At 43.2% G+C, this 288,358-nt stretch overlaps 4 protein-coding genes across 4 annotated transcripts; 3 read left to right on the forward strand and 1 right to left on the reverse strand.

Moving 5' to 3' along the window:
* Positions 1 to 1,087: 1,087 nt before the first annotated feature.
* HEATR1 (HEAT repeat containing 1) lies at positions 1,088 to 55,590 on the reverse strand. Its single transcript, XM_056853259.1, has 44 exons — positions 55,448 to 55,590; positions 54,476 to 54,692; positions 53,741 to 53,882; positions 52,626 to 52,727; positions 52,008 to 52,148; positions 50,674 to 50,885; positions 49,651 to 49,784; positions 48,839 to 48,947; positions 48,155 to 48,265; positions 45,732 to 45,849; positions 44,214 to 44,325; positions 43,399 to 43,490; positions 42,709 to 42,803; positions 41,829 to 42,040; positions 39,557 to 39,678; positions 38,473 to 38,673; positions 36,814 to 36,997; positions 36,030 to 36,178; positions 35,630 to 35,822; positions 34,174 to 34,346; positions 31,464 to 31,631; positions 29,027 to 29,269; positions 26,185 to 26,316; positions 24,817 to 24,923; positions 23,451 to 23,594; positions 21,737 to 21,852; positions 21,324 to 21,445; positions 20,332 to 20,460; positions 18,199 to 18,432; positions 17,670 to 17,796; positions 16,288 to 16,454; positions 15,097 to 15,143; positions 13,819 to 13,942; positions 13,108 to 13,248; positions 12,369 to 12,661; positions 7,526 to 7,676; positions 6,911 to 7,069; positions 6,084 to 6,218; positions 5,681 to 5,785; positions 5,319 to 5,487; positions 4,432 to 4,586; positions 4,080 to 4,238; positions 3,648 to 3,756; positions 1,088 to 1,213 (listed from the first exon to the last, which is right to left on the reverse strand). The coding sequence occupies exons 1-44, from the start codon at positions 55,587 to 55,589 to the stop codon at positions 1,125 to 1,127; spliced, it is 6,486 nt and encodes a 2,161-aa protein (XP_056709237.1). The 5' UTR covers position 55,590; the 3' UTR covers positions 1,088 to 1,124.
* A 12,272-nt stretch (positions 55,591 to 67,862) lies between these two features.
* Positions 67,863 to 148,253, forward strand: ACTN2 (actinin alpha 2). The gene is made up of 21 exons (XM_056852410.1): positions 67,863 to 68,073; positions 82,471 to 82,585; positions 85,949 to 86,068; positions 89,410 to 89,496; positions 96,415 to 96,502; positions 101,590 to 101,668; positions 103,040 to 103,121; positions 107,124 to 107,209; positions 113,827 to 113,919; positions 116,182 to 116,412; positions 117,147 to 117,294; positions 120,477 to 120,627; positions 127,604 to 127,712; positions 128,045 to 128,185; positions 129,375 to 129,557; positions 131,048 to 131,182; positions 133,394 to 133,573; positions 135,964 to 136,110; positions 141,418 to 141,483; positions 142,125 to 142,283; positions 147,936 to 148,253. The coding sequence occupies exons 1-21, from the start codon at positions 67,945 to 67,947 to the stop codon at positions 148,092 to 148,094; spliced, it is 2,688 nt and encodes an 895-aa protein (XP_056708388.1). The 5' UTR covers positions 67,863 to 67,944; the 3' UTR covers positions 148,095 to 148,253.
* A 10,857-nt stretch (positions 148,254 to 159,110) lies between these two features.
* MTR (5-methyltetrahydrofolate-homocysteine methyltransferase) lies at positions 159,111 to 229,357 on the forward strand. The gene is made up of 33 exons (XM_056853335.1): positions 159,111 to 159,159; positions 163,241 to 163,452; positions 164,033 to 164,122; positions 165,902 to 165,971; positions 167,616 to 167,708; positions 168,933 to 169,039; positions 172,420 to 172,479; positions 175,700 to 175,794; positions 179,147 to 179,247; positions 180,739 to 180,800; positions 181,827 to 181,894; positions 185,813 to 185,892; positions 188,149 to 188,261; positions 189,797 to 189,937; positions 195,597 to 195,782; positions 198,439 to 198,618; positions 203,223 to 203,339; positions 203,831 to 203,971; positions 207,967 to 208,056; positions 209,276 to 209,428; positions 210,291 to 210,398; positions 213,141 to 213,241; positions 215,545 to 215,612; positions 216,368 to 216,488; positions 217,856 to 217,937; positions 221,262 to 221,360; positions 221,516 to 221,591; positions 222,927 to 223,082; positions 223,815 to 224,008; positions 225,042 to 225,242; positions 225,876 to 226,068; positions 228,943 to 229,055; positions 229,213 to 229,357. Exons 1-33 carry the CDS (start codon positions 159,111 to 159,113, stop codon positions 229,297 to 229,299), a joined length of 3,807 nt encoding a protein of 1,268 aa, XP_056709313.1. The 3' UTR covers positions 229,300 to 229,357.
* LOC130480152 (cyclin-dependent kinase 4-like) lies at positions 191,639 to 192,547 on the forward strand. Its single transcript, XM_056852592.1, has one exon. It carries the CDS (start codon positions 191,639 to 191,641, stop codon positions 192,545 to 192,547), a length of 909 nt encoding a protein of 302 aa, XP_056708570.1.
* Positions 229,358 to 288,358: the final 59,001 nt, after the last annotated feature.

Here is a 288,358-nt window from a genome sequence, read left to right on the forward strand (position 1 = left end):
TTGCTGCACGTTGAGCCATCTACTCAGTATGAGTTATAATGGAAGGGAAGTAGTCCTATACAAGTTAACTAACTTTCCACCATTTTCTGCAGGGAGGTAAGCACATTCTTTTAGAGAAAGGGGGTCGCTGTTGCTGCTTCCAAAAAGCTTTCCTAGCAATGCAGTTAAAGTCGGCCAGGCAGTGCACAGACACATTAACCCGGCCCCAGTTGGAGGAAGATCAATAGTGGCTGGTCGTTATGCTTCACTTTCACTATCTCTTTGCTCATTCTTCCCCTCTCCACCTGCCAACCTAAAACCAAAACACAGTCATTGAGGCTACAAAATATAGACGATTAACATCTTTCCTTTATATCCTGATGTTCTTAATTTCCCTTTTTGGATTAGTTACAGCTACTTTTGAGGATCAAGGTCTACTGTGTGAATGTGCGTTGGAATTTTGATTCGTTCATCTGAATGCACAGCTGTACTGGGTTCCTTCCATCGGGAATGGCATTCGTTATCAGGGCATGCTCCAATCTTAAGGCCAGTGCATGTTTGTGGGGCTAACTCTGTAGGCTTCCCACCTGATATACCCATGTCTCCTGCTCTGATTTGTATACAAAGTCTGAGGCCACCCTCTCTCCTCAGCCACTGTTCCCTTTTTATAATAAGGAAGCATGTCTGTCTCACTCTTGCTCTCCAGCTGAATACAAACAACCAGATTACCATAGGGAGAATTTTGCTTGTTTCTTAAAACACACATACACGTAACATGTGTGGAGCTTTTCCAACAATGGAAGGCCCACGTTCCCCCAGGTTTTCTTTTGCAAACCACCCGTCATCTGCATTGTTCAAATTCTCAAGTTTTTCTGAAGCCTCTCAAAAACAGAAGGAACAACTCCCCACAAACACCACTTATTCCGAGAGTAATGAAAACGTTATTTGTAAAAATTAAGTCCTTTGTGTAACGTTAAATGTGTTCAGTTACTAATGTTTATAAACAAATAATTAAGAACTCTGAATGTTATGAAGAATATACAGCAAGAAGGTTTCAGTTTGCGGCCTTGGGTGCGACAGCTGTACTTCTTGGTCCTGACTGCCCAGTAGTTCATGGTGTCTGAATCATGGAACCAACGATGGTGTCAGAAGTAGCTCTGCAGCGATTCTCCAAGAATAACTTCAAGCTGTTGAATGGTCTTCTGGCACTGATGCTCAACTTCTTCACACTCATCTTTTAAAAGAGCCAAAAGCAACATAATCACTAAAAAGCAGCTGAGAACTCTGCAGTGCTTTCATCCCCCCCAAAAAAGTTATTTGTAGTATGTATCTTTAAAATGAAATAACTGCCCCAATTCACATCAAGGGTTCTCTCATACTCAATGCAGTAACAGTGAAAACCTTGACAGCGTGTTCCACACGAAGTTCTCATGAAAAATATGTACAGCCTGCTGCCATTTTAAAAGCAACTGTTCAAAAAACAGTTAATTCCCAGAACTACGTAAGGAGATGTAGCCCAGAGTTAGTTCACCCTTCTTACAATGCAGCCAGTTCACCCTTCTTACAATGCAGCCTTTACAATTAGCGGCATGGCAGGCTGAATGGCACGGCACCTGTTGCCCCTAAAGCAACTTTCCAACATATGGGGTAGTGTTATAAAGTCAGCCAAGCCGTCCAGCCACCACAGGACCAGCTCTGCAGGGCCAAAGGCCACTGTCGTCAGACTGACTCAAGTGTCACATGGTGCTTTCACGATGCACAGAAATGAACCTCTATGGGAGGGCCATGACTGGGGACAACTCAGCCATTTGGGAATTTTAGTACAAGAGTGAACCTTTTGCTTAAATGAAACTACTCATTCGACCCAATGGCTTTGAGCATTATCACACTAATCAAGGTTAAAACAATCCTAATAACCTAAATCCAGACTTGGACTCGCTTATTAAGCACGTAAGAAAAGCCCTGCTGGATCAGACCAAGGCCCATCAAGTCCAGCAGTCTGTTCACACAGTGGCCAAACAGGTGCCTCTAGGAAGCCACAAACAAGACGACTGCAGCAGCATCCTGCCTGTGTTCCACAGCACCTAATATAATGGGCATGCTCCTCTGATACAGCAGAGAATAAGTATGCATCGTGACTAGTATTCATTTTGACTAGTAGCCATGGATAGCCCTATCCTCCATTAACATGTCCACTCCCATCTTAAAGCCTTCCAAGCTGGCAGTCATCACATCCTGGGGCAGAGGGTTCCACAGTTCAACTATGCATTGTGTGATTACATATTATTACATCTTGCAATAGCCTGAGGTAAAAAAACTTTGCAACAGCCAAGGTGGCCTTGTGTTCAATACCTGCTAGGAGCACGGTTTCTCTTCCATTGTTATATTTGCCCTCCTTTGAAGAAGCGGCAAAATCCATAATACAAGAGTCAACCATACTAGTGCCTGCTGAAGCTGGATTGAAGCCTACTAAGGAGCAAGTTCACAGCAGGGGTTTCTCCCCTACCTCTGCTGGGACTGTTTTCTTGATTCACGGAGCTTGCTCCACTCTCACCCAAGAGTACACCAGAGGTAGAGAATTTTTATTGATTCCTTCTTGGCTGTCTTGCATCTTATACTGTTGGGGTCCCGGACCCTTAGCAGTGGTTCTGAGGGGTCTGCTTGTCAACACGGGATGTTGATCAGCTAGGCCAATCAAAAACTCCGTGTGTGTCAGTAGCTGTAGTGTCAGGGGGCGGCCATTACACAAGAACCTACCCCTTCAAACTTTTACTCGCAGAGAAGTTTTCAGCATGACCCTCACGTTTGAAAGAATACTATTCTTTCAGTTTCAAAAATGCTAATCAAAACGATTTAAGTAGCACCTGATTTACTATCCACAGAATATTCACTGTGTAACAAAGGAGCTACAAAAACAGCGCACCTATAATCACCGTTTGAACTCTACAGGGGTCAATAACATAGTGCTATAATCCACAGACAAGGGTTTTTAAGGCAAGACACGTTGTGAGGTGGTTTGCCACTGCTTGTCCCCGTGTCATGCCCCTGGTATTCCTTGGAGGTCTCCCATCCAAACGCTAGCCAGGGTCAGGGCTGAGAGTGTGTGACTGGCCCAAGGTCACCTGGGCAAGTGGGGATTTAAACCTGCGTTTCCCAGGTCCTAGTGCGACACCTTAACCACTATACCACAATGACACACACACACAGACATATATATATTCTGGGTTGATTTCACATATAATGCGCAAAAATGTTTTTGGAACAGCTGAATGTCTGCAACAAGAAGCCCCAAATTCTTATAAATAAATACATTTATAAGAATTTGCAACAAATATTAAGCCCTCAACCAATAGCACTGTAATTATAGTTTCGCTGTTTCTTTCTTTCTTTTTGTTTTGTTTGCTTTATGTATTTATGTGTGCCTGTGTTTGTGAACTGTGATTGTATCTATATCTGTTAATAAAATTATTTTATTTTATTTTTAAAAAGAAGTCCCAAATCTGTATGGGTTTTCTACGAGGGTAGGCTGTTCACGTGCTATTTCTGAGCTCCATGGAAGAAAGACTGAATGCAAATGCAATAGACAATTTTAGCAGCGCTGATTTCATCCAAAGAGGAGACAAACTAAACATTCTGGCAGCAGAGAACACAACTATGCAATCTCTTACCTTCCATAAGCTCAGCTAAGAAGGGAATAGACTCTGGTAGTAGTACCATATAATTCTCTCTTATTTTTTCTGCAAGCTCCTGCAAAGCCAGTAAGGCAGCAAATCGAACCTAGAAAAGGAACATCCAAGGGTCACAGCGGTGTTTCTTCACACCCTCACCGTGTCTAAAAGAACCTGATATCTTTATGCTAAACCCCATAATGCATTTGCAGACCGAAAGTCACCACTTTGTTGAATCCAGCATGCAAGGTTGACCAGATTTATCATTGACCCCTAGCACAACACCCATAACTTGTTCTGAATGCATCTCACGATTTAAAATACTGTTGCAGCATCCCAAAGACAGAATAAGTCCAGTAAGGCAGTCAACTGCCATCTGAACCAGTGTGACGTCAATGGTATATTCTCTCAGAATCCATCTCTGCCACATACCTTTGGTGACGTATGCCTCATCTTCAGCAAAATCTGATAGTTTAGTGGCTTCCACAGAGAATCGTCTGCCATTGCAACAGCAAATTGAGCTATACACGGGATCAGATGCCCTGTTGCTCGTTCTTGGAACTTCTCTTCTCCTCCAGTCATGTTTTCCAGCTAAGGAAAAAAGCAACAAGACACCCATATTCACGGCTACACCACTGGTTTATGTAAACTCAGGATGAAACCTAACCCAAAGATGTTTTATGCCACTTTGAACAGTCATAAAAGGAAGTGAAACGAAAGAGGGAATTCATCCAGGGAGGCTATTATTGTTTGGCTATTAAAGTAAGAATTTGTCGAACAATACCTGGTCAACTAAAGGCATCATCAAACTTTCTGCCCTCTCTTTGCTCACGAAATGATAGGAATCAAAAAGGAAGATTTTGTATAAGCAACCAAGGATGAACTGTAGCAATAAGCAGCTCTTCGCTGTGTTTTCTTCTGAGTCAAAGAAAGCTTCATCTGCAAACAAAAAAAAGCACAACAGAGAAAAGAATGAGACACCCCATTCTGCATATCTACCACAAATGATGTGCCATTTGCAGATGGTATATGTGACAAGGGAGTGTATAATATCTAAACAACCAATGCTGTGACTTTAGTTGTAAACACACTGGAGGATAAAGAAGCTCTTTGTATATTTCTTTGGATACAAGGGGCACTCAATCTATGTTCTGACTAACACGACTGCTGTGTATTGAGATGGATGCCATAAATTGCAACAGCTGGCTTGCACCAGGGCATCCAGGGCATCAATATGCTCACAATCCAGTTCTCTTTAGAAGGAACATCTATTCGTTCAGCTGCAGAGGCCGGCTTTGAAGATCGAGAAGAGAATCCCCTACAGATTCAGGAAGGTTGGGTGGCCAGGAAAGGAGTGTTTTTTTCTTCTCCGCAACACTTCCTACTGATCCTGTCTCAAAATCATCTGCCTGAGACCGACTGGTAGTTTATCACGAAGTGCATTTCTCGTCTGTAGTATTTTGTAGGTATGCATGAGTATCTAAACTAGCACTGCCTCAAACAATACCTTAAATTGTGTGATTTTGGTAATTTTTATGATTTGCTCTGCTTGTGATGAACTTGCAGAATTTGACTTTCAGAGGTTGAGCAATTCTGGGTTTTTTATTTGTAACTAATAAAATGAGTATGGGAAAAGACGAATAAATGTCAAAACTCCTATTGGAAACTTACCTGTTTTGGAGGTATTGATCTGGTTCAGAGTGTCAGCAAAAGGCTTCACTAAATGGCCAGCAAAGAGAGCGAACAGGCCTTTAAGCTGGTCAGCAATGCCATCTGCCAATCGGCAGAAAGTCAACAGCCTATCCTTTGAGGCATCCTCAGTTTTGGCCCAATCAAAGAGCTGAAAAAGAAAGAAAATTTAGTTGTGTACATGATAGTGTGAGGCAAATACTAATTGCCAGATATATGAATGCAAATTGTAATATAAATATGCATGATATTTATATACGCAAACATTTATATGTACATATACGCACACACCATGTGTGTATAAATAAATAAATAAATAGCAAGGAAGTTACCAGAACTCTTACCTTGAAGAAAAGGGGCCTGAAAGATATTTCAGAAAGCTTCATAATCATGCTAATTAAACAAGTAATAATATGAAATTCTATCTTCCCAACGTCCTCCACATCATCCTAGAAAAAAACAAATTCTATCAGTTAAAAGTTACACACCAACATCCTGACATTAAAGATGTCCTTGAGATGAAATAACCTCACAGTAACTGGCCAATGTCTCTAAAAATGGAAAAACCAGAGGTGTGATCAAGTGTACAGTTGGGCTACTTGATTCCTATTGGTCAACCTGATTTAAGCAGCCTATCTGCAGGATTGCTGCTGATGTCTTTAGATAGAATAATTGAAAATAATTTGACAAGTTTTGCAAAGAACTTGTAGAACCATGCTTGCGCCACAAAAATCTCCCATATCCCACCTGAGAATGCTCAGCTCTGAAGTCCAGGGCCTTCATAAAAAATGCTGTTAGCTCAGACTGATGGGCATTGAGCTGATCTTTTTCCAGAACTACAATATGCTCCTTTAGAATGTCCATAAGTGTACCTAGGTAGATCTAGAAAAGAAAACAAGAACAAAATCAAGCAACTAAGCAACTGACAGGTAGGTTTAAATAACCACCACTGGCGAAAACCCTATTTCTAATATCAGGGGATTTTCTGTTATCTTTTATAAATAATAATTATTTTTCTTAGCGGATACACAACCATATATTGTTACTCCTAAAATAGGAAACTAAATTATATTTTTGCGTAAGCAAAAAAGAGCTGAGAAGGAAGACAATAAAATGTCTTCTGAAATAGAAGACAAGCAAGTTTCCTTAAGTTTTGGTAAGGAAACCACTCTTGATGCTTGCTAGCTGCTTGGCATAACCACCTTTCTTAGACCAAAATTCTTTTGATTTGGGGTGAAGCCAAGGGGTGGAAACCTTCTAGACCAGGGGGTGTTAAACTCATTTGTTACAAGGGCCAAATATGACATAAATGTCACTTGGTCGGGCTGGGCCACGCCAGCTCAGGTCAAGTGTGTGTGTGTGTGTGATGTCTCAGCTGGCTTGCAAGCCAGGTAAGAGCTCTGAAGGGGTCAGACTTGGCCCCCGGGCTATATGTTTGACATCCCTGTTCTAGACAGAAAGCAGAGATCTGGTTTGACAAAATTCATGTAAGACAACGGTGATCCCCTTTGTCTCATTGTTCTCTAATAGGCACATTTTAATTTGCTTCCATGAAGAACTGCAACACATCTAACCTTCCAAGCACTTGAAATTTCATCATAACACTTCATAACTGCCGGCAGAAGAACTCTTGGTGGGAGTTTAGTTGCTAGAGTGATGATCAGAGACGTCACACGTATATTCAGGTGGGATGAAGGACCCATTTCGATTGCAATTCCTTTCAAACGGATTACCTAACATTGTGTCAGAACAAAGAAAAAAAAAGATACTGATCCAATCATTACAGTGTATGAATTAAGATTAATTGAATGAAACCAGAGCATTGGTCTATGTAGCCCAATGCTGTCTACTCTGTTTGATAATGGCTGAGTAAAGTTTCCCCTCAAACTTGTAATCTAAGACTTTTTTTCAGAAGGTGTTTGGAGTGGATGACTAACAGCATTATTTCCAGCTTTTATCATTTTTTGATTCCTATCACCAGAATGTAGTGTTCCTCTTGAACAGGTATGCTAAGACTTCTAGACCGGTAGAAGAAAAACACTAAACCCATCACTTCCTTTTGCATATTAGAAATTATAGAGTAAGTGTACAAATTTAATTAAGGTAGTTCACAGAGGAAACCATACGCATTTTACAGGGAGACTTGTCTCATAATTCCTCACGTCTACATTAAAACAGATATTACCCACCTGCTGCAAAGTGTCCAGCAGATATGGACTCAGGAAGCCGGGCAGCGTTTCCACAATCTTCAGCAGAGCTGTCACTGCACTAAGCAAGTAGATTTCGCCAGGAACCAATTCATCTTTGTGTTTCAGCACCTTTAGTAATGCTGGCATCAGCCTACAAGTCAGACAAGAAGATCAATGCTGTGTCATTCCCAAACAGATATTCCTCCCAGTGAATAAGCATCTTTCCTCGGCATTCCATTCAAATACATTTCACTACACAGTGTCTTAAAGAACAGTAAGAGCACAAAAAAAAAAGAGCCCTGTGGCGCAGAGTGGTAAGCTGCAGTACTGCAGTCCAAGCTCTGCTCACGACCTGAGTTCGATCCCGACGGAAGTTGGTTTCAGGTAGCCAGCTCAAGGTTGACTCAGCCTTCCGAGGTCGGTGAAATGAGTACCCAGCTTGCTGGGGGTAAAGGGAAGATGACTGGGGAAGGCACTGGCAAACCACCCTGTAAACAAAGTCTGCCTCGTAAATGTCGGGATGTGATGTCACCCCATGGGTCAGGAATGACTTGGTGCTTGCACAGGGGACCTTTATCTTTAAGAGCAAATAAATTAAATGTTCCGGAAAATGCAAAGACTGTCCACAGAACTTCAGACCGAGCTACATCTTGGGAAAAGCAGACACTGTTTGACAGTAATACCAGAGGGGTAGTCTGCTGTAATGAAGTTAAACAGGAGTCCAGTAGCACCTTAAAGACTGACAAAATTTATTCCATTTTAAGATTTTGTCAGTCAGACCTCACTTCATCAGAAGTTTGAAGTGACCATCAATAGCAGCTATATCTAGACTGAAAACTAAAAGTAACAAAAAAGAAATTGAGTAGGGAGTTTACAAGCAGAGGGGAGTAGTTATCAGTCCATTGAGAGTGGGTGAGAAGCACTCCCAAATGCTGATAATTAGGCATGATAGGATTAACACAAAATTTAAATATGGAAAATACCATGTTAAACACGGTAGTGGATCTAACTGTGAATGTACATTTACCGTATTTTTCGCACTACAGGACACACTTTTTTCCTCCTCAAAAGTGAGGGGAAATGTCAGTGCGTCTTATGGTGCGAATGCAGCGCCGCCCGCCCCGGGAGCCGGCTGGGACGACGCCAGCTGCAGCTGGAAGGCCCCTCCCAGCCACCCAGCACAGGGCAGAGAAGTTTTAACCTCCCCCCACCCCCACCGCCCGCTTCCCGGTCCCGAGGCTCAGCTGCTGGGCGGATCCTCCGAACGGGAAGCGCGCGGGGGGGGGGGGGTGTCTTTAAACTGCTCTGTGCTGCCTGCCCAAGCAGCGCAGAGCAGTTTAACCTCCCCTGCTTCCTGGTCCGAGGCTCAGCTGAGCCTCGGGACCGGGAAGCGGGGGTGTGTGTGCGGAGGAGCAGTTTAAAGACCCACCGCCCCTCCTGATCAGGCTTGCCTGACTAATCCCGATCGGGCTTGCAGTCTGGAAAGGGAGACTGGAGCCTTCCCTCAAGCCCCGCTGTGCGCACGCTCTGATCTCTCAGCGCGTGCACACAGTGGGGCTTTGAAGGCTTCAGCCTCCCTTTCCAGGCTGCAAGCCTGACTGGTCCCAATCCGGCTTGCAGTCTGGAAAGGGAGACTGGAGAGTTCCCCCAAGCCCCGCTGTGCACACGCTCTGATCTCTCAGCGCGTGCACACAGTGGGGCTTTGAAGGCTTCAGCCTCCCTTTCCAGGCTGCAAGCCTGACTGGTCCCAATCCGGCTTGCAGTCTGGAAAGGGAGACTGGAGAGTTCCCCCAAGCCCCGCTGTGCACACGCTCTGATCTCTCAGCGCGTGCACACAGTGGGGCTTTGAAGGCTTCAGCCTCCCTTTCCAGGCTGCAAGCCTGACTGGTCCCAATCCGGCTTGCAGTCTGGAAAGGGAGACTGGAGACTTCCCCCAAGCCCCGCTGTGCACACGCTCTGATCTCTCAGCGCGTGCACACAGTGGGGCTTTGAAGGCTTCAGCCTCCCTTTCCAGGCTGCAAGCCTGACTGGTCCCAATCCGGCTTGCAGTCTGGAAAGGGAGACTGGAGAGTTCCCCCAAGCCCCGCTGTGCACACGCTCTGATCTCTCAGCGCGTGCACACAGTGGGGCTTTGAAGGCTTCAGCCTCCCTTTCCAGGCTGCAAGCCTGACTGGTCCCAATCCGGCTTGCAGTCTGGAAAGGGAGACTGGAGAGTTCCCCCAAGCCCCGCTGTGCACACGCTCTGATCTCTCAGCGCGTGCACACAGTGGGGCTTTGAAGGCTTCAGCCTCCCTTTCCAGGCTGCAAGCCTGACTGGTCCCAATCCGGCTTGCAGTCTGGAAAGGGAGACTGGAGACTTCCCCCAAGCCCCGCTGTGCACACGCTCTGATCTCTCAGCGCGTGCACACAGTGGGGCTTTGAAGGCTTCAGCCTCCCTTTCCAGGCTGCAAGCCTGACTGGTCCCAATCCGGCTTGCAGTCTGGAAAGGGAAACTGGAGAGTTCCCCCAAGCCCCGCTGTGCACACGCTCTGATCTCTCAGCGCGTGAACACAGTGGGGCTTTGAAGGCTTCAGCCTCCCTTTCCAGGCAGCAAGCCTGACTGGTCCCAATCCGGCTTGCAGTCTGGAAAGGGAGACTGGAGACTTCCCCCAAGCCCCGCTGTGCACACGCTCTGATCTCTCAGCGCGTGAACACAGTGGGGCTTTGAAGGCTTCAGCCTCCCTTTCCAGGCTGCAAGCCGGACTGGTCCCAATCCGGCTTGCAGCCTGGAAAGGGAGACTGGAGAGTTCCCCAAGCCCCGCTGTGCGCACGCTCTGATCTCTCAGCGCGTGCACACAGTGGGGCTTTGAAGGCTTCAGCCTCCCTTTCCAGGCTGCAAGCCTGACTGGTCCCAATCCGGCTTGCAGTCTGGAAAGGGAGACTGGAGACTTCCCCCAAGCCCCGCTCTCTCAGCGCGTGCACACAGTGGGGCTTTGAAGGCTTCAGCCTCCCTTTCCACGCTGCAAGCCTGACTGGTCCCAATCGGGCTTACAGCCTGGAAAGGGAGGCTGGAGCCTTCCTCCTAGCCCTGCTGTGCGCACGCTCCACAGAGCAGGACTAAAAAACTGGAAGTGGAGTGCAGTAATCCCTCCACCCAGCCCTGGCCATAATAACCTCTCAGTTGTTGGTCGGGAAGCGCGGGGTGTGTGTGTGCAGACGTTAAACTGCTCTGCGCTGCGTGGGCAGGCAACGCAGAGCAGTTTAAACCACCACCGCCCCCCTTCCCGGGAGTCCCGGGAAGGGGGGCGGTGGGGAAAGAGAAGGAAAAAGGAGGAAAAAGAAGATAAATATATTTTCTTAAAGACGCAGCGGGTCTTTAAAAAATATATTTTTTTCTTCTTTTTCCTCCTTTAAAAACTAGGTGCGTCTTATGGTCAGGTGCGTCTTATAGAGCGAAAAATACGGTACTTGTTTTGGATGGACAGTCCTATGCATTTGAATAAGTGAGCTCTGACTCATGAAAACCTATGCTGGAATATATGTCGCTACTCATTAAAGTGCCACTTGACTCTCGTTTAATATTGTTCAAGATCGTCAGACCAGAACTATGCAGAAGACACTTTCCAACAATGGAATTATTTTACCCATTTCTATAGATCGTATTCACACGAAAATTCCTAGATCGGCTAAGCAAAACACTAGAGTTCTTAAGGTATGCCAACTGGCCCAGTGAATTGGCGAACACTGTTATCTCCTCAGTTCAAATCTTGCTTCAGCTATGAAATTACCACCATCGGTGGTACTCACTCCGCGGCTGACGGAGAGCCATGTTCGCCGTTGCCATCAATTTTCCATCTTACTTCTATCCCTGGCAAGAAGCCTGCCCCTCAAGGAGGCTCGTGGCTTACTCATTCCTCCAGTACCAGCTGGGAACCACATGCTAACAGCAGGCCTTGCCCACTTTCCTGCAACGTGGGGAAGGGGCTACATTGAGGAACAGTGCTCAGAAGAGCCACAAGTGTCATGTCAAAGAGCCACATTTGGCCACCAACCCATGAGTGAGTAACACTGTACTGGAGGTATCGTCAGGTAAACCACTATCTTCTTGGTTTGAAGCACCTGCATCTGTTACATGCAGATAATGCCATAATTTCCAGGGCTGTTGCAAGGATTACCGAACTACTAGAATCATAGTTGGAAGGGACCACCAGGGTCATCTAGTCCAACCCCCTGCACAATGCAGGAAATTCACAACTACCTCCCCCACACACCCCCAGCGACCCCTACTCCATGCCCAAAAGATGGCCAAGATGCCCTCCCTCTCATGAACTGCCTACGGTCACAGAATCATCACTGCTGACAGATGGCCATCTAGCCTCTGCTTAAAAACCTCCAGGGAAGGAGAGCTTTCCACCTCCCGAGGAAGCCTGCTCCACTGAGGAACTGCTCTGTTAGAAAATTCTTCCTAATGTCTAGATGGAAACTCTTTTAATTTTAACCCGTTGGTTCTGGTCCGACCTTCTGGAGCAACAGAAAACAACTTGGCACCCTCCTCTATATGAAAGCCCCTCAAGTACTTGAGGATGGTTATCATATCCCCTCTCAGTCTTCTCCTCTTCAGGCTAAACATACCCAGCTCCTTCAACCTTTCCTCATAGGACTTGGTCTCCAGACCCTCACCATCTTTGTTGCCCTGCTCTGGACACGTTCCAGCTTGTATACATCCTTCTTAAATTGTGGTGCCCAAAACTGAACACAATACTCTAGGTGAGGTCTAACCAGAGCAGAGTAAAGCAGAGTACTACACACGGAACCCACTGAAGTGCCCTACAAATGATAAGTTATCATTACTTCAAAGTGATACCTTGGGAGCTGAGGTATTGCCAGTGCTTTTATCACGCAGGTCACTTCAGCCGCACACAGCAAAGCACTTCCTACGACATTTCTTTCTTCCTTCACATCGGAAGAAATCACATCAATGGCAGTGGTGAGAACGGGCACAAAGGAAACGTGGTTGTCGGTGCCAAAACACTTGCACAGCAGCTTCAGACTGAACAGAGCCGTCTGCCTGTTGATCGCCTGCTCCTCCTCGGCCTCCCTGGTGTTACGCTGGACGACAGCGATGAGCTCAGGCACCAGTTTTAGCAGCAGCTCAACCTGAAAACATAAAAGCCAGAGATGCCCATGAATGATTTACTACGGCTTCAGTTCTGAGTTAACAAAGTGAGATCTCACTGTGCAAAAGGCACTTTACAGCAGGTTGGGAATAAATAAGGGGCAGTTTGCCTAACTGCTGATTCCCCGGCTGGAACTTTCCCATCCTTCCCTTGTAGCTTTAATCAGGAAACTTGCCTTGATTAAAACCGGAACCGTCAGTGTAATCTCTCTCCACAGCACCTTCCAAGCCAAAACTAATTTGGTGCTATGCCGGATGGATCCACCTCTCTTTCCTTTGCCTTACAGTGACAGGAGCGCAATGAAATTTTATTGTTCCTGCATTTGGGCTCTTCTCCCTTCATGCCTTCTTTAATCATGCCTTCCTTATAATGAGACAACAAATGCCTATGGCGGCAGAAACAGAAATCATCTCAAGGATGGCTTACTTGTTCTTTCTGCCAATGTGTGCGCTGTTGCAACTTATTGTTCAGCAGATCCATCGCTTTACGCCTCACAGAAGGTAGCTGGTTGAGCATCAGGCCCCTGATGACAGGGATAAAGACTTCCGTGGGCAATAAAGCGTTAACCTGGGGAAAAAAAAGAAAAGTAGAAGAAAAGCGTACCATGTTAAAGAAGTGGGTTTCTGCCTTAGTGTTTGCACTGCTTCCATTAGACACTTACATGCTGAATTTGCCAACTCTAGGCTTACTCACTTAACCAGAGCTGACAACACAATATTCCCCTCCAAGGTTTGCTGATATCTTCTTATGTGCTAGGAAAGCAAAACTGCCAAAGTGCTTAGAAGTGTTAGCACTGAAATGAAGAAACATCAGGCAAATCCACTGAACACAGATGGCCTAATTTCTAAAATCTTTACCCAGCCCAGATTTCCACTCCGTTGATGCTCCTGCTCAGAATTAATAAGTTAGATTTGTTCATGGAAATCAGAGGATGATTATTTTACCCCGCTGGGGCAATATATAAATGTAAATTGCCAACTGGCTTCATACCCGTTGGCAACATAAAGGGCCCCAAACAAATGAACAATCTACATAACATGAAGCCACCGTAATAAAACGTCAACGGCACAGAGAAATGCAACTGTCACGTTACAAGCTGTTAAGAAAATGTCTGTGCCAGACAGGAAAGGTACTTACTTTATCCAGCACATCATAGGACTTGCTGAGAAGAGCCCTCCAAAACTTGGCCGTTAGGGCATCAGCATTTTCTTCCACCGAGCGGGCCACGACATTGATGTAGCAAAGAACTTCTTCTAACAATCTGGATAAACAGTTCTAATGAGTGAGCTGAACACCACAAAGAAGTATAGCTCCTGGTCAGTTTTACGAGTCGCTTCCCCTGGTTAGCTGAGGGAGTGCAGAAGCAGTGACTTCATGAAAAAGCCCTGGCTTGAGGCACAGTGCACCTACTGTGCACGCGCAGAGCTCTTCAGGAACACCGCCTCATCCACCAATCTTCATGATAATCCGGCCCCTCATCTTACAGAGAATATGTATCATCCAAAATTGAGGGCTTATAGCTGAAATTTAACACTTAAGGGTACGGCAAGATTAAGTCTACACTGGAAATCTTACTTTAAACTTCACAAAATCTCAATTCGGCTCTTAAAGCTTTCTTGTAACAGTTTTTTTTTCAATCTGTCCAAAACATTTCAGTTCACAAGACAGTGAAGTGAGTTCTAAGCATTAGAACTTCTATTTTTTACATAACTTCAGCACCACAGAGAAGTGGCTATGAAAAATATTGTTGAATCCTCTCCTGAGTAGGCAGGATTATTTAAGTTTCACTTCATACAAATAAAATGAGAAATGAATCAACTATTATACATGGTTTGAGTTCCCAAATGAAGACATTGTTAATTTATTATCTATTGGTGCTACACTGTTTATGTTTGGGCGGGGGCCTGGGTTCCACCCCCTTGGTTCCACAAACTCAACCCCAGCGCTCCCTACCCTATCCTATAAAAAGCATTATTCAAAATAGGGGTTTGCATGACTCACTAAAGAAGTTAATAACAATAAAATTACAAAACAGTAACAGATAATTGCACATCTATTCTAAATCAAATTAAAACTTTTTAGTTGAAATTTATTCAACAAAACTGATGAACTTGATCCAGTGGTACCAGCTCTTCAAAGTCTAGAAAAAAATTCTGATAGTTTCCACCAAATTTGCCAGCATGGTGCCATAGCTCGATCTATTGTAAATCAGTGAACAACACAGTTGAAGGGGCCCACCTCTAGCGCCCCCCTGCTGCCCTCCTACCTCTTAATGCCCCCCTAGGTAATCCCACCCCCCCAAGGGGTGGTACTGCCCACTTTGGGAACCACTGGGTTAGAGTAATGCCAATGGTATCAAGCAAAATTTAATTTGCGGTTGCCTCCTTCTGCATTAAGAAACAGGAAAAAATGTACCTCTGCTCAAACTCCTGTAACTCTTCGGCATGTTCACATTCCACTACCTTATTGGGGGGGAAAAAAACAATTGTATGAAAACGGCAGACTTAATGGCCAACAGAATCACTCCAAGCAATACGGACAAACCACCACTCCCTTCGATAACACCTAATGTTTCATATTTACATCCCAATTAGACTATTATTCATCAGGTTCCAAATTAGCTACGAGTCTTTTATAATGTACACCGCAGATCAACATATCTGCAGGCCTCCAATTTGTCATGGAATCCAACTTCATGCTACAGAATCTGGCAGCTTTCAGAATAAAGACAATCTCCATTAACGATAAAAAAGGAACAAAAACTATTTTAGAATTCATGATTACAAAATAAAACCGAACTCTGCACAACAGTGTACTGCCTGCTCTTCTTGTGTACAGAAGCTTAGTTTCTACTCTCATTAGTGCCTTGTTTGGCTCACACTCCGAAGCTATGGATGGGGATTGTCTTTTAGCCATGTACTTGTGTCCGAAGCTCATGTTCCTCTCACTGATTTTCCAGCGCAGTCTTGCTAACAAAGACACGCTTGTATGGCAAATGTCCTTTGCCCTCACACTTTGCATGTTCGGAGCCACCACAGGACCGAGACGTTTATGTTTGTCGCCAAATATTCTGTTCCAATCTTAGCCCCGATATATGTGTGACATGAGCCACAGGTAAGAAACTTAAACACGTAAGCATTCTACCTGTGCACTATCACGTTAAAAGGTATTTGCCACAACTTACTGGCATGCTATCACTACATGCAAGCAAGGCTTACACGTGTGGTAAGAAAGGCTTGCCCAGATAAGTGCCCAACTGATTGTATAAATTGTACTTCAGGCTTCTTCTAAAGTAAGCAACAAGAAAAAAAGATTAATTCTACATGCTTTATTTGGATCCCTGACCTCAGAAATCTAGTTAAAATTGTCTCTTGATGTTCATAGCAAATAACAATCTACTCTAATAACTCTTTACCCACAGTTTGATTCAAGGTTTACAACACCAGATACCCTTCCAGCCAGCACAGAATCCGAGATGGCGGACAACAGGAAAATATTACTGCAAGTCACACACTTCCACTGAAAACAAAGTTAATTAATTACAAAGCTCCAGCTAGGGAAGAAAGGAAACCATATCACGTCCTTAGAAAGATTAAACTGCCTCACCTTTTTCACAAAACTATGTGAAGCCAGAAGCTGTGCCATGAAAGAGACTGACAGGAATTTGAAATGCCTCAGCTGTTTACCAGAGTGAGATTCCACATTAAAGAGCTCAGTTTCTTGGCTCTGTGATTTTGTGCTGCGTAATCTTGATTTCTTTTGTTGTGGATCATCTGCTAAAACAACCCCAAAAATCATTTTCTGAAGTACGAAAAAAACTACATAAATAAAATGGACAAGTTTTATCTAGTGTGAAGGGGTGTTCAGTAAGCATACATATTTTTTGTTCGTTTGTTTTATTTATCAAAATTTATATCCCACCTTCCTAGCCTCACAAGGGCCGCCAAAGTGGCTAATGAATTAAAAAATACACAATCAAATCACATTTTAAACCATTAAATCCAACCTCAAAATACATATCATTAAAACAATTAAAAAACAAGCTGAAATACACATAAACATTCTTTTCCCCTTCTTTGAGGAATTTATAAGGGTAATATATGAAATTTATCATATTGTATCATATCATAAGGAAAGTTGGATTAGATTTAGATGAAGGAGGAGTGAAAATTAGTGGATTCGTTTAAAATGTGTTGAGGAGAGTTTTACGGATACTGTGGGTTGCTAAAAAGAGTTCAATTGAGGGCCTCCTATTTTCAGACACCTTCAAACTACAGTTTTTCATGATATTTGAGTGCAAGTTTGTGATCTCCCCACAAACCAGGATTCTAAACCACAGTTTAACTTCAGTTTAGAATCCTGATTTGTGGGGAAGAAACAAAAACTCCAATTACACTGGCTTTGTAAGCCTTGAATCACACTCCAGTTTGCCTGAACTTGCAAATGTGGGGGACATTTGCAAGTTCAGGCAAACTGGAGTGCGATTCAAGGTTTACAAAGCCAGTGTCTTCATACACAAGTGGAGAAATGAGGGACCATGCGTGGCAACAAGCCATGTTCATGCACGTTATGGGAAAACACAGGTGTGTCACAATGTCTGAGCACAGCCTAAGTCTGCAATTGTGAATCACTTAACTAGGAGAATCACTTAACTTTTGAGAGCCAGCGTGGTGTTGTGGTTAAGAGCAGTGGAGTCTGATCTGGAGAACCGGGTTTGATTCCCCACTCCTCCACGTGAGAAGCAGAGGCTAATCTGGTGAACTGGATTTGTTTCCCCACTCCTACACACGAAGCCAGGTGGGTGACCTTGGGCAAGTTACAGCTCTGTTAGAGCTCTCTCAGCCCCACCTACCTCACAGGGTGTAATTGTAATGGGATGTAGTTGTAGTTGTAATGGGATACAGCTGGTTTAAATGCAAATGTTTCTGTACAATTAATTCATATTGCAGACACCAAGTCATAGTCAAGGCATATAAATATTTTTTTACCTTCTTTGTTCTCTGGCAACCTTGTTAAATAGTGCAGTATTTTCATTAGAGTCTGCAGCTGTTCTTTTACACTGAACTCACAGCACACAGAAATCCAGAATTCAGTATCGGCCTCCAACAGAGCATCCTGTGTTTGTAACAAGAGGAGGGAAAAGCGCATCAGCATGGTGTAGTGGTTAAGAGCGGTGGTTTGGAGCGGTGGAGTCTGACCTGGAGAACCGGGTTTGATTCCCCACTCCTCCACATGAGCGGCGGAGGCTAATCTGGTGAACCGGATTTGTTTCCCCACTCCTACATATGAAGCCAGCTGGGTGACCTTGGGCTAGTCACTCTCTCTCAGCCCCACCCGCCTCACAGGGTGTCTGTTGAGGGGAAGGGAAGGTGATTGTAAGCTGGTATGAGTCTTCCTTAAGTGGTAGAGAAAGTCGGCATATAAAAACCAACTCTTCTTCTTCATCATCATTTCAAAAGAGAAATTAGTTGAAATGTCCTTTTAAAGAAAGAATACACTACAGGATACTGCTCTTACCTTCTCTCCATTGGCTACGGACGCCACCGATTTTGTCACATGCTGTTCAAATAGCAGCACCAGAAGACTCCAGAGGAATCGCTCTCCTCCCAAAGTGCTGATCAGCTGCTCTAGGATTGGGAGGCGTCGATGCTCAGGCACGTGTGGCAAAGCATCCACAAACACACGAATTATTTTAACAGCCACCCCTTCCACGTTTCCCATCATTTCCAGGGAGCCGCCGTCCTCCTCAGCCTATCAAGCAAACAGGCCAACAGTTAGTAAGTACATACAAAAACTACTGGAAGAGGAGTTGTTTCATACGAAGCCATTGGTCATTTATGCATGGTTGCTTTAACCTAATTTAATCCCTGTTTCAGCCAGGATCAAATTTTTCACTATGCACTATATCTCATTCCTTGGAAGCTCAATGCTGTTTCAATGCAAAACGAACCTGGCTTTTCCCATTCCTCTTCTGGCCCAAATTAAACCGTTCACCCTGGCTCATTCCGGAGACACAGAGCATGCATAATGCATTAGGAGGAAACACAGAAGATTGGCTTATCTCAAAGCCAATCACGAAGCAGTGTGTAAAGAGGCGGGGATTAAAGTGCTTCCTGCTACCTCAGAGCTCTTTCTGAGCAAAAGAAAGGCTTTTTAAAAATGAGGCTTGGATTTCTCCCCCCCTTCTTTCAGATTGCTCCTTTTTTTGTTTTTTGTCCTTAAAATGCTTTTTTACGTGGTAGTTGGGTTTGGGGGGAAGGAAATCATCTCTCACGGTAAGCCAATTACAGAGCAGCATTCAAAGGGGTGGGACTTGATTTGAGCTTGGGAGAGTGCTTTTCTGTGTTCATGGTTCGATTAGCACACAGTTTCATCCCTGATCATTCAAGCCAATGCATACAGTTTCCCCCAAATCAGGTTACATTAATGTGCAATGAAGCCAGGTCCAACTAGGGAGATCCAACCTATGCATAAAAGGCCATTCAAAAATTTATCAGGCTGTTTTCTAAAACATGATGGAGAAACCGAAATTTCCCCAGCCCAATTTTTGCTATTTAGACTAAATAGCCAGTTCTGTTGACACAAGGATTTAGTGATTTGTTCAGACGTTCCACCACAAACACTACTGCACAGTTTTCCTGCACCCTCCCATACTATTTTATCAATTTTATCATAACTGCTAACAGTTCCTCTTCTCCCTTACCCTGCAGGTTGTTTTGAATTCATTACCATTAATCTTCTCTTCCCGTGCTTGCTGCATTAAAGAGCTTGATTACAACAACACTACTTTTTGTGCTCGCCGCGTTTGTTCATCTTAGTTTTTCGGAATACCACCACTACGTGATTTGCCCACTTATACTTATTATTTGACAACTCCTCGTCTTTCTAGAGCCTTCTATTTAGCTAGACTGAAAGCTAACCCCTCTATGGTTAAGCAACGCAGAATTTTGAACATACCATACCCAGAAAGGACCTGTCCTTGCTCTTCTGGTTCTATTGATTCATTAGCTCTTGCCCTCTTGGAATGCCGCTTTTATGAGTAACTTAGATCACGTTATATCTCTCCCCTTTTAATATATAAATCTAATGCCTCTGTGTCTTTTTTATTAAGTGACAGGGATCCCAAGGTGACATTGTCAGTGGCAACTAATTTCAGTCCTTATGTCCCTCAAACATTAGATTTAAAATTACACTGCTCAAAATCAATGGATCAAGGAGCTTCTAAGGGATAAAGGAAAGCGATTAATCTTCTTTCAATCACCATGGTCTACCAAATACTGCCTATTCGATTGACAACAACTCCTCAGGGTTGCAGGTCTCTCCTGCCACCTATTCCCTGCAGAATGATGTTGCAGATTGAAACCGAGACATTCTGCATAGAAGGCCCGTATTCTACTGCTGAGCCTGTACCTTGCCACTAATACAAATTCAGCCAAGTTCCTTTATACATTTTATAGAAAATGGAAAAAAATCCACCTTTTACTTCTTACTAATCAGTCTGACTGAGAGGCCAAAAGATAAAACTGAATTCTAGATCCATTAAAAGCAATGTAACATTAGTAAGGAATGCTGAACGTTTAATAGAAGACAAGAGAAACAAGGCCAATTCTGTTTAGATGTAGACCTAAACCTCGATTTAAAATGTCTTACCTGTATGAGAGCAGGAATGACCATCTTCACAGTCTTACTGATCACTTGGAAACTGTAGGCATCATCCAGACGCATGACATTTGCTCCCATGAATGTAAAAATGGGCATGATATTGTGTAGCACTTTGCCCTGAACGAGAGAAACGAATCCCCATCCCCAAAAAAGATTAATGTTTTCTTCCTGAAATACATACTCCTACAAGGCACTTCGTTTTGCCAATCAAGCAGTCCTACAGAAATTAAATCAGTGGATCCCCATACAGGTACTGGGCACCTTTTCTCTCCCATAATTGGCAAGCAGAGCAAACATCACATTAACCTAATTAGGCAAGGACAGCAGCAGCTCAGCCTCTGTTCATCTATCTCTTTATCAAACATTTGTTTTATTTCAATGCCTTTCCAATTTTGCTGCTGCTGTGTAGGCAGGGGTTGTCTAATAAAGACATCTCATGCTTTTTGTTGCTGGGAGGGTAGGGATTTGCCTGTGGTTCCATGGCATTGGACAACAGAGTCCTCCATCTAACAAGCCATAGCAGGAAGTTATACCAGCCATTTCTCCATCCTCAAACCTTTAACCAGAAGCATCCATGACAAAGGTGCTATTCAAAACATAGAAGTGCCCAGAAACAAACATAATAGCTCAACTGAGAGAGAAGTACTAAAGACCAGGGAAGAGAATAGTGAGGTATGGTGAAGTTATGGCAGTTCCAGGAAGGCTCTGATGACCGAGTCGGTTTTCAGAAGGGACTTGGAAGAAGAGAGGGAAGTGGTCTGACAAGCTGAGGCTGTTCCAAACACAGGAAGGAGCCAGCAGGCCAAAGGTCCCCTGATGATCAAATGCTTTTATGGCCCCAAAGGTCATAACAGACACAGAAAACAAATATCTACCACCACTTCTAAAGTGTGGTTTCAGATTCAGCATATCATTTAATATTTCAACTTAATACCTTTCCCCTCTTGGTAAGAACAGCAACACAAACGGTGTGTACTCACCGGAAACATTCCAGCAGCAGCGCCCAGCAAGAGCAAAGCATGGTGGTGAGTCTGAGGCATCTCTGAAACCCTGATGCACTGAACTATCAGCTCCACGTTGAATTTTTCTTCATCGAGAATACCTGAAAAAGGAAAGACGACATCTAAGAATGATCAAGGTTTAAATTTTCTATTAAGATCAAGCCTTGGTGCATGGATGCAGTTGCAACAATAGTGCCATCCTAAGCAGAGTTACCCCCTGCTTAAGTCAGGAGGCTGAGAATGGTGTAGTTCTGCTTAAGATGGTGCAGAAAAATGCCCATTTTTCATTTCTTAACTGGCTCATCACCTGACGCATTCATTCAAAAGGCAATCATGGCCACAAAAGCCACTCGTATAACTGATCCAAAACAAGAAGATTTCGTTTGTCTCACCTGCTCCTATCCTGCTGCCATCTGGGGAAAGCTTCTGGCAAATGTTTAATAGACAGCCGAGTATTAGCTGCTTTATGTATTCCAGGTTTTCCTGTTCCGAAGAGGGTTCCAGGCACCTGGACATCCAGAAGACAAGTTAGATAATAACTTGGGGCAAAATAATACTATGTTATCATAAACTTAAATATACCATCAACGGAATTTTACTTGAGCAGCGCCTGACTCATCTGTGCTTTTGGCACATCTCTCTAGGGAGATGCAATTCTGGATGGGAAGAAGGATTTTACAGACAGTGTTGTAGGTTTTCTTTAGTTGGTTACAAAATGGCGGAGGGAGGATTAAGCTGCAGTGAAGCGCTTTGAGAACCTTATGGCTGAACAGCAGGATGCATATCTAATAATATATATGTCACAAATGTACAATAACAAAATAAACTGTAGCAAAGTGATACCCTATAATTCAAACAAGGGGGAGGCCTTCTTGAAAACATTCCAATTCTTTGGAAATCCAAAAATCCAAGGCCAAAAGAAACTTTCCAAAACAAATAGAATGCAAATTGTTCTTTCTAATATAAAATGTTGTGTTCCATCTTAGAGAAGAACAAGAGGGCAAATGGTTAAAAGAACTGACATTCCCCTTATTTGTCACCAATGAAGTGTTTAAGAATTCAGTGTTTTCTGCAATGTAGACACAACATGTTCTCTGGAGGAACCACTATAAAAATGATCAATAAGAACAGCCATGAGGGATCAGACCTAGGCCCATCAAATCCAGCAGTCTGCTCACACAGTGCCCAACCAGGTGCCTCTAGGAAGCTCACAAACAAGACGATTGCAGCAGCAGCCTGCCTGTGTCCACAGCACCTAATATAATAGGCATGTTCCTCTGATCCTGGAGAGAATAGGCATGCATCATTACTATCTATGTTTACTAGTTGCCATGAATAGCCCTCTCCTCCATGAACATGTCCACTCCTCTCTTAAAGCCTTCCACGTAGGCAGCCATCACCCCATCCAGTCAACTGTTTGCATGCATGGGGGACAACGCCTCTGTGCGCACAAAAAAGCTCCAGGGACAAGAGCGTATAACCTGACTGCCACTCCGCTATACACCTGACCACATGACAATCATTATTGCTGTGCAACTGGCTGCCAGGTAGCGTGGAGGCCTTCTCTTCCAACAGGCGAGCAGCCAGATCCACAGGTTCAGCTGGCCAGGCTCACAGTCTGCTTGTCCCCATTCTATAGCAGGGGCGTATAGGGGAGAGGGCATCTCTCACAGGGCCCTTTTGGTGTACCTGGCCCAGTGGGACTTGTAGGGGGAGAGAAGGGAATACCCTTCTCTTTAATGTGCTGTGGTCTGAACTGGTCCAGGGCTGTACCTGTGCCATGAGGTCTCCATGCGTAAGGGCTGGAATGGCCCCGTTATGGGCTTCCGCTAAAGATCGATCACTGGAAAAGACCATCACGCTAGGAAAAGTTGAAGGCAGCAGGAAAAGAGGATGATGCAACAAGAGATGGATGGACTCAATAAAGGAAGCCACAGCCCTCCTTTTGCAAGACCTGAGCAACGCTGTTAAAGATAGGACGTTTTGGAGGACATTGATTCATAGGGTTGCCATGAGTCGGAAGCAACTTGACGGCACTTAACACACACACACACACACACAGTAAAGGATGATCCCGACAGTTGTTCTCCAAAGAACAGCCATTACCTGGTTAGCAAGCTGAAAAGGACAGGGATCAAGGCCTGAGGCTGTCTGAGCTTTTTCTTGTGTTGCAGCAACTCCAGGATAAGTGTGACTCTCTGCCAGTTGACGCTGCTCTCTTCTGGTACGCACTCTTGATCTTGCATTTTTCTGAAGGATGAAAATAGGAGGGACTAAGACGTTTACAAACATTTAATCCAATATTTTTCGAAGAAAGGATCCTGATGCTCCCCACCCCCAAGTACAAAGCTGTAGCTCTACTGCTACTGGCACATTACAAGGTCTGTGAAAGTAAACATACCTACTCCTTCCTATTTGCCCCTCTAATAAAACAAGCTGTGGGTATAAACAGGATTCTGCAGCCTGTAACATCTTTGTGCTGCTCTTTTTTTTGGACAAAAAAATCATGCCTGTACATACTCACACATGTAGAGGGGAAAAGCCTTTTCTCCCACATCTTTTCCAATGAGCCCCATTACATTTTCTGTATACAAGCTGAACACACACGTGTCCCAATACATTTGCATAGAGAAGTCATCAGGTAAAACAGGGTAACTTCAGTGTGGAAGACTGTTGTCTCCACCTGTTGCATCTGAACACCACCCTGTTGGAGTCTAAAGCTATCCACAATTCAGAGCAGGTCTCTCTCTGACTTTCACTCTCTTCTTTCTGGGTTCAGCTGGAGATGATCCTTGGACAGGCAGTTATGTAGTTATTACATAATAATATTGTACCTTAATAAATCAGTACAATTCCTTCCAGTTAGATTACTGGGTCTGTGTTGTCTTACTATCTGATACTAAGGTGATAAAGGACCCAGATTTATAGGCAAGATATAGATTACGTGCACAACAGTGCAATTTAATGCAAAGTTATCATATATCTAATTCTAAATGAGGCCCCAGAGTGTGGACTAACAGATTGCACTGTACAGGCAAGGAGCCCCGTGGCACAGAGTGGTAAACTGCAGTACTGCAGTCCAAGCTCTGCTCACGACTTAAATTCAATCCCAACGGAAGTTGGTTTCAGGTAGCCGGCTCAAGGTTGACTCAGCCTTCCATCCTTCCGAGGTCAGTAAAATGAGTACCCAAGGGAAGATGACTGGGGAAGGCACTGGCAAACCACCCCGTAAACAAAGTCTGCCTAGTAAACATCGGGATGTGACGTCACCCCATGGGTCAGGAATGACCCAGTGCTCACACAGGGAACCTTTACTTTTACCTTACTGTACAGGATTGTTCTGTAACCAGCTTAAAAATCTGCATTAGCACCATCTCAAAAGCTCCATCAGCCTGGGCTCAACATCCACTGGGGTAATTCACGATTACACATAACAAGCGCACATGGCATTTGTTTTTCCCATCTACTTTACCTCTGCTGCTGCATTTTTTGCCTTCTAGTTTGGTGAACAGTAGCCACATTCTTCACTTTTGGCAGAGGTTCCAGTTCCAGGCTAACCTGCTCAGCATCAATTGAAATCTAGACAGTATATAAATAACATTTATTCTAAAGGTGCACCGCACAAATAAAGTCATCTGATTACACTTTGCCATGCAACTTATGACTGAGTTGTTTACCTATCTCCAGGTCCTTCAAGATCACGGCTGAGGCCAATATTGCATAACACACTAGTACCCATGTATGTCACCAATCTTTTCTTCTTTTTGAAAAAAAATGGAAATTTTGAAGAGGGTTTTTTTTGCCATCAGGTCACATCTGACTTATGGCAACCCTGTAGGATTTCAAGGAAAGAGACATTCAGAGGTGGTTTGACATTACCTGCCTCTGCGTAGTGACCCTGGACTTCCTTGGTGGTTTCCCATCCAAGTACTAAGCAGGGCCAACCCTGCTTAGCTTTTGAGTTATCCAGGGAAAAAAATCGTATGAAATATATTTCATTTTAGAATTAGTGAAATACTTTTAAAGATAAAGTGGGCATGCTGTAATACACAGCTTTTAAATCCAAGATGCATTTCTGTTCTGCCCTGACAGAGAATAGTTAATAAATGTGTAGGTTACTAGTTGTGATTTATGCCCTATGCCTTTAAATTCTAGAATTTTGAGAAATGTAGTCTTTTAGGTTTTGATATGCTAAATTATAAATCATGCATTGTATGTTAACAAACATTCCTTTCGGAAAATATTTATTAGCAGGTATGAATTGACGGCCTTTTTAACCTTATGTTGTTTTAATTATGTTTTAAATTAATGTTTTAGTGACACTATATCATAAATGAAGTTGGAAGGTGACCTGAGCCCAACTTAGGTTGGAAAAGGGTGGGGTACAAATTGAGTAAAATAAAAATATACAAAGCAGTAAAATTAAGTTAGGTTTGATAGAACAGAAAGTATTGCATGGATTTCATTTCCCCCCAAAATATCATTTTTTTCCGGAAAAAAAAACAGGGGAAAAATCCCTCCCCCTAAATTTCTGGAAATCTAACACATCTATGAGCAATGCTTAAAGCTCCCCTTCTCAGTGCAACTTAATATATGCTGAACCACACGGTCACAGGTGTGCAAGCACATGATCGGTTTTCTATCATACTGCTGTAATGCTTTTCTTTCTCTATTTCAGCATATGTGTTACCAGCATATCTGGTAAAACTCTCATCATGGTACTCAACTGAAATTATCTGTAAAAACTGGCATCCTATAACAATGACAGAATCAAGTTCTACACATCAAGAGGGAACATATTTTCCTGAAAGATTATCCTGAAAGATGAAGGTATTCTTACCCCTTTAAAAATGCTGCTAACGGTCTGTGCACAAAGTGGATTTTTGCAGGTGAGCAGTAAATCAAACATGACTCCCAGTATCTTTTGCTGAACCTTCCCATCTGGCACAGCAGCAAAGAACGGTTTCGTGATCTAGAAATAAGTGCATCACTGGATATTTTACTGTTCATTGGAAATATTTAGTGAGCATTACCCTTACATTGTGAAAGGAAAAAACATTATTATTCCTACTTCACACAACTGAAGCTGAGAAATACTTGCCAATACCGACTTAAATAAATAAAGGTCCCCTGTGCAAGCACCGGGTCATTCCTGACCCATGGGGTGATGTCACATCTCGACGTCTACTAGGCAAACTTTGTTTATGAGGTGGTTTGCCAGTGCCTTCCCCAGTCATCTTCCCTTTACCCCCAGCAGGCTGGGTACTCATTTTGCCAACCTCGGAAGGATGGAAGGCTGAGTCAACCTTGAGCCGGCTACCTGAAACCAACTTCCATTGGGATTGAACTCAGGTTGTGAGCACAGCTTGGGCTGCAGTACTGCAGCTTACCACTCTGTGCCATGGGGCTCCTAATACCACCTTAAAAAGGTAAAGATCCCCTGTGCAAGCACCGGGTCATTCCTGACCCATGGGGTGATGTCACATCCCGACGTTTCCAAGGCAGACTTTGTTTGCGGGGTGGTTTGCCAGTGCCTTCCCCAGTCACCTTCCCTTTTCCCCCAGCAAGCTGGGTACTCATTTCACCGACCTCGGAAGGATGGAAGGCTGAGTCAACCTTGAGCCGGCTACCTGAACTGACTTCTGTCGGGATCGAACTCAGGTCGTGAGCAGAGCTTTTGACTGCAGTACTGAAGCTTAACACTGCGCCACGGGGCTCTTAATACCACCTTAGCTCAATCATAAAACTGTTATAGCATGGGATCGCAAAACACATACATAGTTGGTGAAATACTCACAAGTGGCTACACCGGAACATTAAAAAAAGGTTACACAAATGTATGGAGGAGAATTCTTTCACTTGCCATTAGCCATGACAGCTAAATGGGACCACCGTGCTCAGAGGTATTATACCAGTGGCCAACTGCCACTGTGTCCCTGTGGATCTTCCATGGAACGTGGCTGGCCACTGTTCGAAACTGGACCTGAAGAACCATCGGTTTGATCCAACAAGGTTCTTGGGTGCTAAACATTATAATGTACCTTCTGATAACATGTGAAGTGGTCCTCACAGATCACATCTAATGGAGAGAGCATGAGTTCACTTTTAGGTGGGGCAGGATGCTGGGAACAAATTACACGTATGAACCGAGATCTCCGCAGGCTTCCTGAAGTGTAATCGACAGAGCTGCTTTGGACCTATAAAACCACAGTCGTGTCTAACATTACAACATTCAGGTCTTTGGTAACCTGAAGATAGGCTTGAAGGGAGCAATTATGTTCTCTCTCTTAAAATTTTGCATTTTTTAGAAACACATTATGTTGTTTGACCTTCAGGAACGGTCACAATAGAAATTTGAATCAATGCTTAAGAAAATCTACTGGGAGCCAGCGTGGTGTAGTGGTTAAGAGCGGTGGTTTGGAGCGGTGGACTCTGATCTGGAGAACTGGGTTTGATTCCCCATTCCTCCACATAAGCGGTGGAGGTAAATCTGGTGAACTGCATTCGTTTCCCCACTCCTACACATGAAGCCAGCTGGGTGACCTTGGGCTAGTCACACTCTCAGCCCCACCTACCTCACAGGGTGTCTGTTGTGGGGAGGGGAAGGGAAGGTGATTGTAAGCCGGTTTGATTCTCCCTTAAGTGGTAGAGAAAGTTGGCACATAAAAACCAACTCTTCTTCTGCTCTTTGGATTCAGAATCTCCACAGCATTTAGAATTTGTGGTGGAATGCTGGACAATCTCATTCTTAACAGCACCCAAACAAAGGTATCGTGCCCCTTAATTTAGTGGTACTGAAAAAGCATGGCCAATTCCAGTTAATGAACAACTTTTGCACCAAACAGGCTGTTCAAGGCAGAAGGGGGACAAATCCACCATGGGCTTTATTAACAATGGATGGAGAATGGATCCAGCACTTTTCAAGACATAGGGAGTTCTTTCTTTAAATGAATGTGCCAATATAGTTATATCTAGCATACATGAACACATGAAGCTGCCTTATACTGAATCAGACCCTTGGTCCATTAAAGTCAGTACTGTCTACTCAGACCGGCAGTGGCTCTCCAGGGTCTCAGGCTGAGGTCTTTCTCATCACCTACTTGCCTATTCTCTTTAACTGGAGATGCCGGGGATTGAACCTGGGACCTTCTGCGTACCAAGCAGAAGCTCTACCATTGAGCCACAGCCCCTCCCCATATAGAATTCTGAACTTCCAGCTACCTGCCCCTCCATAAGAAGCCCTGCTGGATCCCAAAGGTGCACTGAGTCCAACACCTCTTTGCCAACAATGGTCAGCCAGATGCTCTTGGGCAAGCACGGCATGAAGGCTACAGTCTTCCTCTATTGTGTATCCCCTTTTGGGCTGCAGTGTATATGCACTGGGGTTGTCAGACTGCCATTAAGATGATGATAACACGCCTCTTCCACCAGAGGAAGGCCTCTTGCACCCGTCGAAGTCTCTGCCATTAGTGGAATGGAACCCTTGGCTCCAACCTTGAGTTTTGTATTGTTTATTTGCTGTGAGAGAACAATGGGAAATTGGAGGCAGAGAAAATGGGGGGTAGAAACCATTACCAGGGATACTTCTGTGCTTAAAGGGAAGACAGGCCTTCCCATTTTTAAAGACTCTTATGGTAATTTCCATTGCCAAGTAGTATAGTCAAAACTTCAATCTTTCTTACCTGCCCAAGTGCTCTAGTCTGGAAAGCAGGAAGCCCTTTGTAGATTTCCTGGGAGACGTGTAGACATCTGATGAACAAATCTAGACACTGTTGATTTGTGCATAAAAGTGCAGCTGAGTGCTCATTATACTTCCCGAGAATAAAATGCAGAAGGAGAGCCTCGTCTTTTAGCAACCCATCTGGTCTGCTAAGAGCTTTTTCCAGGAGACGATCTAGTGCAGGCAGCAAGTGGGAAAGCACCAGCTGAAGGTAGAAGCAAATTGTTTTCAAAACCAAGGAATATTTTAAAAGAATGCAAGGAAATGTCTGAAACAGTAAGTTTACACTGTGCATCCCTCTTCCCCCCCCCAATTCAGTCAACGACCAACAATCACAGAAATTCCGACAATTTAATACTATATTAACCACTGCAATTTACACACCCATTGAGGATTACAATAATACAAATAATACATGACAAATAATAATACATGACAAATAATACATGACAGCATTCCAAAGTATGCTATATTAACGAGGCATGTTTCACCAACGCTGTATAAATTCAATCCACAAATAGAAAATGTGGAATCACAACTTTCCACTGGTCCCTTGCCACTGCCAACTGGTTCCTACTTCCCCACAGCTCACCTTCCCTAGGCTTTGTCAGAAATTCCAAATTCTGAAAAGAAATATAGGCCCCGAAAACTTATAAATGTGTCATGTGACTTCCTCTTGGAAAACCTTTTCAGAGCTAAATGAAACGGAGATAACTGAAGATAAGTTACAGGTGGGTATAACAGACTTGTATGAAAAACGACAGAAGAAAGCTATGGAGTGCCATCATGTTCTTAATTAAAGCATTGTGGGGATTTTTTTTTTTTTAAACGTGTGCGCAATAACAATGTGAGCTGACCGATTTTTGCAGATCTTTATTTGGTGAGGGAATAATTTGGTTGACCCAGTAAGACACAAAAGAACCAAGAACTAGAGAGTCCTGAACTATTTGTGTAATATTGTCGAAGGCTTTCACGGTCAGAGTTCATTGGTTCTTGTAGGTTATCCGGGCTGTGTAACCGTGGTCTTGGAATTTTCTTTCCTGACGTTTCGCCAGCAACTGTGGCAGGCATCTTCAGAGTAGTAACACTGAAGGACAGTGTCTCTCAGTGTCAAGGGTGTAGGAAGAGTAATATATAGTCAGAAAGGGGTTGGGTTTGAGCTGAGTACTGTCCTGCAAAAGTAATGTGCTAATCATTGTCCTGTAAGTATCAAGATAATGTGCTAATGAGGGTATGGTATGTTAATATGGAACCATTGTATCCTGAAGTGATCTGTTAATGTGTGTAATCCAAAACTAATCTGCATGGCTATTGTTGAATGTTGTCTTTGTTAGTCTGGATTGAAATTCATAAACATCAGCACAACTTTAACAGAAAAGAGGAGAGTTTAACAATGAATAAGGCTTGGCTTCCTGTTCTAAAAAACCTCCAGACTAACAAAGACAACATTCAACAATAGCCATGCAGATTAGTTTTGGATTACACACATTAACAGATCACTTCAGGATACAATGGTTCCATATTAACATACCATACCCTCATTAGCACATTATCTTGATACTTACAGGACAATGATTAGCACATTACTTTTGCAGGACAGTACTCAGCTCAAACCCAACCCCTTTCTGACTATATATTACTCTTCCTACACCCTTGACACTGAGAGACACTGTCCTTCAGTGTTACTACTCTGAAGATGCCTGCCACAGTTGCTGGCGAAACGTCAGGAAAGAAAATTCCAAGACCACGGTTACACAGCCCGGATAACCTACAAGAACCAATATTTGTGTAATGTTTAGAGTGACGGATTAGGATCCGGGAGACAAAGATTTGAATCCCCACTCTGCCAAGGAAACCTGCTGGGTGAACCTGGGCCTGTTATATACTCTCCTCCTAACTTACTTTGTTGTGAAGGTAAAACAGAAGAGAGGACAATTATGTAAGCTGCTTTGGGGCCCCACTGGGAAAAAAGGTGGGGTATAATGAAATAAATAAATTTGTCTGAGGGAGGCCTGTCTCAGGTTTGACAAACCGTAAAAAAAAATTAAGCAATACACAATTCAAAGGTTGGTGCCTTCTGATGTATAATTCAGAATTTTTTCCGCACATACACACACACAGAGAACACTGTTACAACTTACAGATGTCCATGCAACATTTTGAAACAGTACATAGCAGCTGCACAGGACAGGCCTCATCTGAAATTTTCCCTCCGTTTTTACATTAGAATCCAGACAAAGCACATTAATCTGAAAACTGCAAATCCTAATAGATTGTTTTGTCCCATGGAACCAAAAGCACCATCAAGTTTTAGAATAGCATAAAAAAAAAAAAAAAAGGAAATGTTGGAGGGCCCAGCATATGTTCTCATACACTTTGACTTAATGCACATCACTTACCTCGCCATTGACATCTTCAAGAATTCTCATCACATTTCTTGCAACGTATGATGGACATCTGATGCCTTGTACACATTCCAGTAATGCTTCCACTGCTTCTGACAGCTTCTGCTGCTGCGTCTTGTGTTTATGTTGGGTATGCAATTCCCCAAACAAACCACTTAGACCCTGGCATCAAGAAAAAGGAAACACCACTGAGGAGCTATTCACCATATTGACTTTTGTTTAATACAATTTTCTTCATTTTTGGCTGAAGTTACAAAAAAAGCGTTTTACAGACTCTGAACTTGTGTATACTATCAAACGAAAGATGCAGTAAGAGGACTTTTACAAACACAGCCAGCCGATCTTACTCTCGGAGGACTGAGAGTCCTCCTGCCCTTACCAGGATATTTATATCTGGCATTACCGTATATACTCGCGTATAAGCCGAGTTTTTCAGCCCAAAAAAAGGGCTGAAAAAAGCCAACTCGGCTTATACGCGGGTCAATACGGTAGGGTAGGGGAGGGGGGAGGAGGGAAAACTTACCAGTGCCGTCGCCGCCGGCCCGCTCGCTTTTTTGCGGCCTGTGAGCGGCCAGCGGGGCCTGCCTGCTCCCAGGCAGGCCTCGCCGCCGCCCCCGCCGCCGCCCGCCGCCTGCCCGCCGCCGCCCCGCTTACCTTCCCGCGGCCTGGGAGCGGTCAGCGGGGCCTGCCTGGGAGCAGGCAGGCCTCACCGCCACCCCCGCTGCCCCCCCGCAGCCGCCGCCCCTGCTGCCCTGCTCGCCTTCCCGCGGCCAGCGGGGCCTGCCTGCTCCCAGGCAGGCCTCGCCGCCGCCCCGCCCCCGCCCGCCGCCGCCCCCGCTCGCCTTCCCGCGGCCTGGGAGCGGCCAGCGGGGCCTGCCTGGGAGGCTGCCGGGCCCGTGCCGCTTTCCGCCGCCCGTAGCGGCCTGGGGCGGCCTCCTGTGGCTGCAGGAAAGCCGCTCCCACCGGGCCCGCGCCGCTTTTCGCCGCCAGGAGCCGGTAAGGTAAGCCTGCCGGGGGGGGGGGGAGGAGTTATAAGCCGACCCTCGGCTTATACGCGGGTGCCTAATTTTTCCCCATTTTTGGGGAGAAATTAGACACCTCGGCTTATACGCGGGTCGGCTTATACATGGGTATATATGGTATATCAATAATACCCTTTTCTGTTGTCATATGCTCCCCCAGATCTAAAAATACCAAACTTTATTTATTATTTACACTTCTGTCCCGCCCTCCTCCTGCATAGCAGGTCTCAGGGTGGCTCACAGAATCACAGAAATGGAAACCTTATTACTTGTACTGTTCTCAAAATCCGGTTTGAGGGACTGGTTATATTTTGTATGTATATTGCCTGGATATTATAAATAATTACGCAAATCTTGAATATACAGTAGAAAAATATAATCTATTGAAACAAAGTAACGACTTAGAGCTTGCAAAAACTAATGGCATACAGAGATGAATCAATATAATTATAGATAACATCAAAATAATTATAGCAGCTTATATATCCCACTTATAGGTTTACCATTTTTTATACGATATATTTGACTTTTAGCTAAGTTATTCTTGAATTTTGTAACTAGTCTGAAGGAATGACTTGTTTTCTATTGCATATTATATTACGCATGTTTATTCTATTCTGTGTAAATGTGTTCTGGTTCTGAAGTTGCTAAATATTTTTATGAGTATTAGTAATCTCATAAGAAAGGCCATGCTGGATCAGACCAAGGTCCATCAAGTCCAGTAGTCTGTTCACACAGTGGCCAAGCAGGTGCCTCTAGGAAGCCCACAAACAAGACAACTGCAGCAGCATTATCCTGTCTGTGTTCCAAGGCACCTAATATAATAGGCATGCTCCTTTGATCCTGGAGAGAATAGGTATGCATCATGACTAGTATCCATTTTGACTAGTAGCCATGAAGAGCCCTTTCCTCCATGAACATGTCTACTCCCCTCTTAAAGCCTTGCAAGTTGGCAGCCATCACCATATCCTGGAGCAGGGAGTTCCACAAATTAACTATCTCAGTTCTGTTTTATCTGTTCTACCCATTTTATCTGGTTTTGTATCTTTTGTATTTACTTTTATCTAAAACAAATAAACAATAATCACAATATAAATAAAATACAATATAATTTTAAACTGTTAAAAACCAGAACTGTAAATATACATAACTACATCTAAACAATATATGGTGCTTGCTGTCCAGACTTGCCTTACACACACTGAGTCACAAAGGAGTGGCTTCCCCATGGGTGCTTTGATATGCACAACTGCATGCATGCGAATGCTGCAACCACAAGGAAAATTCAACTCACATTCACCTAGCCCTCCAGCAGAAGGAACAGAATCCTTTGGGTGGGGGGAAAAACAGGTAAACTGGTCCCTACTCAAGAGGCTACAATATCAGCATGCATACCACAGCCACACTGCAGGGAAACGGTTTAAGAGGTTGGCACCAGCATTCCCGAATAAAGGAATGTTCTTCAGACTGGCTTGTAAAGGAAAGCCAATGCCAAGAATCAGGCCAAGTCCTTGAACCTATAATCTGTTCCAACAAAGGCAGGGGAAAGGCTGGCTCTATAAAGGAAATGGGAGGAGCATTGTCCTGGCCAAGTCATTCTTCAAAGAATCTGCCTCCTAGTAGATGGAGGACAGGTATTGAGATTCATATCGGGCAGGACAAAACTGTTTCCCAAGGATTACCTGGATCACATAAGTTTGGTCAGATATGATCTCTTCTGCTTTCTGCACTAAATAATGCAGAATGGGATGAAATGCTGATTCCTTTATTCCACTAATGCAATGAAGGCAGCTAAGAGCAGCTCTTCGGACTTCGCTCACAGGACTTGCCAAATTAATCAGCAGCGATATAATTACTGGAAGACAACAAGAAGGGAGAAACAACTTTTATTCTTTTTTTTTTGAAGCGCACTGTTACATATTATAACTTATAAGCCTTTAAAAGTAAAATATTTGCTCTTCCAATCTGAATCCCGTACATCTTGCAGATTAAGATAAAGCAATTACTGTTGTATTTCAGAAACTGCACCTCCTGTCTTTCTGTGAAGACGGGACTGCTGGGGATGCTACCTTTTTGTGCAGGATTTGCCAGTCAGTGGGTTTCTTGAAGCACCATTGCAGGGCCCATGCACTTCTCCTCAGCTCAACATGTGAGAGCTCCTCTTGCTGCCAAATGAGAAACGGGGTGGATCCAGCCACTTAGCTCAACAGAGATGGAAGCCTTCCCCCAGCCTCAGGAGCCACTGAAATGGGAGGAAGGCTTCAAACCCTGCTGAACACAGTGGATTGAGCCACTCCAGGGGCTTTTCAGTAGTGGCACCTGCCTGAGGGAATCAGCTCCCCATAGCTTTTAAGTAGGCAACTTCACTGTTCAGCTGTCGTAAAAGCCATTAAGACTTTTATTTTTAAGTGAGTGTGAGTTAAGCCTGCAAAGGAAGTGATGTGAAGGTTAAGGCCGGTTTTTCTGGACTGTTGTCAATGTGGTATTTTTGATACAGTAGCCACAGAACTGTTTTCTGGCATTAAAATTACCACCCTTCTTTCATGCAGTGCATAATTACAGAGTAGAACACATGCCAAAATCAGTCCTTCTCTTACAAGCGTAATGGCCTACTTGAGGAGGTCAGGAAAGCTCCCACACTTTTGGCCCCTCACAAACTATGTAAAACCAAACTGACATTTTTATAAAGGACTAGGGCTACATGATAACAGAATGATTCAGGAAAACATTTCAATGAAGGGAACAGGACTGTGGACTATACTACTAATATGTATTATCTGTTGCTGTATGTTTTTATCTTGCTTTCACTTCCTTCTATTTCTGCTTATGTAACACCATGTCTTGCATTGTTTGACACCTCATGTTTAATACTTATGGATTGTTTCGCATTTCTGCAGCGTGAGTCCTATTACATTGTTTATTAGATGTCTGTCAACCTATTGATTGTACTGACCTACATTACGTAAACTGCCTTGAATCTCAGTGAGAAAAGCTGACGATAAGTAATACAACATGAAAACGTTAACATTAATAGGATCTCTTTGCCAGAAAGGCAGTCAAAACCCTACAGTCCTTCCACTGACTCCACAAAGGTCGGAACCGTTCTTGCACAACATCACAAAGATAAATAGACAGTACCTGGAGAAGTTGCCGATGCCAGCAGCCTTTTCCTTTGTGCCGTTTGCGATGTAAGTATCACACACCCTATATATAAAGCCCGAGTCTGTAGCACAGCATCCATCCCAAAGTTGAGTTGGTTGGATAGATTATAATTGTAAGTCCATAAGACCGAAAGAAATCTGAACTGATCCTCTGGCTCTTTCAAGTGTACCTTTAAATTAAAGAGAGAGAGAATGGTGCTGAATGCATACATCACCTTATCTTGCCTTGGCTTTGAATACACAGGACACTAATGCACTGTGGAACTGCAATAAATGAACACTTTTAAAGTGCCTGAAGTAAAATTATGCTCAGTTCTTTTAGGATCATGTGCAGATTTACGTATATTTAACCTTCCCTTCAGAAAAGAAAAGAATACCTCAAACAGAAGTCTTGTCATGGTGCGAAAATGATTGGCATAGATTCCTTCACTGGCTCTGAGGACTAGAACATCAAAGAGCCCTAACAGCAGGTGTAGGTAGTCTTTGCTCTTGTCACTTAGAGTTTCAGGATTCCACCATACCTCATCTGTGGGGATGCACAGAAATGCAAGAAACAGCCATCAGGGGCTGCACCAAACCAACAAACAAGACCTTCGGCACACCACAAATCCACGAATGCTGACTTCTTCCGACATGCCAGGAGCTGTTGATGGCTCAAAGAGGGAGTACCGAAATTTAATGACAGATTGATATATATTAGATGATAAGTTCGGGAGCCCCACTTCTAACCGTATAGTGGAGGAGGAGATACACTGCGGAATACCAAGCAAGCTTCTAAAAAATTTAACTTGAAGACTATCGAGATGTCCTATATAGCCTGTGTACCGAACTGGAGCTGCATAACTAACAATCGAATATATGATTGCTCTATATAGGATCATAAGGGCTAGTACAAATTTCCCTCCTTTGCAAAAGTAGAATTTTTTAAGGAAGATAAATGAGGAATTTAACTTTTGCATTAACATATGGACATGCAAGTCCCAAGAAAGACTGTGCATAAACATGACCCCGAGGTACTTAAAATTTCTTACTATTTCTATAGAATTTTCCCACAGGGGAAATAATATTACACTGTTCAGAAAAGAACAATATATACTACCAAGAGAATGCAAGATGAATAAAGGCAGTTTCTCTGTTGCAATTAAAGCTTTGAAAACTTGCCTTTCACAAAGGAATCTGGAGGCTGCAGGCCTTCAATAAAGACTCGCAGCAAAATGATGAGCAGGACAGTGTGTTCCACATCCGTGTCTTTTCCAGAGTTCAGCTTTTCAATGTATGCAGTTAATGTCTCCAAAAGCATTTCACTCTCAGAGGTCGTTTCAATGGAGAATGTACCGAGAAATGCCTGAGAATGAAACACAAGAATTCACACGTAACAAACTCTTCCTTCGCCTCCACTTGTTGATTCAAAAGCAATACAGGACCATGTTCACAAACAACTGTCATTTATGCATGGTCGCTTAACCCTCCTTTATTCCGTTTCAGCCAGGATCAAATTTTTCTGTCTGCACGTTACCTCATTCCTTGTCGGCTCAACCCTGTTTCAACGCAAAATGAACCCAGCTTTTCCCATTCCTCTTCTGGCCCGAGTCAAACCGTGGATCCTGGCTCATTTCGGAGTCATGGAGCGAGTGTACACCTTTCTTGGGTGGAGCTTTGCCCCACCCTTTTCCACACCCCTCTTCAAGGCAGCATGCAAATAGCCAAACCGGGGAAGCACAGAAGATTGGCTTATCTCACAGCCAATCACAAAGCAGTGTGTAAAGAGGCAGGGATTCAAGTGCTTCCTGCTACCTTAGAGCTCTTTCTGAGCAAAAGAAAGGCTTTTTTAAAAACGAGGCTTGGATTTCTCCCCCCCTTCTTTCAGATTGCTCCATTTTTTGTTCTTAAAATGCTTTTTTATGCGGCAATTGGGTTTGGGGAAAAGGAAATCTTTTCTCACGAGGTAAGCCAATTACAGAGCAGCATTTAAAGGGGTGGGACGTGATTTGAACTTGGGAGACTGCTTTTCTGGATTCATGCCTCCACTAGCACACAGTTTCGTCCCTGATCATTCCAGCCAACGCATACAGTTTTCCCCAACCTGGGTTACTGTGATCCTGGCTGAAACGGGGAATAAAGGAGGTTAAAGCGACCCTGCATAAATGACCAACATCTGTATTTAATGTTAAAAGCCCCCCCCCCCACTTCATGTGAATGTTATTTAAAATAAAACAGGCGTTAATTCTCCTCAGGATATAACACTGCAGGTTTGGGGAACTAGGTAACTTGGAGCTCTGTTGAAAGCCAGAGGCCTACTAGGGTTGAAACAGCTTGGCCTTGCCCCACCTATCCCAGTACAAAGCATCATGGGTGTGCCGCTCACAGGCTCGGCTCTTTGTCCTACCGTAACGTCATTCGACTTTGTTTCCTGGCTCTTTGGGCCTTCCAGCTCCGCTGCATGAGTCTCTCCCTGCACTTGCATCGCAAGCATGTGTCGCCCTTTAGCAACTGACCGTACCCTTACCCCTGGCCTACAATTTCATCCTGGCCCCTGGCAAGGCCCTGCGAAGTTTTAGGACCTGTCCACCCAAGAGGAATCGTGTCTCAGGAGGTCTTCCCATAAACTGGTTGTTGAACACAGCCTCAAGCAAGAACACTGCCCCGCCCCCCCAGTAAGGCTGTAAGAAAGCTTAATGATACTGCACTGGAAAGGTTAAATGGCCCCGGGACTAAACCAGCGGCTGTACAGATAAGTCCGACCCAAACATATTGCTATGCACGAGACAGCTGGTAATGTCTGTCCCTTCTCTTCCCACATTACAAAATCAGAGGTCTTACCTCTACGTCACATTGGCCTTCAAGTTTCCTCACTTTTCCGTTCAAAAGATGAAAGACTTTCAACGCCAGTGGCAAGCGGCACTCCTCCACTTGCGAGCTGCTGCAGCAGGACCGGACAAGGGCAGAGCTAATGATGTGAGCGGTTATCTTCTGCTTTGGTGTGTGGGAATCCTTTTCGGCGATACTGAGGAGACCCTCCACCTTCAATGAAAATAAAGCATTCCAGTTTTAGATTTGCAAGGATCACCCACTCTCATATGAACCTGCTTTCACTTCAGAAGCGAAGCCCTGCTCTGCTTTCTGAGGTCAGGTGAACAGTGATTGCGAACAGGGCCTTCTTGGTAGCAGTCCCCCAATTACAGAATATTGCCCTTTCCCCCCAGGATAGTTGGTTGGTACCTACTTTGACTAGACACCCTGAAGACACTTTTATTCTTCCAAGCTTGTAAAGAACAACAGGCTCTCCCATTGTTTTTCTGCTATTTATATCAATGCAGGTTTTATTGATTTACTGTTCTTTATGTTTTAATATATGGATTTATATTATTGGCTGCCTTGGGAACGGAAGCCAAAAGCGAGGCTAGAATTTAAGTACATACTAAAAATATTAAAATGTAGAGGTCCTCTGTGCAAGCACCAGGTCATTCCTGACCCATGGGATGTCGTCACATCCCGATGTTTACTAGGCAGACTTTGTTTACGGGGTGGTTTGCCAGTGCCTTCCCCAGATGTCTTTCTCTTTACCCCTAGCAAGCTGGGTACTCATTTGACCGATCTCGGAAGGATGGAAGGCTGAGTCAACCTTGAGCCGGATACCTGAAACTGACTTCTGCCGGGATCGAACTCAGGCTGTGAGCAGAGCTTGGACTGCAGTACTGCAGCTTACCACTCTGTGCCACGGAGCTCCTACTAAATATATTACAACAACTAAAATATGCATTAATTTAGTGCGCTTATATTTTATGTCAAAAACTGCAATTTTATGCATTTTATGCTATTATAAGATCTGTTATCAAGAGTCTCCTAATTAAGCAATTTAAAGTACAATCTTGCATGAAAATGATATTATAAACTGAACACATACCATCTGTAACACTGAGGAAGGATCTTCTGAAGTTAAGTTCTCCGACAAAAGCTGAATCAGTTTTTCATTGGATGCGCGTACCAAGGATTCTGATTTAGTTGCTTTGGTCCCTTTTTTGAAAGCTATTCAGCAAAATGACAAAAACAAAAATCAGACAAAACATGACGACATCCACAATCTTAGGCGATGAAAACAGGAGAATGTGGATACAGTCTTCAACCACCTGGTTTCATAGCAGTCCTATTCATTTCACTGTTTAAGAGTTAATTTGAAAAATTTCAAAAGTGTACAATCATTCAGACAAACGGTGCATTTTTAACTGATGCTTTTACAATAAGGTGCATTTCCAAAAGTCCGCTTCTGACTAACCAGAACGAATTCCCTCATTTCCATCATGTTCAACTTTTAAGACAAATTTCATATTACTTAAACATAAATAATAAATCATAAGCATGCTAGTTCCAAAACCCCTCCCCCACCTCTTAATCCGGCTTTGTCAACCCTTGGGATTTGAGTATCTAATTAATTCAGACCTTAGCAAAAAATCTTCCAATGAAGTTCTTCTCCGTGGTCCACCCCCCTTCCCCAGTTAGTCATGACTCTTGCGGTGGTGCCCCAACTGTGAAATGTTCTCCCCAGAGACACTTCTTTGGCACCAACTCTGCTGATTTTTAGGAACTATTAAATAAGAAGAAACCAGTACCCAAAGACAAATTGCAAACAAGTAGCGCTATATTACAAGAAGTGATATGACAAATTAAGACAAACATACACCAATATATGTGCATTACACCTACATGGTATAGAGACCAAATTATCAAAACCTGGTTTTAATTTCAATACAAGAAGTCACCAAGCAATATATATACACAATTCATAAGGCAAAAGCCTTTGGTAAGTTCAAATGGGCAAAAAGCCCTCCAAGAAAGTAGTAAAGGCTTCGGTCCCGGATAGATGACAGGAAGATCTTCAGAAAATCTTCCCGTCATCAATCCTAGACCCAAGCCTTTACTACTTTCTTTACTACAAGCCTTTATTTCTGCCCATTTGATATTTTGGTCTCTATACCATGTAGGTGTAATGTACATATATTGGTGTATGTTTGTCTTTGCAATTTGTCTTTGGATACTGGTTTCTTCTTTAGTAATTATCCCTACAGTACCCAGCCTTTTTTGCAGTTTGATTTTTAGGAACTGGCTTAAGATGGTTTTTAGTCTCTTGATTTTTAATCATTAATTTGTCTTATGCCTCCATCTCTCCTGCTTCATTCTCCTGCTGCCCCATTTTTACTGTATATTGGATTGATTTTTATGGTTATCCTGATTAGGTAACTGATTTCATTAGCAGCTTAGTAAAGTCCTTCAACTGAAAGACAGAAGGAACATGTTTTACATAAACATTGCTTCTTTTTTCCTCTGAAAGCAAGCTGGGCTTCCAAAGCCGCGTCACATTTCCGTCAGCCTCTTGCTGTTTGCATTTCGTATGCAATTTTCTCTGTTGAGAGAGATCAAAGGCTTTCCTACGTGCCTTCAAGGCTGCCATCTGTAGAACCTGACTGCTGGCCTTCCTGCAGCACTCTGCTACAAGGCACACAACTGAAGAGGAACCTGGGAAATTCGTCTGTTGTGTACAACAGCTTTAAAATGTTTTATTAACTCAGAGAGGGCAGCCTGAGTCTCAACAGTGAACTAGACTCCTGTCATCTGCTGACAACCCTCATTTTACATTACTGAATGAATTACCAATCCCACATTTTACCCTTTCAGAAAGCTCTCTAGCCAGGTAACACAAGATACTGCGGCAGCATTGCTAACCTCAGAAACACAAAAGATTCATAGATCCCTTGCTTGGAAAACAAATCCCATTACATTCAGTGTTTGTTGCTTCTGATCAGACTGCATGCCTTTAGAGCCTGATTCCTGTATGCACCCTCTTATGAGAACAAGGTGCCACAGATTTTACTTCAGGATGTGAAACACAGTGGCCTGTATGCACACTGACATGGTCAGAATCATGGCCATGTGGAATTTTTTTTTTTTTTTGCTTAAGTAATTTCCATGTTTTAATAATTTCAGCTCCCTGGAAAAGGGTTCAGAACAATCCTAAGAGGAAAAACCCCAAATTCACTTCCTTTGGGGACTGCATTCTTCTCACTGTTCTCGTTTAAAAATATTTATAAGCCTATTGTTTAAGAGTAAAGAATGTTAAAACAAATACAGCAACTTTGCTGCTGCTTTTTCATTTTAAAACACTGCAATTTCTTAAGACTCACCTTCAGGCCACCCTTTCAACAAAGGATGCAGGGAGCAAAGACCAGACTCTGCTACACAAGCTGCCACTTTCCATTCGGCAGATTTTGAATTATTGGTGGTGATGACGACAAACGGTAATAACTGCAGGACGAATCGATTTAAGAGATCTTCATTCTCTGTAAGAATCTTTTCTTTGGTTAACAGACGCATTGCTGCTACCAGGATCTTGTACCTATAACACAGAAGAAGAATGAGTACTTCTAGATCACCTGTCCCAAACCATTAAGGGGCTGGAACCACAGATTCCATTCCACTGACAATGGAATCTTCCTCCAACACAAGGAAACCTCCCCTAGTGAAAGAGGCATCAACAGAAGGCTTTTTGCACTGGCAGAAAGATCTGTCGATAACATAACAGAATCTCTGTATTTAAACCATGGTTATTCTCCTCCTTTCTCTAGTTTCTCATGCAATTAGGTTATATTTGTTAGTGCCAGTAACATTTGACTGTGTTGCTGAAAAGCATCTGTGGGCAGAGGGAGAATAAATGAATGCTGGTTTAACATTCTACTGGGCAACATCGGGATCTGAAACACACAACCTGAGTCCGCATTTTATACGTATGTATAATCTAGATGTGAAAAAGACTGTATTTTATAAATGATGCATTTAATGCCTTTTCGTGCTCCAAAGCCCCTTTTTACACATTTTTTAATTAACTGAACCCATTGGATATTTCAGCAAGAGCCTCATGAGTCTATTCAAAGTTGACTGATCTCTTGACTGATCGACATATTCAAAGATACGGCATGTCAAGTAATCAAAGTGAGCTACTGAAGGGACAAAACAATACCTGTTCATGTGAAAAACTTAGAGGAAATGTATCAACTAAGCCCTTACCATTTTTCATCCTTGGAGAGGTCAGCTCTCTCAAAGACATTCAACAGACTGAAAGCAATGTGTTCATCCATTGTCTTGAGAGTAGCCAACCGAGTCTAGAATAAAGCAACCAGAATAAAGATGCATGAGGACTATTGGGGCAAACAATTTAAACCATCATTAGACCTATATTAGTGTGGGTCTAATGCAGAGCTATACAAAAATTTTGTAATCCTCAAGTACAATTTATGCTGAAAGAAAAACTGCTGCTGAAAATAATGTCTGGATTATTCTCTGAGTATTATTTGGTGTACTTTTAAATTTCTTTAGTTTCATATTTATTAGATGGAGAGTAGATCTGCTGGGGACTAATGCTCAAAGCCAATAATGCAAAAACCACACTCACAAATAGTAATAATTAATGCAAGAAGTTTAAGATTTATTAGTAATTGCCCCAAATATTTCCAAAAACCATCAGAAAGTCAAGTTCTCCACTGTCAATATTAAGTTTGTTAGCAAGTCACCGCAAAATTTACATTCTCAGGTAGAGACATGAATAGTCTGACGTACAATACTCATTGAAAAGAACCACACACAAACACCCTTTCAGCACACAGTGGTTGAATGAAGCACTAGCGTCTCCTTGTTCAGAGTTGTATCCCAATATAAACCACACATTCCCAATTGGCTGTTCACGAGTTGAAGACCTACCTCTAATGTACTGAGAGTAGATATAACCACCTCTAGATTATCATCCTTAAGGCGCATCAAAATTGCTTCTTCTATGAAGGCGTCATCAAAGCCTTCCTTAAGAGAAAGAAAGGGAAAAATTGGCTTCCTAAAATCACTGGGAGAGCAAATCTAAGCAGGTGTACTCAGAATCCAACCCAGGTCTATAAATAAGGCTTACTTCCAGGAAACTGTTCTTAGCACTGCACTACCAGTGTCAATTTTCAGTGAAACATTGGACATAATATGGTTTAGATAATTATGAAACAGTTGTGTTTCAGCTAGGGGTCAGGTCACCCACAGGACCACAGGTGTATCCCTAAATGGCAACAAGCTAATACTTGTGGTTGTTTCACAACTGTTACAAACTACAGTTAGCAATTTTTTTTCTGCATTTACATCCACAGCCTAGCATCGAACATGTGACATCATGAGCACAATATCCTTGGTGACTTGAGAGAAGGTAGTAAAGGGCCGTATCCACCCCCAATGCCAGTATAGGGACTGACAAAATACCAGTGTAGTATAGATGTTAAACTACAGGGGCTCTCCCCGATATTGAGTTTAATATTGCCTACTTAAGTTCGAGTTCACATGTAGAGGCCAACTTACTATATTAGTGAAGGAAGTGAAAATTTTGTCTTACAAATAACTCTAGGTTGCAATAGAGAATCAATGAAAACACTAAAAATTGAGAATTTACTTTTGGGTATTATGCGTATTTCTGTTTAAAGTGCTTGCTAAATTATTAAGACCTTGTTAACCAAAGAGTACCCAAACAAAGGCTGCAGGAGAACCAACCTTCGATGTTTCAATGATTTCTTTCAAATGCTGAACAGCAAGAACTCTGACTGCTGACTGGGGATGATTGAGGCTAAGTAGCAGAGATGTATCAGAATCCTCCAGGAACTACGAATACAGATCAGAAATACTCAGAAGCTTATTTACATATAGATCACAAATACTCAGAAGCTTATTACACACACACACACATATAGACATAGACAGATATTCACCACACAACAATTTTTAAGGCTACACCATTGAATAGATGACCTCTATCACGAAGTCAAGGGGTGGATCCAAATTTCCCCTGCATTCCTTGAAAGTAAGGGAATGGCTGGAAACAGAAGATGGCACTGCAGTCGGAAGGGGGAAATCAATAGAAATTCACAGACACTACATTTGCACTAACTTCTGATATCCTCTTCCCACTACAGCCCCATGTTCTTCATCCAGCACTGTGACCAAGGGTCCAAACCCCCGCCTTCAGGAGTACTTTTCTGTAGAGTTATCAGTGCTGGAGAAAGAAGATGAAGACAGGAAAAAGCTGAGCTCATGGAAGTTTGGATCCATCCCACTGGATAATATCCAGCTGATGTTCTGCTGATGGAAAGGGGGGGGTGATTTCTAGCCTGATGCCCTCCCCCCCCAGCCTCCTGACCATCATGACTTTTTGTCTTTGACTCTCAGCATCTTCTCTTTGAGGGTTGCAGAACATGACTTTTTATCTTTGACTCTCAGCATCTTCTCTTTGAGGGTTGCAGAACATTGCTTGGGGAAGGCGGGGAGAGCTCTGCATACATGGGCGGAAAGTTGGTGAAATCTAACCCTTTTTTATGTGACGGTTTTAATAATGCGATGGGTGTAGCAAAACAATATACCAAGGACCCACTAGCTGTGTTTTTCAGTTCTCATTCAAAAGGGAAGGACCTTAAACTAAAAACAGAATTGTTAATGAAGGGAATAAACCAGAAAAAGGCAAAAAGACACAGTTTAAACAGCATTTTCAAATTGCCTACAATATACATGTTGATTATTGTCAAAGAACTCTTGTATATGGTACAGAATTCTTGACCATGTTATAGGGTGTTCATGCAGGAATCTCATTGTTCTTCTATTTAATCTGTACATGTGCCTTGGAACGCACCCAGCACTCCATTCCATCTGCATGTTGCAGTGACGCATATTGGTAGGTCCCCTATCTTTGGCAGTTTCTCTGCCATTACTGATCTTCTAACTTATTAATTAAGTGGGGTTCCTTGGAAACTTATTGTGGGTTCAAGTTTCTAAGGAACCCCAAGGTCCACGGGACACAGTATGAAAACCGATGTAAATGAAATGATAACCATGCACACGGTTGCTGACATCGAACAGGTAAAATTGTAGCAATCCTAGAGGAAAGGGGCTTTTGTTACAAATATTGACCTGAAGATACCTTAGCAACTCATCTTTTCTCAACCTCTCATCAATTTAGCAATGACTGAACAAACTAGAAGTAGTCTCAAATAGTCCAGAAAATTACTTTGACTCACCTGATATTTACCACCACTCATTGAAAGGGAAATAAACTGGTGGAAGAGATCTTGCTCTTTCTGATTTCTAATTACTTTCAAATGCTCCTCCAGAACTAAATCTAGTGTTTTAGGATACCTGCCATATGGAAAGAAAATATTATGAGGTAGGGAACCTTCTAAGGCGCTCTATTTCTTGAGATTCCAAGATAGTAAGAATATTTTAGAATGATTAATAAACACACTAAAATGCATCCAATCCTTAACAGTATAAGGAATTTTAAAGAACAACTGTATCCATTACTATTTATCCAGTTCTTCCTACAAGGAGCACAGAGTGGTTCTATAGTTGTCTCTTCCCAATTTCCCCTCACAACAACCTTATGAAGTAGGTTGGGCTACCAGAGATTGATTGGCCCAAGGTCATCCAGGAAGCTTCATGGCAGAGTGGAGATTTGAACCTGGGCCTCCCAGATCCTAATTCCATTTTAACTCAAACCGATTTATTATCAGTTACAGCCTTTAAACTGTAAGAGCATTAGAACACGCAAACTTTTTAACAGTAAAGTTGACGTGGCATTCACAAATGGAAATGAAACAAAATTAATACTTTCTTCTTTTATTGTTTATATTATTTGACACTAGGCTTTCTCGTACATATGTTTAGATGGTCTGACCCAGCATGCAGTGCTCCTGTTCCTGGTTGTAAGCAACTTGCTAGCAGCGTTAGATTAACACTTTGACAGCCCGGGATATTCATACAATGCACCTGGAACAGAAGTCTGCAATGGGAGCTAGGAAAATATTTTATCATATCCATTTGGTGTAAAGAATGGGAATCGTGCCTTGGTCACTGCCAGGTGTTCTACATGAAGCTGTGTGTGAAGCGTGACTCACAACTGGTACAGATCAAGGCAATGGGTTTCCTCACAAGGATGGCCTACTAGGATCAAATCATTTACAGGCAGAAGTCATGGGGCTTGTTTTCACTGTAAAGAAGCCCTTAGTTGCTCGCATCCTAAAGACTATATTTTACCCATACCCCACTACAGCAATTAATAGCAACCCCAAGCTCTTTGTGGGGAGGTAAATGCAAGGAGCCCCGTGGCGCAGAGTGTTAAGCTGCAGTACTGCAGTCCAAGCTCTGCTCACAACCTGAGTTCGATCCTGACGGAAGTCGGTTTCAGGTAGCCGGCTCAAGGTTGATTCAGCCTTCCATCCTTCCGAGGTCGGTGAAATGAGTACCCAGCTTGCTGGGGGTAAAGGGAAAATGACTGGGGAAGGCACTGGCAAACCACCCCGCAAACAAAGTCTGCCTAGAAAACGTCGGGATGTGACGTCACCCCATGGGTCAGGAATGACCTGGTGATTGCACAGGGGACCTTTACCTTTTTAAATGCAAGGTATAGCAAACAGTAGAGCTTCTTTAGTTATTTATTTTTTAAAAAAAAATATATGCTGCCTATCCAAAGACCTGCTTGAGGTTCACAATGTAAAAACAGTACAACAAAATCATAAACAACCATAAAATTATCAATATTAAAACAAGGGATACAACCAACATTAAAGAAGCCTAAAATGAAGCCCGTAAGCACCCCTCAGGCTACAAGCAGACCATAGAAACAGCTAACAAAGATGGAACCCTTCAGTTACATGTTCGGGGAAAGAGAGCATTGCACTGACAAGGTGCCAGCACTGAAAAAGCCCTGTCTCCGGTTGTCCCCCTCATCACCTCTGCAGATGCGAACACAAAGAACAGGGCTTGAGAAGAGGATCTTAACTGACATGGTACATGGGATGAGGCATGTACCCTGGCCCCAAGCAAACTTAGCTTGGAAAGGGTTTCATAGGGCTTGCTCTGGTCTGTTGCTGCTGGGACTTCCTTGTTGGCTTTCATCTTTTGGCCAGAGTCTGACAATGGTATCCAGACAGAATCTCCATCTGACACTCCTTATATTACAGATGCAGGACCAGCAGACTTGAGGCTGACTTATTAGCACCACCATCCATGTCCCACACCAAAACAGTCTTGTCCCAACTTGCATCTTGTTCTCAATATGCTTCACAGAATATATATCTCTCACTTCTGTGCAAAGCTCACAAAAGCCTGAGTGTTTTCAGGAAACAGTATGGGTGCTTCACCTGATGGCTAAGGGACAGAGTCATAGAATTGTTTTAACCACTGAACTGCTTAAAAAAAATTTTTACAGCTCCAATTTCATTCCTCATGCTTGTTTCTAAACTCCATATTCTCCACAAGCCCTCTAGACAGGGGAGGATGAAATTCACATTAGTTTTTAAAAATCTGCATGTTTAAGGTTATTAGTGTACATAGTGCTTTACAGAGAATAAGACAACAAGTGTTAGGAGGCGGGTCTGCAGCCTACAACCACCAACTGCTACTGGCAGGCATACTGGCCATGTAAGTGTCAGAAATCACTTACTTTCTTTCAAAAAGCCTGATGAGAGGAAGCAGTTCTGTGTTAATCTCTGCCATTGCAGCAGGATCAGAGTCACTCACTACACCATAGGAGACATAGTGCTTCAGAAATGTACTGAAATAGTAAGAAAAGGAATCAATGATCTCTTTAGAGAAACAAGATATACATTTTTCTCAATCCGATAAATTAGTAATAGAGATTTTCTTTTTTTTGCTCTTTCTAAAAAAACACTCTTGATTCAAAATGACTTTTCCTTCAAGGCCAAATCTGAAATACAACTTTACTCACAAAACATTCAAAGGAAATAAATGCACAGAAATCTCAAAAATGTTTGCAATTGCAAAGTGATAAACCTTGGAAAAAATGGAGAAAAACAACTCAGTACAACCTAATATCCCATCAAGCCAAGCACTGGAAGTGATTCAAAGTCCAACTAATGCTACCCAAAATATTGTCGAAGGCTTTCATGGTCAGAGTTCATTGGTTCAAACTACACACTTGACACTGAGAGACACTGTCCTTCAGTGTTACTACTCTGAAGATGCCTGCCACAGTTGCTGGCGAAACGTCAGGAAAGAAAATTCCAAGACCACGGTTACACAGCCCGGATAACCTACAAGAACCAATAATGCTACCCAGTCCATCAAGAACATACAACAAAATGATTCCATAGAAAGGTTAGCTTACCAGGCCAATAAATGATCCAAATCTTTTTCTAGAAGTATATTTGTAATTATAGCTTCTAGATGCTTGATGGAGATTTGATTTTCTACTAAGTTGGATTCTTCTTGCATTTCTGAAAACAGGCAGATTTTTATAAAGCAACGGTAATGATTACCTGAAATAATAGATGAATTTAAAAGCAAAAGCTTCTAATAATACCAGTACTCTAATTAAGACCTATAGTAAAGCACAATGTAATGCTTGCTAGCCTGGGGGAATGATACAGTCACCAGGACCCTGAAGGCAACATGCTACTTTGCTCTACTTTCACCCCAATCTTCCTTCAAAGAGCTGACTGTGGTGTACTGATTTCCCCCTCACAACAACACTGTGAGACTGAAAGAATGAGAATGGTCCAAAGTCACACAGAAAGCTTCCATACAGAGTGGGGGGATATGAAATGGGCTTTCTGAGATCCTAGTTGGCCAATCTACTGCTGACTTCTGAAGGATCTTGACTTTCTAACTGGATCCTGCTTCCAAGAGAAGTAGACCTAGTTCCAAGCAGACCTAGAGCCAGCGTGGCATTGTGGTTAAAAGCGGCAGACTCTAATCTGGAGAACCGGGTTTGATTCCCTGCTCCTCCGTATGCAGCCTGCTGGGTGACCTTGGGCCAGTCACAGTTCTCTCCAAACTCTCTCAGCCCCACCTACCTCACAAGGTGTCTGTTGTGGGGAGGGGAAGGGACTCCTTAAAGATAGAGAAAAGCGGGGTATAAAAACCAACACTTCTTCTAAACCTCAGGTATAAGCTGAACTGTGAAGTAAATTAACATACCTCTCTTTCCATAAATAACCGTGTGAACTAGGTGTGGTAACATGTAACGCAAAATTGGACTGACATCATAAGCGGCTGAAATTTCATGAAGGGTAGTAACCAAGTCTGGAATATTACACAGATGGGTAAACGGCCTGCACAAGAAAACATTGAAAGCATTCAGAAACCCATTAAAGATGCCTCAGCTGACATCATCAGGTTAAGGCATCCAGGTTCTACCAAGACGCAAGATTTTAAGGCCCAGGTTTTATTAGATCAACAAGAAAACGAAAAATACATCACTGCAACACTTAAAGACAAGAGATGCACCATAATGTAGATGTGCATCCCTTCAAGGAATAAATTCCATTCCTCATCAACCTGATGAGGATTCTATGATTTATGACCAGTCAGGACCTCCTTGAGTTTCCTATGCACAAGGGCTTTAAGTTTAGGCAGCAGTATCTCTCAGGGCCTGCTGCAGGGCCTCAGTACCCTGAAGGGAGAGTAAACCCTCAGCACTTACAGGTCTGTTTGTTCACAGATATTGAGTGATGACCTTCCCTTGAGGGGGAATACTAGGCCATCCCAAGATGTTTTCAAACTTTTAAAAACATTCTAAACTACTTACGTTGTTCCAGAAATACACTAATTAAAGGGCATCTGCACAAAAGTGGAATTTGGAATGGAAACTGATGAGGAAAATTTAATAAAATGTCAGTTTAACAAAAGCTGCATTTCCTTATTTAACACAGGTCTTCAAAATCCTGCACATTTAACTTATCTCAGATCCAGGAGGCAAGACTCTTACCAAACATAATCCCCAAGCCACACCATTATGGTAAAGCAAAGTTCATGGACTTATTTTCAATATTTTCAAGAAAAGAATAATCTCAGTGCAAGCTTTATAAAACTGAATATAAAATATGCGCTGGAAAAGCAATTAAGTTAGCAGCTGCTTCAGTGATTGACAACTGAAAAGGCATATTGCTCCCCCAACCCCTGGAACTCATGGTTGTTCTTTTTTTAATGATGTATACTGACTTTTTCCCAAGGCCTTCTTCCTTTTGACTCTGTAGGAGGACAATCAAACAGCTGAGCCCCTCTTTGATAAGGGAGGAAGATTTGGTCAAAGACTTGCTGATCTGGAGAGCCAAGGCGTGCACTAAAGACATTTCCATTGTCATCTTTGCTGCCAACTGGCCAACTATCATGTAGGTTGCAGCTCTATAATCTGCCAATGAGGATTTCAAACCCTGCAACAAAACAAACAAATAAAAATAAAAGTTGTGTCCAGAGCTGTATTACACAACTTATGTTGGAAGACACAAGCATACCAAAATATGTGTCCTATTCAAAGCCCTGTGTGTGCGTTGTACACCGAGGACACTGAGCTCCCATGCAAGCAGTCTTTCCCCTTCAGCAGGCCTGCATGGAGCTACCACCTCCACTGAAGTGAACAGGAAAGCCTAGCAGATAAAGGAGCTCCTGTATCTGGAACAGAGCACTAGAACCAGGCAACTACCAATTCACACAGTGGGATTTCCCCTCCCAGTTCCAATGGCTACCATGTCAAATTTACACCTGTACAACCAATGGTCAAATTCCCCATGAGCCATGGACAAACTGGGTGGTCAACAAGGATAACACTGGGATAACAGGAAGAGTCCTGTTCTCTGAATAACAATAAAACACATGTACACTGCCAGGAGCCCTGTGGCGCAGAGTGGTAAGCTGCAGTACTGCAGTCAAAAGTTCTGCTCATGACTGAGTTCGATCACGGCAGAAGTCGGTTTCAGGTAGCTAGCTCAAGGTTGACTCAGCCTTCCATCATTCCGAGGTCGGTAAAATGAGTACCCAGCTTGCTGGGGGTAAAGTGTAGGCGACTGGGGAAGGCAATGACAAACCACTCCGTAAACAAAGTCTGCCCAGTAAACGTTGGGATGTGATAACACCCCATGGGTCAGGGGACTACCTTTATCTTTACATTGCCAGGAAGTTAGTTTTAATACACAACTCAAAATACAGTAAGCGACAAGAGAATTATGGGGAAGAAGCAACAGCTGAGAGAAGTTATGACTCTGGGAATAACAGTGCAATCCTGAATGAGTTACACCCTTCTCAGATCATTGACATCAATGGGTTTAGAAGGGTGACACTCTTCTTAGGACTGCCCTTTGATTGTCGCTTGCAAATACTGCTGATGTTAACTGCAACCCACAGCAATGACAACAGCCTTCACCACCCCAACTTCTGTCTAATCCAAAAACTGTAAATTTGTTTTATAGCTACGCCCAGCTGACCAACACCTCCTCAAAAGAAAGTGCAAGTAATCTAAAAAATAAATCACATGGAGGAAAAGCATCATCATCAGGTACCTTTTGGATGTAAGGAAGCAATTTGGAGACTATAGTGTCCGTTATAGTTTCTGCAGCCCCAAGAGCAGACACAATGGTGGAGGCGTAGAAGGTGAACAGGACTCTCATCTGTGATAAACTCCCAGGGTACAGAGAAAAAGCCTGTCAATAAAGATATTTAGAATAATAATCACACACAAACAGAAATCACTCACAGCACTCCTTTTACTAGGTGCAGTTTCCTTTTCAGTGGGATTAAGACAAAATTGCCCTAATTCCCATATTCAGTATTTAGAGATACTGTATACATAGCAGGGAAATTGACATGCTATTTGGTTGTGATCTGAGAGGCGGAAAGGACTGTGAAAACTGAGGATATGCATTGCTTATGTTACTGTGTACATGCTGTAGGAACAGAAGCACACGCACTGCCCCCACTTTATTGCAAACAAAAAGCCATTGTTCAAATCTGCTCAGCATAAGCAGGCACAGACAATAATTTCAATCTAATTTGGTACCTGCATGCTCTCACTTTGTTTCCTTTCAGCGCTTAGCAGATTTGTTTTGCTTACAGTAAATATTTGAACATATGAATGAGGAGACGTGCACAGTGACATTAGACTGCAACAGTATACCAACCTTTACAGACTGTGTGACTAGACTGCATAAGAAATCCATGAAGCCCAGATCTTTGTAGCAGTGCGTAATCAAAGTTCCCTTTGCCAGAGGGACTCCTGGTTTCTGTCATTGAAGAGGCCAGAGAATAAGATTTAAGAAAGCTGCAATCACTTAGAGTAGCTTAATTTAAAAATATGCAGAAAATCTGTAAACTAAATTTTGCTATCACAACAGGTATCTAAACAACGCAAAAGCTATTACAGGAAGCAGTTCTCATTCACACAATATGTGAAGCATATCCACTGAAGTGGAAGTTTATCAGTGCTGCCCCTGAATACCTTACCTGCCTATTGGTTTTCTGTGTTATATGAAGATAATCCAGTTACATGAACTTATACTCTACTGATCTCAGTGGTATTTGTGCACTTGTAACTAGTGACACAAAACTAAAAAGCAATGGATGCTTTTAAAAAAATAAACAAATCCAAAGAGGCAACCATAAAGATGGCACAAAAATGTTTACTCTTTCCCAAAAAAGCCATTCCAAGTTAGCTAGTATACTGGCTTGGATCCAGTGATCATCCAGCACAAGGTACTGGTGGACGTAGAGTTTTGCTGCATGCCTCACCTCCCAAACAGTTCCTTCCGACTCCTGGAAAGTTTTATGGGTCTCAGGATCAGCATGGACAACCAGCCACTTGGGATGAGAAATGCACAGGATGGGGGTGAAATTGGCCATTCCTCCCTTTTTTCATCAGCAGAGCTGCATTTGCAGAGGGGGGGGAGAGGGTGATTTTGCACTGCAGCCCCTGATGTCTATTACTCTCCACATGTATCCCGAGATTCCAGGAGTCAACTTTCCAGGGTCTAGAAGGGACTAGTGGGAGGGAAGAACTGTAGCAAAGACCTGTATTTCTTCCGCTAGCAAATCACTGAATCCACTCAACTTGACCAAACACAACTTTTACCTATAAAATAGCCAGCATGCAAAAGAGATAGATAAAACATAACTCCCCTGTAGAGTTTTAAACTCACACACAGACACATATTCAAGACATTGTATTCGAGGACTTGCAACAATAATAGCTCAAAGCCTTAATGATAAAAGTTTTTAGGTATTTCTTTCAGTACTTCACCTGAATTGGATGCAACCAATGCCACCTGTGAGTGGGGTCACTAATTTTCAGAAGTTGAATAACTCGTACAAACAATTTAGTCTCATGGTAGGGCAACACGCAGCCAACCAAACTGTCCTGGTTGTAGAGATGGATATGAAACCTAAATAAGTAAAATACATGCATGTGAATAAACACAGGAATTTCTGAGACGAAAGAGCTGCTTATAGTAGTTGTAACAGCGCTGTCCACCCTAACACAACACCTGAATTGTCAATATCTGGGTTTGTGATGTGATTATTCAAAAGGCCAACCACAAGCTTGATTCTCTGTCCCCTTCCCCATAATGTGAGAATTCTATAGACATCTAGAAGGAAGCCAGATACTGTCACATACAAACACACCAGAAGAGGGAGGGGCTGTGACTCAGTGGTAGAGCATCTGCTTGGCATGCAGAAGGTCCCAGGTTCAATCCCCGGCATCTCCAGTTAAAGGGACTAGGCAAGTAGGTGATGTGAAATACCTTTCTCTGCCTGAGACCCTGGAGAGCCTCTGCCGGTTTGAGTAGACAATACTGACTTTGATGGACCAAGGGTCTGATTTAGTATAAGGCAGTTTCACGTGTTCAAGACTGTCTCCTTTTTTCTGTGGGGGCTGGAACAATTCAGGGGATCACACAGGAAGTTCTTAATTCAGGGAAGTTCACGGGAAACAAGGTCTGAGAGTCCTTGATTTACAGAGAAATTAATTGATTACCTGTGAATCAGCCACTCAAGGCACTTCTGTGCTGGTTTAAGCATAAAGTAAGGCGACACATGAATTAGGAACAATGAAATATTTTCATCCAGCTGCCGGTTTACTGCCTTAGTTTGGACACTGCGCTCCAAACCTTTTGACATCTGACTGAAAAGCGTTGTCTGAAACACCTCAAAGGACGGATCAATGCCAGTCAGCTCTTCCAGGCCAGTGCACCCTGTCAAAGAGAATAGAGCCATTTCAATATCTCAGACTATTTTTTATAGCCCTAGAGGACATCTGATCCAGCAACAAAGGTTAAGCACTCTCTGATCCATATAAGCGTAGCTGTGCTCCCAAGCCAGGTAGTGTATCTAAATAGAAGAAACTGCAAAGTTATATTTATCTGAAGGTGTGACTGACTCTAATCTGGAAAACCAGGTTCAATTCCCCACTCCTCCACATGGAGCCTGCTGGGTGACCTTCAGCCAGTCACAGTTCTCGCAGAACTCTCTCAGACCACGTGGAGGCAGGCAATGGCAAACCACCTCTGTATGTCTCTTGCCTTGAAAACCCTACAGGGTCAACTTAAGTCAACTGTGACTTGACTGCACACACACAGAAGCACAATTTTATAAGGTATCAGACCAGATTAAACATGAAGTTCTCACATAACCTTAACTTGAAACTGAAAATGCATTCACATATCCAGAACAGGAAAACAGTTGTTCCCTTCTTCCCTATGGCATGTTTTCCTCAACCTTACTAATATGTTGACCAGTTTGCATACATGACACTTATTTTAGCAAGCATTCATAGAAATTATCACAGTGCTAAGTAAGAGATGGAAAGGGGCTACATCTCACACAAGACCAATCTTTTTGGAATGCCTCCAAAAATTCAGCCCAATGTCACAAACAAGACCTGACCTGAGAGGAAAAATCAGTGATGATCACAACGGCCACAAAGAACTCTTGCCTAGGCCCTACTTACCTATGGCAAAAAAGGTCTCCCGGTCAATATTGGCAGCTTCCCTGCAATCAAACAACAGTGATGCTGCTTCTTTTCGAGACAAGAGACTAGGATCATTCTGAGGGAGTGCAAGGCGCTTCAGCTGGTGAGCGAGGGATGTCATTTTTTAATACTTCTGTGGAAAAACATTCATTTATAAGCACTCAAAGATCAAGCAGCACTAGGTAAAACAAAATAAAAAGAATCTCCTTCTGGTGTCATATAAGTCTACAATTAACACAAATTAAATCTAACTGAAAGCCCTAACTACACAAACTACCTTATAATTACTATTAAAAACTTTTTTATGCCGCCTTTCTGCCCTATCAGGGTCCACAAGGCGGTGAACGTAAAAACATTAACACATTTGAAAAATTTAAAACAGATCAAAATTATAAAATAATTCAGTTAAAACACATAAACAACACATGCATGTCATGAGCACCCGTGATCACATTTAAGTATAATGAGGCCAAGGATCCTGCCCATGAGACATGGCACATGCCCAGTGTCCCAACTGGTCTGCAACATATAAACTAAATTCTTAATTAGCACGCCAGAGACTCATAACCCAGATGGGTATTACACTGGCCTTTTTACTCAAGGCTGCAATAAGACTGGGATAGGTATAGCACAACAGGGCCTCACTGAAGCTTGCGGGTTCTACTTAAGCACTATTCTAACTACATTCCATCATATAAGCAGACTCACTAAAATCACCCTCTTGCCCAGATCAATTGTGACCATGCACAATTATGGATGCTATAGTTTGCACATTACATAGTTCAGGATGAGCACCTTACAAATAGTTTGTAAGCACAATTCCAACTAAGAGGTGCATCTATACAGGTGCAAATGCACACATACCATCAGGGAATTTTAACCAGCAGCTTCGGTTGTGGTCCCCATGTTATTTAAATTGCTCAGTGATCTCATACATTTTCTACAGACCTTGATGAGCTTATGTTCCAAGTAATTGTATTCACTTTGTAACATGTACACTTTAAACTTTGCCCAAATGCTCATTAGCTTTTTGTGGACACAGGATTATACTCTAATTAAACAGATTATAAATTAAGAAACCTCTGTGACTGTTTCTTTGCATTTTTGAAGCAGCGTGACTGAATTACTGGATATTGTGCTGTAATCTTACACCTCCTGGATCTTCTTGCCAGCCAATCCAGGAGATAATTGATTACAATAGTGCAAACATGCAACCATATGTGGATCCAGTTACGCTGCTCCAAGTATACAAACCATGGATCCTGCCTGCGTATGCAATAAGTGTGCATTTGCCACCAAGGCTGAACTCAAACATGATGAAATATTACATGGTGAAAATTCAATAGCAAATTGGGACTTATTGTGATTAGTAGGGAGCAAACTCTATTGAATATGTACTGCCATGGGAACAGGTCATAAGAGTTCTACAACCAGAGGCTCAGGAATGTTTGCACTTACTGTACACTGACAGACAGGGTGAACATACTTCATTAATTTAGGCGCTACCAGGAAAAAAAATGCAGCATGGGTCTAAGGTCACAGTTATCTCTGAAGTGAAGATATGTTACTATTTCTACTACAGAACCAGAAAACAGTCACAGAAATGAACGAATTGATTTAAATTAAGGGGCATCACTAAATGTGGACAATTCAGTGGGTAGCCGTGTTAGTCTGTCTGCAGTAGTAGAAAAGGGCAAGAGTCCAGTAGCACCTTAAAGACTAACAAAAATATTTTCAGGCAGGGTATGACCTTTCGTGAGCCACAGCTCACATTCTAGCTGTATCTGAAGAAGTGAGCTGTGGCTCACAAAAGCTCATACCCTACCAGAAAATATTTTTGTTAGTCTTTAAGCTGATACTGGACTCTTGCCCTTTTCTACTAAATGTGAACAGTATCTGTCCATGAGCCACTTTGGTCTCACAGATGAGAAGGCGGCCCAGCGATCCTCTGCACATCTGCTTGAAAGTTAGCAGCATTTAACTCAGCAGACCACATCACCGCGCAAACTGACTGGGCCAACTTCCATTGGACCCGGCATTATTGACAGAGGGCCAACCGTGCGCCAGGCGCTGTACCATGGCATCAAAAAAATAACAGTCGCCGGCTAAAGATCTTACCACTTTATCCCCAGATCCTTCTTGCCCCAGCTGGAGTGGGGCTGGGGGGGAGATCTATGAACCTCACTTGAGACGAGAGGTTTTAGGTACACGAAAGTAAAACGGGATAATCCTGAAGTTTCCCCCTACTAGGGAAGGAAGATAATTCACAGTGGGTAGCCATGTTAGTCTGTCTGCAGTAGTAGAAAAGGGCAAGAGTCCAGTAGCACCTTAAAGACTAACAAAAATATTTTCTGGCAGGGCATGAGCTTTCGTGAGCCACAGCTCACTTCTTCAGAAAGCTCATACCCTGCCAGAAAATATTTTTGTTAGTTTTTAAGGTGCTACTGGACTCTTGCCCTTTTCTATGCTGTGGTAAGCGGGGGTTCGGGGGGGGGGGAGAGAGACCCAAGACTGTTATCAAGAAAAACAGTTTATTTGCAGCTGCTGACTCAGAGGCCCTAATGGGCAGAAATCTCTGAATCCCGATTATACTGGGGAAGAGATACTTATCCAAATTCAAGTTATGACGACACATCAACAAGTTATGCATATCTGATTGTATTACAGACAGAAAGGCGACTCAGTACAGTTGCAGTTTCATCCAGTTTCTCCTATCATTGCTTATCATTCACTCTGACACTCCATGACATTTCACCCACTGCCTTCACACACAGTTATCCTGCCCAGCAACAGACTTCCCTTGCTATCTCAGTACATTTACAGAAAGGGGAAAAGATTATCACAAACTATTAAGCCAAAAATACTTAAGTGGATCCTCCACATTCAGAGAAAGTCTACCTTGCTGTCTCATCTACTAGGGAAGGAAGGGGAGAGCTGCTGTCTCCCCAGAAGAAGCGCCCTTCTCGCAAACGGGGCAGAGAATCCCCAGAAGCCCTTCGCTCGTTCAGATAACCTAAAGAAACAACCCACCTGCGACACAGCAAAAGCGGCGCGTCTCCCCCGCTTCCCAGCCGGTTTCTTCTCCCCACGTGTAAGGAAAGCGCCGGATGTTTTACCTTTGACTCGGAAACGCAAGCGAGAGGGCGGGTACTTCCGCTTTAGCTTTCGGAGGGCGAGAGCAAGGATGACGGCGGCGCTTCCTCGTGCGGCTTTTTACCTTGCTCTCTGCTGCCCCCGTGAGGCTTGTGGCTGCTATGCGCGTGCCTGGCTGTGCGGCGGCGAGCTTCGATCCAGAGGGAAGGAAGAGGGTAGACAGAGAGGAGAGACTTCCATAGTTTGTATAAACTATGGGGATTGGAAGGCACCCTTTAAAAAAAATTTTTTTTACAGGAATAAGCACATAGAAAATGCAACAAGCAAACAAATTTAAAATAGTAGAAAAGGGCCAGAGTCCAGTAGCACCTTAAAGACTAACAAGAATATTTTCTGGCAGGGTATGAGCTTTCGTGAGCCACAGCTCCCTTCTTCAGATACCTCTTCTGAAAGCTCATACCCTACCAGAAAATATTCTTGTTAGTCTTTAAGGTGCTGCTGGACTCTTGCCCTTTTCTACTACTGCACAGAGACTAACACGGCTAAGTCTGTCTGCAGTAGTAGAAAAGGGCCAGAGTCCAGTAGCACCTTAAAGACTAACAAAAATATTTTCTGGTAGGGTATGAGCTTTCGGGAGCCACAGCTCCCTTCTTCAGATACCTCTTCTGAAAGCTCATACCCTACCAGAAAAAATTCTTGTTAGTCTTTAAGGTGCTGCTGGACTCTTGCCCTTTTCTACTACTGCAGACCGACTAACACGGCGACCCACTGTGAATTTAAAATATTCATTCATAAAACAGAAGATGCTCGGAGAATTCATTCCAGGTTACATGAAATTGCGTAACAGATCGCTTCATCTAGTTCAACGCTTCTTAAGCTGTGGGTTGTGACCCCCATATGGGGTCGCGTCACTGAATGCGGGGGTCGCGAAAAATTTGGCAACAGTATAAATTTCTTTAAGATTTATTATCGGTAAATGTTTGATTTGTATACCTGTTTTATATATATCTGAATACCCGGGGTCGTGTAAAAATTTCTCAGGTGAAAAGGGGTCGCAAGTGGGAAAAGTTTAAGAAGCCCTGATTTAGTTTATTTCTACCCCCACTTTTCTCCTCCAGGAGGGACCCAAAGTGGCTTATAATGTTGTGCCCATCTCCATGCTATCCTCACAACAACCCTGCGAGGTAAGCGATGCTGAGTGTGTGTGACTGGACAAGGTCACCCAGCAAACGGCCATGAATAAGCATCCCACACCCCTCACCGAACACTGACTTAATAATGGCCACAAATCTCTAAACACGTTAACCGTTCTGTTTTTGGGTGGAACTGGGGAGCTCAGTTCCTCCAGTTAGATGCCAGGCCAGCCCAAAACTTTTCTCGGTCCTTGTAGGTTATCCGGGCTGTGTGACCGTGGTCTTGGTATTTTCTTTCCTGACGTTTCGCCAGCAGCTGTGGCAGGCATCTTCAGAGGAGTAACACTGAAGGACAGTGTCTCTCAGTGTCAAGGGTGTAGGACAGTGGTTCCCAACCTTTTTTTGACCAGGGACCACTAGGACTTTTTTGTTTGGTGCAGGGACCCCAAGGTTCAAAATAAAAATTCAGAGAATTTGAAAATAAACTTTAATCATAACTGTTAGTTAAACATTAAACTTAGAATAATATTTGAATATATTTTAAAATAGAGAACTTTTAATTGAAAATATTAATTTATTATGGGCTTATAACTTTGTTTCGCGGACCTTAATTTAGTTCTCACGGACCCCTGGTTGGGAACCAGTGGTGTAGGAAGAGTAATATCTAGTCAGAAAGGGGTTGGGTTTGAGCTGAATCATTGTCCTGCAAAAAGTATCCAAGGTAATGTGCTAATCATTGTCCTGTATGTATCAAGATAATGTGCTAATGAGGGTGTGGTATGTTAATATGGAACCATTGTATCCTGAAGTGATCTGTTAATGTGTGAAATCCAAAGCTAATCTGCATGGCTATCGTGGACTGTAGCCTTTGTTAGTCTGGAGGTTTTTCAGGGCAGGAAGCCAAGCCTTATTCATTTTTAAACTCTCTTCTTTTCTGTTAAAGTTGTGCTGATGTTTATGAATTTCAATGGCTTCTCTGTGCAATCTGACAAAATAGTTGGTAGAATCGTCCAGTCTTTCAGTGTCTTGGAATAAGACCCTGTGTCCTGTTTGGGTCAGTCCATGTTCAGCCAAAGCTTTTCTCTTTGCACTGGCTTTTAACTAAGGGGGTCCATCTGTTTTAGCGATTTCATGGTCTGCTCCTAGCCTGAGGCCTATTTTATCAATGTCGTCTGAGGCTTTTTGATGTGGCTCCTTTTTTAATAGGGCTGCCAGGAGGTTGGTAACCAGCAGGAGACCCACCCTAGGCAAGCAGCGTTGCCAGGTCGCTCTTTGCAAATATTGGGAGGTTTTTGGGGGTGGAGCCGGGAGAGGTTTGGGAGGGCAGGGACTTCAACGCCATAGAGTCCAATGGCCAAAGTGGCCAATTTTCTCCAGGGAAACAGATCTCTATCGGCTAGAGGTCAGTTGTAATAGCAGGAGATCTCTAGCGAGTGCCTGGAGGTTGGCAACCCTAGGCAAAAACATCACTTCAAGTGGGACCAGAACTGACGTCATGGCATCAGCATGACGCCAGTTCCCCCCGCTACCCCCCCCACTACCCAACTGAATAGTGGCGGGAAGAGCCAGCAAGGCAGAAGACCTGTCCCTCGTGTTTTGCAGTTTTTATTACCTGGTTTGATTTTTAATGGCTTGCTTTAATGTCTGTTTTGTTTTTACTGTGATGGTGGTGGAAGATGCCTCCGTCAGAGCTGACTTACGGCGACCCTGAGAGTTTTCAAGGTAAGACACGTTCAGAGGTGATTTGCCATTGCCTGCTGCCATGTGGGCTGAGAGTAGGGTTGCCAATCTCCAGGTGATGACTGGAGATCTGTTATTACAACTGATCTCCAGGCGACAGAGATCAGTTCACCTGGAGAAAATGCCTGCTTTGGAAGGTGGAATCTATGGCATTATCTCCTATGGAGGTCCTTCCCTTCCCCAAACCCTGCCCTCCCCAGGCTCCACCCCCAAATATCCCAGAATCTCCTAACTCAGAGTTGGCAATCCTGGCTGAGAGGTGGCATATACATGTTGTAAATGAATAAATAAATAGTGCAATTCAAAATTTCTCATCTGGAGGTTGGCCAAAGCTTAATTTCAGTGTGAATGCAAGGCCAGTGTGAAACATCTTAGTACACTGAAAATGTACCAGAATGGTCAAAGGTCTGGAATCCATGCCCTATGAGGAGAGACTTAAGGAGCTGGGTTTGTTGAGTCTGGAGAAGAGAAGGTTAAGGGGTGACATGATATCCATGTTTAAATATTTGAAGGGATGCCATGTTAATGAGGGAACTAGCTTGTTCTCTGTTGCTTCAGAGACTAGGACATGGAGTAATAGATTTAAACTAAGAGAAAAGCGATTCCACCTAAACGTTAGGAAGAACTTTCTGATGGTGAGGGCAGTTTGACGGTGGAATACCCTGCCGGTGGGGGGGGGGGGTGAAGTCCCTGTCTTTGGAGGTCTTTAAGTAGAGGTTGGATGGCCATCTGTCGGGAGCGCTTTGATTGTGGGATCCTGCATGGCAGGGGGTTGGGCTAGATGGCCCTTGTGGTCTCTTCCAACCTTGTGTGATTTTGTGATTTGTGATCTGCAGATTTAAGTATCTGCCATGGGGCCATGTTGGCTATGATAGACAGACACACAGACATAGATACGGGATTTGCACACATCTTCAGGTAATCTTCCCTGCAACTTTCTTGAGTGGAGGTTCCTTGACCAAGTGGCAGGGTGGGTGGTGGTACCAGTCTCCCACTGCCCTTGATATACATGGCTAGGTGTTGCACATATATATATAGTTCCTTTCTAGCACCCTCTCATTACAGGCCTTCCAGTGTCAAAGAAAAACTCATTTATTCCAAAAGGCCTCTGAGTCGCATTGGTGCTTTGCCTTTCCCCTGTGTTTTATTTGCATTGTTTTTACTGATTGCTTGTTTGTGTGTACTGTTGCCTTTTATTTTTGTAGATTATGGTCTCTTCTTCTTGTGCTATCTATAAGCCACCTCGAGCATATTGTCCGTAAAAAGACAACCTAGAAATCGCCGAAAGAAATTAGGAAGAGGCAAAAGTAAGGCTCTGTTCTGCCGTATGGAGATTCCTCTGTGGGCAGATGTGGAGCCCAAGCAGGGAAGGATTGGGCTCTGCTGAAAGAAGGGATGATTGCAAATACAAATTTATCAGATGTGTCATCTGTCACAGGAAGGACGAGGATCACTGAACCCACATACACAGATGTTGCCTTGTTATATTGTTGTGATGATTTAGAGGGCAGTTTGCACCATGTCACCCACTTGCTTTGACCTTGGCATCGCTCAGTAAATCAGGTTGTTTGCTGTGATGCCATCAGTACAGAATTTCTACACTCTTTCTAACAATACTTTCACATTGTACACCAAGATCAGGCGACCTTTATTTCCTGAGTGCCGCATGCAACACAACATTTACCTGTGAAAATGCTGGTGTGCCCGCAAACAAAAGGTGGGGGGATTAAGCTTGTGCTGGCTGCAGAAGAGGCTCACCCTGAGGGGGAGCAGAGACAGTGGCATCTTCTGTTCTTGAGAGAAGTGGTAGCACCGCATGTGCAGCTGGTAGGGTTGGCAGCTCTGGGTTGGGAAATACCTGGAGATTTTGGGGGTGGAGCCTGAGGAGAGTGGGGTTTGGAGATCAGTTGTAATAGCAGGAGATCTCCAGCCACCACCTGGAGGTCATCAAAACCAACACAATCGTGCTGCAATATGTTGTTGACTTATCAAAAGCAGACAGCAACTATGGCTCTAATCTAAGGTAAATATTTCTAAAAGAACAGTATTTTAATCAGCTATAAATCTACACATTTTAACATTTCACAAAATTCCAACATCCAAAATACATTCACAAATGGAGCCTGAGGGGGGCGGGGTTTGGGGAGGGGAGGGACTTCAATGCCGTAGTGATAAATTCTGAGGACTATTTATTAATACTGCTACCATTCAGAGGGATGAGATAGTTGATCATGGCTTATTGTCATTAAGATCAGTCACACACACGCACAGAAGACACAAGACGTCTGTCTTGGTTTAAAAACAATCTTTACTAGATTTAACTCAAGGGTAGGGTTCACTGGGAGATAAAACAAATAATCCTTTCTACATTCTAATTTTCCTATGCTTGCCAGAAGGCTCTGGCAGGCGCTAAGCTTACTCTTGAGTAGGCATTCTTAAAGGACAAGATTGCCTCTCCATCCTGCTAGGCTGGGATTGAAACTCGAACTGGGGTACTGCTTTCACTTCTAAACAAAGGAAAGCAGTAAACATGCAGATTGCTTGTGTACGTGACTAACAAACACGTTTGCTGTGGATACTCGCTGACCACATGGTTAATTAACACATTACATCATTTCCTTGAACTGGTCAGTATCTATACATTCAATATTAACTCTTGACTGTCTGACATGCAACAAAAGCTTGCCACTAAATACCCGATGCTATACAGCACCGCTGATTATTCATAGGTAGGGTTGCGAACCTCCAGGTAGTGGCAGAAGATCTCCTGCTATTACAACTGATCTCCAGCCGATAGAGATCAGGTCACCTGGAGAAAATAGCCGCTTTGGCAATTGGACTCTATGACATTGAAGTTCCTCTCCTCCCCAAACCCCGCCCTCCTTAGGCTCCACCCCAAAAATCTCCAGCCGGTGCCGAAGAAGGACCTGGCAACCCTATTCATAGCGCACAGCTGTTTGAGCCTACAACCTATCTGTGGGTCAAAAAGGCAGTGACCAGATTTAAAAAAAAAGATTTCGGATAAACTGCAGACATTCTGATGCATACTTATTACTTGAAGATACGACCCAGTGAAATTGATTGTACTTACCGAGTAAGCAGACATATAGAACAGGTCTTTCAAAAGGATTACAGTCCAGACATGTGAGTGTTAGCATATCAATAATGGCTCTTCTTAACAGAAAGGGTCCAGTTTCCTTTTCTCGCTGCAGCCTGTGGGGTTAAATAATCTTATGCAAAGAGGTCTAATATGGATGCCAGTCTGATGGCACCTTATGCAGTCTGCTTGTTTCTTTTGATAGGGATTGTGCCTAAGGCATTGATGGTGACACCCCTTTGCAAATATTCAATGACTGCACAGTATTTTTTAAGGATATATAAAAAGGATATATTTTAGCCGTTGGTTCCTGAAAAGTACTCAGTACCGGCTAGTCACAGATGTCCAAGTGGCTAATGAAAAATAGGAATGCAGCCAAGTTATAATGAAAACACAACAGCCTGTAAGTTTGTGGTAAGCTATTCTGTACCTCCAAAGTCCTGCCCTTCCGTTTCGTTCCTCTCCCCTCCTCCCTCTTTCCCCTTGCATTCCCACTGCTGAACCATTTTTAAAACCGTGGATCTGCCTCACCATTTTTTCCAATCGTATGCCAGCACTATTTGTAGTTTTCCACCTGTCACCATGGGTATTACATTGTAAGTCTGTTTGGTGTGCCTGCAGTTTTAGTGCGGGAATAGAGTGGGAGGACGAGATTGCTTTTGGTGCTGTCTTTTTGAAATGTATAAGGCTATGTCGAAAGAGGCTACCATCCTAAGAATCCTTACATGCAAGCAGGCTCTGCTGAACTAAAAGGGACATTGTTCTACGTAAAGTGTTTAAGAATCGGCATGTCAGTTTTCTATGAACAATGTCCCTATGTATAATGTGCAACTCTATGTACAATTCTATGTATAATTCTCATGTACAATTTCCAAGTATTTCTTTGTAGAAATTAACATTTCTAACCGTTGAAATTCATAAACATCAGCACAACTTTAACAGAAAAGAAGAGAGTTTAAAAATCAATAAGGCTTGGCTTCCTGTCCTGAAAACCTCCAGACAAACAAAGACTACAGTCCACAATAGCCATGCAGATTAACTTTGGATTCCACATGTTAACAGATCACTTCGGGATACAGTGGTTCCACATTAACATACCACACCCTCATTAGCACATTACCTTGATACTTACAGGACAATGATTAGCACATTACCTTTAATACTTTGCAGGACAATGACTCAGCTCAAACGCAACCCCCTTCTGACCATATATTACTCTTCCTACACACTTGACACTGAGAGACACTGTCCTTCAGTGTTACTCCTCTGAAGATGCCGGCCACAGCTGCTGGCGAAACGTCAGGAAAGAAAATACCAAGACCACGGTCACACAGCCCGGATAGCCTACAAGAACCGATGAACTCTGACAGTGAAAGCCTTCGACAATATTTCTAACTAATGTCATAAGTAATTTGTGGGCCAATTTGGTGTGTTTTAGAAACCACCCACGTTTACCCTCATGGAATTTCCACTGCGGTCTTTTCCTGATCCTCCAACCTACCTGTTTATCTTTCATTATTTCTGTGAGTTGTCTTCCTTTTGTACATACAAAAGTATTCAGATCATTTTTCAAAATGCAAAATGTGGGTATAGCCCTAGTGGTTGCAAATATATTTGCGTTGAATTTGTTCCCCCCCATCATAAATGATGACATCTAAAATATTTACAATCTTTTCTTACGTAAGAGCGTATCTGAGGTTTACAGTTTCTTTCTTTCGACTTTCTTCCTCCTTTTTGGTATTGTATCCTTCGTGTAGATCATAAACTAGTCTAGAAGGGGTTCTTTGCCCAGTGCTTAGTACAATTTCAAGCTAAAAGCCATAATCACTTTCCCCTGCATTTTCAGATGGCCAGCAGCCTTGTGTATGCCCTCATGTGGTCAGATAGTGAATTACAACACTCCAGAGAAATTGCTCACCAAGACATTGGAAAATGGCAATTCCATCAGTGGAAAGACTGAAGGCGTTTGCATTTCCAGAGCCATGTTCCCATGTGAAAATAGTAGCATTTTCTTGTAAAAGGTGATTATACTTTTAATTATACCTGGGCCAGTACCTTGACTGATTAGGTTCCTCGAGTGTGATTTTGTGAACAAACTCTACACATCTCCATGTGGAGATCAGCTTTTGCAATGTCGGCTGTTTCTTTCCGTTGTGTTAACAGTCCTTGTATATTCAGCAATTTGGAATGCGATCCTGAGCAGAGTTATGCCTTTCTAAATCCACTGACTTCACTTGTCTTAGAAGGGTGTAACTTTGCTTAGGGTGGCACTGTTGGTCTATTTTATTTATTTATTTAGATACTTATACTCAAACTTTTATCCTGAATGGGAACCCAGAGTGGTTTATGATGTAATTTGTCCTCTCTTCCATTTTATCCTCACAACAACCCTGTGAGAGAGAGTGACTGACCCAAGGTCACCCAGCAATCTTTCAAAGAGCTCATAAATGCACCTGTTTTTGGAAGTTATTTTCAGTTGTGGGGACATCGAGGAATTAATATGGTTGTTGGAGTGATATAGCATGTCTCTCCCTTTGTTGATTCTGAAACTTATCACAGCATTCATAATGATGTTCTAAATTGATCTCCAGACCGACGACGAAGCATTCTGGCAACAGTTTCCCCGCATTTACATTCTGTATTTAGTTTCAGACAGATATCCCACTCTTCCTTGGGAAATTCTGGAGCAGTTTTCACGGACGTCTTACTGGTTTCTCATCCAAAGCTGCACTGAATTGCTCCAAAGGTATTAACTGGGACTGTAATCCAGGATGGGGAAGAGGCACTAGAATTTTTCTAGAAAAAATAACTCCTAGAAGTTGGTTATGTGAAACAGCCCTTGCAAACCAGAAGAGGCGTGAAGTGAGTAAAAGCAGAATGAATGACTCAGAGAGTGACGCTGAAGAAGGAGACTTGTCTTCTAGGCAGATTCTTGCTGTTCTGTGTCGAGAAGATCCCCACATGTCATTATATTTCTTTCCCTATTCACTGAGCAGTGAATGCAAGATTACATTCATTCACTTCTAAACGCTGTCAAGAACTGACTTGCAATCAACAAATGAGGGACTTGAACGGGGAGGGGTGGACGGTCCAAGCAGCAGCAGCATCATGTGACAAGGCAACCCAGGGATAATAAGCAGAAGCAGCAGCCTTTGGTGTGAGCTCGTGGGCTTCCTTTGGGAGAATCGCAGCAGCAATAGCTGTCCAGGGGCAGGAGAGGGAGAAAGTGAAGTCAAGCTCTTACCTGCAGCCTGACAACTTTCCCCATCCCATCAGCAAGGCCTAGAAATAAGAACAAGGAAAAAAAATCCTCTCTCTGCCTGGTTGCAAGATTTTAAAGGGGGAAGAAAATTTGAGAGTTCCTTCTTAAGAACTAAGAACAGGTGTGAAACTGAATCTGATTCTTAAGCAAAATGACAACTCAAATAGAAACTAGTATGCATTATAACTATGAGTATGAAGAAGAAGAGTACATGAACCAAGAGGAAGAATGGGACAGAGACCTGCTCCTGGACCCTGCATGGGAGAAACAGCAAAGGAAGGTCAGGAAAAATATTAATGTTTTAAACAATATTGTATGCATTTGTACAGATGTGGGTCTGCTAATTTGTTCTGTGTCCGGTTGCAGTTGGGACTAGAGAAGAATCAATACAAAATTTAATCTCAGGATGCATGTTTTAGATATCCATTGTGGTCCTAGTAGTAGGACATTATCTGTTAAAATACTGGCTGTCTTACAATGAATCTATAAGAAATCTGAGCATAGTTCAACGGGATTCGTAGGTTGAGAGATCGAGTGACAAAGCTGCATGGTAGTTACATGTACAATTTACGGCCCATGAAGTGTCTTGTATAATGATTTTGTAGAGGCTATTGTTGTCTTAAGAGATGGATCAACTCTATAAAGGAAGCCACGGCCCTCAGTTTGCAAGATCTGAGCAAGGCTGTTAAGGATAGGACATTTTGGAGGACATTGATTCATAGGGTCGCCATGAGGCAGAAGCGACTTGATGGCACTTAACACGCACGCACGCATTGTTATCTTGGTCAGAGAGACTCAAACCCACCATGTACGCAACTCTGGAAATGAGATGACACGAGGGGCTGAGAGCGGGCATGCCGTGAAGTCGTTGCCCGTCTGCTTCCTCCTGTCCCTGAGTTTGGAATTTCCAGTGTTCATAGGCTAAGAATTTTAAGCATTGCCGCAAAGCTTTCCAGGAGTCCATCAGCAGTCGTTCAGGAGATGCCTGTAGACAGCCCGTGTGGCATAATGATCAGAGTCCTGGACGAGGGCCAAAGACACCTGGGTTCAAGCCCCCATTCTGCCATGAAGCTCCCTGGGTGACCTTGGACCAGTCAGTCTCCCTCTCCAAGACCTGCCTCACAGAGCTGTTGTGAGGATAAAATGTGTGTATGAGTGGGACTATTTGTGCTTTCCTAATCTGCTGCAGGAAGGGGAGAATATTAATAAGTGGCTGGCACTTCATTTGGCCAAAGGAGTGTGCAAGTAATTTATTTGCAAAACATGACATTTTGCTGTTGCGCTTTGAACCACAGGATTACAAAGCTTTGATAGGATACATGTTAACATAACACAGAGGATTGCCCAATAAAATATGCAATTTCATCTCATTTGGTTACAACCTTCTGGGCAGTTCCCCTGCACAGACCCCAAAGGAAATGAATGAGAACATGCAAGGGCACAGTAAGTGCTTGGGGCAGCTTTCGCTGATTTTTGTGGGAGTTGCCTGGGAGAATTTCCCCTTTGCTTCTTTATTGGTAATTTCCTTACAAAGGACACTTTCAGCATTTTTTAATTCATCTATTGTCTTCCAAGATATACTGGTGCTTTCCTAAAATGATTTGAACTAGCTTATCAAGAGGGAACATGCAAATTAAAATCTTCGAATATCCTGCATATCCTGTAATATGCAAGCAAGTTGATATAAATTAGTTTCAAAGCAGTGTTCATTTTGAAACTTGTTAGAAACACAGAGGGAATGTTTGAGTAAGGAATTAGTGCATAGTGAACTAGTAAGGAGTGATGATACACAGGCAACGAACCTTCTCTAGTAACACTTTTCAACCAAGCAGGCTATATGCCTGAGCTGTGTTATGTTGGTTCTGCAATCCTGCATGAGCTTGTCTGTCCATGTCTACTAAGAGAGAGAAAAGAAGTTACCTGAAATTGTTGCACTGCATTTTTATTCCCCCCCTCCAAGGAGTTCACGGCAACACACATGGCTTCCTCTCCTCCCTGTTATCTTCACAACAACCCTGTGAAGTAGGTTAAAATTAAAGAGATTAACTTGCCCAGAGATATCCACTGAACTTCATGGCATAGTGGGAATTGGAACCCAGCTCCCTCCCCCACCCCTCCAGTCTTTGTCCAGTGTTCTCACCACTACACCTCACTGGCTATTCAGGTAACAAATTTCCTACCCAGAAGCCAGCGTGGTATAGTGGTTAAGAGCAGCAGACTCTAATCTGGAGAACCGGGTTTGATTCCCCACTCCTCCATATGAAATCTGCTGGGTGACCTTGGGCCAGTCACAGTTCTCTCTGAACTCCCTCAGCCTCACCTACCTCACAAGGTGCCTGTTGAGGGGAGGGAAAGGGAAGGCGATTGTAAGCGGCTTTGAGACTCAAAGGTAGAGAAAAGTGGGGTATAAAAACCAACTCTTCTTCAGAAAGTTAGATGCAATTAAACTTTGTTGAAACCAATATGTCAAGTTAGTTGCTATGAACATAATTATTGTTCATTTCAGCTGTTTAGCATGACTTATTTTCTTTGGATTGGGGCCAGGTATATTTCCTCTAGCTAATGAACTCTGGTTCCCAAGCAATACAGATGGTCTTACCTGGAATTATTATTTTATGGAAAGCAAGACCACATCATTTGCTTCTTTTAATCTACCTGTGTCATCCCAAAGAGTTGCCACATCATGAAAAACAGTATAAAGTAATGCAGGGCATAAATGGAAATGTAATCTGCATTTGTAATCCTTACATTTTACTTAAGGATAAATTTTCCTACTCCAATTGAACAGCAGTTTACAGTAATCTAACAATACTGCCATTCTTTTCAGTGGGGTGTACATACGGGCTCTCTATGCATGCCCCACAGATGTGAATGACACCCCTTATTTTTACACTGTCCTGAGCATTTAAAACAAATGTTACATGGACATACACATCTATAAATAATATTGAAAAGAAGGCATTTTCTTTCCTCGGCTTGGGCTGTCACATTTGTGTTCCCAGGAACAACATACTTTTTCAACAGAAGGACGGAGGGATTTCAAAAGATCTGAGGGTGCCAGACTCCGCTTCATAGTGCTAAAATAAGGTCCACCCGGTACATTCCTGATATTCATATATATATGATGAGAAGGTTATAGATGCAGTGTGGCAGAGCTTTGTTCAAACTAGTAACATAATATTAAACAGTGATCTCCCAGCATGCCTGACAGTTGGCTAGCATACATGTACTATGAGACAATCTTGGAACAGGACAGAAATAAATGCCATTGTTTCTATTGTGGGCTGCCCTCTCCAGACTTGCCATTTCAGGATATGCATGGTATGAGATCTGTCAACAGTTGCTGGTAACACATGATGACGTCCTTTGGATTACAATGGATGTGACGCCTAATTATAACCCCAGTTTGTAGAGTGTCCTGTTCTGCAGTAATTCAGGTTCTCTAGTGTAGGATTCTGAGTTTTGGAGGCTGCCATAAATGTGGTCTACAGTTTATAAAAGTGACTGTCCAGCAGAATGGTATTTATCATTCATTGAATGGGAGTGTAGCATAAAGGAGGAGCGCAAGCTTTCCTATCCAACGCAAGGTGATTTCTTTTAAACTCACCTTCTTATAGCCACATATACCCTCATTCTTGTGAACAGATCAAAACGTGTACAGATCAGGTATTTTGGAATCATTTTCTGGAAAAAGATTTTCGTTTTCATTATCTTAAATGCCATAATTCAGCAGAAAGTACTGAAGTCCACTGGATTCCCTTGGATCAGGCTTAATTCTGTATTGGATGCCAGTCCCTGTTTTTTGTTGGATCAGCCACACAGTGAAAACAGGGAGAGGGGAACACAAAAATTGCAGACGAGGAAGTCCAGGGAACATTCTGAGAACACCACAGAACGCAGGAATCAGAAGCTAAATTTTAAGGCCAGAAAAGCCTTCTTATGTATGAAAACAATCCCTTTTTATTAAAGGAGTGACTAAACATCTGATCGATTAAAACAGATACATAACTGAGATCTTTAATATGATATATCAACTAGCTGAATTTGATCTGTCTGTAGGCCTGACTCTCACTGCTGATTCAGGCAAGGGCAGAAATGTTTGTCACCTAGGTCAGAAAGAAATTCCTATTGATGGGCGAACTTATGTGGTTACTGAGGCAATTGGCCATAAATGTAAGGCTTCCTGTCTTCTTGGTTACCAAATCTCTGTCTTTTGTGCATAACTTCCGTAAGCAGCAGCTGCATGAATCAGATTTTTTCCTAGGAAATTCCAGGGGTGCTTACAGAGCAGTGGCTTGAGTTAGGATGTATAGAATATGCTATTAATAGTTTACAGGCATGCTTCTAGGGGCTGGCTAAATATTCCGAACTTTAGAGTGTGACTCAGGCAGTTATAAACTTGTTTATTTGGACTACTTTACACGTACATGGCATGTTGATAAGAAACTCTCATCAACTGCAAAGGCATAGGGGTGGGGTGGAAATCAACGTGCCCATTTGAACTTAAGTTCGATTTTGGATGGGTATTATGAAAGAACAAACATCTTGCAGGCGTGCTTTTCCTAGTAGGCTTCTCCATAGTATCCCAAATAGCTTCATCATTAGGATGTGCACACTGTGTTTGTGTATCAGGAGTCTGCGCATCTTTTTACAGGAAGAGATGCAAACGTTCTGTCTCAGATGTGGAGAAGGGCAGGGAACAAGAAGAACGAGGCACTTGTTCTACCTTTCCTATGCCTCCTAATGTGCGAAACCACATTAATCAAACCATGTTAATTGACTTTCATTAGGATGAGCTAATAATGGGAACAGTAGCAGCTCCAGAGCATCAATAATGAAGGAAATTGACTTGGCTGAGAACTGTAAAGAACCGGCAAGTGCATTAGACTGGCCAAGACAGCCAGCGTGGTGGTGTGGTTAAGAGCGGTGGTTTGGAGCAGTGGACTCTGATTTGGAGAACTGGGTTTGATTCCCCACTCCTCCTCATGAGTGCAGAAGCTAATCTGGTGAACTGGATTCATTTCCCCACTCCTACACATGAAGCCAGCTGGGTGACCTTGGGCTAGTCACAGCTCTCTTCAAGTGCTCTCAGCCCCACCTACCTCACAGGGTGTCTGTTGTGGGGAGGGGAAGGGAAGGTGATTGTAAGCTGGTTTGATTCTTCCTTAAGTGGTAGAGAAAGTTGGCATATAAAAACCAACTCTTCTCCTCCTCCCCCTGCTTTGGGTGACAGCCTCCTGCCAATCAGCTTTGTCCCTTGCCACCGCTTCATAGGACGGTGGGAGAAAAATTGAGGTAGCAAAATGGTGTTTGTCAACATGCTGACAAACGGGAAGTGACATAGGATGCTCTAGGATTTCTCTAGAGCAACCTGTGATGCAGTAACCTCACTTCTGTTCATGCAGCTGGAAGTGAAGCTGCGGTGTCAATGAATGCCATTTGGTTAATTCCCACCCTCCACAGTCTCGTGGGAGTAGCCAGCCTTCAGCTGGCAATCCTAAAGTGCATTACATTTTCCATACAAATGGGTGGATTCCATGAACAAACCAAATGGCTGTAATGTAACAATCAAGCCACCTGCCAGGTACAAGGCATTCTTCTGCTTTGACAAATGCTAACAGCATTTTGAATGAAAATACTAAGACGAGGAAGCCATTAATACACCAATATTAGTTAATATTAGTATTAATGTTAGGTGGAACATTAGTGGATAGCTTCTATTAACCAGAAGTCTGTAATTTCTTTTCATTAACAAAGTCCTTGGTAGCTATTTTTTTCCAAATTAAAAACTAATGTAATAGAAGCCTCAGAATGCGTTATTTGACCTAGAACAAGAATATATTAGAAGTGGATCCTCTTGTAGCTGACAAAATCTTTATTGCCTTTTTTTCAGCTCAGTTGCTGAAGGTCCCCCCCTCCCAATAAGGCTCAGCTAAGTAAGATGTGTGATCCAGAATTTCCTCACATTTTTAAAAATAATCAGCAGCCACATAAGACTGTTTTGAGAACAAAGTGGTGCATTTAACCCTTTCTTCTCATTCCCCTCCCCCAAGTATATTTAGCTCTGCAGAGGCTTCATGGATGCTCTATCTGTCTTCTTTGCCATGGAGAACTAATTGCAGCATGGGAATGAGAATTTACTTCTGGGAAACAGCCCAGGTTAAACACCCCCTCTTCCCAGTTCCACTTCTCCAAACATCAAGGAAAATGGTGCAGGGGGAGGAGGTCAGAGCCCCTACACCCCCCATGCCATGGCCCCAATCTAAATCATGCCCCATATGCCTGGGAAGCACAGAGCTCCCAGAACACATTTATGACCCTGTGATGGATGTGGGTGTGTTATATGTATAAGCCGTGGGTAGCATTAATTAGGTTATATTGCTGTGATGGTCCCTTTTGTTTGCAACTCAAAAATAGGGTACTCACTCAGTTTTCCTGCTCTTAAGTTCACACAGCAGAGACAGGTGTGTTCAAAACAACATTCATTTATTAGCAAGGAAATACAAGGATGGGAGCAACTGCTTTCAGCATGAGAGAACTCATGCAGTCTACAATTCTAACAAACAAACAGAACTAACTAAGCAGGGACTCTACCCCATGTGCGTAAGTTAATACACATACAAATCTGGGGTGGGGGGGGGAGAGAGACTTCCACTGTAATGTATACAACAAATACATCATTTCCGCCTTCTTTACTTTGGGGTGGTCACTCAGCACAACTCAAACATTACAAAGATATGGAGCCGGAGGTCACTAGCACTTGACTCACCATTGGGGTTTGCCTTTACTGCTAACCCATCACATAAGTCTATAAATTTAGCAGGCAATGACCATAGGGTTGCTGAGCTCCAGGTACTAGCTGGAGATCTCCTGCTACTACCACTGATCTCCAGCCGATAGAGATCAGTTCCCCTGGAGAAAATGTCCGCATTGGCAATTGGACTCTATGGCATTGAAGTCCCTCCCCAAACCCTGCCCTCCTCAGGCTCTGCCCCCAAAACTTCCCGCCGGTGGTGAAGAGAAACCTGGCAACCCTAAATGACCACCTGCCCAGTCTTAGTGTCGACACCCTCACTGGAGTGTCAGCCAGTTTGGGAAGGATACCTGGAGTAGAGCAGCCACCCCCCAACCCATCTATGGTTGAACTTAAAACCAAACTACGTGGTCAAATAAATTTTGGTGTGCTGATGTTATGTCTTTTATTCTCTTCTTCTGTATTGATTATTATTCAGGAAAATACCTTGTATGCCCTCTAAACACACAGGAGACATGAGGTATTTGGCAGCCTCTAATAATCTGAGGCCCTAAACTGTAGCTTACTTAGCTTGTGCATAAATCCAGCTGTCCCTGAGAAGTACACGATGCTGAATGATAGTGTGGTAGGTGACGTATTGTGACAGTCTGGACCAAAAAATGAAATTTATCACAAAAGTAACCTGAAGCTAGTAATGAAGTGCGCTTATCCATGTGTAGATCTAGGAAGAATAAAACAAGCCTTATAAGTGGGGGACCTGCAAGAACCTGTGGGGGGCATCTCATTGTCCCCACCCCCAATATTTCTTTTTCCCCTTTCTCTGAAAGCCCCCCCCACTTTTCCACTTTTCCTGCTTCCTTTCCTTTTGTCCTTCCCACCCACCAGCCAACCTACCTTTCCCTGTCCTCCCCTGGCTTTACTTTTCCTCCTTCCTTCCCCCTAGCAGCCTCTCCCTGGGAAGATTTTCAGCAGTTCTAGCTGCCAGGCTGGGCCAGGCCCAGTTACATAGTGGGAAACCCACAAGGAGTTGTAGGAGGCACCTCGATTTCCCCTCTATCTCCCTTCCCACACTATTTCCTCTCACCTTTCCCTGCTTGCTTTCTCCTTCCCACTCACCCACCCATCCACCTTTTATCTGCCCCCCATCTTCAACTATATTTATTATTTATTTACTTCATTTATAGTCCACTCTTATCCACAATGGGGACTCAAAGCAACATACATTATTTTCCTCTCCTCCGTTTTATACTCACAACAACCCTGTAAGGTATGGTAGGCTGATAGTGTGTGACTGGCCCAAGATCACTTCATAGGGTTGCCTGATCCCCGCTGTTAGCAGGGGGTCCCCCGCTTTGATGCCCTGCCCCCAGTGCTCTTCAGCCAGCCAGCGGGTGAACTTACCAGCAGTAAACTTAGACCAAGGCCCCTGGTATCCGCAACGTGGCAATGTCATTTCCAATGTGCACTGGATGTCCTTGCTTTGCCAATGAGTGTGGGGACGATCTAGTATTTGGGCAAAACTCTATGGTAAAATTGGCTTCTACCACAGAGTTTTGCCCAAATATCAAAGGAGCCCCATGGTCATTGGCGTGTGATGACATCACTTCGGTTGCATACCGGAAATGACGTTGCCACATTGTGGATGCCAGAGGCCTCGCCCTAAGTTTATTGTTGGTAAGTCCTCCCCGCCAATTGCCAGGAGGTACCTGGCAATCCTATCAATACATGAGCTTCCACAGTGGGGTGGGAATTCAAACCTGAGTCTCCCAGATCCTCGTCTGAAACTCTAACCACTATATTGTCGAAGGCTTTCACGGTCAGAGTTCATTGGTTCTTGTGGGTTATCCGGGCTGTGTAACCGTGGTCTTGTCCTTCAGTGTTACTCCTCTGATGATGCCTGCCACAGCTGCTGGCGAAACGTCAGGAAAGAAAATACCAAGACCACGGTTACACAGCCCGGATAACCCACAAGAACCACCAATCTAACCACTATATCACCCCGGCTTTTGTGGGGTGGTTGGTATGGATCAGCAACAAGCAACTGGACCTGGGTGAGTCATGCAAGTCAAGTGGTAGCACGTCATCGTGTGGTGGCTACTGGGCTTGGCCTGGATGAGTCCTCCCTTGCAGGCTAAAACAGTCTGGAAATGACCCTGCCCCTCCCCCTATCATTTACTGACAGAAACCAAGGCTTGTCAATACTGCTGTGGTTGCCTAGCAATGCCCACTAAGGACATATGTCTCTTAAAGCTACAGGTGCTCATATCATTTGGGGTTGGTTAACCCCCATGCATTTTTTTTAGATTTCATATTTCTCTGCAAACATGGGGTTTTTCTTAGGTTTGTAGAAAGCGCTGTCTTATCTGTTCATGGCTCTAATCTCTGGATTTACATATCCACAGATTTGGTAATGTTAAAAATTAGATATAGTTATGATGATGATTGTCACTAACTTTTGAGGAAACTTCACACTCATGAATTCTTCAGTGGAGCAGATATATTTAAAACAGAAATTGTATTCAGGATATGTCAGATCAATATCATATTTACTTTTATCTTTCTTGTCTATTGATTGTATCTTTCTGGCACTTTTCTCATGCAATGGTAGCAGCTCTATTAAATGGCCAGTGAGGACTAGGCAGCCAGACAATGTGTCGGAAACAGCGCAGACCTGCATAACTTCCCAAACCAAACACAGCCAACCTCCTGGTTTTACTGCCTGCTAAAACATGTGGATAGGCAAGAACCTGGCATCCCATAATAGACTGCCTGTGCTAGAACTGAACAGAAGGGACATAAACCATACAGCATACGCTGTAAGGTGACCAGCTTTTAAAGAATAAGAATTTTTTTTTTTCACAAAATGCCTGGGGATATGTCCTAACCATTATGGATATTATGCAGTGTGGCATCCAGTTCAGCGGACATCCATGATGCCCACAAAGGCACAGGCCGCAAATATATAGCATTCCCCAGCATCACTGATGCCCTAGCCACATGTGTGAATGGAAATCACATTTTCTCTGTAACAGAAAGTTGTGATTTGTCTTTAGGAGAGTCAGCTGGCTACACTGAATCAGATGAGTACCAACCATGCATTCATTGTTCTGTAAATTAATCATCTAGAAAGTCCCTCACTTTCCCTACGATATTTATTGGCTTTGTTACTGATCAGATTGCCAGCCAGGGTACCCACTGCTTTTGGAGTTTTAAAAACATGCTAAGGTAGATTTAGTTCTTTTGAACTAAACTTCTATTCTTCCTTTTAGTTACTCTAATCCTTACTTTGTGAATGCCATCTTGATATATTTATAGTTGTTTTATGGTTATTGTTGTCTTAAGCTGAAGTTTTATGGTTTTATATTGTTTTAGATGTTGTTACCCACCCTGAGCCCAGCCTGGCTGGGAATGAGGATGGGCTGTAAATTTAAACAAATAAATAAATAAATAATTCTATCAAACAGCTGAATTATAAATGTTGCTGGTAGGCTACATTCTTATGCTCCATTTCCTCCATAGCCCCTTTCTTGTTCCTGTCTTCTATTTGGGACCTAGAACCCAATAAACGTATAGGTTATGCAAGGTCTTGTTGGTCATAGAATAATTCCCAGCAATTCAGTCTGCAAATGGTACATTTAGTTTTAAATGGATGGATACCTTGGACAGCTAAGTGTAAAGCTGAAAAGTTCAGTTTTTCATGTGTGTGTCTACACCACTGTTAACACACAGGTTTTCCATTTCTGTGTGGCATTTCATTGCCATCCGATACACAGCTGTGTTCCCATGTGTTGAACAATGAAGAAAAAAAAGGATCTTATCTAATTAATTCAATACTATTTCCAATCTCAAGGGATTAGAGATTTGCAGAGTATAGTTCTATGTGCTGGGCTGACTGCAGCTTGATCTTTAAGACCTGAGCATATTTTGAATAGTTTCTTGTTGACTATTAATAGAAGAGATTAGTCAGAGCCAGCAGTTTGTACTCTCAACAAATGGGAAGAATGAAGGCTCAATAAAGGGGACTGCATAACATGAAAGGCATTAGGGTTGGCTCTGTTCTGTTCATTTGCTCCTCTGGGCCTCTCCAGAAGCACAGATACCATGCTTCCTGGTGCCGTTTTCTCCATGAAATGTCTGAGAAACGAATGCCCCCTGATGCCCATGCATATAGAGGTGCTCCACGTAACACAATCGTATAGACAACTACGTGCCACTGAAAGCTGCTTAAAAGCTTTTGAGTGACTTGTTTTATAATCAGTGACTTGTTTCATAATCAAAAGTGCAAAGTGAAAGGGGGACGCCACTGACGCTTGCAGAGAAAAATCACAGCTGAAAATGTGGCAAATGTATATCTCACATGACCCTTAGAAATGACCCCATGAAACTAATATGAAAGTCATCCTGACTTTCAGGTCCTCAGAATTCTTGGAGGCCATAATCTAACATTCAGCAAAGGGGTACAGCTCTATCCCTTGGTCTCAGGCTTGGTAACAATTTTTTTTAAAGACAATACAGATAAAATGTAAAAATACAGAAACCACTATGCAATTCAATACAATATGTGCAGATTATGGATCAGGACCCAGAAGTGTGACTCTTTCTCTGCCCATATGAATTAATTTCATGTTGGTCTCACTAGATGATGAGGAGTTGATGGGAACGTACTGAAATGAAAAGGTTTGAGTATGCCATGAGGTCAGCACAAGGTATTTCTGTTTGTTGATTTATGTCCTGTTTTTCTCCCCCATGGGGAACTAAAGCAGCTTCTAACGGTGTTTTTTGCTCCTTATAACAAACCTGTGAAGTAAGCTGGGCTGAGAGTGTGCCAATGGCCCAAAGTCACCAAGCGAGCTTCCATGGCAGAGTGGCATGGTGAACCCAGGTCTCCCAAGATCCTAGTCCAACGCCCCATCCACCATTCCAAGCTCTCGTTTGATTTGTGCTTTCTCTCCCTCTTAATTGAGTAGACTAAGATCACTTCACATGTGCTGTCACATCCACAGTGATTATCCCTGCCCCACAATATGGTACAAGGGACTTCATGTGTGAGACTGAAAAGCTGAGATTGAGTTTATCAGCATAAGCGGAACTGAATGGAAATAGAGCAGGGGTGGGGAATGTCAGGCCCGGGGGTCTTTTAAGGCCTGTGAAATCATTTGGTCTGGCCCTTCCTGGGTCCTAGCAGATCTCTAGCTCAGAAGAATCTGAGGAATAGAGGAATAGCCTCTATTCAAGGCAGATGTGAGTTTGTTTTGCTGAGATAAAGAACTTTTTCCCCCCTTGCAGAAGCATCATTAGCTATGGAGCTGCTAGGACCGCCCAAGAAACTGTTAACCCTTTCCCACCCAGGCCATGGAGAAATGTATTCCCTCTGTACTACAAGAGGGCTGGGGGTGGAAGTGGCAACAACGGAGGGGTTAAAGGGGGCAGGGCCAGAATGCACGGGGGGCGGGGGAGTTCTTAGCCAGTGTGTCCTCATTTTATCCCTGCAGGCGGAGGTAGCAGGAGCCGGCTGTGATTCCGGCCCTGACCATGCAGAGCAGGAGCAACTCTGGCATGTGGCTGGTCGACTACACCTGGCTGGTGCAACAGACCATCCTGTGCCACCAGGTGGCCGAGTGCACCACCGGTTGGATGCCTGCCTGCTTGCCCGCACCAGGGGGGGTCATCAGGGGCAGCTGCCTACTTGGGGCTTGGCCAGCTAATTTTTAAGTTGATAATTTTGTATGGCCCGGGAATTATGTTATAAATATCCAAATGGCCCTTGGCGGAAAAAAGGTTCCCCACCCCTGAGATGGAGGGTTGAAGAGCCTGTGCATACAATCATACATAGAATTCTGTTTTCGGAAGTCTTTTTTGTGCAGTTTTACTATGTTCCTGACAACTAGACAGTCTGAAAGATGTGTTGTGTTTGTGCCATCATTCAGGTCTGAGACAACTGCGATAAGGATTGGAGCACTGTATGGGAAAACCTTGCAAATATATTACACTGATAAATTGTGTTACTGTACAACTGTAACTATCATAGTTTCACATGAGCAGTGATAAAGATGAAAGTTTCTACCAGCTGTCCCTCAACCATCCGACCATAGTATCCAGGCAATGGCTCAAGGCTGAGAGAGCTATCTCTGGTTGTTTGCCCAGCAGGAGGAAGAGTTGGGTGTCATCAGCCTGTTGATAGCATGTAACCCAAACCTCCTGACAAGCTTTGTTAGAGGGTGCATTATATATATTAAATGACATTGGGGACAAGATTGAACCATAGTCTAGTGCCGTGTTGGCGAACCTATGGCACACGTGCCGCAGCCGGCACACCAAGCCCTCTCTGTGGGCACGCGCGGACCCGTCGCATCTGCCTAGGGCTGTGCCGTGTTGCCGTGGTGAGGGCACTGAGGGCGGTGCTCCTTCTCCCCAAGCCCATGCTCCCCAAGCCTGTCGTGGTGCCCTCCCTCTCTCTCAGCTGAGCTGCGGCCGCAGCTCAGCTGTTTGTCGGGGGCCCGCCTGTCTTCAGTCGGGGAAGGCTGTGGCCAATCACCTTTCCACGCCCCCCCCCTCAGCTGAGCTGCGGGGGCCCCGCCTGTCTTCAGTTTGTCTGGGGCCCCGCCCATCTAAAAAAGCATTTAGAAAATTCTACAACATTTGCAGACAATCCTACAAGCCATCAGGAAACCTACAAGGAATTTTCTAGCATTGTAGCAGCTGCAAAGGTGAATTTTAGTAACAGATTTTTACAGTTCCATAAGATGGAGACAACCTTGCCATGCCCCCCCCCCTCAGCTGAGCTGCGGGGCTATATATCCTACCATAGAGATACCGAGAAATTACAAACTCAGCATATAATTGTATACATAATACTAATGTTAACATATGATCAAAACCTAGTAAACAGCCTATATCCAAAAACTGCACAGAATGTGGAATTTTAATGTGTTCCTTTCTGCAGCTCCTTTTGGCCCTGGAAGGATCATTCCTGGGGTTGCTGGGCCCATGCAGAGGACCAGCCACGAGAGTCAAGGGGGATGCAGTAAGGAGGAACAAGAGGACGGTACCACTCCTCCTCTCTCTTCCACAAGAGCAGCTTCACTGAGGAAGAGAGCAATTTCATCCTCTTGCCCCTCCTTGCTCCACATTCCCTCATCCACATGGTTGTTTCTTCATGGTGGTCCCATTATTCTAGGAATGATCTTTATGGGGGATCAATAGGGACTGCAGGAACAACCATGAATATGGAAAGACTTTGTGTGACTTCCACACACGGATGGTTGGATACAAGTCACTCTTTCTCCTTTTAATATTAAAAGCTAAGTCCATTTTTCCCCATTTGGTGATTGTAATTGCCTCTTGATAGCCTGTTCTTTCCAAATTCTCATCATATATTGTATCTGATAAGAACAATTTCAACATGGGCATTCTATTGAATTATTTTATAATTTTAATGTTGTTTTTAATTGTTCTAATGTTTTATGCGCGCCACCTTGGGGATCCTGATCAGGTAGAAAGGCAGCATTAAAATGGTTTAAATAAATAAATAATGAATAATGTGGGAGGAAACCCATCCCATGACAAATTTGTCACCATATAAGTGGACATTCGATGGGTAGTATATACACCACATGTTTCTGTAGTGTATTCTCTAACAGGAGAAGCAAATAACACAGTATATTGTGTGGGGATGCTTCAAGGTATACTGTGGGCACATGTGTGAAGTGGATGGCTTAAGAAGAAGTAAAATTCTAGAAATGCTCGAGCTTACTATTCAGTAAATACCAGATAGATTTGTCTTGTATTTGCCAAGTCGGGAGGTGAAGAATTTAATGTCTCTTCCTGTAAAATAGATTGAAATCAGGTTTTAACCAGTTCTTGGTTGAAGTGCAATAGCTGTTTGCTATTTTTTTCTAACACTTTCAACAATGGTTATTGCAGACATTTACGGCCTGGTGCAACTCCCATCTACGGAAAGCAGGCACACAGATTGAGAATATTGAAGAGGATTTCAGGAATGGCCTTAAACTGATGTTGCTTTTGGAAGTCATTTCAGGTTTGTTTAAAGACTGTCACATCTTCCATACAACATATTTCTAACACTCATCGTGTTTTTGTAGTACATATTAAATGTTGTTGCAGAACTTACTTACAACTGAATGAGGCTAAGAAAAACATCATTGTGCACAACAATCTGCTGTTCCTATGTACATAGCTATATATTTTTATTAATGAACACCCTTTCAAGAGACATGAATAATCGATTTCCTTCTGACTGGCAGGAAGGAAATGGTACCTCAACAAAAAGAAAGGTAGGAGAGAGATAAACAAGAGGCAAAGCCTTATCTGCTTTGTAACATTAGGTTTTGGTATATTTTATTTTATTTTTTGTTCAATTTTATTCCTTTGTGACTTTTGCCCAGCTACATGTTTGTAACTGTTTAAGGGGCAATCCTTAGGAGCAAGGTGATTGAATTTACTTAAGAGCAAGCTGATTGAATTTACTTAGGCTAATTTGTTTATAAAATGCATTGGAATTGGGTTGCAACCAGTCATATTTTAGCATTAAACAAATTCCAAATTTGGTCAAAAGAGACTGCAAATTAAGTATAGTTGTAGTCTGGAATGGTAGAAAGTAGAACATTAATTTCTCCTCCCACCCACTACTACATCTTTGCTATCTTTACTGCTATGTAGACATCCTTCAAAACCGATGTGTATTTAACCATACATAGCTCACTCCTCAATCAATTGTGGATAGTTTTGACCAGGATGCTTTTGAATTGCTCAGTGATTCTTTTTATGTAATCAGTGGCAAAATGAATTGGAAGTAGGGTTCCACGCAACACTCTATACGGTGATATACGCTCCACAAAAATCCTTTTTTTTTTTTTTAATATAAATTTTATTGGGTTTTATGATAAAAATTTTCCATTGCATTAAACAACATCTATAACAATATCGAATTTCAATTCTAACCTAAAGTTGTTATAATTCCATATCATATAATAAAAAAGAGAAAAGAAAAAAGAAAAAAAGAAATGGAAAATTTTTTTGACTTCCCCATCACCTCTATCTGCCTCTTAATAAAAAGTTCCTCCCGTCATAGGTAATCTAATCTTGATAAAATATCAATACCATATATAAAAAACCATAATCTGTTAGTAAATATAATTATGCTTATTCAATATAAAAAAAAATCAAAAATAATCCTCTGGATCAGATTAGAAAATATTCTTCCATTCTTCCCAATTTTAACTCATATTCACAATAATGCATCCACGCCCCCCATTCCCCCAAAAACCGAACGTCATTTTCTTCATTTAGAATAGCTGTGAGTTTTGCCATTTCTGCCACTTCAAACATTTTAACAATCCAGTCTTTTTTCTCTGGAGTTTCTAGCCCTTTCCATTTCGCTGCATAAAGCAGTCTCGCAGCTGTTGTGGCATATATCAAAAAGGTTCTTTGTGTTGCTAAGTCGTCTGGAATCATACTCAATAACATCATTTCTGGTGTTTTGGATATATTCTTTTGTAGTATTAATCTCAGTTCGTTATAAATCATGTCCCAGAAGTCTTTGGCTTTGTCACAGGTCCACCACATGTGATAAAAGGAACCAATTTCTTTGTTACATTTCCAACAAGTAGGGGACATCGTTTTATAAATCTTTGCAATTTTCTTGGGTGTTAGATACCATCTATACATCATTTTATAGATGTTTTCTCGCACTGACTGTGCTTTTATTCCTTTTAAATCTTTAGACCATAATCTTTCCCATTTATTTAAAACAATATCATGTCCCACATTTTGAGCCCAGTCGATCATAGTTGGTTTAATCGTGTCCTGCTCACAGTATATTGTTAAAAGGAGATTATACATTTTAGAAATCAGCTTTGTATTATTGTCTAGTAGAATCCTTTGAAAAGGAGATTTTTCTTTAGAGAAACCTTTTTTTGCATCTTGTACAAAAACTGATTTGATTTGGTAATATTGAAGCCATTGTAAATCATCCTTAAGCAGTTGAAAGTCTTTTAGTGAGCATTTCTTTCCTTCCCAATTAGTTAGATCTTGATAAGTAATAAATTTGTCTGGTCTAAGTGGGCGCAAAGTTAGCATTTCTTGGGGCGATATCCACATCGGTGTTTCTGGTTCCAAAATGTGTTTATATCTCATCCAAATACGAAGTAGAGAGGACCTGATTATATGATTACGGAATGTTGCTTGTAATTTAATTTTATCATACCACAAATAACCATGCCATCCACTTAAGTTATTATAACCTTCCAAGTCTAGCAAACGTACATTTGACAAATTCATCCAGTCTTTTAGCCATACTAAAGCTACCGCTTCAGCATAGAGTTGAAAGTTAGGCAGTGCTAAACCTCCTCTAGTTTTTAGATCCACCAAGTATTTATAAGCAGTCCTTGGTTTTTTTCCTTGCCAGATGAAGTTTGAAATGTCTTTCCTCCAAGTTTCAAAATATTTTGTTTGTGATATTATTGGTAAATTTTGGAATAAGAAGAGCATCCTCGGTAAGACATTCATTTGGATCGTTGAGATACGTCCCATTAATGACAATTTTTTGTTTGACCATATAATCATATCAGTTTTAATCTTACCCCATAACTTGAGGTAATTGTTGGTTAACAGATCTTTATTCTTTGCAGTGATCCAAATTCCCAGGTATTTAACTTTGTTAGCTTTCTCCCAGCCAGTATATGATATAAATTCCTGTTGTTGTATTTCCGATAAATTTTTAAATATTATCTTTGTTTTTTCTTGATTCACTTTAAAGCCTGATACTTTTCCAAAATCATCCAAAGTCTCCTGAAGTATATTCATTGACTGTGTTGGGTTTTCCAAAATTAGCAGTAGGTCATCCGCGAATGCTCTCAACTTAAATTCATGTTTTTTAATTCTTAGCCCGCGGATGTCCTCCACAAAAATCCTTAATGCCTATTACAAGAGTGAAAATTGAGTAAATGAGTATGACAATTCCAGACTAGTGTGGAAGCAGCCAATCTCTCATAAGTCGGCAAGAAAATAATGTAATGTATGTTTTGGTTGCATATTATTGAAAATCGCATTCAAAATAGAACAAGTGCAAAAAAGACCATTACAATATTCCACAAAACGTTTACATGCTGGAAAGGTGAATATACAAACTTTTTGAGATATTTTGGACAGATGTAACAATTTCATTTAAAATTTTGCAGCTGTGTCAAATATACTCCGAAGTGGGTCACTTTTATGTTTGCATTTCTTTTCAGGGATAGGCTCTGGAGTGAATAGAAACCTGCAGGGACTGATATTTGGTTTTAGATATCATAAAACATTGCCTCATCCATCAGTCTAGCCACTGGGGTGCCTGCAGTCAGATGTCAGAGTGAATAAATACATGCAATTTGTTTTTCTACAGGAGAAAGACTACCGAAACCAGATAGAGGAAAAATGCGCTTCCATAAAATCGCAAATGTCAACAAAGCCCTGGATTATATAGCCAGCAAAGGCGTCAAACTTGTCTCAATTGGTGCAGAAGGTACATTAGGGGAAAAAATCAACAGCAAACTTGGCTTTCAACCATGAAGACAGGGCTTCTTCTGAGAATCTGCCTAAGTGATGTATTACAGTTTAGAGGTTGGGTTCAGTATGCCAGTAAGGTCTGTTAGGAACATTCAGTTCAGATTCTGTCTTCCCTCAAACTGTCACCACTCTATATCAGAATGATTATTTTATCTTTTAACAATAAAGATAGATATAAAATGTTTTAAAATAGGAGAAAGCCTCAGCATTAATTAGCACTTTCCTCTTCGGTTTATGGCTTAAACCTGATTTAAAACATCTTGTACATTAGGTTAAAAACAAGAACCCTATTTCATGTTTAAACTGGCAACAGGCAACCAAAAACAGTGGCCAAATACCATACTCCCAAGTAGAACTAATTCATTATTATCAGTTCTTTATTATTATCATCCACAAGCAGCAGGTATATAAAGGAAACATTAATTACAGAAAGAATAAAATTTATATACAAATTATCTTGATAAACACAGGATAGTCCTAATAGATACCAGCTAAAACTACACACATCTGTCAGCAATTTAACACTTCGACATTCTCCTGAGCAAATACTAGAGATTAAGTCATTTCAGGAACTAAAATCTCTGCCACTCTTCAGGCCCTTCTCAATTTTTGGCTCCCCCCCCCCCACTCAAAACTTGGCTTGCCTTGCTATTTGGTCTGAGGAGAGGTCTGAGGAACCTTGATAATTTGCCTGAAGAGCAGAAGTATCAGAACAGGGGGGTGAGGGAAAGGCAAAGGCTGCAGTGGCAGAGCCTCAGGGGACTGTCTGGTACTTCAGACAATAGTCTGATGGACAGTTCTTTGCATAGCCTGTGGAGGATTCTGGTTTCTCTGCCATGTTACAAGCCCAGCAGATAGGAACCCAGGGCTGAAGAACTGTGTGATTTCAGTGGGCAACTTCCTTAAAATGCCCATTTACAATTTAAAGACGAACAACATTTCTAGTAGGGTATGAGCTTTCGTGAGTCACAGCTCACTTCTTCCGATTCCTGAAGTATCTGAAGGTATCTAAAGAAGTCAGCTTCGACTCACAAAAGCTCATACCCTACCAGAAATTTTGTTAGTCCTTAAGTAGCTACTGGGCTGTTGCTCTTTTCTAAGGTATGAACAAGCTAACACGGCTACCCATTGTGATCTGTTTACAATTCGGCATAGTGGTTAGCGGTGTGTTTAGTTGCTAGCCAAGATGATAGCCACAAGAAACACAGCTAACAGCTCAGAGAAAATGGATGTCACTAGTAAACAGGCAACCTGTTTCCCTCCCTATGGAAGCAACCCCTCTGTTTCCTGGCACAGATATTAATAAAAGGAGAATCTCAAGCAACCTTTAGAATTGGACCATGACTGTCTTACATCCAGGTACAGGCATTTAAGCATCATGTTTTAAGGATCTTCTGGGTATATATAAGATCTGGAAAAAATCAGACCTATGGATGAACTCAAATGTTCTTTGGACAAACAATATCTTTTCCCTCTCCCTGATCTCCGAGCTGCCAACTGCTCCTATGGCCATCCTGATGGCAAGAGGGTTGGCATCACTGGGCCAGGCAATGCATAGCTCCTACATATCACTGAGCAGCCCCTTTAAGGAGCTGTCAGCTTCAGCTGCAGCTGGGCCAGACCGGCCAGGCTATCAGGCAAACAGGGAAAGGTATGGAAGGTCAAGGAAGGCTGTTGGGCATGCATCCTATTAGGCCTGGTCCATATGGCCAAATTGCAGGCCAAGGAAGAGGCTCCAGGTATTCTCCAGGCTGCGGAGGAGAGAAACCTGGGAAGAGAATAAACATAACGTGGTTAATCCCCTCTCCTCTCCACTTCTAAGCCCTTTCCTGGCCTTGGGGTCTTGGCTGGAGCCATGGAAGCACACAATCAGTTGTGGACCCCCTGAAATTAAAATATAGATAGTCTGATTCTCATCTTGCTGTGGTAGTTATTGGTGAGTAGCCATATTGCCAGACAATTCTGAGCTAATGGGTACTGGAGACGGACATTGAATTACATTCTAGATAACATTATGCCTCTGACCCATGTGCCATTTCACTGTACTCTGCCTGAACTCATGTGAACCCACAGCACGCAGTCACCTTCACGTTCAGTAACACATTTTTCATCTTAAGTCTGTCACAATACGAACACGATCCAAATAATTATAATAATATTCTACTTTCTCTGGCTTTAAACAAGAATTGAACCAAGTGATTATGGGGAAGGGGGAGTCGAAGTACCTATTATGTGGACTGACAGGACAGAATGGTAATGATGCAGATGTCAGGAATGAATGGGAGTTTGCTTGTGATGGACATGAATTAGGTTAATTGTCAGGCTTGTGTGCCCCCTTCTTCCTCAACTCACCGGGCATGCCAGAATAGAAGATGAAAGTCTTCAAGTAACTCCAATTTGTCATTATATCAAATAGGTGTAACACAGGTGGGAATAATGTGGTGACATAGGAATGGGAAAAGAGCCTTAAAGTTGGATGAGACCACAGAGACCAATTAACAGGCTTCATTCATATTTGCTTCATTTGGCAAATACTGTTTGTTTAATTCAGCTTTGTGTTCATCTTAGATTAACGTAGTGTAATGGTTAAGAGTGGTGGTTTGGAGCAATGGATTCTGATCTGCAGAACCGGGTTTGATTCCCCACACCTCCACATGAGTGGCGGAGGCTAATCTGGTGAACTGGATTTGTTTCCCCACTCCTACACATGAAGCCAGCTGGGTGACCTTGGGCTAGTCACACTCTCTTAGCCCCACCTACTTCACAGGGTGCCTGTTGTGGGCAGGGGAAGGTGATTGTAAGCCGTTTTGATTCTTCCTTAAGTGGTAGAGAAAGTCAGCATATAAAAAAACTCTTCTATTCATTTTCATTTTGTTCACTATGTTTACTTTCTTTTTCATATATGCAGCTATTTTCAGAAGAGTATTGCTGTGAAAATAGCAAATAAAAACAGCATTAATTAAAACCAACGGCTTGAAAAGGGGTGAATAAAGGGACTACTCCCAGCACAAGAGTATGAGGTAGATCCCCAGTTCTCCAAGCATTGCTTACTTTCAAGTAGACCAGTTTAGGATTATCCTACAGTACTCAATTGGTGTGTCCTTCAGTAAAGTGTGAGCGGACTCTGGCTATGTGAAATCTTCACAAGCGGTGGTTTGTGGGTTTTCTGAAAAATTAAACGTAAACAAGTACGGTAACTGTGTATGAATAAAATGACCAAACTGAAAGTATAGCAGGCATGTACACCATGATCACAATGTATTGCCTGAAATATCAAATCTCTTTCATTTCACTTAGAAATTGTTGATGGCAATGTGAAAATGACCCTGGGTATGATCTGGACAATCATCCTTCGTTTTGCTATTCAAGATATTTCAGTAGAAGGTAAGAAATTGCTCCACAAGACTGTCTTCAAGTGTTTTGTCAAGGTGTGTTGACTAGAGCTGACAGTTTGTTTAAGCAAATGATAGCTCTATTGACAACATTGAATAATGATGTGTCACTTGCTGTTGTAGCAGCCAGACTGCTCATAAATGTTTAGGATTGCTGGCTGCCTACATTTGCTGGTTTCCTTTCTTCTTTAGTTTTCCTTCCCTAGACTAAAGATAGTGTGATGTAGTATTTATAGAGTCCTGGACTAGGAATGGAGAAATCCAGCTTTAAATCTCCCCTTTCCAATGAAGCTAATGTAGCTTGGGGTAGTCACTCTCTCACAATATGTTTGGTCATGAATTGACTCATTTCTCCCACAGCCACATGGCTGCTGCAGGGACCATGGTGCCAGGGGAGGAGGAGTTCCAGTCTTCCCCCACATGCCGTTTTCTAGAGCTCAAATTGGCCCTCGGGGTGCTTTTTGCAACAATCAGTGCATACGCAGCCCTGCAGCAAGGCAAATAACACCCCCAATAGCACCCTCCTCCCCCAGTGCCATGGTCTCAATTAGAAGTGTGCACCAATTTTTCAGTATTTTTCAGGTCCGGGTTTGATAGACCCGAAAAAATTTGGGGGGGGGGGAAGCTGACCCCCCATACAAGTATGGGTTTTCTTCTGAGTTTTTTCAGCAATTTGAATTTTTTTGGGTATATTAAAATTGAACCCAAAAAATTCTGTGCCACCTCGGAGACCCACATGGAATTCGGAGGCAGCAGTGCGAAGCTGAATGCTGGGCCCAGCCAGCCAGCAAGTGAGGGGCAGAGGAAGGAAGGGGGGAGAGGGGATTCCACCCCAGTCTTTTTTTTAAATGGCAGTGGGGCTGAAATGACCTGAAAAATGCCAGGGGGAAATTGGCATTATTCAGGATTTGCTTTTCCCTTTTATCACCGCCATTTTTTCGGGAGAACCCTCCCCCCCCCCCCCGAAAAATATGGATAAGATATTTTTCAGGGTTTTCCGGTTTGGTTTTGCCAAATGCACATCCCTTATCTCAATGTGAACTGGACTATGCAGCACTCGAGTAAGTGAGTTCTCTGCAGCTGCTGTGTGGCTGCAGGGAAAGTGAGTTGGGTCAAGGAAACCCCAACCAGGCTTTTGGCTGAAGCTGAACCTGCAATGTGTCAGACTACAGAAGAAGCAGAAGGGAATGCTTTTGACCTTTTCCCCCTCCCCACTGCAACCTCCCCATCTGCATGGCTTTTACTCCATGCAGGTCCTTCAGTACCAGGCATAAATTTTCCTGGGGTTGGAAATGACTGCTACAGGTATGGAAGAGCCAGGAAGCTTGGAGATCCTTGCAAGGGTTGAGATAAGATATGAGATAAGATGGAGGTAGAATCATGTATGTCCATGAGCTCCTTGGTTGAGGGGGTGAGATAAAAAGGCAGCGCATCACTTTCCTTCCAATGAAAATCATGGGAAGAATTCCATGGAAAATTAATTTACTGTGAATGTAAAGTGTAGCTGCCTATTTTTTTCTTTCCCAGAAAATGATAGGAAGCTGATAGGATAATGGCACTATATTTTGAAATACCACCTCTGTGCCCCTTTCCCACATAACTTAATCTAGTAGTTCAGCTCTCTTGGGGCTGCCTCACTTAGAATGTAGGTGATAGATTCCATGACCGAATATCTCAATTTCTAACAGATACACATCATAATTTCCCCACACAAAGTACACTTCAAAAAGAGGTCCAGACAAAATCCCTCTTATTCTGTTTTTTCATGGTTGGGAGTTTTTGATATGGTAGACGATTCAAGGAGCACGGAGTGAAGCAGGAGAATGCCTCATAGAATTATGTGAAGACAACAATCTGTTAATTGCAAACACATGTTTCAGGCAACCAAATAGACGATTGTATACATGGACATCACCAGACGGCCAGTATAGAAATCAAATAGATTATATAATTGGAAGCAGAAGATGAAGAAGCTCCATTCTCCCGGCCAAAACAAGACCAGGAGCCGACTGCGGTACAGATCATGAATTGTTAATATCGAAAATCAAGATAAAGCTTAAGAAAAACACCAAAACATTCATAGCACCAAAATACAATCTAAGCAATATTCCGGAAGAGTTTAAAGACCATGTAAGGAACAGATTTGCATTACTGAGTTCAAGTGTATGTAAACCTGAAGAACTATGGGTGGAAACTAGAGATATTATCAAAGAAGAATGTGCAAAGACTATTCCTGTAGCCAAAAGAAAAGAAAAACCTCGATGGATGTCTGAGGAAACTCTTAAAATTGCCAGAGATAGACGAGAAGCAAAAGTAGAAGGTGACAGAAATAGAATCAAAAGTCTAAGTGCAACATTCCAGCGACTTGCACGTACAAAGAGACCTATTATAATAACCAGTGCAAAGAAATAGAAGAGAACAACAAAAAAGGAAGAACGAGATCTGTTCCACAAGATAAGATCCAAGAAATCAAAGGGAGATTTAAAGCACGGTTAGGCATGCTGAAAGATCAGCATTGAAATACATTAACTGAACAGGACAAAATAAAGAAAAGGTGGGAACAATACACTGAAGAACTATACAGAAGAGATGAAAGGATAAAAGATTCTTTCCAAGAAGAATCTTTTGAAGAAGAACCTACAGTTTTAGAAAGTGAAGTGAAAGCTGCATTGAGAGCAATTGGGAGAAACAAATCACCAGGAGCAGATGGAATATCAATAGAGCTATTCAAAGCCACAGGAATGGAGTCCATCAAAATCTTGACAAGAATATGCCAACAGATATGGAAAACAAAACAATGGCCCACAGACTGGAAATGATCCATTTACATTCCAATTCCCAAGAAAGGAGACATCAAAGATTGCAGCAACTATCGGACCATCGCATTAATTTCTCATGCAAGTAAAGTGATGCTCAAAATCTTACAGCAAAGGTTGTTACCATATATGGAACGAGAAATGCTTGATGTTCAAGCTGGTTTCAGAAAAGGAAGAGGCACTAGAGATCATATTGCAAATATATGCTGGTTACTGGAGCATACGAGAGAATTTCAGAAGAAAATCAGCTTGTGTTTCATAGATTACAGCAAAGCTTTTGACTGTGTGGATCATGAAAAGCTATGGCTGGTTTTAAAGGAAATGGGTGTGCCACTACATCTGATCGTTTTGATGCGCAACCTGTACTCTGGACAAGAGGCCACAGTTAGAACAGAATATGGAGAAACGGAATGGTTTCCAATTGGCAAAGGTGTCAGACAAGGATGTATTTTATCTCCCTATCTCTTCAATCTATATGCAGAACATATAATTAGGAAAGCTAAATTAGATTTAGATGAAGGTGGAGTGAAAATTGGAGGGAGCAACATTAATAATTTGAGATATGCTGATGACACTACATTATTGGCAGAAAATAGTGAAGATTTGAAACGACTACTGTTGAAAGTAAAAAGAGAAAGTGCCAAAGCAGGACTACAGCTGAACATCAAGAAAACAAAAGTAATGACTACAGGAGAATTACACAACTTTAAGGTTGACAATGAGGAAATTGAAATTGTTCAAGACTTTCTATTCCTTGGCTCCACCATCAACCAAAAGGGAGACTGCAGCCAAGAAATCAGAAGGAGATTGAGACTGGGAAGGGCAGCCATGAAGGAGCTAGAAAAGATTTTGAAGTGTAAGGATGTGTCACTGGCCACCAAGACTAGATTAATTCATGCCATCGTATTCCCTATTACTATGTATGGGTGTGAAAGCTGGACAGTGAAGAAAGCTGATAGGAAGAAAATAGATTCCTTTGAAATGTGGTGTTGGAGGAGAGTGTTACGGATTCCGTGGAATGCCAAAAAAAAACAAATCAGTGGGTTATAGATCAAATCAAGCCTGAACTGACCCTAGAAGCTAAAATGACTAAACTGAGGCTATCGTATTTTGGTCACGTCATGAGACGACAAGAGTCACTGGAAAAGACAGTCATGCTAGGAAAAGTTGAGGGCAGCAGGAAAAGAGGAAGAGATGGATTGACTCAATAAAGGAAGCCACAGCCTTCAATTTGCAAGATCTGAGCAAGGCTGTCAAAGATAGGACATTTTGGAGGACTTTCATTCATAGGGTCGCCATGAGTCGGAAGCGACTTGACGGCACTTAACACACAGAGAGAGAAGATTCAATCATGGAGTCTCCTACCTGCATTCTGAGCAGGGTAAACAACATGGTAATTTGGTTGTGATTGATTCTTTGAATATCTTATGCTGTTTGGCTTTCACTTTTGCTGTCTTAACATAGTTTAGAAGTTTTTTAGTAAGCTGAAGCGGTGAGCTGAGATCTCTGTACGTACTTGAAACGTGTCACAATATACTCCAAAAAATTGCGATGGCTTTCAGAACCATCTAGTGTCGTCTGTAAATTTAAAATGGTCACTGGAATCCATCCCCAGATTGGGTAATCATAGGGGAAAGCCTGATGGGAGAGCAAGCATGAAACAGAAGCAATATAGGTTGGTATGCATAGGAGCATATAATTCAGCTCTTAAACATTGGAAGGTTTTGTTACTTGGCTCAGGAACTCAGGAAGTTTGTTAGTTCCTGGAATGGGCTTTCCATTCCCTAATGGATGTCAGCATTATGTCACCACCATGAATCATATTATGACCTTGAGGCATTATGCGTATACAGGACACTGACTGTACTCAGAAATCTTCTCTTTCTGGTTAAGGTTTCAGTCAGAGAAAAGTATTAGATGAGGAATTTTGAAACATGAGAGCACAAAAGTGTATGTGTGTTTCCTGTATTAAACAACTTACACTGTTTGTTGTTTTTTAAAAGGAAGAGTATTACCCCGTAAAACAAAATTTGAGTCCAGTGGCACCTTAAAACCCAACAGAATTTTATCATCATATCTAGGTCCCGAACCAAAAAAGAGCCGAATTTCCCCTGATTCGGCTGTTTTCAGTTCGGATTGAACCGAATTTTAAAAAGGTGGGAAAATGACGATCCGAACTTGGCGAGTTCGGGGCGCACCAAATAAATTCGTGTGTGTGTGTGGGGAAAGCAGAGTCTGTGTGTGTGGGGGAGCAGTTTCTGTGCGTGGGGGGGAAGCCAAAGGGGGCTTTCGCCCGTTCTGCCGAGGGGTGTGTGCCAGCTCACCTCTGCGGGTGTGTGTTCTGCTTTTAAAGTTTTAAAGTTTAAAGTTGAGTCTGTGCGGCGGCTAGCAAGTCTCTCTCTGCTTGGCACCCAGGCCGTGCCTCCTCCTCCTTGGTTTTTTTCCCGTTTGGGGTTGAGCCGAGCCGTACTCGTTTGAGGGGGGGGGCTTCACCCGTTCTGCAGAGGGTGTGTGCCCGCTTGCCTCTGCGGGAGTGTGTGTTCTGCTTTTAAAGTTTAAAGTGTGCAGTGGCTAGCGAGTCTCCCTCCGCTCGGCACCCGGGCCGCGCCTCCTCCTCCTTGGTTTTTTTCCCATTTGGGGTGAGCCAAGCCGTACTGGTTTGAGGGGGGGGCTTCACCCGTTCTGCAGAGGGTGTGTGCCCACTCGCCTCTGCGGGTGTGCTGTGCTCTGCTTTTGTTTTTTGCCCCTAGCCTGGGGTTGAGTGCGACGGTGCTGCTTGCATGAGTCTCTCCCTGGCGCTGCTCGGCACCCGCGCCTCTTCCTCCTTGGTTTTTTCCCCGTTTGTGGCTGAGCCATACTGGTTTGAGAGGGGGGGTTTCACCCGTTCCGCCTGGGTGTGTGTGTTCCCGCTCGCGTCTCTCTCTCCCTGGTTTGAGGGGGGGGGCTTCAGTTGTGTGTCCTCAGGTTTTCCCTCATTCATAAGATCGGTTAGGTCTATTTTGATGCTCGCTCAAAACTGTTCTTCAAATTGTGACTTAAACAATGCATTTGCTCGGTCCTGAGACTCCCGACTCCCGAGTCCGATGCAAAATTGGAAATTCCACCCTCACCTGCTCCTTATGCTTAGCTAGCGCGCCTCTGTCCCTTTCCATGGTTTGCAAACTCCCAAGGTCGCATCACATGTTGCTTTGCATGGTTTTGCTAACTCCAAGTCCAATCGGTCTATTTATTTCTATTCATTCCAATGGGCAGGGGGGGACCCCTTCCGGGCCCCATAATTCGGGACCCCCTGACCCACTCTTCACAAAACTTGGGGGTTCTTGCAAGAAGGGTCCCCTCAAGCTACACTGAAAGTTCGGTTCCTCTACCTCCAAACATGCTCCCCCAGAGCCGCGGAAAGGCGCGAATGTGCACACGCACCCCCCCACAGGGATCTCTCTCACACGAACAGACACTCTTTCTCTCCCCAGGCCACGCAGCAGCTGGGCTCACGCACTCAACTGCAGCTGATTGGCCAGAAGAAGACCCAGCTTGGCCACCATTGGCTGTGTGAGAATGCTGCTAGTTGCTTACTAACTGATGGTTAGGCTGCTGATTCGGAGCCCCCAAATTTGCCGAATTCATTTGGCGATTGTCCTGAACTCGCCAAATTTGGCTCGTTGTTTTCCCGCCTTTTTTGGAATTCGATTCCATCCGAACTGAAACCTGCCAAATCGGGGAAAATTCCGCTGCTTTTTGGTTCGGGACGAACCGAATCGACAGCCCTATATAAATCCACCACTAGTGAATGAGAGATTTGTACCAAGTGCAACATTCACACACGTTGAAAATTCGGATACATTTAAAACTAAGCATAAACAATTTGGATAGTCTAAACATAAACTAACTTTTAAAATTAAAACTGGGCTAAAGAATTTTGACTGCGTATGTAGTTACATGCATTTTCTAAAATATATTATCTGTTAAGCAATGTTCTTCCGCACTGGTATTTGGCTTTCCAGCAGCTGTCTGGCTGTTGAGAACCAATCATATTCTGAGCTTGATTTGAGGTTGTAGTATATCCCTCATACATGTATTTTTCGTGCTATTTTTAGAGACATCTGCCAAAGAAGGACTGCTGCTGTGGTGTCAGAGGAAAACTGCACCTTATAGAAATGTGAACATTCAAAACTTCCATCTTAGGTAACGTTTGTAATTTCCAGAAATTAAAATATCACTAGCTATTTTGCATCCAAACATTCCAGTTTCACACGTGTAACAGAGAGCATCCTTGCAGTTTAACAAATCACCAGTTCAGGGGTGGTATGGTTCTTTCCCAAGCTGCTCCAGTAACATTAGAACAGCAAAATCTCATGGAAAGATCCAACTGTGAGTTTGCTTCATGTATCTGCCTCCCCATTCCCGCGAGAAAGAGGTAATGCTGGCATAGTTAGGGCTCATAGACAACCTGACTCATGTCACATGTATGAAAAACCAAAAACAGACAAGGAGGAGAGAAGCCCCAATACAAAAGTGAGAAGGAAGGAAACTACAAAGCTAAGACTGCTTACAAAATATAAACAAATAACCACACATAAATATAATAAGTAAATATAATAAGTCATGACCATCTCATATGCTGAAGGCAACTTGTTTGAGAAAAAGTTATCTGCTCAGATGGGTCATCGTTATCTCTTTTCACACTGCTGCAATAGCAAAGGCTTTTCATTAATTCCTGGTCAAGATTTATGTGGTATTGCATGAACCACTTATCCTGTCTCTAATTAATGAGAAGGTTTAAAACAAACTTAAGAAGACTATTTTTTGAAACGAATAGTCTTATACTCGTCTCATGTAACCTATATAACCCAAAAATGTGTATTTAAGTGGTATTTTTGATATTGTTACATACTATGAATGACATATTATTTAGCCATTCATTACATTTTGAAGGGTTGTTGGGACATATTTTATGATATTTGATACACACTTTTAGATTTTTGTGTTTTGTCACATAAATATATGTACTTATTATATTTATGTGTGGTTATTTGTTTATATTTTGTAAGAGGTCTTAACTTGGTAGTTTCCTTCCTTTTTACTTCCTGTCACATGTAACATCAGGGAACTAACATTCCTCAGCGCTGTGGGACTGGATTCTGTTTGTGAGCATAGCATGAGGGGAGGAGAGTGTTCAGCTTCCCCCCCTGCACAGTTTTCTCAAGATGAAACGGCCATGAAGGATGAAGATCTTCCTCCCCGTGCTCCGCACTGGCATGCTAAATCTGGACTCAGAGCTTTTGGGAATGTTAGTTCCCTGATGTTACATGTGACAAGAGTGGGATTGACCCCTGATTCCACATGTATCATCTAGTTGAGCCCTAGGTAACTACATTGTATGTGGAGCTGTGGAGCCTGAGGGGAGAAGCCACTGCACCTCTCCTGCAGTCTAAGAACTGACTATTTTATAGGCCATTTGTGGATTTTTTCTCTAACCATGAACTCAGTGTGCAAAGATTGAGTATGTGTTGCTCCAAGTACATTAATTAACGTTCCAGGTATTAATTCAGTGACAAAACCTCTACAAACACTGTAGCCAAGGTATTCTTCAGGGGCTCGTTACAATAGCAGATGTACTATACCCTAAAACAGTGTAAAACTATGAAATAATGGAATCGTTAATGACTGGAAATTTTTCAGGGTCAGTAAACAGTGTTTGCTGTGTAGGACCCCAAGACAGGAGATGTCTTTTATTGGACCTAATTAGGTCATGTATGAATGTGCAAGTGGTCACGAAACTCTTCATTGGATTAAATGGAAAGGTAACAGAATTTCAGGTATATGTACCTGATTGAAAGATCTGGAATCTGATACCAGGCAATTCATGAAATAGTAAAGATATGTATTATGGATAACAGGCTGTTTGCAAAGTTAGGTTTATTGTCCAAGATTGGACCTTATTCTAGCCCTGTGGCATCCCCAGGCTCACCCTGGCCACAACAAGCAAACATCACTGGCCCACAGCAATCATGTGGCCAGTCTAGGTGACAGATCAGCCTATAGTATAATCAAATTCCTGTGTAGGGGGGCGCACTTTATTCCAGCAGCCCTCAAGCTTTACCAGGCCAAAACAATGGCACAATTGCTTTATGGAACACATCTTGGACCCTCCTCTTCCTGTTTTGCACCTTTGGAACGAGTCCAGTCCAAGTTTCTCAGACTGGCTCTTCAGGTCCCCAGATGCGTATCAAATTCTTTGGCACTTCTAGAAACGGGTATGTTGAGAGTAGAAGCTAGAGTATGCATATCATCTTTCCTTCTTTGGCTAAGGACGATATCCAATCCTCATGGCCTTCTTCCTCTGATCTTAATTGACAACTTTGAATCTAAGTGGCAAAAGACTGTGGGAAGCAAGTTGGAGAGTCTTGGTCTCTCCCCACAGGCCTTACTAGAGATGGGTAGAGACCAAGCAAAGAAAATCATAATTCAAAGAGTCAAAGATACTGAACGGCAGTGATCTGTCAAAATCACCTGTATTCATGTCCGCCCCTATGACTAGATATATTCCTGTCCCAGCTGCTTATCTTTCTTCTTTAGAAGTTTATAGCCATAGGAGGGCATTTACCTTAGCCAGGTGTTTGGCCTTACCCTCAGCAGTTCTACAGGGGAGATTTAATAAGACTCCAAGTTTAGAGAAATTTTGCCCATGTAATTCTGGCGAAGTCGAAACATTGGAACATGTGTTTTTCCGATGCTCATTTTATAAGGTAGCCCGTTTTAAACTAATTCGACCTCTGGCAGATAAAATTTCAGGATGCTCTGACAAACTTCGGATCAGAAAGCTTCTTTCGGATGAGAATCCATACCTAACTAGTGAGGTTGCCAAATTTTGTGCTACAATTTATAAAGTTCGTCAAAGTCTTGTTAAGTGAACTCCCAAAGAAATTATTAAATTTAACCTGCAAATACTGCGTAAATGGATATTGTATTCTATTTTACCACAAAACAGTTTAAATGTATGTTTCTTTTTAAACTACTATGATATAACCTATATAGTTTTTAAGTTACCTTCTGAAATATCTTTGTATCGTTTGTTTTAACTTTCTATTGGCGAAACGCCGCAATAAATTTTTACTACTACTTACTACACTAGCTCCAGTCTTTGGTTTGCCAACCACCCCAATGGCCGACCCTGCTTCGCACAAGCTGTCGCCAACCACCTGGATGAAGTACAGTGCCATTACTTTAAGGGGCTGCTGCCAGCAGCTGTGGCTGGGCCAGACTTCTCAGGCCATCAGGCAAAAGAGGGACAGGTGTGGGAGGGAGCGTCAGGCTGTTGGGCTTGTGTGCGATTAAATGGCAGGCTGTAGAAGAGCCTCCATGCTGCGGAGAGGCTTGAGAAGAGAGGAGGAAGAACGAGGTGGAGTCAATACCTTTCACTCTCAGCATCTGAAGCCTTTTGCCAACCCTGGGAGCTTGGCAAGGACCACAGGGGCAGAGTACAAGATGGATGCTGCCCCCCCCCCTTAGGCTTGCCAACCTCCAGGTACTAGCTGGAGATCTCCTGCTATTAAAACTGATCTCCAGGCAATAGAAATCAGTTCACCTGGAGAAAATGGCTGCTTTGGCAATTGGACTCTATGGCATTGAAGTCCCTCCCCAAACCCCACCCTCTTCAGGCTCCACCCCAAAAACCTCCCGCCAGTGGTGACAAGGGACCTGGCAACTCTACCCCCCTCCAGGGATCCCCATAATTATAAATAGATTAAAATATTTGCATTTCACCAAATAGCCAGTAGTTGCAACTAGGTTGTCAGACATTAAAATTACATTATTATATTGTAACAGAGGTAAGCCCATATTTAGATTGTTAACTCCAGATCTATCAAGAAGAACTATGCTTTATTCCATATGAGCTTCGCAACTCTCTAATGTTATCAAGTGAAGTTAAGCTCATCATGTGCCACCTCCTTCAAAGGTTGTATCGTTAACTAAGCAGGGTCGGTCATTTTCCATGTCTGTATGGGAGTTTTAATAATACTTTCAAGTGCTCAGCGTGCTTCACAAACATTCCATTGTTGCAGTCGTAACAACAGCCCTGTAAGGTAGGTCAGTATTATTATCCCCCTATTGCAGATTGGGGAGGCTGAGAGAAAATTTCTTGCCCTCTGATGAGTTCATGGCAGAGGTGAGATTTGAACCAAGGACTGCCGGATCCATAGCTTAGGCTCCTGTACACCATAGCACACCAGCTCCAATGCCTGGTGGGCCCAATCCTCTGGAACATTAAGTTTAAATATTTTTGTTCCACTAGTCTCTGAGACATACTGAATGTTCTGTATGGCTGGTTTATCCTAGTACTAGTTTTTGTGCATGATGGTGTAATAGTTTACTTTTTTGAAGCATCTTGAGTGTGCCATATGAGGCTACGGAGTCAGAGCAATGGTCTACCTAGCCCAATGTTGTGTGGTTGTGGATTCCTGCTTCATGGACACGTGGTGATGTAGTAGGGTTACCAACTTTCACGTGGTGACTGATCTCCAGACAACAGAGATCAGTTCACCTGGAGAAAATGGCCACTTTGGAAGGTGGATTCTATGGCATTATACCCCATTGAAGTCCCTCCCCTCCTCAAACCCCACCCTCCTCAGGCTCCACTAGGCTTGCTGGGCCCCGTAGCTCCTCCAACGGGAGCTTTCTGGGGCCGTGGCTGCGACTCGTGCGCGCACCCCTCATGATGTGCCTACGTCACTTCCGGGTTTACTCGGAAGCGATGCGTACGCCCTAGCGATCTCGGATAAAACTCTATGGTTTCCATAGAGTTTTATCCAAGATTGCCAGAGAGTCCACGTCACTTTTGGGATTACCCGAAAGTGATGCCTGCGTGCGGGTGCACACAGTGCCCGCTGCAACCTGGTGGATCGGTGGGAGTTTACCCACCACCACCGGGCACTTGGCAACCCTAGGTTCCACCCTCAAAATCTCCAGGTATTTCCCAACAAGGAGCTGGCAACCCTATGATGTAGGCATGGGGTTTAATTAGTTTCTTGTGTAATATGTTCCTAATAATTTGTGAAATGATGTTCATTTCCTTGGAAAGTTTTGCCTATGCACTGAACACAGTATAAACCCCAACAAGCTCTGGAACCACAGAAAATGTCATGAGTTGTCATTACTGAACAAAAGGTGCAGTTTCTGCGTGCAGTCAGATTCTGAGCTGCAATTGTGGTACAAATTGTGATAATATCATTAATATCTTTCCATTTTATTTTTGGTTCCTTGCTGTGAAGCTGGAAAGACGGCCTTGGCCTCTGTGCGCTTATCCATAGACACCGACCTGATCTTATTGACTACTCCAAGCTATCTAAGGTCAATAGTCTGGATGACACAGCATGTTGGTTTGCAGTGATTTAGCTCACTTCCTGTGTGCTTAGCACGTTTCCTTAATAGCAAACTGGGGTGTATTAAATAACCTTCCTTCTTGCCTTTGCCCCGTCCTTGTGGGATGGTCTGCCTGAGGAGGTCAGGAAGGTTCCCACCCTCCTGACTTTCCACAAACTATGCAAAACTGAATTATTCAAGAAGGCAATAGGGCAATAGGGTAGCACTGTACAAAATTATTCACAAAGTGACTTGGACAAATTATTAGGGACTGTGGTCTGTACTACTCTGTGTAATTTTACATCATTTAATGTGTCATGTTAACCCTTATACTTGGCTTCAGTTCTGTTTTTTAGATTTCTGGCTGGTTCTCCAACCCAAATCCTATTTCATTGTTTATTGAATGTCCCATCTTGTTGATTGTATTGACTCACTCTGGATAATCCGCCCTGAATAAATAACAGCAATTTGATTATTTCTTTATTTAGAATATTTCTATGCTACCTCCTCAGACTCCTGCTCAAGGTGGCTTACAATTAAAAACAGGTATAAAACACAAAACACAAGTCATTAAAAAAGGCAAAAAAAACCCCACAAGCCATTAGACACCAGCAGTAGAAAACCTATCCATGAAACAGAGCAGACCACTAAACCCCTAATTAAATGCCTGAACAAAAAGATGTGCTTTCCCATACTGTTTCTTATGGCCCTCCCCTATCTTTAATAAATTGTTCCTTAAATCTCCCAGTCTATTAGTAATCCTAAAGAGAGTTACTCCAGTCTGAGCCCATTCATTTCAGGGGGCTTAGACTGAAGTAACTCGGCATAGGATTGCACTGTAATATTCTAAAACAATTATTTAGATGTGCCTCCATATTTTCATTAAAACATACTAAAATATGGAGGCACATCTAAATAATGGAGGCACATCTAAATAATTGTTTTAGAATATTAAATCTTGAATTCTGTGCTGTAGTTAGCAACATTCAATGTTTCCTGAACATTTTTGCTGATCGGTTTTTCTTCTCTGGTTGCACATACATTTTAAGGCACACATCTGTATAATCCAGCACCCCGGTCTTGTGTAGCCATTTCCTGTCATAAGATCTATGGTTTCCCAACAGTTTTCCAGTAACCCTAAGGTTGGCCCTCTTATGCACACTTATTTGAGAGTAATAAAGTGGTTATTTTCTTCTAAGTAAATAAGCATAAGGTCAATCTGTCTCATTTTGACACTACAGTTGAGAAAATGTCTGTGGGAAATATCCTGTCACCTGGTTCTGAATTAATAATGTTCTGTATAGTTATTGCAGCAGCCTTGTATAAGATGTGCTAGTAATGTTTCTGTTTTTTCTGCAGGATGATCCACTGGGAAATATAAATCTTGCCATGGATGTTGCTGAAAAACATTTGGATATCCCAAAGATGTTAGATGCAGAAGGTGGGAGTTACTGTTAATAAGCAGAAAGCTGAGCAGAGGGCAACTTTTCAACATCTCTCATGTGCACACATGCACACGCACATACTTCATGACAGAGGGGTCTTTTCCAAAGCAAACAGTGTTTCACTTGACAGTTCCTCTGTATTGAAGAACCTAGCTGGAAGGGACCTAAAGAGTAATCTAGTCCAGCCCCCTGCACAATGCAGGAAATTCACAACTAACTCCCCCCCCCACCCACACTTCCCCAGTGATCTGTGCTCTATGCCCAGAGGAAGGCAAAAAACCTCCAGGATCCCTGGCCAATTCTTTAGAATGTTTAGTTTTAGAGTGTAAAAGTCAGCGAAGGCAAGCAAACTGAGTGTGGTGACTCATCTGGAGACAAGATGTGCACACCTCTGAGGGCAAATTATTCTGCTGAATCTTTACATTTCTGGTGACTAAATAAATATGAATATGTAATGAATATGCAATGCAAATATGCAGTAGAAATTACCCAAGGAGGTCAATTGGAAGGAGAACACTGAGAAATATAGAGATGCATAAGGAAGTCTCACCTTTGGGTGATACTCTTGGCAAACTTCTCTCTTGGTTTTCATGCCCTAGCACATAATCTGGGAATTCCTGAACAAGACTTTTCTGATAGGCACTTTTTTGCTTTAGTGGCATCCACTCCTTCTGCTTGCTGTGTTTTTATTTGGCTCATTTTCAAGTGAGGTCAGTTTGGAGGTCCTAATTAGCTCATGGCAGCCCTAATTAGCTCATGAAGTTGGCCATTTTCAGTGGGGAAACTTCTGGAACTCATGCAGTCCTACCCAGCTAGAATGATCACAGACACACAATAGTGAATAGCTATACTGAAAATGTGTTCGTAACGGGACTGAATGCAGGCATCTGAGATTAACATCTATACAAATAATTAATACATACTCCCTCCTCTGCTAGTAAGATGTTTCATACAGCGATAATTCATGTCTACAAAAAGCTTCTTTCATCACGTTTCGTATTAGTATTATGGGAATTTCTAAGGATTGTCAAAGAATGAGCATCCATTGTGGAAGGCGCCGTATGATAATTTAATGAGTGTTCTTGTAATTGCTTTTTCAATCTCCAGGGCCCTTTTACAAATGCCTACTTCTTGTTATCCTCATTATGCCTGATTTCAGGCTTGTAGACAAAAAAAAGTGTTCTCTTCAGAAATGTTGTTTTGCTGGGGGCAGAGGAACACAAAGAGTTTTGATTAGATCTGGAAAACAAAGGGGGCGACCAGATATCATGGAGTAATTGCAGGCCATAACTTTAGGTTTTTCCAGATCGAGAGGTTTTTTTTTTAATGACATGGATGTGATATCAGCAAACTTGTGACCTTTAATACACATACAGCATAGTTTGCAGAATTAGCCACTAGAAAGCGCCCAATAAAAATGTAAATATTGTAAATGTTTCAGAATCAAAGAAAAAAAAAAGTGTCATGTAGGTACTTCTACATGCAAGACAAATTGTCTTTCATTTATTTGTAAGTATCTCTGGAACAGCTCTAAGATGTTCTGCTTAGTTGTCCTTGCAGCCAAAGGCTTCTATGTACTACAGTGTGCAATAGGGTGAATTTAAGAATGGTTGGTTCATAGTGTTTATACTAGTGTTATCAGGGTTGCCAATGCTAGCTCCTGTTTCCCATTGCTGCTCAGAGCAGCAGCAGAAGAAAAACAATTTTTTTAAAGGCCATCAGGCTTTTACCTACACATCACTTCCAGGAAAAAGCAGAAGTGACATCATGCCTCTCTAGGAATCACCAGAAACTATTGTAAAACCGTTTCCAGAAATTCCTAAAGAGAATTAACATTACTTCTTGGTTTTTCCTGGAAGTAACGCTAATTCTCTTTAGGAATCTCTGGAAAGTCTATGGTTTTCCAGTAGTTTCCGTTGATTCCAAGAGAGGCATGATGACACTTTTGTTTTTTACAATAGAGCGTTTGGTGATGCAAACTAGGGTTGCCAACCTCAAGGTAGGGCCTGGCAATCTCCTGGAATTACATCTGTTCTCCAAGCTACAGAGATCAGCTGCCCTGGAGAAAACGACTGCTTTGGAGAGTAGACTGTATGACATTATACTTTTCTGAGGTCTCTCCCATCCCCAAACCCTGCACCCCCCAGGCTCCAGCCCCAAATCTCCAAAATTTCCATACCCAGAGTTGACAACTTTAAATACTGACATTCAACTAATGTACAGAGGTCAGGGTGAGGCCTGTTGCTAGGGTTGCCAACTCTGGGTTGGGAAATTCCTGGAGATTTAGGGGTGGAGCCTGAAGAAGGCAAAGTTTGGGGAGGGGAGGGGAGGGACATCAGTGGGGTATAACTGCATAGATTCCACCCTCCAAAGCAGCCACTTTCTCCATGGAACTGATCTCTGTAGTCCGGAGATCAGTTGTAATTCTGGGTATCTCCAGGTATCACCTTAGGATTGCCAACCTCCAGGTACTAGCTGGAGATCTCCTGCTATTACAACTGATCTCCAGTCGATAGAGATCAGTTCACCTGGAGAAAATGGCCACTTTGGCAATTGGACACTTTGAAGCCCAAACCCCGGTCTCCTCAGGCTCCGCCCCAAAAAACTCCTGCCGGTAGCGAAGAGGAACCTGGCAACCCTATATCACCTGGAGGGTGGCAACCCTCCCTGCTATTATTATCCCACTTCCCCATGTTTGTTGAGCTAGTGCGACTTGTATTTCTGTTCCCATTGGGTGTGTGTGTGTGTTATGAATCGAGGCGATGAACTGGTTTGAGTTTGCATGAGTCAGATTAAATTGCACAGAACAAAAACAGACTGAGCCTTTCTGTTTAATAGAATCAAAAACCTTTACTAATAGGAAGGGTAAACTGGGATACATAAAATAAGAAATCCTTTCTACATTGTCAGTCACCTACAAACTTGCTAGATTTCTCTAGCAGGAATCTATGACTTAAAGATGGCCTTCTCTCCTCCTGAGAGAGAGCGGAGACGATCCATGCTGCTCCTATGAAAAACCAAAAGGTGTATGAGACATTTGCTTAAGGTCGCAATGAAATGACATAATATTCTTGAGTCTGTCTAAACATCAACATAAACAAAGTTAACTCTTAGCTTTCCTGACAGAGACGAAACTCGCTTCCTATACCCAACAGTGTGAGAAATTCCACCATGCCTGTCATCTTCTGTGGTTTTCTATAGCTGTTACCTTCTTGCTGGCCCAATGCTTATGGGGAGCACTAGGCCAGCAAGAGTTGGTTTCTTCACATCTATGTGAGCAGCTTTTGAGAAGCTTAAATTTTCTAACACAATTTGGAAATTTCCAGTAATTTGTTCTAAAAACAGACTATCCCCTTTCACTATTCTGTATTGTTCCCTAACATAAATAAAAGGTCTCATTTTTGCTCAAAAGTTGCTGCCTATGTCCATATTGCTGCTTAGGAGGAATTTTATTATGTAAAACCAGAATTCGTTGGAGCCACCAAGGTTTGAATCTGGATGCGTACACCAGAAAGCGAACATTACCTTTCTCATGTGAGCTCTTGTGAAAATCACCTCCATGTGTCATCTTGTATATGTTTTCACAGAAACCATACATTTTTAACTTGTTGGGACACAACCATGCAAACATTACCCATGCAAGCAATCTTTCCTGTGTAGGTAAAAGTAGACTGATTGAACTTAGGGGATGCTGCTGTGAAAAATAAACCATATGTGTTATTTCCTCTGCAAAGTTATTCTTAAGAACAGAGGAAATACTCTCAGTTTCCCCCTCGGAGACTCTCACTTTGAGTTCAATATTTTGTCTTTTCAGCCAGCACGTATAAACGTAGCAGATGATTAATTTCAGTTTTGCAAAGCCTAGAGTGCGGAGCTGCAGGCAAACACCTGCCTTGCATATAGAAAAGAGCGCGGGTTGACGGTTATCTTATGCTTTTCTTTCCACCCCATGTTTTTTTCCGCTCCTTGCATTTGTTTTATTTCTTCTTCTTTTGTAGATATTGTGAATACTCCCAAACCTGATGAGAGAGCTATCATGACTTATGTTTCCTGCTTCTACCATGCTTTTGCTGGAGCGGAGCAGGTATTCATCTTCTGTCTCCTTTGGGTTGCTGTTTTGCTCTGTGCGTTTTATTTGCCCAAAGGATTTTATTCTTTAATTAACACAAATATATGTTGAGTGAGATTGCCAGGTTGTTGGTTTTTTTTGTAAAAACAGAATCTGCTTTTCACCTTCATACTGTTACCTGCATGTTGGTCATCTCTGTTTTTTGTGATATAGTCAAATACAATTGCATGTAAATTTAATGTTTTACAAAAGCAATTGCCATTTTCTCCCCACAATCATAATATTGGGGTACAGTATTATTTCCTTTTTAAAGGGAAGGGAGCAAAATTGTCTGCACACTGCTGTTCAGTTATTAGACTATACGAAGGCCAGATAAGGCATACATGTAGTAGTTAGAGCATCAGACAATGATCTGGGAGAGGCAAGTGACTCCACAGTCTGCCATGTTCCTGGGTGACCATGGGCTAGCTTCTCTCCGTCAGCCGTCCACTGTGGATTCCAATTGGAGAGAAAAGCAGGGTCTAAATATCTGGAAAAAATGTGTTAATGCATAACACTGCATTTACCCCTGAGACAATTTAAGGCAGTGCTTTTTAAACTGTGTTCCGGGGAATGATGTGGTTTTTCTGAAGTTGATCAGGGGATTCATAAATAAGAAACACAACAATTGCAGAAAAATTTACCTGAAACACAACTTGTGCCCTGGTTCCAGAAAAAGAGTTGTACTATGTGTGTTCCAGGGATGCTCCCATTTTGCACAGAGCTGTAGTGAGGTCCTCTTGGCTTGTGACCAATCCCTCATGTGAACTGACTACACCTCAAAACATGTCACAGTATCCTTTGCAATGCCTAGGATTGCCAACTTCCAGGTACTAGCTGGAGTTCTCCTGCTATCACAACTGATCTCCAGCCGAATCAGATCAGTTCACCTGGAGAAAATGGCCTCTTTGGTCATTGGACTCTATGGCATTGAGGTCCCTCCCCTCCCCAAAGCCTGTCCTCCTCAGGCTCCGCCCCAAAGACCTCCCGCTGGTGGTGAAGAGGGACCTGGCAACCCTAGCCATGCTGCCGGCAGCATGGCAGGGCCTCTTTTTTATTTTTTGGCCAGGTGGAACAGAAGGAAGACTCCCTCTTGAGGTCTGCTGGCCAGAGTCCCGTCCCCCAGCCAAGCCAGGCCAGCACCTGATTGGCCAGCTGGGGAGCTGAGTCGCCAAGGATGCTTGCTATAGCAGGGGCCCTTGGGAAGGCCTCCACCGCCCCACAGGCAGCAGTGGGCTGCCCCCATGCCTTGCTTGCCTCCCTACTCCCTGCGGGCCTGCAAACGAAGTTCCAGGTAAGTTTGGGGCCCTTGCTTCTTTTTAAAAATGTATCTCAATTTTGCTGAATGGGTGGTTGTGAAATAGGGCAGTCATTCTCCAATTCAGAGGGAGGGAAATAAGTCTTACAGGCCCAAAACTGTAAGTTAGTTAGAACAGTGAAAAAATGAATGTTTGTAGATTTACACCAAAACCTAAAACCAAACTCGCAGGCCTACTGTGTGAGGGGTTTTCTACACAGGCAATAGGATAGCACTGTACAAAAGGCTTCACAAAGTTATCTGGACAAATTATTGGGGACTGTGGTCTGTTCTACTGTGTGTAGGTTGCTGTGGTCTGGATCCCATAGTGTAATTTCATATCATTTAATCAACCCAAATCCTATTTCATTGTTTATTGAATGTCCCATCTTGTTTATAGTGACTCATTCTGTGTAATCTGTAGAGTTGCTTGGTCCCTCTTCACCACCGCCGGGAGGTTTTTGGGGTGGAGCCTGAGGAGGGCAGGGTTTGGGGAGGGGAGGGACTTCAATGCCATAGAGTCCAATTGCCAAAGCGGCCATTTTCTCCAGGTGAACTGATCTGTATCGGCTGTAGATCTGCTATAATAGCAGGAGATCTCCAGCTACTCCCTGGAGGTTGGCAGCCCTACCAATCCGCCTTGAGTCCCAGTGAGAAAGGCAGACTATAATAATGTAAATAAACAAACAAACAATGGTTTAAAGTTAAAATCCACAGCAAGAGGGCATTGTCAGGAACCTGATTTATAATGAGAACAGCAATTCCTGCTTTGCGTTTGGGCTGTCATCATGTATCCAAATCCAAATGTCTTCATGATGATCCAATGTCAGCAAGTTGCCTGTGTGATCCCTGAGTGACCTTGGTTGCTCTCAAAAAGGAGAGCTTGTTTTTTTTAAGACACCAAGTCTTTAGGTTGTGGGGGGTGGGGGAGCAGCCAGAAAAATTATGAATAGAGCACAGGAAGATAAACAAGAAGTCATGGCATTTTTGCCCCCACAACCTTTACTACTCTAACTGAAAAAATGTTTTGACCAAAATGTGTTGCATCCTTATATTTCTTCTTTTTATCCCGTCATTTTTTTTCATTTGATGAGACTTCAGATGGTGTCCAGATGGTACCATAATTAGAGTTACCTTGAATTAGCACCATCTTTTTTTGAAAATACACAACATCAGGAGAAAATATGTCAACTACATTGCCATTGACAGAGATGGAAACCAAAAACAATGAGCAATTTATCAAACATACTGGAGTGTCATCGTTGCTAATGATCTTCACTATCTTCTTTCCTGCATGTCTTTTTACTATTTTTTTAAAAATAGGTTTTAACTAAACAAAATTAGTATTGTTACTATTGTATATCTGAACCACAAAGAGATCTAGAAATGCCTGTTAGTGCAGGGATCAGGGATGGAGGTAGAATGTCAGTTTCTGAATGTGGCTAGGAGTGAAGAATGAGAAAGGTGGGTCAGTAAATAATTTCCCTGATCAGTGAAGGCTGACGCTGAAGCATCTGGTGCTAGCTACTTCCTTGGTATATTGAGCTGGGTATGTAATTAGCTTACACCACATAATCTCTGCTCTTATGACTCAATTGTATCAGCTGCTATGCATCCCTTTTCCCAAGGCAAAGAAGTGTTTTTTGTAAATACCTTTTCCATAATTGGCATAATAAATTAAAAACGTTGGCTTTCCCAGTAGGCCTTCTGTAGTAACCAGAAGATAATAGCATACTAATAGCATACCAGCATGGTGTGGTGGGTAAGAGCAGTGGTTTGGAGTGGTGGACTCTGATCTGGAGAACTGGGTTTGATTCCCCACTCCTCCACATGAGCGGTGGTTGCGAATCTGGTGAACCAGATTGGTTTCCCCACTCCTACACATGAAGCCAGCTGGGTGGCCTTAGGTTAGTTACAGCTCTTACAGCTCTCTCAGCCCCACCTACCTCACAGGGTTGTGGGGAGGTGAAGGGAAGGTGATTGTAAGCTGGTTTGATTCCTTCTGAAGTGGTAGAGAAAGTCGGCATATAAAAACCAACTCTTCTTCTTCTACCAGCACAGGAGCAGAATCTCAGGCATGTGATCAACCCTCAGTTGCAAATGGATATATAAGAACATTAGAGTCTTGTTGGATCAGACCAGTGGTCCATATGGTCTAGCATCCTGTTCCACATAGTGGCCAACCAGTTGCCCTGGAGGGCAATAAACAGGGCATAGTAGCCAAGGCCTTTGCCCAGTGTTGCCTCCTGGCACTGGGATTCAGAGGTCTGCTGCCTCTGAACGTGGAGACTCCCTCCATATTAGTCACGGTAGCTAGTAGCCATTGATTGACCTCTCCTGCATGAATCTGTCTAATCCCCTATCTCTCATAATACCAGAACGTGGGGTCATCTGCTGAAGCTGGAGGATGAAAGATTCAAAACAGATAAAAGGAAGTATTTCTTCACACAATGCATACTTAAATTGTGGATCTGCCTGCCCCAGGATGTGGTGATGGCTGCCAACTTGGAAGGCTTTAAGAGGGGAGTAGACATGTTCATGGAGGATAGAGCTATCCATGAATACTAGTCATGATGCACACCTATTCTCTACAATAAAAGGAGCATGCCTATTATGCCTATTATATTAGGTGCTTTGGAACACAGACAGGACAATGTTGCTGCAGTCGTCTTGTTTGTGGGCTTCTTAGAGGCACCTGGTTGGCCACTGTGTGAACAGACTGCTGGACTTGATGGATCTTGGTCTGACCCAGCATGGCTTTTCTTATGTTCTTAACTCAAAAGAAAAGAAAAAAAACTTCAATGGACATGCCCCTTGTTTTATGTTGCATTAGCCATGGGATCTTTATTCTAGTTTTTGTTTCATTTTACCTCCCTGGAGCTCAAGGCAGCAGACATGGCTCTCCCATATTCCATTTTATCTGCATAAAAACTCTGTGAGGTAGGTAGGGTCAAAAGAGTGACTTGCCCAAGGTCACCAAACAAGCTTCATGGCTGAGTGGGAATTTGAACTCTGATCTCCCCCATCCTATTCCAACATTCTAGCCATTATATAAGTTGTTCCCAACCTTGTTGAGCCTGTGACACTTGTGGAATTTTGAGTCAGGGGAGGGGAAGGGCACCATCAGAAGACGGCTACCGTGGGGGGGATTACAAACTGTTGGAAAGTTCCAAGTGGGGATGTACACCTAGAAAAAAATCCGTATTTTTCATATCTGGATATCAGGGAGCTGAAAAATATTGGTATTCTTAGTTAACTGGGTTCCAAATACTGGTTTAGTATTTAGGTCCATGTTTTGGGGGAGATTCCAATACTATTTGGCTCCATTATTCTCTATGGGGAATCTTTCTGGGGGGCTGGGGGGGCTGTTTTTAAGCTAATGGCACCAATATCGCAGCAGAGCAGCTGGTGCCTGTCCACTAAATAACCCCCAAGTTTTAAGTGAATTGGACTAAGAGGTCCAGTTCTATGAGGCCTTGGACAAGATGCCACCAGCTACCTTTCAGAGTTTCCTATTGGGGGGGGGGGGATTCCAAGCTTTCTCCCAGGCAAACAATAATCAAACACTCAAGAGCAAGCAAAAAACAAACAAACCAAAAAACAACCTGGCCAAAAGCTTCCCAAAGCAAACAGAACTTACAAGCCCAATGAATCAATGCAAAACCAGGGAATCCCAGCAGAAGGACAGGACAATGTGGCAAGCCTAACTCAGCCAAATGTAAATCAGAGAAACCTTGTTGGATTTGATCCAGGCCCAATGGATCGTGATTGCGGTTAGAGAGAATCAGGTCAAGCACACAATAAAACAGAGTCAAAGACTTTTCTCTTAATCAAACAAAAATCCTTTACTTTCCTAAAAATAGGGAGGGTTACATGGAGTAAAAACAAATAACAATCTATCTAGTTCCCTATAAATCTTGCTAGGAATGCTAGCAGGTACTAAGGCTTAAACCCCTTTGTCTGTGTCCCAGCTCAGGAGAGCTAAGAACAGGCATCTTGCTTCTGTGAGATTCAAAAGTAACTAACACATCCTGCCCCAAAGTTTCACACCTTTAACAAAGGAACAGGGTAATAAAACAATTCTGACTCCGTGCCTTTTTGCACGTTTGCAATGGCGATTCCCTAGCCAATAGAACACTTACATCTTGTCATTTCATCATCACCTTGAGACTATCTAAACTGTTGATATAAACAAGTTAACTCTTTAACTGCCCTGACAGAAATGGAACTCGCATTGAATCCCTAATAAACCTCACCAATGTCAAACCAGAGAATCTTCTAAGCCAAACAGCTTTAACAAGGAACACAGTTGCAAGGCCAACAAATGTCAAATCAGCAAATGCTGAATGCAAGAATCCAAGCTGTGGAGGGGCTGTGGCTCAGTGGTAGAGCATCTGCTTGGCATGCAGAAGGTCCCAGGTTCAATCCCTGGCATCTCTAGTTAAAGGGACTAGGCAAGTAGGTTGTGTGAAAGAACTCTGCCTGAGACCCTGGAGAGCCGCTGCTGGTCTGAGTAGACAATACTGACTTTGATGGACCAAGGGTCTAATTCAGTAGAAGGCAGCTTCATGTGTTTATGTGTTCATGCGTTCAAGCCAATGTCAAACTGAAGAATCAAACACAAACCTGATGCAAACCAACTTGAGCAAAGAACACAATTGCATGACTAATAAAACCAATTTCAAAGGACAGAATCAAAGCCAAAGCAACCTGCCAAGTGGATTCCAAGTCCTGGCTAGAAGACATCAACCTAGACACACAGTAAAATTAAAGAAAAACAGTCCCATAAGCATTAAAAAACTGGCTCCCGATATTCCCAGTTACTCCTTAATATTTCTGAGATTTTTCAGGACCCATTTCCTGGAATCCTGGAAAATCCCAGATACCATCCGGACACCCAAACATATCTAGAAAAAACTTAACAAGGTATTTTTTTCAGATATATATTTGTACTGGAGATATCCAAATGCACATCCCTAGTTCCAAGCAAAGCGCCTTCTTATGATGGAGAGAGCCATTTCCACACAGGCATTTCCTGCAGCCCTAAAATTGATGCCTCCTGGGGTCTCCTGAAGCATCTCTTGCTCCAATGAGTACTAGGAAAGGCAGGATTACGGTAGCTCTTTTTTTAAGGGACAGAGCAAGTGATGCTGGGAAATGCATTGCTGGGCACCATGGCACTCCGTGGCTGCCATTTTGGGGTTCACTGCATAATGCCAACCAGGACAGGGAAACTTGATAGTTTTATGTTTTTCTCTGTAATGAGATACCCTTATTTGCATTCTTTGTTTTGCAGGCAGAAACTGCTGCTAATCGGATTTGTAAGGTGCTTGCTGTGAACCAAGAAAATGAAAAAATGATGGAAGAGTATGAAAGACTAGCAAGTGAGGTAAAAGAAGCCTGATGCAACTGTTCAGTTATTGTTCTGATAATTAATTATGGTTGGTTTGAATGAGCAATTTATTTAGTTTATTTATTGAACACATTTCTAGCCCTAGCCAAGGCAGGGCAAAACAGAAAAGTTACACCTATCCAGTCCAGAATTGTGAAGAAGCACATGGCTATCCTTGTTGGTGCTTCAGGGAGAGCCTGGGCCGGGCCTTCTTGGATCATGCCAGAGAGCACCGTCCAGTCTCCCATCTACCTCTTTGTTCCTAGCTGCACTTTCTGTGTTGACTAAATATTTTTTTGAATTTTATTGTGCCCTGGCTAGCAGCGTTGTGTTTGGTTTACCTCCTGGTCCTTTTACTTCCATCCCCTAGCTTTTCCGTGGTCTCTCCCTTTTAGTTTTCGGCCTTCTGAGGGAAGGAGGCTTCTAATTAAGTTGCAACAGCCACGGATGCCTCTTTTCCTGCTGGTCTTCTGGCCATCTGACACCAGGGCTTCTTCACTCCAATCTGCACCATCGTGTCTTGCCCTTTGGGCAACAAGTATCATGCTGATTGACCTAAGGGGCCACAAGGAGAATGTGGGGCCAAACAATGCTGCTCTGGATCCAAATGAGAAAGCATTGTTTAGCCCAGGGCTGGCTCACCTGAAGCTAGGGAGCCACCTGTTGACATTTTTTTCTTGTACGCATCTTTGTCTCTTGTCTCCAGGTAGTGCTTATTTCATGAGCTGTGGAGTACAGGATATTATTCACTCTGGCGGCTAAATATTGTTCACATTGGCAATAAAAATGTAAAGAAACAAAAACCACCTAGGTCTATATAAACTAAGCAGATTATTTGTGGGGGTAGTCAGTCATTTATTGGTATGGCCCATAGCCAGACATATAAAAAAAAAAATAGTCAGCATTTGTCTAAAATCCCATCAACATCAAAACCGAAATCTGAAGTATAAAACACACTGGAGTCTACATAAAATCCTAAGAGGACACCACTGAAAGCAGAATGTTGGACCAAGACAACTACATAAGTCAGCCCAATTCTTCCTTTTACTCCGTTCTTGACCCGACCATTCCCTCTTCCCAGATCACAGCAAATCACTCTGTAAGCTGCCTAATGAAGAGAACCCAGTGGTATTTAGTGGTTTCTACTGCCAGCGCACTTGGTCCAGGACCTCCAAGGGTTAAACAGCCTGGTGTGAAGGCTGGTTCCCTTTAACCCATTTTTCACCTCACTACTCTCAATGACTGTGGCCTGTTTTTCTTTCCCAGTCACAAAGGAGGCTCAGGGACTGTAGGAGTGGAGCCTGGACAAATTAAGGGGCAGGTCTAGGGTAATCCAACAGTAGATCCCACATAGCCCCTCCTAAACTTTCCCCTCAGTCCAACCACAGAATCCCAAGTCCCCAATGAACGGCTAGCAAAAGGTAGCGCTTAATAAATGCTTGGTTGCGAGTGGTCATTCAGGCTAAATGTAATCATTGAGGCAGTTGGGTCACTGGCTGAAGGTACCTAAGGGATACGAGGGGGGCAGCACCAGTTTCTGAACTGTTTTGTACTTCCTCCTTCACCCGTTGGACTCCCACAGACATTTGGTCCTAACAAATAACTATGTTTACTGCCTTTTCCATAAAAAGATCAAATGGCTTATTTTGGTTGGCAAGTAAGATGGTGTAGAGGTGTATCTCTTCACAGCTAAGCTTGGTCACAGTTCCTTTAAGACTAGTTGGGTGTCGCACCCACCCACAGGGTTACAGAGCTGACAGTATAAAACACACTGGAGTCTACATAAAATCCTAAGAGGACACCACTATGTACATAGATAATAAGACAGGTCATCCCAACAATTTTCACATAATTTTGGATGCTGCAGCACAAACTTTAGCAGTGTCAACAGAAACCCTTGGATTTTTATCTGAGAGCACCTTCCTTGCCCTCTCCAACTCCAAATTATCTGAGAGTCTGTTAGTCCAAGGCCAAATAAATTTGCCACGAATCTCTTCATGGTAAGGGCAGTGGATGACAATGTGCTGCATGGATCCTACATCCCCTACACCACACTGGCATAATCTCTCTGAAATGGGGATTTTTTTATATCTACCCTCTAGAAGTGCTGAGGGGAAGGCAGAGCATCTGCCTTGTTAAAGGCCCTTCTATGACTATTTCCAGGGTGAGAAGATATGCAGCAGGGGCATTTGGGGGGGGGGGTGTATTCTTTCTTTTTGTTCTCTGAGTTTTTGCACTTGTTATGTGCACGCAAAACAGCTTTTAGAGTGGATTCGCCGCACAATTCCTTGGCTGGAAAACAGGACTCCAGAGAGGACTATGGTGGCTATGCAGAAGAAGCTAGAAGACTTCCGAGATTATCGTCGCAAGCACAAGCCACCCAAGGTCCAAGAAAAATGCCAGCTGGAGATCAATTTCAATACGTTGCAGACCAAGTTAAGGATCAGCAACAGGCCGGCTTTCATGCCATCAGAGGGCAAGATGGTTTCAGTAAGTAAAGGGTTTTATAAACCTTCACCCTCAGTTCTAAACCATTTCATTAAGCTTGGGAAAGTGCATAACTTGGAAAGTGCCAGCGTAGTATAGTGGTTAAGAGTGGTGGACTCTGATTTGGAGAACCGGGTTTGATTCCCCACTCCTCCACATGAGCAGCGGAGGCTAATCTGGTGAACCGGATTTGTTTCCCCACTCCTACCCACAAAGCCAGCTGGTTGACCTTGGGCAAATTACAGCTCTGTTAGAGCTCTCTCAGCCCCACCTACCTCACAGGGTGTCTGTTGTGGGGAGGGAGGGGAAGGTGATTGTAAGCCGGTTTGAGTCTCCCTTAAGTGGTAGAGAAAGTTGGAATATAAAAACCAACTCTTCTTTTTCTAACTATTTTGTTCTAATTATTCTAAGCAGAACTAAGGGGGAAATGGGTAGTCTTAATAGTGGTGATTTCTTTACCCACAGAATAAATCCAGCTTTGTTATATGCCTTACACTCGGGCAGCCCAATCCTAAGGGGGGTAGATAGATGACAGTCGGGGACAGTGCAGCCGCGTTGCCTCCTAAAAGGCTTCCCAGCAGGAAAAAAAATTAAATGCATTTTTTAAGAAACCCAATGAAATTTCCCCATTGAGTTTCATGGGGCTGTGCCAGCTATTTTGCAGGCATAACATGAAATCTTCTTTGCGATACATCACAAAAGGTGCTTAAGGCTGTTCATCTCCACACTTTCCATAGGATATTGCCAGTGCTTGGCAAAGGCTTGAACAAGCAGAAAAAGGCTATGAGGAATGGCTGCTGAACGAAATACGAAGACTTGAGCGACTTGAACATTTGGCTGCAAAATTTAGGCAAAAGGCGGATGCTCATGACACGTGGTCATATGGTAAGCTAAGGGCAATCAATCAATCAAAAGTGTTTTGTGGTTATTTTTAGAAAACTCATTGGTTGTTTTATGCTGTATTTAGGCCCTTGGCTTGTTCTATGCTGTATTTAGGCCCTTGGCTTGTTCTTAATGGCTTGCTTTGTTTCTATATTGATCATTCATGAATGATTTTATGGGGTGTTTTTATCCGTAAGTCACCTTGAATAAGACTCTGGAGAAGCAGCATATAAATTTCCCAAGTAAATTGTGCCTCAAGCATACTATATCATCTGCATGATATTCCCATAAGTTCATTGTCAGAAAATATTTCATTCTCATGCAACAGAGGGGGGATATAACTCTGCTGAGGAAGAATAGCCATGGTTCCATTTAACCCTTTTGGATTAAAAAAGGATAACAAAATGTGCATTCCCACCCAGCAGGGCTGGTTCGGAATATTTGGTTGCTCCAAGCAAAGCATACCCATTGTCTCCTCATGTGCTGCTGCCAACCAGGTCCTTGGGGTGATGCCCATCATTTCCCACACCCCTGATGGCTTGGAGTAAGCTGATCCCCTGTGGTACGTTGGCACTCACCCCACTGTGCCCCCCCCAACAGTTGCTTGGGTGACTTGGCCAGAAGACTCACCTCGCAGCTCAAAAGAGGAGGTGTAGACTGTCCCAAAGATGGTTTTGAAATGAAATATAAATCAACAAAAATAATGTAATGGTGGGGGGCACTGTTGAGAAGTTTAGCATTTCTGTTTGCAAAAAAGCACAGAGGAAAGGGGGAGATATGCTATGAAATGACATCATAAAAAAACCAGGTTTTGCTTTGGCAAACAGAAATTTGTTGAATTGTTGCAGAGATGGCAAAGGGGTGCATAGGGACCATGGCATACATTCAGCATAAAATGTTTTATAAAACAAAGGAAGCTGTAATCAGTGAAGGAGCATGGGTGGGATTTTGACTGGGAAGAAGGATGGCACAATACTTCTTTCCCGATGGAGTAGACAAGATTTGTAAATCTTGAATGAGGTGCAAACTTTCTTTTGGGTGGAAAAAAGGGGGAAGAAAGGGGTACTACAAACAGTGACCTGAAACCAGCATTCATAGTCAGCTGAAAAATTGTATATGCATTGTTGCTGTCAGCCTAATTCCCCAACCGGAGCCATAACTCAGAGTTGTACACACACACAGTAATGAGAAATAATATGAGATCAAGACAAGATTTTCCTAGTATGTTATAAAGCTATATATACACGTTAGTTGTACATATATCACCGAGTTTCTCTGGGTTAGTGACCAATGTGATGTAACTTGTGACAAGCAGTACGTTATCTCCATGCCCTTTCCTCTTCGAGACCTTTTCCAAAATTCCTAAAAATGTGAATTGACAGCTTCATATGTTCATGTGTTCATGTGCTCTTGAACACATGAACACATGAAGCTGCCTTCTACTGAATCAGACCTTTGGTTCATCAAAGTCCACTCAGACAGGCAGCAGCTCTCCACAGTCTCAGGCAGAGTTCTTTCACATCACCTACTCACCTAGTCCCTTTAACTGGAGATGCCGGGGATTGAACCTGGTACCTTCTGCATGCCAAGCAGAGGCTCTACCACTGAGCCATGCCCTTCCCCTCTTACACTTTATTGAGAATTTTCATGCAGCTATTTAAAATGTGGGGGAAAATAAACTAGCAGTTCCCTCTGATTTTCTTTCAAGCTGTGTCTTCTCCCTCCCCAGTTCTGAAGCACACACCTAGCAGCATTCTACAGAGGTTAAGAGTGTCCGACTAGGATCTAGGAGACCCAGGTTTGAATCCCCACTCTGCCAGGGAAGCTTCCAGGTTGACCTTGGGTTTGTCATTTTCTCTCTCAGCCTATCCTACCTCACAGGGTTGTTGTTGTGGGGATAAAATAGGAGAGTGCCAAATGTAAGCTGCTTTGGCTCCCCATTGGGGAGGAAAGTGGGGCATAAATATCTAAAAAAAAACCCAAAGGAATACTGTAAAGTCTGCTGCTCATGTGGAGGAGTGGGGAATCGAACCCGGTTCTCCAGATTACAGTCCACCACTCCTAACCACTACACCACCAAATAAAAAACTACACACAGAGATTTTTTAAATCCTGCATGTAGAACAAACACACAAAACAATACAAAAAGCTATGAATGCAGAGCTGATCAACACTTCAACAGTGAGTCTTACATAAAATGCAGAAAACAATACATTTTGCATGCAGAGCTGAAGCTTTTCATGCAGGCCAAAGACAGGAACTTGGACATGGTCCTGTTGTTGTTGTTGTTTTTTACACTTCTTCAGTTTCTTCAGTGAGTGTATAAATAAACATACCATCCTGCATAAAGATCTTCAGTGGAAAAGCTTCATAAACAATTTGTTAAATCTTAAATTTTGGAATCCTCAAGGTTCCTGTACCGGTGGGAGGTTTTTGGGGTGGAGCCTGAGGAAGGTGGGGTTTGGGGAGGGGAGGGACTTCAATGCTATAGAGTCCAATCACCAAAGCGGCCATTTTCTCCAGGTGAACTGATCTCTATCAGCTGGAGATCAGTTGTAATAGCAGGAGGTCTCCAGCTAGTACCTGGAGCTTGGCATAGGGTTTGCAGGTCCCTCTTTGCCACCTGCGGGAGGTTTTTGGGGCGGAGCCTGAGGAGGACGGGGTTTGGGGAGGGGAGGGACTTCAGTGCCATAGAGTCCAATTGCCAAAGCGGCCATTTTCTCCAGGGGAACTGATTTCCATCGGCTGGAGATCAGTTGTAATAGCAGGAGATCTCCAGCTAGTACCTGGAGGTTGGCAGCCCTAGCTTGGCAACCCTACTGTACACTAGTATGTAGATTTTGGCTTCATCATATAATACACAGTGAATTGTTACATTCACCCCCCCCCCCAGTTACAGTGTGTGCTTTGGCATTTTTTGTTTTGTTTTGTTTAGGCAGATGAACAAGCCTAATGTCAATGGAGGCCCTTTGTGGGATGCTGGGCTGTGTCCGTCGGTGCAGGCCTCTGCCGAGACACTGTCCCCGAAACAAAAGGGTCGATTTGGGACGCCTCGGCCCTTTGCCGCGCCAGTCCCAACCTGATCCTGTCTAATGCTGGACCGAGTTCCAAAGAACCTTTGAAGTGGGCTGAAAGTCGTTAGCTTTATTAATGGCAATCCCTTTGGTTGTCTTTCCTCCTGCTAGGCAAAGAACAGATTCTGCAGCAGAAGGATTACGAATCTGCTTCTCTGACAGAGATCCGGGCTTTGTTAAGGAAACATGAGGCTTTTGAGAGCGACTTGGCGGCTCACCAGGACAGAGTGGAACAGATCGCTGCCATTGCCCAGGAGCTGAAGTATGTTCCATTTAGAGGCACACAGCTGCTGACATTTACCCGATAAACTCTTTCCAATAAATCCGATAGTGTCATAGGTACAAAGTAGGAATTCCACGGATAGCTTGCAAGTGTTCTTATCTTGGCCTGCTCGTTGAAAACCTGACTTCTTTCCTCTTAGACTAAAAATAGAGGCACCTTAGCAGGGCAAAAGATTTGAAACCTAACTTAATAATAAACCTTTGCTTCGGTCCTTTTCCTCGTCAGTGGGGGTTACCGCATTATGTATTCCCAGCGATGTATTAAGAGATTGAAAATGTTATAAAAAAGACTGTACGCACTTTGTTTGGCCCCTTTAACTGTGAAGACGTCTTCCAACCATTTTTTAGCCGTGGCATCCAAAAACCCTTTTAAAGCAATGTTTTTTATAACATTTTCAAACTCTTAATGCATTGCTGGGAATACATAATGCGGTAACCCCCAAGTGATTCTGGCATTAGCTCTGACTTCACGGGCTTTGCTTGAGAGAAGCTAGAACGAAAGCTAACCTTGCTGGGGCGATTTGTTTCATTTATTTTCCTGTGTGTATCTCATGGTTCAAAGGAATGTTTCAAAAATAACTGGTTTGCAGAAACCATTTCATTTCAAAGATACTTTCACACACATACCCTACCAGTTTATTTACTCCTCCCCGATCCAGAAATACAGATACGGATCCTGAGGCACACAACAGAACATTTACTCAGCATTCCCATTGCATTTCACTTTTAACAACTCAGTTTGAAAAGCTGCTTGTGATTAAGCAAGGAGGGAGGTGAGCTATTTCTTGGCCAGGCTGCTTTCACACAGGAGCAGGAAATGCTGCCCCTGCTGTGAAAGAAGCAGCAACTGAGATTGTAATGTCCAGGGACAGAATTCATGCACCCCATCCCTGCTAGGGTTGCCAGGTTCCTGCTTTGGGTGGGAAATAGGGTTGCCAACCTCCAGGTGGTAACTGAAGATCTCCTTCTGTTACAGCTGATCTCCAGGCGACAGAGATCAGTTCCCCTGGAGAAAATGGCCGCTTCGGCAATTGGACTCGGTGGCATTGAAGCCGCTCCCTCTCCCCAAACCCTGCCCTCCTCAGTCTCCACCCCCAAAGTCTCCAGGTATTTCCCAACCTGGAGCTGGCAACCCTAGTGGGAAACCTCCTACCTTCTGCCATCCCATCTCACTGCCACTCACCTGGGCAGTGGGAGAAAAATGATGGGGAAATGGGGGTGGTGGTGATTGCTGGTGTCTTGACATGATAAGGTTACTTTTGGCACAACCAGAAGCGATGACATCATGTTGCCGATAGTGATCTAGCATTCAGTTCAAACTCTATTCCTCAACTATAGAGTTTTGGCCGAATGCTAGCATGATGCTGGCAACCTCATCATGTTGCCATTCAGGCCCTCCCCACAGGTCAGTTTCTTGCTAGTTGTCTGCCTCATGCTGGCAACCCTAGTCCCCAAACCACTTGCTGCTGTTCTTGCCCTTCCCTATGCCCTTCCTGCTTGTCAGGTTGGCACTTAATCTGGTGGGGGCAATATCAGGACTCCCTAAGGTTGCCAACCTCCAGGTAGTAGCTGGAGATCTCCTGCTATTACAACTGATCTCCAGCCGATAGAGATCAGTTCACCTGGAGAAAATGGCCGCTTTGGCAATCGGACTCTATGGCACTGAAGTCCTTCCCCTCCCCAAACCCCTCCCCAAAAGCTCCCACCGGTGGTACTTGGCAACCCTAGTACTCCCACAGCCTGGCAAACCCTTTACGCCCCAACATCTCAGCCAAGGGTCACAGCATGTTAAAATGGCTAGGGGCGGGGGGAATGAACACTGAAGCTGAGTATCACCATTTTGAAGCCGGTGCTAAGCTCCCCCTGCCCTCCAGATTGGCTGCAGGCAGAGTTTTGACGCAGAATATCTGCTCTGTTGTCCTATTTCCATTTTAAGTTGGAGCAAGGGAGGCATTTCTTTGCTCTGCGTTAAATGGGAAAGCCACACGAACCCTGCTTGGAAAAAGCACAACGTTGGGTCGAAACTCCTAAATAAAGCATAAAATTAACAATTGCCATTGTACTCTCGTGCAATAACGTTCTAATGATCTATTGCCACAATCCCCTAGTTCCTCTGAATACCCAGCTTTCATTTTTTTAAAGGTACTTGTCTAGCCTTTTTTTGGTGGCAGGCAATGAAAAGGCCAGAGACGGTACTGTTCAAAATGAAAACCGGGAAATCAGAGGCCACAGATCACTCTGATGTTATTGCGATAGTGCAATAGCAATTGCCAATTTTTAAAAAGCCCTCTGATGGCATGGAGGGAGTATGGTGACTGCCGGGGGCTGACAAAAGGAAAATAGCAACAATGTGATTGGGGCCTTCTAAAAGATACACCTCCCTGTCCAGATGGCTTGCTAATGCACTTGGACGGCATTCTTCCTTGAAAGATCGTATCAAACCAGGTTTGAGAAAGAATATACAGCGGACAGGGAAAGCTTTGAAAATGAAGAATCTGAGGAAGACATTGTATAAGTGCTCTAATACCCTATTCCCAGGTACAGTTTGTAAGCCAAGGCAGAAAAATAAAACCTCTGTGGGGATGTGGTCATTGAAATGAATGGGAATGAAAAGCACTTACCTTTGGCTGAGTTATACCATTCTTTCTGTAAGTCAATCATTCAGCCAGTCAGACCCACATAACTCTGTACACGATTGCACTGTAAATAAGTGACTACTTCTGAAACCCTTGAACTCGTAGATTGATCGGTACCAAATATAAAAGACTAGTCTGTCCTTAAAAAGGTAAAGGTAGCCCCCTGTGCAAGCACTGGGTCATTACTGACCCATGGGGTGACATCACATCCCAACGTTTCCCAGGCAGATTACGTTTACAGGGTGGTTTGCCATTGCCTTCCCCAGTCATCTTCCCTTTACCCCCAGCAAGCTGGGTACTCATTTTACCGACCTCGGAAGGATGAAAGGCTGAGTCAACCTTGAGCCGGCTACCTGAAACTGACTTCTGTTGGGATCGAACTCAGGTCGTAAGCAGAGCTTTTGACTGCAGTACTGCAGCTTACCACTCTGCGCCACGGGGCTCCTAAATCTGACCTTACCAACAAGAAAATAGTTTTACTGAGGCTAATGTTTATAATTTCCTGAAGTAGTTTTTGCAGAATAGGAAGGATTAGTAAAACCATTAGCCTTTCTCCCTGGAGATGATTCTTAAAGATGTGTGGACTGAGAAACATTGACGATACTCTTACAGGTTATTCACTCTGGCCTTCTGAGAGACGTTGTTCCCTTCTATGTTCTGGGCCAGCAGCGCTCCATATTTTCTGGTCCTCATCTCTTGGCAGTGGGAAGCTGTTATTTTTGGAGAACAATTGGTGTGTGACTTTGAGCCATGCTGGTTATAGTTCAGCATCAGCTCTTCCATTTTTTTTCTTACAGCAGCTGAGTCTGCTAAGAGCGTAAAGGTTAAAGTTGTTAAAGCCTTGTTGATCTATGGCATTTGGATAAAGGCTGTGTGTACGCATAATGAGAGTAAACCCACCCTAGTTCAGAAAACCACTGCTGTGTGCCAGATCATAGTTCTCAGAAATAGTAGCCGCGGAGTTATTATAGGTTTTGGATGCAAAGGGATTCAAAGAGCAGAAATTAAGGAGTGGGAGCTTGATTTATAACATAAAAAGTGACTGTGTTGAACTCCACAGCCCAGTAGACTCAGGGCCCTCCTAAATGCTGATTATTTATTCTGCTTAATTAGGGCAAAACTTTCTGCACATGCTTTCTTTATCATTTATTTTACACTAAATACTATGGCTCGGCTCCCTTTTTCAACTATGCAGAAGTAAAACGTCACTGGCCCAGTGTACATATGGACAGTAAGGACATTTTTGCATGGTAATTAGCAGCGCATTCCAGGCTGAATTGCCCCGCACATTTTTTTGAATTTTTCATGCTGAACCATCGTTCCGGAAGTGACTGCGAAGCCGGCGCATACCTGCTTCGCATTACAAAAGAGCCCATTTGACGCAATCTTTGGAGTTTGCCGCGAAGAATCCCCCTGAAGGAACCATGCAAAATAACAGTGGCGGGTTAGCTATGCACATGTTAATGGCAAACAGGAACAAAGGAGCAGGCAAGTGGGGGGATTTCTCCTTTTGCGTCGGGACCATGAATAGGCATTTTTAAAGTCGCATTTTTAAAAAGAGCTTTGAGCGAGCATCGAAATTGACCGTGCATAAATGGCCTAAGTGAAAAATAAAGCTGAGAGACACCCATGAAATTGTGCTTTCCCTCATTTACTGACTGATGGCCGTGGGTGCCAATGGACTCTGACCCCCAGAGCTCTCCATTTAAGCTGGCACCAAAAACAATAATAAAACAGCACATTTGTTCATGTAAATGCTCAAATACTGTTGACTTAAGACTCACTTTGATAAAGCTCGAGAATGACTCCTCCAAAGAAAGAAAATCTTCCCTGCTCACTCAAGGTTTGGATTTAACATGGTGTTCTCATGTTAAACTAACTCCCAGACTCAAATTGGCATGTACTCACATCATTACAATGTCTGTGATGAATATTGCCAACAAAGAGTCCCCTAGTAGCAGCCAAGAGCTAAATGTAGCAGATGACGAGATGCTTATAAAAGTGAACAGAGGTCTCACTGGAATCACCAACCCCGTCTGTCATCAAACTGGTCTGGACAAAATTTTGCCTTCAGTTTCAAAACTAAAAGCCAGGACTCAAATGTGGAGCTATTTCCTTGAGCCCAAAGGGCTTTGTACTTTTTCTTTTTGAACAACAAACTCCCACCCCATAATCACATGGCAAACTGAAGAGGATGCCAAAAGCAATTTCTGATATGGTAAGGGTATAAGCTGTAAAAAAAAAAGTAATAAATCTTCCTGACGTAGTTTAAGTCACTTGTGTGAGCCTAGGAGATATTTAGAATAGATTCCAGCCCATTTATGCATAGTAGAAATTATTGCAGTTCAGTATATAAACTTGGGTCTAGAGTAATGCTACTGCCTCCTACAGCAACCTGAAATGTCCCCCCACATCCTCTTCCTGGGGTTCATCTTGGGCAGCCATGAGAAGAGGAGGCAGAGGTCCCACAGGTAGAAGTCCTTGATCTCATGGAAATGTTAAACTGGATCCAACCCATAAAGATGGCGTAAATTATTAGGGGTAACTAGTATTATGATGTCTAGAGCTTCTTCCCAAGATTTTTTAACAGACAAAGGGTTGGATCCAGTTATGTGTGAGCAGAAAGGAAAATGTACTTAGTGCCGTTCTGCTTGTGTAAGCAATAACACAAGGGCTGCAGCAGCATGTTGCATTTCCATATAATTCTTTGATGGAATAACAATGCAATGTGTATGTGGAGCAATGGAATGTACAACAGACAGGTGACATGATTTTATTTAATTTGCTTTTGAAGTTGTACCAGAAGAAATACTTTGTGCTATGTCTTGTGCACACAAAAATGATAGTACAGGTACAATCACTTTCACTTAGCACAGGCAGACAGTGATGACTACTCTTAGTCCTTTTGCTTGCACAAGTACTGTTGCACATGTGGAAATCTTCTGTGGGATCTTGGAATCATAGAGCTGGAAGGGGCCACACAGGCCATCTAGTCCAACCCCTTCTTAATGCAGGATCAGCCTAGACTAGAGCATCCCTGACATTCTAGGCATCAAAATAAGGAGGCAGCGTAGTTTCAAATGCCCTGGCCTGGATAGCCCAGTTTAGCCTAATCTCGTCAGATCTCAGAAGCTAAGCAGGGTCCACCCTGGCAAGTATTTAGATGGGAGACCTCCAAAGAATACCAGGGTCGTGACTCAGGGGCAGGCAATGGCAAACCACCTCTGAACGTCTCTTGCCTTGAAAATTGCGCCATCAGTAAAAAAAAAAAAAGGTTTCAAACAGGAACACAGTTTAATAAGTATAGTTATTTCCCTGTCTGGAGCTACAGTGGGTACAACTTCCTCTCTCCTTGTTCCTGCCCTCACCAAGTCCTGGAATGGACTAGGGTAGTCTAAAACAAAGCTTCTTAAATTGTGGGTCACGACCCCATTTGGGGTCACGTAACTAAATGTGGGGGTAGCGATTTAATTAAAAAAAATTCTTTTATTATTTATCAGTAAATGTTTGATTTGTATACCTGTTTTATATACCTACACACCCTGGGTCATGTAAAAATTTCTCGGTTGAAAAATTTCTTGGGTAAAAATTTCTCGGGGTCATGAGTGGAAAAAGTTTAAGAAGCCCTAGTCTGAAGCACCCAGATTAAAGGAACAGAGTTGTCAAAACACCCACACAAGGATATGCCCTTCACACCTGTGTACTGTACTACATGAACATGGGGGTTGCCATAAGTCGGCTGCTACTTGACGGCACTTTACTACTTTGATAGCACTTTACACTACCACCACTTTCCCTCCAAATTCCACAAATACTTTCTCCAGACAGAACCTATTTATGTGCGGGATGTTAATTCTATTCCGCATCAGAAACTGCAAACAGGACAGTGAGTAGTTAGTTATTCTAGACAAATACCCCTAGGAAAAAATACTGAGAGCCAGCATGGTGTAGTGGTTAAGAGCGGTAGTTTGAAGCAGTGGACTCTAATCTGGAGAACCGGGTTTGATTCCCCACTCTTCCACATCAGCGGCGGATGCTAATCAGGAGAACCAGGTTGATTTCCCCACTCCTACACATGAAGCCAGCTGGGTGACCTTGGGCTAGTCACAGCTCTCTTCGAGTGCTCTCAGCCTCACCCACCTCACAGGGTGTTGGTTGTGGGAAGGGGAAGGGAAGGTGATTGTAAGCTGGTTTGATTCTTCTTTAAGAGGTAGAGAAAGTCGGCATATAAAAACCAACTCTTCTTCTTCTACCCTCTTGGTATGGACTCAGGTGTTTTGTGGTACTTGGCCATCTGTAATGTATTCCTTTCTCCTTTAGTGAACTGGACTACCATGACGCTGCAAGTGTCAATGATCGATGTCAGAAGATTTGTGATCAGTGGGACAGACTGGGAACACTCACTCAGAAAAGGAGAGAAGCACTGGAGGTGAGACCAATGAAAAAATTACCTGCTTTAAAAAAACATGACGTTATAGTGGAAGGTATACCATTTATTGAGAAATGATATCTAGATACCTAGAGCAATTCCTCCCTCCCAGTGAAGCTACTGGGGTAATCAGTAGTGCATCATGATTGTGATACTTACATAGGGAGGGGGGAAAAAAAGAAGAAACCAACCCTTTGGCTTCATTGTTCACATTGGTTGGTTCCGTTAAACTTAGTGGTCCACCCTAAAAAACCTAAGTCAAAGTGAGTGTATGTTTGTAAAAAAGAAACAACCACATTCATTTATTCAATTTCTGCGCTTCTACTTTACAGAGAACAGAGAAGTTGTTGGAAACTATTGATCAGCTGCACCTGGAGTTTAGCAAGAGGGCTGCTCCATTCAACAACTGGATGGAAGGTGCCATGGAAGACTTACAAGACATGTTTATTGTTCATAGTGTAGAAGAGATCCAAGTAAGACCAGCCTATGGTTTTTATTTTGTGAACCTAAGTTAGGGCAGATGTTTCCTTTTGGCCCTATTAGAGATCTGTAGAGGACCGGGTCACTTTGACCTTTTGAGGCTCCTAGCCATAATAAATCTTTTAAAAAATGACAATACACAATGCATATAAAAACAAGTTGCAAAACTTACTAAATGCTAAAAAAATTAACAAATGTCTAAATCTGAAGCCTCTTTGGCTCTCCTTCCCCTACAATTGACCCTGATTGTAAAGAGAAAGTCCCACACCGCTAAAGTAGTGCTATAAAGGATTGTTTCCTTTTCCTTTCCTTTATCCCTTAGAAGTTCCTTGATCTATTGATCTTGAGCAGCATATATCTAATGTTTGAGGGATATAAGGACCGAAACAAATCTTGCCACTGACAATGTAGCCTTGGGATCCCTGTCACTTAGTAAAAAAGGCGTTATGTCAGACTCAGAGGCATTAGATTTATATGTTAAAAGGGGAGAGATATAATGTGATCGAAGTTCCTTGTAAAAGCGACATTCCAAGAGGGCATGAGCTAATGAAGCAATAGAGCAAGAAGAGCAAGGACAGGTCCTGTCTGGATATGGTATATTCAAAATTCTGCCCTGCATAACCATAGAGGGGTTAGCATTCAGTCTAGCTAAACAGAAGGCTCTAGAAAGACGAGGATTGTCAAATAATAAGTATAAGCAGGCAAACTACATGGTGGTGGTATTCCAAAGAACTGGGATGAATAAACGCGGCGAGCACGAAAAGTAGTGCTGTTATAATCAAGCTCTTTAATGCGCTTTTTAATTTTGGTGAAAGGAAGGACTGTTTCAAGTGTCGCTTGTTCTTATTCTTGTTCTTGCTTGTTTTTCCCTGATTTCACTTTCACACATGCTGAATTATGCCCTTTCAATCCACTTTTAATGCACCTTAGCGATCATTTGCAAGTGGATCTTGCCATTTCACAAAGTAAAATCCAGCTGCAAAGTGCATTGAAAGTGGATTGAAAGGGCATTATTCAGCATTAAATCTTCAGAACTTTACAGAGGAGGGCCTGGTAGGGTTGCAAACCTCTAGGAGGGGCCTGGCAATCTCCCGGAATTACAAATGATTTCCATTTTACAGAGATCAGTTCCCTGCTCAGTGGCTTCACATCTATGCTGAGTTCCCTCCCCTCTGATTTCAGAGTCTGATCACTGCTCATGAACAATTTAAAGCCACTTTACCTGAGGCAGACGGTGAAAGGCAAGCTATACTATCAATCCATAATGAAGTGGAGAAAGTGATCCAGAGCTACAGCCTCCGAATAAGTGCCAACAATCCTTACAGCACAATCACGCTGGATGAGATACGTACCAAATGGGAGAAGGTACTGTAAGCAAAAGCAGCAGAAATGTTTATTGGTTTATGGTAATGCGTGGGTGGAAAATACCAGGGCATTCCCCAGATATGGAACAATGGATTTTTATCCTTGGCTCTATATTTTGACGATTCCAATCCAGCACTAGTAGCATGAAATCTTGTCTTGAATATGAGACATTGTGCCACTGGTGTTATACTGAAGTTAGTAAAATGCATGAGAGTGGAAAGAATAGCCATGCTACTTTTTACAAAACAGGACTGAATTAATGTTCCAGTGCTGACTTTGCACAATGGGGGGTAGTGGTGAAGATGGCTAGTTGGCTTCTTCTTCTTCTTGCTGTCAAGTCACATTTGACATGGTGACCCCTGGTGGGGTTTTCAAGGCAAGAGACGTTGGGAGGTGGTTGGCCATTGCCTGCCTCCACGTCATGACCTTGGAGGTCTACCATCCAAAGACTTGCCAGGGTCCGCCCTGCTTAGCTTCTGAGATCTGATGAGATCAGGCTAGCCTGGGGCTATCCAGGTCAGGGCACTAGCCAGCTAACAGTATGTATTTTATACATTTCAAGTGAAGGTTCCTGGAACAGCAGGTAATGTACCGGTAGCAGTAGTTTAGTTTCCAGCCTGTTCTCAAGCTAGCCCCATAACCGGTTTGAGTGCCTGGTAGTCTGGGGAGGGAATATGGAGCCCTTATTTGCTGGAGAGGCCCATGGAGGTGGGGAGATGAGGTTTGACACCTCTTGGCACTGTTATATGTGCAGATGAATATAAATGAAGCCAGGGTGGGTTTGCCCAAAACGCTGGTAGCGATGATAGGCTGCTTGTTAGCAGCGACGCACACTAATTCAGGGGTGTTAAATGATATCAGCCAGTAAATAAAGTAGTTAATCCACATACTGGTGTCTCATGTCGATATACCATTATATTGATATATCCTTTCCCTAGATTCAACAGCCACTGGCTATCCATCAACCACTTCACACTTTAAAAGGGGAAATGAAATTTAGTTTTTCCTTGTCACTATAAAGAGAAAAGTTGCCACGTCCCTCATGCAATTGTCCGATCTATTTGACGGCAGATAATGCAGTATCCGCTACTCAGAAAGTGTCTTTAAATGTTTTATCCAGGGAGTGATATATTTGTTTCGTGCAATATTATTTTGTGGACATGCTAAAACAATGTGGGCTGGGAGTCTGTTTGAGCTGGACAAAACGGGCATTTTCGTTCTTCTGCAGTAATTTTATTGTATCGCCCTTGATACAATAAAATATATTGATATATCAATTACTGATAAAAAAAACTCCAAAAAGCCCACCAGTGGCGTGGGGGAGGGGGCAGCTGCAGTGGGGGCTGGGGAAGGGAAAAGGTAGGGAAGCCCACCATCTGGAAACCCGCCCACTTGGCATTTCCCCTTCCACAGTCCCCTTCCCTTATGACTGCTTTCCCTCCTCCCCTACTAGCCAAGGTAGCTACTTGCAATTTCTGCTCGCTTTGCAGGTAAAACAACTTGTGCCCATAAGGGATCAATCGCTGCAAGAGGAACTGGCTCGCCAGCATACCAATGAACGCCTACGCCGGCAGTTTGCTGCTCAGGCCAATGTCATTGGGCCCTGGATCCAAACCAAGATGGAGGTAAACATTTACAGTTTTCTGGCAGGGTATAGAAAATGTCAAAGGCCTCCGTCATTGTACAACTGTTTTCCCGCAGCTAACACTTTGATTTTATACCACCATTAGTTTCCTTTCTTTGCGGTAGCGGAGTATGGCAGAGAACAGAACAGTGACACAGTGCCTGGCGGGAGTTGCAATTTAAGTGAAGACGGGGATGTGGGGAAAATTGATATGAATAAACAGTGCTAAACAGAGGCTATGGGACACTGCCCTTCAAGCTGACAGATCAAGGGCTCACTCAGTTCCAGTAGTGGAGAACCGTATTAATTTTTTGGCTCCCTCAAATTATCTTTATGCCTTAGATTATCCCAAATATCGGAGAGCCTTTACTTTGGCCCTCTTCAATGCCCTCCCATCTGTTCTTCTTGAAGGGAGACATTCCCGTCTCCCTTATGAACTCCGCCTCTGTCCTTGTCAATCTGGAATGGTGGAAACAGTTGAACATGTTCTTTTACAGTGCCCATTTTATCAAGACATTCGTCCAATCCAATTGTGTCTAGCTTACCAGATAGAGATAGCCACACTATTTTGTTATTAGATGATCGTGTCAAAGATATTACCTATCAGGTTGCGAGATTCTGTGCCAGGGCTTGTGTAATAAGGCAGAAGAAGCTGTCATAATGTCTTTCATGTTAAACAGATCATTTTATCAAGTGTTGTCGTAACTAAGTTTTCGATTTACTTGATCAAATATTAGACATTTTAAAATTATTTATGATATTTCTTTTTGTGCAAGCTGGTCATTGACCATAATAGATAAATGATGATGATGATGATATAAATGTCAAGCACTGGTGACGGAATATTGGGGATAGAGTGGGGCAGAGTCTTTTGGCGGTACTGGCTAGAGTGGTTTTGCCAGGGGACTTAGGGAGAGAGGAAAGAGAAAGGGCTTGGCAGATAGTCTGGGGAGGTTGTTTCAAGCAAAGGAAGCAGCATGATTGAAGGCCCAGAGACAGGAGAGGAAAATGGACCAACAATAGATGAGCTTGTGCAGATGGAGAGAATGGTAATGCAGTATTTACTCTAGTGCAAGGCTAGTTTTTCCCCCAGGTATGCCATAAACAAGACGGGGGACATCTTACCTGTGCATATAAATTACAGTTATGCCCTAGGAGTGTGCGGCTGTCCTCGACTAGAGCCAGGGCTTTTTCTGTCCTGGCCCCGGCCTGGTGAAATGCTCTGCCTAGTAACATCAGGGCCCTGCAGGACGTGAAAGAGTTCCGCAGGGCCTGTAAGACAGAGCTATTCTACCATGCCTACAATTAAGGACAGCCACAGATGATATCAGTGCTGGCCTCCCTACTCCCCCACCCTTATGTCCTTACAACTGAAGTTATAGAGGGGTGGATAGCCGACCTGGTTTGCCTTGGTTTCAGCATCTCTTGCTACAGCGGGCAGTATATTGCATGGTGACCATTTGTTTTTAAAATGTTTTAAATTTTTTCAGGAATGGTATTTACGGTTTTAAATGCTTTATTTTTATATTTGTGGTTTTAATGTTGTTAACCTGCCCTGAGCCCAGCCTCAGCCAGGGACTGCGGGTTATAAATTTGAAAAATAAATAAATAAAATTTGGGGGGGGATAACTTTGTAAGACAACCCACCACTCAGAATTCAGGGTTGCCTTCCTTTTGGATATTTACACTAAACATTACAAGACAATGGGAGAAAAAAAGAGAAATGGAGATGCTGATATTTATTCTCCATGGAGAGTTCCACCTGCTATATAGAGCTGCCATATATTTGGTTGCTTTTGGGAAGAACCTGCTGCTAATGCACCTGTAGAGGGCAAGGGTATCACGCTCCCTGATTCCCTTCGCTTGCACACTGAGAGAAACAGCAAGGCAAGGTCTCTGAACAGTAGAGAGGATCGCCTTTTAGCCTAGGCAAGTTCACATACCCTGGCTCCCCCGCTTCCTGTCATGTGACTCTGGTATCCCCTGTGATGCCACATGCCTACATCTCAGTTGGCTGCTGCTGGGTTCCAAGTCTGGAACCTTTGAAGACCATTGTGTTAGAGGCATTCAGGCAGGTTGTTTTCTGCAATTATTATTATTGCTGTAACCCTTATTTTATACACCGACATGTGAGGGGAAATTTATTTTGGATTCTTTCACTATAAGCTTTTGTAAGGTCATTAATTTCTCCCTCCTCCCCACCTTGCGGCAGGAAATTTCCCGAAGCTCTGTTGATATTGGAGGGCCCTTAGAGGACCAGATGAACCAACTGAAGCAATGCGAGCAAAATTTCATCAACTACAAACACAACATTGACAAACTGGAAGGAGATCATCAACTGATACAAGAGGCCTTGGTGTTTGATAATAAGCATACTAATTATACAATGGAGGTAGGTGTGGAGTCCTTTCTGTGCCCTTTGAGTATAAAATGTTCCATTTCAGATAAGCAGTCTTCATATTCCATTATTTTCAAGGTGGTGGTAGCAACTATTCTCAGCTCATAGGGCTTTCGTGTTGTCTGGACGTTTTTAAAAACCAAGGTTACTTTCATACAGTCCTAAAACGGCTGTACATAGACTGGATGACGACGACAACGATAATAAATAATCATTTTATGGGTTTTTAAAGGAAGCATTTCTCACTCAATAATCCCGACAACAGTCCTTCAAATATGCTAGAATTATCTCTGTCTTATAGACATGTAAAATTAGACATGGCAGAAGCATATCCATATGTTTTAAGACAGATATGCTCCAGTTATGTAGAAAGTGGGGGATAGGCCCCAATTTTAACAGGAAAGATGGAATGCAGGTGGTGAGTATAAAACCCTTCTTCTCCTGAGGCTTGCCTTTTTGTAGCCCCCTTTCCAAAACATTTTTCTCCCTACTGAGTATATCTCAGGTATCAACTTGGTGGAGGGAAGATCTGTCAGATCTCGGAAGCTAAGCAGGGTTGGTACCTCGAAGGGGGACCACCAAGGAAGAGTCTGCAGAGGAAGACAACGGCAAACCACCTCTGCTTCTCACTTGCCTTGAAAGCCCTTGTAGGGATCACCATAAATCAGCATGATGTAGTGGTTAAGCGTGGTGGTTAGGAGTGGTGGACTAATCTGGAGAACCGGGTTTGATTCCCCACTCCTCCACATGAGCGGGGGACTCTAATCCAGTGAACCGGGTTGGTTTCCCCACTCCTCCACTTGAAGCCAGATGGGTGACCTTTCTGTATCCCCTAAAATGAATTTTAAAAAGGAAGCTTAATCCGTTTTTTTGATTAGGAATTGACATGTCATTATAGAATTATCACAACCTGTCTATCAGATTTTCTAAATTCCCAGGTTTCATTTTAAAGAAGAATACAAGTTGTTTTTTATATGTCAACTTTCTCTACCACTTAAGGATGAATCAAACCAGCTTACAATCACCTTCCCTTCCCCTCCCCACAACAAACACCCTGTGAGGTAGGTGGCGCTGAGAGAGCTCAAAGAGAGCTGTGAATAGCCCAAGGTCACTCAGCTGGCTTCATGTGTAGGAGTGGGGAAACAAATCCAGTTCACCAGATTAGCCTCCGTCGCTCATGTGGAGGAGCCTGGAATCAAACCTGGTTCTCCGGATCAGTGTCCACCACTCCAAACGACTGCTCATAACCACTACACCACACTGAATTAAGTTTCTAGCTCATTTTACTGCATAGATATTCCCCGTATTTCTCCACAACAAGTGCTACAGCTTTACTTTTTTAAAAAGTCAAAGGTGGGGAATTCAGAGTACCAGACAGATTGTTATAATGTTAGAGAACCAGTGTGGTGTCGTGGTTAGAGCATCAGACTAGGTTCTGGGAGATCCAGGTTCTAATCCCCACTTGGTCCATGGAAGCTTGCTGGGTGACTTTGGGCCAGTCATCCACTCTCAGCCTAACCTACCTTATAGGGTTGTTATGAGGATAAAATGGAGGAGGGGTGAACAATGTAAGCTGCTTTGGGTCTCCACTGGGGAAAAAGGCAGGATAGAAATGAAGTAAATAAAAATAATGCTATAGTGATGGGTGGGGCTAGAGATGGTACCTTTTGCAGGACACAGCTTAGCATAAGGCTAAGGTAGATACTGAGGAGTTTTAAAACTGTAATTGATATGTTTTAAATTGTTGAAATCTGCTGTAAGTCACCCTGAGCCTGACTTGGTCAGGAAAGGGCGGGATAGAAATCGAACAAGCAAACAAACAAACTACCATTATATATAAAAAGATCTCTCTGGTGGCAGGAGAAAGGATACTGATGTGGGTGGAACCTGGAAGATCTGGATTTCCCCATCCACATGGGTGCCATCCCAGCTTTGCTGCAGTCTTTCCCAAAGCGTCACAGAAAAGCAGGGCTGGGAAAGATCACAGGAAAGATGGGGAAAACAACCAGTGTGTAAATGGCTTCTGGTAGATTTTTTTACGGTAATATCCTTTTGGAAATTACGGCTTCTGATGGTTTTTTACGGTAATTATTTTCCATGTAACATTCACACAGCAGTTTTCGCTGCGTTTTCCTTGCTTCAGCACCCCCCCCCCCATGCCACCAGAGGGCTTTTTGGAACCTTTAAAAATATTGTCAGTTGCTAGATCACTTTAGTGCAATACAGTTATAATAATCTATTGCCATGATCTAGTAACTCTTCTGAGGTTTCATTTGAAAAAGAGTTAGTCTTTAGCCCTATTTTTTCCAGCTTCTGTAAATCTTTCAGTTCAGTTTCTCCTGGGCTATCCTTAAAACACATCTTCCCCCCCACTTCTCCTACAGCATATACGTGTTGGATGGGAGCTGTTACTGACCACCATTGCACGGACCATCAATGAAGTTGGGAATCAAATCCTCACAAGGGATGCCAAAGGCATCACACAGCAGCAAATGAATGAATTCCGAGCATCATTTAATCACTTTGACAGGGTACCGTAATCTGTTTTCTTCTTCTTTTAACCTGAAGGCAGCGTTCCAGAAAACATCTCTGTGTTTATCTGCTACTGTGTTTTTTTAAAAAAGGACACGCTTTTAAACAGATACAAAGATTGGAAATATGTAATAATAACTCCTCAGCAACCAGGTATAACAGAGATCTATAGATCTCCAAGACTATCTCACATTCAGACACCTTTTCCCTAGCCTAGGAATGCCCCAGAACAACTTCAGATGTCTTATTTCCCATATGTTGTCACTTCTATACCAATATGAGAGCTAAATATTTCATACTTTTAGAAGTACCTAATAATATCTTTGATATTGTTCCTGTCCCCTGCGCTTTCACCACTTTTTTGCTCCTCTCCATTATCCTCATTTCTGTGGTGAATAGTTTTATGCTGATCGGCTGACACTATTTGATATGGAGCGCTGGGGCTGTAATAAGCCTTATCAGGTGGCTCCTCACCCATAATTGTTAAATGGTGTTTTAAAATCAAAAAAATTATTACGCGGATGGATTAAGTACCCACTTCTAGGCTAGAATTGTGCCGTATTGTTAAAATCTACATAAATTATATGTTATAAGCTATTAAGGTGACTGAAATAACTGTGTATTTTTATATGGACTATAAAGTGAGATTTTAATTTTAAAACAATGACCATCCTTAAAATCTTCCTTGTAAGGCTGTCACATATTAAAATTGTTTATAGAAGGAAATAGAATAGCTTTCCACTAAACTATTGGAATAGGATTTAATGAAAGGGCATTCATATATCTAAAGCTTTTCTCCCTCTCTCATAATACCAGAACGCGGGGTCACCTGCTGAAGCTGGAGGGTGAGAGATTCAAAACAGATAAAAGGAAGTATTTCTTCACACAACACATAGTTACATTGTGGAACTGGATGTGGCGATGGCTGCCAACTTGGAAGGCTTTAAGAGGGAAGTGGACATGTTCATGGAGGATAGGGCTATCCATGGCTACTAGTCAAAATGAATACTAGCTATGATGCATAACTATTCTCTCCAGGATCAGAGGAGCATGCCTGTGATATTAGGTGCTGTGGAACACAGGCAGGATGCTGCTGTAGTTGTCTTGTTTGTGGGCTTCTGGGAGGCACCTGGTTGGCCACTGTGTGAACATAGTGCTCTACTTGATGGGCCTTGGTCTGATTCAGCATGGCTTTTCTTATGTTCTTATGGGTGATCTAGAGGAATCGTGTGGGGGGTGTGTGTCAATTGGGAACCTCCCCCAAATCTCCCCCTCCGGGATTCTCTGAGTTCAGGAGTCTTAGCAAGCTGATTCCTCAGACCTTCTTTTCCTCTTTAACTAAGGTGGTCCTCAAGAATGCAGCCCCCCATTGTCCCTGCCCCCTTTTGCAGGGCATTACAAGGTGGAGCCTGGGGCAGACCCACCCCTAGGTGCACCTTTAAAAGGTAGGGCCCCAGGCTGTCCAGAAGGACAGGACAGGCCTCTCCCAAACGGTAGAGGAGGGGGCTTGTGGTGAGGGAGAGAGGGGCATAGGTGAGCAACCTCCACCCGCCTTCCTTCCTCGACAACTGACCTGCTACAAGGGCATTGGGGGTATGGCAGCCCCAGACTGATCCTCAGAACATGACAGACTGAAAACACCTTTACTGACTTGTGAGTGTAAACCTCTGCTAAGTATAATGCTGAGGTCATGTTCTGTTAGTCGATATATCAACACCGTGGCAGTTAATGTTAGTTCTAGCTTCAAAAAGTCCTCTATATTAACTGTTAACTTTCCAAATTCTATCCCATCTGTGCATGACATCCCTAACGTTCACCTACATTCCATACCAGCTTCATGAACTGCTAAAGATCTTCTGTCATGTTCTCACAACCATCCCTCAGCTCCTAGACATAATCTTACACAACTCTCGCTGCTTTTTGTAGCAGTAATATGTTAGGTGTTAGAGTAATTGCTAAAAGGAATGACAGAGAACGACTACTGGAGCTTGCTTGTAAGTAGCAAATCCCCTTTATTTGAATGTTTTGCAAGGGTCTTTTAGAAAATCTGGGCATTCCGATCGTTCTTTGGAGGGGAACCATGGCATCCCAGTAGTCAATCCCTGTCATTCTTTTTAGCATCGCCCTGTACAAAGCACAAAATGGAAGAACCGACCCTATGGCTTGATGCCTGTTCCTCAGGCTGAGCAAGCATGAATTAATGGGTAAGGTTAAACAACTGTCTCTGGCTGCCTGGCCAATTCACATCTCTGCAAGGGTCTTCTGTTGCTCTGTAAAGTAAGGAAATCTTGCCTGGGGAAATGCCCATATTATTTAGAAAGAGCTACAAAACCCAATTGATTCAATCTAATTAAGTCTATTGCTTCTATGAGTGCTAGATGAGGTACTTATGCAGAAAAAATAAAAGGCATTCCTGAGTTTAATTAGTGAAGGATAAACAGTAAAGAGCCATAAAATTAAGATTTTGCCAGTAAAATTGGCTTTAAATACTTATGCACAGCAGAGCCAATTATTATCTTTGATCTGGTTTCCCTGACTCTGGGCCGCCTAAATTAGATTGTAATACCGAGGAAGTGTGTGTATGCATGTGTGTATGAGAGAGGACCTTTCATGCAGCTGTTTACTCACACAATAAAACGAGAATTTGTTAGTCATTTTTTAACATGGCTACCAGTCTGGAATTAGTCATCTGTTGTTCATGATCTAGATGTCTTCTTTCATGGTAATGTTTTTTTTTTTTTAAATGTAGGAGTACTGAATTTTCTGATAATTCAAATTACAAGATTTTGTATTTGGAAAAATTCAGTTCCAGTAATTGTTACCATTGCCATATGAAACATGCAAGTGACATGAGTTCCTGTCAAATATAGTACCATATATCCAAGTGCCCCTTCCTCATATGCCATTTGTGAGGGTTCTTTCTCATTTTAATTAATTTCTGTTATGCTTTAGAAGAACAGTAGTCAAGTGGTAGCCAGAGGGATCCATCCTTCCTTCCCAGGGGAACAGTACAGGTTTTCCATCTGCCTCTTAACATAGCTGTACATTAGGAATGCCATATGCTGGCTGGAGAAAATAAATACAAAACAAAACGCTGTCAGCTGCAGAACATTTCTATGTGGTGAAACATTCGTTTTTGGTAATTCCTAGAGAGGACTGATGTCACGCTTGGGTTTTACTGGAAGTGATGTCACACCTTCATCAATGCCCCCTATGTCCCTTTCCCCCCTGCACCTGGCAACCTCACTGTACAGCTGGGTGCCCTAGAGGAATCGTGGTGGGGACAGGCAGAGCCTGGGGTATACATAGCTGAATCCAGGTGGCCCATGGATGGTAGTAGGAATGATCATCTTTGAACTCTGTTTAACCCCACGGCTCCAGCAAATGCAGCCCTATACCTAGAGTTGCCAATCTCCAGGTGGTGGCTGGAGATCTCCCGCTGTTACAACTGATCTCCAGGCGACGGAGATCAGTTCATTTGGAGAAAATGGCCTCTTTGGAGGGTGGATTCTATGGCATTATACCCCATTGAAGTCCCCCCCTCCCCAGTCCCAGCCCCTTTCAGGCTCCACCCCCAAAATCTCCAGGTATTTTCCAATCCGGATCTGGAAACCCTACCTATACCCCTTGTGACACACCAGGCAGAACACAGCCCGTCACCATATATGATCACCCATGGGGAGGTGGGAGAGGCTCAATAAATGTCCTGCTTGTCTTCCTACCTGGGACTACAGAAGTAGGGGAATTTGTCAAGCCAATTGGCAGGCCGCAATGCATGGGTGGTAGATTGTCTATGGCTTGGTGGATTTCAGACTGTAAAGGCCTGGACTAGGGTGATAAACCGATGCTGGGCCATAGAAATAGAAGCCAACAGCCTAAAAAACCAGGCATGCTACACCAATAATAATAATAGCAGTTATTGTCCCAATGCCACTTCTCCATTTTGGAATTTCATCGGTACATTCAGAATCCATTTCAAATTTTCTTTCTTAACTTTCAGTCACGTCTCTCACCGACTGCTCCTTATTTTTAATTTCCTTTTCAACTCTATGTTCCCTCCTCTCCATTCTTCCGATTTGTGTTTCCTCAGTAAACCTTGCCCTTTTACCTACCCAACCCTTCTGTTATCTTTTTGGAATTCTCTCCTGGTTGATATTATCCCTGGTTTTTGGTCTATATTCAAAACAACTTCTGACTAGTTGGTAGGGTTGCCAACCTCCAGGTACTAGCTGGAGGTCTCCGGCTATTACAACTGATCTCCAGACAATAGAGATCAGTTCACCTGGAGAAAATGGCCACTTTGGCAATTGGGCACTATGGCATTGAAGTTCCTCCCCTCCCCAAACCCTGCCCTCCTCAGGCTGTGCTCCAGAAATCTCCAGGTATTTCCCAACCCGGAGCTGGCAACCTTACTAGTTGGGTATTTTCTCAAGGTTTCCCAGATAACTTGTTTTTTACTGTTGATTTCTCTCTTTTTTTTGTTAGCCCCACATGTGCCAGTGTTGTAATAAGTCATCCCTATGTAATGAATGGTTTGATAGCTTTTCTTCCTTCTTTCTGAAATAAAAGCCTGGTATAATAGTTTTTCATTTAAAAATACCAGAGTATAGAAAGGAACACACTTCCACTGAGTACTAGGGTTGCCAGGTCCCTCTTTGCAACCGGCGGGAGGTTTTTCGGGCGGAACCTGGGGTGGGCAGGGTTTGGGGAGGGACTTCGATGCCATAGAGTCCAAAACCGGCCATTTTCTCCAGGTGAACTAATCTCTATCGGCTGGAGATCAGTTGTAATAGCAGGAGATCTCCAGCTAGTACCTGGAGGTTGGCAACCCTACTGAGTACGTATTTGACTATGTTGAATCCATATTATTTTGAAATATTGCTTTAATTTGGAGCATATTCTTCATCAGTAGTGTAATAGGCATTGTCTAGTAGGTGTAATTTTTCCATTAACGTTCCATACCCCACTATCTGAGAAAGGAATCGCGTCTTCACAACACAAGGAGCTTGAGATAAGTGACACTGGCTAATTAAGGACATTAATCTTTTTCTTTCCTTTTTCTTGTCTCTGGGTCTGTTCTTTCCCTGTGTGCAATTGTTTCTATTCTCCCATTATTTCTGGTGATATGTTTGTTTGTGTCTGTTCTTTGTCCTATAAAACTGACATATCTCCTTGGACCTCGTGCTTGAATGAAAATCCTAACTGCCTGATGATGGGTTTCTTAACGGAAACGGTGATGGCCTCCTGCTTGCTTCTGGTACCTCAAATCTTGCTATTGTGTTCCACATACTCCTTCCCACCAACAGAAGAAGAACGGGCTTATGGACCACGATGATTTCAGAGCGTGCTTAATTTCTATGGGTTATGATTTGGTATGAAATTTAGCTTACAATGATGTAGTTTTGACATGTTACCAAGGCAGTATGTTGTATTATAGGTGCCCTAACAGCATCTCCAGTATTCCCTTTACACTGCAGAGGCTATAGTAGAATGGATATAGTATATATAGTATATGGATTCAAACTCCCATTACCCCAAATTCTAGATTATCAAATACAATTATTTGTTGCTGTAACAGTAATTTATCCAAATATATTACAAAGTATTTTATATGATGACAAGGGCATACAAATATACGATATTGCACAATATTTTAATTTGGGTCAACTTCTCTATATTTTAAAAACAATTAAACGCAGGCAAGCTCTTTATCAAAGAAGGATAATGATTTATTGCATTTAGCTATGGTTTCTATGCCACAATTCAGGCCTACAGTGCAACACAGTGCTTGATTTCAGTGGATTTAGGCATTGTTATTTAGCTATTTACTGGATTGTGGTCCATAGCTATGAAATATTTTCTTCATATTTAAATGTACACAAAAAGTAATGAGACATTTGGCACTCAGTTAATCTTGTATTTTTAAAAATAAAAAGTTAGTATGCATACTAACTTAATTTGCTAACTTGTCTTATACCATTACTTTCATAACTGATTCTGAATTGTATCTAAGGGTGAAGCAGAGTTTGCCCGAACCATGGCCCTGGTTGATCCTAATGGTCAAGGAACCATCTCCTTCCAGTCTTTTATTGACTTCATGACCAGAGAGACTGCAGACACTGATACTGCTGAACAAGTGATTGCTTCTTTCAGAATCCTCGCTACAGATAAGGTTGGTGTCTTTGATCTTTGTGTCTAAGTGAATTTCTCAAAAAAATCAATGGAGTTTTTTAGTGATAGAATAATAAACCAATGGGTTGAAGAACTGACTTTAATATTGACTTTAGAATATGCTCTAATACCCATTTCTTATGGCCTCAAAATGTCCCTGTAATTGGTCAAATTTCAAAATTTTCTTGGGGGCTTGTAGCGCTTGAACCCCCAGAACCCCTTCACTGAGCTTGCCAGAATCTATTCATAGCCTACATTTTGGCAGCTGGATCCTCAGATCCTTTGTTGGTGCTTGGCTTAATAGTTCTATAGCTCAGCCCTTAGGCTAGAGCCAATCAGAACAATAAAAAGACATCTGAATTCTTAATTCAGGCTGCACTCATCTCGCTTGTACATTTTAACACCAAAAATCAGATTTTCAACTCTTTATCCTAACAATACCCCTCTGATGACCTTCTACTTCCCTATTATTATTATTTATTTGTTAAATTTATGGCCCGCCCTCGTTCCCAGTCAAAGCCGGGCTCAGGGCAGGTTTCATTATCCTAGGCCTCAAGTGCAGCCTACAGGCCCTAGGTAAAGGTAAAGGTCCCCTGTGCAAGCACCAGGTCATTCCTGACCCATGGGGTGATGTCACATCCCGACGTTTACTAGGCAGACTTTGTTTACGGGGTGGTTTGCCAGTGCCTTCCCCAGTCATCTTCCCTTTATCCCCAGCAAGCTGGGTACTCATTTTACCCACCTCGGAAGGATGGAAGGCTGAGTCAACCTTCAGCCGGCTACCTGAAACCGACTTCCATTGGGATCGAACTCAGGTCGTGAGCAGAGCTTGGACTGCAGTACTGCAGCTTACCACTCTGCGCCACAGGGCTCCTAATACAGGACCTAAAAAAGGTAAAGGTCCCCTGTGCAAGCACCGGGTCATTCTTGACCCATGGGGTGATGTCACATCCCGGCATTTTCTAGGCAGACTTTGCTTACGGGGTGGTTTGCCAGTGCCTTTCCCAATCATCTTCCCTTTACCCCCAGCAAGCTGGGTACTCATTTTACCGACCTCGGAAGGATGGAAGGATGGGTCAACCTTGAGCCAGCTACCTGAAACCAACTTCCGTTGGGATCGAACTCAGGTCGTGAGCAAAGCTTTGGACTGCAATACTGCAGCTTAACACTCTGTGCCACGGGGCTCCTAATACAGGACCTAGGGAGGCTTATATTAAAGTAGTTACCAGGCCTACATCTTCCAGGTATAGGGTTGCCAGGTTCCTCTTCGCCACCAGTGGGAGATTTTTGGGGCGGAGCTTGAGGATGCTCTGGGCCCCCCTGAGTTAGGCCCACACCAGAGTGGTGGCAGCTACTGAAGATCCCATTCCTCTCCCTTACCTGACAGTAGGTAACAACAATCATAATAAAATCATATATATCTACAATTCATAAGTAATTAATAAAATTAATAAAACCATTCAATACAATTAATACAGTTAACAAGATGGTACTCATATAATTACAGGGCCATTGGAGGCCTGGCCAAGCAGCCAAATCCTTATATCAGAAGTCCTGAGGGGTAGGGAGGCCAGTAATGATGACAACCTGTGGTCACCCTCCATTGTAGGCCTTGTGGAATAGCTCTGTTTTACAGGCCCTGTGAAACTGGGCCCTGATGTCACTTAGAAGAGCATTCCATCAGACTGGGGCCAAGGCCGAAAGAGCACTGGCCCTTGTTGGGGACAACCACACACTTTTAGAGAAAACCAATACTTTCCTCCACACATTGATATTGGTTGGTGTGACTTTCATTCCTCCCAATTTTCTTTTTCTTCATTTTTGGTAAGTTTTTTATTATCTTTGCTAGTGTTTAATGTTAAAGATGTATAGATCAAGGTATGCTTATAAGCTTGGTCCATAGGTAGCATGGATGATATTTTTATGTGTCTATTTCTACTGGGTTCGTTAACCAGCAACTAGTGCTTCAGTTCCCATATTTACCGAGATATTTCTATTTTCTAGCATAATTTTTAAAAAATATTTTGCTTATTCCGCTGATTTTTTTGGAAGTGGCAGACCTGGCTTATTTCTCATTTACTGAATTTTTAGTGGTAAAATTCTTTGTAGACAGTTCAACATAAGTATTCATGTGGGTCTTGTCAAGGGTAATGCCTTTACAATGGTTGACCCAAGTCTTTCTTCCTCGTGGCATCTTCAGTCCTCCCCAATGCTATCTATTGAGTTTTTATATAACTATTGTTTTGCTTCTACAACATTTTTTATTCACACCAGTGACTGACATGTGAGATAACCCAGTACAGCAATTTTAATCAAAATCTGAGATGTAGTAGTTAATTTTTTTAAAAGTTGTGGTGATCTGCCATAGGACAACCCCATTGAAGAAGATAACAGCAGTTACCCAGACCTCATTGCTGGTAGGAAGGGGCTCATTGTATTTTCAAGGAGTCCACTCCACCACCCTGTTCTCCACCATTTGGGCCTCAAGGTCCTTGCAAGGGCCTCAAGGCCCTTTGTACCTTGTTGGTTGTTGCCTTATTGTTGCTGGTTGCGAAGGGGTCCCCATAACAGTTCAAGCTTTAGGGCCCAAAAATGTAGGTCTGCCACTGATCAGTGGTCAAGTCCACCGACAGGTCTTAACAAGCAAGTGTTGGCAGGTGAGTGTGTTGCACATTGTTGGGAAGTCCAGCATGCATCAGCAGGAATATGTACGTGTAATGAATTGTTTACAATGCAATACTGTAAATAGGCAACATGTATTAAATTTAATTTAGGTTGTTTCTGAATTGTGTGATAAGCAGTTAACAATAGTGCAAGTGCAATAAGTATTTAAATTTTTTAATTCATCTTCAATACCTTTGATCTTTACAAATTATGGAGCACATACAAATTATGGAGTATACCAATATTTCAATATGTTATTCGGGATTTTTATTTTAATATCCTTCGTTATCTTAATTTTCTGTGTGTAATGCAAATGTTACTATGGTTGATTTAAAAAAATAATTTTACAATTTCAAGCTTCAAGGTGTCTTATTTACAACAACATCTTTTTTTACTGTGTTGTAGGACGTAGGTAGAAATACAGATACATAAATGAATGCTAATTTGTCACTGTATCATTCTGTTTGTTCGATTAAAGAAGGTAGATTTCCAGGGAGGCGCTGAGTAATTTTTTTTCTGAAAAGGGGGCGGTAGGCCAAATAAGTTTGGGAACCTCTGCAACAGCGTAACCACATACTAGAAGTGTGACCAAAGTGCTTTAGGTTACTAAATTAAAGGAGTATGTCAGAGAATATTCATACGGAGTATAGAAGCACAATGCTACCAGTAAACTAGATTTGGCATCTGACATAAGATTACAATATTGAGAATATAAAACAAATTTGAAAACGTCTCAACAGGTTTTTTAAAACCAGAAACCCATATATATTTAGGGTTGCCAGGTCTCTATTCGCCACCGGTGGGAGGTGTTTGAGGCGGAGCCTGAGGAGGGCGGGGTTTGGGGAGGGGAGGGACTTCAGTGCCATAGAGTCCAATTGCCAAAGCGGCCATTTTCTCCAGGTGACCTGATCTCTATTGGCTGGAGGTCAGTTGTAATAGCAGGAGATCTCCAGCTAATACCTGGAGGTTGGCAACCCTATATATATATTGCTTTGTTGTGGCTGAAATCATTGGGGGAGAGGAGATCAGTTGAGAGCCTTGTTCACACACACACACACACACACACACCCGTTTTTTGTCAGGCCCAGGAACTTGTGTGATAGAAATTGAGATTTCAAACCTTTGGGGCACCACAGGTGATGAAGGCAAGGAAAAGTTACTCTCATTCACATTTGGGAGGTGAAGTTGAGAGCCAGTTTTACTTCCTATATTGAAGCCATCCACACAAAGCATTTATCCTATTATATACTTTTTTCTGTTAAATAAACCTTTGTTGTTCATCTCCATCTGTGTCTTGTCTGTCTAGTCCACTGGTTCCCAACCGGGGGTCCATGGACCCCAGGGGTATGCGAGAACTAAATTAAGGTCCGCGAAACAAAGTTATAAACCCATAAAAAATTAACATTTTCAATTAAAAGTTCTCTATTATAAAATATATATTCAAATATTATTCTAAGTTTAATGTTTAACCGTTATGATTAAAGTTTATTTTCAAATTCTCAGAATTTTTATTTTGAACCTTGGGGTCCCTGCACCGAACAAAAAAGTCCTAGTGGTCCCTGGTCAAAAAAAGGTTGGGAACCACTGGTCTAGTCAAATATCTAGGAGAAAAGGGATTTCTATTTACCTGACAAATGAGTACAACCTTGATCTAGCGGGTTTCCAAATAAGAGACCTTTTGGGGGCACATAGCTTACATGCTACCAATCCTTTAATCAAAGCTCATGTCCCCCTTTTTATTTGATTGTGGGCGGTTGGGATTTAATGAATCTATAGAGAGGCCAGGGTAGGGGTTGGACATTCTTCAGAAGACAGTTGCCTCAGAGCCTCCCCCCCCCACCCCATAGCTTCCACAGCTGCAAATAAGGTAACTGCATAGTGTCTGTATATTTCCTCCATGGGTCAAATAGTCGTTCAGTGAGGCTGACTGAAGTTTGAGCAAGAGGGTGGGGAGTGGCCCCTGTCCAACTCAACCCTTCTTCCTATTTAAAAACGAGCAGTAGATCTGTTCATAGATGTCCCAGTGTCTTGTCTGGTTTGACACTCATATACTTGCACTATTTTTTAAAATTCAAGCTTGGGCCATGTTTCTACAGCAGACACTTGTATTCTAATGCCCAACTGGGTAATGTGGGAAGCCAAAAAGATGGTACCATACTTGGCAGGATTTTGCACAATATACAATTCCTCTACCCTACAATATGGATTACTGAGGAATCAGAAGGTATCATGTGGCATGTGAGAATTACAGCCCATTCCTGAGCAATGGGCTGAAAGTGCATAGGAAGTGGCTTGACCCTGCTGCCACTGTAGGTCCTCTCTTATTCCATGATAAGACTCACTTATGCTGGTGGCAGGGGCAGTTCTGTCAGCGCCTGGGCGCCACGGAGCTGCACGCTGCTCCGCCAACTCCGCAGTCTCCCCGGGACCTAAATTCTGGAAGAGAAATGCGCTGCTGGCGTGGGGGGGGGGCATTCCCAGGGCACTCCCGGGAGCGGAGCTGACATTAGTTAGCCTCCTAAGCCCCTCCAGCCTGGGAACAACCCCACCAGAAAGAGCGATGCTGCGCCAGTTTTTTTTTCCTGGCACATCCTCGCTGTTTTCTATGGGGGGAAATGCCCCATTTTCCATTTTTAAAGTTTAAAAAGGCTTTTTAGAGCCTTGCGGCGGCCAGGGAACCTCTTTAGAAGCACTGCTGTGGCACCTCGGCTATGCTGTCCCCGGCCGCCGCAAGGCTCAGGAATAGGCTGTTTGTCACACTGATTATCAGAGCCCTGTAAAAATTAGATATACCTTAGCAAATCTGGTAGGAAAAGGTTCCAGCTCGCTGTATTAAGTGATGTATGGCCTAACAGATTCCCTTAGACTTTTTGCTCATTCCCATAATACTGCCTCCATATGGTATGCGTCAAACATATTTCAGACTTTGCTTTTCCTGACTGTGAGCCATTGCAGGGAAATCTAAACTTCTCCTTTTAAAACTCTGCAGCCTTATATTCTCGCCGAGGAATTGCTTCGAGAGCTGCCACCCGAGCAAGCCCAGTACTGTATCAAACGGATGCCAGCGTACAAGGGTCCGGGAGCCGTTCCTGGAGCTCTGGATTATACCTCATTTTCGTCAGCATTGTATGGGGAGAGTGACCTGTAACTGGCTACGGCCACCTGAGGCGATTGAAATGAAAACCTTACTTTCCAGCTTGTTGCTTCTTTGGCAAGCTGGCTTCAAAGTAAGCTTTTCCAATTTAGCAGGTACATTCAATAAATAACTATACCTTATAAAGTGTGCAGCATTGATATCATTTGAATTTACTTTATCAGCATTAATACAGTTTCCCAAATGAAGTACCCAACTGTATTTTAAAGGGAAAGCAAAAGACGCAGGGAAAAAAAATTCTTTCTGTGTTGAGTTAGGAAGCCTCAGGAAAAGTTATATATTGAAACCATTTTAAATCAAAACCCCTTTGCAATTGTAATATTCATGAAATGTTTTGCTCGCAAATTCTTCTGCAGTCTCCCTCCAAGTGTCTGCTTTTTGCTTTCATGCCAAGGTAATGCTTTCATCTAAGGATATCAGATTCGGTTTGCGTATATAGGAGAGACTAGGAAACGTGTCAAGCCAAAAACGTAGCTAAAACAAACCAACCAAAATTCTGTCTTTTAAGAATATTTTCAATCCTCAGCCTTTGTGGTGGTATAAAGACATTTGATGTCAGCAGGCTGATAAGTGGAAACCTTAGCCTTGAAAGCAATACCTGACTTTTAACTTGGCAGCTGAAAGGGCACAACATTAACAAACAGGGTATTAGGAACCTCTGTATGTTTGTTCTCTACCTTCTACCTGCTGCATCTGGTCTTGATTAATGCTGTGTGTCAAGGTGATAGTTTGGGGGGGGGGTGTTAAATAGGGCAGTTTGTCTGGTAGTTTATTGTTAACTTTTTCATCTCAACAGACTGTAGAGAAGTAAAGCAATAGTTTTTTTTTTTTACTTGAAGCCTAGCAGTCACAGGGGGAAAAAATGCAATACACGCAATTGGAAATATTCACAAATGCCAAAAAGCTGTACAACCCAGTACTATTAAAATGTGCCTACTAAATAAAGTCTGCTTTTCAAACTTCACTATGGGCTCCACAGTTGAGATTAATTCAATGTATCTTCCAAAAATTATTAATACTTGGTATCTTTTGTTTCTTCTGCTCTCAGTTTTGTTGTCTTACTTTGTGAGGCCCCTTGTATCTCTTTTCATGGCCTTCCTTGCCACAAGAACTTAAGATAAATTTAGCCAGCATGATGTAGTAGTTAACAGCGTTAGTAGTTAATCCTCCACATGAAGCCTGCTGGGTGACCTTGGGCTAGTCACAGTTTGAACCCTCTCAGTCCCACCTACCTCACAAGGGAGGGGAAGGTGATAGTAAGCCACTTTGAGACTCCTTAAAAGTAGAGAAAAGTGGGGTATAAAAACCAACTCTTCCTGTTCTTCCCTGATAGTTTGTTCATGAGGAGTACTGGTGCATTCTTCCCTATCATGGATGTTGACTCATGGCTGGTCCCACCATGAAGAAGAGTGAGGTAGTCACCTCAGCAGACAGCTTTTGAGTCGTACTGAAGTGTACAAATTGCTAGTTATCGATGTTTTACCACAATGCAGCATCATTTGGATATCCTGCATCATATGGCAAAATGTCTTGGCCCTGATTGATCTTGACTGGGAATTTAGAGTTTTCAGGCTTTTTTAAAAAAAAGGAGACTTACAAAAACTAGAACTTGTCATTGAATAGTCTAGCATCTGTCATACACTAGCCTTGATCACAAGTTAGACACATGTACAATCCGTGTACAGAGTACACTTGTTTTCCATACATGTGTTGACTAATTCTCATGTTACATTCAATAAACCCCATATTTATCCAGGTACAGGTCCTCAGTTCCATTTGTAAAGTGAATACAAGTTGGTTCTTCAAACAGGTGTATGCATGTACATGCAGGTTGTACGAGTGTTCACTGTAACTATGAGTGTTCACTCATGGTTTGAAATCAATAGAGGTTGAAAGGTGCCTGAAACTATCAACTGTTCTCATTCATTTCAGAACAGAGTTTCTGGTTCACCCACACGCAGCACAATAGTGTTGATATTATGAGGCCTGAGTTAAGCCATTGTATACCCTGTTATTCTGTTTACATTATCTTCAGTGGTGCTCTGGATGCAAAATAAATGACAATGTGAATTATTCCATAATTACCCAGAATTTAGGGTTGATCCATACTTGATAACAGCCCATAAGAATGTCTCAAAGAACATACAATGTTGCTGCTGTGTTTGTATCAGAGCAATGTTTATTTTATTTATTTTCAAATTTATAACCCGCCCTCCCTGGCCAAGGCCGGGCTCAGGGCGGGTAACAACATTAAAACAACACTATAACAATAAAATACATTAAAACCATAAAATATCATTTCTAAAATTATTAACACAAGGCACTGTATAATATGGTGCCCGCTACAATAAGGGTGCCAACATCAAGGAGAGATCTTCAAACTGGGTTGACAACTCCCCCGTAATTCAGTACTCAGCAATAGTTGTAAATAAGGGGGGGGGAAGGAGTAGGGAGGCCAGCAATTATGTTACTTGCAGCTGCCCTCAATCATAGGCCTGATGGAATAGCTCTCTCTTACAGACCCTGTGGAACTCCTTTAGGTCCCACAGGGCCCTGATGTTACTAGGCAGAGCCCTGGCTCTCGTCGAGGACAGCTGCACACTCTTAGGACCGGGGACCACCAACAGATTTTGATCAGCAGAGTGTAGCACTCTTCGAGGAGTGCACCAGGAAGAAGAAGAGTTGGTTTTTATATGCCGACTTTCTCTACCATTTAAGGGAGACTCAATCCGGTTTACAATCACCTTCCCCTCCCTCCCCACAACAGACACCCTGTGAGGTAGGTGGGGCTGAGAGAGCTCTAACAGAGTGGTAATTTGCCCAAGGTCACCCAGCTGGCTTCATGTGGGGGAATGGTGAAACAAATCCAGTTCACCAGATTAGCCTCCGCCACTTATGTGGAGGGGTGGGGAATCCAACCCAGTTCTCCAGATCAGACTCCACCGCTCCAAACCACCGCTTTTAACTACTACACCATGCTGGGGAGGCGGTCCCAAAGATATGAGGGTCTCAGACCATGTAAGGCTTTAAAGGTCAATGTGCTTGTGTGAACAGTGGCTTCTGCATAGAGGCTACACCATCACCGTAGCCCCTTTCAGAAATTCAGTGGGGGGTAGAATGAACTCACTCATGGCAGCAAGCTCTGCTCCCAGTCTGTGTGTCACACTGAAGAAACAATCTCCACCAGTGACCAACTAGTTTCTAACCCCATGCTTGGCTTCAGAAGAAGCAGGCCACTGTGAGGAAAAGAGGTAGAGAGGTCTCAGCTGATAGCAACAAGCAGTTGAAAGCCATGTGCTTCCATGTGAGCACTGCCCAGTTGCCATGCCCACCAACGTCCTCCACACAAGAAAACTCATTAACTGTGTATGGACCATTAGTCTGAGTCAATCAAAATAACTGCAGATACGATCTGACTCCTCTTTTTAATCTAAGACATCCTGCAGCAACAAGGTAGGTTACGGCAACTCCTGAGTCCCATAGAATGAGTATTTCACATATGACAGCCTAGTTCTGTCACAAAGACCTGCTGGGATGTGCCCTATTTTGTATGAGTGAAATCATTACATGGAAGCCCAAAGGCCTGAACTGCCTGATTGCACATAAACTTGAACACTTGGGCATGCGAACAATACAGTTCTGTCTGCTTATAATGGGTACTTTTACAGTGAGCTAAGCAAAGCTGAAATGTGCTCCCCAAAGCTTGTGTTATCCTGTGTTCACTTTCAAAATAAAACCCCAGGAGAAAGTACTGCCAACTTGACCTTTCACTTACCATCCAGCACCCTCAGTTACCTGTATAAAACTGAGAAAGCCTGTCAGCATCAATGGATAGGGTTGCCAGGTCCCTCTTCACCGTCGGCGGGAGGTTTTGGGGGCAGAGCCTGAGGAGGGCAGGGTTTGGGGAGGGGAGGGACTTCAGTGCCGTAGAGTCCAATTGCCAAAGCGGCCCTTTTCTCCAGGGGAACTGATCTCTATCGGCTGGAGATCAGTTGTTATAGCAGGAGATCTCCAGCTAGTACCTGGAGCTTGGCAACCCTATCGGTGGAAGATGGTCTTTGACAAGTAATTTCTGATCCATGAAGAAGACTGCAAGGCAAATGAGATTTGCAGTGCAATCCTAGAGTTACACCTTTCTAAACCCATTGGCCATTTATGCATGGGAGGTTTTGCCTTGGATTTGCAGCTCTCTAGATTTACATTTTCCCCATCCGAATTCTCAAAACTCTGCATGGGGGCTTATTGTTGAGTTTTAAGAATGTGGATGGGGAAAATGTGCAACTAGAGAGCAGCAAATCCAAGGCAAAACCTCCCATGCATAATGGACAGAAGGGTGTAAATCTGCTTCAGCTGCTACTGTTTTAGATTAAGTGCTGTGCTATTCCTCACAATATGGTGCTCATCACCTTGCTTTGTGACACATTTTTTTTTGGGCGGGGGGACACAAAACTACTTATGCTGGCAGAACTGTGTTTCCCAATAGGGGTGCTAACAACCTGGAGAAAAAAATGTCCTGCCTATTTAATAGAGGCTTAATGTGCGGAAATAAGTAGGTTTTGCTTTTCATGGCATGAAGGTAAATGACATCACCTGGTAAATAGCATCCCATTAGGCCTCTATTAAGGGGGCAGGACATTCTTCTCTAGTTGCTGGCAACCATATTCCCAAACACCTTTGCTTATTACGGTTAGTGCGGGAGGAAGGGGAGGACATTTGAAGGGGAGAATCTGCAAGTGGGAGTGAACTGCTTGCCCTCTTGCCACCTGCTGATTCTCCTTTGCAACCTCTCCTCCCTGGGCCTTATTCTCACAGTTGGCCATACTTGCAGTTTCTGAAGCTGGCAGGGAAAACATGACAGCGGGGAGGGAAGAAAATGAGTGGAAAAGGGTCTGCCAGCCGATCTTTACGTCCCTTTAAACTGCTAATTCTATAGAAATCAATCTAGGCTCCCCTCACTGGTTTCAAAGACAAAATAAATATTAAAGCTTTTGGGAGAACAGCTGTTAATTCTTTTAAAAAATTAATGTATCTGTAAAAATATGCAGTTATGTCACCAAGTTTCCATATACATAAAATACTGTTTAGTAACATCTGCATTATTAACAGATAGTTAAATGAGCCCCAGATGATGCACATTGTATGCCAGGCTTACGTCCTCGCTAGTAATATTTCTAATAACTGATGGTGAAAAATAATAATCTTTCCTTGTTTTCTATGATACTTATGCGCTGTTAGCTTTAATATATGGATTATTTTGTAGGCCTTAGATTGCTATTCTTTACTAGGTCTAATAACTTTCTAATGTCTGGTATATGCAGTTTTGTTTGAGATGGGCAGATTCAGAACAATCTTTTGGTAATTAGGTAGGGCTGCAGTCCTGTGCAAACCTATGTGTGACTAAGCCCGACTGGTTACAGCAGGAGTTACAAGTAACTATGCAAGTGCTGGGGCTGTAAGATATAGCTCTTCAACAAGTCCAACAGGCATATCAGCAGGTCACATTGTATCATTGTTAAAACCATTTTCTAAACCTTGGGGGCACTGTCATCACACATGGAAGAACTTCACTTTTCCAACAGGGTTGGGCCAACAGATATCATTGGCAGCAGGATAATGCTGCTGCAGTCATCTTGCTTGTGGGCTTCTTAGAGGCACCTGGTTGGCCACTGTGTGAACAGACCGCTGGACTTGATGGACCTTGGTCTGATCTAGCATGGCTTTTCTTATGTTCTTATACCCTGAACACTTTTGCTATTTCTTCAAATTTAGGCAACCATCTAAAAATATTATTCTTTTTTGTGCCATCAAAGCTGAGAACTTGCAAATACCTGGTAGAAAGTTTCTTATTGGTATGATAACATGGCATTATTATAATAAACATCAATACACGGTTAATTTATATCACTCCCAATGGGTGAAGTCTACAGACGTCTGAGCAAATTAAATCCTGGAGGAAAAAATGCTTGACGGTATCACTGTGGCTGCCCTAACAGCTTTTAAACAGATGTTTATATTTACCGGGAAGATGACTGGGGAAGGCCCTGGCAAACCACCCCGTAAACAAAGTCTGCCTAGGAAACGTCGGGATGTGACGTCACCCCATGGGTCAGGAATGACCTGGTGCTTGCACAGGGGACCTTTACCTTTACCAGGAACAAATGATTTAATGTCATTCATAGATCTCAAGCCCATTCTTTCTGATTTACGTGTTTCCTTGATCATTTTTGTAACGGCAATTGTCATCAACAATACTGCTACCTGTTCTGAAATGCAGCAATGCGTGTTTTTAACTATTCTCTGGGCTATGTGAGATAAGAATTTGAGATTAATTTCTGATGTGTTTCTAAATATTCGCCCACTTTCAGCTATACGCCAGGAAATATTTTATTTCTTTAGGAGATTATTTCGCCAGAGACCTGTTTGAGGCAGCTAACGATGTGAAAAACAAACAAAAGCATTAAATATTAAAAACTAGCCATAAAACTCTGGATAAGATACCTATAAAAACAGCACAAGCACCATAAAAACAGCAACGCATCATTCCAGATGATTAAAAAGAAGGCACACACAGTGTAAATCATAAAAACAGTGGCATGTAGGGCATAAAACAACCAGCTAGAGAAGGATGGGATATGACTTCAAGTAAAAGCCTGGGTAAATTGTAATGTTTTGGCCCTTTGACAGCAAGGGAGGTGCCAGACAAGCTTCCAGGGGGCTCAGGAAAGTAAGAAATCACAAGTATAACAAATAAGCCAACCAGCACCATCCCACAAGTTCACAGAAAAAACAACAATAAGTTTACTTGATAAAAACCAATTGCTTGTTTATCAGTTTGCTGTTTATTTGGTTGAAACCCCCTAGAAAAGCTATTTCATTTATTGTAGAGGCATCCTGTTGTGACCCAATTTAAAATGACAAGCTTGGGATATACCAGGCACTTTACGATACTCACATAGGACAAGAAAACAGATTAATAACGTACCATCATTCTGGTAAATTGTAACAAGGGTAACATAAGGATAACAGTCATCAGACTTGGACCTCATTAGTACCCCCCTTTTTTTTAAAGAACATTTCCATGCCTCCTCTCCAGATAACCATAGCCCATTGAATTTGATAATCTGTCTTCCAATAGACTTGCTTGCAAGAGAATACAAAGGGAATGTATTCGTTCCTGTTGTTAACCTCAAACATCTTGCAGTGACTGGGTTGAGTTTTTGCCCATCATTGCGCACAGTGCTGAATGTCTAAGGGCAAAGGCGCAGAGGAGCTGAAGCTCCTCTTGGCATGGTACTACTGTGGCTCTCGCGCTACTAAGGTCATGTAGGAACCCAGCTTTCATAAAGGTAATGTAAAACCCCAGCTTCAGGGAGAACAGGTCTATCGGTGGCTACTGGTTTTGCTGACGAAAAAGAACCTCCACAGTCAGAGATAGTAAGCCTGAATACCAGTGCCAGGGGAAGGCCTCAGCCTCTATCGCCTGTTCTTGGTCCTCCAGAATAACTTGTTTGCCACTGATGGACCACTGGTCTGACCATAGGGCTCCCAACCTCCAGGTAATAGCTGGAGATCTCCTGCTATTACAACTGATCTCCAGCCGACAGAAATGAGTTCACCTAGAGAAAATGGCCGCTTTGGCGATTGGACTCTATGGCATTGAAGTCCCTCCCGAAACCCCATCCTCCTCAGGCTCCACCTCAAAAGCCTCCCGCCGGTGGCAAAGAGGGACCTGGCACCCCTATCTGACCCTTATGGGCTTTTTTATGCTCTAAGGGGTCACTTTTTGCCTGATATTTCTGCCTCATGCTTCAGGAAAGAGAGCACTGAAACCAGATTCTACTAGGTGAAGAGTGTGAAATAAGCCCCTTGGCTTGTAGTCTCTGAAAGACTTATCCACAGGGCATTTACTTGCTTCTAAAACTCTTTTCTGCTAGTGGCTGTCAAAACAATTGCCTGGTGATCAATAGGTTAACTTCTATCTGTCTTTAGTTGACTGGCTGCAATTCAAACCTGTTGATCCAGCATTAGAAAGGCAACAAATAAGGATTAATTTGTTCAGTTAGCCTGCCTGCAAATCGGCCCTTGAATAGCTTCACAGTGCACCCGAGAAGGAGAAAGTTGACTTATTGGACTAGTTGTTGCCAACAAAATTTTTCATCACTCTTAATATCCAGCATGGGCAGGGTTGCCAGCTCTGGTTTGGGAAATACCTGGAGATTTTGGGGGTGGAGCCTGGGGAGGTCAGGGTTTGGAGAGGGGAGGGACTTCAATGCCATAGAGTCCAATTGCCAAAGTGGCCATTTTCTCCAGGGGAACTGATCTCTGTCACCTGGAGATCAATTGTAATAGTGGGATAATGCCAGCCACCACCTGGAGGTTGGCAACCCTACGATGTGGTTGAAGGGCGCAGACTTCAAAGGGGCACAGATAGGGTTGCCAGGTCCCTCTTCACCACCGGAGGGAGGTTTTGGGGTGGAGCCTGAGGAGAGTGGGGTCTGGGGAGGTACTTCAGTGCCATAGAGTCCAGTTGCCATAGCAGCCATTTTCTCCAGGTGAACTGATCCCTATCAGCTGGAGATCACTTGTAATAATAGCAGGAGATCTCCTGCTAATACCTGGAGGTTGGGAACCCTAGGCGCAGAACAGACCTAAGAGGCATTTTTTTTTAAAGTAGCAGTTTCAAGTTTTGTGTTTTTATTTTTCTACAAGACATTTGTATTTGAAAATTGGTTTGCAATGAGGGGGGGCGCAAGTAGTTAGCCTCGCCTAGGGCGCAAAAGAGCCTGGTGCCAGCTCTGTTCACAGCCTACCAAAACAAGCGGCAGCTTGCCTTGGAGCCGGCGAGGGTAGTAAGAGAAAAGCCTCTTCCCCGTGCTACACGACTCGGAGCCCCGCATACAAACAACCCGGGGAGGAGCGAGATTCCAATTTGATCTCTGCCTCTGTTGCTGGACAGTGAAGAAAGCTGATAGGAAGAAAATAGATTCCTTTGAAATGTGGTGTTGGAGGAGAGTGTTACGGATACCGTGGACTGCCAAAAAAAACCAAATCAGTGGGTTATAGATCAAATCAAGCCTGAACTGACCCGAGAAGCTAAAACGACTAAACTGAGGCTGTCATATTTTGGTCACGTCATGAGATGACAAGAGTCACTGGAAAAGACAGTCATGTAGGAAAAGTGGAGGGCAGCAGGAAAAGAGGAAGGCCCAACAAGAGATGGATGGACTCATTAAAGGAAGCCACAGCCCTCAGTTTGCAAGATCTGAGCAAGGCTGTCAAAGACAGGACAGTTTGGAGGATTTTTTGATTCATAGGATCGCCATGAGTCGGAAGTGACTTGACGGCACTTAACACACACACACAATGGCTGTTACCGCACTTGTCTTCCCAGCGATGTATTAAGTTTGAAAATGTTATAAAAAATACTGTTCGCACTTTCTATATATTCCCACCGATGTATTAAGAGTTTGAAAACGTTATAAAAAATACTGTGCGCACTTTGTAGAAAAGAGCAAGAGTCCAGTAGCACCTTAAAGACTAACAAAAATATTTTCTGGCAGGGTATGAGCTTTCATGAGCCACAGATCACTTCTTCAGATACAGCTCACTTCTGTTTGCACTTTGTTTGGCCCCTTTAGCTGTGAAGACGTCTTCCAACCATTTATAAGCCGTGGTATCCAAAAACCCTTTTAAAGCGATGTTATTTACAACATTTTCAAACTCTTAATACATTTCTGGGAACACAAAGCGCAGTAACCCCGAATGGTTGTGAGTTTTCCAGGTTATCAGCAGGGCAGGAGAAAGTCGCAGCATCAACCGAACAACCAATCTCTAACCCACTGTTATTGCACAGTGGGTAGCCGTGTTAGTCTGTCTGCAGTAGTAGAAAAGAGCAAGAGTCCAGTAGCACCTTGAAGACTAACAAGAATATTTTCTGGCAGGGTATGAGCTTTCGGGAGCCACAGCTCACTTCTTCAGCTACAGCTAGAATGTGAATCCACCTGTCTTTAAGTAGAGGAGAGTGAATTCAGACAAGCATTAGTATGTAAATGTTAACAGTATGTAAATACCACACCTAATCCTATCATGCCTGCTATTCACATTTACATACTGTTAACATTTACATACTAATGTCATTCTAGCTGTATCTGAAGAAGTGAGCTGTGGCTCACGAAAGCTCATACCCTACCAGAAAATATTTTTGTTAGTCTTTAAGGTGCTACTGGACTCTTGCCCTTTTCTACTATTCAAAAGAAAACCTCAGGCTTAAATAATTGCAGTTAAGCAACAAAGCAAGCTTAATGTGAATTAATTAATTAATGTGAATTAGAATGTGAATCCATCTGTCTTTAAGTAGAGGAGAGTGAATTCAGACAAGCATTAGTATGCCAATGTTAACAGTATGTCAATGTGAATAGCAGGCGTGATGGGATGAGGTGTGGCATGCAGACGAGTCTGTGATGTCCAGGGGAGAGATGGGTGTGGAGAAATCAGCATTGAGTGGAGAAATCAGCCATGAATGCAAGGTCTTTATCCAGCCCAGGTAAATGCATTGCCTTTAGTTTGAAGATCAACTGTAGTTCAGCATTACAGTAACTGTCATTCCCCACTGTTATTGCGCCCTCGTCCTGGACTCACGCTCTCTCCTGCACACGCCATACAGCCGTTGCTTCGTTGGAGACTGCATTGCAAAAGACCAACAGCAGGTGAGATGCTACGGTGGTTTCATGGGAAGCCTGCTCTGGAGGGAGTCCTGCGTAGGCTTGATGGCCACGCCTCGCTCCGCCGACTGCCAGCGCGAGGCTCCAATCAGCTGGGGAGGCGGACCCTCGGGGGGGTGGGGGTGGCAAAACAGTTTTTTATGAATCAGGGGACCCAAGCGGGCTCGGTGCGAGTCTGCGCGCGAGAGCCAGGCGCAGGCGCCCTGCCCCGTTGCACGGCCCTTGCTAGCCATTGCATTGATTCCCCCCCCCCAACCCTTACGCATTGGAGAGAGAGGGAGGACCCGGGATGTCGCCCACGCTGCACGAGTCGGCTCAGCCCCGTCAGCAGCCGAACGGTGCGTGTCCACGTGGAGCTGGGTGCGAGTTCAGCACGGCCCGGCATGCTGGGCTGCGCATGGCAAGCGTCGGTCCTTCTTCTCGAGAGTGTGGCCATTGATGCACGGGAGGTTCTGCCTTGGATTTGCAGCTCTCCAGATGCACCTTTTCCCCCATCCGAATTCTCCAAACTCTGCATGGGGGGGCTTGTTGTTGAGTTTTGAGAATACGGATGGGGGGGGGGGAAAACGTGCATCGAAAGAGTGGCAAATCCAAGGCAAAACCTTCCCGTGCAGAAATGGCATGTGTGTGTGTGTGTGTGTGTCACGCGTCGGGAGCGTCGCTGCAGTTTTTGCTCCGCTTCCTTATCGCAAAGAGAGGCCATTGGTGCACGGGAGGTTTCGCCTTGGATCTGCCACTCTTTAAAAGGTAAAAGGTGAAGGTCCCCTGTGCAAGCGCCGGGTCATTCCTGACCCATGGGGTGACGTCACATCCTGACATTTCCAAGGCAGACTTTGTTTGCTGGGTGGTTTGGCATTGCCTTCCCCAGTCATCTTCCCTTTACCCAGCAAGCTGGGTACTCGTTTTCCCAAATCCACATTTTCCCCATCCGTATTCTCCAAACTCAACCATAAGTCCCCCCCTCCCCCCCCATGCAGAGCTCTGAGAATTGAGATGGTGAAAATGTGGATTTGCCACTCTCGAGATGCACATTTTCCCCATCTCAATTCTCAGAGCTCTGCATGGGGGGGAGGGGGGGGCTTATGGTTGAGTTTGGAGAATACGGATGGGGAAAATACGCATCTAAAGAGTGGCAAAGCCAAGGCAGAACCTGCCGTGCATGAATGGCCATAGTGAACGGGCTTCTTTATGCAGGGAGGGTATTTGGTGCGGAAAACAGGCCCGGGAGTTTTGCAGACCCGAGGCGGACAAAACACTTCCGATTTGTTGCACCGTGGGGGCGGAAACGCAACGGATGGTTTTGCCTTGGATTTGCTGCTCTCTAAATGCACGTGTCCCCCCCGCCAAATTCTCACGACTCAAAAACAAGCCCCCCCCCCCTGCAGAGTTTTGGGAATTCAAGTGGGGAAAATGTGCTTCTAGAGAGCGGCAAACCCAAGGCGGAACCTCCCATGTGTAATTTAATTCGCCTTTTTAAAGTCGAAGGAAGGCGAATTTAGAAAGGGCTTTGCTAGTGTTATACAGGAATTTCTGAAGAAAAGCAAAATTAACAGTTGACGATTATCAGACTATTATTGACGATTATCAGACTTCTTTAGGGACTGTGCTGAACGAAAAGCTTAACGAAAAGTTTTCATTCTTTCCCTGATTTTACAGTTATCAGTTTCTCCTAATTCTTCCCCTCCCATCCCCATAGTAGTACTAAATGATGCAATACAGAATACTGACTAGTAGAAAAGAGCAAGAGTCCAGGAGCACCTTAAAGACTAACAAAAATATTTTCTGGTAGGGTATGAGCTTTCGTGAGCCACAGCTCACTTCTTCAGATCTGACCCTACCAGCAAATATTTTTGTTAGTCTTTAAGGTAATATTTTTGTTAGTCTTTAAGGTAATATTTTTGTTAGTCTTTTGTTAGTCTTTAAGGGCATGAGCTTTCGTGAGCCACAGCTCACTTCAGATCTGAAGAAGTGAGCTGTGGCTCACGAAAGCTCATACCCTACCAGAAAATATTTTTGTTAGTCTTTAAGGTGCTACAGGAGTCTTGCCCTTTGCTACTACTGCAGACAGACTAACACGGCTACCCGCTGAGAATACTGACTAGACAGACCAAATTGGGAAGCCTTGGATTTGCCACTCTCTAGATGCACATTTTCCCCATCCAAATTCTCAAAACTCAACGATAAGCCCCCATGCAGAGTTTAGAGAATTTGGATGGGGGAAAATGTGCATCAAGAGAGCTGCAAATCCAAGGCAAAACCTCCTGTGCATCAATGGCCGTAGGGAGGGAGGACGTTCATACCTGCTATTTCGCCTCCTTTCCCCACCTCCTCTCTCCACCTGCATCCCTTCTTCCTGCCACCCGAGCTGTCATTTCTTCTTTCCCTCCTCGTGCTCTGTGTTTTGGTTGGGTTGTCTCACCTGCACGTGAGAATACCCTGCAGACCACATTTTAAGAATCGCGCTGCTCTAGACTTTTAAATGGGTAATTCAGGAAAACAAGGAATTGTAATAATTGATTTTTACATACAAAGGCTTGCAAAGGATTGCTGGAAGGATTACATGACATGGGTACATAATCACTTAAGAATTTATTTCACGTGAGATAAATGTTTTGTTGTGTTTATTGGGCATCTTTTGTGTAATTTGGCACGTCTTGGTTATGTTTCACATTGTTTTCTGCCTGCATTGAATTGAGCCTATCTGCCTTCTGTTGTCTGTGTCATCCTCCTGTTCTCACACAATTTCTTTTCTCCTGTTTCACATCTGTTGGGTTACATTTGTACAGTGTGTGAATGCGGTGTTATTCTCAGTTACTCTTTAAGATCAGCTCCCCCCCCAAAGAGCTGATTGGTGGCCTAGCTATACATACCAGAACAGCCATCCACAAACTGCCTTTAACATATGGCTATTTAATTCGGTAGGTCTGCACAGAAATAGAGTGATTTTTAACAAAGGCACATGGAAACTAGGTAGAACAGGTGCACATAATAATGTGTTTCTGGCACTGACAGAGGTAATAGGGCTGGGAATACAAAAAGATGTGGCCAGCTGTTCAAGTTGGGGAGGGAGGGGCTTGGATTTGATTTTTAATCCTCTGGTCTCTGCAGCACTGCGGTCCATTCAAGTTGGAGGAATGAACTTGTTTTCTGGGCAAGCAGAAGAGAAAATGATGCCATGGCACCCTTCCTGGTGCTCATCAAGTGGGCAGGACTTGGTGGGGATTCTGCCTAGCAGGCCGGATTCAAAAAAATGTTGCTTTAGCAGCAGCTGCCACCATAGCACAAGTGTCCCCACTGCATGACTGAAGATAAGCTGTGTGAAAGCAGGAATCTATTTTTTTTTAATCAATGTGTTCGCTTAAAAAGGTCTCCTGTTAAGCAGAGCTTCTGCCTGAAAGGTTGAAGAGCTGCTATTACCGTTATGCATAACCTCACGCCCTGACATTTTGTGGTTGTCGTCACCTCCTGCAGCAGCCATTTTGTGGTTGCGTCTGCCATCCTATGTCAAGATTCGAAAGGTACCTGCAGGCTCCAAAAGGTCGCGGACCCCGAATCTAGTGGTATTGTTTTTCTAGTCCTGCAACTGACTGGCTGTTGTGATCTGTAGTTTTATACCTGAAGATAACACAATTCAAAGGCATGTTCAGCAGATTGCTACAAGCACCCCTGTGCAAGCAAGTTTTTCATGATAGTATAGAGAACTTCATACTACCATCCCATTCCTGGGGGGGGGGGCAGTTAGGCAGCGCCCAGGAGCAGCACAGCCGTGCCGCCTCCACAGAGGTTTCCCGGCAGCCGAAAATAAAATAAAAGGAATTTAAAATATAAAAAGAAAAATGCCCCCATTGAAAACAGCAAGGCAATGACACAAAAAAAGGTGGGACTTGTGCTGCTGGAACACTGCCAGGAGGCAGCGCTTGCGCCCAAGTCACATTGTGGCGTGGATAACACCCGTGATGGCATAAATGACCTTTATCAAGGATTAAATGGGCACTTACACCAGCGCAGGGTCACATTGGCTCCTAAGGAGCTTTGGGGACTCCCTTCAGGATTGCAGCCTATAGCAGGGTCTGGATATGTTCATATATCCTTGCTTTCTAATCTCCAGTGGACACCACGATGAAGTGGAATGGTTGATATGTAAGACAGACTAGCCCTGACCTGGATGGCCCAGGCTAGCCTGATCCCGTCAGATCTCAGAAGCTAAGCAGGGTCAGCCCTGGTTAGTATTTGGATGGGAGACCACCAAGGAAGACCAGGGTTGCTGTGCAGAGGAAGGCACTGGCAAACCACCTCTGTTAGTCTCTTGCCATGAAAACCCCAAAAAGAGGTCGCCATAAGTCGGCTGCGACTTGAAGGCACTTTACACACACATGAGACAGACTGACTGTTTTGCATACGTACTTTTTCTTAACACAGACATCAAGAAAAGTTTGAAAGATGAAATTGAATCAATTTTGCGAGAGCGCATTATGGTTTTGGATGGAGGCATGGGGACCATGATCCAGCAATATAGCTTGACAGAAGAGGCATTTCGAGGTCAAGAATTTAAGGATCATCCCAAGTCCCTGAAGGGAAACAATGACTTATTGAGTATAACTCAATCTGATATAATCTGCAAAATTCACAAGGTAAGAGTATGGCCTATATGCTAAGGCTTTTGAGGGAAGAAATATGTTGATTGTTTTGAAGAATGTCTTAGTTTTCAAAATGCATATTTGCTGAAAAATATAACAATTTCAAAATAAATAAAATAATAATAATATCATTAATTGGCTTTGCCTGTGTCTTCTATAAAGTTTGTATCTTTGGCATTAAATCTGTGGTACACATGGCCAAGTGACATTTGTCATATCCAGCCCTCGTAACAAATGAGTTCGACACCCCTGCGTCTAGGCAGTGCTCTTGCCCTAGTAAGGTGTTAGGGCATATGGATTTGTGATAGAAACCCTACCATTGAGAAAAAATTTAAATAACCGAACACAGTTTCCAGTGTGCTGCTGACTGGTGGATGAGTTCCTATTGTGCTGTTTCGTTAGGGCAGGGATGGGTTGTGAAAGAGATGACACCTTCTCTAAACGTGGGTTGCAACTCCATAGAAGAGGCCCTGCTTTCGTGAAAGGACCATTGCTTTTCACAAGACCTTCCCTGCACCACCTTGCTCCTGGTATTCTGAACTCTGAGACCTCAGCTGCTTCCTTTCTCTTGCAGGAATACTTGTTGTCTGGCGCTGATATCATCGAGACAAACACTTTCAGCAGTACCAGAATAGCACAAGCTGACTATGGCCTTGAGCATCTGGTAAGAGTTTTAAATGTTCTTTTAACTGAAATTTCTTTTGTACAGCAACTAAGATCCAGCATGGTGCTGGAGTCTGCTCATGGCCGTATTGACTTTTTTAAAAGCCCTTTTTAATCTTGGCCCTCTTTTTTGTTTCTCTCCTATGCTTGAAATTTGGGTTAAATGCCTGGGTTCTCCCCCCTGCCCATATTTTTGTTTCTAAAGTGCCATTTATTTTAGTAGCACTATGTAAAAAAAATTATCAGAGTATCCAGATATTGTGCGGTTTGCTTGCAGATGACCAGGAATTATCCTTGTCTCACAAATAAGGACCAGTGTCCTATTGTTTGACCTCAGTTTAGGACACTGCAAAGTAGCTGTAATTCCCCCTACCCCTGCTGAGAGAAAAGGTTTGCAGATAATGATGATCAGCAGGAATATTTACACATGCCCCACAATTAGGGTTGCCAGATCCCTCTTTGCAACCGGCAGGAGTTATTTTGGACGGAGGCTGAGGAGGGTGGGGTTTGGAGAGGGGAGGGACTTCAATGCCATAAAGTTCAGTAGCCAAAGCAGCCATTTTCTCCAGGTGAACTGATCTCTATTGGCTGGAGATCAGTTGTAATAGCAGGAGGTCTCCAGCCACCATCTGGAGGTTGGCAACCCTACCAACAGTGCTTTTTGTTATGCAGTGCAGCAATTTAGATCTCAACATTTTAAAAACTGTTTTCATCTGCTTTTTAATTTTGGCTCGTGTGTGTGTTAAGTGCCATCAAGTCGCTTCTGACTCATGGCGACCCTATGAATCAATGCCCTCCAAAATGTCCTATCTTTGACAGCCTTGCTCAGGTCTTGCAAATTGAGGGCTGTGGCTTCCTTTATTGAGTCAATCCATCTCTTGTTGGGTCGTCCTCTTTTCCTGCTGCCCTCAACTTTTCGGCTCATAGAAATACATTTTTCAAATTGAAATAATATGTTTAATTGAAAATAGGGATTTTTTCCTCCTTTAAGGGGACAAACATTCACCTCATGGTAAGACTTTCTGATGTCCTGTAGTTTTAATTATGGCTTAGGTGAAAATTTAGACAAATGAATGCGGACATCATGTCTGTTCTATCCCTTTGTGATATTTGATATAATTGTCAGAGTCCAAGTTGTGCTAACGAAGTCAAAGAGAGTCTGGCCCTTTGCTTTTACAGCAAGAGTTATTCTAATATGTATCCCAAGCGTTCATTAAGAGAACAGGAATAAAGCATCTGCACAGTCATTCAGTTCCCAGTGGTGAAGCTGACAATACCGCTATGATGTCTGGGCTTCAAACTAGGATGGATCATTTGGAAGACCTCTGATGTGATTAAAATGTAGAATTGCTTGAGAGCATTAGTCTTTCAGTTGCCGTAGTCCATGCTGCCCTGATTATTATTCTGTTACAACCGTCTTTGTGGAAGAGACAGTGAAAGATTGCATGGACAATATGGTGGTGCACAGGGTAGAATTATTCTGCCCTTTACAGAAGGACACATTATCATAGTCCTCCTTTCAGTTTAGAAACCCACAGAAGTAAAATGGAGAATATCTGTACAAATGCACTCTAGATGGCCCCTACATTTCAACCATGAACTGTTTCTTTCTTTGTAATATTTGAAGGGTATTCTTGTTTCTCTTTTATTGTAACCTATAAAATACCCCTGAATGTTTAAGATTAATATTTAGAATGTAGTTCAGATCACTATATTAAACTTTGAAATCCCTGGGTGTTGAATTGGTTTTACTATTGTTTGTCTCCCTCCCCTTCTACAGGCTTATCGATTAAATAAAATATCAGCACAAGTAGCTCGAAAAGCAGCCAATGATGTTACTGCTCAGACAGGTGAGTAACCTTTCCTCTTTTTAATCAGTTTTTTCTACATCTGTTTTTCAAGTATTCCAGGATAACTGTGATTTGTTATGCTGTTCCTTAAATGGTATTGTTGTTGGAATAGTCCTTCAATAAAATCCTAATAAAATAGAGCTTTTAATTAGGGGCTATTCTGCATTTGAATTTTTTTGCTGGTGCCATTCAGTTCAATTCCCACATTGCTACAGATTGTATACTAACTTTCTATTTATACAAAATTTGCTACAAAACGTCTTCTCCGATTTTCCAAGTAAATTTTAGAGTACATGACTTAGGAAAAAATCAGAATTTTTGACTTGCCTTAATTAACAGTAAGTCCCTCTTGTCTGCAGTAACCAAGCAAAGGCTTTTAGTGAACATTGCAACCCCACAGGTGTTCTGGTGCCTAAAACCACATCATCAGCATAGAGGAGAACATATATTGGGGAGTTTGACAACATAGGAGCATGTGAATTAACTTCCTTTAAGGAGGTTGCCATATCAGATAAATGTAAATTAAACAACATAGGTGCCAACAAGCATCCTTGTCTAACCCCTTTACATATAGGGAAAACCCTTGAAAGGTGACCCTTCTGGGTACAACTCGCCTGGGCTGAAGTAGATTCATATAACTGGTAAAATAGCCAAAGTAATTTAGGGTTTAAAGCCAGCACTATTACGTTTTGTTCCGCATCACAATATTGTCTTGAAGTATCCCCAAATTTATTTTTCCCATTGCAGTGAATGCCCAAACATTTTATGCCACCGTTCCACCTAATATGGTGAACATAAAAACATTTTAAACATCGAGACAGCATTTAAAACCATATATAATATAATTCAGTAAAAACATATAAATGTGTAACACCAAAACCAGGGAGAAGGGCCAATAACAGATGTTGGAAATATGTCAAATGAAGCAAAAAAGCCTTCAGCCACTGGTGAGAGACAGACTATCCGTGCTGAAGGAGATCCAAAGTTTTGGTGCCACGACCAAGAAGACTCTTTCTTGGGTTGCCACCCATCTAGCTTCAGATGGTGAAGCAGGGCTTCTAAAGATGGCCAGAGTGGAGGAGTATGTCATCTGGGAGAAGGCCTTAAGATATGCTGGCCCCAAATCATAAAAGGTGTTAAAGGTTAATACTAACACCTTGAATTGAGCCTGGAAGCACATTGGGAGCCACTATAGATTGAACAAGACTGGAGTGATATGGTCCCTACGACTCACTCTAGTCAGCACTATGGTTGCAGCATTCTGTGCCAACTGTAGCTTCTGGACGTTCTTCAAGGGCAGCTCCATCTAGAGCAAATTGCAGTATTCTAATCAAGATGTTACCATGGCATGCACCACAGTGGCAAGATTTCTCCTGCTCAGGCAGGGCCACAGCTGGCTCACCAGCTAGAGCTGCTGGCCACCGCTGGCCACCTGTTTATCCAACAGGAGGCCCAGATCCAGCAGCACCCCAGTGCTACGAACCTGCTCCTTTAGGGGGAGTGCATCCCCATCCAGGAGATATCCCATTTCCTGGTTGAAACCTTCCCCCCACCACTAGTGTTTCTGTGGTGTTCCGCTTTCCCTATATGATCTAAAGCCTGTCGCAGAAATGTTATGTCTGTATATTTCTTCTTCTTTTTAAGGAAGTAAAAGGTACGTTGCTGGGGCAATGGGTCCTACAAACAAGACCCTTTCAGTGTCCCCTTCAGTGGAGAAGCCAGATTACAGGAATGTTAGTAAGTACTCAAACTGTTATTCCAAGGATAAAGGGCTGAATTGCACACGTTTCTAGAATTCCGTGACTTGAATTCCAGATGCCAGTTTACCCCAAGAAATATGCCCTGTCTCTTTAATAGAGGCTTAATGGGATACTATTTGCTTTGTGATGTTATTTACCTCCATGCCATGAAATGCTTCAATAGCCCATTTCTACACATTGAGTCTCTGTTAAAGGGATGGGACATTTTCTTCAGGGCTGTTAGCCGCCCTGTTCCAGATATGTAATTTGTCTCTAAAAAGCAGTCACAAGGGGGAACCACTCTGGATTGTAGCTGTGGTGCTAGAAAGTGTGATTTAACCCCCCACCCCACCCCAAGGCTGCTTTCAGCCCTTGTAGGGGAAAAACATCAGGTACAATACAGGAACTTTTTTTTCTCCGCTGAGGCTTAAAGTGGTCTGGGTGATCAGATTCAAATTGTTTATTTACGGCCCTTAGCCAGATAAAATTACAGACCACAATTTACAGTCCATGTCTTAATTCACTTAAAATATCAACCGGATTACCTCTAGCATTTCAGCTAAGAGAATACTCTATGACGATGTATTTTCATTGCTGCCGTACAAAATTTTGCTACCTGAGAGATAATAAAGGGGTTATCACCTTGTGGGAACTTTTCGATCTTTTTTCTTTCCCTGTCAGGTCCCATTCTCGGTATATGGGGCTCAATAAACTTAGAGCGGGGTATTGTATAAAAATACAGTATAGAAGGACATGCTCAATAGTTTCTAAATCCCCGGATTTACAGGGGCAGGGTCTGGGTGATCAGGGAAACAGCAATGGGAAGAGAGTGGTGATAGAAGAGTTAACCCTGTGCACTTCTTCCTTCCCTGTTCCCGCTTCTTAGAGCCAAATTACATGTCTGGAGTTCCAGTTGCTATATTCTGTCATCGTGTGAAGTCTCCCTTAAGTGTAAAGATTGATTCTTTTGCCTTTTCCATTTCTGTCAACTCTCTTCCAAGACTACCGGTATTTATTTATTCGAATGTATAGCCCGCCCTCAATTCCCAGCCAAGCTGAGCTCAGGACGGGCAGCACTCTGTAAAATCACGTTAAAAGCCATAACACATTAAGTTAAAAGCATAACATCACCTTTCCAGTTGGTTTCAGAATGTTATGGATTTCTGTTACAATTTCATCATGTAAATATGAGAAACTTATGGAATCTGTTATTGTTGAACAGGTTTTGATGAACTGGTGGAAGCATACACAGAACAGGCCAGAGGACTTCTAGACGGTGGAGTGGATATCATGTTAGTTGAAACCATATTTGATACAGCCAATGCTAAGGTAAGAGTGTGTTGAACAGGTTGACAATGACTTATTGAAAAAGCTGCTATGTGGACTTAATTTTTACTTGTATAACATATTTAGGCTGAAAGCTGTAAGGAGGTTTGCACTTTTCGGCTACAACTTTTAAATATGCCATAAGAGATCCTTTCCAGTGAAATATCCAAATCTGGCAGCAATTTTCCCAAGTATAGTGAATTTACTGTTGATGAAACATTAAAGTAAATGTTTGTTCTTGGATATGCTTTCTTCAGAGGTGTATAAGGATAATGGCTTGGATCTACTAAAAGACTCCCCCATGTGCTAGGGTCTTTGTGCAAGAGGAAATCTTAAAAGAACAAAACACTTAACACTGGCTCTTGTGCTAAATTAAACACAGCATATCTTGAGCCATTTTATGCTTTCACAAGTGGTGTTGCAGAAGACTTTGCTCAAGCAGAACTATGCAAAGTCTATTGAGGTATACTCTTGTGTATCGCACAATGCAGTTGATTGCTTGAATATCTGTGGAATGTGGTGCCAGATAGTGGAGATGATGAGAAAGTAGGCAAGCCTAGAACTGGTACTGGGCAGAAAAAATTATTCACGTAAACAAGGATCATGTATATTTTTGTCAGGGTCAGTGGGGCGTTGTCTCTTCCAATGAACTCTTTGGACTTTTTTTCCAGAACAAGCTGTCTCTGAATTAGTACTTGTCTGGGAAACCCTTAGATAATAGAGTGTGGTCCTATCTTTCTTTTGGAACAGTTTTTTGGCATCCTCTCTAGAGCCTTTTTCACTGTAGGGAGGTTTGCATTAATAACCTGTGCCCATCTTCAGCTTTGCCTCCCTTTTTCATGGTGTGTATATTTGGCACAAAAGTATAAAAATATTCCTTCAGAAAGGTAAATGTTGCATTAGGAGAATATGGTTTTATATTACTATGGATTGTAAATGTGTAAAAATTCACAAAGTAGTAGTCATTGAACAGCTAGCTGTTGGATGGCCTCTTCTTAAAAAAAAGGTGAAGGTCCCCTGTGCAAGCACCGGGTCATTCCTGACCCATGGGGTGACGTCACATCCTGACGTTTACTAGGAAGGCTTTGTTTGCGGGGTGGTTTGCCAGTGCCCTTCCCAGTCATCTTCCCTTTACCCCCAGCAAGCTGGGTACCCATTTTACCAAGCTTGGAAGGATGGAAGGCTGAGTCAACCTTGAGCCAGCTACCTGAAACCGACTTCTGTCCGGATCGAACTCAGGTCGTGAGCAGAGCTTTGGACTGCAGTACTGCAGCTTACCACTCTGCGCCTCGGCCTCTGCTTACAACCATTTTAAATGGTCATTCCAACATAAGGTACACTTTTTGTGTTGCTTTCCCAGGAAACTGCTAATACTTACCTAGGATTACAAATAAGGATTGTATTAAATACACATCACATTATGATATTGACACTGGCAGAAAATGATAATAGTTTTCCCAACTAAAAAGATTGATAAAGTATGACAAGTAACCAGGCTATCTAAGTTAAGTGAAATATGTTAAAAATGCAACAGACTGAATAGTTTGCTTAATTAGCCTCCACATGAGCGGCGGAGGCTAATCTGGTGAACTGGATTTGTTTCCCCACTCCTACACACGACGCCGGCTGGGTGACCTTGGGCAAATTACTGCTCTGTTAGAGCTCTCTCAGCCCCACCTACCTCCTAGGGCAGTGATGGCAAACCTTTTAGAGACCGAGTGCCCAAATTGCAACTCAAAACCCACTTATTTACCGCCAAATGCCAACACTGCAATTTAAACACGGCAATTTAAGCCAACACGGCTTAAAGCATCTACCGCAGGGGTGGGGAACCTTTTTCCTGCAAAGGGCCATTTGCATATTTATAGCATCATTCGGGGGCCATACCAGGTGTAGCTCTCCTGGCGGCGGGGGGGGGGGAGATGCTAGGGTTGCCAGGTCTCCAGCCACCACCTGGAAGTTGACAACCCTAGTAGAGGAAGGGAGGGGGGAGGGATGGAGAAAGGAAGGAACTGGGAAAGGAAAGAGAACGAAGGAAGGGGGAGGGACGGAGAAAGAGAGAAAGACAGAGAAAGAAAGAAAGAAAGAGAAAGAAAGAGAAAGAAAGAGAAAGAAAGAGAAAGAAAAAGAAAGAGAAAAAAAGAGAAAAAAAGAGAAAGAAAGAAAGAGAAAGAAAGAGGAAGGAAGGATCTGGGAAAGGAAAGAGAAGGAAGGAACTGGGGAAGAAAGGATGAAAGGAAGGAAGAAAGAGTGGGGGGAGGGACAGAGAGAAAGAAAGGAAGGAAGGATCTGGGAATGGAAAGAGAAGGAAGGAACTGGGAAAGAAAGGATGAAAGGGAGGAAAGAAAGGAGAGGGGGGAGGGGGAGAAAGAAAGGATGGAGGGAGATGGCAGGCCCTTCTCTGGCGCGGCTGTTGAGGGGCAGCCTGGCCCTCTGCGAGCGCCCTGAGGAGGAGGAGACGGAGGGGGAAAACCGCCGGGGAGAGGCGCCTGAGGAGGAGGACGATGGCGGCGGCTGTGGCCTGGAGCTGGTCTTTTGGAAGACCCCTGAGGGGGACAAGGAGGAGGAAGGCAGCGAGGAGCTGCTGCTAGAGCCTGAATATTGGGAACAGAAATATGACATCAAAGAGGCAAAAGGATATTCCCTGATAATTTGTAAACAGAATAAGGTATTTACCTGTCTCCAAAAAGAGGCCAATGGAGGTAATTCGACAGTCCTGGAACCGCAGCCAAAAAGGGTCAGCTCCTGATAAAAGCCGCCATCAGTTCATGAACAGCAAGTACCTGGAGCAGAGCCTCCTCAATGGAGTGAAGCTCAAATGGCAGAAGGCCCTTCCTGAGATAGTCAGGGTCCAAGCTGTCTTCCAGGATAGTCAGGGTCTTCCAGCTGGAAGGCACAGATCTGTTTAAAGGGCCTGAATTCGCCGAATTTATTCGGGAACACTCCGAAGTCGCCGAATTCGGCTCCCCGTTTCCCCCCCTTTTTTGAGTTCGGTTCAATCCAAACCAAAAACCGCCGAATCGGGGAAATTCAGCTGTTTTTTGGTTCGGGCCGAACCGAATCGACAGCCCTATCCTGCAGCATTGCTGGCTCTGAATCTAAACCTCTCTCTTCAATATTCTGATAGGCTCATGACCTCTGGCCTTTATTTCTTTTGGTTCCAAGATGTGTTGAAGGGTGGTTTATTTCCTGCAGTTATGGGCCATTGAAAAGACCTCTCTGGACTGTGTTGTATTTCTCTGCCTTTGTTTTTTTACTCCAAAAACGTGAGCCTTTGGGTGAAAAGTTGCGATGCTGTTATAACTTCCTCTGGAAAACTCAGTCAAATTTATGCATAGTTTGAAAACTCCAAAACACTAACACTTTGGTGTTGTTTCTGACAGGCAGCTCTCTTTGCTCTCCAGAAATTGTTTGAGGAAGAGTATTATCCCAGACCAATATTTGTGAGTATAAGAATTTGAATTTTTTTAGAAAGAAGTGTTGTTTTCTCTAGTTATTCAGGAGTTGTTCAGATGCTTTGAGTTACAATGGATGTGAATTTAGCCTTTTACAATGAAAATAATATTACCGTATTTTTTGCTCCATAACACTCACCTGACCATAACACGCACCTAGTTTTTAGAGGAGGAAAACAAGAAAAAATCTTGTTTTCCTCCTATAAAAACTTGTCTTATGGAGTGACTGCCCCAGGGAGGCCAGGTCTACCCATTGGTTTGCATGGCAGTAGACCTGGCCTCCTGTCTCAGTCAGGAGGCCAGGTCTACTGCCATGCAAACCAATGGGCAGCCTGACTGTGCCCGGGAGAGGGGGGGCAGCGGGGAAAGCGAGCCTGGCCCTCTCCGGGGCCAGGATCACCCGGGAGAGGGGGGGCGGCGGGGAAAGCGAGCCTGGCCCTCTCCAGGGCCAGAATTGCACGGGAGAGGGGGCGGTGGGGAAAGCGAGGGGAGGGGGCTGTGAGCTCAGTGGCAGAGCCTCTGCTGGGCATGCAGGAGGTCCCAAGTTCAGTGCCCGGCGCCTCCGCTCCCACCCGCCCCTGGCCCAGGCGAGCCCGGATCCGGCCCGTGTGCACCCAGGGAAGGAGAAGGGAAGGCTTCAGCTGGCACGTGAGGCCAGATCCGGCCCGTGTGCGCCCAGGGAGGGAGGAGGGAAGGCTGCAGGCTGGCGCACCGGGCCAGATCTGGCCCGTGTGCGCCCGGGGAGGGAGGAGGGAAAGTGGCCCCATGTGTGCCTGGTAAGGGAGAGGGCAGGGCTTCTGGCTGGCGCGTGTGGTCGGATCTGGCCCGTGTGCGCCCAGGGAGGGAGGGATGGAGGGAGGGGGGAAGGCTCAAGCATGGGGGGAGAGAGGAGGGGGCATCAACCGGCGCCTCCGCCAGCCCAGCCCCCCCCCACTCGCTGCACAGAGGCCGGGTGGGGCGGGTGGAGAGCGAGACCAGATCCTGCAGCCGGGACGATCCGCCGGGCCCTCCCTCCTTCCCTTCCGCTCGCCCGGCCTCCGTGCAGCGGGGATCGCCGAGGGGGAAGTGGGAGAGGGCAGAAAGGAAGGCCAGGGGTGGAAGGGTGGGGTAGGCAGACCCTCCTTCCTTCCCACCGGGCGAAGGAAGCCAGGCCGCGGGTCCACTTACCTCCGGTGCCGGCCGCCCAGGAGTCCAGCAGGAACCGCCCCAGCACTACCATCTTCGACCCCCCCCCCCCGCGCGCTTCCCGGTCCTGAAGCTCGCCCCCGCCCAACAGCTGAGCCTCGGGACCGGGAAGCGCGCGGGGGGGGGGGGGAGGTTAAAGACCCACCGCCCCCCTTCCCGGGACTCCAGGCAGTGCAGCGGGCCTAGAGTGCCTAGAGCGATGTGCACAGAGCTGGCTGGGCGCGCCGTTCCAGCAGGCCCAGCCGGCTCTGCACATTCGCTCCATAACACGCACAGACATTTTCCTCCTCAAAAGCGAGGGGGAAAAGTGTGTGTTATGGAGCGAAAAATACGGTAACTTGCAGTTCATGATTTATTTTCTTAGCCACAGACGCAGATCTTTATGCCTATAATATGCTTATTTGAACACCTGAGATATTATACTGTTACCTGAATGAGATTGTCTCTGCTTTGGTTGGGGGAATTAGCAATGGAGACTTTAAGCTTTCCAAGAGGCTGGGTAACCAGGATCTTTTTTTAGTTGGCATTTATGGGGATAAGCTACTTTTGGGAAACTCTTAATAAAGAAGTGTTGGTTTCAAATTTTTTATTATAAAAATAGTTTCCAAAGCACACATAGCAAAACCCCATGCCCGATTCATACAAGAGCTAAGAAAGTAAAAGGGTGGAGGAGTGGGACACAAGGATATTAGGGGTTGAGGTGATATTCACCAGTCTTGCAGAGTGACGTCCGGTTGAAAGCTGCACTGAAGTGGAGAAAGAGAAGGGGGGCCCACACATAAGTGGGGGGTATGTGCGAGGATCCAGGACACACCCACAATATTAATGGCATATAGGCCACTGTGTATACCTGAAATGAGCCCTGAGGCTGCATGAGGTAACTGACAAACAAAAGGGTTGCCATGGACAAAGTGTCTAATTGCTTCTCCAGTAGCTCAGACAATGGTTATAATGGGCATGAGGTCATGTCAGGATATTGCAGAATGCCTTTGGTAACTTGATCAATGATCGGTGATCGCTTTAGTATAGATTTTAAAATGTGTGGAGATGTCAGAATTTTCCCAGGGTGGGTGTGAGTAAACCAGGAGATGGCTGACTTAGGCTGTTACCGCACTAGGTATTTAGGTATTCCCAGCGATGTATTAAGAGTTTGAAAATGTTATAAAAAATACTGTTCGCACTTTGTTTGGCCCCTTTAGCATCCAAAAATCCTTTTAAAGCAATGTTTTTTATAACATTTCCAAACTCTTGATACATTGCTGGGAATACCTAGTGCGGTAACAGCCTCTCCTCTGCGTGTGGGATGAGGTTTGAGGGTATTTCAGATACGCAAAGGGCTAGCCAGAACTTTGTGAATAGCCCCTGAAGCTAATGGGATTAAGGTGTTTACTATCAGTTCAGGTGTCAGCTAGGAGAGCTTCATTTAGTATGCGAGGGAGGGTCTGCTTTGCTCCCCGTTGTTCTCTCAGCCTGTCCCACCTCGGGGCTTAGGAAATGTTAAACGACCCTTTACTGCCTGTCAGCACCAAGATTTCACCCAAGTCACAAAGATGGATTCCAAGATCCCTTGGAAGTGTGGCTCACCTTTGTGGAGCAGTACCCTGCTTTTCTGGTTAGCCTTGGTCCTGTATGCCTTCCATGGCATACCAGGTAGCTTAGGGCAGCTCAGGTGCCAACAATACAAGGTATCGATATTGCATTCAGAAGAACATCAGTCAGGCTCCAGTTGTGTGCATTGTTGGCAGTACAGTGTTCAACAGAGGAATGCTTGAGGGCCAGTAGCATTCAATAGAATGTCAAAATGAAAGTCTCCTGTGCTGAAAAATCATAGGCTTCAGCAGACGAGCCGCTTCACTTCCTGATCAATCTTTGTGACAGCTAAAACTTTGTTGGCTGAGGCACAGAACCTTCGATTCTAAATGTCCTGTTAATTTTTTTATCAGCTCACTTTAGCTTTTGATATTGCTGCCTTCTTTGTATCACACGTCTTTCTGCTTTTTCTCCTCACTTCTGTGGTCTTTAGGTATCGGGAACCATTGTCGACAAAAGTGGCCGCACTCTCTCTGGCCAGACTGGGGAAGCCTTCGTCATCAGTATATCTCACAGCGAGCCGCTTTGGTGAGAGGACGAGCATTCTGGAATCCACTTATGATAAAGCTGTCCAATGGCAAAAGGTTTTTCCTGTGAACACAGATCCAGGGGCATGAAGCTTGTTGGGAGCGTTTAAACATGCACGGTTGCTTGCAGACCAAACACAAGTCTCATGTAATCAGTCCCTTGGAAAGGAACATGCTCAGCCCAGTAGTTTTAAAAGGGCAAAGGTGACCCTTCTTAGGGTGAAGCGGGCAGTTGCCAGCAAAGTCCTCTGTGACCCTTCCTTGTATGCATTTTGATTGACAGAATGCTGTGTACCCATCCACTTCCAGCCCTTCCCAATCAGCGCTCTGCTTCCTTGTCCATTGTCAGTGCTGCAGAGGAATCTCTTGTATAGTTCTGCTGCAAGCTGACCTGTGACAGCAGTTCAGTGACAGGAGGGTTAATCATAGCTATAGCAAGCTTACTACTGAACAAAAGCTCCGGGGAGAGTAAAAACAGCATGTCTGTTGCCGCTGTCATGCAGAAACCAGAAAGTAAATGGTGCTATGTTACCTCTTGCTTCTCATCAGAGATTGTATCCCCAGTGGGAGTTATGTGAAAAGACCCATGATGCACAGAGAGACTATGAAATCTTCTTAGTCATTTTTTGAACCCCCTGCCTGCTTATGGTTTTGCCTCTTGGGAGCTCTAGGGGAGATCAACAGATGAGGCTTGTGCAGAGAGGCAGATGGTGCTGAAATGAAGCAAAGAGAAAAACAGCAGCTGAAGGTGTAAAAGGGAACCTGGACCCAACCAAGGTGGAAGTTGATCAATCAGTCTTGGCTTAGCAGTGTGAAGTGGCATTTATCTGTGCTTCAGTAAGCACAGCAGCATTAACAACCGTTATCTTTGCTGCGGCATACATTAAATAATGGGCCTCTGAACTGTATTCAGATTATTGGCCTTCTCTTTGAAATGGCATGTTTCCTATTTATTATAGGCTATACATATGTGCAAGAGCCCCGTGGCGCAGAGTGGTAAGCTGCAGTACTGCAGTCCAAGGTCTGCTCACGACCTGAGCTCGATCCCACTGAAGTTTTTATGTGCTCCTTAAAAGAAAGTAAATGAAACCTATTAAGTGGTTTGAGAACAACAGTGCAAATCTTATTTATTAGATGGAAAGGATACTGTACTGCTCTTAAATGGAGTAAGTACTCTGCTATGTTTGGAGAATGCCTCCTCTGTAAACCTCTTCTTTGAATTTTGAATGTGTAATCAGGTAAAATGAGCCCCGTGGCACAGAGTGGTAAGCTGCAGTACTGCCGTCAAAAGCTCTGCTCACGACCTGAGTTTGATCCCGACGGGAGTCAGTTTCAGGTAGCCGGCTCAAGGTTGACTCAGCCTTCCATCCTTCCGAGGTTGGTAAAGCTTGCTGGGGGTAAAGGGAAGATGACTGGGGAAGGCACTGGCAAACCACCCCACAAACAAAGTCTGCCTTGGAAACATCGGTATGTGACGTCACCGCATGGGTCAGGAATGACCCGGTGCTTGCACAGGGGACCTTTACCTTTATACATATGTGCGTGTGCTCCTATTTCAAAGGTTATCTGTTGTGATCTTAGGTGTATATGTCTCTGATTAATTTAAAATTATTTCAGTAGTTTGAATATTATCAAGCCAAATAATTTGTTGCTTGCGCTCCTTCCAAGAAGCTTGGTAGGTAACCTGAGCTTCCTCAACAGTGTTTTATCCATATCAGGACTAGACTGCCATAGCTTTTGATACTTATAGTGCCATCCTAAACAAAGTTATACCCTGACCAGGCAGAAGGGTGAGGTATAAATTTTGTAAATAAACAAAATAAATAAAAAGTTTGCTTGCTTAGCATGGCACTTATTTTTCTGCCCTTGTTGCCTTGGAGCTTAGAGATACTTATTGCTCTTCCAAGCGGAAGAGACACATTCTGCTGGTGGCTGTGGTACTTAGTGAAGAATCAGGGTCCTTCTTTCCTGCCATTGCTTCTGAAGTCGAATAAGCAGCACTCGATGGAATGGCTGTTATGAGAAGATGGGGATACAAGTAATTATACATTATAGGATACAAGTAAACAAGTCTGATCTTTGAGTTTTACTGATTCACTGTTGGACTGGTTTGCCTGGCAGGAAGAAGCCAGGGAACAGCAGGAAATTCTTCCTTTTGTGTATTCAAATTCCTTTGCGATTTAAGGAGAACTTCTCATGGGAATTTGAGCTTGATGCCAGATGTGTGTTTTCAGGTCTGGTGTTGATATTTGCACCCCTATCTTGCTGTGATAGTGTTCGAGAAACTTTTCCATGTGCAAAATGTTTGCCTCATAAGCGCTGAGGCAGATAGTCCAATTGCATAATTTTAATGCTAGCCTTAGGTATATTATGCAGATGAACTCTTAAGACCTGCACTCCTTTAACAGTATTTTAACTATTTTAAAAGGGGGGAAATAAATATTGAGAAGTAATTTGGGAGTTCAAAATATTGTCAAAGGCTTTCACGGTCAGAGTTCATTGGTTCTTGTAGGTTATCCGGGCTGTGTGACCGTGGTCTTGGTATTTTCTTTCCTGACGTTTCGCCAGCAGCTGTGGCAGGCATCTTCAGTCCTTCAGTGTTGCTCCTCTGAAGATGCCTGCCACAGCTGCTGGCGAAACGTCAGGGGAAAAAATACCAAGACCACGGTCACACAGCCCAGATAACCTACAAGAACCAATTTGGGAGTTGTTTGTCATTTCCATAATTTTTTCATACAGGAAAAGAATTTTCTTTTTCATCCTTTAACTTCAGATCTGCTTTTTATGGTCACAGTACAGAAGTGATCAATGTCAGTGGACACTCGGTAGATGTACTCAGTTTTTGTTATCTTTCCTAGTTTTATACAATGTTTTAATGAATCATACCAAGTGATGTTGAACTCTGTCAATGCAATGTAGGGTTAAAATGGCATGACAACAGGTGTTTACTACCAGTAGAATATCCCGTAAGGCATCTTCTTTTCATAGTTTTTACTTGTGGATGACTGTTATTTTATGTTTGTTCTCATAATGTTACCTTTTGGGTGCTGTGTAAGTTGTTAACCTGACTAGTCAAGTCGCCTTAACTTGTCTGTTGTGGTGATTGGTGCATAATGAATCTCTTGCAAATTGACTAAATAGCTTATTGGTTCAAAACAAATGGGAGCAAGACACGCTTGCTTAATCTGGCTGTGAACATCAGGCATTTCTCATTCCATTCATGGTAACAGTCTCTGTTGTAAGAATTTGAGCATCACTTGTGTGTTACATATATGTGTCCAGTAAGTTCTTTTTTGGGGGGGGGGGGCATGTGTTCTAATTGCAGCAAGGATTATGTTTACTTGTCTTTCTAGCATTGGATTAAACTGTGCTTTGGGAGCAGTGGAAATGAGGCCTTTCATTGAAACTATTGGGAAGTGCACAACTGCCTTCATCATTTGTTATCCCAATGCAGGTATGTGCATTGAATAAGCCTTTGAATACTGGTAGAAATAATACATGGAAAGGGGGGAGAGAGGAAGAGTGACAGAGAAGGGTCGGGGGAGAAGGGCCTGGGAGAGAAATGGGGACGAGTGATGGAGAAGGGCTATGGGAGAGAAAGAGAGGGAGAGTGATAGAGGGGAGAAAGCAAAGGCAGAGCCCTCAAGTTCCTTGATGGTCTCCACTTCTGTGTGTGTTTTAAGATTTCAGGTTTTTCTGCAAACCTGGGGCTTTTCTCAGGTTTGTAGAAAGATCTGTCTGGTCTGTGCATGGCCTCATCGGCTTGAAGTATCCACAGATGGGACCATGTTGAGAATTAGATAGTTTGATGATGTCACATATCTAAGCAAGGTGTTCTTTGATGAAATGAATACTAGTAATCGTTTTGGGGAGCAGGTTTCAGGGATGAGTTGTCATATTTTTGGCCAAGTGTTACATGGTATAGCTTTTCAGTGACGTGAAGGTGGTTGGTTGGGGGGTTGTATTACTAATTCAGATGTGTAATTAGTTTAATATTAATTGTTCCATATCATATTTTCAGTGAAGGTGATGTTGGGTATGAGAATGAATCAGATGACAACCCTTAAATTGGTGTCTGCCTTTTATATATTGCACCAACTGTCTCCTCTCGCAAATGCTTTTGTTCATATTTTAGTGAGAGAGGACGTTTATTTTCATAGTGGAGGGAAAACCCCTCTGGAATCATAAGTTATATTGAAAAGCAAATATTTTAAGACTACCGGTGCGGTCCTGTGCAGAGTTACTCTAGTCTCAGCTAATTGATTTTAGTAGGATTAGACTGGAACCACTTTGCATAGAATTACAGTATAAGTGAGGCTATTGCTTGAGAAAATCTAATTAAGAAAGACTAATGCGTTTTTTATTTATTAGCAATGTAGCACATACTCATTAATTCAGATGAAATAACCTTCAGTTCTGTTTAGTTTTCTAGCAAATCATTGCTTTAGAAACTGACTCCAGACTTTTGAGCCCTTCTTGTTTCTAACAGGAGAAAATTCCTTTAATGGAGCTTACATTTTTGTGTAAGGATGGGTTTCAAAGCATGTTTTATTGAGTGAATTATAAATTGTGTTGATTAATTGAAATCATAAATAAAAACAAAGTGTATCAATCTTTTTTCATATGGTATATAAACAAAGGCTTTCTCTATTACTTAATTTGATTAAGTGGGACACCCTTTTAGTTGACCCAAATCATTTGATCAATTCATCATGCATAAGATACTTATCCCGTAAATGTAAGACCTTGTAAAAATTACGGGTGGCAAAATGAAGTCTGCTGCAACTCATGCATCCATTAGCAAAGTATGTTGCTATTTAGAACAATTGTGTTGCTCATGTGCATGTTTCTGCAGATTTAATGGAGTAAAAATTGAATGATGATTGACAAGGATTTCTTTACTAAGGTGTTAAACTACAGCTGTCATGCTATAATGTTTCATTAGGTCTTCCTAATACCTTTGGTGGTTATGATGAAACTCCTGAAGTCACTGCCAAGCACCTGAAGGTATGGTCTAGTTTCCTCAGTATTAATTTATTTTCCTGTTGTAAATTTTTTTTTTTAGTTTTGTAAATCAGTGAGACAATATTTTCTCATCCAGGTTAGGAATGGAGTTTCTTATTACATGATGTAGTTGCTACAGAATCCCAAGACTCTAAATTCTGATTGCAAATGAATTATGTATTGGGTAATATGTTAACGATAGGTTTACCAAAATGTAGCTGAATTTATTTTTCTGCCTTTTGACACCTAAGAGCTCCATAGTAACATAAAATAGTAAGGCATGCTACAGTCCTAGAGCGTTAAAAGGATCGTTGGAGGTTCTTTACTCCAACCCCCTGCTGAATGCAGGGCAATCTGCCCCACTGTTGAACAGGCCTTACCATTCAAAAAGTTCTTTTACTATTTAGCCAAAGTCTGCTTTCTTCTAATTTCCACCTTTTAGTTCTAGTTCTGCTCTCTGGAACAAGCGAGAACAAATCAGATATTTGAAGATGGCAATCATATCTTCCCTTAGTCTTCTCAAGTAGCATATCTAGTTTCTTCAGACTTTGCTTATAGGGCTTGGTTTCAAGACCCCCTTACCATTGTGTTCTGGGTATATCCTAGTTCAGCAGTTCCCAAACTGTGCTCCGTGGAGCACTTGGTGCTCCGCGAAACATCTAGTGCTCCGTGAAGAAATTGGAAAGAAAAATACTACCGTCATTCAGTTTAGAATATAGGTGCTAGTGAAAATTAGTGCTCCATGACTAATTTCTCTCCTGAAAAGTGCTCCACGACTCAGAAAGTTTGGGAACCGCTGTTCTAGTTTGTCATTGTTCTCAAAACGTAGTGCCCCAAACTGGACACAGTACTGTACATGAGGGCCCGGCTAGAGCAGAATAGAGTTACTTGCTGTGATCTGAACATTGTGCTTCTGTTAATGTACCCCAAAAGTGCATCAAAATACTTACTGGTCATGTGTTACTGCTGACCAATTCATCCCCCCCCCCTTTTGATTATACCTGAGAAGTGTTTCTTCCTCTTCTGCAGGAATTTGCCTTAGATGGTTTGGTGAACATAGTTGGTGGCTGCTGCGGGACAACACCAGCACACATCCGGTAACTTCATCTCTGCATTAGCAACTGGACAATCTGAAGACCCTTCCGCTAGTACTGACATTCGAAGCTTGTTGAAACCCAGATTCAAATTCCGGGAGACCCAGATTCAGATTCCCACTCTGTTCATTGAGTGGGTTCTTAGACCAGTCATACTCAGCCTAACCAACCTCGCTGAGTAGTTGTGAGGAAGAAGTGGGGAACAATGAACACTCTTTTTCGGCTCGCTGAGGGAAGGGTGGGGATAAAAGCTTGAGTGATAGATATATATAAAGGTGAAAGAAAGCTTCATGTTCTGTCCTCTCACATAATCAGCACATTGCGGTTGTCATGGCTATATGAAATTCAACATTGAAGGTATCTTTGGCCAAATGTTGTAGCAGCAGTTGCCACTGTGTCCCTTTGTGAACTGCCATTATGGAGATGCTTTGGACCGGATCTTCCAGTTCTGCCCTCCAGGCATCCCCAGAAGTCCCTTATCCCAGGGTCCATATGCAAATTCCTAGAGACTCCAGCCAATGAGAGGCTGTGGATCCTCTGTGAGAGGGGGAGGAAATGAGTTAAAAGGGGAAGAAGGTGGTCACCTTATCAGATAGGGCTTAGCCAGGCTAGAGATAACAAACAGAGACAGGTATCCTGTGCTAGGCAGGGAGATAGTAGGTTGGGAATTTGTGAGAGGATCTGGAGATCAGGATCTGACGGATTGGCTAACCTTATCTCCTGAGTCTGAGCTTAAGGGTTGACTAGACTGGGGGAGTATGGGGACTGACTAGGTGAGGTCCACATTTCTAGTATTTCTGTCAATGTGGTAAAGGCAGTAGTGAAAGGGCCAGATATCCTAGGGTTTAGTGAGCCTTTCCCGAGTGAAATTAATCCACCTCTCTCACCAGGAGATGTAGCCTGTCAGCTCTGTAACCCTGTGGGTGGGTGCGACACCCAACTAGTCTTAAAGGAACTGTGACCAAGCTTAGCTGTGAAGAGATACACCTCTACACCATCTTACTTGCCAACCAAAATAAGCCATTTGATCTTTTTATGGAAAAGGCAGTAAACATAGTTATTTGTTAGGACCAAATGTCTGTGTGAGACCAACGGGTGAAGGAGGAAGTACAAAACAGTTCAGAAACTGGTGCTGCCCCCCTCATATCCCTTAGGTACCTTCAGCCAGTGACCCAACTGCCTCAATGATTACATTTAGCCTGATTGACCACTCGCAACCAAGCATTTATTAAGTGCTACCTTTTGCTAGCCGTTCACTGGGGACTTGGGATTCTGTGGTTGGACTGAGGGGAAAGTTTAGGAGGGGCTATGTGGGATCTACTGTTGGATTACCCAAGACCTGCCCCCTTAATTTGTCCAGGCTCCACTCCTACAGTCCCTGAGCCTCCTTTGTGACTGGGAAAGAAAAACAGGCCACAGTCATTGAGCGTAGTGAGGTGAAAAATGGGTTAAAAAGGAACCAGCCTTCACACCAGGCTGTTTAACCCTTGGAAGTCCTGGACCAAGTGCGCTGGCAGTGGAAACCACTAAATACCACTGGGTTCTCTTCATTAGGCAGCTTACAGAGTGATTTGCTGTGATCTGGGAAGAGGGAATGGTCGGGTCAAGAACGGAGTAAAAGGAAGAATTGGGCTGACTTATGTTGTTGTCTTGGTCCAACATTCTGCTTTCAGTTGTCAACAAGGTATCATTGTGTAAGGCCTTTATCTTGTGGAACAGTTAAGATGGAGGCTCAGGCAGTAGGGTGGTTACTTTACACTGACCAGTTCAGATGTGGGCCAACATCAGGGGAATCCGAGATCTGGATTGCAGGGATGAACATAGGGCGGGGTAGTGGTGGCCCCTAGGAGTATTCTACAGCTAGCATTCCTCTCTAGGAAAATGAGGAGGGTCCTTCAAGCTGAAACTCTTCTTTTAAAATATTCAGTTTGGTGTACCTAAAGTTAAGCATTGTTTTCAGCATCCAAAGGACTCATGCTCCAGCTGTAGAAGGTATTGATGCAGAAGATGTTAATGGATGTACAAAGAATTCAACTAATTAAGTTAATTAAAGTGGGTTTTTTTGTTCAGTCATCTTCTTGAAATGTTTTTCATCATTCTCCGTATAAAGTTAATTGAAAACCTCTTTTTATTCCTTCTCTGTTAAGAATGTCACTGTCTTTCTCTTGCAAGAAAAGATAAAGGTCTTTTTAGGGCTTTCTTGGGAAATAGGAATGGGACCATGTGCACGAGCACTACAGCCCTCTGAGAGTAAGGTGAAAAGAGAAAATGTCCCAGGAATGACGCAGTTTCGAAAAAAAAATCTTTATGCTCTCATGTTGGTTCATTATATACACCGAAAGTGATATGTGTCGATCTTATTTTATCTAATAAAATGTTTTATTCTCTTCCCCCCGCCCCCCCAAAAAACAGAAGCCCAAGAGAAATTATCATATTTCTCCCAGAGAATAAGAAATATAGCACAGGCAGCATGAGTTTTTTGTTATCAGTGAAGGAATATAGACATGTTCTGGTTACACTGTCTGCCATGCACTGACAGCACAATCCTAAGGAGGGGAGTAGTTGGGGCAGGCCCGGGGATGGTGCCATCGTGCCGCCTCCTGAGCGGCATGCTGCCTTGGCGCCGCAAGCTGAAAATTAGTTTTCTAAACCCTGTGAAACTGCTCCATTCAGTTCTCCATCTTCTTTTAATAGGCCCCCTTTTAGAGGAAAGAACAGGTTTTAATGAAACAGAGTAAATTTTCTTCTCAATGCCCCAACAGAGATAATAAAACAAGTGGCCAGGACTTGCAGACGCGGGTGTATCATCAGAAAGGGCAATCGAGTCACACTTTTACCCCTGAGGATAGGGCCTTATGGTCTTAATAGGCAGTTCTTTTAGAATTAATATCTGTTTGTTTGTTAAGAAGTGCGTGAATTTTAAATAATAGTGGATTTATACATTTTATATGGGGAAAACTGAATGTTGTAGAGTTTTAAAGTTTGTGTTGATCTGGTCTTTTGACTGCAGTAAATGATTTTGATTTGATTTTGCTCCGTTCAGTTTCACAGGGCTAGGCTTCCCTTTTTGCAGGTCAAAATTGCGCTGGTAAAAGGGGGCATTCCCAGGGCAAAAGGGCTCAGGGAGCTGACTCAAGTCAGCCCCGCCCTGGGAATGCCCCTTGTGGTGCCACTGTGAGCCCTTGTGCTGTGGGAATGCTGCAGCGGTGGCTGCACTGGTGGCCATGAGTGGCGGCTCCCCAGTACCAGTGTAAGTGGCCCTGCGCCGGTGTTAGCACCACTTGCGTCAACCAAATTTGCACTAACGCTAGCGCAGGGGTCATGCTGGTTCCAAACCGCTTTCAGACCCCCCCTTTCAGGATTGCTCTGTCTGGGTTATGATCAGATATGAAGTAACTGTATGCATTTGTTTTAGGGTGTGCCTGCATGCTCACAGAATGCCATTCAAATTAAAATCAGGTAGAAATGTGACTGGATCGAATAAGTGGTTGTAACAGGATATATTGCTTTTTACCATCTCTCGCTTTCTCTCTTCCTGATTGAAGGCCAATTCATAAAACCCTTTTAACATATCCATGGAACTGTCTGCCTCACATAACCGCAACAGATCAGCTATTGCAGGAAATGCCTTCTTGTTGTATGAATTCATTATACTTCAGTGAACGCAAAGATTATTAAGGAAACAGGGGGGAAAAACATCTTTGTGCTCTTTTGTTCTGTATTGTGCCCAAAAGTGAATCTGTTAAGGACAGTTTCCACAAAGGTCTGAGCAACGCCTGTGTCTAGAACACCTTTCTGAGGTCCTTGGAGGGAAGCTGGCAGAAGAGGGCAAAAAACAAATGGAAATGAACCAGGCTTTAGCAGGTTGCCCTTGAGCTGGATAGTAAAGCTTTGTCCCTGTTTTGATTTTGTGTAATGCAGGAAGATAGCAGACGCCGTAAAAGCGTGCAAGCCTCGCGCTCCTGCCGCCTCTGTGTCTGAAGGGTGTATGTTGCTGTCAGGTGAGAGAGACTGGCGTTTCTAACTTTCTAATCCGTGTTCTTTTAAACTTCTATATCTTGGAATCCCTTTCAGCTCCCCCTTGGTGCACCTACAGTCTGTTGGGAATTTGTATGCATTTTTTTTTTAAAAGCTGAGGCCTATCTGTTAAGAAGGTTTACCAGATCCTTCGCTATACATTCTTGAAGGTGTCTTATTGTTATAATGGTTCTGCCAGGAACGCTTAATAGAGAGAGACCATTGGGGCAGTTTGGGTAATATCGCAGAAGAACAACTGCTCCTCCACTTGGCATTGCTACTGTTGCAGATGCCCGTTGCTATCTAAATTGGTGGGGAACTATCTTTCCTAGGGTTGCCAGGTCCCGCTTTGCCACTGGCAGGAGGTTTTTTGGGCGGGGTTTGGGGAGGGGAGGGACTTCAATGCCATAGAGTCCAATTGCCAAAGTGGCCATTTTTCTCCAGGTGAACTGATCTCTATCATCTGGAGATCAGTTGTAATAGCAGGAGATCTCCAGCTAGTATCAGGAGGTTGGCAACCCTAATATTTGCCTTTGTGTGAGTGTTGCCTGACTTACTGCGGGGAGGGAACGTCTTGTTTTAAAAGTCATGCCAGTGTTTTGCAACCTGAATGGCTAGCACCTTCAACTGGGTGTTTGTTGGGGTGGAAGAGGAAGTCAGTGCATGATTGTCTCCACCTGGATATCGGCTTTCTCATTTGCCAGCCCCAGTGCAATTCTATTCCCTCATCTATGCAATAATTTCCTTACCTAATGCATGATGGTCACATGATGGTTAAGAGCGGTGGTTTGGAGTGGTGGTGTCTGATCTGGAGAACTGTATTTGATTCCCCACTCCTCCACATGAGTGGCGGAGGCTAATCTGGTGAACTGGATTTGTTTCCCCACTCCCCCACATGAAGCCAGCTGGGTGACCTTGGGCAAGTCACATTCTCTCAGCCCCACCCACTTCACAGGGTGTCTGTTGTGGGGAAGGGAAGGTGATTGTAAGCCGGTTTGAGTCTCCCTTAAGTGGTAGAGAAAGTTGGCAGATAAAAACTAACTCTTCTTCTTAACTAGTTTGGGGAGTGTGTGCCCATGTGATTGCTCAGCGCTCACCTACCACGAGTTTTCCAGTCATTCTTGCTCTTGTACTACAGTTGTGAAATAATGCCACAACATTCTGTCTTGTGGTACACTACTCTGTTGTAACTGAAGTTTCCACTGTTTATGTTTATGTATATATTGGATATTTATATTCTGCTTTTTGAGAATTTACAGTTTAAAGTGGCTGACATAATTAAAAAACAGCCAAATTATACAATTAAAAGAATTAAATCAGATACAAGCAGATCAGCATTTTAAAGATTGAAAAAAATTGGTAAAGACATCAGGTGGGATTGAATGACACAAGTGAGTTTTTAAGATGTGATGCCGGAAGGACATAAGAACATAAAAAAAAAAACCATGATGGATCAGACCAAGGCCCATAAGGACATAGGAACATAAGAAAAGCCCTGCTGGATCAGACCAAGGTCCATCAAGTCCAGCAGTCTGTTCACACAGTGGCCAACCAGGTGCCTCTAGGAAGCCACAAACAAGACAACTGCAGCAGCACCATCCTGCCGGTGTTCCACAGCACCTAATATAATAGGCGTGCTCCTCTGATCCTGGAGAGAATATGTATGCATCATGACTAGTATCCATTTTGACTAGTAGCCATGAATAGCCCTCTCTTCCATGAACATGTCCACTCCCCTCTTAAAGCCTTCCAAGTTGGCAGCCATCACCATATCCTGGGGCAGGGAGTTCCACAATTTAACTATGCGTTGTGTGAAGAAATACGTCCTTTCATCTGTTTTGAATCTCTCACCCTCCAGCTCCAGCAGATGTTCCTGCATTCTAGTGCTATATGAGAGGGAGAAAAGCTTCTTCCTTTCCACTCTCTCTATACCATGCATGATTTTATAGACCTCTATCATGTCTCCCCATAACCACCTTCTTTCCAAGCTAAGCAGCCCTAAGTGTTTTAACCGCTCCTTATAGGGCAGTTGCTCTAGCTCCCTGATCATTTTGGTTGCTCTTTGCCACTACCAAAGAGGTTCTGTTCCTAGTCCCCTAAGAGCAATCCTTGTAGATGAGTGACATCTCCTAGGGCTCACTGTCTGATGTTGGGGCAAGCTGTGTGTAAGTGTTAAGTTTTTAAAGCAGTGTTCATTATTTTTCCTTGTCTGGTGGTGATCATCAAACTGTCCTTTCAAGGTCTGGAACCATTCAGGATTGGACAATACACCAACTTTGTTAATATTGGTGAACGCTGCAATGTTGCAGGATCAAGAAAGTTTGCCAAACTCATCATGACAGGCAATTACGAAGTAAGCCTTTAACTTACAAAAGCTTCTAGCTGGGCTTTATGTTGCTAGATACTACATTTCCTAATCCTATTTAAAAATCATGAAGTTGCATGCGTAGTTCCTAGGAAACCAGTTGCAGACAGGAAGCTTTGCCTGCAGTCTTCCAGAGTTTTATGTGCAGGTCTTTGTTACAGCAAATGCAACAAAATGTGGAATACACGTCTTCTTTTGCAGACCTGAGAGACATGGTATATAAACAGCTTTGCATGTTTTATTGGTAACACACCTAAAAGTAATCATGGCTCAAAGTTTTCCTTAGTGCGGGCTTCAGTATGTTGGCATTGCTGAAAGAGAGGAATGGAGTCGTGTGTGGGTTTGGCTGTTTTGGGCTTGAGATGATGTAAGAGAAATGTGTGGAAGTCAAGGGGAATGTGTGACACGGGCATAGCTTGGCTACCATACTGATGAAGGAACCAATGAAATGAGGGCAATGTTTTGTCCTTCCTAAACAAATTAGATCTGGGCTGTGGGGGGTGGGGTGGTAAGAGGACAATGCTGGTGTAGGAACAGGGTTGCCAACCTCCAGGTGGTTCAAACAAGGTGGCACTTATGGCTTAACAATGCAAAACTAAAGCACACTATGCCAAAAAACTCGTGTATTGTGTAACCACAAAACGTTAACACATGTTGGCAGTTGCAAAAAACATACAAAACAACTGAATTACAACATGATAGTAATGGTCTATATCCAACACAATTTGTGACTGAAATGGATTATTACTATCATGTGTTAACATTTTGTGGTTACACAATACACAGGTTTTTTGGCATAGTGTGCTTTAGTTTTGCATTGTTAAGCCATAAGTGCCACCTTGTTTGAATTACCCACGTTTGGGCACTAGAAAGTGATTTTGGTTGCAACCTCCAGGTGGTAGCTGGAGATCTCCTGCTATTACAACTGATCTCCAAGCAATAGAAATCAGTTCCCCTGGAGAAAATGGCCGCTTTGGCAATTGGACTGTATGGCTTTGAAGTCCCTACTCTCTGCAAACCCTGCCCCCTCAGGCTCCACTCCCAAAATTTCCAGGTATTTCCAACCCAGAACTGGCAACCCTATGCATATCATTGTTCTCGCCAATGTGGTTCCTGCATGTGCATGTCACTGGGCCATTGTAGGATGAAGTGAGAGAGAAGTTGCTTAGCTAACTGCTGTGGTAATGTGTGAGTTGGACTCTGGAGGAGAAAAAGGAAGTTGATTGATTTTTAGAGAGAAGGGGGCTGTTTCAGGACAGCACATTGTACAGACAAATAAGCTACTTTTCATATGTATAAATCTTAATATCAGAAAAGAGGAATGTGTGCAAGTAACAGGATGATCTAAATACTTAACTGCTTGGAATTTCTATTTCTTTTCAAGAGAGGGAGAGAGAAAATAATGCTGGGTGTTTCTGATAATCTGTGTTACATTAAGATATATAACAGTAGGGAGGAGTAACAGTATGAGTCAAGGAGTCTCAACAAGGGCTAACTCTTTAAACCTTTGTTTTTCTTTCAAGGAAGCACTGAGTGTTGCTAAGGCCCAGGTTGAGATGGGGGCTCAAATTTTGGATATAAATATGGATGATGGAATGCTGGATGGACCAAACGCTATGACTAGATTCTGCAACTTCATCGCTTCGGAGCCTGACATTGCCAAGGTTGTATGGACAGCTTTTGAGGTTGCAACAAAATGGATTTTCTTGCTACTAAAGCCTGGAGAATAGTTTTTGTAATTTGCTTTTACGTAACGTAAGAGTCTTTTAAATCTGCACATGGTATTCAAGGCACGCATTGCCACAGACTTCAATAAAAGGAACAAAAACTGTCTTTCTTACACTGTAAGTATTTTGGAGAATGAAAAATTAGACACAGGTTTTTCTCATATTTCAAGAGCAGAGCAAAGGATATGTCTTAATAGGGAACAAAGTGCATCTTTTCAACTTAAGGGCAATGCAAAAGTGTGAGGGGTTTCAGCTTTTCCTTGTGTTACAACTGCAGCATGGTAACCACTTTTCTGTGGGTTCATTCAACAGCAAAAAGGAGGGTATGTGTGTTCACATGCAAGGCCACCTATGTGGACCTGTGCATGGTATGGAGAGAATGGACAAGGAGAAGCTTTTCTCCCTCTCTCATAATACCAGAACAGGGGTCATCTGCTGAACCTGGAGGGTGAGAGATTCAAAACAGATAAAAGGAAGTATTTCTTCACACAATGCATAGTTAAACTGTGGAACTCCCTGCTCCAGGATGTGGTGATGGCTGCCAACCTGGAAGGCTTTAAGAGGGGAGTGGACATGTTCATGGAGGAGAGGGCTATCCATGGTTACTAGTCAAAATGAATACTAGTCATACTATTCTCTCTAGTATCAGAGGAGCATGCCTGTAATATTAATTGCTTTGGAACACAAGCAGGATGCTGCTGCAGTCATCTTGTTTGTGGGCTTCCTAGAGGCACCTGGTTGGCCCCTATATGAACAGACTGCTGGACGTGATGGGCCTTGGTCTGATCCAGCATGGCTTTTCTTATGTTCTTATGATTGTTAGTGCTCTGTTGCCCTCAGTCCTAGCAAGGTGTCTGTTACATGGCGAGGTCTTGTGTAGTTGACCCTGTAGTCTGTCTTTAAACTTTAGGTCAGATGAACCCACAAAAAAGGACTCCCATGCTGTAATATCTAAAAGGCATCAGATACTACAAAGAAGATGACGACATTTTGAATTGCTAGCTTATGACTATAACAGAGGGGGTAGCCTTGCTGAAGTTTGAAAGCTTTTTTAAAAAGGTGCAGAAGGCTTTATGAGCACTTCCACTGTCAAACAGCAAATTACCCTGAAAAGTACGACTGAAAAGATTAAAAGTAAGAAAAAAGTTCACGTATTGAAAATTATAATGATGCCGTGGCCAAGACTATGGAAGTAAATTTTCAGATGGTTAGAAGTGGTATTGTAGATCTGTCATCCCCTCATTCTACACTTGGTCACTTTTCTGTCCCACTATAGTGTCCGGTTAAACCAGGTTCAAGTGCTTCTTTGGTGCTTCATGCTGTACCCTGCCACCTCAGAAGTATGGCCAGCTGTGTCTGTTGTGTTCTGTTGTGTTCTGTTGTGTTCTGTTGTGTTCTGTTGTGTTCTGTTGTGTTCTGTTGTGTTCTGTTGTGTTCTGTTGTGTTCTGTTGTGTTCTGTTGTGTTCTGTTGTGTCATTTGTGGGCATCTGTTGGATAAATGATGAGATCCAATCAGAAACCTTGGACCAGGGTTGCTTGCCAGTCGCTGCTGCAGCCTGAGCAGCCCCCTTCTCTGCCGCCGCCGCTGGTAGGCCTCTGTGGCCTCTGCGGCCTCTTGGAAACGGGGGACTGCCAAGATGGCCATGGGGGTTCAAGACCAGTATGAGCCTGTGGCAGAGATCGGCATTGGGGCTTATGGCACTGTCTTCAAGGCCCGAGACCTGCAGAGTGGCAAGTTCGTGGCTCTCAAGAATGTTTGGGTCCAGAGCAACGAGAACAGGCTGCCACTGTTGACCGTGCGTGAGGTGGCGCTGCTGAAACTGCTGGAGAACTTTGACCATCCCAACATTGTGCAGGTAATGGAAGTTTGCACGACAACGCGGACCGAACGTGAAACCAAAGTAACACTGGTGTTTGAGCATGTGGATCAGGACCTGAGAGCATATCTGGATAAAACTCCGCCTCCTGGCCTACCAGCCGAGGCAATAAAGGACATGATGCGTCAGTTCTTGAGTGGCTTGGAGATCTTACATGCAAACTGCATCGTTCATCGTGACCTCAAGCCCGAGAATATCCTGGTAACCAGTTCCGGTCAAGTCAAGCAGGCTGACTTTGGCCTGGCTCGTATCTACAGCTGCCAGATGGCTCTGACACCGTTGGTAGTTACCCTTTGGTACCATGCGCCAGAAGTGCTGCTCCAGTCGACCTACGGCAGTCCTGTGGACATGTGGAGTGTTGGCTGCATCTTTGCGGAGATGTTTCGAAGGAAGCCTCTCTTTGGCAGCTCTGAAGCTGACCAGCTGGGCAAGATTTTTGATCTAATTGGACTCCCATCTCAGGAAGACTGGCCTCTAGACGTGTCTCTGCCGCACTGCGCCTTCGCTGCTCGCCTCCCACAACCCGTTGAGAAATTTGTACCGGAAATCGAGCTCCGGGGGGCCAAGCTGCTTTTGGAAATGTTGACCTTCAACCCTTACAAGTGCATCTCTGCCTTCAAATTACTGCATCACGAGTACTTTCAAGACAAAAGGGCCATGGATGGGTAGCGTCCGTGCAGTTGCGGGAAAGGGAAAGACTGGGCAGAAGACTTGTGTGTGTGTGAGGATGATATTGTACCACACGAAGGGGTTCTGTCTCCAAGCATCCTGGGTGTGCTGGAAATTAAGGGTGGGCATGATAAGAGTGCTGCCAGCGCGCATTTAAGAAAAAAGTGCGTGTTGTGGGAAGTGCAGTGTTCTAAATCCGTCCCACCTTGGAAACGGTGGGATTTTTCATAAAATCTCCGTGCCACCTCATACCATACACATTTCATGTACTGAGGTAGATTCTCCCCCTAGGTGTTCTTGCAGGTCCTGGTTGTTCATAGTAGGGCCCAGTTTGAGGTATCCTCACTCACGTCATCTTTGGATTCTTTGCCAAAAATATCTCCTGTGGCTTTTCTTTCTTTCTTTTTTTTACTTTTATGACCGTTTACACAATGATATTGCTGCCTTTATCACATTCCTGTGGCTGACAGTGGGTATTCAAGCCTTGCCTTAACTTGTTACGGAGCTCCGTAAAAATAGCAGAGGATATTTCTATACCAATATTCACAATTTTTTTTAAATTGTGTGGTTAAGGACAAAGGGTGTCTTGGCGTAGTAATTAACAACGTCTGGTTTTGATTCTAGTCCCTCTTTTAAAAAAAAAGAAAGAAAGAAATAGTTCTAAAAATGACAATTTTCAATAAATAATATGGATTGTGGGGGCCAGGCAAATTAAAAAAAAAAAAAGAAACCTTAGGGGTGTCAAACGAGGGCCAGATACTACATCAGTGTCACTTGGTCTGGCCGGGCCATGCCTTGCCAGCCCATTTCGAGTGTGTGTGTGGCTGCCTCAGCTGGCTCACGGGCCGGATCCAGCCCTTGGGCCTTATATTTGACACCCCTGCCTTAGACAGTCATAAAGCCACCTTACAGACTGCAATTCTGAGTTTGTGGAAATGCTTCCTGAATGGAAGATTTAATTCAGGCAGGAACAGTGAACTGCTGTTTGAATGCTTTGTACCAAGCACCAGAAGAGCAGTTATTTGTGGTGGGAGATATTTGTATCTTCTGTAACTAAAGAGCTACAGGTTTGGCAAGGTGATTCTTTGCAAAGTGGGCACAGCCGTAATGTGAACACAGCCCGTCTGTCTGTCTGTCTGTCTGTCTCTCTCTCTCTCACTCACTCTCTCACACACACACAGAATTCACTCAAATATACTGCGATTGGCAGTAGGGTCTTCAGGCCAGCAGCTTTGAGCCCTCGAGGAGTGACTGTCCACTGGCAGCACGTGCAGAATGTGTGAGAAGTGAAAAATGGAATTGTCTTCCAGGGAGAAAAAATGTTATTTTATTACACTCAGTCTGAAGCATCTTTTTCCCTCTGTTGAGCTGGCACAGGCTGCTATAAATTGGCAGGAATCTGCTTCACTGAAGGTTGTTTCCACGGCTGTACTTGTGTCCTTCAAAAATGTCTGTTCATGACAAATGTCATTATGTAGGTATAGGAAGTGAATTTGGGATGATGTCATAGTCTGCAAAGAGTTCTAAAATAATGCTACTGAAAAAGAAATAGATCTTTACTTGTACTGTCTGTGTATATGTAATTCATGCATGCTGCTTATTAGGTGTGCCCTGCCACTTTAAAATGTGCAGGGCTACATGCTTGTCTAATGGTGTGTCTAGAGGTCTCATATCTGGTCTCAGATTCATATAACCAGTGGCATTTTTAGGGGTGAGTGCGATAGCTGCCCCAGGTTCAGCCCGGAAGGGGCGTACAAGCACTACTCGCTTGAAGGAGCCCTCGTGTTGCTGTGGCACAGCCAGTTTACCTGCATGTAAACAGGAGTGAAATAGAAGGGGGTGTGGAATGAGGTGCCACTCCCTCTGAGAAGCCATGCCAGCACTGTGGCATAGACAGTTTGCCCACATGTAAATGTGGGCAAGCTGGAAGAAGGTGTTTGCACAGAGGATGTGGGCAGTGCCGTTTCTAAGCTGGACCAGAACCAACGGGTTGAAATTAAATCAAACGAGTTTCCATGTAGACATTAGGAAGAATTTTCTAGCGGCTAGAGCGGTTCCTCAGTGGAACAGGCTTCCTTGGGAGGTGGTAAGCTGTCCTTCCCTGGAGGTTTTTAAGTAGAGGCTATAGCCATCTGTCAGCAATGCTGATTCTATGACCTTAGACAGATCATGAGAGGGAGGGCATCTTGGCCATCTTCTGGGCATGTAGGGGTCACTGGGGGTGTGGGGGGGAGGTAGTTGTGAATTTCCTGCATTGTGCAGTGGGTTGGACTAGATGACCCTGGTGGTCCCTTCCAACTGATTCTATGATTCCCCTGAATATCAGTGCAGGCAAGCTGGAAGTGGCCTTGAGCTGCTGACATCGCAATGGGAATGACCTGCCGCCAGGGGTGCCCTACATAAAACATGGCTTGGGTGTAGTTAGGCTACTGCATGTAGCCTATTTCACTTCAGCGCTGCATTAGGACAAACACACACAGCTATTCAATATGCAGGATTCCTCAAGTCCAAATCTTGGTAGCGCTGGGGAGCTGATCACTCCTGCCAATTGTGAGTATTAGGTTAGAGTCTTGGTAAATAATTTCGGAGTACAGTCAGAGGGAAGCTTGTCCATGTGTATTTAATCATATGGGGTAAACACACCCTCTTTTGGATTGACAGCTTCTCACCTAAAGAGAGCCCAAATGCCTTTAAGTGACGAGATGATAGCAGTGAGTTTGACAGGTACTTGCTGCTGTATTGATAGAACATATACCCAAGTGAACATCACCTGTTGATTCACCTATGCCAGATGCACACTTCAAAGCACTTTGCTTGCGAATGTAACTGGACTTAGTCATGAAACCTACAGAGACTTCATACAATCTCTTTAAAATGTGGGATGCGGACATTATTTTTGTGTGCTGTTCTCTGGCTTTTTCTCAGATAGCTTTGCAGATGACAACCCTGTTTTGACATCTCTCTGTTTGTTCTTCAGCTAAATGCTGAAGAAAAAAAGTTGTTGATTTGCTTTTAATAATGTCTAGACTTTCCCCCCCACTGATATCAGGTGCCGCTCTGTATCGACTCATCAAATTTCTTAGTGATAGAGGCTGGACTGAAATGTTGTCAAGGCAAATGCATAGTGAATAGCATCAGTCTGAAAGAAGGTGAAGATGACTTCCTGGCAAAAGCAAGACAGATAAGAAAATATGGAGCAGCTGTGGTAGTTATGGCCTTCGATGAAGTGGGTCAGGTCAGTACCGATGTCTTTTTGTGCCACTGGAGGGTCCCAACCCATAATCTGGGTTTGCTGAAATAAATGAGCAGAGCAGGTATCGGGTCAAAGCAGAACAGGAACATTTGACAGGGCATATCTGACATCCTTGACTTGGGACAGTTATAGGGATGCCTATTACCTCCTCAGTTATTGAGCTCACTGGTATCCTTGAAGGGGGGGTACAAGGTAATTAAGACATAAGTTAATGAAGCTAGAATAAAGAAAAAAGACAGTCAACAACAACAACACAAATTATTTGCTACATTTGAACCTCACTGTTCCTGTGAGAGCTCATATTAGTAGCTGAGTCCTGATCTCAGCTAGAAGTAAGGGCCCTCAAAGCCAACAGAGAGGTTTTCAGCCCCTTTTGAATCTTCTGTGAAGTTGGAGCCAGGCAGGAAGGGCATTCTAAAGCTCTGGGATAACCACTGGGACAACCACATGTGAAGGCCAGTCTGTTGCCCCCATGGGTATTTGATGGGCCTCTGAGGGTGATATTGTTTTGTGTAGGTAACAATATCCTGGATTTAGACCATGTAGGGGTCTGCCCGTGGTGCAGAGTGGTAAGCTGCAGTACTGCAGTCCAAGCTCTGCTCATGACCTGGGTTCGATCCTGATGGAAGTCGGTTTCAGGTAGCCTTTCAAGGTCGACTCAGCCTTCCATCCTTCCGAGGTCGGTAAAATGAGTACTCAGCTTGCTGGGGGTAAAGGGAAGATGACTGGGGAAGGCACTGGCAAACCATCCCGTAAACAAAGTCTGCCTAGTAAATGTCGGGATGTGATGTCACCCCATGGGTCAGGAATGACCTGGTGCTTGCACAGGGGACCTTTACCTTTATGGTATTATAAGGTAGGTAGGTACAGATGTGTTTCCAGTCTAAAATTTATAGTGCTGGCTTTAGCTTATAATAATGTAGGATATTATAAGCTAAAGCCAGCACTTTAAATTTTAGACTGGAAACACATCTGGCATTTAGTACCAGATGCTGAATTGCCTTCATGGGCAAACTCACTTATAATGCATTACAGTAGTGTAATCTGTGGTGGATGATAGTGGCAAGATCTTGATCATCTAGCAGAACGCACAGCTGGCAAATCAGCGAAAGCAGGTGTTCCACGCCACCGCCATCACCTGGGGATCCAGGAACACTCCCAATCTGTAAACTGTGTGAATCTATCTAAAACAGATTATTGCTGGTCTCTGGGAGGTTTTTACTGTCTCCTGGACCCAGTCCGCCAGCCCCACCTCAGCAGATTTAAGTAGCAGGAGGGGCAAGGGTCATACAAACAGGTGGTAGGTCTCAGAATTCCAAGAATCCTTTTCACGTCAGACGGCACAAGCTGAATGGTATCCCACACAAATGGGCCATCCGATCCTGGGGCCATCCGATCCTGTTGCTGCTGATGTAAAGTCCAAGTTGGAATGGATTCAAGAGATTTTATCTGCAAATTGCAGAGCAATCCTCCTCCTCTCGTTGGTCAGAATCGAATAGGTCCCTGTCCACCTGGAAGGGTTTTGTGGGTCTACACTGTGTGGATGCAGTGGTAGCGGGAAAATATTGCTTCTTTGCTGCCATCTCTGATATGGAGTATTATTTCAAATGAGCTCTCACCCATGCCTTTTCAGCTTTGTCCTGGTCCTTTTTTTACTGTTCTAGCTGTCTCCCTTGTCTTTTCACCATCTGCAGCCCCTCAGTTAACCAAGGGGCTGCCTGGGCTCTTTGACCTATATGTATGAAGGTCTGAATAAATGACTGACAGAACTGACTTAAGAGTCCGGAATGTGCTTGGGGGAACAGGATCAATGGAATCTAGATACTTACCCAGCTTGCGAAATACCCCAATGTTTCAGGTTACCTGGGAGACTCCCAGTCCTGCCATGATCCGTGTCAATCCTTCTGCCGACCTGTAGTACCTCTGTCTTAGTTGGATTAAATATCAGTTTATTAACCCTCATCCATCTCAACTGCCCCCAGGGACCAGTTCAAAGTTTCCTCATACTCCCTGGGATCTGCTGGAAATGCACAAGAGAGCTGCATATCATAGACATATTGGTGACAACCCAGCCCAGATTTCAGGGTGACCCTGCCCACCAATTTCAATCAGATGTTAGAAGGCACAGGGGACAAAATGGAACTTAGTGGGACACCAAAGGCCAAGAGGCCAAGCATCCGTTCCCTTGCACCCCTTTCTGAAACATACCATTCAGGTGGATCGAAACCATCAGAAAACAGTGCCTCCCAGGGTTGGGTTTTTTTTTGTGTGTGTGCGTGTATGTGGCTGTTAAGTCAACAGCTGACTTATAGTGGCCCCATGGGGTTTGCAAGACAAGAGACGTTCATAGCTGATTTTCCATTGCCTGCCTCTGTGCAGCAACCCTGGCATTCCTTGGTAGTCTCCATCCAAATTCCTTGGTAGACTCCATCTTGGTAGTCTCCTTCTGCCCATCACCTGGCGCAAGTCATCCACTAGGGCATCCCAGGCCATTTCAGTCTCATAACCAGGCCTGAAACCAGATTGGAAAACAACAACAACCTGAACAGTGCTTTAAATGTAGATTAAATAAAATGAAGCATGCCTGCCTCAATCTGTAACATGTATAATTCCTTCCCTTACTCATTTTATTTTTTAGGCCACAGAAACAGAAGAAAAATTTTTGATCTGCCGCCGAGCCTACCACCTTCTGGTTACCAAAGTGGGCTTTAATCCAAATGATATAATTTTTGATCCCAACATTCTGACCATCGGTACTGGAATGGAAGAACATAACATGTATGCTGTTAACTTTATCAATGCAGCTAAAACCATAAAAGTGAGTCTGGGAGTTTTTTGTTTTTTTTTAACATGGGACGTTTTAGTTCTACTTTGTTTGGGAAGGGAAGAAGCCGAATGTAATGCATCACAATATAAGTGGTGACCTAATAGAAAAATAGCGCTTTCTGTACTCTGCTGGGTCCATATCATTCCTTCCCATAACTAAAGTATGACAAAAGTAGATAGTAGCCTAAAAATAACAGATAATTAACTGCATTGTAAATATACTGATAATAATTAAATGGAGCAATATTTGCAAGGTGTTGGTACATTAGCCAAAGGCCTTTGACAAGCCATGTGAAAACTGCCTAATTTAATTAGCACAAGTTCCATTATTGGCAACGTATTCTGACTACTATAAACAGGATTTTCTTGAGGCTCTGTTGAATGTCTTGTGTTGGGGTAGCTATAATTTTAGGGGGGAATTTGGTTCTTTTTTGTGTGTTTGTTTGTTTGTTTGGGTGTATAACCCTGCATCTTTCTAAAGCCAAGGAGGGAAAAAGAGGGTTTAACAATATTTACTTATCTAATTTAACCAGTCAGGTAAATTAATATTGGGATTGGACAGATCATAAAACATTCATGCAGCAATTTACATGTGGGTGTTAATTTATTTATTTATGCATATATACTTTCACAACCTTTTATTTTGTCTGCCTTGTGGGAATTTTGTAATATATGAAGCAGCCTTGAGTTGCATTTTGAAGCCTTAAATTGGGTTCGTTTTCGTGGCTTCTGTGCAGTCCCACATGGGGACTGCGCATGCGCAGGGCCAGCCACGGAGATTATAAAAGCTTATGGAAGAGTTCGCTCCCTAGGAGCGCCCCCCCTCTCTCTCCAACGACCGATCTTAACTGTCGTTCCCTGCTCAACTGTCGTTGGGGAGAGGGGGGGGCACTCTTCCCTCAGTTCTCTTTCTGCCGCCGCGGAGAGAACAGCGTTAACAGTTATTCCCTAAACTATCTGAGGTAAATCAAATTAACTGAGGGAATAAAATAGAAGAGTTTAACAAAGAAATGGCGCTTTTTAAGAAATGTAACACGTGTGGCACAAAGATGGCATCGAATGACGAACACCAAGACTGCCTCATATGCTTAGGAGAAGGCCACATAGTAACGTCATGCAGATCGTGTGCATTACTGACAGACAAATGTCGCCGAGATCGAGCAAGAAAATTAAAAGCAGCATTATATGAGAAAGCCTTCCAACCTGATGGAAAACCCCCAAATAACCCATTAAATAAAAGAGCTGCCGAGAACCCCAAGAGGGCTTCATCTGAACCTCCGGCAAAGAAGCATAAAGAAAAAACAAAACACTTATCAAAGGGCGCAGATACAGTAAGAGAGGGCTCTACCAGTTCAGCGCCAGTGGAACCGGCCAAAACCACAGCTCTTGGAGAGGGACTGAGGGACATCGAAAGATCTCCCTCCCCGTTAACACGCTCACCGAGGCATCGGGAGCCATCCAGGAAAACCTCTAAGTCTCCGAGGGACATATCCAAGTCCCCCCATACTTTCCTACCTATAGAAAGGGGGCGTACCCCATGTAAGAGCCTGCAGACTGCGGCAGCTACTGCATTAAGGCTTCCTCCTACACCATCACCTTCGGGGGTGGAGATCAGTGATTCCTCTTCAGCTGAGGAGGAATGGGAAGCACCCGATAATTTAGCAACCGACTCAAACCAAATACCTGAAACAGGAATTCGAGGGTGGGATCCTCGCCTCCAGTTCCAAGGCTGGAACCCGTGGGCCTTCTATCCACCGCCGTGGTACGCACCAGGTCCATACGGCAGCTATCCGTACGCCGACGTCTACAGTCGCCATGACGATGACGAATTCCGACGCCAGGCTAGAGGCGACGGAGGCCGACGTCATGCAGTGAGCGACGCTCACCGACGTCAAGACGTCGACTTGATTGGCAGACAGTCTGGATCGGCTTCGAAGGCAAGAGGCCCACCTAAACAAAGACGCAGGGATTCAATACCCATGCCTGAATTGGGATGCGAGATCCCTACGCCATCGACGTCGACAGCAGCTGACGTCGGAGACACGTATGATTCGAACTCAAGGCGCAGGCAAGTTTTCGAAGAGGGAGACTTCTCAGACGCAGCTGACCAAATATCAGAAAGGGGTTCGGAGGACATGTATGCTCCCTCCCCAAGAGACACGGGGGGGAGTCCTGACCCAATATCGCATATGGAGGACATAAAATCGTTCTCAGAACTTTTACACCGTATGACCAAATCGCTGGGGCTAATGACCATACAAACAGACCCCAAACCATCAGACCCCATTATGGGGGTGTTATCTAAATCTGATCCAGGTGCAACAAGGTTGCCAATGGTCCAAGGGATAAAACAAACAGCTATGGCCACTTGGGTAAAACCAGCATCAGTGATAGCTTCCATTAAAAAAATAGAAAATTTATACGGAGTAGATGAGGAGGAGGGACAGTTTTTATATAAACATCCCCCACCAAATTCAATAATTACGGATGTATTAGCAGCAAGATATAGATACGGAGCACACTCCACTCCTTTAGATAAGGAAGGACGCAAACTGGACAGCTTAGGGCGGAAGTTTTACTCCTCAGCGGCCCTGGGCATTAGAATAGCTAACTTTGGTGCACTGTCAGGCCGCTATCAAATGTCATTATGGGATAGAGTAACGGAAATAATAGAGGACTTACCTGAAGAAAAAAGATCCCTATTGAGGTCCATACAAATAGAAGGGAAAAAGTTGGGCAAGGCGCAGATTGCTGCAGCCAGACACATGGCAGACTGCTCAGGCAGAGCCATGGCCTCGAGTGTGGTACTCAGAAGGCATTCTTGGTTACGGGCATCATCATTAACTCTTGATGTTAGAGCCAGGGTTGAAGATATGCCTTATGACACAAAAGCCCTATTCTGGGAAGATACCGATGAAGTACTGCATAACCTTCGAAAACAGAAGGCTACTGCAAAATCATTGGGAGTAACTCAACAATCTAACTCATCATATAGACCTAGACCTTATAATAGACAACCTTTCTATACTAATAGATTTAATAGAAACCAATTCTGGGGATATCAGAAACAGCAACAATCCCAACAATACTACCAATCCAATCCTCACCAGGGAAAAAGATATAACCCCAGAGGAAAAGGTAGGAAGGGGAACTACACCCCACAAGAGCAAACTAATAAGAAAGGTTCAGCATGACTACAAGAGAATATAGCAATTGTTAATGGTTCTTCAACTACAATGTTTGGTAACCGTCTCTCTAAATTCTACAGTAAATGGCTACAAATTTCGCAAGACTCATGGGTGTTAAGTATAATACAACAAGGATATTTTATTGAGTTTTCTTCCTTTCCTATAAATACATATCAACCCCCTGTTACTGGAACACCACAACCGGAGTTATTAGAAGAGATCAACTCCCTGTTACACAAGGGAGCAATTCGAGCCCTCACACCCAAAGAAAGTCAAAAAGGATTCTACTCCCGATATTTCTTGATAGAAAAAAAGGGAGGAGGGAAGAGACCCATCTTAGATCTCAGAGCACTTAATAAATTAGTACTAATACGCAAATTCAGAATGTTATCCCTGCAACAAATATTACCCTTACTATCTCGACAGATGTGGTTTGCAGTCTTAGACTTAAAAGACGCGTATTTCCACATCGCCATACATGCAGAATGTAGAAAATATTTAAGATTCTCATGCGGGGGAATCAATTACGAATATACAGTGTTACCTTTTGGATTATCTCCAGCTCCCAGGGTATTCACTAAGGTGATGGCGGAAGTGATAGGTCACCTAACACTGTACTAACCAGCTCCCATTTTGAAAGATTTTTGAGGGGATATGTAAGCTGGGAGAAAAAAAATTCCAACAGAGAATAAATTTTCTGTGTGACAGAATGCAAAAAAACTGAATGATGAACATATGAAGCTGCCTTATACTGAATCAGACCCTCAGTCCTTCAAAGTCAGTATTGTCTACTCAGACCAGCAGCAGCTCTCCAGGGTCTCAGGTTGAGGTCTTTCACATCACCTACTTGCCTAGTCCCTTGAACTGGAGATGCTGGGGATTGAACCTGGGACCTTCTGCAGGCCTATGTTCTGAAATAAGGATCCTTTTTGAGCCTGTGGGAACATTTGGAATTACATGGTATGATGGGCACAGCAACAAAATGGCTGCCACAGGAGGTGGAGCCATCCACAAAATGATTGCCATAGCTTAACTTCAGTAAAGCAGAGTAGATCCTTGCGCTGTGGTGGCAGCTCCCAAAGCAACATTTTTAAAAATCTTCACAGCCAATCAGAAGCCTTGCTGGGAAAAAGCCCTACCTGGCCCCAACCACTTCCTAAAAACACTTGGTGGTCACCAAAAAAGGTCCCATATTGCTCCAGGCACCACATTGGAGACCCCTCTTCTGAGACATTTGTCAAGATGTGGTTCATCCTTCTGTCAGAACTATGCGGCTTTGTTCCTGTTTGCTATTAAGGACCTGCTTCATGAGTTCATTAAATTGCCCTTATGCCTTTTTACAGGGAAGAAGATTTTATGAGATTTACGAGTTTACGAGCTTACTAATACTTCATTTTGTTGTTGTTAGGAAACACTACCCGGTGTCAAAATAAGTGGCGGTCTTTCCAATCTGTCCTTTTCTTTTCGAGGAATGGAAGCTATTCGAGAAGCAATGCATGGGGTTTTTCTTTACCATGCAATTAAGGTAACTGTATGCTTTACATACCATGAGATCAGAATATATATGTTGTCATATTCATTGAGTTGCATCTACCATTCTGCTCAGCTAAGGGTGGAGTTTTCTGTCCGTGTAAGGTTCCTCCTGTTGATTCAAGAAGCTCCTCTGCTGGTAGGACCTGCCTTGCACCTATTCAATGTATCATCCTTAGAGTGATAAAATATAACACTGAGAGCCAGCGTGGTGTAGTGGTTAAGAGTGGTGGTATAGAGCAATGGACTCTAATCTGGTGAACCAGGTTGGTTTCCCCACTCCTACATATGAAGCCAGCTGGGTGACCTTGGGCTAGTCACAGTTCTCTTAGAGCTCTCTCAGCCCCACCTACCTCACAGGGTGTCTGTTGTGGGGAGGGGAAGGGAAGGTAATTGTAAGCTGGTTTGATTTGTCCTTAAGTAGTAGAGAAAGTCGGCATATAAAAACCAACTCTTCTTCTTCGCTCCCCCTCCCCGTTTCCTTAGTCTGGAATGGACATGGGAATAGTGAATGCAGGGAACCTGCCAGTATATGATGATATCCATAAGGAGCTTTTGCAGTTATGTGAAGATTTGATTTGGAATAAAGATCCAGATGCAACCGAGAAGCTCTTGCGTTATGCTCAGGTAACTTTTATATTTTATCTTCATTTTCAAATCAGGCATGAGCCATAACATTCAAGCACTGATGCTGGAAGAATTAAAACATGTTTTCATGAATTGGTTTTCCACAAGTGAATAGGATAATTTGTCTTAATAGAGCCCAAACTCCAACAATTATCATTAAATATGCATACACAACCCTGCCCCAGAGTACATTATGCTGTTGTATTGTCCAAGGTAAGCAGTTTTGCACCTTAGTCAGGGCCTGGATGGGGAGGTACATCCCCTGGGAAATACTGCTGTTGGAGACCAGAAGCCTTGGCTCTAGTGTGCCCTGGCCTTGGTGGGACAAAAGATATTTCTGAGGGAAGAGGGTGGCTAGATCAGAAGAAGATTCCCGGGGGGTAGTGTCAGCTGGGAGTATGCTTCTGATCCTCCATCCCCTGAATCTTTTCTGCTTCCTAGCAAAGGCTGGGATACATAGTTTTTCTTGAAGATCAAAAGCTGACTTCCAGCTGATCTACAATGATATATTATGAACTCTATTACCATACTGTAATATGCTGATAGCTGTTGTTTTGGAAGCCTATATATGTTGTTTCTTTATACCGGTTATGTGCTGTATATTCAGTGTTATTTTTAGTTGAGTGTACGTACTGTCATATTCCTAGAGTTACTAGGGAGAGCTGGGAGCAGGGACATGGAGAGTGAGACATTGGCTGCATTTCTACGATGCATTTCTGGGGGAAACCCAGGATTGATGCAGGGTACCTCTTGGAATCGCTGGAAACTCTATGCTAAAACTGTAGAGTTACTGGTGACTCCAATAGCTATCCAATGTCAATTTCAGGTGTTCCCTGGAAGTAACAGAGCAACGTAGCAAATGTCGCCAGTTTAATTTTTTTTTTCTCATGCCATTGCTCAGAGTAGTGGTGGGCCAAGAGGGCTGCCATTGATAGGCAGCCCTTCATCATCCAAGGTCTGAGGCTAACGTTGCCAGCTCCGAGTTGGGAAATACCAGCAGGTTTTCGAGGTGGAGCCTGAAGAGGGCAGTATTTGGGGAGGGATCTCAGCAGGGTATAATACCATAGACTCCATCGTCCAACACTGCTATTTTCTCCAGGATAACAGATCTTGGACATCTGGCAATCAGTTGTAATAGCGGGAGATATATAGGTGCCACCTGGAGGTTGGCATCCCTACCTGAGGCTGAGGAATGGAGCAGCCTGTAGGCCTCAAAACAATCTTTCTCTCTCACACAGACCTCCAGGCCTTGCAGCTAGTTTTTCTGTGGACTACATTTCCTGGGCACCCTTCAAGCCTTAGGATTGGAGTGGGAGAAATGGAGGAAAAAACCAGGAGCTAATTGCTGTTAATGAGGCAGAGTCTTGAGAGGAGTGCATATAAGAACCTGTACAGGGAACGAGGGCATTCAGTCCCTTGAAAGTGGGTTGGCACTGTGAGACTTCTTTTGATCCCTCACCCCAAGGGTGTGTGTGTGCGTGACCTGATCGCTCACCCCAAAGTGGGGGTGAGCGTGACCTGAAGGGAATTGGGTATCAGTAAAGTGGTAGGAATCCAGTCAGATAGTCATGTTAGGGAGCATCGTTGTTCTCCAGCTTGAGTCCTAGGTGCCTGTTTCCCTCATTGACCAGATTGACTTTCACAAAGTTTTATGACATCAGATAAATGTAAGTGACGGGTGGAGACAACAGTGGAACCCCTTTCCCAAACAGAGCAAAACAAGACGAGCTGCTCTGTTAAGCAGATTAAATGTTCTAGTTCTGTAAGGCTTTTGATTAATTCGTGATTCATTACGTGACATAACATAAACTGTGGCCATCAGGAACTGTAACAAAGCCAAATTAATTTGTTAGATTCTTAAAAGGAATTGCCACTAGGCTGGCCAGGCATAAATTTAAATTAAATTCCCAGAAAAAAAAAATCTTAACACTTCAGTCCTTTCAGCATTTCTTTTTCCATTCTTGGGGCATTTGTGCTTCAATGCCTTCCCTCATTTAGAAGCAAATATCATTAACTTTCTGTTGCAGAACAGTAAGCAGCCTATTCTGATCAGCCTCCATATGTCATGAAGATGGTTTGGAAATGGATCAGTGGAAACTGTATGTGAATTAGTAGTCACTGATCTAGATGGGAATGGAGTGGTTGATTTTGGTACACATCATTCTAAAATATACCTCAGTACCAGTGTGCCATTTTACTATGTGACTATCTGTCCTCACATACACTCTTTAATAAGTAGCTGCCATCTGTAGCCCAAGGCTGTGGGCTACAGGTGCCAGCTGTGCAGGGGAGGGGCTGCGGCTCAGTGGTAGAGCATCTGCTTGGCATGCAGAAGGTTCCAGGTTCAATTCCCGGCATCTCCAGTTAAAGAGACTAGGCAGGTAGGTGATGTGAAAGACCCCTGCCTGAGTCCCTGGAGAGCCGCTGCCGGTCAGAGTAGACAATACTGACTTAGATGGACCAAGGGTCTGGTTCAGTATAAGGCAGGTTCATGTGTTCAGATTCTGAGAATTAGAACTGTGGAGGTCTCTCTCTGGATGTCATATCCAGGAAGATTTTTTAAATGTATTTCTTCATTGGCTCAGGAATATGACTCTAATATCACTCTGTATCATATCCAGTGGAAAATAAACTGTTGGTCCTTTCACTTGCCGTAGTTGATGGTACCAATGGCTAGTTTTGCTTCACTTTTCTTACAGATGATTTCCTCTGTGTCAGAATCAGTGGTGAGACCAGATTTTGAAAGCTAGCTGTTTCAGTTCCAATATCCCTGTTTTGATTTTGCTTCTTGGAAGAAAAAAAGGTTGATACCTTTACTAGGTTGATACCTGCACACATAGTATTTGTGAGACTTATACTAACCAGTATTACAACAAGAACCTATTATACCAGATGTTTGAGTAATTGAGAATAGAATTTACAACATATACACATGCCTGGTTGGGTTTGAACTGTTTGTATTTGTATTTGTATTCATTAATGTATTTCTGTAAATATGTGCAAGTTTACAAAGGGTTTTAACTAACCACTGATGAAGGCCCCAAAAGCCGAAATGCGTTTGGTATGTGGTTATAGTTATCAACCTCATGAAATGCCATTTTGCTATTTTAATGCTTTTAAATAATTTTAACTTTTATATAGCGCTTCTAATAAATTATATTTTCAGTATTTATACACAGACTTATATATATTTTCTTTTCACCCAGCCTTGGGTACCCAGCTTTTAATTTTGCTTCTCCCTTGTGTGAAATAAGCCCACAAGCCTTCATTTTTGCATCAGATTTCCCCTCCCCTCACACCGATGTTCCTCATTAAAATCAGTGCATTTTCAGTGTTGGTTTTGCTCCTGTTACGGGTAATGTCAGCATGGCATGAGAAGCACAAGATTAATCAATGACAGCAGCAAAGCTGAAGCTAACAACCTCATAACTGACAACATGTAAAATGAGGAAAGATAGGCTAGGGCAAAAACAACAACAACAAAAAACAATCTGGTAAATTTTGGGTTCAGGTTTATTGGGCCCAATTTTTTCTAGGAAACCCAAAATAAGCCGAATTCCCATACTGGTAAATATGGGAATTCGGGTTATTTTTGGGTTTCCTGAAAAAATTCGGGCATACATGCATGTGCATGTGGAAATTTTTTCAAAGCTCCTGGGGGGCATTTTTTGAGGTAGAGCCCCCACATTTGCAGCATGGCTGCAAGGGACTCTCCTTGTTTGAGCCCCCAAGTTTAGTGAAGATTGGATCCGGGGGGTCTGGTTTTATGGAGTCTGGAAGGGGTTGCTCCCATCCTCCTTCTTCTACTTTTACATGACTTGGCTCTTAACAGCACTCAAGAGGTTCACCTGGCAAAGCTTGAAAATGGCCAGCCAGCATAAGAAAATTTAAAATACAAAGAAAGTGAGGCAGTTGCATACAGGTGGGATTTTTTTCCTGTTTAAAAATAATTTGGGTAACAGCAGCAACAACAAAAATCTTTATCTCAATTCTAGACCCATGCTCAAGGAGGAAAGAGAGTGGTGCAGACTGATGAATGGCGAAATTGCTCTGTAGAGGAAAGACTGGAGTATGGACTCGTCAAGGTGAATTTAGATGCACGTTTCCACATCAAAGCCAATTGGGATCAAAGGATGGTCCCTATTAACTTTAATTCTGTATGCTTTCTTACCCATATTATTAGCAAATGACAGCAGCAGCAGTTTGCTGTAAAAATACAGCAAACTCTGAAATAACTTGTTTGTAAAATCACCTGTGCCCTGACCTGGATGGCCCAGGCTAGCCTGATCTCTTCAGATCTCAGAAGCTAAGCAGGGTCAGCCCTGGTTAATATTTGGATGGGAGACCACCAAGGAATACCAGGTGGGTTGCTGTGCAGAGGAAGGCACTGGCAAACCATCTCTGTTAGTCTCTTGCCATGAAAACCCCAAAAGGGGTCGCCATAAGTCGGCTGCGACTTGAAGGCACTTTACACACACACACACACAAAATCACCTGTATTCCTTGGAAGAAAAGTTATTTGAAGAGAATGCTGCTGGATAGCGGCACATTTTTACAGTTTGGGGTTCTCAAAATGTCCAGTTTGCAGGCTTCCCGGATTTCTTCTTGGGATACATACAGACGTAGCCTTCAGATGATATATGTGGGAACTCATTTGTGAAGTCTCACCTCAAAGAACAAAGACCAGTGAAATTTAAAGATCACAGACTGATACATCCCACAGTATTATGCAAGTCTCACTAACCTTCTGAGCCATAGATGATAAAATGTGGAGTACCAGCTCACCCAAGGCAGACTTGCAGTAACTCTCGCAGTTTCCTAGATTCCTGTCTGAATGGTTGAGATGGATAAAGTTGGATTCCACATGGAGACAGACCTGTGTGGTTTCCTTGTTGCTGGCGTGGCTGCAGATAAAGTGTAGTGGCAACAGGGCTGCCATGTGGGTGGTTTTCCTGGCACAGGAAAGGAGGACTTTCTTTCCCCTTATATCCCTGCAAGGGAAAGGGCTAGAGGCTTACTTTAAAAAAGAGGGGAAAGGGGGGGGAGCAACCTCCTCCCTTTACTTTGTCCTGCTCACTCCACCCTCGGTAACTTTTTTGCATCTCAACTTTTGTTAATGTAATATAAATGACTTAATTGTGTATTGGTTTTAACTTTTTGGACACTTACGATGTCTGTGTCCTGCAACTTTTTCTGTTTTGTTAGCCACCTTAAATTTGCAGAGGTAAGGCAGAGTATACATTAAAAAAAACGTGTCCACATTATAGACACCGTAACATGTTAACATTATAGTTTTGTTTTCAGGGCATTGAGAAATATGTGGTTGAGGACACAGAAGAAGCCAGATTGAACAAAGACAAGTATCCCAGACCTCTGAACATAATTGAGGGGCCTTTGATGAATGGCATGAAAATAGTCGGTGATCTTTTTGGGGCTGGCAAGATGTTTCTGCCTCAGGTAAAGGAGAGAAGTGAAAGGTTTCTATTGGTCTTCCACAAATTATTGCTGAAAAGGGACAAATAAAGAGATAACAAACATCCAGACTGGGTCGCACCAATGGTATCTTCAGCCCAGTGGCAGGATCTGAATACAATAGGAATCTTCAGTGCTGTACGTATCCTCAACAGTTAAAGCTTAGGGCGTCCCTGATTACTGTGGAATGGATGCTGCTTTCATTGTGCTTAATAATTATAATAATTACCCTTATGTGTAGATATTAATCTACCTTTCCAGGATAAAAAACAATTCTGACTGGGCTAATTTGCAGAGTTCATTTCACAAGTGGTCCTGTAATACACAGGCAGATGCAAATGAGCTTGAGCTTCTACCTGCTGCATTAGCATGTCGTTGTTGTTTTGTTATATTCATTCTTGTTATATTCATTCATACTTTGGAAATGTGTTCATAGTTTACTTCCTTTTGTATGTTCACTTCTACAGCAAGGGAAAACATCTATTTGTTCTTTTCCCAAACCGCTAGTATTTTGTATGCTCTGCAATAACTTAGTAAATGTGAGCACTGCACGGCTTAGCTTATGTAGGCAGGCAGCTGTCTTGGGGGCAGCTTGATCAAAACATTGGCCCTGGGTTTTTTTTAGCAAATAGTCCTCCATAACAATGGAGAGAACCAGAGAGATGAAACTGGGGATAGACCTGATCAGCATGCAGTTACATTAATTGGGAAGGTTGAAGAAGTTATTTTACTTTGGAGCTCGCTAGTAGTCTTAACACTGGGGTGGGTGGCTGTTGCTGGGTTGCGTTTACTACCTTTAATTAAGTGTTTAAAAGGCTGTAGTTGCTATTTTGATTTTTCTACTCAGGTGATTAAGTCTGCTCGTGTTATGAAGAAAGCAGTCGGTCATCTCATTCCCTTCATGGAGCAGGAAAGAGAGGAAATGCGCGCATTGTCAGGAAGTACGGAAGAAGATGTAAGTTTGTCTGCTGTCGTGCGAGGTCTCTTAAAATGAATTTTCACTAGAGTTGTGTCAAGAAACCTGGAAACTATTTCATAATATAAATACCGATAAACAGGAATTCATATAATGCTGTTGCTGCAGCTTCTGTGCGTACAGATAGACCCAGTTGTGTAAGCTGCTAAAAATGTACAAATAAGCAGCTGGTTGCAATGTGCACAAAAAAATAGGCACTGTGACGTTTTGCCAGGAATGGTGGACACAAAGTAATGATTAGCTGTGCAGCATAGGGCTTCTTCATGGTCAATTTGGTGCAGAATTGGTTGGACTGTCTACTGGTTATTCCACAGACTTTCACCAAGAGCCAGCATGACATAGTGGTTAAGAACAGAGGACTCACACCTACACATTCCTCACACCTACACATGAAGCCTGCTGGGTGACCTTGGGCCAGTCACAGTTCTCTCCAAACTCTCTCAGCTTCACCTACCTCACAAGGTTTCTGTTGTGGGGGAGATGAAGGGAAGGAGATTGTAAGCTGGTTTGATTCTCCTTAGAAGGTAGAGAAAGTCGACATATAAAAACCAACTCCTCCTCCTTCAAACAACTTGAGGTATGTTTGGATGGATGGATAAAAACAAATGGGGGGGGGGTTGCCTGTGATGTCTTCTTCCACTTTAATTCTTCAAATGACACTCATACCTGCCTGCAGCAAACATTGATTTCCTCATGAATTTTGCCCCTTCTGTGCCTCCAAGGTGGGCAGTTAACTTCTTTGGTTTTTTAAAGAGCAGCTTGTACAACTATAACTTTCAACAATCATTTGCCATTGAATGTTTTGCTTATTACAAACCAAGTTGCCTCTTTTAAGCTGAAAAACTGCCCTGTGGAGGAGGGGAGGGTCCTTAATGATAATGTGGACATCCAACCAGTCTGTACTCTGCACAGCTTTTTCTGCTTTGCGCTGGCAGGACTTATTCCCTCCCAAGCTTGTTCCACAAGGGAAAATTGTACATGTGGCAACAATATGTTGAGTGCTGTTTGCAGAGCAGAGTGGTTCCTGCTTTTATCAGTGTCTTGTGTGCACCCCTTGGGAAGCATATGCCAACTTGACGTTCAGTTGCTTGGCCTTCGAAAGAACCAGTTACAGCTTCTGTGCTGTCGCAGAGGTTTTCCTCCCTAACAAGTGTGAACATGAAATAGCAGCAGTGGTTCTTCTAGTCGAAATGGTTGTGAAGGTTGGATTGGATTTAGTAACAGATTGAGAGTTTTATGCTGTTTTTGGGAGTCTGGTAAGAAAGTACAGTAAGGGGGGGAGGGAGGCTGTTGAAAACATTTTAAATAATCTACAGCTACCTCAGGAATATGTTTATCCAAAGAAGGGGAGGGTGGGAGTGACAGCGAGTGTGGAATTAGGCCAATCCTGTATTACTGCTTGCTGCTACTTGCTGTACGCTGCAGACTCGTATGAGAATTCTGGATGCTGCTATTGCTAGCTAACAGCACGCACACTCAAAGAAGGGTTCTGTTAGTCCCTAAATATACTTATTAACAACGAGAGAACATTCTGTCGTCCAGTCTTAAAATAAGATGGATATCTGCTGGCACGGATTCTCTCTGGAGTGCCGTTACCTCCAGAGCAGTAACCACAGTGCCAGAACAACAGCAAATAACGGAAGACTGGTTATTATGTTTTAGAACGAATGACTGTGTCTGCGGCCTTGTGCCAGAATCGAAATGTGAAAAGCTATTTGGTCCCGTTTCCAGTATTAAGAGTACTCCAATACATTAAATGCCTGAAATCCTCTTGTTTTGATACAGAAGTCATCTTAAGATCAAATGCGTGCCTAGGTCCATAGCACAGTTCTGTCTGGAGTCAGGTGCTTCTTCTTTAGTCGTTTCTATTTGCTAGTGTTAGGACTTCGATCACCAATTGTATCTAGAGTCATAACTACACCGTTCTATTATTCATTGCTTTCAGTTTGATTAAGTGAATTTGCCTTTCTGCTCTGGCCAGATGAGCTTTTACATGTGTCTGAATATAATACAGCACAGTGCTGGATAATACAGTCACTTGGCGTGGTTTTGCATATTCGTTTTTCCTAAACATCAAAATTTCAGGAAGGCAGAGGAGTTTAATCATTATAAACAGGAACCAGGAAATACTTTTAAAACGAAAAACTTACCGGAGACTTAACGGGTTTTTTGGGCTCTAACTTCACATCATAGCACTATGTCCCTTTGCTTAACCCTGGGTTTGCCTCACTCATATAGAAAGCTGGAGGGGGAGAGTGTTGATTTTAAGAGCCAGTGGGAGGAGGGATGCAGGAAAAGAGGAAGACCAAACAAGAGATGGACGGACTCAATAAAGGAAGCCACAGCCCTCAATTTGCAAGATCTGAGCAAGGCTGTCAAGGATGGGACATTTTGGAGGACTTTTATTCATAGGGTTGCCATGAGTCGGAAGCGACTTGACAGCACTTAACACACACACATACCATGTTGGGGCTTCTTCATGCTGGGGTGGCCCTGGGAGAGCGTTCTTGGTTTTGGGACACTTCCCACCCTCTGCTGAATTAGGTTATAAGAGATACACACATTCAGAAAACTTTGCTGTAATGATCCAAGAGGATTTCTTTCTGCTTTAAACAGCTGAAAATTACAGCTGTTGTAATAGTACACTAACCATTAATAAAACAATATGAATTGCTCAGATGTGAAATCATAATTCCTGAAAATGTTGTTTAACTTTTGCAGAACCCTTATAATGGCACGATTGTGTTGGCTACAGTGAAAGGTGATGTGCATGACATTGGCAAGAATATTGTGGGAGTTGTTCTAGGCTGCAATAATTTCAGGTAATGAGCTACCTAGAACTTGTACCCTTACCTTTTGTATTATGGCATATTTAGGATTATTAATGTTGTGTATTAGAATTATTTCATAGCAAATACAGTTCAAGATACTTGATAAAAAGGAGCAATACTGAATGAAGCATAAGACTTATGCCTGTGAACCAAAACTTTATACATTCGACTTAAACATGGTCCTTTTTAGTTTGGGAACTGTTGGTTGGATCTCGTGATCTGTCAGTGGAAGGCACTGATGGTCTTCAACCTTCTTGGCCTTCCCTTCCCTCCATTTCTGACCCTGGGAAAGTTTATTCCTGAGGTCACAGGACCAGTGTAGAGTAATAGCCATGCGGGTCAGGCAGCTGCAGTGGGATGGGGGAAAAGGGCAAGATGGCTCCCTCCTGCGTCTTCCATGAGCAGAACTCCACTGATGGAAGAAGGGAGTAATCTTCCCCCTTTCCCCTTCCAGCTTCCTGACCCTGACTGCTGGAGGGAGAGGAAAACTAGGAAGATTGGGGATCCTTAAGTGAGCCGTAAACAGTACTTGCACTGGGTCTAACGTCTAATCTTTAATGTTTGCACTGGGACTTTTTGACTGGGATTGTTGTTTGTGGTTACAGTTCAGAAACTTATTTTTGGTTGAAAGTGGGATTTGGAACAAAGTTGCTGCTTCACATGTAACCACTGTGGTTGGTTTATTGCAGGAAACAGCCCTGGGCATCCTTGGACTCACACACACTAGCCTTATCCCTCATCCCACCACATATCGCTTGGAAACCAATCATTTCTACATTGATGGTGAATTCAGATGAAACAACAAACTACATTCACTTTAAAATAGGATTAAACTGTGGCTTGGACTCCTGGTTTGGAGACTGGGTCACAAATCATGATTTGTTCTCTTGAGAAAACACCAAACTGTATTTGCCGCAAATGCAGAAGTAACTAATTACTAAGCCATGCACAAGGTGATGTGGAGGAGGATGGACACGAGCCCCTGGATTTCCAAGTTTGTTCCCATAAAGACAAATAATAAATTGTTGTCGCATGACTGTGCAGCCAGTGATGTTGCTTTCAGTCATAGCAGATTTCAAGAGAAACCTTTGCTGTTTGGCAGCACTGAGAATTAAACTTAATTAGTCAGAGATTTTTAAAAATCAAGCTGTAAAAAATCTAGGATGAATCTTTACTAGATTTTGAGTTTCTGCTCTCAGAAAATTGCAGGTGAGCTGATAAATGTGTATTAAGGGGTGCCATACAGTTTTTAAAATTGCATTTTGATTGATTTGGCCATTTTAACATTGGCTGTGGCATGTCTGAATTCATTCTAGTGGCCTTTTTGGTTGGTTGGTTTTGACATCCTCATGCTTTATTTAGGTAAAAATGACCTGGATGGTCCAGGCTAGCCTGATCTCATAAGATCTCAGAAGCTAAGCAGGGTCAGCCCTGGTTAGTATTTGGATGAGAGACCACCAAGGAATACCAGGGCTGCTGTGCAGAGGAAGGCACTGGCAAACCACCTCTGTTAGTCTCTTGCCATGAAAACCCCAAAAGGGGTCGCCATAAGTCGGCTGCGACTTGACGGCACTTTACACACACACCGGGTCATTACTTGACCCATGGGGTGAAGTCACATTCCGACATTTACTAGGCAGGCTGTGTTTACGGGGTGGTTTGCCATTGCCTTCCCCAGTTGTCTACAGTTTACCCCCAGCAAGCCAGGTACTCATTTTATGACCTCGGAGGTTGGAAGGCGGAGTCAACCTTGAGCCAGCCACCTGAAACTGACTTTTGTCGGGATCGAACTCAGGTCGTGAGCAGAGCTTTTGACTGCAGTACTGCAGCTTACCACTCTGTGCCACGGGGCTCTTCATGTTTTATTTAGGCACCCTTAATTGGTCTAGCGGGCACCAAGATATTTGGGCCCCTGAGTTGGGATGTTACTAAATAGCTGCAACGGGTCTTAAAGAACTATCATCACTCGCTATGTCTGTTTCCATTGTGTAAAGCATGATAAGGCACAGAGCAGGTGGGGTGGAACACCTTATAGGTACATTGCAGCCCTGAATGTAGGCAAGCTATGGGGAAATGTGTCCAAAATTAAAGGAAGTGTGTGAATAAAATGCAGAATCCACAAAGACACAACTTGTACCACTGAAAGCCCATGTCACCAAAAGAAAAAAAGAGAATTATTTTTAATTTATTGTTTTTGTCATTTAAAGTTTTTCCTCCTGGCTGGCAGAATTCATGTATGAAGCCTTTTATTAAATATAACACATTACTGTCTCCCTGCCTCCCCTCTGCCCCAGAGTTATTGATTTAGGAGTCATGACTCCATGTGACAAGATACTCAGAGCGGCTCTGGAAAATAAAGCAGGTAGGAGGATGTTCAGTCTTTTTTTCTTAAACATAATGGAATTATGATTCTCCTCTAGTAAAAAGCTCATTCTTACCCATCTGAAGAAAATGCCAAATTCTAAGCAGATAAATTAGAACAACCTCTTTTCTATGTATGATTTCCAATTGGGGTCTCTTTACACAGAGTGATTGCAATGCCCAAGGACTTGCTGGGGGAAAGGGATGCAAAAAATTTGAATAACAGACATTTCATAAACTGATCCGCATAACGGGAACTCGACTATGTTTGTTCTTTCTCATCCATAATGCAACTTTATGTAGAGATACTGCATTGTTTTACATTTTTTTTAGCACTCTTGTATACTTAAGTGATTGACACCCAGTTCACAGATGAATGGAGTGAGGCACAGAACAATATTAATCTATCTAATATCAGTGGAAAATCTTTAAAAAGAGCCTTTTTGCTAGGGTTGCCAGGTCCCTCTTCACCATCGGCGGGAGGTTTTTGGGGTGGAACCTGAGGAGGGCGGGGTTTGGGGAGGGGAGGGACTTGAATGCCATAGAGTCCAGTTGTCAAAGCAGCCATTTTCTCCAGGTGAACTAATCTCTATTGGCTAGAGATCAGTTGTAAGAGCAGGAGATCTCCAGCTAGTACCTGGAGGTTGACAACCCTACTTTTTGCTCATTGCTCAGCTGACTTCTTTCAGCTAATGTCTGAAGTAACTATTGAAATTGTATGTTAAACAGAACTTGAAAACTGTTGTTCCTTTATAGATTTCATTGGCCTGTCTGGTCTCATCACACCCTCTTTGGATGAGATGATATTCGTTGCTAAGGAAATGGAGAGATTAGAAATAAAGATTCCGTTGCTGATTGGAGGAGCCACTACTTCTAAGTGAGCGAAGTGTTTTGAAAACAAAAGATTTATGTGTACTACATACCAGAGCGTTTAGATATGCAATATGGTTTTAGTGTAATGTTGTATGCACATAAAATAATAATTTTATTATTAATTGAAAGTGAGTAGAAAATTACAAACATCTGGTGTTGGAGATCAGACCCAAGTTTCAGTGGGAGTGCATTTGTAAATGAGTTGTTATAAGTGGGTTCACCAGTACCAGAGGGCCTTGGAGCAGGGGGTGTATGCAGCAGACTTGGAGTGGGTCAGTGGTCCATCCCTCCACACAAAATCTGGATATGGACTGTGGTTTTCAACCTTTATTCAGATGCATCAACCAGCTACAGGATGAACTTGCCTTTGGGGCCCTTAGTCAAGAGTTTTCTCACTCCCTTCTCCTGGTCCTCTCTACACGTCCTCTTCTCATTCTTCATTGTGACCGCCCCAGGCTTCTTCTTGCCACCACTTTTAAGGCCTTCCCAACATCTGGCCTAGGGTTGGAGGCCATCTCCCTTCCACTGATCCCATGCCCAGCATAGTCCCAAGGGAATGCCATCTCACCCAATGGAAGAAGAAGGAGTTGATTTTTGTATGCCGACTTTCTCTACCACTTAAGGGAGAATCAAACCGGCTTACAATCACCTTCCCTTCCCCTCCCCACAACAGACACCCTGTGAGGTAGGTGGGGCTGAGAGAGCTGTGACTAGCCCAAGGTCACCCAGCTGGCTTTATGTGTAGGAGTGGGGAAACCAACCCAGTTCACCAGATTAGTGTCTGCTGTTCATGTGGAGGAGTGGGGGATCAAACCCAGTTCTCCAAGAGGTTTGATGTGCTTAGTTTCATATTTGGTAGTGAAATTCTGATTCTGTGTTCAGTAACCAAGGCCAGAAGCTGTCATCAAATGGGGCGGGAAGTCGTAAGATCTCTTTTCTGAATGGTGGCAAATAATAATGTCAGTTACTTTACGTTAGGAATTGGTGAAGTCTTACATCTCTTGAAACACAGAACAGCTGCAGCAACATCAGTAGTGCTGCATTTAGAGAGCCAGCATGGTATAGTTGTTAAGAGCGGTGGACTCTAATCTGGAGAACCAAGTTTGAATCCCCACTCCTTCACATGAGCCGCTTTGATTCTTCCTTAAGTGGTAGAGAAAGTCGGCATATAAAAACCTACTCTTCCTCTTCCTCCCCCCACCCCTTCATGCATTCAGCTAACCTGCAGATAGACTGTAATTTCCATGGAAAGGAAGATGACTTCTCTGCAGTTCATTTTATGGCTTTTCCCATTGGGGCCTAGAAATGTTTGTACATTAGCTACTGAGGCAATTTGTTCCATATTCTTTTCTTTTTTTTTAATCATTTCAGAACACACACAGCAGTAAAAATTGCTCCACGATACAGTGCTCCTGTCATTCATGTCCTGGATGCTTCTAAGAGTGTGGTAGTTGTAAGTTGTGAAATATTATTTCTTGGTGCTTCGTGCGAAGAAAATAATTCAAGGGGGGGTGGTCAGACTGAAGGCTCATTTGCTGTAGCATCCTGCTCCACGAGGGACCAGATTAGCATGCTTTGTGAAGTGCAGCCACACAGGATAGAGAATCCTGCGTTTGTATACTTGTGAGACTATTAATTACGTAACCATTTGAAAATCCTGACTCATCTTATTTGGTACTTCGGTTGCTCGTAAAACTGAACCTTGTTACTGGCCGTTGGTCATACATATTTCAGAAGTCAGCAGGGTTCCACAGGGTGAATAGTTGTTTGTGTTATTATGTGCCAGAAATACTGAAGAAGAAGTGGGGGTGGCTTTTTCTATTGGCGGTGACGATGCTATCTGTGTGTGTAGTGCTTCACAAAAAAGCAGTAGCGACAAAAAAACGAGGTCCCTGCCTGAAGGAACTTAAAACTATTTGGGCACTTTCACACATCTTAAATAATGCACTTTCAATCCACTTTGAAGCTGGATTTTACTGTGTGAAGCGGCAACATCCACCTGCAAACGATCGTTAAAGTGCATTGAAAGTGCATTATTCAGGATGTGTGGATGTGCCCTAAATGTCAGCGGGATGACAAGGCGGGAGGAAAAGGTTGGAAGGAGAGGAAAGGCAGAGGCGAAGGTCATGGAAAGAATATGCACAGAGCAATTATGCTATCTTAACCTTTGCTTTGTCAAGGGACTGGGAGTTGTCATTGCTTTGTTCCATCCAGTTCATCAACTACTAACCGTGCCTGCACAAAGCACCACTTTGTATACAAAGTTTTGTAAAAAGCAAAGTTTGCATGCAACACTATCACAGTGTTTTGACAGCTGGCTGCTGGTGTATTGCGTGCTCTGTGAAATTTCTGTGCTTCTCCAGCAGTCTTTCCTGCATTAAGGCTAGATCTCTATGTTTCCCTTGGGGCTTAGTCATCCTAGCTAGGTGATTCTTACAAAAGAGTACACTGGAGTGTTTACTAAGCTCCCGGTTTCTTCTATACGCTCCCCATGTGTTCAGTTGCCATTGAAGCCTGTGTGTCTTCTGGTCTTTTCTGAGGTGGTACTCCTTTTGCCCAACACAGTATCATGTTCTTATTAAATCAGTTCTTAAAGGCAACAATCAGTGCCTCCTGCAGCAAATTTTCCACAGTCATGTGGAACCTCTCACCCACTGAGTGCTGGGCTTGGAGACACTCCACATGATGAGCTGGTGAAATATTGCCAATTGGAAGTGATTTCTGGCAATCTCTACATGGTACCTTAAAGCTAACATTTGTTTCAATATGGGCTTTTGTGAGCCACTGCTTACCACTTCAGCTATATCCCGATGGGTAGCCGTGTTAGTCTGTCTGCAGCAGTAGAAAAGAGCAAGAGTCTAATAGCACCTTAAAGGCCAACAACCTTTTTGGCAGGGTATGAGCTTTCATGAGTCACAGCTCCCTTCTTCAGATATCTAAAGAAGTGAGCTGTGACTCATGAAAGCTCGTACCTTGCCAGAAATTTTGTTAGTCTTTAAGGTGCTACTAGACTCTTTTGCTCTTTTCCATTACTTCAGAAATGTACGGAAATCAAACGGAGAATCCTTCTTTATGGGGCAGCTTACAAGCCTTTCCCGGCTTACAGGCAGCCCCCTAACTTAAAACAGCTTTTTATCAACAACCATAGAACACCCAATAGTGACTCACCCCCCCCCCCAAAAACCAAACCCTTCAACAAACCTAGATTCCACCATTGTCCCCTTATACACTCAACTAATACTGTTACAGGATCTAATGCCAGCTACACCATCCTGGGATTTTTAACTTGCACATCATCCAATTTAATTTAATATATGCCATCGTGTGCCAACAATACTGTCTGCATTGGACCAATGTGTCAGTCTCTGCATGAGAGAATGAGCACAATCAGATATAAAGATACCACAGCATCCAGAAACCAGCGAGCGAACATTTTGATCTCCCTGGACATAGTATTGCAGACCTGAAGGTCAGTGTTCTACAAAAACAGTCAATCAGATGCAACACCTTCAAAGGGAATATGCAGTGTGGAAGTGTTGAATTAGAACTCAAGAAATTAAACTCAGAACTCTAATTCTGACTGAAGAGTTTAGGAATAAAAGGTACATAGAATCACAGAGTTGGAAGGAGCCATACAGGTAATCTAGTCCAACTCCCTGCTCAATGCAGGATTGGCCTAAAGCATCCCTGAGAAGTGTTTGCCAGCTGCCGCTTGAAGACTAGCGGTGAGGGGGAGCTCACCACTTCCCCTAGTGGTTTTTTTCAGGTACCCTTGAGCTATATTAAACTGTTTATCCCCTTTACCAGTAGTATAGAACACCACTCATATGATTTTTCCAGTGTCTAAATGCACAGCAAAATATTGTTTTTAATTTATCTAAGAAAATGCAAAAATATTATGGAAATTATGTGATTTTTTGCAAAGACTTCGGTATATCACTGCCATGCATTTCTGTTTAGGGAGGATGCTTTTGAATGCCGAAGGCAGTCATGGGCTTAATTAAATCTGACTAGAACAGCTTGCTTAATGAATAATAGAAATCTCAGAAGTGGCTTGCCTGTGATTGTAAATATATTCAGTATGCTTTGCTAGGCTCACACTTCACGCCTTCCATTTTCAGACTGCTCCTGCCCTTTGACTGGGTTCTGAGGGAATATTTTGGGTTCCAAATGAGAAGCTTGAATCTTAATCTGTGTGGTTGGGGTTTACAGTGGCTCCTGTTTTTCTGTATGCTTAAACTAGTTACGTAGAGGGAAACACGATCCTCCTCCTTATTGCATAGGTAGAAGTCCAGCAATAGATAAATCTGGAGCTTTCAAGCCTTTAAAATGGCAGTAAAAATCCATTTGGCAATCTTTAGTTTTAATGACTTAACAATCAAGCTTTCAAGATCTGTAATTTGAAACAACCTGAATGTAGTGTACAGTGGAAAGCTTAAACAAAAATCAACCCATTAGTTCTTTATTTCACTCTTAGCTTCAGGATTCATTCATATGTTTATTTTTGAAGTGGCAGGTAAGTCTGCGTTTGATGTTTTCAGCACCTCCACATGGGAGTTTTCTGTGTGAAATAGTTCCCATCCGAAAAGATGAAAAAGTATTTTTCAGAAAAGAATCACTTTTTTCCTGGTAATATAACTTCATTTTTTAAATTGGGGGCAGGTTATTACACATGTTCTTGTAGAGGGATTTGAAGTGCTTGGCGAAGAGAAATGGCGACAAATTGGTTTGCATGCATCAGCCTCAAGTTTTAATAACCATGCTGGTTTTTTTCCAGTGTTCTCAGCTTTTAGATGAGAATCTAAAGGATGACTTCTTTGAAGAAATACTAGAGGAATATGAAGATATTAGACAGGACCACTACGACTCTCTCAAGGTTGATAGAGCTTCTTAATGTTAAGAGTACTAATCATTTGTCATTGCTACCTACATTTTATTGTTCATGCTTTTTGAAAAACCCTTGATAAATCAACGGGTAATAACTTGTTCAGAGGTGATGCAGATATCAACTACAGCCTTATTTCCATGCAGGAAAGGAGATATTTGTCCCTGCAGCAAGCAAGAAGCAAGAGCTTTTGTTATGATTGGCTAACACAGCCTAATCTAGGTTAGTTTTCCTTTTCTTTAAGGGACTCTTGTGCGTCACAGATTTGTTCTTGTCAGAAGAAACAGCCATTTGAAAACTTTATATACATTTTAATTTTAGCTTGAACATACTATTTTAAAAGTAATAATGAAGCTGTCAAATAATCACCATTCCACGTTACAGAAGAAACCCAAATATGTTATTGATCATGGATGTAAAGAACAGTGCCCTGATATGTTTGTAGTTCAATTCAAGGAGACAATTAAAACATAACAAAAAAGTGGTGTCGTTCAGATGCAACAGCAAACCTATGTTTGCAAACCATGGTTTGGCGGAACCATGTTTAGTCATTACAAGTGGGAGACCCTTGACACTCGCGGTGGGAGGGGAATCCTGTCCTTCTCCACTTTCTTGCCCACTTGCCTGCAGCACCTCTTGTCTGGTGGTGGGGTGGCAGCAGCGGCTCCAGCTCCTCTTCCTCTCACATACCTGCCCACTCACCTTCAGCACCTGTTTTCCAGCTCCTGCTCCCCTACCCTCCCTCTTGCTTGTGGTATATGTTGTCTAGCAGTAGTGGAGCAGTTCTCTCTCCTGGTGGCAGTTTCGCTTCTCACACACGATCCTCAAAAAGGTGGCTGAGCTATCGATATGCAGTGTTGCAGATCTTGGTGTTTTTCACCTAACATTTTAAAATTTGTTTTGTTTGGACATTGTTGGGGGCGTTCCCCAGTTCTGTAGAAAAATACCCCTTTTCCATACATTTCCATACCCCATTCTCTACATTTTTTGATCTGCATGGGTTTCAGATTACATGTGATGTCCAAACCATGTATGAGAGTAGATACCAAACCAGAGTGTCAGTCAGTTTGAAACGTTGCTCCACCCTTGAAGGCTGCCTGATCACAGAGAAGGGAGGCCAAAATAGGAAAATAGGCTGGCAGTTCTTACCAAAGCACTCCTTCCTCCCATCTAAACCCCAGACATATTCCTGTCTCTGTCTCCACTGCTGGTTTTTACTTAAGGCAAATGTCCATTTGAATACACAGTTGGTAGTCTGCTGTAGCACACACATTTCATCCTTCATGTTAAACAAAATCCCTCAAATAATTTATTGTGACATAGTTATATGGGAGGATACCACTAATGTGGAACTGGGAGTGGTAAGGCTGAACATTTTGGGATAGCATCTGAGGATTTTGGTTGGAGAGGAGGCGAGGAACCATGGTTTGGAACCCAAACTAGACAAACCATGACTTCTTGTGCCTGGACCATGCCTTTGTGAGCTATGTGGCAGAGATAGAGATAACCTATATAGTGTGTTCTGAATTGCAAAATCTACACATTATATTCTTACAGTTAAACCACAGTTCATTGGCACTAAAGTTTTTGAAGATTATAACTTGCAGAAGCTGGTGGAATACATTGATTGGAAGCCATTTTTCGATGTCTGGCAACTTAGGGGCAAATACCCAAACCGGGGATTTCCTAAAATCTTCAAAGATAGAGCAGTAGGTGAGTAACGCAGTAACATTCTCTGGTAGAGAGTCTAAACGGTATATGAAGTGCCACTTAATGTGCCTTCAAATTATGTGTATATATGCACAAATTGATACCAACAATGCTTGTGGGAGCAATGTTAATTAAAGAGATTTATCAGCTAGATTAAAGCTCAGTAAAATCTTGGGTGCAGTTGGAAAGAACGGGAGAGCTATTGAAATATTGGCTGTAAATGGATGATCCATGAGCAGATCAGAGCAAATAATTAATAATGGTTAATCTTCTCTGTGTCATGCATGCACACCCTGTTCATCTTGGGCTGAACATGGCAAATTCAGTCTTCAGAGGCATTTGCGAGTATCAGTTCTGGGAAGTGGAGGTGCTTTCACACACTGTTCTCGCTCGGTTTTCTGTTGTAACCCAGATTTCTGTACTAAGTTTTGCTTACTGTAAAAATTTGCAGCAGTATATCACAGCCTCAGCCAAGAATGTATTGATGCTTATCTGTGTCATCATTAGTAGACTGCCAGTGCAAACCTAAGAATGCGTCCCTGTGAGTAAACCCCAATGAATAGACATGAGTGGGATTATGAGTAAACCTATTTAGCATTGCTTTCTGTCATTGTGAAAAGGAAGAGAGAATTTAAGGGTATATAGAAAATGATGCTGAAAAAATAAATCCTTTTTTTTTTAAAGAAAGGTTTTGGAAAGTTGCTTTGAATATTTTTGTCCCTCTTCATTTACCAGGGGAAGAGGCAAAAAAAGTCTATAATGATGCTCAGAGCTTGCTGAAAACTTTGATTGCACAAAAGAAGCTTAAAGCCAAGGGTCTGATTGGATTTTGGCCAGCTCGGAGCGTTCAAGACGACATTTTTTTATATGTGGATGAGGAAATGCAGTCACCAGAACCAATAGCTAAATTCCATGGCTTACGGCAGCAGGTAGAGTGTCAGCCAGTTTTTCTATGTTCTTTATGATGACCTGTGACCTTGGGATAGTTTCAGGGCTTGCTTACTATGGTGTGTACTTGCAAAGACAATATGCAATGGAAAATTACCTCTTAATTCCTCCTTTTCCCCTTTCTGGTTTCCTTACCATTGAAGCAATTGAGCTGTATCTTTATTTCTCTTTAGTGCTTAATTTATTCTGTTATCCGGAAAGCATCGTTTAAAAATATGTAACACTGTACATCTTCATAAGTAAGGAAGGAATGGCTTAAACCAGCTTTATTAAGGGAACCAATTTAAATTCCTGTGCTGTAGAGCAATCCTGTTAGGTGATTTCCATATATTCCTGTTGTTTTTGGAAACAAAAACACCTTTATCCTTGGAGTGATCCTGTGGTCTTACAGAGCCTGTTACTTCTCACTGAAGTTTTTATGTGCTCCTTAAAAGAAAGTAAATGAAACCTATTAAGTGGTTTGAGAACAACAGTGCAAATCTTATTTATTAGATGGAAAGGATACTGTACTGCTCTTAAATGGAGTAAGTACTCTGCTATGTTTGAAGATTGCCTCCTCTGTAAACCTCTGCTTTGAATTTTGAATGTGTAATCAGGTAAAATGAGCCCCGTGGCGCAGAGTGGTAAGCTGCAGTACTGCCGTCAAAAGCTCTGCTCACGACCTGAGTTTGATCCCGACGGAAGTTGGTTTTAGGTAGCCGGCTCAAGGTTGACTCAGCCTTCCATCCTTCTGAGGTCGGTAAAATGAGAACCCAGCTTGCTGGGGGTAAAGGGAAGATGACTGGGGAAGGCACTGGCAAACCACCCCGTAAACAAAGTCTGCCTAGGAAACGCTGGTATGTGAGGTCACCCCATGGGTCAGGAATGACCCGGTGCCTGTACAGGGGACTACCTTTACCTTTAATCAGGCAAAATGGAGGAAAAGCAAGTGCCATATGATTGTGCCTAGGCCTGCCAAGATCTTGTAACTGCAAGTTCTGTTCATTTAATGTAATGCTCCATTTGCTGTTGTAGGCTGAGAAAGACCCTGCCAGTACAGATCCCTATTACTGCCTGTCGGACTTTATAGCCCCTCTGGAATCTGGAGTTAATGATTATCTGGGCTTGTTTGCTGTGGCGTGCTTTGGAGTAGATGAGTTGTGCAAGGAGTATGAGAAACAATGTGATGACTACAATATCATAATGGTGAAAGCTCTGGCAGACCGCTTGGCAGAGGTAACCATGGCTTCTGTTATCAATTTTGGCTGACAAATGGAATTAAAAATATAACCATTAAATATTCCAAATATACCAATACCAAGAGGCTATTGGCAGGGTTTGTGCATTTCTACTGTTTAGTTACTCTGTGTGTGTGTGTGTGTATTGATGTTTTGTTGGCCTGGGGTGTTTTTGAAAAGTGCAGAAATAATGTGTGTGTGTGTGTGTATGTACCGTCAAGTCGTTTCCGACTCATGGCGACCCTATGAACCAATGTCCTCCAAAGTGTCCTATCCTTAACAGCCTTGCTCAGATCTTGCAAATTGAGGGCCGTGGCTTCCTTGATTGAGTCCATCCATCTCTTGTTGGGTCTTCCTCTTCTCCTGCTGCCCTCAACTTTTCCTAGCATGACTGTCTTAATATGTCCAAAGTACGACAACCTCAGTTTAGTCATTTTAGCTTCTAGGGTCAGAAATAATAGTCCTGCTTATTTTTTCTAATATTTGTCTTTCAGTAAAAATAAACAATGAGAAGTGAGAAAGAACCTTGGTTTATTCAAGGCTCTTATCCATAGTGTACGAAAGTAATGAGTAAGCATAATTATGTCTTAGGCGGACTCAGAACTACTACTTGCTTCTGGTTTATACCCAGGCATTTGCAGAGGAACTCCACGAAAGGGTTCGTAAAGAATTCTGGGCTTACTGTGAAAATGAGCAGCTGGAATTTTCCGAATTACGTAGAATCAGATATGAGGGAATCCGTCCAGCTCCTGGGTATCCCTGTCAACCTGACCACACAGAAAAACTCACTATGTGGAAACTGGCAAATATTGAGGACGCAACAGGTATCTTAGTAGAACATGTGGTTAAGAAATTGTATTTTTAAAAATGGCCTTGATAAAAATGAACCTTCTAAAGTTTTCTTTTTGATAAGTTCAGTATTTTAAAATTGGAGGGTGGGAAAAGTAAAATTAACTTGGGAAAAAGAAGCCTTGAGGCCAAGGAGGTAACAGAGCTAAAGGGGGGGGGGGGAATCATTCTTGTGTCCTTTTCAGAGGGAATTTATATACTGGTTTTTTGCTTTACTGTGACTTATGCTACCGTACATACCCATGTATAAGCCGACCCGCGTATAAGCCGAGGTGCCTAATTTCTCCCCAAAAATGGGGAAAAAATTAGGCACCCGCGTATAAGCCGAGGGTCGGCTTATAACCCCTCCCCCCCCCCGCAGGCTTACCTGACAGGGCTCTCCAGCGGCGAGGGTCCGGCGGCGGCGCGGCCCGGGGGGGCCTGGGCAGCCTTCCTGCGGCTGCAGGAGTCTGCCCAGGCCGCTCCCGGCGGGAGGAAGCGGCGGCAAGGCCCAGGGGGACCCGGAGCAGCCTTCCTGCGGCTGCAGGAAGCTGCCCAAGGCCCCTCCCGCCCGAAAAAAATGGCGGGGGGGGGCGGGAATGGCCGGGGCAGCCTTCCTGCAGCCGCAGGATGGCTGCCCAAGGCCCCTCCCGCCTGAAAAAAATGGCGGCGGGGGCAGGGGGGGCCTTGGGCAGCCATCCTGCGGCTGCAGGAGGCTGCCCAAGGCCCCTCCCACCCGGGAAAAATGGCGGGGGGGGCGGGAAGGGCCGGGGCAGCCTTCCTGCAGCCGCAGGATGGCTGCCCATGGCCCCTCCCGCCCGGGAAAATCGGCGGGGGGGGGGGCGGGAAGGGCCGGGGCAGCCTTCCTGCAGCCGCAGGATGGCTGCCCATGGCCCCTCCCGCCCGGGAAAAATGGCGGGGGGGGGCGGGAAGGGCCGGGGCAGCCTTCCTGCAGCCGCAGGATGGCTGCCCATGGCCCCTCCCGCCCGGGAAAAATGGCGGCGGGGGCGGGAAGGGCTGGGGCAGCCTTCCTGCAGCCGCAGGATGGCTGCCCATGGCCCCTCCCGCCCGGGAAAAATGGCGGCGGGGGCCGGGGGGGGCCGGGGCAGCCATCCTGCGGCTGCAGGAAGGCTGCCCCAGGCCGCACCCGGCGGCAGGAAGCGGCACGGGCCCGGCGGCGGCGGCGACGGCGGTAAGTTTCCCCCCTCCCTCCTCCCTCCTCCCTCCCTCCCTCCCTCCCTCCCCGTATTGACTCGCGTATAAGCCGAGGCCGGTTTTTTCAGCCCATTTTTGGGGCTGAAAAACTCGGCTTATACGCGAGTATATACGGTATCTGGTTTATATCTGCAGTCTTTGGGCGGCTAATGCTATTTTAGATACACCCTTGTGTGCCAGTTTTTAGATGTGAGATTATTTTTTTAAGTCTGAGATCTCATCCAATCCCCTAGTACAGCCAAGAACTACAATATCCTTAAGTATATAAGTGCTTTAATCAATAAATAATACTTTCAAGAGCGAGTCTTGGCTAGGGAAGGGCAAAGGTACCATGATGTCATTTGTCATGTACATAACTAACTCATGGAATGTTGTGTCTGTGTAAAGGGCAAAATAATGGTATGCAGATGCTGTGGGATTATCAATAATACACTTCTGAAGCACATTCTTCATATTGCAAAGTTCCTGACTGTGTATATGGGGCATGTATGGTGATTCTGTACTGGAAATTCATAGTGCTTTCTCTTTCCTGGTGTCGGAGAGCCACTTGAAGTGAGGGAATAGTATAAAGTGCTAGAAACAGCTATTTGCAGTTCTCACAAAGTTCTCACATCCTGCAGTTCTCACATCCTGCCAACATCCCAGAGACCTTTTCTGGACTAAAAAACTGTACACATAAAATGTTCTGACATGTGGTAATGTTGCTTGCAATTAAAAGCCGCTTAAAATGGCTGCAGTATCCATGATGGGGACCCCACCCCACAATTTTAAATATGAGTAAGAATTAAAGTGCTTGGCCCAGGATGTTCTGTTACCTCACCTGCATGGAAGCTGCATCGGTGGTGCAGCTTCTGAGACCTCTGGGTCAATACCACCAGTATCATTGGAAGCTTTATTTCTTACCCAAGAGGAGTTCAATATTGCAGCTCCTCACTGCGCCAGGATTAATTCTTGTGCAACCAGGTGAATGCTGGTGCAGGGAAGAACTGCAGCATGGGCTGGCCTCTTCATGCGACCCAAAGGACGTGAGCAGCAGCAGAGCGGCCGCAGCTTCTGTGCCACCAAGGGACTATAAGAATTTCATCTCTGTGTTTCTGTCGCATGCTTCTTCACAAGTGCTCAGACTAGTTCACATTATTGAGATGATTGGTCTTCGCATGAACAGTGAGGTAGGCCAATATATGGCCTCCTATATGAAGCCAAAGGCAGAGTAAACAGTAGTTTGCCTTAAGTCCACCCAGTTAGTTCATATCTGAGGTAGAACTTGAAGGGACATATTTAAGCCAGCGAGGTGTAGTGGTTAAGAGCGGTGGTTTGGAGCGGTAGACTCTGATCTGGAGAACCGGGTTTGATTCCCCACTCCTCCACATGAGTGGCGGAGGCTGATCGGGTGAACTGGATTTGTTTCCCCACTCCTCCACATGAAGCCAGCTGGGTGACCTTGGGCTAGTTACAGTTCTCTCAGCCCCACCTACCTCACAGGGTGTCTGTTGTGGGAAGGGGAAGGCAAGGTGATTGTAAGCCGGTTTGATTCTGCCTTAAGTGGTAGAGAAAGTCGGCATATAAAAACCAACTCGTCTTCTTCTTCATTCTCTTAACTATTACATTACGCCAGATCCTAAGTAACCACAGATGTTTCCTTTTGACACTCTCAGGTATTCAGCTGACTGAATCTTTAGCAATGATGCCCGCTTCAGCAGTATCTGGTCTCTACTTTTCTAATCCTGAATCCAAATACTTTGCTGTTGGGAAAATATTGAAAGATCAGGTAAAAAGAACACAAACGGAATGGCAGCCTTATAAGATGGCTGTCTTTGCTGGGAATGGTTGGTGAAACTTACTTTTCTAGATTTTTGAGCATACTGAAAAATGGAAGCTTCAGCAGTGAACATGCTAAATCAGTTACCCTCTTGTTCGTTCCGCAGGTGGAAGATTATGCCTTACGGAAAAACATCGCGGTGGCAGAGGTTGAAAAATGGCTGGGACCCATTCTTGGATATGATCCAGAATAAGTGTGTGCATGTAAGGGGTGGGAGGGAGCTAGGCAAATTGAGGGCTGGAGCTCAGGAGACAACTGCCTCATGGAAGCCACTTTAAAATGTCTGCCCATGTTGGCAGTCCCTATCATGGCAAGCATTTATGCGCTTGCCCCAGCAAACCTGAAATCAAAATGCTTCAAATCTTCAAAGTTTGGCTACCGTGAGAAATCATTTAAACTGATTTCAATGTGACTATTGCATGGGCACGTAGAGGTCCTGGTAGGTCAATGAGAACAAATGTGTCACTTGGATTCCTAATTGGAAAACCCTCCTAGTTGGTTTTAGAGCTTTGATTAGTTTGATTATGCATAAAATATTACTTGTCCTTCACTTGTTTAAACATTTTTAACAGAATAGTTTTATATTTAAATGTGCCCTTAGTGCAGTGCTAATGAAATGCTACACAGAACCCATACCCATAATTATCTCCTTGTGGGAATATTGTAACTGGGTCGAGTTTGGCGGTTCCGTTGGTTACTATTGAGAATCAGGTGGACACACACATCCATCCCGGAAAAAACTGATCTTTAATTGGATTGTGTGTGTGTGTAGAGATAAATACTGTGGAATCAGAAAACTGCATTTTGTGTGCTGCATTTTGTCCTCAAGGCTCTCCTGATCCTCAGAGGGTTTTCTGGACAGGCGGCAGGCAGCTTTGGCAAGAGGAAGGCAAGGGGAAGGAGCAGCTCCACCAGTTCTGCCCACAAGCTTTTCTGCTGGATCCAGAACAAAAAGTTCAGTGACAGTTCTTTACAACCATTTCTTGAGACGTTTGTTTAATCCACGTGTCATCTGTTCTAAGAGCCACATTGCTGGTAAGCAAGCAAATAGCTTCTTCAAGAAATGTCCTTGCCACACTATGTTCTGAACAGTCATCTAAGGACCCTTTTTACCAATGCACGAGCACTGTGAGAGCTGCTGCAGCATGGCCCCTTCCATACCACACAGGTAACTTTAGAAGCCATGGCCCATGTGGGGAGGAGTCCATAACGCATCTCTTTCCATGCTAGTGTTGCCTCCATTTCTAGGAGAGGTGACGTTGGCTATATTTTTGGACTTCTCCTGGGCTTCTGATGCTATCTGAATAGTTTTCATGCCGCAAGGTAATTTCAGATTCCCACACTGCTTGGGTAAGGCAGGAAGCGGTCAGACGAACCTCTTTACTGCTTATCTATAACATGATCAGGAGCGACGCGGGAGTGGGGGGTGGGGGGGGAAGTGTGTGGATTAGAAGACCAGAAAAGGTGCATAGGGCAGTGATTGGCAAGACATAGTTGTAGAAATCCTGGAAAATTCAAAAGGGCAACCAGCACCCGACTTGAACAGGGAAGAAAAATAGAAATGCTGCTTGGAGGACTGTTCCATTTGACAGAAGACTAAAGTAAAAAGAAACAAAGCAAGGCGATATTCATATATAAACAGTGAATAGAAATCTGCTTTGTGTCTTCTAGAAGGATGCGCTGCTGTTCCCAGGTGGCAAATCAGTCTGCCCTCTGGATCAGCAAAGCTACCCAAGGATGCTGTGTTTCTATGGTGCAATTTGCTTGCAGCTGATTATTGAACAGCTACTCAAAATTACCTGTTCAGAATATTGTAGACCCTGACAGAGCTCTAGACCTTCTGATATGGAAATGGTTATGTAAATAGATGCCTCTTTCAAATACATTCATAATCACTTTGGGATTTATGTAAAGGTCACTACATTCTTCCACTGTATTGTATTTTAAATGGAGATTCAGAATTGGTACTCAAAATTTGTCATTAAAACTTGGTTCGGTAAAATAACACTACGTCTTTGTTTGTCTTATTTCAATGAGTAGAACCTGAGCTCCAGTTCTCAGAGTAGGGTAGATCATAATGAAAAGCAATTATGATGATGCATACTTTGGTTTGGGGAGAGGGAGAGGGCTACTTCCCGTCTCCATGTTTTGCCGTATGTTGACCTGTAACTAACATGGCAATTTTAATATCATGAAGGGACTTTGCCATTGAAGTGGTGTCTTAAGATGGTAATGCCATACAGAAGACTTTTTTTTTTTTAAACTTCTGTATGTGGCGGGGAAGGGACATTTGGAGCAAATGCTACTGCTTGGGAAGGTTACACAGTTCCTTGCTTCCCTCTAGCCTCAAAATGGGGGGGGGGGGTCTTCATTTTTTAAAAATAATTTTATTAACAGATATAGATACAATCACAGTTCACAACACAGGAACACATAAATACATAAAGCAAACAACAAAACAAAAACAGCAAAACACTATTACAGCTCTATTGGTCAAGGGCTTAATATTTGTTGCAAATTCTTACAAATAAACGCAAATTCTTACAAATAAACACACACACACAACTTTTTTTCTTTTAATTACGGGGGGGGGGGTGTCTTCATGATCTCTCTGTAGTCCCATATATGAGTTGCGTGTCTTTGCAGAGGACTCCTCCCCCTTTTTGTTGTTGTTATGGAGGCTGTGAAAAGACAAACCTTTTATTTTAATCTGTATTTGTCTTTAGTTTTCCTCTGTGCTTATGGTACGATGGGTCTTGTTCAAAGAAGACTTGTGGAGAGGAAAGTACCCGGTTCAGATGGGCATGACTACTGCTTGGCTGGCCTTGTTGTTCTTGCCCACATTGCGAGGAATTTACCACGTAAACCAGGTGTAGCTAATGTTCCAGATTTGGAGTGTCACTCCAGGAGAAAGCACTGATAGCTACTAGAGCCTTGGACGAAGAACACCATCAAGAATCTCTCCAATGTCCTCCTTGCCCATGGTTCACACTGATCCCCTTGGTGCACATCCTGCCTTGGAGGGATCAGAAGCTCAAGCCACCAGTATGGTACCATGGCTACACTGTCAGATTAGAATGCGGGAGATCCAAGTCCAAAATCTCCACTTGGCTGTGAAACGCCCTGGGTGGCCTTGGGCCAGCCGCTGTCAATTGAACCTTCTTCACTGGGTTGTTGTGACGATAAAATGATGGAGGCCGTGAACAGTGCATGCTTCCCTGAGCTCTTCAGAGGAAGGGCAGGATAAACTACACAGAGCTCCAAATCTCATCCAATCATGCTAAAGACATGGGCCTTTCCCGCTCTGGGGACAGGGCATCTTGAAAAGCTTGGGTGATTCTCGTCTGCTGGTCGGGGAGGCAGGAGTTAAATTTCTGACTTCCTGTCCTCTGAGCAGAGTCTCCTGTAACTTCCAGTTTTTCCTCCTGCCTGCGGGGAGAGCGCATCTCAGCATAGCTGCTGATCGTTAGTCAGTATAGGGAAACTTTTTTCTATTCACTTATTTTATCTACTGTCTAGCCTTAATCCTTCTTACCTTCCCTAAGTATGCAGCTTCTATAGTTCTGTGCAGTCCCACATGGGTACTGCGCATGCGCAGGCCAACTGCGGAGAACTTCAGCTGGAAAGCTCTAGAACATTTGGTCCGCTCTTCCCCCTCCCCCGTCGGAGGCTCTTACCGCCCAAGCGGTCATGTGACGGGGAGGGGCAAGCGGCCGTCCCTCCAGTTCTTTCTTCGCCGCCGCGTGAGTTAGGATGTTTTTCTGGCGTTTTTCATTTCTAGCGTCGTCATATGGAAGGTATGATGGCCCTTTTAAAAAAATGTTCTTCGTGCGGATTCAAGATGTCCCAACTAGATGAGCACGACGAATGTATTTACTGCCTGGGGGAGGGTCATATTACTGCGTCCTGCAGACATTGCAGTTCGTTCACCCACCGCTCCCGCCAGGACAGGGCCTTGAAGCTCAAGGCACACCTATATGAGCAATCCCTTGCTCCAGTCCTCAAAATTTCCTCAAAGAAATCCTCATCATCTTCATCCAAGAAGAAGAAGAAGGTGGACGCCGCTTCTACTTCCAAAGAGGTGGCATCTTCCTCTACCACTACGGGAGCCTTCGATGGTTCTCCCCGTCAGCAGAAGGAACCGAGTCTCCAGCGTCGATTGCTGTCGAGGAAGGACTTGATGTTGAGCAGAAAGTCGGCGTCGAAGAAGGAGTCGGTGTCAGGTCATCCTGCTGAATCCAAGGAAGACTTGGTACCGAGGAGCAGTTCCGTAAACAGGGAAGCAGGGACGAAGGAGAGATCGAGGTCGCAAACATCTTTTTCACTGCCGGCCTCTCTCAAGGGTAACCCTCTTTGATCCCCCTCATCTCAGCATCGTGGCTCTAGTGAACGCTGCCCACGCTCCACCAGGTCTGGCGAGTCACTTCTCCCTTCACCAGCGTCTTCTCATGGACAGCGTAGTCGCGCACCGTCCCGGGGAAGGGAACCCAGTGAGCGGAGGTCATCTAACTCCCCTAAGCGTAGGAGGTCTCCTCGTGAGGAGCAGCTGTACCGCTTCCCTTCGGACCATGATGTGATTGTGATTCCCGACTTCCATTCGGACTCCAATTTGCGGTCCTGTCGTTCCGCGGAATCCCACCGTAGCGATCTGTCTCAACAGCATCCATGGCGTCTTCCCATCGTCAAGGACCTCTTACATCAGGGTCCCATGACACAACCGAATCCAGGCTGGTTCAAACTAACCACCTGGAAATTGAAAGGGACAGGTTACTAGCCCTGGGCCTTAGCACGGAAGTTACCAGTACCATCTTAGAAGCTAGGCGACCTTCCACCAGACGAATTTACAATTATACGAGGAAGACATTTGCCCTCTGATGTAAAAGAAAGTCAGTTGATCCTATATCTCCTTTGCTCTCTCAACTCCTTAACTTCTTACAGGATGGAGTGTATCAGAAGTTAAAGGCCAACACGCTGAGAAAACAAGTTTCAGCCATCTCCACTGATCCCCATTTTAGATGGATTCCCATTGGCCAACCACCCACAGATTTGGGCTTTCTTGAAAGGAGCGGCTAACTCCAACCCACCCGTGGTACATCATTTTCTCACCTGGTGCTTACATGTTGTCCTCAACGCTCTTAACTAAACCACCTTTTGAGCCATTAAGAAAGGTATCCGTCGTTTTCTTAGGATGAAAATGCTTTTTCTGACAGCCACAACTTCGGCCCGGAGAGTCTCCGAATTGGGGTCTCTCTCCATCAGAAAAGAACCTTGCATTTTTCATAAGGACAAAGTAGTTCTGCGCCCTGACCCTTCCTTTGTTCCCAAAGTAAACATTTCCTTTCATCGGCTTCAGGAGCTCCATCTTCCCTCCTTTTGTCCAAATCCTTCAAACCCAAAGGAAAAAGTGTGGCACACATTGGACTTATGAAGGATGCTACGGATCTATATCCGCAGAACGGCTCCCATACGACAATCGGATTTCCTATTCATTACCATTTTGGCTCCAGGGAAAGGCCACAAGATGTCTAGATCGGTCATCAGCGCTGCCATCCAACAATGCATTGTGCAGGCGTTCCTTTCCACGGGTTTACCCGTATCAAAGGGGATTACCGCTCATTCTACTCGAAGCACAGCAACTACAGAAGCTTTTAATAAACTCTCCTCGTCAAAGAGTTCTGCAAGGCCACCACCTGGGCTTCCATCTCAAACTTTATCAAACATTATTGCATTAATACATATGCCTCTGCAGATGCAGCCTTCGGCAGACGAGTACTCCAGCAGGTGGTGGGAGATGATGATGAGTAATTCCCACCCTGAGACATAGCTCTTGGACATCCCAAGCTTTTCAAGATGCCCTGTCCCCAGAGCGGGAATGGAACCTTGAAAAAATTTCAATTTTTCACTCCTCCCCCCCCCATTTGAGGGCTAACCAGTTTTTTTTTAGTAAAGTCATTTTAAAGGCTTTCTTAACTTGTACCCAGCCATAAAACCACCAACACAACTTGAAGTCTGCCTGTAGCCCTCTCTCAGTTTATGTGCAAATCCGTTTGAACGGATTGCGTTGAGACAGAAAAGCCATCTTGTCTCTTTAACATACATTTTGTTCTCTGGCTGGTCAGCTTGCAATTTTCCAACAGAGGCCAAGTGAATCACAAGCTGCAGGTGTTCGCTATCTGTTAGGCTTCAAAGTCTGTTTCCCAGAGCTGAGCTAATAAGCTCATGAGAAACATCTGAGTAAGGAGAGGGGAGGGGGCACTAGCTCATCTTCCCTGGGAACAGAGATACAGCTTGAACTGGCCTGGAGCACCCAGAAAGTTCCAGCCAGACACCCCTGTGATTGGATGCTAGATGTCACCTGTTACTGGCTGGCTTCTCCGTAAGTTGTAGTATCCAGAAGTCAGCTTACCCCTTCCTTCACCTACTTTTGTTTCCTGTTATGCTGTCGTTCAGAACCATGCTTTGCTCATTGGACCTCATGCCTTAATTACCAACTTTACTAATTACCACCTTTAAGTAAGTATTTAGCTAGACAGATTTCTTATGTTCTTGTTGTATGCAGCCAATGACCTTGTTAACTTGTGCTTTTAAACCTTTTTGCTTAATTTTATATTCAATAAAGCTATTTTGCTATTATTGGTGAGTTTACTGGTCCAAGCCCAGAACCGCTCAATTGCATTACCAGGAAAGAAACAGGTTCTGTTTCTACAGATTGTCCCCTGCACCTGAGTTCTCACATTCAAGGCCTTCTTTCTAGTACATCAGTATGACCTGGCCATGCCATTCTTCCAGAAGTGAGCTGACTCTCATCATTATCCTTCATGTTCCCTCTTCTTTTTTTGTGTACTGTTCTGATAGTTACTCTCCATTATGAATGTCCCAAGCAGCCAATTCCACCTGGAGTCCATGGCCCTCTACCGAGGAAAATGTTGAAAAGGCAGAAGGTAGGAGAGGTATTTCTGTCATGTAAAAGTGCTACTAGGTCCATCCCTCCCACCTTCAAAAAAATGTTATGTAATGAGCCTTCCAGCATGAGCTGATACAACAATGGGGATAGCAATCCACCACAGCTTATTTTCCTAAGGACACCTCATCCTCTCTGGGCACAAGTCTCCCATACGTGGGACTGAAGAGACCACAAGAAGGAACTGCAGGTTGCTTACTCATAACTGCTGTCTTCTAAACAGTCATATATGTTCAGTTACACAAACAGCCTCCGCAGTGGTAGTGTTTGCCTTTGAAATGCCTCCTCCCCTTTGAAGCTTGCCTGGGGCCTACCTTAATTTTCTTTCAGTGCCAGGATAAAATGTTGCTTGCTGCACGGGCTTTTAATGAAGTTCCCCCCCCTTCTTTCAGTAGTTCTGTGGTGTGCTCCTGGTCTGAGGACTGCTTTATCATTCTGTCTCGGGCTATTTGATGTTTGCTTTATGTTGTTCTTGCACTGAGTGTGGTTTAATGGTTTTGTTTTATTGTTTTAGTTGTAAGCCACCTTGAGGTGGGCTCTGGAGAGGTGGCACAGAAATTTTCCAAATAAGTAAATGTGTGTGTTAAGAGCCGTCAAGTCGCTTCCAACTCATAGCAACCCTATGAATCAAAGTCCTCCAAAATGTCCTATCTTTGACAGCCTTGCTCAGATCTTGCAAACCGAGGGCTGTGGCTTCCTTTATTGAGTCCATCCATCTCTTGTTGGGTCTTCCTCTTGTCCTGCTGCCCTCAACTTTTCCTAGCATGATGGTCTTTTCCAGTGACTCTTGTCTTCTCATAATGTTAACCAAAGTATGACAGCCTCAGTTTAGTCATTTTAGCTTCTAGGGTCAGTTCAGGCTTGATTTGATCTATAACCCACTGATTGGTTTTTTTGGCAGTTCACGGTATCCATAACACTCTCCTCCAACACCACATTTCAAAGGAATCTACTTTCTTCATTATTTTGTCACCCTTTTCTCATAATTCCTTTAACTGAGCACCGTGATGCTTTGGTTTTCCTTTTGTGTGTGTGTGTTGATAGCTCCTCCCATTTGCTCCCTCCTACTTCCTTCTCCTGATCATCCCTGTTCCCTACAGGGTGCCATGAATGCCTAGTTATAGTAGGGTGGCCAGCTGTGGGTTGGGAAATTTTGGGGGTCGAGCCTGAGGAGGGCAGGGATTGGGGAGGGGAGGGACTTCAGTGGGGTATAATGCCATAGAGTCCACCTTTCAAAACGGCCATTTTCTCCAGATGAACTGATCACTGTCACCTGGAGATCAGATGTAATAGTGGGAGATTGCCAGCCACAACCTGGAGGTTGGCAACCCTAAGTAATACTGCCATGCTTCCTGAAGAAGAACATCAGGGTGAGATGTTACCCAGAAAATAGGTAATATTCCTCTCCTTTCCTGGCCATCCATACAGTTGCTGCCACTGCAGTGAGTTTCACTTTCATGTTGGCTGTAGAGTTTTGACTGTTTATGCTATCCCATTAAACTGTGTTAAATTGAATTTCTGTGTTGACATATGAGTGTTGTTTGTTGTGAATTTAACCATAAAATCCCTCTCTGTGTTTGTTTGATGCAGCATTCTAGCATGCACTTCTTACGTGCAGTTTCTGTAGCATACTGTGTCTAATCTTGAAGTTTGTGTTGGCTGTGGAGAATGTAAAGTCTAATGTAGGCTTGCCAGGTCCCTCTTCGCCACCGGCGGGAGGTTTTGGGGGCGGAGCCTTAGGAGGGCAGCGTTTGGGTAGGGGAGGGACTTCAGTGCCATAGAGTCCAATTGCCAAAGCGGCCATTTTCTCCAGGTGAACTGATCTCTTATCGGCTGGAGATCAGTTAACATAGCAGGAGATCCCCAGCTCCCTGGAGGTGGCAACCCTAGTCTAATGCTATTTTGTTTTAAGCATGGACCTGAGGGGTGGCGACAGTTCCTTAATACACTTGTTTGTCAGTTGTGACCTTGTAAGAACAAATGTGTAAAAATCCTTCTGTAATTTAGGGGAAGGCTGCTTGGCAGGAAGCACTGAGATAAATGTAGCAATGATCAAGGGGCTCATTTAACAAACTGCTGTTTAGATATATGCGAGTTTTAATCGTACTGTAGTGATTGTTATAAATCATGCTGCCTTTTAGAAGCACTGTTTCAATATTGCATCTGCTTAGTTGTTTGGAAATCAGAACATATTTGTCTTGAAGGTCTCGATCTCAGTGCTATGGCAAAAATGTGTCTACTGTGGTAGAATCCTTTCCCCTGGCATGGTAGCTTTCTGTGTGCAGTGAATAGTCTGTATGGATGAGAATTAAGCAATCAAAGCCTCCAAGCTGTAGACTCAAGTGGTTGTACAGCCCAGACACAAATTTACCTCCCCAATTACCAGTCTTATACCAATCTTTAAGACCCTACATAAGCAACCCACTACCATTTGTTTGTTCTAAGTCAGGGGTGTCGAGCTCATTTGTTACAAGGGCCAGATATGACACAAATGTCACTTGGCCATGCCAGGCCAGGTCTCACCAGCCCAAATCAGGACTGGGTGTGTGTGTGTGTGTGTGCCTTGGCTGGCTCATGGGCCGGAAGAAGAGTTGGTTTTTATATTCCAACTTCCTCTACCACTTAAAGCAGAATCAAACTGGCTTACAATCACCTTCCCTTCCCCTTCCCACAACGGACACCCTGTGAGGTAGGCAGGACTGAGAGAGTGTGACTAGCCCAAGGTCAGCCAGCTGGCTTCATGTGGAGGAGTGGGGAAACCAATCCGGCTCACCAGATGGGCGTCCACTGCTCATGTGAAGGAGTGGGAAATCAAACCCAGTTCTCCAGATTAGAGTCCACCGCTCCAAACCACTGCTCTTAACCACTACACCACGTTGGCTAAAATAAAGTAATAGATAGTTTTGATAAATAAGGTTGCCAACCTCCAGGCACTAACTGGAGATCTGCTATTACAACTGATCTCGCCGATAGAAATCAGTTCACCTGGAGAAAATGGCCACTTTGGCAATTGGACTCTATGGCATTGAATTCCCTCCCAAAACCCCACCCTCAGACTGTGCCCCAAAAACCTCCTGCTGGTGGCGAAGAGGGACCTGGCAACTCTATTGATGAAGTAGCAAATGATGCTCCATATCCAGAACTGTTTCAGATTGTTGTGTTTTTTAATCTGCCATATACTTCCTTGTTGTTCTGAGCATTATTTTTAGACTTGTCTTCATGAACACATTGAAAGATTTTTCTTGCTCTTTATCACTTGAGGGCTTTCCAGAGGCTTGTGGCTATTTGTTGTTGGAAAGAGGATGATGGACATTTAGTCTGCTCCAGCAGGGCTTATTTTTTAACATCATCTCTAAGGCCTAATATTGTTTTTGAACACTTTGTAGGTGCCATTTCAACAGGAAACATTTTAATTCTTACTGCTACAATTAAAAAAAATTAAAGCAAAAGAAATGTATTCCCCAGTATAGTGCCTCTCAGCGTCTCGTCAGTTTTGTGTAATAACAGAAAGCGTAAGTACCTGTAAGCCATTTCCCCATACTTAATCCTTTTATTGCTGAAAGAGGCACCCAATCATGTCTACTACTGATGTTATTTTTCAGCTAATGGGTTGGTGCAATCTTGTCAAACCATCTAAGGAAAGATTAAGAATAATCATCTCACAAAATCCAGCAGGGCAGCTATTGATTTGGGTGGCAACCTGATAGATGGTGGTCTAACAGATTCCTGATTCAACACAGCAAGTATTTTAACATACTGGAAGCTAGGTCCTTGCTGAGCACAAAGCCATCAGCCAAAGTTTTCATGTTTGCATTTAATTGTGATTTCTCCCACCCCGTTGCTGTTAAGTATTTACTGGAGCCTCAGAAAACTCAGTCTGAATTCTATAGGAGTCCTAAACCATATAGAGCTGGCAGGCACTTCCACAATTTTAAGGGCAGGCGGTGAGTGTCAGCAAAAATAGCTGTAATGGGGGGAAATTAAAAATGTTGGCAAGTCCCAAGCCAAGTTCCTATGATGGAGGCAGCTACTTCTGAGTGGGTGCTCCCTGCAGACCCAGAGGTGATGCCTCCTGGAATCTTCTGAAGCACCTTTTGGTCCAGTGAGGTGGAGGATAGCCAGAGGTGGCTTTTTGCTTTGCTTTACTGGTTAAAGTTTTGGGGATCATAGCAATATATTATTTCTTACGTTTCTTTTCAGTTTTGCTGCAGTGATGCACACTTATTCATCTGCAATCATCTTTACATCATAGGCTGGAAGGACAGGTTTTGTGGACAACTTGCATTTTCAAACCACAGCAGCCACTTCTCCATTGCACAGTGGTATCAGAAGGGGTGATTTGCAGGGGAGAAGTGACGTTTTGGGGGGCGCATAACCTAATGTCTTTTCTCCCCTGCATCCTCCATCCCATCTCCTCTTCTACCGTCACAGGTGTTGTTTTTTTTGAGGGGGGGCATTTGTAGTTCCTTGAACAAGGCTGGTAAAAATGTATTTTCAGTTTAGGGAAACTAAAATGTTAAGCTACTAAATTATCCAATTTCCAACGTTGTATTTCTAATTCATAATGCTCCAATGCATACAGAACTACTTAGTACAGAGCCAATTCATAATGTGTGGAATGCTTTTCATCAGCAAATTGATTTTTAGAACTCGATGGCAGGTTGTTATTGGAAGTGCCATTTACATATGAATACTGCAGGTGATCCATGTGATGGAGATAGCAAACATCCTACAATAATAAAAATTCTGTGATTCGGCATTAAGGTTGCCAACAGCCTGGAGGGGAAAAATGACCTGTCCCTTTAATGCAGGTTTAATGGGATGCTATTTATCAGGTGATGTGATTTACTTCCATGCCATGAAAAGCTTCACCTGTCCATTTCCATACATTAAGTCTCTATTACAGGGACTTGACATTTTTCTCCACACCTGTTGGCAACATTACAGACATCTGATGCTCTCCTAAACCATGAAGATGTTAAACCTTGCAGACTTTCCCCCACAGCTGTTTCTCTCCAATACTATTAATCAAAATATGCACTTTTGTATTTAGAACTTCAGACTGCACACCAGTCTTCTTTTATTTGATTCACAAAATATGTGTCCTGCCTTTCTACGCTTACAAGGGCCACTAAGGTGACTAACAATTTAAAACATACGTGATAAAATCACATTTTAAAACAAAATCAATCCCCCTTCCAAACACATCATTAAAACAATTAAAAAAACAGTAAAATACATACAAAACATTGGTTAGGAAGGAGGGATCTTTGAGGGAATGCTAAACAAAGAAAAAAAGTCTTCACCCACTGGAGGAGGACAGCAACAGATGAATCCCCTTAGGGAGAGAGTTCCAGAGCTTTGGTGCCATGGCTGAGAAGGCTGTCTCCTGGGTTGCCACCCACCTGTTCTCAGAAGGTGGAGGCACCCAAATCAGGGCTTCTGAGGATGACTGCAGTGATCGGGCTGGTTCATAAAGGAGTAGGTGGTCCTTCAGGTATGTTGGTTCCAAACAATATAGTGCTTTGAAGGTCAACACCAGCACCTTGAATTGTGCCCGGAAGCAAATTGGGAGCTGGAGTGCCCGGAAGCAAATTGGGAGCTTGGGCCAAGACTGGAATGGTATAGTCCTTATGACCCACTCCAGTTAACATCCTGGCTGCAGCGTTCTGTACCAATTGAAGTTTACGAATGCTTCTAAAGGGCTGCCCCATGTAGAACACTTACCGTATTTTTCGCTCCATAGGATGCACCGCTCCATAAGATGTACCTAGTTTTTAGAGGAGGAAAACAAGAAAAAATCTTGTTTTCCTCCTCTAAAAACTTGTCTTATGGAGCGAATGCCGGCTGGGCGCGTGCGCGTCGGGACAGCGTGAGCCTGCGTTCCCCGCCCCGACAGCCAGCTGGGAGGTGGGCAGGGCCGCACAGAGCCGGCTGGACACGTGCGCGTCGCGCTGGAACAACGCGAGCTGGCTCTGTGCGGCCCCGCCTGCCTCCCAGCTGGGAGGCCGGTGGGGCGCACAGAGCCGGCTTGCGTCGTTCCAGCGTGCCCAGCCGGCTCTGTGCGCCCTGCCTGCCAGCTGGCCGTCGGGGCGGGGAAAGCCGGCTTGTGCTGGAACGATGCGAGCCGGCTCTGTACGCCCCACCGGCCTCCCAGCTGGGAGGCGGGTGGGGTGCACAGCCAGCTGGGCGCGCTGGAACGACGCGAGCCGGCTTTACCCGCCCCGACAGCCAGCTGGGAGGCAGGCGGGGCGCACAGAGCCGGTTGGGCGCGCTGGAACGGGGCGCACAGAGCCGGCTCGCGTCATTCCAGCGCTCCCAGCCGGCTCTGAGCACACATTCGCTCCATAAGACGCACAGACATTTCCCCTCACTTTTGAGGAGGAAAAAAGTGCGTCTTATGGAGTGAAAAATACGGTATTTACAAAGCTTGAAAAGCCCAGCAATAAAAACTGTTTATTTCCGTAATTAGGCTAGCTAAATCCTAGTCAGGACTTTGGTACACTTAAAGTGCAGTTCAGTACATGTTTACTCAAGTGAAAGTCCAGCTGGGCTCAATGGGCATTACTCCTTAGTAAACATGTTCCTGATTGCAGTCTAAAAATTTCAAGGAAGGCGGAGTATTCAAAATGCAGATGTTGTGAAACTCTTCTTTTTTGCACTCAAGATGCTGTGAAAATGATACTGATACTTAAAATCCAACACGTATGATTGAATTTACCAGTAAGCATAGCAGATAAAATTATAAAGAATTGGCAATCTGTAATTAATGAGTTTATATTGAACAGTAAAACACCTAGGGTTAAATTATTAGTAGCACAGAATAAAACTAATAAAGGTGGTTTAGGTATTCCTAACAAAATCAATCTACGATGCTTCACGTCTAGCCAAATGGTTAGCTGGTAGTGGAGATTCCTCAGAATTTGCCATTATGTTAAGATGCCTCTAAAGACCTTGTGATTGAATAATCGTTTAAGAAATAGTCTATAATAAAGAAAATTGGATTATAAATTGACTTTTACAGATCTAGGACAAACATAAGAAAAAAAACTATCATCAGGCATATCACCGCTGGCATCTACACTAAGAGATTTAGATATCTTGCAAAAGTTTAAATTTAATTCCATGGCTAATAGGGAAATATACAATATAGATACATATAATCACTTGATAAGAGGCATTACTATCATTGACTTTCAAGAAGTCTATCAAATAAGCAATGGCAATATTAAATGGTTAGAATATTTCCAATTTAGGAGCTTCCTGTTTAGATGTATGCATGCAGGTCAGGGGATAAGAAGCCTGACAAAATTTGAGGAAACTATAAGTAAAAATCAGGAGAAGATACTTTCCAAAATTCTGGAGATTTTACACCAAACAGCCAGTGTATCTAAACACTCGGTAAAGGATCTGGGTTATGAAATTCCTGAAGTAAAGTGGAAATATATCTTTACCTATGGTTTAACTTTCTCTATTTACTTTGGATCCAGAGAAAAATTCATAAAAATGTTATGTCAGTGGCATCTGTTGCAACCTAAATTAGCTAAAATTATGGGAATATGCAGAATAAATGTAGGTTCTGTAAATTACCAGATGCAGACTATCTGCACCTGTGGTGGACATGATGTAGAGCACAAACCTATTGGTCCTCCTTCCTGGACTAGCAAAGCACTTCAGGAGGAGACAGCAGACAGACATGCATGTAACCAGTGGCACTTGACAGCTTCCCAAAGGAAGGGTGCTGTAAATCCACCCACCCCGCCAAACCATTCCCACCAGTGGCATGCAGAAGGGGCTCTTCGGATCCTGACCCTTCTCTCTTTTTTGTACAGTTACCAACAGACAGACTATATTGAGTTCCTGGCAGCCCTAATATACTTGAATGTAGGAGTAAGTACAGACTCTCTTCTAAAGAACAGGGACTTGTTTTCAAAAGTTGGATATGAAAGATGTCTTATACACATTAATACGTGGCGGTCCCTTTGTAATGCTCTGGCCAAAAGCTAGTCAGAGAAACAGGGAGATGGTTTGTACATTTTATATAATCTTCACTGTAATATTGTGTGTTAGAAAGACAACAGAAAAACAAAAGATGTCTATTTAGTCATCCATGGACTACATTTCTTATATCAACAGCATGATATTACCATATAGTACAAATGCTGCCAGAATTACACTTTGAAGTATTTTCCATTTTAATGAAATTTTAGCAAGCTTAATGCTCTTACTGTTGCAGCATCAAAGACCATTCCTATATAGCTTTACTCAGAAACAAGTATGCATTGGATTGCAGCCCAGCACTTAAATTAAACAAAAAGAGAAGAAACGGAGTTGCTTTAATAGTGAGGCAAGATGTAGCAAAGGCAGTCAGGAGCTATAATGCAAAGTCTGACCGAATAATATCAATCAGACTTCAGGGAAAGCCTATCGACATAAGCATCCTTCAAGTTTATGCCCCAACTACAGATGCTGATGAGGAAGAAATTGAAAGTTTTTATGCCAGTGTTCAGGAAGAAATTGATCACACACCTAAACAAGATATGCTGATAATCATAGGTGATTGGAACGCAAAAGTAGGAAACAAAGCAGAATCAAATGTTGTTGGCAGATTTGGGCTAGGAGCACGGAATGAAGCAGGAGAACGCCTCGTAGAATTCTGTGAAGACAACTATCTGTTCATTGCAAACACATGTTTCAGGCAACCAAATAGACGATTGTATACATGGACATCACCAGACGGCCAGTATAGAAATCAAATAGATTATATAATTGGAAGCAGAAGATGGAGAAGCTCTATTCTCTCGGCCAAAACAAGACCAGGAGCCGACTGCGGTACAGATCATGAATTGCTAATATCAAAAATAAAGATAAAGCTTAAGAAAAACACCAAAACATTCATAGCACCAAAATACAATCTAAGCAATATTCCGGAAGAGTTTAAAGACCATGTAAGGAACAGATTTGCATTACTAAGTTCAAGTGAATGTAAACCTGAAGAACTATGGGTGGAAACTAGAGATATTATCAAGGAAGAATGTGCAAAGACTATTCCTGTAGCCAAAAGAAAAGAAAAACCTCGATGGATGTCTGAGGAAACTCTTAAAATTGCCAGAGATAGACGAGAAGCAAAAGTAGAAGGTGACAGAAATAGAATCAAAAGTCTAAGTGCAACGTTCCAGCGACTAGCACGTAGAGACAAAGAGACCTATTATAATAGCCAGTGTAAAGAAATAGAAGAGAACAACAAAAAAGGAAGAACAAGAGATCTGTTCCACAAGATCCAAGAAATCAAAGGGAAATTTAAAGCACGGTTAGGCATGCTGAAAGATCAGCATGGAAATACATTAACTGAACAGGACAAAATAAAGAAAAGGTGGGAACAATACACTGAAGAACTATACAGAAGAGATGAAAGGATAAAAGATTCTTTCCAAGAAGAATCTTTTGAAGAAGAACCTACAGTTTTAGAAAGTGAAGTGAAAGCTGCATTGAGAGCAATCGGGAGAAACAAATCACCAGGAGCAGATGGGATATCAATAGAGCTATTCCAAGCCACAGAAACGGAGTCCATCAAAATCTTGACAAGAATATGCCAACAGATATGGAAAACAAAACAATGGCCCACAGACTGGAAACAATCCATTTACATTCCAATTCCCAAGAAAGGAGACATCAAAGATTGCAACAACTATCGGACCATTGCATTAATTTCTCATGCAAGTAAAGTGATGCTCAAAATCTTACAGCAAAGGCTGCTACCATATATGGAACGAGAAATGCCTGATGTTCAAGCTGGTTTCAGAAAAGGAAGAGGCACTAGAGATCATATTGCAAATATACGCTGGTTACTGGAGCGTACGAGAGAATTTCAGAAAAAAATCAGCTTGTGTTTCATAGATTACAGCAAAGCTTTTGACTGTGTGGATCATGAAAAGCTATGGCTGGTTTTAAAGGAAATGGGTGTGCCACAACATCTGATCGTTTTGATGTGCAACCTGTACTCTGGACAAGAGGCCTCAGTTAGAACAGAATATGGAGAAACGGAATGGTTTCCAATTGGCAAAGGTGTCAGACAAGGATGTATTTTATCTCCCTATCTCTTCAATCTATATGCAGAACATATAATTAGGAAAGCAGGATTAGATTTAGATGAAGGTGGAGTGAAAATTGGAGGGAGGAACATTAATAATTTGAGATATGCTGATGACACTACATTATTGGCAGAAAATAGTGAAGATTTGAAACAACTATTGCTGAAAGTTAAAAGAGAAAGTGCCAAAGCAGGACTACAGCTGAACATCAAGAAAACAAAAGTAATGACTACAGGAGAATTACACAACTTTAAGGTTGACAATGAGGAAATTGAAATTGTTCAAGACTTTCTATTCCTTGGCTCCACCATCAACCAAAAGGGAGACTGCAGCCAAGAAATTAGAAGGAGATTGAGACTGGGAAGGGCAGCCATGAAGGAGCTAGAAAATATTTTGAAGTGTAAGGATGTGACTCTGGCCACCAAGACTAGATTAATTCATGCCATCATATTCCCTATTACTATGTATGGGTGTGAAAGCTGGACAGTGAAGAAAGCTGATAGGAAGAAAATAGATTCCTTTGAAATGTGGTGTTGGAGGAGAGTGTTACGGATTCCGTGGACTGCCAAAAAAACAAATCAGTGGGTTATAGATCAAATCAAGCCTGAACTGACCCTAGAAGCTAAAATGACTAAACTGAGGCTGTCGTATTTTGGTCACGTCATGAGACGACAAGAGTCACTGGAAAAGACCGTCATGTTAGGAAAAGTAGAGGGCAGCAGGAAAAGAGGAAGACCCAACAAGAGATGGATTGACTCAATAAAGGAAGCCACAGCCTTCAATTTGCAAGATCTGAGCAAGGCTGTCAAAGATAGGACATTTTGGAGGACTTTCATTCATAGGGTCGCCATGAGTCGGAAGCGACTTGACGGCACTTAACACACACACACACACTTAAATTAGATTTCTACATAGCCGGTATTGTCCACTCAGACTGGTAGCAGCTCTCCAGGGTCTCAGACAGAAAGGTCTTTCCTATCACCTACTTCCTGAACCTTTTTAACTGGAGATGCCGGGAACTGAACTTGGGACCTTTGCCATACCAAGCAGATGTTCTGTCACTGAGCCATGGCCCCTCCTTGTAGATATATATATTTAAGAAACATATTGTAATGTAAAATACCCTTGACATCTTTATAATGTAAGTAATAATTGGAGGAACAACACATAATTAATTTTTCCAATTAGAGGCTATGAAGCATGGATATTTTTAAAAAGTGTAATGAAAATCAATTGCTTTAAAGTGCACCACTTTTGCATACTAGACCTTTAGACTGCACAGCTAATAAAATCTATAGGTCTTTACACAATTCCAACAGAGTATGTATCTTTTCCCTGTGTTTCTTGAAGTACACTGAAAGCCAGAGCGATACCTACTTTGGTCAGAAAGTAACTCCTGTTAATTAGGGTGATTTGTTTTCCACTGAAGTGTGAACCATATTCTACTTAGACTGATTGGCTGAAAGATCCTACTTCCATTTAAATTAGACATAATCAATGGAAGATATCATTTAGAAGAAAACCCCCTGATATATTTTGGTTGACATTGTAATTATTGACGTTACATAATCTCTATCTTCCATTAAATTGTGTTTCTTTTTTTCCTGTTGAGCATAATTCTTATTGATTTTTTCCTGTTTTTTCTGCATCAGAGCATAATACCAGAATTTGTTGTAGCTCTTGTAATGGCTTTTAGTATGTAGGAGTGTCAACAGGCAACATCTTCTTGGGGTCATTCACTTGCTCATCATAAGAACATAAGAAAAGCCCTGCTGGATCAGACCAAGGCCCATCAAGTCTAGCAGTCTGTTCACACAGTGGACAACCAGGCCACTCCAATGTGCTATAGCTATCATATTAGGAGATGGGCTGTGGCTCAGTTGTAGAGCATCTGCTTTGCATGCAAAAGGTTCCAGATACAATCTTCAGCCTCTCCACCTAAAAGGATTGGGGGTAGGTGATTTAAAGACCTCTGGCCTGAGACCCTGGAGAGTTACTGCTAGTCTAAGTAGACAATACTGAATATTGTCGAAGGCTTTCACGGTCAGAGTTCATTGGGTCTTGTAGGTTATCCGGGCTGTGTAACCGTGGTCTTGGAATTGGACCAGTGGTCTGACTCAGTATAAGGCTGTTCCATGTGTTCATAATGCCCTTCTCTACTAGACAAACATCAGACCAGCAGGTCAATCCTTATGGAAAAATATGAGTGGACATAAATCCTGACATTATTTAGAAATCAGTGGGAAAACTTTCTAATTTCCTATGAAACTCTGTTGCTGACCTGAGAAAGTCCCCATTCTTCAACCAAATACCTTCAAACAGAGAATCCAGTGTGAAACTACTGAACTGTCATTCATTATTTCACACTATTTCCCTCCAGAGGTTGAACAGGGATATGGGATTTTAAAATTTTCACTCTGTGTGTGAACTGTTATGCAAAACCCATGACTTCCCACCAATTACATGTGTTTACTAGTTTAGCAAAACTAGTGGGTTGTCTCTGTCTGGTTAGGTTTGAAATTGACCCGGTGCTTCCTGCATTTTATAGCCCTTTGACCTTTATTTGTGGGCTTATATTTACATTTTATGAAATTTAATATTGCAATATGTGTCACATACAGAACACTTCAAGTATTCAAATCACTTCACATACATTAAATCAGTAATCCTTACCATTGCCTTATAAGGTAGGGTAGTATTCCCATCATATATCGCTCTACTTGGACTCAGTCCTGAGGCATTCATGATCAGTGTGTCAGTGGGTGCAATATTTGGAATTCTCTTACTATGGCTCAGATACTGCTATTTAAAGCTCTTCTAAGTTCTACTGATCTCATTCACTGGCTTTTAAAACTTGGATTACTCCAGTGAAACACAGCTACATGTACACTTGCATAAGGATGTCATGTATGAACAAGTAGTAATCACAGATTTGCTAAGAAAATGTCCAACGATCAGCCATACGTCAGTTTTGAATGGGTTTATTAAGTAGCCTGTTATATTATTTCATCGTAGATATTTCCTAATATATGCATTTGGATAAACCTCACAGAAGTGACTCCGTGTCTGCAAAAAAATTGTAGATCAACCTTTCACTATCCCAGTAAAGCAAAAAGTGTCCACCCAATTTGTTTCCTGAAGGCTCTTTTGGTGGTTAAATGATGAATCCTTTAAACACTAATTGATTTGTCCTAAAGTTGACCTGGGGTAGTGCTTCATTGGTACCCTGCCATTGTGACAATTAGGTAACTATTTATCACAAATGAATGGGGAATAAAGTACTGGCATATACAAATGAGCCTGTCACATTACCAAACAAACATTAAGAGTAGGGTTCCACAAAACCTTTCTACTAGTGGTTATATTTTCCTTTGGTGTAAGGAGTCATGCACAGGTGGAATAGTCGTGTGCCAGTGGAAGGTTGCTTTGGCAATTGGTTATATTTTCCTTTGGTGTAAGGAGTCATGCACAAGTGGAACAGTCTTGTGCCAGTGGAAGGTTGCTTTGGCAATTGGACTCTATGGCATTGAGGTCCCTCCCTTCTCCAAACCCTGTCTTCCTCAGGCTCTGCCTCAAAAAACCTCCTGCTGATAGCCAAGAGGGGTATCTGGCAACCCTAATAATAGTGCTTCTTAAAAAGATCTATTTAAAGAAATGCTTGATTTTTTTCTTTGTATCTGATCATTTTTAAAAAATTGCACACTATAGTCTTGGAACTATCATAATAGAATATTTAGTTTATATTGTTTTTTACTGTACGATTCTTTGGAAGATCCTTAAATCAATATTAATCTTTCTTGTTGACTTAAGTCAGACACCAACTTTAAGCATGGCAGCCACTGCCACCACCTTAAAAAGTATATTATTAAATAGAAAAAGATGTGTTGAAACGTACTCCTTTGGCATCTTTGTACCTTACAATGATAGCATAGCTCGCTTGTCTGTTAATGGTTGTCTGTGCAAAATGCAACAGTGTATCTACTGTAGAGCATTTAGATTATGTATTCTATTGCAAGGGACAAAACAGGTCAAACTGAGTGATCTGTGCCTTAATAGGAGGTCACTTTAATGACCCAAGCATGACCATGGGGGTATGCATACCATCCTCTCTGGTGATTAAAATGACTGAATTTGCCAGCTATGCAATCATGCAAGTGGCCACAATCCGCAATATGGAAGCAAACGAAGTTTATTTACCAAGGCATGACCAATAACCCTGGATAAGGGGTTACAAGCTACCTGTAAAGCTTATTAGCACAGTGTTTGAAATGAATATCCAACAGCAACAGCAGTAATGATAGGGCTCGACTCACATATAAGCAAATTGGTATTGATCAAGATAATTTTGGGTGGTGATGACATTCACGTTGAAGATTTCAGCATTCCTACATATAATGACAGTTTATCTGGTTGATACTGGTATGCATACTTTGTATGGAAGGCTAACGCCGGCCCAGAGAAGAACAAGCAGGAAGTATGCCACGGCAGTGGGCTCTTTAATTTTATAAATTTTATATAGTGGGCGCAGAGTCAAATTTGAATACATCCCTACATACATAACCGGGTTATTATAATTCTGCTTTAATACTGTTATACATTCAAATTCAAATAACCTTTAATGGCATAAGGTAACAATTAATGTAAATTTCACTCAGATATCAAACAACCGTAGAAACATAGTTAAATACATCAGATTACCCCCAGTTCTCTTTTCGACGAATCTTTAGGACTTTATTAAGAAATTTGGCCACCTCCACAGTGATGTCGGGAAACACATCTTTCAGTTCATGTCGCTCTGTCGCTTGATCAGTCAAGCCCATTAGGTTAATAAAAATGGGGTCAATGTGTTTAAGCCGAAGGTGAGTATAAAAAGGGCAATAGAAAAGAATATGCCCAATTGATTGTACGCTTCCTGATGCACATGTACAAAGTCTATCATCATAAGCCACTTTTTGAAATCTGCCATATAAAAGCGCAGAGGGCATTACATTGAACCTGGCCAGGGAAAAGGCTCTACGCAAATGTGGGTCTTTTAAAGAGTTATGTTATACATATTATATATTGGTGTGCATTATAAGTGATGTTATTAGACCACTGATGAAGGCCAAGGGGCCAAAACGCATTTGAATTGTGGTTTTAGTTTACAGCCTGTATTAGTTGCCATTGTGCTTTCTTTTAATATTTTAATGTTTTTAATATAGATATCAGTGCCTTAAAATAAATATATTTCTATACATAATTGAGTCTTTTCCCACCCAGCCTTTGGGTATCCTGCTTAGGTTTTAGGTTGGGTCTTTCCTTCCCCCTTTTTGGTTTTTGACAATCGCTTGAATACCCAATTTGACAGGAAAAGTTATAAAAGCGGGTTGAAAAGCTCACAGTAACTTGATTATATAAGTGCTTTGCATGATCTAAATATAAAAAAAAATTGCACTGAAAACTGTGTGTGTGGGGAGGAGAATAATTCCAGAAATTTCAATATTTGTTTTTAAAATACTTCATTACTTTGATTACATATATGCAAAAGAAAACATCTAGTTGCCTCACAATCTTTGTTATTTGTCAGTATGTATTTGACAATTTGCTAGACTTGAGCAGACTATTTGAGAGAAAACTGCAATTTAGATGCAAGTGACAATTCATTAAATTATAGAGAAGAGCTAAGCTTTACAACACACCTATTCAATCAACAATGAGAGTCAGATTTATTCTTGCTTGTGGCTCTTTCAGCCAACTCGTATAGAACACTTAGGGGTAACGCTGTTTTTCATGGAGGGTCTTGCCACACAGACAGTCTCTTTTGGAAATACAGGCACTCACTGGCAATACAGAGCTGTCTGATTTTGGCATTCCCAGCAGGGAGCAGAAATGGAACCTGGTGATTAATCACTCCCCATAAATAATAAACATTAAACAGTCTGCAGTAAGGTTCCAAATGAATAATCATTAAACTGTAACCTACGTTTTTTTTTCCTGTAATGACATTGAATCATTATGAATGTCAAATATGAAAAATCAAAATTTGTAGCAGGTAATTTTAACTCTTATGTTTATTGTACCATAGCTTGCTGATAAAATGATTGCTAAACTCGTGTGTGTGTGTGTGTGAAGTGCCATCAAGTTGCTTCCAATCCATGGCGACCCTATGAATCAACATTCTCCAAAACATCCTATCGCTAAGAGTAGGGTTGTCTATATCGATACATTTGAACCAAAAATAAACCTGAAACGAGCCATTTTGGCAATATTTGGGTTTTGGGTCAACCGAATAACAAAACCTGGGCATCTGCTCGAAGTCAAATAGGCAATCCCCAAAAAAACCCGGGTTTCGGCTATTCGCCTTTGCTCAGATGCACAGCTCTGCGCTTTCCCCCATTTTTTCTATTTTTGACTGGTTTTGTTGGGGCCCTTTTAAAATAGGAGTTGTGTGATCGGAGCTAACTTGGTCTGACCCAACTTGTCTGGAAGGGTCATTTTGAAAGACAGGGCTCACCGCGTCCCATCTGGATATACCCTCCAACTAAAAAACAGCCACTTCTACAGCTACTTATTGGGCTTTTGAAGAAGACTCCTCACCCATGAGGATGAGCAATCTCCTTCACAAGAGCTGCCTTGGTCATGACTTTGGCTAGCTCCGATATCACCCCCCCCCAAAAAAAAACCTGCTCTCAAACTGAAGGTCACCCTGAGTAGAGGCTTTGTTTCTCCACACTGTGACCATCTCTTGAAATCAGATTTTTGATTACTATAATAAAGGACTGTTCACAGGATATCATTTGCCACCAAAATAAAGGTTTTCTGTGCCTTCTTTTTCTTGCATTTAAGTTGTTTCAGTTTGGAAGCTAATTTGCATAGACATCATGCTATGTGCCCCAGATGCGAAGGGAGCCCCTAGACTTTGAGGTGTCAGCCTGCCAATCGGTTTTTCTGCCAGTCCTCGGCAACATTGAACTTCTGAACCTGAAAACCATAGTCAGCTCAGCTCGCAAATGCCTGGAGGATGGGGGTGGCCCCTTTGCAAGCCCATAAAATTAGATCCCCTGTCCCAACATTCACCAAACTAAGGAGAGTCCCTTGCAGCTACGCAGCAAATTTGGTGACTCTACCTCCATAAATGCTCCCATGGGAATTTTGAAAAAAATTCCCATAGAATACAATGGGCCTGAATTTTTTTTGGTAAACCCAGAACTAAAGCCGAAATACCCCTTTACCGGTATGGGTATTCAGCTTATTCCGGGTTTACTGGAAAAAATAGGGCCCAATAAACCCAAACACAAAATTTACCAATTTTCTTTTTTTGCATGACCCTAGTGAACAGCCTTGCTCAGATCTTGCAAACTGAGGGCCATAATTTCCTTTATAGAGTCCATCCATCTCATGTTGGGTCTTCCTCTTGTTTTGCTGCTTTCAACTTTTCCTAGCATTATTGTCTTTTCCAGTGACTCCTGTCTTCTCATAATGTGACCAAAGTAGTTTCTAGGGATAGTTCGGGCTTGATTTGATCCAGAACCAACTGATTTGTCTTTTTTGCGGACCACAATATCCATAAAACTCTCCTCCAAGACATTTCAAAGCAATCTGTCAGCTGTCTTCATTGTCCAGTTTTCCCATTTACATTATATTTAAAATATTATATTACAAGCTCTGAGCCAGGCTTGCCAGGAATGAGGGTGGGATATAAATGCAATAAAATAATAAACCAATAAATAAAAGGAGTCCACATTCTGAACTCTAATTATGACTTACACATTCTTAGAAGTACTTTTCACAAATTCTGAAATTCCTACAAACCATGAGTCCTATGTTAATATAAGATGGAAATATCCTGTTCTTCTCTGTGATATAGTGAAACATATTGGGAGGTGCAGCCAAGGCAAGAATACTAAATATGGTATATTCCACCCATCTCATAAAAGGCTTACAAGCTCGATTGTATATGTAGGCCTTGGGCTCTACCTAAAGGTTTTTGTTTTGTTTTTAAAATTTTATTAAGAGAAAATAAGAATACAACAACAAAGGAAAATGGAAATACAACAACAAAATAAAATGGAAATATAACATTACTAAAATACTCATAATACAAATTCTTGAGAAGAAACTAAGACTGTGCTGCTAAAATAACTAAAATATCCATAATAGCGAACCAAGCACTACTCTATCTAAAATCCGCATGATTGTCACTTTCCTCCCTCTCCGCTATTTACACATTGGAGTGTTTTTTCCATCTTTGAAATTGTTACAACCAGCGAGTGTCCAGTTCTTCTGTATTTTTGTCATTATTATAATATGTCAACTTAATTAAAGCATAGGTTTCTTTAACTTTATCAAGCCAATTATTTAAACCAGGGAGGTGTTTTTTTTTTTTTTTTTGCTTTTCCAATATCTCGCAAGATTTGTTCTTGCAACTGTTAGTATATGGAAAATCATAACTTGAATAATCTTTGGTTTATCTGGAAAATAATGGGCTCTACCTAAAGACTGAGGTTCCAGGGTATACAAGTATAGCTTCTAGCTTCTACAGTTTTACAAAGAACAGAAAAGCAAAGTTAAAAAGAACACCTTGAGAACAGATGGAATTATGTTTAAAGTACTATTCAGGAAAACACAGAGAAAAGATACATAAAATTCTTTTGTTCTGAATGAATTAAAAAATATTTTTAAAAGATGCATGCTTTCTTAATGTAAAGGAAACAATACATGCAATTTGCAACAGTTGCAAAGTGACTGTAATAGATAAGTATGTATAAGGGCCTTTTCATGGGGCTCCTGCACACATACATTTTATTTCTTGAGTTATAGTAGCAATAGACCCAGTAGTACAATATCCCATCCTCACATAATGCATGGCGGGTTAGTCTTTAAGAATGGAGGCCATATGTGTTTCTGTTTCAGAAAAGGATGTGCACAGCTTCTAAAAAACTAAGTGAAAAGGGAAATGGGGAGCTTTTAAACTGGAGATTGCTCCATGGGAAGGAGGGTAGCTTTGTGGAATTTTGGCTTGTTTTTTTCTTCTACATGAGATTTCTCACACTTCTGCAATCTAGCAGGGAAAACCTCTGTAAAATGTAGGCAGCCATTCACTGTACTTGGAATTTATATACTTTAATTTAATCCTACGACTTCTGTGAAGCCGCTACATACTGTATTCTCCAAAGGTATTAGGCAGTAAATCATACAACATCCCCCAAAGACTGTCAAAGCAAGAAATAGAAGGCATGATTTCACTTCAGCCATTTGGACATCTGTTCAACAGGACAGAATAGTGGCTGGTAGGAATTTCAGAGGCTGCTCATACATCATTTTAAAACATATTTTGTGTTAATGTAAAATGCTTAACACGTTCATTTTATTAATAAGCTGGATAGGTCTGCAGCTAAGGTCCCCCCCCCCCACTGGTGCATTGGATAGAGCAATTGGGTTTGGGCTGGCTATGCAGGAGTGGTGATGGCAATATTATGGTGATGTGACACAATAGATCAATAATTTTCAGACTATGAGACCGGCTCATCTGGGGAGGCATGTGAAGTTTTAGGAACCGATAGGAACCTGCACGGAACCCCAAAGTGTTCTTAAAGAGATGGACAGTTAGGATATGATAAATTTTGCATGTTGTGCAGGTACATGTTTATATCTCCTTAACTGACTAAATACATATTTATCACAGATACATATAGTTGAATAAGAAAAGAAACCTAAGAACTATAAATGATAAAATACAAGTTACAAAACAGTTCTGGTTAGTGGAATACTATGCTGCAGCTACCTCATTCTATTTGTTCCAGTGAAGAAAGAATGTAATATAGACAGAATTTACGTTTTTAGCTACCTTTTTGTAATACACAGTACAATACAAGAAACCAAACGGAATGTGAGAAGAAAGTAAGAAATTAAGTGGTCTTTTCCCCCTTGCCCACAGTATCTTCCTCATCACTGAGCTTGGTTATCTCCAGATATAAAAACGTGGACCACCTTTGTTCCTCATCTTCAAACAAGGGGGGTATATCTGCTACCTCCGCGAAAGAAGTCATCCCCTGCGTGAAAGGTCTGGCCAAATGTTTTCCTTCCTTCTGTCAGCAGCATCAAACGGCTGCCATTCAATGACCCTGAGGTCCTATGCCCCTTTGATAGTTCCTTGGGAAATTGTCCTGCCTGGCTGGTCTCGTTATGTGCCTGCTTAGCTATGAAGGGCTTGTGGTGTACCTGTGGAGAGGTGGGGCTAGCAGAGAAAGGGAAAGTAGAAAGTCCAAGGGAGTTGTGGAGCTGGGGGAGGAGAAGGGAGAAGGAAAAGTGTAAAAGTTAGACCACCAGGAAGCAAGCAGTAGCCATAACTTGCAGTGCTCAAATACATCTCGTGCTACCTGCTCGTTTGCCTGAAGCGTCTCATAGGATTGGTTCCATACAACTTATCCCAAGAGCTTTTTTTGCATGCAGAAAGGCATTAGAACTGATCCATAAATAAAGCAGAAACAAACAATGAAGAAGGTGCAAGAGGGAACTGGTATTTAATGCCAATAATTTTACAATAACATCTAGCTATTCCTGTGCCATAGTAACTAGACAGTACACCATCACAAGGAAGGCATGTGTTAGCCATCCCTTCAGCATGAAACATTCTACTGATTTTAACAGAGGTTTCGCGTGCATAATAAGTAAAGAGGCTAAAAGCTACACATGTACACCAGTGAATGGAAAAATACAGAGTGATAATGTGACTGAAGTGATTTTCTTATTTATATGGGTTCTGTTTAATGGGTCTGGCAGCTTCAAGTCTGAAGGAGTGTGATCACAGTCAACAACATCAAAAAATTTTTTAGAGAGCCCTCTTGAAGATCATAGCAAAATTCCCACTAATTTAAACAATAGAGGGACTCAGTTTAAATAGCACTACTAATTTGTGGGTTTTACATTTTCCCAGTTATAACCAGTTATTAAAGAAAAACAATTGCTTGAGAATCATAATTTCGATCTGCAGGGGCAAAAAAGAAGCAACACTATCTTAAGCACGTATTTTTGGAAGTTTTCAGTAGAATATCTTTACAAGTAGATGCTATTAGGATCAATTGCCATTCTGACCCCCTTCCCCCCCTTTTACTAACATTAGGTACTACCATTAGGTAGTAAAAAAAGAGAACCAGGTTTGATTCCCCACTCCTCCACATGAGTGACGGAGGCTAATTTGGTGAATTGAATTTGTTCCCCACTCCTACACATGAAGAAGAAGATATGGTTTTTATATGATGACTTTACCACTTAAGGGAGAATCAAACTGGCTTACAATCACCTTCCCTTCCCCTCCCTACAACAGACACCCTGTGAGGTAGGTGAAGCTGAGAGAACGTGACTTGCCCAAGGTCACCCAGCTGGCTTCGTGTGTAGGAGTGGGGAAACAAATCCAGTTCACCAGATTAGCCTCCGCCGCTCATGTGGAGGAGTGGGGAATCAAACCCGGTTCTCCAGATCAGACTCCACTGCTCCAAACCACTGCTCTTAACCACTATGCCAGATGGGTGACCTTGGGCTAGTCACACACTCTCAGCCCCACCTACCTCAGGGGAAAGGAAGGTGACTGTAAGCTTTTCCTGTGACTCCTTCCATGTGTGTGGTTTGACTACTTCTACTTTTCCATCAAGGACGGGTGATTTCCATCATGGGATCATGGGCAGAGGCCCTCTCCCACTCTGCCTTGCCCAATCCTCCAATTCTCAAGTCATCCACATGCATACATTTGTTAATTTATTTGACAATTAGCTAGGTGATTTCCTCTGAAATCCTTAAGCAGAGGAATGAACTCATGAAGCTGCCTTCTGCTGAATCAGACAAAGTCAGTATTGTCTACTCAGACCGGCAGCAGCTCTCCGGGGTCTCAGGCAGAGGTCCTTCACATCACCTACTTGCCCTAGTCCCTTTAACTGGAGATGCCAGAGATGGGACCTGAGACCTTCTGCAGGCCAAGCAGATGCTCTGCCACTGAGCCACAGCCCTTCCCCAAATGCATGATTAGGCTCATAACTGCCAATGTAGCTCTAGTAACTTTGAGGAGCCAAATCAAGCAACAGGAGAAGAGACAGAGCAATGTTATGAATACCACCGGGGGATGATATAAGATCATGTAAAGGAACCTTCAAATTAGTGCCAGCTACCACCAGGGATGTATGGTGCTGGTGCAGAGAAGTGGCATGTCATGCTCCATTTACCGAGTTGCCCTCATGAGGGAACATTTACAAGCAGCTTGCATGTAGCGTGAATCTGCTCCCTGAGCTAGAAAAAGGAAGAGTTTGTTTAAGGAATGCAGAAGGCAATTGATGGGTCATTCAGTTTCTAGGAAGTGACTGACAGATGCTTATAGAATGAGTCTGACCTAAGGGTTGAATTACCCTAAGTCCATGTACTGTGAAGCAGCTTTAGATGTTGGTGAAATACATCTCAATCTCTTTGTAGCAGTGACTCAACATGGAGTGCATGTGAAGCCGCGCTATACCAAGTCAGGCCTACTGGCCCATTTAGTGCCGTGTCGTTGATCATGAGTAGCAATAGGCCCACAGGGTTTCAGGCAGAGAAAGGTCTTTCCACAAGTGGTGGAATTCAGTGCAGGCTTGGATGGCCTACTTATTTATTCGGAGCACTTTAAACCTACTGCAGGGTATTACCTTGGGGTCTTGTTCAACCTTTACTTGTGCTAGGGTTTCAGTGTTTAACCATTTGCTTGTGTTAGATTAACAAAAATTATAAAATATTTAGAAAATTACATTTGTTTCTTTTATTTTTGTTAAAGACTACACACACATACCATTAAATAAATTGGCTTTACATTTATTTCGGTTATTTATGGCACAGTGTACTAGGCTAGATTACAGCAGGTTTATCAGAGTGACCTCATATTATCTGCTGAGACTTGCCTTCTATTTGAGTGAGAATTCAACCCTGCCTAGTATTTGGTATCAGAGAGCCTTTTAACTAGAGATGGTAGGGATGAACCTGTAACCTTTTACAAGCTAAGCATGTGCTCTATCATTGAACCATGAGCCCCTTCCCTGAAAATTAATACAAACTCAGGTAGGGGGCATATCATGGATCAAGCCAATATTGGCCATGATTTTAAGGGATAGCCAGCATCCATTTTGTTTCTGGAAAAGGCCCAGAATAAGAGTCTGCAAAACAACCAGTTCATCTGAGGAGTGTGAACCTACCAGACAATAAAAAATATCCCCACCTACCTCTCTCCATCCACAGCTTGATCAACCTTGCATGTTCTCTAAACGCTCTAGAGGCATCTCCTAATTGCAGTCAGAATATGCAAAGAGTGTGTGTGTCATGGAATCTACTGCTCCACTCCCAGCTATTTTCCTTAGAAGTGGTCATTGCTTGTTTCATACATTTGTAATATATCACCCTAAAGCAGGATGGCTGTGATTCCAGATGAGACTCTTACAGAAAAGACTGGACTTTTATTTACCAGTCCTTGAGTCCTAACCCTATGGCAGCTGAAAGTCATAAAACTTAGCTCCTAGGCCACAGTGGTAAATCAAAGAAACGTACGATGAAATTGAGCAAATATATCATATAGCAAAATAAGCAAAATTCTGGATTAGCTCAGCAAGGGGGGGGAGCTTTAATTTTGATGCACAGAGAAGACTCTCCATTTTGTAAGTAGCTATCCAAAAGCAAGGTGCCCTGGAGTATTGGTAACTCATTTGTTCTATATCAGAACCAATTGCCTTAGTTTGGTTTCTAGTCTGGAAGGTCAGAAATGGAACTCTCCCCAGCAAAGCAACGAATGATTCAACCACTTTGCAGTAAGGCACTGTTGCTGCTGCCAAATTATTCTATGCATAATTACTGAGATTGTTGTTGAGATATATACAACATCTGGAATATATTTTACCACTACCACCTACATTGGTGTTCTCTCTCTCTCACATACACACATAGTGCTGCCAGCCTCCAAGTAAAAGCTGGAGATTACAGCTATTACAACTGATCTCCAGCCGATGGAGATCGGTTCACCTGGAGAAAATGGCCACTTTGGCAGTTGGACTCTATGGCACTGAAGTCCCTCCCCAAACCCGTCATCCTCAAGCTCCATCCCAAATATCTCCAGGTGTTTCCGGAGCTGGCAACCCTACAACACACACCACATTTGTCCATAGAGCTTGAAACCATGAAGGGACCTCGACTTGTATAAGATCTTTGTGGGGGGAGGGCAGGCACTAATTTATGGACAAAGGTATAAGACACACTGTTTTGCCAGTGTAAATGCAGATAGAGATCCCTGCTCTCCTGATATCTAACCAGGACGCAAGTGGTAGAGATACTCCTGAACACCATTAGTCTTGGAGGGCTACTGTTCTCTTGAGACATGTTCCTCTTCCCCAACTCCAGTGGAGTTCTGGCTCTGTTGATTCATTAGCTCATGCCCTCTTGGAATGCCCCTTTTACGAGGAACTTCGATCACATAACATCTCTCCCCTTTTAACATATAGATCTAATGCCTCTGTGTCTGACATAATGCCTTTATTTATTAGGGATCCCAAGGCTACTTTGTCAGTGGCAAGATTTATTTCAGTCCTTATATCCCTCAAACATTAGATTGCCGCTTCTCAAGATCAATGGGTCAAGGATCCCAATGGGTCAAGACATCAGACCTGCGTTGCAACAGCCCAATGGACAAAAGGTCTAGGATCTGAAAACATCCCACAACTCGTTGGAAGGTTCTCTTTGGCCATTGATGCAGGGGAGGTTCTGCCTCGGATTCGCTGCTGTCTAGCTGCACGTTTCCCCCACCCCAATTCTCACCACTCAAAAGCAAGCCCCCGTGCAGAGTTGGGTGAACCCCAAGGCAAAACCTCCCCTGCATCAACGGCCTTCCTCCCCACCCCCTATTGATAAGTCTGTATTATTGTATTAATTCCCAATGACAATAACACAGTAGGAGGTTGAGAGTTTAAAGCAGTTTGTTTATTAGGCCCAATATACACACCGGGTGAGAACTGCCCCAAATGTGCAGGACAATTCACACACCAGAACAAAGGATTGCAACAACGTTTATAACTTCTGGTCAGGGGTGTTACACATACGTAATATAGTGCGTAGACACACAAAGACCCAATGGACACATTTGGATTAGCATAAGCTATCAGTGTGGTTTTGAGGCGTGGATCTAAGTGGCTACATGATCTGTAATGGAGAAACGAAACTTAGCATTCTTATCTGACACCTCTAAATCACTGCATTGGGCCTCATTAGGGCGGCTAGCTGTACCAGGCCTGCAAGGATGATCTCACTGGCACCTGATTCATAATGGCTGCTAGTTTATGCTAACTCAGTGATCACACAGGAGTGACTAGGAACCAAAGAATAACGCTTGACCCCTTATACATGGGGTATTGCCATTATATATATGTGTACAGAAGATGGTATTGTGCTAGATGCCCCGGGCTTAGCATCTTTATAAGTGTGAGTATGCACTGAGTATAAAAGCATACCTTTCCAATAATAATGAAGATTATAGGCATGACACCCTGACCTGGATGGCCCAGGCTAGCCTGATCTCGTCAGATCTCAGAAGCTAAGCAGGGTCGGCCCTGGTTAGTATTTGGATGGGAGACCACCAAGGAAGGCCACGGTTGCTATACAGAGGAAGGCGCTGGCAAACCACCTCTGTTAGTCTCTTGCCATGAAAACCCCAAAAAGGGGTCGCCGTAAGTCGGCTGCGACTTGGCGGCACTTCACACACACACACACACACACACACACACAGAGGCATTACACTCTAACAGGTGGGGCTTCCCCCGGCCGCGCGAAGGTAGGAAAGCCCCACCGGTTGCTTTCCTCCCGGTCACGCGCAGGCCCAGGGGTGGGTCAGCGGCAACCCCACCAAGCCGCTGCGGCTCTCCCAGCATCCCGGGCTTCCCCTCCGCCGGCCGTCCCCCTCCCTCCGCACGTCAGCCTGCGGCCCTCCTCTGCGCCTGGCGCGCCTGTCGTCCCCGCTTCCCCGGCCCGGGCGCGGAGGGAGAGGCGGCCGCTCTCCAGCGCCCGTGCGCGCCGGCGGCCGGAGAGCGGCGCTGCGCCTGCGGTCGGGGCCGGCTTTGCAGAGGGAGCCGGCTGCGGATCACCTGCAGCAGCGGGGGAGCCGCCGAGGAGCTCCTCCCCCGCGGCCCCCGCTCCTCACCGCCTCCCCGCGCGCCGGGCTGCCCATCGGCTGCGGAGAGGGAGCGGCGCCGTCTCCCCGGACCGGGCTGGGCTGGCTCCGGGTCGCCGCCGGCACTCGCTCGGGCGTGGGCGCCTCCTCTCGCTCGCCTGCAGCCGAGCCCGGGAGGCGAGCGAAGAGCCATGGCTGAAGGGGGCGAAGGCGAGGACGAGATCCAGTTCCTGCGGACTGTAAGCGGCTCCTCGCCCCCTCCGCTCCGCCGACTTTCTCCCCTCCCCTCCCCACTGCGGACTGGTGTGATGGTCAGCGGCGGGGTCGGGCTGGGGGCAGACGGCCGCGCGCCCTGCCCCCGGCGCCTGGCGGGAGCCTCGGGGGGCTGCGGCGCACGGGCTGGATGCGCTCGGGGGGCGGCCGCCCTCCCGAGTGGCCGGGAAGCCCCCTCCCCGTCTACCTCGCCCCGCGGAGGGGAGGGGGGTGCCGTGGCGGGAACCTGCTGAGGGGGTTTCTCTGCGCCCTCGCCTCACCTGCGAGGGAGGGAGGGAGGGGCCCTTTCTGCACGGGAGGCTTTGCCTCGGGGTCGCCGCTCTCCAGCTGCCCAGTCCGCCCCCCGCGCAGAGTTTGGAGGGTTCGGGTGGGGGAAATGGGCAGCTGGGGAGCAGGAGACCAAACCTCCCAGGCGCAAGCGGCCGGGGCGAGGGGGCCCCGTCAGACCCTTCCCAGGCAGAGGGGTCCCTCTGCGGCTGCTTGGTCAGCTGCGCCTGGCTCGGTGTTTTCGGACCGAGGGAGGAGGCTGAGCGCGGTTGGACGGCCGGGAAGGAAGGGGGGGGGGCGTCTTTTCGGCTCGGCGGCGTTTTGGGTAAAGGTCAGAGAATCATAGGCCACTTATGCACGGGAAGCTTTGCCTCGGGTGTAGATGCACATTTCCCCCCATCTGAATTCTCAAAACTCTGCATGGGGGTGGGGGGGTTATTATTGAGTTGTGAGAATTCAGATGGGGAAAAATGTGCATCTAGAGAGCAGCAGATCCAAGGCAAAGCCTCCCGTGCCTAAGTGGCCATTGAATCCTAGATGACCACCAGGGTCATCTAGTCCAGCCCCCGGCACAATGCCTGAATTTCACAACTGCCTCCCGCCACGCACCCCCAGCGGCCCCTACGCCATGGCCTGGAGATGCCCAAGATGCCCTCCCTCTCATGGACTGCCTAAGGTCATAGAATCAGCATTGCTGACCGATGGCCGTCTAGCCTCTGCTTCAAAACCTCCAGAGGGGAGCTTACCACCTCCTGAGGAAGCCTGTTCCACCGAGGAACCGCTCTGTTAGAAAATTCTTCCTAATGTCTAGGTGGAAACCCAGTGGCACAAGCGTGGGCGCAGATGGTGGTGCCGGGTAGGGCGCCGCATTCAGTGGAGGGTTATCAACCCCTCCTCCCGTGGTCACTTTGCAGGGACGATGGAATCAATTGTAGTCAGATAATTTTTTTCATGTCTGCCTCCCACCCCCTTATTGATATATGGAGTCCTGTGCAAAAACTATTACTAGTAGGTGACTAGGGGCAGACTGGGTTGATATTACATGGACTCTGACGGAACACCATTTCTTCTCAATGCCCCGTCTCTCCTTCCTTCTGATTTGTTCTGGGTACTGCAGATATTCCGCCAAGCAGCCGCGCTCAGCCGAAAAAGCTGCATTTGTGTCTCCTCTTCCTGGCAAAAGCAAATAGGAGGAAAAAGTGGAGATGTTCCCTGTGCTTGTCTCGGAAGGACTGTTAGTCATTTCTTGATGTCAGCTCAGCAACCCTTGTTCTTAGATCTGACATTGTAAACTGCTGAACCGGTGGTTTTCATCAATTCGGTCCTGTGTTAAATGTGCGGATGCTCATCCTTGAATGTGTCGCGATTTAATGCCTGCTTTTATTTAGGCGTCCCAAGTGGCTTTTATGCACATCATCTGAGCGAGTCTCACAAATGATTGTAGTTGTGCATATGAAAAATATATTTATATTTCTTTTGGAATAATCCACTTCCATATTGGGTGTTTATAGACACTGGAAATTGTAAGATGTAGCATTGGCTTCCCTTTTATTTGTTTATTTCTTTTAACTGAATGTAACCTGTATGAGAAATGCCGGTTCTTAGCTGCTGGTGGTGGTAGGAGTGAGCAGCATGAAACAGTGGAACCATGCTATTTAATCATATTTTTGTTTTCAACATTATGCAGCAACTGAAGATGTTGGTTAGAAAATTTCTTATTTTACTGGTTTCTCTGTAAGGATAATCTTGTACAGAAAAGACGTGCTTTCTAAGTACATGTTTGTACTTCAAAAACATCAGTCTTGACATAGCAAATATAAACCTAGAAACTTTAAAGTGTATCTGTTTTTGCGGTGATGTTTTCACTTTTATCTACAAAATGTCCCATTTGACAACACATCTTTACACACGATTATTATGCTGGGACTATAGTAATCTAAAACAAATAAAAGGATTTATGTTGGTGAGGCTTTCTCCTTCCTTACTGTTCTGATTGGCCCAAATATTCTGGAAAGCTTATGCAATTACATGCTTGCTGCAGGTTTAAACCTTAAGTGAAGATCTTGGAGGTGGTGTTATTGGAATACTTAATAGGGGGAAAGTAGTAAAATGCATGCTAATATCTCTGGACATATAAAATAATCTTCCAGCTACCGTCCTAGAGAGCAAAAGCTCTTTAAAACCACGGTACGGGTTCTGTGTGCTGTGCTGATAGTAAAGATTTGGAAAACCTAGCCTGGGATTATCTTTCTAAAACCTTTAGGATATTTTATTGGTAACGTTAATGACCTTGGAGGGAGCAAATATGCCATGTAGGTTTTATACAAGCTTGGACAAAAGGTGAATCCGGAAAGGAAAAGAATGAGAGATTCCCATGGGTTCAGTTTTCTTTCCCTTCTCTAATTTCACATTTATTTGTTTATAGCATCTATTGAATTTAACTATATCACAAAAAGAACATCATGTTGTACCATGATGCCTTAATAGTATTTTTAAAAGTTATGTTGCAACACTGCAATGACATAAACACATTTGTTATGACATACATTCTGTTGTGTAACAGTAATAATTTCAAGCCAGATTCCTTCTACTTTACATGCATTCTTTATAACCTAATAACTATGGTTAAGGATCCTGGTTTTACCAGTGAATTCATTACAGGGCTTTGGACATGCCTTTTTTTTTAACAACTCCTTTTAATTAAAAAAAACAACAACTTTTCCAGTTGCAAAAATTAATCAGAACAGCGTTGTACAATCAGTGTTCTAAGATGGTTAATGAACGTTTTCACAGTGTTTCAATATATGATGCTGAGCCGAGGGACAAAAGGCAAACATGGTTAATTCTATAGGGATTGCTCAGACGTACTTTATGGTGTCACCATTATAGCAGCAGCACAGACTATTAAATGAACAAGCAGAATTTCATTTGAAATTGAATACTTTTAACCTAGGTGGGGTTTTTTTTTTTTGGGGGGGGGGCTTTTACTACTAAACAGAATTAAACAGGGATTGAGTTCCTCATTCATGTAGGACAGGGATCCCCAACCTTTTTGTACCTGTGGGATCCTTTTGATTTCTGACACAGGGTGGTGGGCACAACCACAAAATGGCCACAGGGGCAGGCAGAGCCAGCCACACACACAGAGGATGCACGGGAGGAGTATGGGAAAGATGAGTCAGAGAAAGAATAAAACCAACAATACAGAGGGAGAAATATGCATACAATACAGAGGTGAAATGTTATTTTAATCTGCACAACTACTCAGATCTCAGATGGGTGAATGGGCAATTGGAAGCCCTACTGGGCAGGAGTTTGCCTGGCCCCACCCACTTTCTTAAAAAGTACCAGGAAAGGTGTTGGTGGGCACCATGGTGCCCCAGGGCATAGGGTTACCAGGTCCCTCTTTGCCATCGGTGGGAGATTTGGGGGGGGGCAGAGTCTGAGGAGGGCAGGGTTTGGTGAGGGGCTTCAATCCCATAGAGTCCAGTTGCCGAAGTGGCTATTTTCTCCAGGTGAACTGATCTCTATCATCTGGAGATCAGTTGTTATAGCAGGAGATCTTCTGCTATTACCTGGAGATTGGCAACCCTACCCGGGTACCATATTGGGAACCCCTGATTTGCATCATTTATATGACAAAACTGAATTTTAGATTTATCACTGGAACCATAATGACCCCAAAGTCTAATAATTTGCTTTATTTTTTTGGCTTAACTGCCTAAATAGAGTTTTTCTAAGCATAGGTAGCATCTGTTCATTTTTGGGAGGGGGAACGGAGAATATCACACAATACTGCTCATTCTGTGGTTATAGTGTAAGAATTTGGATCTGTGGAATGTGTTTTTTAGTATCTAGGTGATACATTGCTACTGGTTCGACCCAATGGTGAGAAAGTAATGCATTTATTCATTGGTAAGTGCCATCTTTGAAGCATTTGCTATATCATGAAGAGATAGTGTACAGTTCACTGTCCACACACATGAGTTTTATATTGTTGAGATTATCTATGTGTTTTGTTTATTATCCTAAATATACCTATTTGAATAAATCTTATTAATGTGCCTTTGAAATTCAGAGGTTTTATTTACAAATAAATATTTTTGATTTTGACCATAATAAGTAAATGGAATCTTATTTTTAAAACATTCTGAAATTATTGCAGCTGCAGTTTCAAGTATAATTATTTTGCAATAAATTCCATTGGGAGAAAAACTCAGAAATTTCTGAATGCATTAGTTTCTCGTTCCTAACCTACTTTTTTGTTGGTACCTTTCTTATTTTGAGAAACATACCATATTTTCTTTTACAATTATTACTGTTTCCTCTGATATAATTTTCTTGTAATGATGATTTTGTTCAATGTTTTGTAAAATACGATTAGCAGTATATTTTCACTATTAGCATGATTCTGCCAATACAAAGCAGCTTGTGGTTACTTTGCAAGCAAAGATGTACTTGCAGTACATAATATTCTTTAAATGTAGCCTTCTGTAAAATGCTATGCACATATTTTGAAAGATCCTCAAGCTACCCTTTATTGTGACCTTGCTGAAGGGTTTATCTGTGTGGTTTATCTCCTGACCCTTTACTGCTGAAGAAATTGAACTGTATGTGCTTCCTGAGGTGCATTTTTATTTTCACACTGCTTTTCACTCTGGTACTGTGAGAGATAAATCAGATTTTCTTTGTAGTTCGATCAAGTTTAAAAGCCTGATTCAGTGTGTTCCAAAGAACTGGGTTATTTAATTCTGTTACTGATTTAGGAACTAAACTCAATGGTAGAGTGTATCCTCCTTTGCCAGCCCAATTGGAAAGAAAACATACGTCATTGCCTCAGAGTCTGCTGTGGTCTCATGAAGTCCTGAGACTATCTAATGCAGCCTGTGGGTTTATACTACAATCATAACCAGTTTTCATTGTTAAAAAAAAGAATCAAAACATGTCTAGTTTTTATTGTTAAGAGGTTACTGAGGAGTGTGTAGTGTAACTTGGTAAAATTAAAAAATAGTGTACAAGGTCCTGGGCCTTACCTTTGGTTAAAATTGATGGCAGGTAATTTTGGGAAATGTGGCAAAAATAAGCACACAATCTTTTGGTGTAGGAGCTGAATGGAATGGAAATTGGACGTAAACGCTGGTTTGTTTGCTTTCTTCAGAGTTTGTGTCTTCTTCTTTTTTGCCGGGGCAGGAAGATTGTGATGTATCCCTTTGCTTGTATAACCTAGGCCTGTGTGAGTTTTATGGGGCTAAATTAGGAACAGACCTTGCTAGATGATGTAAGTTAATACATTTCTTTAAGTCAAAACCTTCCAGCATACAGAACAATACAAGATTAATACAATATAGTATAGCCCTACTGGGCTAAACCAGTTAGTTCCTGGGGGGGTTATATTTACAAACCAGGAATAGGGTACCCAGTCAGGGTCCTGCTCTCAGGTGCACACAACAGAGATGAGTATCTTCAATGCAACATGCATTTATTAACAAGAAGACATAGGGATGGGAGCAACTAGTTTCAGGACAAGGGAACTCATATACTCTACAATTCAAACAAACATAACTAACAAGCAGTGACTCCACCCCATGAAACTAAACCAACACATACAGATATCACAGGAAGGAATAGACTTACATTATTGTAATGCATACAACAAATTCACCACACACCCATTTTTTTACTTCGGGATGCTCACTCAGTATAATTCAAACATGACAAAGATACGGAGCCAGAGATTACTACCCTTGACTCAATGTTGGAGTTCATCTTACTTCTAACCCTTCACCTAGTCTTTGAATTTAGCAGGCAGGTTACCCACCTGCCTGCCCTTAGTCTGTATACCTTCAGCTGGAGTATCAGTAGTTTTTGGAAGGATATCCAGAGTGTAACCACCTTCATGATCTTGCTGGTCTGGAACTTCATCAGAGATGTGTCCTGGGATTATCTAACCAGGTGTGCAACACATTCTGTAGGTACTGGGGAGCAAGCTTTTCTCAGATGCCTCCTATTCTTGTGATTCACATCTCCACTTGGTGTTTCCACTGTATAAAAACAGTCCAGCCTTTGTTCCTGTGACAGATGCTGGTGCACATCCTGTATGTGTCTGCATTGGCACACTCTCGCCCTCCTGTAAGGGTGGAAGAGGCACAGCTGACTTGTCACATGAGCACATGAAGCTGCCTTCTACTGAATCAGACCCTTGGCCCATCGAAGTCAGTATTGTCTACTCAGACCGGCAGTGGCTCTCCAGGGTCTCAGGCAAGAGGTCTTTCACATCACCTACTTGCCTAGTCCCTTTAACTGGAGATGCTGGGGACTGAAACTGGGACCTTCTGCATGCCAAGCAGGGGCTCTACCACTGAGCCACAGCCCCTCTCCATAGTTCTTTTGTCGAAGCTGGATATTATTTAACTTCCAATTAGCATCAGTTGGTAATCTGGGTGTAAGTGTTGCTGATGGGGCTGACAGAGTGCAGTGTAAAAGCCTTCCCATCAGGAGCTGTGCAGGGGCATATTCAAGACCTGGAACAGGAGCATTTCTCAAATTGAGTAAAGCCAAATTGAGATCTGAACCACCTATTAACTTTTTTTGAACATATCTTTGATGGTTTGGATCATGTGTTTGGCCTGACCATTGGACTGTTGGTAGTCAGGCTTGGAGTGGATAACCTCTGAAGCAAATTGTTTGATCACTGAACTAGCAAAAGGCACATGGTTACAAACGGGAATACCATGGTGTGCAAACACTGCTTTCATCTTGGCTACAACTGTGCTTGCTATTTTATGTGGCAATAACGTTACTTCAGGACGTTCTGAAGAATGATCCACAACTATAAGATGGGATAGGCCATTATGTTAAAAACTATCAGCTGCTCTTTTGATCCAAGGCAATTTGTGGGGTCATTGGCTCTCTGCAGTTGCTAGGCTGAAGTTGCTGGCATGGTGAACGATGTTCAACCTGCTGCTCTATATGAGCATTCATGTTGGGCCAATGCATGATTTGATGAGCCTATGCTTTTGACCTCTGCTTGCCTTGATGGGGTGGGGGGAGTGAAGCAGGGTCATATGAAACCATGCCTGTTTAGGAACAATAATTTTTAGGAACTATCGCAAGCAAGTCATTTTCAGTCCTGATTTGATCTCTGAGGGGCCAGTGAAGTCTAAGATCTGGTTTAACCTTCTTCCTTCTGTGTGGCCATCCTTGATTGTGCAGGGCTCTGAGGGCATGTGGTTCATGGTCTGCCCTTGTGTGGTCTCCCAGCTGTTTTAACAAAAAGTATCTGGGAGGAGCTATCCCCACCAGCCTGTAAATTACTTTTTCCTCATGGATAGGATCTGGTACAGAGGATAGGGGCATTGTAGTAGCTCCAAAAAGTGTTTTTGCCACTAGCATGTCATTGCCCTTTGTGTAAACAACCAGGATGTCATATTTTTGAAGTTATTGGAGCATCCTTTCCAATGCACTTGGAAAAGGTTGCCTCTAAGGGTTTGATGATCTGATTGGACTAATATTTGAATGCCAAACACATATTAGCGGAATTCAGTCATAACGAACGCAATAGCCAGAAGTTACTTTTCAATGCGTGTGCGATTTTGCTCAAGCTGTGTCAGTGCAGCATAGGCAGTAAGCTGTTTCTGTTGACCCAAAGCAGCTTACATCATTCTCCTTTCCATCTTATCCTCACAACAGTCTTGTGACGTAGGTTAGGCAGAATGTGTGTGACTGGCCCAAGGTCACCCAGCAAGCTTCCATGGCCGGGTGAGGATTTGAACCTGGCTCTCCCATATGGTGCTCTGGACCAAAGTACTGCCAGAGTTATCGGAGAATAGATGTAATATGTGTGCCACGTGGCCAGTGCCTGCTAGTAAGCATTTTGCTCCAGTTGAAGTTACCAAATTGTTTTCAGTCATATAAATATAAAGTATATTTTATGAATTATTTCCAAAGGTAGGCGATCAAAATAGATTTTACGTTTCTATTCCATATGTAGAAATTACAGCAGTCTTTGATATCTCTTTTTTGGGAATTGGAATGTAGATTGAGTGTTTCCAGTATGTGAGCCATCATTTTGTTTTCCGTATTTGTTGGCACCTTTTTGTTGGCACAGATTTTGATGGACTAAGTTTCTGTGGCTTGGAATAGCTCTATTGATATCCCATCTGCTCCTGGTGATTTGTTTCTCCCAATTGTTCTCTGTGCAGTCTTCACTTCACTTTCTAAAACTGTAGGTTCTTCTTCAAAAGATGCTTCTTGGAGGAAATCTGTCATCTGTTTAGTTCTTTAGTGTATTGTTCCCACCTTTTCTTTATTTTGTCCTGTTCAGTTAATGTATTTCCATGTTGATCATTCAGCATGCCTAACCATTCTTTACATTTCCCTTTGATTTATTGGATCTTGTGGAACAGATCTCTTTTTCTTCCTTTTTCGTTGTTCTTGTGCTTCTTTGCACGTGTTATTATAACAGTTCTCTACCTGCGAGTAACTGGAATGCTGCATTAAGAGTTCTAATTCTGTTTCTGTCATCTTTTATTTTTGCTTCTCATCTATCTTTAGTAATTTAAAGTGTTTCATCAGTAATCCATTGCAGCTTTTCATTTTATTTGGCTAATAGTCTTTTTGTATTCAATAGTCTTTTTGTATTCCTCCTTGATAATATTTCTGATTTCAACCTATAGTTTTTGCAGTTGGTATTCACTTTAACTTAGTAATGCAAATCTGTTCTTTATGTAGTCTTTAAACTCTTCAGGAATGTTGTTTAGATTGTATTTTGGCACTATGAATGTTTTGGTGTTTTTCTTCAGCTTTATTTTAATTTTCGATAGTAATGATTCATGGTCTGTACCACAGTCAGCTGTTGATTGTTTTATCAGAGAGAATAGAGCTTCTCCATCTTTTGCTTCCGATTATGTAATCAGTTTGATTTCTGTATTGGCCATCTGGTGATGTTCACATATACAACAATCTGTTTGGTTGTTTGAAACGTGTTTCCCTGCTTTGTTTCATTGTCCTAGCCTAAATTTTCCAACAATATTTGATTCTCCTTTGTTTCCTACTTTTGTGTCCAGTCATTTGTTTAGGTAGGTGATCAATTTCTTCCTGGACACTTGCATAAAAGCTTTCAATTTCTTCCTCATCAGCATCTGTATTATTGAATGATAGTTATGTTGATAGAGCAATATCTATCAGACTTCATGAAAAGCCTGCCAGATTTTGCATTATAGCCCCTGACTGCTTGTGCTACATCTCACCTTACTATTAGAGCAACTCCCTTTTCTTCTGTGTTTGCCATTTCCCAAGTAAAACTCTGTAATTTTCTGACTGGAAATGGCCTAATCCAGTCCACTTTACTTACTCCCAGGATTGCAATGTTTAAACGTTCCATTACTCATTTTACGATTTTGAGCTTACCTTGATCCATATTTCTCACATTCCCTGTTCCTATTATCTGTGTTGAACAGCTTCGGACTTTCCTTTTGCATCCAAAAGCTTAGTTTAAGTTAATAAAACCAGCTATAGTTTTCTTAATAGGGGAACCGCTTACACAAGATTGAAATTAGCAGTCATGTGCTATGGGTAACAATTACTAAGGCTGTTTCTTCTCTTACCTTCTTCTTGAAAGTGGATAATCTGTAGGCACTGGCATATATAATGTTATAACATGAAAGCACTGATTATTAAACCATTGTTGCTGGAAAAAAATATTGTACTCTGTCTCCCCTTTCCAAGCTTACATTGCCTTTGCACGTTGCCCCCCCCACTTCATCTTGAACCATCTGTTCCACCAGTTACTATGCAGCTCTCATTGCACATATTCCTGTGTATATTACCTGCTGCTTCATGCAAAGATATCTGGATTGCCATACTAATTCAAAAATGTGTATTAGAAGAATAGAACTGAGAATCTCTGCCCCCACCTAAAAGGATGTGTAAGAAAACATTGCAAGTGCAAAGCAATATTTCTGAGCTTCACAAATCATTCTGGGATAAAAGGGCAGTGAGGGTACAGTCCCCACTAGCAATCCAACGTGGAGAAATGGTGTTCTTCTGCCAACAGGCATTCGATCTTCCATGATCTTGTTTACAAGAGGAAAGGGGGACTTCAGATTCTTATCGCCTTCTTAACACCCCCCGCCCCCAAAGAGGGCTTGAAATGGTTGAAGACTTTCTATTCCTTGGCTCCATCATCAACCAAAAGGGAGACTGCAGCCAAGAAATCAGAAAGAGATTGAGACTGGGAAGGGCAGCCATGAAGGAGCTAGAAAATATTCTGAAGTGTAAGGATGTGCCACTGGCCACCAAGATTAAGTTAATTAATGCCATTGTATTCCCTATTACTATGTATGGGTGTGAAAGCTGGTCATTGAAGAAAACGGATAGGAAGAAAGTAGATTCCTTTGAAATGTGCTGTTGGAGGAGAGTGTTACGGATACCGTGGACTGCCAAAAAACCAATCAGTGTGTTATAGGTCAGATCAAGCCTGAACTGACCCTAGAAGCTAAAATGACTAAACTGAGGCTGTCGTATTTGGTCACATTATGAAAAGATAAGAGTCACTGGAAAAGACCATCATGCTAGGAAAAGTTGAGTGCAGCAGGAAAAGAGGAAGACCCAACAAGAGATGGATGGGCTCAATAAAGGAAGCCACAGCCCTCAATTTGCAAGATCTGAGCAAGGCTGTCAAAGATAGGACATTTTGGAGGACACTGATTCATAGGGTCGCCATGCGAGTCGGAAGCGACTTGATGGCACTTGACACACACACACACACAAGAGGGCTTATCCTACATTTTTACCACCACTGTGTTAAACAGAATAGTATAACTACTAGTGGGAGCAACAATTCAATGTTTAAAGCTTATTCTAGGCACTAACTTAAAATGTTGATGATACTGAAGTGGATAGTAATTAAAAGGGGTTGGGAGAAGACGCAAGCACCAGTTTAACTATAGCGTTCATTTGTGCCTTTCTATAAAAAGCTATTGTTTTACAGGCAAATCATTGACCTCTTCCAAGTCAGTCACTTCCTCTCTTTATCTCCTTCCTTTTTCACCAAAGTGGTTGTTAATGTTTCAATCAAAAAATCACAGTGACTAGTTGTTTAACAATTAAGATTTTTTAAATTTTTATTAGCATATATAAATACAGTTACAATTCACAAACATGTAAACAAACAATATAAGACTGTCAGACAGACAAGACAAAAACAATAAAAAAACCTGGAAAACTATTTTTGCCGCACTTATGGTTGGTGGCTTAGTATTCTTGTAAACAAATAGATGAATATACAAGTATAAAAGGAGTACAATTACGAATTAGATGGTTGATAGAGTTAGGAGTGAGAGAAAATAATAATAATAAAAAAAAGGTAGAGGAAGGGTTGTTATAACTTTAATTCATTTCCCATAATCATTGAAATGGTTTGGATATATGTTGAATTTCTTTCTGGTTTGCATATGAGATGAAGTCATGCCATGTTTCATGAAAATTCAGTATGTTGGCCTTACCTTTGATAGCTCTAAGTTGATGTGTTTATTTTTCTGCCGTGGCTATTTGCCACAGTTCAGAATACCAAGAGCGTAACGTTAAGAGTTCTGCTGTTTTCCAATTTCTTGCTATAACCTTTCGAGCAGCCATTAACATGAACACTATTAATCCTTTAGATTTTACTCCCCCCATATTGATAGTAAGGCCAATGCAGGTGTAACACATATGTTTTGACGTGTGATTTTTGAAATTTCTGCAAAGATTTCCCTCTGAAACTGAGATACTAACGGGGATGTCCACCACATATGTATATAATCGCCAGGTTGTTGACACTTTCTCCACTTTTTTTTTTTAAGACTGCAGCTTTGATCAAGAATGGTTACATAATTTGTGGCAGTTCATATTTAAAAACAAAGAAATAAAAATGGGCTGAGTATGAAGAAACAATTCATCCTTCTACGAACTATAGTGGTTAGAGTGTCAGGTTATGAGTGGGGTGTGTGTGACCTGGATTCAATTCCCTGATTGCCATGAAGGTCACTAGTTGACCATTTGACAGTCACTCTGTCTCAGCTTGAAGAGCCCCGTGGTGCAGAGTGGTAAGCTGCAGTACTGCAGTCCAAGTTCTGCTCACGATATGAGTTTGATCCCGACGGGAGTCAGTTTCAGGTAGTCGGCTCAAGGTTGACTCAGCCTTCCATCCTTCCGAGGTCGATCAAATGAGTACCCAGCTTGCTGGAGGTAAAGGGAAGATGACTGGGGACGGCATTGGCAAACCACCCTGTAAACAAAGTCTGCCTAGAAAACGTCAGGATGTGACGTCACCCCATGAGTCAGGGATGACCTCGTGCTTGCACAGGGGACCTTTACCTTACCTGTCTCAGCTTAACCTCCGCACAGTTTCATGAGGATAAAATGGAGGAAGAGAGAACCATGTGTAATACCCTGAGCTCCTTGGAGGAGAGGTGGGATAAAAATGCCTCCAAATAAATAAATATTGTGCACATGTATGTTTCACTGTGATATAGCCACAGCTCTCTTCACTCGGGATATAATATTTTAAAACACTTTGCTTTTGTAGCACAGGGCACCTGTCCTATGCTTAAACCTAAACCTGAGCATTTCTGAGAGCACTTTAAAAAGGGAAAAAATTACTCTCATAGCTGAATTGCTGTGTCAAGTATAGATGGCTTGTGGTGGGGAAAAAATCCTGTTTCTGAAGAAAACAGGCACAATTTACAAAACAATGACTTTTGGAGCAGGCTTCTACATCTAGACAACAACACACCAGCTAAGTATTGTGGCCTGTCAAGTACTTGACATTGTCATGTTTTTGTTATTCCAGGCAGGGAGTAAAAAACAGGATTGTCAGTGGAAATCACTGGTGGCGTCCTACTCATGGATGGTGGACTGTGTTCGAAATGGTGGGACACAATTGAGCAAGCTTGTTTCATAAATTCATCATTTCACACCAGGTTTTTATTTTAAAAAATGAAACTCATTTTCCTGTGCAAGATAGGAGTAATATTGATCCTTTCATGTGATTCATAATGTTGAAGAAAAAGTAATAATTAAGTAACAAGATAAGGAAAAGATAATAGGAAGTCAGCGGGAATAATATGATAAGAAAGAAAACATGATTTTTACCCCTCCCCCCAATCAATAGTGTTCATTTAAATAGTATGGCGCATTTTGGTTTAGGAGTTAAAACTTTTTGGCTGAAATAATGAATGGAGACTGCATTTATAGGAAACCTTGTTTTCTTCCTTGTTTTTTTCTCCCTGATTTGGTGTATTTGGTGTTTTTTTTAAGAATGTGGGTGGCTCTAAACTTGGAAGCTTTTTATCTTTCCAGTGTTGTGATATATAACACATTTAGCTGCTGTTGAAAGGTGCTGAATAAAGGATGTGGTTGAATAATAAACATGCTCTTCCTTATAATCTTAAGGAACATCAGTGCCAATGTATGAACTTTCAGGTAGCATTGTCTTTTATTTGCTGTTGAATATTTTCCCAAAATATTTGTATTGCGAAACAAAGTTGGGCGGGGGGAGTGTTATATCCCGACACCTCAATGAATATTGAGTATCTCTTCTGAGACTCAATCTATGAAATTAGAAATTAAGTTTATTAAGGGGAATAAAACAATATCTGGATTTGGGGTACTGGTGATCTCAAGCAGTCAAAACTATATCAGACATTCAAAAGTCAGTACTGGCAAGTCCACTTACAGAGCAAACCGCTCCAAAATCCAAACAGCATCATATCTCTTCATGGAGGTGGAATGGGGGAGGCCAGAGGTACAGCAAGAGAGGCTGTCAGGGGTGCTCTAGGGTGATCCTAAATTGAGAAGAGGGTTAGACTAGATGGCCTGTATGGACCCTTCCAACTCTATGTTTCTGTGATTCTTCCATATCCCCCTTTGGGCTTTGTCCAATGGCAGTAGTGATTACCTACTCAGTTTTGGTGATTACAATTTAGATTCCCTTGAAATAAAAACAAATGATGCACTCTGGAAGGAAAAATGGTATTGTGATGTATGGTTTCTAATTGTGTAAAATAACAGCCATTACTTGGGGTGGGGGTTGCTAAGTTTGAGTAAGTTTGAGTGCTGATGCTTCCTTGAAACAATAGGTCAGTATGTCAGAGAAAATACAGAGAAACTTTCATCATCTGAAATGTCCTTGCCTTGAATGCTGGTTATTTTAAGACTGGTGATCTGAAGAAGAGGGAGATAACAAAGAGCAGAACTTAAAAAAAAAGGAAGTGCACATAAGGCTAGACTATCAGCACTAACTAAACATCTGTGGCAGATGCTTTTGAAGAACTGTGTGTGTTACCAACTGGGTGATCAGATTCCCATTTTTTCCTCCCTAAAATGAGATGTTAATAGAGAGACGTTTCTGAGTGCGGAGCTAGACTTTCCCTGTGCAGGTTGTATGACGAGCTTCTCTATAGACAGGTCAGATAGAATGCCTGGGTTAAGAACCAGTCATTGTGCCTGGTCAGGCAGTGTGAAACAACTAATATGACAAACAGCTTCTGAATCAGATGGGTTCAGCGTACATGCTTGTAATTAATTCTGTCAGAAGATATTATTGGGTGTATTTGCCAGTGATGAGTGTGCAAGCAGCAGGTCTGCAAACTGTGAAACTTGAAACTAAAAAAATAATGGAGGAAGGAAGCTTCACTGGGGAAAAAGAAACACATATATGTGTCTAAAGGCCATGTCCTGGGTTGGCTGCTGACCCCCCCTCCAACCCAGGCCTCCCCAATCCGCCGCCAGCACTTACCTCCCGGGGGCCACCGGGCAGGAAGGACGGGCTGGGGCAGGCCAGCAGGTCCAGTGGCGGGGCAAAGCCACAGGGACACCGGGCACGGCCAGCACCCAGTCGGGAGGTACTGCGGTGGGGCGAGGTGACACCCCTCGCAGCACCAAAGCCCCGGCTGCTGTACAGCTGACAGGCGGCTGGGCGAGGGCGGGGAGGCAGCGGGCCCCCTGCCCTGGAAGTAGAGGAGGCGCTGGGACATGGGGAAAGCGGGCGGACCTCGCAACCCTATGTCAGGTAGGGAGTGGGACTCAGGGGGGTGGAGTCGGGTGATTGGGGGGCGGGCCAGGAGCGGGGGGGGGCAAGGGATAAGAGGCTGGGAGAAGCGGAGGCCGAGGAGGAGAGTTGTGGTAGCTGAAGGCTCTGTGTTGCAAACAGGAGCCAAACTGGCTACTACCAACGGGGAGGACAGCTCTGACTCCCCGTCTGACTGGTCTGAGGCAGCTCTGCTGAGTCGACCAGGGGTGGGACGAATGGGCGGGGAACCCGGCCAAGGCCACGCCCTACAGTTGAGGTTAATGATAATTCCTTCAAACCCATGATTACCTGAATGAGAACTTTACACACTTTGGCTGTGATCCAAAGGAGCAAGTAGAATACACATTCTGCTGTTTTCCTTGTTTGTTTTTGCAAGTTCTTATGCCAGCCTACTCTTTACTCTCATGGTTTATGGTTTGATTTTAGAACTGGTATCATGCATATGGAAGATGAAAAGATTGTTATTTTTTATCACACTCTTCCTTCAAGGAGCTCAGGGTGCCTTGCATAGTTGCCCCTTTTATTGTCATAACAGTCTGAGGGGAAGTTAGACTGAAGGATGAATGGCTGACCCAAGGTCACCCATTAAACTTCATAGCTGAATTGGGGAATTGAACCCACTTCTCCTCTTGATATTACCCACTATACCACACTGACTCCCGAAATTATGTACACAGTCATGGGGATTGTGGCCAATATACAGAGGTGGACTGGAAGGGAAGAAAATGGTCCTTGCGCCCTCAAGGAGGGAGTGAGTAAGAGAGAAAGCCAGCTTTCCAACTGGCCAGCCACACATCTTGTATGGCTCTGTGCATGGCTAGCTGCATCTGTGGGTGCCTCCTTTGTCCATGTGCTGTGCATGCCTGAGCCCCTTCAAATAGAAATCAGTTCCCCTGGAGAAAATTGCTACTTTGGAGGGCAAAGTCTATGGCATTATATCCTGCTCTCCCCAGGTTCCACCCCCAAATCTCCAGGAATTTTCCAACCCAGAGCTGACAAATCATATATCTTTAATCCAGATTTATGGCCTATAAATTGCAGGTAAGGTGGCAACTATGGAATTGTATAAAAGTAGAACAGGAATAACAGGAGCAAAAATATTTGAGTTAATGCCTCTTTGAGATAGGGGGTGGTTGCAGCACCCTAGAAACACACTGTGTTGCATCAGCTAGTAAAGAAATCTACCCTACACCCAGCTGAATTGAATAACTATCGACCAGTCTTGAATGTACCATTCTTCAGCAAGATGATTAAATTGATAGCGGCGGAACAATTTCAAATCTTCCTTGATGAACTGAACTATCTGGATCCTTTTCAGTCTGGCTTCAGGGCTGGATATGGGACTGAAACAGCCTTGGTTGCCCTGATGGATTACTTGTTCCAGGAGATGGATGTGGAGTGTGACCTTGTTGTTTCTCCTGGATCTCTCAGTTGCTTTAGGTACCATCAATCACAGTATCCTTCTGGATCACCTTTTGGAGCTGTGACTTGGAGGCAGAATTTTGCAGTATGTTTGGTGTTATTTCAATGGTAGATATCAGTAGTTGGGGCAGGCTTAATGCTGCTTGACTCCTTGGCTTTTGATGGAGTCCAGCAAAGTTCCATCTTACTCTTCTTGCACGTCAACATCTGTATGAAGATACTGGGTGAGCTCATCCAGAGATTTGGACTACATTGTCATCAATATATTGATAATGCTCAACTTTTTACTTCTATTCATTATAACATATGTTGCCTTTCTGCATGGTTCAAGCCAGCACTATCTTGGCTTCCAGCTGATCCCAGGGATGTGAATGAATGTGTGGAAGCTGTTTTAGGATGGATGATGGCTAATAAACTGCAGCTTAATCCTGACACGATAGAAGGAGAAGACTGAATGGGGATATGATAACCATCTTCAAGTACTTGAAGGGCTGTCATATATCGGATGGTGCCGAGTTGTTTTCTGTTGCCCCAGAAGGTTGGACCAGAACCAACGGGTTAAAATTAAATCAGAAGAGTTTCCACCTAGACATTAAGAAGAATTTTCTAACAGTTAGAGCGGTTCCTCAGTGGAACAGGCTTCCTCGGGAGGTGATAAGCTCTCCTTCCCTGGAGGTTTTTAAGCAGAGGCTAGATGGCCAACTGTCAGCAATGCTGATTCTATGAACTTAGGCAGTTCATGAGAAGGAGGACATCTTGGCCATCTTCTGGGCACTGGGTGTGTGTGGGGGAGGTAGTTGTAAATTTCCTGCATTGTGCAGGGGGTTGGACTAGATGACCCTGGTGGTCCCCTCCAACTCCATGATTCTGTTGGCCGGAATGGTGGGATTTTAGTACTCCTGTTTCTAGCTGTATGTTGATATTTTCCCATTTCATCTATGTTGGCTTTTCTGTAGGATGTATATTAGTTAATAAAGGGCTTTTCTCTTACTTGCTCAGATATGCTTATTCAACCTTTCTGGTTACTTAAGATGCTTGGAGGGTTTGGGAGAGCAGAGAACTTGATTGGTACCTTTTTGAATTTTTTGAATGTTTGAAGATAACAATACTGTAAAATGTGTTTTATGGAGCCCGTGGCGTAGAGTGGTAAGCTGCAGTACTGCAGTCCAAGCTGTGTTCACGACCTGAGTTCGATCCCAACGGAAGTTGGTTGTAGGTAGCTGGCTCAAGGTTGACTCAGCCTCCCATCTTTCCGAGGTTGGTCAGTTGAGTACCCAGCTTGCTGGAGGTAAAGAAGATGACTGGGGAAGGCACTGGCAAACCACCCTGTAAAACAAAGTCTGCCTAGTAAACGTCGGGATGTGACGTCACCCCATGGGTCAGGAATGACCTGGTGCTTGCACAGGGGACCTTTACCTTTTAAAAATGTATTTTAAAATTAGTTGGTACAGAGCATTCACAATACTGTGTGCCTTGTTTTGATTTAATCCAGTTATAATTTGGGAGTTACACATTGACATGTATTATTCAGAAAGGCTGTATCTCTATTTGAACACTTCTGCCTTGTTTCTCAAAAGCTTACTGATGCTTTCTTCATTCACAGTGTGGTTCCATGAGTTCTCCCAGTTTCCAAGTCAACAACAAAAATAGCAGCAGCACTGCAGTTAACACTGTGCTTTCCCAGTTACTATCATGCAGACGATGCCTTAACAAGATCAGTAATACACATTCTTTGGATACTTACATATCCTATTTTGTATATTCTTCTAGGTGATATTTTATTATGTGGGCGATTAATATAATTTCATGCACATGTAAGGCCATTTCTTCTGTGTATCAAGTATGTTTTATAAAGATTCAGAATTGATTTACAATGCTGGGCTTCAGCATGTAAATATGCAAAACTATAAAAAAGTGAAAGACTTCTTCATCCTACTGCTGATCAAATGCAGTTGTTTTTATAGCAGTGGCAATAACCCATCCTTATTTATGATTTCTTGGCAAAAATTGTTTCCAGAACAGAACTGGGAAATGTTTTGAAATCAGCAAAACCCAACAGTGACTTTCTGGTATAACCTTATCTGCAATAGAACATTTTGGTGAGTGAAGTTGGATAAACAGTTCTCCCACCACCTTCTGTGGCAGTTTCATTCGGTCTGTTGAATGTTACTGAATCCTTAGGCTTCTCCTGGACTTGATGGTGTACAAATTTCCCCTCTTCCCCCACCATTTAGTGTGGTTCACAGCCATGTCTATACTAGGGATGTGAACTCCCAGTTGGGAAATTATTGGAGATTTTGGGATGGAACCAAGAAATGGGAGGAACCTCAGCAGGGTATAATGCCTTATTTATTTATTTATTTATTTATATATTTATTTATTTATTTATTTATGGTCAGTCTTTTTCACTTGGAAAGGCAGATTACACAGAGTGAGCCAGTACAATAGATGGGTGGGACATTCAAAAAACAATGCAATAGCATTAAGAGTGTAGAACCTACCAGAAGTCTAAAAACTGAACTGAAGCAAAATATTAATATGACACAGGAAATGATGCAAAACTCCATACTGGGATCCTAGTTCCAGCAAGCTATGCACAGTAATATAGACCACAGTCCGTAATAATTTTTCCCAGTAACTTTGTGAATCATTTAGTACAGTTCAACACTATTGCCTGTGCAGAAAAACCCTCTTGAATAATTTAGTTTTGCATAGTTTGTGAAAAGGCAGGAAATTGGGAACCTTCCTGACTTCCTCAGGTGGGCCATTCTGGGTATAATGCCATAGACTCCACCTTCTAAAGCAGCCATTTTCTCCAGGGGAGCTGATCTCTGAGATAGTAATGGTTCAAACATAAGTTTGAGCCACAGTATATGGCAGTGATGAAATTCACATGCAAGAGAACAACAACTTTGCAGACAAAATGCATGATCTTTACAGTCTCCTCCTGTGGCAGTCACCCTGAAAAGTCCTGTCCTCCAGGGTTCTGAACCAATCTTTATGATTTTGGCTTCAGGCAAATCCAAGTGATTGTCAGCCACTCCGAGCCCATGGAACTCTATTGGATTGGAGGGGTGAGCCTGCCTCAACTTAAGAAGGGTGAAGAACCCCTCCCTTTGGATAAGGATTGTGTGGCTCTGGAAAGGAGCATCAGTACGGTTGCCAACCTCCAGGTGGTGGCTGGAGATCTCCTGCTATTATAACTGATCTCCAGCCGATAGAGGTCAGTTCACCTGGAGAAAATGGCCGCTTTGGCAATTGGACTCTGTGGCATTGAAATCCCTCCCCAAACCTGCCCTCCTCAGCCTCTGCCCCCAAACCTCCCACTGCTGGTGAAGAGGGACCTGATAACCTTAAGTGTCAGCTTAGCCAGGCTTTTATTTGGCTTTTTTTGTTAGGGTTTGAAGATTGGCTTAGGCAAGAAAGTATTTTAGTGTGACAAATAAGCATCTTGTCTTTCCTAACTGGTGTGTATAGGTTCTGTGGTAAGGTGCTCTGTGTGGGAAAAGAGGAGCCTTGAACCTGCTGAGGCAACCCGATTGAAGAAAGGGGAATCAAATCTCCAGGGTTGATTTACTATATTTGAGATCCAGTTTTATCTTATATATTGAAGCCATCCCCCCATAATACTTACCGTATTAAATACTTGATTTTTCTGTTAAATAAATCTTCGTTGTTCATCTCCGTCTGTGTTGTCTGTAGACCTCACATATACGTACAGTCTTGGTTTAGCAGGTTTCCAAATAAGAGACCTTTAGGAAGTGCATAGCTTATGCTACCAATCCTTTATTCACAGCTTGTGCCCCTATGTTTATTTGATTGCGGGTGCTTGGGGTTTAAATTATCTATAGGAGAGGCCAGGGAAGGGGGATAGGGCTTTCATCTCTCCAGAAGGCAATGGCCTCAGAGCCTTCCGTCCTTTCCCACTCATCCCCTCACCCCATAGCTGTTAAACCTCTGATCCCTTAAAAAAGTGAACTAAAGGGTAGAAAAGATTACCTCTTCACTTGACTCTAGATATTTGTGATAGATGCATTGGGAATCATTGGTTACTTAATTCTCATTATGGAACTTGTGGCACCTGTCTGATTGTGTAGATCTGGGGAGGACTTGAGGAAAAAGCACAATGTGTAGTTAGGCCCTCTGCTATCGTCAAATATTATGATACATATTGCAAAACTGTTCGTTTGCTTGTTTACCACTTTTCAATGCCAGCTTTTAAAGGGTTTTGTAACTATTTTAAAGATGCATACATTTTGTAGGAAGCAAGCTGTTTAAGCTGTTGCCCTTATTGCTCTTTTTGACCGTGTTTTGTTTGAGAGCTGTTCTGGTCAGCTGTAGAAAAATCCTGCAAGCTGAAAGGGATGTAGAAAATTGATTTATTGCAAGCAATCAACAGTGCTTTTTTTTTGAGGCATTATGGCTTGTTAATCTGGTATTTGAATTTAATTCTCATATTTGTAACATCTGCTTATTTGTACATTTGCTGCTTTGTTATTAATCTGTTGCTGTTTTATTGATTTTATTACATGTTTTAATTGAATGGGGGTTGTTTTGGACAATTAATTTTGGAAATGTGGGATGTAAATAATAATTATAAAATATTATATGTTCTTCTGCCAAAAAGTGTTGCTTGTAATGAAATTGTTTTTACCTCCATTTCAGCTTGAGGAATTTTGCAATAACTGACCACAATGGTACTGAAACAAAACTTTCCAAAACATTACATTTTAATTTTACGAAATTTACTTAAAATTACCATGAAGTCCAGTTAGAGGGGGAATTTCTTTAATTGTGTTATTGATCATCAAGTGGTAACTGTGATAACTTTTATATTGGTGTAAATAATATTTTTCTAATTATTTCAGTCTTGGGGAAAATTAGAAATTATGATGGATTGTGATCCAAAGAATCAGAAGTGATTGAAAGGACAGTGTTTCAGCAATTTATAATGGAGATGCCACACACCAAATTACTAGTGACCTCTCAAAATATCTGTGCATCAGGAAAGACGAAAACCTAAAATTAAAAATAGAGGTCCCAACTGCATTTGCATTGGCATTCTACATTTATTCTGAATATCACTTCTATAGATTGTTGTATGTCCTGACTTGGAAAGCTCCAAGCTAGCCTGATCTTGTCAGATTTCAGAAGCTAAGCAGGATTGGTCCTTGTTAGATTTTGGATGGGAGACTACCAAGGACTACCAGGGTTGTGACACGGAGGCAGGCAATGGCAAACCATACCTGAATGTCTTTTGACTAGAAAACCCTATGGGGTCGCCATAAATCAGCTGTGACTTGACAGTGCTCATGCATACACACAGTGTTGTATTAGCACTCATCATTGATAAATAATGTGTGCTAAACATAATCTAAACAGCTTTTACCTGTGTACAGCAATGTAAAATGTTAAATCAAACTCTACTAATGAAATTCTTTGTTATGATACTGAAGTAGGGTTGCCAGGTCCCTCTTTGCAAACCGGCGGGAGATTTTGGGGGCAGAGCCTGAAGAGGGCGGGGTTTGGGGAGGGGAGGGACTTCAATGCCATAGAGTTCAATTGCCAAAGCGGCCATTTTTCTCCAGGTGAACTGGTCTCTATCGGCTGGAGATCAGTTGAATTAGCAGGAGATCTCCTGCTACTACATGGCAGTTGGCAACTCTATACTGAAGGCAGTGTATCCATACAGGGACTGGTCTAATTTGGATAGCCAACTTAAGTCTAGGAGAAATGTGCATGCATCAGCCCACAATGCTCTAGGGTTAGTGCTCTCAATACTTTATCAAGGCAGAAGGGCTATGACAGTTCTCGTTTAGTGTCTGGTGTGAAGCAGGAGACCTACCACCAAGACTTGAGGTTGTTGCACAAAGATTAAATGGCTTTCCTAATATGGGGTCAACATAGGTCTGTCTACCTAGCCCAGAATTCTTTGCCTCTTTCAGGACAGACTAATGATACCAGCAGTTAGGTGTAATCCACAGACCACAAACTGGACATCCTGTAACTTATACTTTTTAATGTGAATAGATATATAATTAGATTCGTTAAAATCTGAGCCATGTTGTATTGGCAGATGATTTTCAAGGCTTCAAGTTTTTTCTTTGAAGGAAATTATTAAACCTGACAATAGGGGTTGGATCTACTTATCATACATCTACTGGTAACAGCACAATTGAAGGGGTGCTGGTCATTATTAGCAGTAGTGCCATCAAGGCCAGACTTTGCAAGGAAAGTCTGAATGCCCCAGAATCTAAATATACTTCACCAGATAACTATTTACTGGTGCTCTGTCCAGACTGAGAGTACACCTCAGAATCCTCTGTAATATTGCAAGAGTATTCTTTTAGTTTAGTTAGAGAAGAGCAAGAGTCAAGTAGCACCTTAAAGACTAACAACAATTCTGGCAGGGTATGAGCTTTTGTGAGCTACAGCTCACTTCTTCAGATACCTGTTTCTGGTACAAGATGCTGAACAAATGTTTCAGTAACTTCTTGGAGAATGTATGACACAAACTTTCACCATAGTTTAGCTAGTTAGTTCAGTTTGGTTAGACACTGTGGCCCATTCTTTCCAAGATGAATTTTTTGAGTCAAATCTATGGACTGTTTGGACTATTGACACTTGTTCATTGGTTTAATATGATATGTTTGGAATCGTTGGTCTTAATTTGCTTCTGTGGACACCAGGGGTGTGTTCAGAAGTTGCTTTTGTTGCAGTCACCGTTTAACAAATGACTGCAATTGTGATTTTCCTGTTTATTTCTATCATTTTGCTATAGTTTTCTCATATGGCAGCCTTATGAAGGCACTGTTCTTTCAGTCATGTACACTCTAATGGGTGTGAGAGCACCCAATGTGAAGCCTCCATCGGCACTCCTTTGGGTCTGAGTCTATTGCTTGCTGCAGATATAGGATATGTTTCCAGGAGCATTGAATTTGTGCTGATGAATACTTGTTCAGTACACCAAAGCTGTGGTCTACATCTGAATGCTATACGTGCCAGAAGAATCTCAGACCTGCAAGGTAAACTGTTTTTTGTGAATAGCTAAAAGTACTCCTTTGTCTCTGCTGCAAAACTCCCAAAGGCTACTTAGAAAAAGCATATTAAAATGAGGGGTTTTGCCAGCAGCAGAATCAGCATGTGATAGTGCTGCAAACCACTGATAGGTTTACTGAAATCTGCATCCTTTAGTTCTCAGTCATCATAGGTAGTTGTAGTTATAGTATGATGGGTACTGTGTGAACAGGCCACCACTGATGGTCAGTGCTTAGGAGCACGGGAGCCTGTCTGCACTGTTCCATGTACTGAACATTGATGGGTTAAAATTAGGGTTGCCAAGTACCTGGTTCCCAACTGGACAGTCCGGTATTTATGCTTTCTCTTCAGGGAATAAACTGAGAAAAAAAACCCATATAGATGTCTGGTATTTTCTAATTAAGCGTTCCAAAAGGACAGAGTTGTGGGGGGGAACACAAGGGTTAAAATAGAAAGTAAGTGGAAAAAAACACAGGCGCAAAGAAAAAGAAATCAAACCCTAGGGCTTGGCTTTGGGGAATGGGTGTCAGGTCCCGGGCGGGGCTAGGAGGCTGGGTAGCCATGCGGTGCAAGGTCGAGTCAGTGGAGATCAAAACAGGAGTCCAAACGTGTCCAGAAGAAAAGTCGTGAATCAAGCCGAGGGTCAGAGTTCCAGGAATTCAAGCCGGTTGGAGAAAGGGTCAGAAGCCGAAGTGGATGCGAAGCAGTCCGGAAACTAAATCGTTGCTTCCACAGAGAAACCTCCCAACAGCCTGGAATATATGGTTCTCTGGTGGTGCACTCCTTTGCCCCACTAATTACCTAGCCTGGCTCCTGTCAGTATTCAGGGCTTTGTGTTCGCCTATACTCCCGTGCATTCCTGCAGCGGGTGTCTAAATCTTTGCGTAGTCTTTCCCTCAGCCTAGCTCAGTGATGGCGAACCTTTTAGAGACCGAGTGCCCAAACTGCAACCGAAAACCCACTTATTTATCGCCGAGTGCCAATGTGGCAATTTAACCTGAATACCACCCCCAGAGGGGGCCAAGAGGGAGAGGCTAGGGTTGCAAAGTTCCTCTTCGCCATGAGTGGGAGGTTTTTGGGGTGGCGCCTGAGGAGGGTGGGGTTTGGGGAAGGACTTCAGTGCCATAGAGTCCAATTGCCAAAGTGGCAATTTTTTCCAGGGGAACTGATCTCTATTGGTTGGAGATCACCCGGGGCGGGGCAGAGCCAGAAAGGCCAGTGCCTTGGAGGAACCGGCGTGCCGGCAGAGAGGGCTACGCGTGCCGGAAGTGGCACGCGTGCCATAGGTTCGCCAACACGGGCCTAGCTACAGGCGGGGGTGATTCTACCAGCTGCAGCTGTCTCTCCTCCTCATTACTCATGCTAGGAGCAGGGGCTTCAGCCTTTGACAGAGACCATTTGCTGACTTCCGAGGAGGTAGAGGGCCCAGCCTCTGCCTCTGCTGCCAACTCATCCGGGAGCTCTATCTGTTCAGTGTCCTGGTCCCTGCTGACCACGACAATGGGCTGATGGAAGGCAAAATTTAGCTGGTTTAGCATTTCTATCATTCTCCTCTTGAGAGGAGGGGATGAATCTTTCTCTCCTCAAGCAGCAGAGTGGTTTCTCCCCCTCCCTGAAAGGAGCAGATACGGTTTTATTGTATGGGTGTTGAGGAAGACTGGTTTTCTGGCTGTCTCTGTGTGCTGCAAGGTGGAGAGTTAACGTTTGCTCATTCGTGTTGTGCGTTTCCCCCCTTCTACTTGGGGAGCTGCTTTGGTCCCACTTCTCCCAGGCCCTGTGTGCTGCCTGCCTCTTCTGGCTCCCATCTGGGAAAAACAGACAGCTTTTCTCTCCCCCCGCTTCTCTTTCTTTCTCTGTGGAGGCAACTGCTAAAAGGGATGAGGGCAGTCCAAGCAAGTGCTGGGAATGGAAATAATGAACTTAAATTCTCATGGTACCCTATAATAGCTCAACTGTAATGACATTCCTGGCTGACTGGACAGCAGCGTTGGA

Source organism: Euleptes europaea, chromosome 7 (genome assembly GCF_029931775.1).
Source record: "Euleptes europaea isolate rEulEur1 chromosome 7, rEulEur1.hap1, whole genome shotgun sequence".
Classification (NCBI taxonomy): Eukaryota; Metazoa; Chordata; class Lepidosauria; order Squamata; family Sphaerodactylidae; genus Euleptes; species Euleptes europaea.

What these genes read in the sequence shown, in the direction of transcription:
- ACTN2 (XM_056852410.1), top strand. Translation starts at nt 67,945, where the DNA reads ATGACAACTCAAATAGAAACTAGTATGCATTATAACTATGAGTATGAA. An exon ending in ACTACTCCAAGCTATCTAAG is followed by an intron (nt 101,669 to 103,039) that starts GTCAATAGTCTG and finishes TTTTTTCTGCAG; the next exon opens with GATGATCCACTGGGAAATAT. An exon ending in CTTTTGCTGGAGCGGAGCAG is followed by an intron (nt 107,210 to 113,826) that starts GTATTCATCTTC and finishes TTTGTTTTGCAG; the next exon opens with GCAGAAACTGCTGCTAATCG.
- HEATR1 (XM_056853259.1), bottom strand. Translation starts at nt 55,589, where the DNA reads ATGACATCCCTCGCTCACCAGCTGAAGCGCCTTGCACTCCCTCAGAAT. An exon ending in ATCAGGCTTTTTGAAAGAAA is followed by an intron (nt 45,850 to 48,154) that starts GTAAGTGATTTC and finishes TCCATATGGCAG; the next exon opens with GTATCCTAAAACACTAGATT. An exon ending in GTTGAAAGGGTGGCCTGAAG is followed by an intron (nt 39,679 to 41,828) that starts GTGAGTCTTAAG and finishes TTTGCTGAATAG; the next exon opens with CTTTCAAAAAAGGGACCAAA.
- LOC130480152 (XM_056852592.1), top strand. Translation starts at nt 191,639, where the DNA reads ATGGCCATGGGGGTTCAAGACCAGTATGAGCCTGTGGCAGAGATCGGC.
- MTR (XM_056853335.1), top strand. Translation starts at nt 159,111, where the DNA reads ATGTCGCCCACGCTGCACGAGTCGGCTCAGCCCCGTCAGCAGCCGAAC. An exon ending in ACAACACCAGCACACATCCG is followed by an intron (nt 181,895 to 185,812) that starts GTAACTTCATCT and finishes TGTGTAATGCAG; the next exon opens with GAAGATAGCAGACGCCGTAA. An exon ending in TCATGACAGGCAATTACGAA is followed by an intron (nt 188,262 to 189,796) that starts GTAAGCCTTTAA and finishes TTTTCTTTCAAG; the next exon opens with GAAGCACTGAGTGTTGCTAA.